The sequence below is a fragment of the Salvelinus namaycush genome, chromosome 42 (assembly GCF_016432855.1).
Source record: "Salvelinus namaycush isolate Seneca chromosome 42, SaNama_1.0, whole genome shotgun sequence".
In the NCBI taxonomy this organism is placed as follows: domain Eukaryota; kingdom Metazoa; phylum Chordata; class Actinopteri; order Salmoniformes; family Salmonidae; genus Salvelinus; species Salvelinus namaycush.
In genome coordinates, this window is record NC_052348.1 from 10,497,364 (window position 1) to 10,785,721 (window position 288,358).

At 43.6% G+C, this 288,358-nt stretch overlaps 4 protein-coding genes across 6 annotated transcripts in view; 3 read left to right on the top strand and 1 right to left on the bottom strand.

Annotated features, from left to right (window-relative positions):
• Positions 1 to 62,478: 62,478 nt before the first annotated feature.
• LOC120034738 (glycine receptor subunit alpha-3-like) lies at positions 62,479 to 124,976 on the top strand. Its single transcript, XM_038981341.1, has 9 exons — positions 62,479 to 62,507; positions 63,297 to 63,427; positions 65,819 to 65,886; positions 74,678 to 74,901; positions 81,657 to 81,739; positions 85,994 to 86,131; positions 117,043 to 117,257; positions 120,011 to 120,157; positions 124,556 to 124,976. Exons 1-9 carry the CDS (start codon positions 62,479 to 62,481, stop codon positions 124,874 to 124,876), a joined length of 1,356 nt encoding a protein of 451 aa, XP_038837269.1. The 3' UTR covers positions 124,877 to 124,976.
• Positions 124,977 to 130,421: 5,445 nt separating this feature from the next.
• On the top strand, positions 130,422 to 156,370 carry LOC120035153 (15-hydroxyprostaglandin dehydrogenase [NAD(+)]-like). The gene is made up of 7 exons (XM_038981962.1): positions 130,422 to 130,663; positions 130,861 to 130,984; positions 132,421 to 132,527; positions 133,416 to 133,512; positions 152,633 to 152,709; positions 154,401 to 154,564; positions 155,694 to 156,370. The coding sequence occupies exons 1-7, from the start codon at positions 130,571 to 130,573 to the stop codon at positions 155,815 to 155,817; spliced, it is 786 nt and encodes a 261-aa protein (XP_038837890.1). The 5' UTR covers positions 130,422 to 130,570; the 3' UTR covers positions 155,818 to 156,370.
• A 34,795-nt stretch (positions 156,371 to 191,165) lies between these two features.
• Positions 191,166 to 288,358, bottom strand: part of LOC120034783 (centrosomal protein of 44 kDa-like) — a 128,719-nt gene continuing 31,526 nt past the window's right edge. Inside the window, exons 1-11 of one of the 2 annotated variants that reach the window (XM_038981390.1) lie at positions 202,323 to 202,431; positions 201,626 to 201,724; positions 197,619 to 197,766; positions 193,404 to 193,550; positions 193,108 to 193,203; positions 192,755 to 192,907; positions 192,464 to 192,679; positions 192,033 to 192,096; positions 191,773 to 191,891; positions 191,435 to 191,472; positions 191,166 to 191,305 (exon numbers count right to left, since the gene is read on the bottom strand). In XM_038981390.1, coding sequence (XP_038837318.1) covers positions 191,257 to 191,305; positions 191,435 to 191,472; positions 191,773 to 191,891; positions 192,033 to 192,096; positions 192,464 to 192,679; positions 192,755 to 192,907; positions 193,108 to 193,203; positions 193,404 to 193,550; positions 197,619 to 197,766; positions 201,626 to 201,717 — 1,122 coding nt within the window. In that variant the 5' untranslated portion in view covers positions 201,718 to 201,724; positions 202,323 to 202,431 and the 3' untranslated portion in view covers positions 191,166 to 191,256. Of the gene's footprint in view, positions 191,306 to 191,434; positions 191,473 to 191,772; positions 191,892 to 192,032; positions 192,097 to 192,463; positions 192,680 to 192,754; positions 192,908 to 193,107; positions 193,204 to 193,403; positions 193,551 to 197,618; positions 197,767 to 201,625; positions 201,725 to 202,322; positions 202,432 to 288,358 lie in introns of those variants that run through there. The other variant, XM_038981391.1, reaches the window with a different exon arrangement.
• On the top strand, positions 202,874 to 217,650 carry LOC120034784 (F-box only protein 8-like). Of its 2 annotated transcripts, XM_038981393.1 has the most exons (7): positions 202,874 to 203,150; positions 203,322 to 203,489; positions 206,871 to 207,283; positions 209,065 to 209,191; positions 209,483 to 209,601; positions 209,670 to 209,866; positions 214,905 to 217,650. In XM_038981393.1, exons 3-7 carry the CDS (start codon positions 206,880 to 206,882, stop codon positions 215,090 to 215,092), a joined length of 1,035 nt encoding a protein of 344 aa, XP_038837321.1. In that variant the 5' UTR covers positions 202,874 to 203,150; positions 203,322 to 203,489; positions 206,871 to 206,879; the 3' UTR covers positions 215,093 to 217,650. The 2 variants fall into 2 exon arrangements, with proteins under 2 accessions (XP_038837321.1, XP_038837320.1); XM_038981392.1 differs by lacking the exon at positions 203,322 to 203,489.

Sequence of the window (288,358 nt, forward strand, 5' to 3'; positions counted from 1 at the left end):
TCAAATCTTTCCTTAAGTTTGGGTCAGTCACAGTGGTCAGGTATTCATCCACTGTGTACTCTGTTTAGGGCCAAATAGCATTTTAGTTTGCTCAGTTTTTTTTCTCTGTCTCTCTCTCTCGCTATATATTTTCTCTCTCTGTCTCTCGCTATATCTCCCTTTCTCTCTCTCTCTCTCTCTCTCTCTCTCTCAATCTCTCGCTCTTTATAGGTCTCGCTCCCACACACAATCTCTCTCTCTTTCTCTTCCACCATGTCTCTCGCTCTCTCTCTTCCCCAATTTCTCTCTCTCTTCCCCCATCTCTCTCTCTCTCTGTCTAACAACCATTTGATAACGTGATGGTCTTGGTCTGTTCGCTTTAGAGTCGAAGCCTTATCATGACTCCACCCAATTCCTTCTCTTTAAGAAAACTGCGTAGGAGGGAGAACTAACCCAGAAAATAGCATCCATGATCCTCAAGAGCAGCTATTGAATCGTCCTCTAGCAACAGATTATTCAACTCAATTCTGAAGGAAGATATTTATTTTTAGGACATTTGAGACTACTTCTATTCATATACATTATGTACATATGGTCTCTCCATCACATACAGCTACTTTCTAAACCCCCATGCCCATTAACATCCCTGGTACCTGATACGTTAGCATGTCCTCTACAATGAACCACATTAAATACTAGGTTGATTGTTTGTGTCGTAATCCCACATCGCACGCTAAATGGTGAATGAAGCATGTTATGTTTGCATATCAAGTCCTCGCCACGGGCATTTCTGACAACTCTTTCTGGTCTCGTTGTCATTCCAGTCGGTCTGACAGATCCAGATCCCGATCTTATCAGATATGGAGAGCTTTGAGGGGGATTAGAGAGGCCGCACATATGCATGATTCAATTGGAAAGTCCTCACTATACAGGCTCTTTGGCTCTGTCTCCCATCTCATTGAATTGGGGCATTCCCAACTCAGAGGACTCAAAGTAGTTGTGTGCATGACATTATGGGAGAGAGGGATACTATGGTGTGTGTGTGTGTTTGGGGGTCGCAGTTGTGTGGCTGGGTGAGTGATATTATGAAGTTTTTTTGATGAAAGTATTTTTCTTGGTCCTTTTTTGATTGTATCATTTATATCAGGGATGGGCACCTTTGATGGGGGTGGGGTAGTATTGCTGCAGATTTCTCCGTGGGGCGTAGAGAAAATGGTGCCGTTTTAAAGCAAGTTTGCTGCAATACTACACATTTTTCCATGGGGCGGAGAAAAGATTTTGAAATGTTATAACTCATTTCATGAAATTCTACAAATTTTGCTATGGGGCAGAGAAACATTTGCAGTTTTACAGCTCATTTCCTGCAATTCTACACATTTTCTCAGAGTGGAGGCAAATGTTTGCAGTTTTTAATATGATAACTGATGATCAATGGGCCCAACCCGGTCGGTAATTCGACCATGCTTACTACAAGTTTAGAAAGCTGGCCTCTAGACTAATTTACCAATCTATAAATGTTTAGCTGACATGGGTTAATGAGTTACTGTTGATGCACAACCAAATTACAAAATTGCGAAATTACACATTGTGTATTCTGTTATTTTAACTCTCAACAGTAAGTTGAGACCCCGACTGAATTCATATATTTTTTTATGTGGAATTGGTCCGTGGGCCAGTTGCCCATCCCTGATCTGTGGGGACTGACTGACTACAGTAATCTGATTACAAAAAAATTAACTGTAATCGGTTACGTTACAGGCAAAAATATTGTAATTAGATGATAGATACTTTTATTTAAAGAAACCTATCCAATCCTGTCTGGAAGTAGTATATCTAAAGGAGTGGGCAGTGGCTGTGCAGATAGTATAATACTGGGATATGAGTGTTGTCTTTTTGGATATTATGTGTGTTTTATCCTCATTATCTGTCTATATTTTGATTGTATCATTAGTATTTCCTCTGGGGTACTATACAGATGTAGGATCTTAATTTAATCACACTTCTGTTGCAGAGAATATTCCTGCACAGCAGGAAATACAAACTTGTAGTGCATTTGAGGTTTAAAAAAAATTCAACCCCTACAAAAAAGTTTGATTATAATTCACCTGATAATTCACAATTCACATACTGGCTCAAATTAAGATCCTACATCTGTCGCTAAAAGAGTGGGCAGTGGCAGTGTAGTTAGTGGAACACTGGGATATGACTGTTGGCTGGGTTGGCGTGGTGATGATACTGCATCGCTCCCGGGGTAATTTCTTCCCTGTAGGCAGACACCATTCTGATAAATTATATATAGCAACAATTGATGATTGGTTGGAATGATCGAACCCATGGGAGGGTTACATTAGTAACGGTTCAATGTCATGTTTCTGTAGAATGGTGTGATCACAGTTTGGGGCCAAATGGTGACCCTGTTTTCTTGATAACGACAAACACAATATAGCCTTGGATCAAGGTTTTGAGTTGATATGTTTTCATTGGCTTCTCTTCTTCCATCATTCATTCTTCCCTTCTTTTCTGTCATAGTGTTTGTGTTACATCATTTTTTATGTTTGACTGAAAACTCAGTTCTTGCAGACAAAGCATGTGGCTTTAGGTACATCTGCATATTTCAGAAGGGTTAGTCTTTGTGCAGCTACAGATGTAGGATATTAATTTGATCACCCTGTTGTAGAAAATGTCAAATGTGTAATGTATTTGTGGTTTAAAAAGGCTTCTGAAGTTTGTATATTTCACTTTGAAATTTCAGACTTGATTTTCCCTTTCATAAAAATGTATCAACCCCTAGAAAAATGTCCATTAATTATAATTCACATAATAATTCACATTTCCTGTTGCTGCAGGATGTCACGATCGTCAAAGGGACTGAGAGAGGACCAAGGCGCAGCGCGTGGAAAGTACATCTTCTTTTTATTTAAAGAAGGAAAAAACAAAACAAAACAACAAACAGACGACCGTGAAGCTATACAAACATAAGTGCTGACACAAAACACTTCGACATAGACAATTCCCCACAAACAGCTAAAGCCTATGGTTGCCTTAAATATGGCTCCCAATCAGAGACAACAATAACCAGCTGTCTCTAATTGAGACCCAATTCAGGCAACCATAGACTTTCCTAGATACCTACACTCAACCATAGACACAGCTAGACTTCTATACTAAACATAAACCCAACTACTCTAATAAACCCCCTAAACCTTACAACCACCCTAGACACTACAAAAAACACATACATTCCCCATGTCACACCCTGACCTAACTAAAATAATTAAGAAAACAAAGAATACTAAGGCCAGGGCGTGACATAACCCCCCCCTTAAGGTGCGAACTCCGGGCGCACCAGCACATAGTCTAGGGGAGGGTCTGGGTGGGCGTCCGTCCACGGCGGCGGCTCCGGCACTGGTCGTGGTCCCCACCCCACCATAGTCACTACCCGCTTACGTAGCCTCCTCCAAATGGTCACCCTCCACATTAACCCCACTGGATTAAGGGGCAGCACCGGACTAAGGGGCAGCACCGGACTAAGGGGCAGCACCGGACTAAGGGGCAGCACCGGACTAAGGGGCAGCACCGGACTAAGGGGCAGCACCGGACTAAGGGGCAGCACCAGACTAAGGGGCAGCACCGGACTAAGGGGCAGCACCGGATTAAGGGGCAGCACCAGGATAAGGGGCAGCACCAGGATAAGGGGCAGCACCAGGATAAGGGGCAGCACCAGGATAAGGGGCAGCACCAGGATAAGGGGCAGCTCCGGACTGAGGGACGGCAGCTCCGGACTGAGGGACGGATCCTGGCTGGATGACTGCTCTGGCGGATCTTGGCTGGACGGCTCTGGCGGATCCTGGCTGGACGGCTCATGGCTGGCTGACGGATCTGGCTGCTCATGGCTGGCTGACGGATCTGGCTGCTCATGGCTGGCTGACGGATCTGGCTGCTCATGGCTGGCTGACGGATCTGGCTGCTCATGGCTGGCTGACGGATCTGGCTGCTCATGGCTGGCTGACGGATCTGGCTGCTCATGGCTGGCTGACGGCTCTGGACGCTCATGGCTGGCTGACGGCTCTGGACGCTCATGGCTGGTTGGCGACTCTGGCAGATCCTGTCTGGTTGGCGGCTCTGGCAGATCCTGTCTGGTTGGCGGCTCTGGCAGATCCTGTCTGGTTGGCGGCTCTGGCAGATCCTGTCTGGTTGGCGGCTCTGGCAGATCCTGTCTGGTTGGCGGCTCTGGCAGATCCTGTCTGGTTGGCGGCTCTGGCAGATCCTGACTGGTTGGCGGCTCTGGCAGATCCTGACTGACGAATGGCTCTAGCGGCTCCTGACTGACTAACGGCTCTGACGGCTCGGGACAGACGGGCGGCTCTAATGGCTCGGGACAGACGGATGGCTCAGACGGCACTGGGCAGACGGATGGCTCAGATGGCGCTGGGGAGACGGATGGCTCAGATGGCGCTGGGGAGACGGATGGCTCAGATGGCGCTGGGGAGACGGATGGCTCAGATGGAGCTGGGGAGACGGATGGCTCAGATGGCGCTGGGGAGACGGATGGCTCAGATGGCACTGGGCAGACGGATGGCTCTGGCCGGAATAGGCGCACTGTAGGCCTGGTGCGTGGTGCCGGAACTGGAGGCACCGGGCTAAGGACACGCACCTTCAGGCTAGTGCGGGGAGAAGGAACAGGGCATACTGGACCCTGGGGACGCACATTAGGCCTAGTGCGTGGTGCCGGAACTGGTGGTACCGGGCTGGGGACACGCATCTTAGGGCTAATGCGGGGAGCAGCAACAGGATGCACAGGACTCTGGAGACGCACAGGAGGCTTGGTGCGTGGTGCCGGAATTGGTGGTACCGGGCTGGAGACACGCACCATAGGACGAGTGCGTGGAGGAGGAACAGGGCTCTGGAGACACACTGGAAGCCTGGTGCGTGGTGTAGGCACTGGTGGAACTGGACTGGGGCGGGGAGGTGGCGCCGGAAATACCGGACCGTGCAGGCGTACTGGTTCCCTTGAGCACCGAGCCTGCCCAACCTTACCTGGTTGAATGCTCCCCGTCGCCCTACCCGTGCGGGGAGGTGGAATAACCCGCACCGGGCTATGTAGGCGAACCGGGGACACCATGCGTAAGGCTGGTGCCATGTATGCCGGCCCGAGGAGACGCACTGGAGACCAGACGCGTTGAGCCGGCTTCATGACACCTGGCTCAATGCCCAATCTAGCCCTACCAGTGCGGGGAGGTAGAATAACCCGCACCGGGCTATGAACACGTACAGGAGACACCGTGCGCTCTACTGCGTAACACGGTGTTCGCCCGTACTCCCGCTCTCCACGGTTAGCCTGTGAAGTGGGCGCAGGTCTCCTACCTGCCCTCGGCCCACTACCTCTAAGCCCCCCCCCAAGAATTTTTTTGGGCTGACTCACAGGCTTCCTACCGCGTCGTCGTGCTGCCTCCATTCGCCGGTATCCCTCCTCACACTGCGCCAGAGAATCCCAGGCTGGCTCCGGCACTCGCCCTGGGTCGATCGCCCACCTGTCGATCTCCTCCCACGTAGTGTAGTCCATATTACGCTCCCATTTCCATTCCTCCTTGCGCTGCTCCTGTTGCCGCTTTTCACGCTGCTTGATCCCGCATTGGTGGGGAATTCTGTCACGATCGTCAAAGGGACTGAGAGAGGACCAAGGCGCAGCGCGTGGAAAGTACATCTTCTTTTTATTTAAAGAAGGAAAAAACAAAACAAAACAAAACAACAAACAGACGACCGTGAAGCTATACAAACATAAGTGCTGACACAAAACACTTCGACATAGACAATTCCCCACAAACAGCTAAAGCCTATGGTTGCCTTAAATATGGCTCCCAATCAGAGACAACAATAACCAGCTGTCTCTAATTGAGACCCAATTCAGGCAACCATAGACTTTCCTAGATACCTACACTCAACCATAGACACAGCTAGACTTCTATACTAAACATAAACCCAACTACTCTAATAAACCCCCTAAACCTTACAACCACCCTAGACACTACAAAAAACACATACATTCCCCATGTCACACCCTGACCTAACTAAAATAATTAAGAAAACAAAGAATACTAAGGCCAGGGCGTGACACAGGATTATTTCTCTGCTTTAGCAAACTGGATCAAATTAACATCCTACATCTGTTTGACAACAGTAAGACTGTGGCAATTCTGAATACAGGCAGCTACTTGAAAATAAGATGTTTTTCTTCACTTACTCGCCTGGTTAAAAAAAGGTTAGATAAAAAATAAAGTAAATATTTTATAGACCTTTCAAGATGGTTATAGTAGGCTAGCACACTGCCTTGCCTAGTTAAATAAAGGTTACATTTTAAAATGTAAAATGTAAAATAGAAAATAGAGGGCTTAGGTCCTGAGAGTACTGTATGTGGGCAAATTAAGAAGAATACAATTAACATCAAAGATGAGATTGCTACAGATGGCTGAATAAAATATGTTGTGGAATGTGACTTCTCACAACGCATTCTATTTGAATCCCTCCCTCTCCACACACACACACACACACACACACACACACACACACACACACACACACACACACACACACACACACACACACACACACACACACACACACACACACACACACACACACACACTCACACTCACACTTAACATGTTCTCTGAAGAGGTACTTGGCTAACTTCTACTTGCACACAATCCCGGATCCGGGAGCACCCCCATCAGTAAAAAAGCTGACTAGCATAGCCTAGCATAGCGTCACAAGTAAATACTAGCATCTAAATATCATTAAATCACAAGTCCAAGACACCAGATGAAAGATACACATCTTGTGAATCCAGCCATCATTTCTGATTTTTAAAATGTTTTACAGGGAAGACACAATATGTAAATCTATTAGCTAACCACGATAGCAAAAGACACAACTTTTTTTTCCACCATTTTTTTCCTGCATAGGTAGCTATCACAATTTCGACCAAATAAAGATATAAATAGTCACTAACCAAGAAACAACTTCATCAGATGACAGTCTGATAACATATTTATTGTATAGCATATGTTTTGTTAGAAAAATGTGCATATTTCAGGTATAAATCATAGTTTACCATTGCAGCCACCATCACAACTCTCACCAAAGCAACTAGAATAACTACAGAGACCAACGTGAATTACCTAAATACTCATCATAAAACATTTATGAAAAATACACAGCGTACAGCAAATGAAAGACAAAGATCTTGTGAATCCAGCCAATATTTCAGAATTTTTAAGTGTTTTACAGCGAAAACACAATATAGCATTATATTAGCTTACTACAATAGCCAACCACACAACAGCATTGATTCAAGCCAACAATAGCGATAACGAATAAACCAGCAAAAGATATTAATTTTTTCACTAACCTTCTCAAACTTCTTCAGATGACAGTCCTATAACATCATATTACACAATACATATAGAGTTTGTTCGAAAATGTGCATATTTAGCGGCACAAATCATGGTTATACAATGAGAATAGTAGCCAAGCTGCCAACAATATGTCGGGAGAAATCTTGGGAGAGGCACCTAATCTAATCAGTAACTAAATTTAAACTTGACTAAAAAATACAGGTTGGACAGCAAATGAAAGATACATTAGTTCTTAATGCAATCGCTGTGTTAGATTTTTAAAATTAACGTTACTACGACATACAGCGTGCGTTAAAGCGAGACCGCACCGAAATTAATGGCGGAATATGAGTTTTACATTTTTCAACAGAACAACGAATTAACATCATAAATAGTTCTTACTTTTTGATGAGCTCCCATCAGAATCTTGGGCAAGTTGTCCTTTTTCCAAAAGAATCGTTGCTCGGTTGTAGATTGTCGCCTTCAACTTTGGAATTAGCAGTAAACATTAGCCATGTGGGCCAGACGTGCCCAACTCCCTAGAACGCAGCACAAATAAATACCCGAAAATTGCAATATACTGATATAAACTGATATAACTCGGTTTAAAATAACAACATTATGATGTCTTTAACACCTATATCGAATAAAATCAGAGCCGGATATATCTAAGGGCTATAACGGGAGCTTTCTAGAACGCCATCCTGAGGTCTGTCTTGCGTCATGGCGAAGGGAAGAAAGAGAGGACCCCACGTTGCCAGCCCATTTATAAGGCCTCAGATCTGCCTAGCAACTCCATTCCAATTCTCACTATTTGCTGACATCCAGGGGAAGGCGTATGCAGTGCATCTCAACCAATAGAAGACATGCAAATTAATAAACCGACCTCAGAACAGCCTGCAGATTTCAGATTTCTCACTTCCTCATAGGAAAATTGCTCCAACTCGAGTTCTGTTTTACTCACAGATATAATTCAAACGGTTTTAGAAACTAGAGAGTGTTTTCTATCCAATAGTAATAATAATATGCATATTGTACGAGCAAGAATTGAGTACGAGGCAGTTTAATTTGGGAACGAAATTATTACAAAGTGCAAACAGCACCCCCTATTGAGAAAAGGCTAAAGATGAGTCATGTCCTTCTTGATGTATGTTTTTTCTGTAATAATGCTGGACCTTCCATGGTATGTTCTTTGGTATTTTCTTGTGCGTGAAGCGTGAGGGAAACAGTTTGTCAACTGTAAACCAAAGTGTTTATTGTTCCAGTCTGGGTTAAGTCAAGTCATCATAACCAATACACTGCACAGAACAGCACAGAACAAAATGTCAAAGGTTGCCTGTATCAGTAGATGTCATTTTGAAAAATGTTATTTCCTGGCACGCGTAGATACATATATATTTTTGAATCATTATCATGACTGGCCACCACAGCCAAAAAGCATGGTGGAATCAAAACTCCTACCACTTCGTATAAGTCAGTTGTTTACCTTTAATGTACTTACTCTGACTCGCAATACACTCCATTCTTCCAACCAGACTCTCTCTCCAATATCTCTCTCCAGCCAGCCAGCCCGTGGCTCTTAATAGCAGACAATCAAACCACCTTCCAGACAGACAACAACTCGGCACAGGGCTGAATATTGGGGTTTTAGTGTGGAGGAAAATATTTTCCTGGTCTTTCCTCTTCTGCACGCGCGCGCGCACGCAAACACACACACACACCATGCTCCCCTCCCTAACATCCAGCCAGACCAATCCAGCTGTCTGCAGACAGCTAGCCCCATGGATGGATCCAAACAGAACAGGCAATTTGGGGGAGAAAGAGGGAGAGCTATCCCTCCATCGAGTCATCAACATTGGGCCTACAGTCCTCTTAAGGGAGGTCCGTATAGGCACTAGCTAGAGGGTTATTTAGCGCTGGTGTGACCCATTTGGTTTGTGCTACTACATTACAAGCCTCCCTTTGGCAGCTTGTGAGTAAATCATTAACGACTGCAAAGCTCCTGGAATTAGCATACCTCCAGAGTGCTAAAGATGGCATAAAACTGCATGAAAGGGAAGACTTTTATCCTTGTTCCAGGGTACGCTATATGATAAAGTGAGTTCTGTTTGAGCGTGAATCAGGGGCCATGTTGTGATCACGGCTGTGCAGGACAGAGAGATCGGTGTTGATTTCAACAGAAAGATCTGTTATGTTATGGCTATTCTTCTATTGTCTTACGTCAAATACAATACAATGGACACTAGCACACAAAAGTATATGGACACCCCTTCAAATTAGTGGATTCGGCTACTTCAGCCACACCCGTTGCTGACAGGTGTATACAATCAAGCACACAGCCATGCAATCTCCATATACAAACATTGTCAGTAGATTGGCCCGAACTGAAGAGCTCAGTGACTTTTAACGTGGCATCTTCATAGGATGCCACCTTTCCAACAAGTCAGTTCGTCGCCAAGTTGATGGGGGTGATGGTGTTGAAGTGTAGTGTGGTCTAGTGCTGGTTCCTCAACAGCTGTGATGACTACACCACAGGTCAGGACAGGTCTGTAATGCCCTTGGGCTGCTGGTGATAGCTTGCTGAAGGTGTGAGGAGCACAGCCCTCTCCAGTGTCACTGTGGATGATGGTGTGAGAGGGAGGTGTGTGTATTTAAGAGAGAAAGAGAAAGGAGGACTGTCCTGTTAAATTATACGCTGTCAAAATATTCTCAAAACACTATGATTGTGTAATGAAACCATGAAAGGTAGTGCACCTAGCCTGAGATGTGGTGTTTGAATATAAACCTAATGCAAGTGTTATGATACACAGAAAGTGGTTTAAAACAGTTAACGTACTCTGAAACACCCAAAGTGGTTCTTAAATCTGAATATTGGTGTTTTTAACAGAATGTTGTGAATTTGACAAAAAGTGAATGCAAGTCGTTTCAATGATTTGTTCATTTCATTTTACCCCAACATTTTAAAATAAACGTAATATGTTGCTCAAAAGATGGAGAAAATTCAGTGATTGAACTCATTGGAAGTCTGGTTTAAATCTCTTTGCACTTCTTATCTTGACATGTGGCTCTGTTTTCAGAGGATTGTGGGTAATTCAAACATTTTAGACTTATTCATTATTTTACACAATGTGGTATGCAACTGTAAGTGTTGTTATTGTGAAGTGGAAATGTCTAGGAGCAACAACGGCTCAGATGCAACGTGGTAGGCCACACAAGCTCACAAAACAGGACTGCCAAGGGCATGAAGAGTGTAGCGAGTATACATTGTCTGTCCTCGGTTGCAAAACTCACTACCAAGTTCCAAACTGCCTCTGGAAGCAACGTCCGCACACAATCCTAAGATCACCATGCGCAATGCCAAGCGTCAGCTGGAGTGGTGTAAAGCTCACCTCCATTGGACTCTGGAGCAGTAGAAACGCGTTCTCTGGAGTAATGAATCATGCTTCACCATCTGGCAGTCAAATAGAATCTGGGTTTGGCGGATGCCAGGAGAACGCTACCTGCCCAAATTCATAGTGCCAACTGTAAAGTTTGGTGGAGGAGGTATAATGGTCTGGAGCTGGTTTTCATGGTTCGGGCTAGGCCCTTCAGTTCCGGTGAAGGAAAATCTTAATGCTACAGCATACAATGACATTGTAGATGATTCTGCTCTTCCAACTTTGTGGCAACAGTTTGGGAAGGCCCTTAACGGTTTCAGCATGACAATGCCCCCATGCACGAAGCGAGGTCCATGCAGAAATGGTTTGTCGAGGTCGCTGTGGAAGAACTTGACTGGCCTGCACAGAACCCTGACCTCAACCCCATCAAACACCTTTGGGATAAATTGGAACACCGACTGCGAGCCAACGTCAGTGCCCAGCCTCACTAATGCTCTTGTGGCTGAATGGAAGCAAGTCTCCACAGCAGTGTTCTAAAATCTAGTGGAAAGCCCCAGAAGAGTGGTGGTTGTTTATAGCAGCAAAGGGGGAACCAACTCCATATTAATGCCCATTATTTTGGAATGAGATGTTCGACAAGCAGGTGTCCACATACTTTTGTATGTGTACTTTTGTATATGTATATCTGTGCTATAGACAACATACACAAATGTAGGATCTTAATTTGAGTCAGTTTACTGCAGCAGGAAAATAATCATGGCGCAACAGGAAATGTGAATTATTATGTGGATTATAATTAATGGACATTTGTGTAGGGTTGATACATTTTTCGATAGGGCAAATCAAGTCTGACATTTTATAGTGCAAATTACAAACTTTAGACAAATTTTGAAACCTTGAATGCACTACAAGTTTGTGTATCATGAGGTGCAGGAAATTTCTCAGCAACAAAGGAGTGATCAAATTAAGATCCTACATCTGTATATACAATGATATCATCTTGTTATTCCTATTCCATTGTCTATCATGTCAATAAACACAGAAGACATTGTAGCGTTGTCTTGAATGGCCCTATAGGAATAACAACAAGGCAAATAATAATAATTCCATCATTTATTAATCACTCCATATGCTTTAGATTCCAGACCCGCTGAACTACAGCCATGCCTCACCGACACCTCCAATATAAACCTCTCCATAATACTCTGCCACAGCACACTGGGGGGAGATTTATAACGGCTGGTCACAAAGCCACAATTGAGCAATTTATCTTTTCCGCAGCTACGATACAGTAGCCATACTCTCTGTCATATGGAGCCACTCCACTATGTCATGCTTGGCTTTCATCCCCTAGATGAAGAAATATGTGTAATAATACGATCAGCAGCTTGCCTGTTTACTATGAGGCTGAGATATACAGTGTATTCTGTTTAATGATGGATATGAATGGGGGAAGTCGTTTGGCTGCCCGTGTGTAGACTATCGTTCATCACCTGCCTAACAACCTCTAGGCATGTTGATGGGAGTGTCTGTTAATCCATGCACATGCATATCGCCTTAGCGACGAGGCCGGACTCAACATAATGAGGTATAATCCATCAGATTAATCCTATAGGTTAAGCAAACAGAAACACCATCATCCCAGGGAGGGATGCCTGAGGGACAGTTGGTTAACATGCACGATCAAAGATATGGACGCTGCTCCGTAGAAAGGGTTTCTGTAGATACATTTGTCGAGTTATGATACGGGTGCCTCGTTCAAAGGTAATTGAAATAGATGTCTGGATAGCTTCACAGTGTCATTCTATTCAAAGTGATGTGTTCATTTGCACTTAAAATGGTAGATTTACTTCTATAAGACTTCGAAGCTACTTGGTATTACTCCTGCAATTTCCCTATTTTGAGTTTTGTGGGTTTTGTGGGTACTCCACTCTGACCACACTCTTCAATCATCATCCAGGGCTTACAGACTATCACTCTCGAGCTCCTCTCTCCTCTCTAGTCCCTCTAGTCTCCCTGATGTACTGGCCACTTAGGTCTGATATGTCCTCCTTATCCTGGCTCTCCTAAATTACATTTTACCAGCAAGGCCATAAGAGTTGTCCAAACTCATACTACACTTTGTATAAAGATGTATGAGTCCCGAGCTCTATTCCTAAATCCACACTAGCAAACCAAATTAAATGAAGCACTGTTTATGTCATGCATTCTAGTGTGAATATTGGAACGTAGTCCCTGATATGAATCTATTACAGGGACAGGGACAGGGACAGGGACAGGGACAGGGACAGGGACAGGGACAGGGACAGGGACAGGGACAGGGACAGGGACAGGGACAGGGACAGGGACAGGGACAGTGACAGGGACTGATCAGTCATGGATCACTGGCCTTGCTGAACATCTCTCTCTCTCACCGAGGAAGGATAGGGAAATGATCAGAGGGCAAATTGACAAGCGGCTGTAGATGAGTATGGATAATAAAAGCCCTTAGATACCAGACCACCCCCTCCTTGTCTCTCATCCTCTCCACCTATCCACAGCATCCATAACATCCCAACCACCCTCTCTCTCACCTTCTTCATCTGTCAAAATTCTGTCAATATCATACGAATTGTAAAATTCGGAACTTAAAACACAAAATGGATGACTTAGTACACAAATAACGGCGAACCGTTTTGGCTTGTGAGCACCACTTTCAAATATGTCTTTGTTCTTTTACTGTTCATACACTGTTAAAATGAAGTGCTTTGTAACACCAAAACTACTGGCAACTGAGCTGCCACCAACGTGAAGGAGACGAAACCTTAACTTTGCTGGAGTATTGAAACATCGAGATGTTCTGAAACATTACATGGTGTGTTGTAACACCACTTAATCACGTGTTGTGCATCACCTTGCCAAGGACTGGGAGCACTAACAGAAAAGGCTGAAAACACAATTTTGGTGTTTCGAGATCTGTTTAGTGCAGAACCTTAGTACCTACCTTCTCTTTAGGTGTTGTTTCCGCTCTATAGCTTCTAAACACTATGATGGACTTTCGAATCCTGTCTAGTGCATAATTAGATACCTTCTGGAGTATTTTAATGTTTAGCATTGGTTTATGTATGTGATCATATGCCAGTTTAACCCATTTTGGCATGCAGTGTTCAGCACAGTGCTCAAACCACCAGCAGTGGGTAGAGGTTTAACGGTAAACATGGCAGGATACTGTATTTGCCTCTGCTATTAAAATTGGGAAATGTGGGAATGGCTCATCTCATCATTAAATGTAATTTTTCCAGATGGTTTTGATGTCCGTTCATCATAACACATTAGGCTACACCTCGTGTCAGAACAAGCTGCCGAGTAGTAATATAGATTATACTTTTCTTTCTTCAAGCATGCAGACCACATTGTGTAAAATATGGAATAAGTCTAAAATGTTTGAATTACCCACAATCCTCTGAAAACAGAGCCACATGTCAAGATAAGAAGTGCAAAGAGATTTAAACCAGACTTCCAATGAGTTCAATCACTGAATTTTCTCCATCTTTTTGAGCAACATATTACGTTTATTTTAAAATATTGGGGTAAAATGAAATGAACAAATAATTGAAACGACTTGCATTCATTTTTTGTCAAATTCATATATTTTTTTTTTACATTGTGGCTGTGTGGTTGAGTGTATAAAATGCCAATTAAATTCCAATGAAATGTATCATCTTACTACTCCAGAAGTCGGGGGTTCAATTCCCGCTTCCGCCTGTCCCACTGTCACTCCTTCTCTGTCTCCTGTTTCTAATCTGTCTAAAGAAAGCATTAAAAAAATTAAGGTGGAATTCCACAACAACAACAAAATCCATATGCCCTTATCATCAATCAATATTTAGGCTATAAAGCATTTGCATTTCTTTACCATTTGATTGTATGAAAGGCACAGTCTGCAAAAAAATATTGTTTTGTGTTTTGATGCTACCTTTTACATGCACTGAAACCCCAAAAAGTGTTTTCACAACATTCTGTTAAAAACACCAATATTCAGATTTAAGAACCACTTTGGGTGTTTCAGAGTACGTCAACTGTTTTTAACCACTTTCTGTGTATCATAACACTTGCATTAGGTTTACATTCAAACACCCTCCAAACACCACATCTCAGGCTAGGTGCACTACCTTTCATGGTTTCATTACACAATCATAGTGTTTTGAGAATATTTTGACAGCGTATAATTTAACAGGACAATCCTCCTTTCTCTTTCTCTCTTAAATACACACACCTCCCTCTCACACCATCATCCACAGTAACACTGGAGAGGGCTGTGATCCTCACACCTTCAGCAAGCTATCACCAGCAGCCCAAGGGCATTACAGACCTGTCCTGGCCTGTGGTGTAGTCATCACAGCTGTTGAGGAACCAGCACTAGACCACACTACACTTCAACACCATCACCCCCATCACCTTGGCAACATCAATAAATCATTACAGACCATTCTATGGACAGTTCAACAGCAAATTTCACATGTGTAGAGACTGGATTTTTGATAGCATCAGTAACGCATGTCAAACTGACAGGGACAGGCCAAATAGTCTGACTGCATGAGTGCTCTGTTTGGCAGGCTAAACTTGGAGTGCATGCCTGCTGCCTCATGCCTGCTTATCACCTGATTCCAGATCGGTTTGACAAAAACATGGCACACTACATTTGATTGTGAATGTGTGTGTGTCTACAGTACAGCACACACAGATGCAACCACCTCCAGCCAGCTGTGCTGAACACCCTGCCCATGGCACCACACGGCCAGTCTCCATCAGCCTGGCATCATACACCCCTTTTTCACTCACAATGTTACTCGTCATCCCGTGTGTGTGTGTGCAGATCCGACCCGTCCTTATACATAATATCATATGCATGCTGATGTTCTCAATATGGTATACATGAACGGACATATTACTGATATGAAGGTAGGCTTTGGTTGAAACGTCACATTCCCTAGCAGTAATCCTAAACGAAATGTCCATGTTCTAAAATCCATGAATGTACTATTTATTTATTTATTAAGCTTTCCTGACCGCTTTGCTCATGGTCATAGCGGTGGAAAACTATCAAGACTCATATTGTTTGATTACCATACCCGTAGAGATGCTGTGCATAATGTAGTAATCCATAATGATACTTGAAAGCAATCATGAATAACATTCGATGTTGTTGTTTTGTAATATTCTGTGTAAAATAGTAAATAGTCATGTGTAAACTATGGCTGCTGTAGCTTACACATGAGGCTGATCTGGACAGCAACTCGACGAGTAACATCTAATAAATGACAACAAATTGGATACATATTACAGGATCGTGCTGTAATATGTCAATGAAACAGAGAGCGAGAGCGAGAGAGAGAGATTGGGGGATGCTCATGCAGTAATGATGTTCCACATCAGTGCTTGTCTAATTTAGCGTGGCTCTGCTGGAACATTTATAGGAGCGAGTGGAATAATGCGCTGTCAGTCACCGGTGCCGCGCGCGTCTGGGGCGGGCTCTCTCTATGCCCGGGTCTCCAAGTCCGCTGAGATGTCTGTGAATGTGTCAAGAATCTGTACAGCTGCCGAGCGCTACACCACATTACTGGTATTCCTACTTTAGAGTCGTATTTTAAGAATTTACTATGCTCTCTTGTTGGTGTCGTTGCTAGGTCGGTAAAACCTGTCCAGTTATGAGTAGTGAAGTCGATTAGTATTATGTGGGATTCCGAAACTGTTATGCGTTTGCGTTTACCGTGCGCCACGAGCCTGCCGCGTGTTGGATTGTGTCGACATCAGTTGGAGCACTGTCCACGGTGCTGAAAGTCAAGAGTCTTACCCTAAGTGGCGAACAGAGGCAGTTCCCGGGTATATGTATATGCAACTCAAATCTTGAGATGACGCGGAAAAGGCTGCACTCTGTAGCTGTATGGGGATTCTTCGCGTGGGAAATAGCTGTGTTGCTAAGGTAAGGGAGTTCGGCAGCAGCCAACATTACGCGGCTTGATTTACTCACACTGATTGTTGAAGTTCCCGAACTATTTGATTAATGTTAGGTGCTTTGAGTGCGCCAATGATTTGAGTGGTTCGCAAATAGGCTATATGACCCTAAAACACTGGAAGCGTTCAATACGGAGTGGATTTTCCTCTCAAATTTTGGGATTTGGCTACAGGCACATAGATAGAAGAATCATATCAAGTACAAAAGCCTATAAGAGAGTCATCTATGCATGATGTTTTATCTCGACAAACATACATGTGGTGATCCTTCCGCGAGGGATTTTGGCCATTGCCCAACGAATCAGTCAGAAACGGTACGATCATGATGCACGCGCCGTTTAGTATTCCTGATAAGTGAATTCAATTTCTGTCTGTATTAAATGTAGACGCTGTAAACTGTCTGCGTATTTCTCAAATCCCCGTTTCCCAGGAATTCGATCGGCATGCGCAGTGTGCTGATCTGATCCTGACGAGGATTTCTCTTCTCTCTCAGTAACAGGTGCCGTTATCGAGAAATCTCATGGAATAGATTTCTGGGCCGAGATCCTAAGAAAAAGCCGCTTGAATTATCCAAATTAATTGTATATTTGCATGCAATCCGAATGAGCAGAATTATATATATATATATGTAACACCTTATATGATTGACAGTTATTAACGATTAAACACTATGGGCTATTGGATGTGAAAGTGAAGGTATTTGTAGATCAAGTTGTGACATAAGCTTTCTCACATAGATGCAATCTTTATAGTGCAATTATGGTCCCAGCCAGCCATTGTAATTTGTTATGTAATACAACATGCTGGAGAGGCTGGTGTGTTCGATTTGGTCAAATATTAAGGGTGTAATATTAAAGCTTCTCTCTCTCTCGCTCGCTCTCTCTCTCTCTCTCAGATACACACACGTGTCCAAGAAACATGATATGAAACATTGATAGATACAACAAAAGCCTTTTTCATGTTGATACAACTCAAGCACATGCCCAAGTCTACTTACTATCTAGAGAGCAGGTTACACATGATCACCTACACATGTCTGATCCACATATGTTTGCTCAAGCCAAGTGCAGTGTTCAGAAGTCAGTTTAGTTCATGTGTAACAAGTTTGACAGTCTACCCACGTCATAGGGCCATGTTAATTGACATTATGTCAGGCTTGACAAACAGCTATGCTACAGAGCAAACCGTCGGGACCACTCATCTCTACAAAACACACGGCATGTTGCAATATCTTATTCTTTGTAAGCGGGCTGGACTCCCCTTTCAATAGCTACTCTCTCTCTCTCTAAGGATACCTCTAGCCCGCCCAATTCAATACTCTCTTCCCACTTCAATACTCTCTCCGGCTCTCATTCCTTCCCTGAGTCCTTCTCAACTAAGCACAGTACAACTCCACAGAGGTAATGCAATTGCTGAAAAGTCTAATCCCACTCGAGCCGTGCATCACCGCCACCAACACAAGTCTTCTCATTCAAAGGCCCCGTACATGCACCGTCGATCATCCTCCATTATTTAACGACGCAACGCATTATTCTTGTGTGATGTGTCTGTGATAGTAATGGTCCTCCGCTGGCATCCCCCTGTATTGAATTATTGATATCATGGCTGTGTCCCGAATGGCACCGTGGGCGGTCAAAAGTGGTACACTATTTAGGCCATCGGGTACCATTTGGGATGCAGACCATGCCTGTTGCCATGTCCCTGACTGGCACACATTGCAATGTGTATTGGTTTAGTGTCAGCTCAGAGTCCAAGGAGACTGGAGAGTTTTCTATAGGGTTTATCTATGGGCTGAGTCCCTATTCCTTACATTGTGCACTACTTTTGGGCCCTGGTCAAAAGTAGTGCACTATGTAGGGAATAGGGTGCCATTTGGGACTCAATTATATGTGTAATTAGAATCCCGAGGATATATAGATCAGATGCTTATTCTTGGTTGCGGGGTCTAGGCTTTAAACGCTGTTCTCCCTCATCTTCATTACTCTGGGCCTGCATAGCAGCCAGTCCATGTTGGAGCACTTTACTTTCCCCTGTGGGTTTGTCACTTCACTTGAATGGCGAAAGGGACTCTTTGCACACTGTGTAGGGCAAGCTATGTACTTGCAAATGAAACATTTATGGGAAAGTCTGTCTATGTTTTGCTGGCCAGATAGATCTACGTCAAGGGAGACATTTCACTTGGGTACCTAGCCCACTGTTTGCAAAGCTTGCACTGTGCCGGGCATTGTGGTCCGCGAGGGGTGCTAGCTTTCCTCTAGAGCCCTTGTCCTGTACTGTGGCATTGTGGTCCGCGAGGGGTGCTAGCTTTCCTCTAGAGCCCTTGTCCTGTACTGTGGCATTGTGGTCCGCGAGGGGTGCTAGCTTTCCTCTAGAGCCCTTGTCCTGTACTGTGGCATTGTGGTCCGCGAGGGGTGCTAGCTTTCCTCTAGAGCCCTTGTCCTGTACTGTGGCATTGTGGTCCGCGAGGGGTGCTAGCTTTCCTCTAGAGCCCTTGTCCTGTACTATGGCAATGTGGAGCAACATGAGCAAACAGTCAGAAACCATTGAAGCGGCATCAGACAGGGTTGTAGAGTTGGTGGCAAGTGGAAAGGTGAAGAGGGTAGGGGTAAGCCCTGGTAGGCACCATTTTAGAGGTAGTATTCCACTATAAAGCTGTCTGTCATACCAGGGCTGGGAGAAGAGAGAGAGGTGACCTGGCGGGCAGCACTGGCAGGAGAAGTAGTGGATTCCGTTTTTAGCACTCAAATAAAATAAAATTGTATTTGTCACATGCACCAAATACAACAGGTGTGGACCTTACTGTGAAATGCTTATTTACAAGCCCTTAACCAACAATGCAGTTTTGAGAAAATAGAGTTAAAGAAAATATATACTAAATAAACTAAAGTAAAACATTTAAGTAACACAATAAAATAACAACGAGGCTATATACACTCTTGTACTTCTGCGGGTTTCCTGACAACTCGACAAGACTCGACAAGAAAGGGATGTTTGAATAGCATCTCACATATCATTCTGCTCTGCTGGAAGTTCGCCTTGTAAGACTTTTGTCCTGCTTCTCAAAGTTTAATGACCTCCATTTGGGCTCTTATAGGATCTGTTTTTTGAATCCATGTCATTGCTGGACTGCTTATAAAATGGCAGTCTGAGGGAGAGGATGTTACAGGCAGACTGGAGTTTTGGGAGGGGGATTTTTAGAAAGCAGAGCTTTTAATATTTCACTGTAGATTTCATGCTTGGACTCATTCGTGTCCCCCTGCGGACGTTTAGGCAGGCAGTCACTATATTTTGGGGAGTAACTCATGTACACCAGGGTTTCCCAAACCTCTCCTGGAGTCAGCCTACTCCCAGCCAGTTCCACTTATTTCATTTATTCCACTACTGGAACCCGATTCAACTAATCAAGGGCTACCAGTGCTGAAACACTTCAAATAAGTATAGCTACATGGCTGTGTGTTCCCGAGGTTTGGGGAACACTGATAAACACTAACTGATAAGCTTTTTCAGCACAGCCTAGTGAGTCATTAACTTAGAACAAAGAGTCTAAATCACTGATAAACGCAAACAGCTAGGCTTCTTCAGCCCAGCCTCGTGAGTCATTAACATAGAACAAAGAGTCTAAATCTCCAAATCGTCTGTCGGACAATCTTTCTGTCACCAGAACCCATGTGGTGTTTGCATCTACTGTGTGTCTATCCGCCCTCACTGTGACACACACACACACACACACACACACACACACACACACACACACACACACACACACACACACACACACACACACACACACACACACACACACACTTGTTTGTATCCTCCAATCCATCCCCCTGGGTTTAGTTTAACATGCGCTGTTTTACGTGCACTGCTGTTCTGTACGTGCCTGCCCTGTGGGGATTACTAAATGATCTTTGGGGTAAACAGCGAGTGTTCCCATGCCCCACCGGGCGTTACCGTGCCAACCAGCGGGCGGCACAAGCATGCGGGCTACACCACGCAGAGAGAGCACACTGGAGGAAACCTATTTAAACTGTCATATATGGTAATGATGATATGCTCGTTCATCCTAAACGATTTACAGTTCAACACCTAGTCATATTTATACATGTGTCCAATGCAGGAATCAAACATCGTAGGGAGAGCACACTGGAGGGAGCCTGTTCAATCTGTAATCTGATAATATCATATAATATGGTCGTTTAGCAGACGTTTTTACGCAAAAGTGATTAGCAGTTGAACATGTAATTATGTTTAGTGTCCCATGCAGGAAATCAAACCAAATCCCAGCTTTGGTATTGCAAACAAACACCATGCTCAGCCAAATATACTGAGGTCACTAAGAAGCACCTTCTTGACTGCTGTCACTCGACTTCATCTCTCTCCTTTTACTATTCAGCACAGACCGTTAAGGTCCTGTGTCGAGAGGGAGACGTGCTGCTGTTAGTGGTGGGGGTGTTCTCTCTCTGTCTCCGTCTCTCGCTCTTCCGTAACTCTCAGCATTCAGGGCGTTATAGTGATCTTCCTTTCAGTGACTTTAAAGTTTATTTTATTTATCAGATCTGCTAGGTTGATGATATTGAACATGTGGATGGATGGATGGATGGATGGATGGATAGATGGATGATGGACGGATGAACTGGCTGACTGTGGTATTATCTGCTTTATTGGATGTGGAGGTGGTTATTGTTTATCTAACGTCTTCATAGATTGAGGACTCACGACAAACAAGGACTGATGATTTTAGCAACAAAAACAGTATAATATATCAATCCCTCCCACTCCTCTGTGTCTCATTGTTTGTTTGAGAGGACATGTCCCATCCTCCAGCTGATAAGAACATAATCTATTGGAGGAGCTCTTCTAACAGAGCTTTGACCAATGGTAATACTGTACATGTGTTGTTGGCTGGAAGATACCTTTAACCATTTAACTCCTATTTGGTGTAAAATTCTAAGTGTAAATGCCAGAGCAACCCTTGGGGACTCTGGAATTGGTGTCAATTATCTGGAATCTCTTAAGCTACGTTTACACAGGCAGCACAATTCTGGCCTTTTCTTCACTCATTGCTGACCAGCTAGCAAGTGTGTTCACTGATATTTTCAACCTCTTCCTGACCCAGTCTGTAATACCTGCATGTTTCAAGCAGACCACCATAGACCCTGTGCCCAAGAACGCCAAGGTAACCTGTCTAAATGAATATCGCCCCGTAGGACTCACATCTGTAGCCATGAAATGCTTTAAACGGCTGGTCATGGCTCACATTAACGCCACTATCCTAGAAACCCTAGACCCACTCCAATTTGCATACCGCCCCAACAGATCCACAGACAATCTCTATTGCACTCCACACTGCCCTCTCCCACCTAGACAAAATTAACCTACGTGAGAAGGCTGTTCATTGACTACAGCTCACCGTTCAATCACTAAGCTAAGGACCCTGGGACCGAACACCTCCCCCTGCAACTGGATCCTGGACTTCCTGACAGGCCACCCCCAGGTGCTGAGAGTAGGCAAACACCTCCGCCATGCTGACCCTCAACACGAGGGCCCGCCGAGCTCCCTGCCGTCCTTCACCTCTATACCAGGTGGTGTCAGAAGGAGGCCCTAAAAATTGTCAAAGACTCCAGCCACCCAAGTCATAGACTTTTCTCTTTGCAACCGCACTGCAAGTGGTACCGATGCACCAAGTCTGGAACCAACAGAACCCTGAACAGCTTCTACCCCTAAGCCATAAGACTGCTAAATAGTTAAATAGTTAACCGAATAGCTACCTGGACTAACTTTTTTGACTCATCATATACACTGCTGATACTGCTTATTATCTATCCTGTTGCCTAGTCACTTTACCCCTACCTAAATGTACATATCTATCTCAATTATCTCGTACCCCTACACATCAACTTGGTACTGGTACCCCGTGTATATAGCCAAGTTAGCGTTACTCATTGTGGATTTATTCCTTGTGTTATTATTTGTTCTATTATGTTCTAAATCTTTCTCTCTGCATTGTTAGGACGGGCCCGTAAGTAAGCATTTCACTGTTAGTCTACACCTGTTGTTTATGAAGCATGTGGTAAATAAAATGTGATTTTATTAAATTTGGTCTTTTTGACCAATCCGATCAGCTCTGAAAAAGATCTGATGTGGAAAGATCGGAAGTGATTGGTCAAAATACCAATAAGTGGAAAAAATGTCAGAATTGGGCCGTCTCTGTAAAAACAGCCTTAGTTTATTAGCCTACATCCCAAATGGCAACCTTTTCACTATAGTGAACTACTTTTGATCAGAGCCCTATGTCAAAACTAGTTCACTATATAGCAAATAGGGTGTAATTTGGGACGTAGACTTTTTCCTCTAGTGTATTTACAGGCGTGTATCAATCCAATGTGGAGGAATACAAGATGTGACAATAAAAGCTGGATGTTGTGATAGGCAATCTATGTTTTGGGGAAAAGTGGTGAGCACTAAGGATTGAAATTGGTTTTGAATGGTGTGCGCTCGTGTGTGTCTGAGTTGGTCATGTGGGTGCCTGCGGTCTCTCTGGCCCCTGCACTTTATTGGTTGTCATGAATGTGGCCACACTGGCTTGCTGACTCATATAACCCTGGTTGTGTCTTCCACACACCAACACACACACACACACACACACACACACACACACACACACACACACACACACACACACACACACACACACACACACACACACACACACACACACACACACACACACACACACACACTCACACAGTGACTCAACCCTCTGTATCAGGGCGATGGAGTGAGTGGCCTGTGACGAGGTGCTGTACAGGCCTGACAGGGTCTTCAGTAAGCAATAAGGCATGAGAACCTGGGGATTATCATATGATAACTCCCGAGGCGAAGCCTTTAGATGGGAGTTACAGTCCTTAGAAGGGAGTTACAGCCCTTAGAAGGGAGTTACAGCCCTTAGAAGGGAGTTACAGCCCTTAGAAGGGAGTTACAGCCCTTAGAAGGGAGTTATCACACGATCATTTCTGGGTTCGAGGGCCTTATTGCTTTTATAAAATGGTTGTCAACATATAAAAAAAGATGAACAACATGTTTTCATAAATGTTGTTATATTGAGTAAATTTGTAAATTAATCTTTCCACCATACAAAATAGTCCGGGCAAAAGTCAGTCGTTAGTTCTGAAATTGTGAAGTTGTTAGCCAAATGGGCTGGTTGTTCATTCTATCCATTCTATTTGCAGTGGGTAGCTATGCTAAACAAATCACTGGCATGCAGCTATAGAAGGGTTAGCTGACAACGTCACAAAAATGATGCGTGTGCTTCAATGGGGCAGAAGGCCGTGTGTTGTTGTGATTCTGGATGGCCAGATAACGAGCGACAATGACAAGAAGCTGCAATGTGAGGAGTCGTAGGTGGTTCGTTTCAGCTAGTTTTATATTTTTCTTGTTACCATGACTTGTTTTGACAGATGTCACATCTATGCTAATATGCCAAAATTCGCTAGCTAGCTAACCAACAACTGTAACGATGTATTTTGAGAGACAACAAGTGCTCATTGTGCAAATGTATTTATGTTTTCAATAAACATCGGAGACTAAATATAGTTTACAATTTTTCAATTTTTAATGTCACGTGCACAAGTACAGTGAAATACCTTTCTTGCTCCAAACCCACAACAATGTAGTAATCAATATTAATGTAGCACTACAAATAACAAGGTAGAACAAAAACAAAAAATATATAAATAAGGACACGAGAAAGTAAGAAGCTATATACAGGGTCAGTTCCAATACCATATTTACAATGTGCAGGGATACTAGAGCGATAGAGGTAGATACTGACTAGGCATCAGGATATATGTGTGTGTGAGTGTGTGTGTGTGTGTGTGTGTGTGTGTGTGTGTGTGTGTGTGTGTGTGTGTGTGTGTGTGTGTGTGTGTGTGTGTGTGTGTGTGTGTGTGTGTGTGTGTGTGTGTGTGTGTGTGTGTGTGTGTGTGTGTGTGTGTGTGTAAAGTCAGTATAAATGTGTGAGCATGTTACGTGTGTGTTGGAGTGTCAGTGAGTGTGTAGAGTCCTGTGTGTGTGCATATAGACAATGCAAAAATGTATAAATCAAATAAAACAATCTAAGCCGAACCGTTTTTCCCCATAGTTGCGCACGCGTCGGTTTTGTTGCTAAACAACCACGCTATCTATGCATGCTAGCTACTTCTCCTTTGCTAGCTAGCGCTAGCCCACTAACTCACACCAAGCAGCTGAAATAACAGCCAACTATGTGCACTTTCATTTGTTTTACCTTCGTTTATATTGCCAATTCTTTGGATATATCCATTAATGATCCTGATAAATGAATTGGCGTGTATCAGAGAAGCTGTCAGTCTCGTCACGTTCATATGCATGGCACAGTGGAGATCACAAAAAACTGCAACATTGTTCCTGAGGTCAGAGGCAGACAGTAAGGTTTAGACAAATCCCAACTGCTGCAAAGCAAATGCTAGCCTGGTAGCATGGTGAAATATTGTCTAGACGCTTTTTTCCACGGGAGATTAAGCTTATAAATTGACTGCCGGGGCTGTGGGAAAGTGGATGCGCATTGATCAATCAAATGGAACCGTTAACAGGCATTAACCTGATAATTTGGTGATTGTAGTGCTATAACTCCCTGCTATCAACCAATCGGCTTCCAGGATCCAAACAACCCGTTTTAAGATATGTCATAGCAGCTCACATGGTCACTGTGCTCTGACATGGAGGTCCAGGAGATACGCTCTGGAAGATAGATATCTGCCTGCTAGAACTACCAACCATGTCCCATGAGATACGCTCTGGAAGATAGATATCTGCCTGCTAGAACTACCAACCACGTCCCAGGAGGTATGCTCTGGAAGATAGATATCTGCCTGCTAGAACTACCAACCACGTCCCAGGAGGTATGCTCTGGAAGATAGATATCTGCCTGCTAGAACTACCAACCACGTCCCAGGAGGTATGCTCTGGAAGATAGATATCTGCCTGCTAGAACTACCAATCATGTCCCAGGAGGTAAGCTCTGGAAGATAGATATTTGCCTGCTAGAACTATCAACACTCACAACGCCTGATAGTGGCTCTTCTAAAGCATTGTTATAAAGCTTTAAGGAGGTTTGAAGATGTGGTTATGATCGAAGCTCTGGTAGATATCCGCCTGCTGCCATAGAACTAACAACACTTTCAACACAGTCTGGCTGGTGTCCCAGTGGACGTTCTAATCTAAAGCACTGGTATGCAGTGCTTTGAGATACATGTGACTGTGATGTAAGGTTCTGGATAGAAGAGGAAAAAGAGCAACTGTCTGCTTGATGGCTCGTTTCACTGACTTGGCCTGTGTTAACATGAGCTGGTTTACAACAGGCACTATGGATTTTTGCCTTGCATATCTACACCAGCTAGCTACTGTACATTCCCTTGAGCCTGCCTGTCTGAGTCAATTGGACATTTCCCTCTTCTTACTTGAGCTTTAACTCTGAGATATACAGATAGCTAAGTAACTATACATCTGCATGGTACTTGATGTATGAGTGGAATGACAGTATAAACGTCTTCTCATCCCCCCTACAGGATGCTAGGGCAGATGTGAGACCACATCTGTGCCCTCTCTCTCCAGATAGGGCGACTCACTGGCTGCTCGCTGGAGCGGAATGTGCAGGGCAAGGGGCATGAGGCGGGCGTCTACCCTACCCGCCGGGGCACAGATAACTACTCATTTATAGTCTTGGTCTATTCCCTATATTGTGCACTTCTTTTGACCAGGGCCCAGTCATAGTTCCTCTGCTCCATTATACTGTAACTATACTTCCAGGTGTGCTTTGGGACAATTCTATAACGTATTTTTATGTCTCCCCGCTAACTAATAGTTTCTATGCTCCAGCAGCGGCTCTGCCATTCTACCTCTACTTGAATGTGTGCTTTGGGACAATTCCATTATGTTTTTCAGTGTCTGATTTGCCCTGCTTAGGGACATATCCATTATGTTTTACCATTGACTACATTAGCACATAGAAGCCGGAGGCTTGACGCCGCTGGCTCTCTGACTCTCAGTAATAACTCTCTCTGCGAAGAGAGAGAGGAGAATCTGGGGGTCTTTAACTCGATCCGCTCTCTTCTTCCCCCCTCCGTCGGCCTTGTGTCACTGGCTTGCATTTTAACAGATAGATTAAGGAGGGGAAGTGTTGAGTTATAGATGACGTTTGCTGGACGCGTCGCTCGTTGCCCCAACACTCTTTTCTTTATTTAAGTTATTTTCTCTCTCTTCCTCCCCCCTCTCTCTGTATGGGCACTCTGCCCCCCCCCCCTCCCCCTCTCTCTGTCTCTCTCTTCCCTCTCTCTCCCTGTCTCTCCCTTTCTCTGTCTTTTCGCTTGGTGAAAATCTTCAGAGCTGCCTCTGGAAATCAGAGGCAAAGCAGAAGCAGCTAGCTGGCCTAGTAAGCTGCTTAAAACTATGTTTATTTAAGTTATCTCAGAGCTATGGAGGATCTGGAGCAGAAACATTTAGGCCTGATTTCACTGCATGGCAACACTAGCTTAATGCTAATGCTATGCATGCACACACGCACACACACACACAATACATATATATATATATATATATATATATATATATATATATATATATATATAAATATACACACAGTGCATTCGGAAAGTTTTCAGATCTCTTGCCTTTTTCCACTTTTTGTTACTTTACAGCCTTATTCTAAAATGAAATGAAATCTACACACAATACCCCATAATGACAAAGCAAAAACAGGTTTTTAGATTTTTTAGATTTTATTTTGTAAATAAGAAAAGAAATACCATATTTACATAATTATTCAAACCCTTTTCTATGAGACTCAAAATTGAGCTCAGGTGCATCCTGTTTCCATTTATCATCCTTGAGATGTTTCTACGACTTGATTGGAGTCCACCTGTGGTACATTCAATTGATTGGACATGATTTGGAAAGGCACACACCTGTCTATATAAAGTCCCACAGTTGACAGTGCATGTCACAGCAAAAACCAAGCCATGAGGTCGAAATAATTGTCGTAGAGCCCAGAGACAGGATTGTTTTGAGACTCAGACCTGGGGAAGGGTACCAAAAAATGTCTGCAGCATTGAAGGTCCCCAAGAACACAGTGGCCTCCATCATTCTTAAATGGAAGAAGTTTGGAACCACCAAGACTCTTCCTAGAGCTGGCCACCTGGCCAAACTGAGCAATCGGGGGAGAAGGGCCTTGGTCAGGGTCACGTCTGTAAGAAACCTGGCACCATCTCTACGGTGAAGCATGGTGGTGGCAGCATCCTGCTGTGGGTATGTTTTTCAACTGCAGGGAATGGGAGACCAGTTAGGATCGAGGAAAAGATGAACGGAGCAAAGTACAGACAGATCCATGATGAAAACCTGCTTCAGAGCGCTCAGGACATCAGACTGGGGCAAAGGTTCACCTTCCAACAGGACAGTGACCCTAAGCACACAGCCAAGAAAATGCAGGATTGGCTTTGGGACAAGTCTCTGAATGTTCTTGAGAGCCCCAGCCAGAGCCCGGACTTGAACCCAATCGAACTTCTCTGGAGAGACCTGAAAATAGCTGTGGAATGAAGCTCCCCATCCAACCTGACAGAGCTGGAGAGGATCTGCAGAGAAGAATGGGAGAAACTCCCCAAATACAGGTGTGCCAAGCTTGTAGCGTCATACCCAAGAAGACTCGAAGGCTGTAATCGCTGCCAAAGGTGGTTCAACAAAGTACTGAGTAAAGGGTCTGAATACTTATGTAAATCTGATATTTCAGTTTCTAAAAACCTGTTTTTGGTTTGTCATTATTCCATTTTAGAATAAGGCTGTAAAACGTAACAAAATATTGAAAAAGTCCAGGGGTCTGAATACTTTTCTGAATGCGCTGTGTGTGTATATATATATATTGTAATTGTAATCAGACGAGGGAGAGGCCTGGCTGGAGCTAAGGGAAAGAGAAGGCAGTATTTTACGACCACAATACGACGTCAAATACTATTTGTCTCTCAGACTGAATATCTCTTTGGCTTGCTGAATGATATGAACAGCAAGCTTTTTTTCTGCATATAAGAAGTCTTAGATATATAGAAACAATTATCACATAATCCCAAATCTTTTTCCCACCATAATATGTATTATACCCCGCTGGAGCAGATCTGAATGGCTTCTTCTTCTGTGGTTGAGGCGGCAGTCAAACTGGCGTTATATTGTAATGGTGAATCGCGCTGTGCATTTGACAGGCACTGAAAACAAGGCGGGTAAAGCCCGAGAGGAGTTTAGTGTGAGCCTGCTTCATATGCAGGGGGATGAGAAGGAAGCAAGGATCTGGAGGGAGGCTTTAAATATACCTGGTAACAATTAGACTTCACAAGGAATCAGTTTTTGACTGTGTATCACTAGGCTAGAGAGACTAGAGCATCGCTATGGCAATAAGACTAGGGGGTGGTTTGTATTTTTGTGGCTTTATGTTTATTAAAGAAATGAATCAATAGCTGTGAGTCATTTCTGAGACAAACTGCTCATCTTGTGGGTTGACTCTGAAAATAAATAAACTCACAGAGAGAGATATTGACGCGAAAGCTTTCCATGCACACATGAAGTTGACTCAAGTCATTATTGTGAGTTTTTGTCAACATAAATGCATTATACTGCAGTTTTTGCTCTTTGGGGTCCTCGAGCTACGCAGTGATGTTTTTTATGTTTCAATGTGAACTTAATGTTACTGTAGAGACTAGTAGGAATGAAAAATAACTTCTTCACAACTTAGTTGGTTTGTGATAGATATATTTTCGTAACGACCCCTTGAAAATACACCATTTGCAAATCATTTGGCATAAGCTACACAAAAAGTCATGCTAGCCCTAATAGATGTATTGTAACTACACTATTATAAGTCATCATAGTCTAGCACTTGTTGTAATGAGCTCAAATCCCCTCAAAAGCACACAGCTGAAGTCAATTCCCCCCTCTAGGGTGGGAACAAAGACAGAGATGAAAGACCTTAAATCGCTACCAGCCCACATGGAAAAAATACTATAGTATACTGTGGTATAAATACTATAGTATTCACTGTAGTGGTTTTGCCGACTTTACTGTAGTATTCACTGTATTCTTTTTGTATACTTTACTGTAGTATACTGTATTAAGTTTACTGCAGTTGAAATATTGTAGGAGAAACACTGTAGTATATACTATAGTAATTACTGTAGTGTTTTATTATCTTTGACACAGAAGTGGGGGCTTTCTCTACTGGACAAATACACATTTTCCATAGCTTGTTGTTAGGTAGGTCTGGGGTCTGAACCATAGACATTAAAACCAGATGGCGCCGATGGAGATGGCCGCCGTTTTACGATGCCGTAACCAATTATGCTATTGTGTATGTTTTTTCGCATTATTTGTAACTTATTTTGTACATAATGTTTTCGCCACTGTGTCATCTGACTGAATAGAGCTTCTTGATATCAGGGCAGCGATTACTCACCCCGTACTGGAGGAATTCTTCTTCAACGAGTCGGATGGGAAGGATTTACTCCAGACACCCGACAAGGCCTGCATCCCCATCATTCGCAGGAGGAAAAGACGGAGGTATCGTGGACGACGGTCCGGGTGCCTTGTAAGGATCCGTAACCTAGAGGGTAATCTGCCTATACCATCGCTCCTATTAGCCAACTTACAATCAATCGATAATAACGGGACATTAAAAACTGTAATATATTGTGTTTCACCGAGTCGTGGCTGAACGACGACATGATTAACATACAGCTGGCTAGAAGGATAGGATAGAAGAGCTGCCTCTGGTAATACAAGGGGTGGCGGCCTATGCATATTTGTAAACAACAGCTGGTGCACAAAATCTAAGGAAGTCTCGAGGTTTTGCTCGCCTGAGGTAGAGTATCTCATGATAAGCTGTAGACCACACTATTTACAAAGAGAGTTTACATCAAAATCTTTCGTAGCTGTCTATATACCACCACAGACCGATGCTGGCACTAAGACCGCACTCAATGAGCTGTATACGGCCATAAGTAAACAGGCAGCGCTCCTAGTGGCCGGGGACTTGAATGCAGGGAAACTAAAATCAGTTTTACCTAATTTCTTTCAGCATGTCACATGTGCCACGAGAGGGGAAAAAACTCCAGATCACCTTTACTCCACACACAAAGACACGCCCTCCATAATTATATCCTCCTGATTCCTGCTTACAAGCAAAAACTAAAGCAGGAAGCACCAGTGACTCGGTCAATAAGAAAGTGGTCAGATGAAGCAGATGCTAAGCTACAGGACTGTTTTGCGAGCACAGTCTGGAACATGTTCCGGGATTCTTCTGATGGCATTGAGGAGTACACTACATCAGTCACTGGCTTCATCAATAAGTGCATCGATGATGTCGTCCCCACAGTAACCGTATATACTGTACTTACCCCAACCAGAAACCATGGATTACAGGCAACATTCGCACTGAGCTAAAGGGTAGAGATGCCGCTTTCAAGGAGCGGGACTCTAACCTGGAAGCCTATAAGAGATCTCGCTATGCCCTCCGACTAACCATCAAACAGGCAAAGCGTCAATACAGGACTAAGATTGAATCGTACTACACCGGCTCTGACGCTCGCCGGATGCGGCAGGGATTGTAAACTATTACAGACTACAAAGGGAAGCACAGCCACGAGCTGCCCAGTGACACGAACCTACCAGACAACCTAAATTACTTCTATGCTCGTTTCGAGGCAAGTAACACTGAAACATGCATGAGAGCACCAGCCGTTCCGGATGACTGTGTGATCACGCTCTCCGTAGCCGATGTGAAAAAGACCTTTAAACAGGTCAACATTCACAAGGCAGCAGGGCCAGACGGATTACCAAGACATGTACTCCAAGCATGCGCTGATCAACTGGCAAGTGTCTTCACTGACATTTTCAACCTGTCCCTGAAATACCAACATGTTTCAAGCAGATCACCATAGTCCTTGTGCCGAAGAACACTAAGGTAACCTGCCTAATGACTACCGACCCGTAGCACTCACGTCTGTAGCCATGAAGTGCTTTGAAAGGCTGGTCATTGCTCACATCAACACCATTATCCCAGAAACCCTAGACCCACTCCAATTTGCATACCGCCCCAAAAGATCCACAGATGATGCAATCTCTATTGCACTCCACACTAATGTTTCCCACCTGGACAAAAGGAACACCTACGTGAGAATGCTATTCATTGACTACAGCTCAGCGTTCAACACCATAGTGCCCTCAAAGCTCATCACTAAGCTAAGGACCCTGGGACTAAACACCTCCATCTGCAACTGGATCCTGGACCGTCCCCAGGTGGTAAGGGTAGGTAACAACACATCCGCCACGCTGATCCTCAACATGGGGGCCCCTCAGGGGTTTGTGCTCAGTCGCCTCCTGTACTCCCTGTTCACTCATGACTGCATGGCCAGGCACGACTCCAACACCATCATCAAGTTTTCCGATGACACAACAGCGGTAGGCCTGATCACCGACAATGATGAGCCAGCCTATAGGGAGGAGGTCAGAGACCTGGTCGTGTGGTGAACAACCTCTCCCTCAACATGATCAAGACAAAGGAGATGATTGTGGACTACAGGAAAAGGAGGACTGAGAACACCCCCATTCTCATCGACAGGGTTGTATTGAAACAGGTTGAGAGCTTCAAGTTCCTTGGTGTCCACATCACCAACAAACTATCATGGTCCAAATACACTAAGACAGTCGTGAAGAGGGTACAACAAAACCTATTCCCCCTCAGGAGACTGAAAAGATTTGGCATGGGTCCTCAGATCCTCAAAAGGTTCTACAGCTGCACAAACGAGAGCATCCTAACTGGTTGCATCACTGCCTGGTATGGCAACTGCTCGGCTTCCAACCGCAAGGCACTACAGAGGGTAGTGCATACGGCCAAGTACATCACTGAGGCCAAGCTTCCTGCCATCCAGGACCTCTACACCAGACGGTGTCAGCGGAAGGCCCTAAAAATAGACTCCAGCCACCCAAGTCATAGACTGTTCTCTCTGCTACCGTACGGCAAGCGATACTGGAGCGCCAAGTCAAGGTCCAAAAGGCTTCTTAACAGCTTCCCAAGCCATAAGACTCCTGAACAGCTACCTACATGTACATATTACCTCAATTACCTCAACTAACCACATTGACTCTGTACCGGTACCCTCTGTATATAGCCTCCACATTGACTCTGTACCGGTACCCCCTGTATATAGCCTCCACATTGACTCTGTACCGGTACCCCCTGTATATAGCCTCCACATTGACTCTGTACCGGTACCCCCTGTATATAGCCTCCACATTGACTCTGTACCGGTACCCCCTGTATATAGCCTCCACATTGACTCCGTACCGGTACCCCCTGTATATAGCCTCCACATTGACTCTGTACCGGTACCCCCTGTATATAGCCTCCACATTGACTCTGTACCGGTACCCCCTGTATATAGCCTCCACATTGACTCTGTACCGGTACCCCCTGTATATAGCCTCCACATTGACTCTGTACCGGTACCCCCTGTATATAGCCTCCACATTGACTCTGTACCGTAACACCCTGTATATAGCCTCCACATTGACTCTGTACCGGTACCCCCTGTATATAGCCTCCACATTGACTCTGTACCGGTACCCCTGTATATAGCCTCCACATTGACTCTGTACCGGTACCCCCTGTATATAGCCTCCACATTGACTCTGTACCGGTACCCCCTGTATATAGCCTCGCTTGTTATTTTACTGCTGCTGTTTAATTATTATTATTATATATTTTTTCTTCTTAAAGCATGGTTGGTTAAGGGCTTGTAAGTAAGCATTTCACTGTAAGGTCTACACATGTTGTATTCGGCGCATGTGACATATAAAAACATTTGATTTGATTTAGTGATAGCGCTGAAGTCATCCATGTATTCATATGGAAAACTCCTGATTGCACATTAAGTATTTAAATTTGAAGCGTTCCATATTGTTGAATGGGGCTGAATGGCACCAAAGTGGCTATAACTAGCAAAGGATCATGGTCGATGTAGTCGTTTTCATCCAGCCTGAGATACACGTGCAAAGAGCGTGCATGAGGGCCCGTGTGACGACAAATGTAGTAGTCAGAATGGATCACTATTTAATTAAATATCTTGACTTGTAGCAAACTTCAAAATAAATCAAACTTTAAAATAATCGAACTTGATCAAAATAAACAATATTGTTTGGCCGTTCTGGCGATGGTAATTTACACATGCTTTCTAGGGCAGACCCGGGCTTTTGGCCCTGCTAGGTTGCTACACAGTAGCCGACCAGCAGAGCTCGTGACTTCACACTCCAGACTGTACACTGGGGGCCTGGTCTGAATGGATAGTTCAGAGCTTCTGCTATTTTCTATAACCTGTAGGGAACACAATATATGTAGGTTTCTCACTCATGTGTGGCACACATTGAGATATAGGGGAGGGGATGGGTAGGGTATATGCTAGTTAAATACTGTAGTATTTACTATAGTTAAAAAACATTAATGTTTTTGGTGACATAACTGTAGTATTTACTACAGTGTTTTTTTGGTGGGTAATACTGTAGTATTTACCATAGTATTCTACAGTATACTAGAATATGCTATAGTAAGTACTACACATGATCGAGGGATATTACATTGTGCAGTGTAGTATTCTACAGTATACTAGTAGTACTGTAGTATTCTATAGTAAACTGTAGTATTTTTTCATGTAGGAGGTTAGACATACACTGCCTTTTATTACCTGCCGTCTTTTATTACCTGCTGTGTTCTGAAGAGGCCAGATCAGAGAGAAAACATCCACTAAGAGAGGTACTACAGCAGAGACAGCATGTAACACATGTCCCCCTCACTCTCTTTCTCACTATGAAAGATCTTTCTGACATTAGACATCATGGACATTTCACTCGAATTTACTCGATACAGTACATCTGAAGAGCTTCTCTCTCTCTCTTTCTCTACCTCTCTGCCTCTCTATCGCTCTCTCACCACCAAACAGCCTAACGGAATACTTGTGACAGTACCAAGGCAATGGACTCTAGTCTATATTTGTCTTCAGCCCTGGTACGATTAGATCTGTGTTTTCTGCCTCAGATAGTTGATGTGAGGCTAACATGCTGTAGAAGAGGATATTAAATTGTCAGAGATATGATGGCAGTGAGTCGTGCTCTATATCGATGTCCCAGGGAGCCCATCAGTCCTGGCTGGTGGATTGATCGCTAGACTGGCTGAAGTTGGTATTGATGTTGTGGAGCCCCAGTCATACACACACACACACACACACACACACACACACACACACACACACACACACACACACACACACACACACACACACACACACACACACACACACACACACACACACACACACACACACAATCAGTCTATTGTGCAGACAGATATATTTCAGACAGATATGGAAGCATTAAGTAAATGGATTAAATGAAGTGTGTGTGAGAGGTTGGGAGGGCTTGCGTGACTATGTTTGAGTGTGTGCCCGACTGGTTTTGAAACCGGGTTGTCTGTGAGCCACACTTTGTGAGCCTGTTGAGCTAAAGCCAGGGAATTCAATGGGGAAGCTAACACAAGTCTTCAGGTGTCAGCCAAGTCTGCATGACTCGAAGGAATCACTTATGTTACATGTGCATTTGTGAAGATGTATTGTAGAGTTGGAGGCTCACAGGGTGTGTGAAGATGTATTGCAGAGTTGGAGGCTCTCAGGGTGTGTGAAGATGTATTGCAGAGTTGGAGGCTCTCAGGGTGTGTGAAGATGTATTGCAGAGTTGGAGGCTCTCAGGGTGTGTGAAGATGTATTGTAGAGTTGGAGGCTCACAGGGTGTGTGAAGCCCTTTGTTTTGGAATCAATGCTAAATTCAAGATGTTGAGCTGAGAGATTTAAAAAGCAAGAGCAGTCTTGTGAGTGGAAGAAAGCAACCAAGCGGAGTAGAGGGATGCATCTGGATTTGCGCTATAGGCAATGCCAATATCAGGGTTGGGGTCAATTCAAATTTAATTGTAAATTTAAATTCAATTAAGGAATTCACTCATGAAGTCGAGAATTTACTTTGAATTAAATATGAATTTCAACTATCTTTAAATCATGAAATTGGAAATGATTTGTAACTAGACAGTTTGGACTGTTTGAATTGAAATTGAAAAAACGTTACATCTTTGGAATTGAATTGAATTGGGAATTCAATATTTGTACATTTCCCAGTTAATGTAATTAATGCATTGGAATCGGAATTTATGAAATTGTTGGGGAAAATCTAATAAATTGGGAATTTAATTATTGGAATTTCGCTAACATTGAAATTGAGAGGAATTTAATTATCTGAATTCAATGACTGGCCTGGAATATGAATTAATGAAATGTAATTTACAGAGAAAGGGAATTTATTTAGATTTGAATTTGTGTAATTAACCCTTGCCAATATACCCTTGGTATGAGAAATAAAACCTAAGTAGTGCCTTCCAGACGATATAAGATATTGGGCATTGTTAGTGCTACTCTCATGTGTGAACGTAATATACAGCTATTGACATTCCATTAGACACAGACAAAGACCCAGACAGTAAACAGGACATGGGAGAATGTATTGCTGTATGAAGCCCATATCGCATATTACGTTTGCATGCAATACAACCTCAGTTATAACCTATCTGTGTGGAGTGAATGGCTTTTCTATTTGGCGTTGACTGTGTGTGTGTGTGTGTGTGTGTGTGTGTGTGTGTGTGTGTGTGTGTGTGTGTGTGTGTGTGTGTGTGTGTGTGTGTGTGTGTGTGTGTGTGTGTGTGTGTGTGTGTGTGTTTGTGCCTAACGCTGACAGCCCACTTACCGTCAACAGTGACAGGTGATTTTAAAACGTCTTGAGTTAGCTAGCCTAGCAGGCTACCGCTACATGTATTTTGTGGTTGTGAGCAATTTATGGTCCCCCATTACCAAACTGTCAGCTTAGTGAATTCTGCTCCGTTATCTAGGTGAAATGAGATCTGTTACTGAAGAGATGATGTCAGTGGTCGAAGTAGACGCTGAGGAGAGAACAGAGGGTTGTTGCTGAGGGTTGATGCTATTCCAGGTCCATATTTCCTAATCCCTCTAGCATTGTTTTTTGGTTACTCGATGGTTTCACTCATAAGCCTGGCACCCTGTACCTTTCTTGTAGTATGTGTACTTGAGAGTGATATCTCTTTCTAAACGACATCCTGCAGAGTGTGGATACTGTATATTTAGTCACTATTGGTATGTACACAGCCAAACCCCAACAATGTCATTAGACGGACAGATCAGCTGTTGACTGACAGGGACTGTCTCTCACCTTTGATCTGGCTGCTTTCTGGGTGCTGGACAGTAGACGTGGGTGGTGTATTTGGGTATACTCAATGTACTTGGCATGACACACCACCTACAGTGCCTTCAGAATTTATTCAACACCCCTTGACTTTTTCCACATTTTGTTGTGTTACATTCTGAATTTAAAATGGTTTAAATTAAGACTTTTTGTCACTGGCCTACACACGATACTCCATAATGTCAAAGTGAAATGATGCTTTACATTTTAATTAGGAATGAAAAGCTGAAATGTCTTGAGTCAATAAGTAATCAACCCCTTTGTTATGGCAAGGCTAAATAAGTTCAGGAGTAAAAATGTGCTTAACAATTCACATAATAAGTTGCATGGACTCACTCTGTGTGCAATAATTGTGTTTAACATCATTTTTTGATTGACTACCTCATCTCTGTACCCCACACATACAATTATCTGTATGATCCCTATGATCCATCAGTCGAGTAGAGAATTTCAAACACAGATTCAACCACAAAGACCATGCCAGTTTTCCAATGGCTCGTAAAGAAGGGCACATATTGGTAGATGGGTAAAAAAAAGCAGACATTCAATATGTCACGGCTGTTGAATGAACTGGACCAAGGCGCAGCGTTGTGAGCGTACATTTTCTTTATTTAATATGACGCCGACAAAAACAATAAACACTACAAAACAAACCGTGAAGCTAAAGGTTATGTGCCATAAACAAAGTCAACTTCCCACAACTACAGGTGGGAAAAAGGGCAGCCTAAGTATGGTTCTCAATCAGAGACAAAGATAGACAGCTGTCCCTGATTGAGAATCCTACCCGGCCAAAACATAGAACTACAAAACATAGAACATAGAATACTCACCCCAACTCACGCCCTGACCAAACCAAAATAGAGACATAAAAAGGATCTCTAAGGTCAGGGCGTGACACAATATCCCTTTGAACATGGTGAAGTTATTAATAACTTTTAAGATGGTGTATCAATACACCCAGTCACGACAAAGATACAGTCCTTCCTAACTCAGTTGCCGGAGAGGAAGGAAACCGCTCAGGAATTTCACCATAAGGCCAATTGTGACTTACAGAGTTGAATGGTTGTGATAGGAGAAAACTGAAGATGGATCAACATTGTATTTACTCCACAGTACTAACCTAATTGACAGAGTGAAACGATATTCCAAAACATGCATCTTGTTTGCAACAAGGCACTAAAGTAATACTGCAAAATATGTGGCAAAGAAATTCACTTTTTGTCCTGACTACAAAGTGTTATATTGGTGCTTCTACACCTGCAATGCTTGCTGTTTGGGGTTCTAGGCTGGGTTTCTGTACAGCACTTTGTGACATCAGCTGATGTAAGAAGGGCTTTATAAATAAATTTGATTTCATTTGTTATGTTTAGGGCAAATCCAATACAACACATTACTGAGTACCATTCTCCATATTTTCAAGCATAGTGCTGCATCATGTTATGGGTATGCTTGTAAACATTAAGGACTGGGGAGTTTTTCAGGATAAAAAATAAATGGAATGGAGCTAAGCACAGGCAAATCCTAGAGAAAAACCTGGTTCGTTCTGCTTTCAACCAGACACTGAGAGATCAATTCACCTTTCAGCAGGACAATAACCTAAAACACAAGGCCAAATCTACACTCAGGTGCTTACCAAGACAGTGAATGTTCTTGAGTGGGCTAGTTACAGTTTGGTCTTAAATCTGCTTGAAAATCTGCTTGAAAGTCTACAGCAAGACCTGAAATGGTTGTCTATGTAACGGTTGTCCTCCTCCTCTTCGGAAGAAGAAGAGGAGGAGTAGGGATTGGACCAAAGCACAGCGTGATAGTTTGACATAACGAATTTATTAAATCCAGACGAAACACGATAAACACTTGAAATGATTACCAAAATAACAAAACGACGTAGACAGACCTGAACATGGAACTTACATAAATACACGAACAACTCACGAACAGGAACAGACTACATACACGAACGACAACGAAACAGTCCCGTGTGGTGCAACATACACAGACACGGAAGACAACCACCCACAAACAAACAGTGTGAACAGCCTACCTTTATATGGTTCTCAATCAGAGGAAACGTTAAACACCTGTCCCTGATTGAGAACCATATAAGGCTAATTACCACTGACCTAAACATAGAAACACAAAACATAGAATGCCCACCCCAACTCACGCCCTGACCAACTAAACACATACAAAAACAAGAGAAAACAGGTCAGGAACGTGACAGTCTAGCAATGTTCAACATCCAATTTGAGAGAGCTTGAAGAATTTTGAAAATAATAATGGGCAAGTATTGCACAATCCAGGTGTGAAAATCTCTTAGAGACTTACCCAGAAAGACTCACAGCTGTAATCACTGCTAAAAGTGCTTCTACAAAGTATGTAATCGCTGCCAAAAGTGCTTCTACAAAGTATTGACTCAGGGTTGTGAATACTTATGTAAACAAGACATTTCTGTTTTTCATTTTCAATAAATTAGGAAAAATATCTAAAAACATGGTTTCACTTTGTCATTACAGGGTATTGTGTGTAGATCGGTGAGAGAAAAAAAAACTATTTGATTCATTTTGAATTCAGGTGGTAGCATAACAAAATGTGGATTAACTCAAGGGGTGTGAATACTCCCTGAAGGCGCTGTAAATCTAGACCAGGCATCTACATTTGGCGGATTTATGATTTTGATGCGTTCTCCTGTGACAAACTGACCCGGACCCCCTGCGCGGTGCTCAAACAGAGAGAGCGATTTGGATTGAGCTTCATTTGACAGTTCACATCAACGACACAGCATGGGTTTCGGAAGTCCTACTTTCAACCAAAACAGAGCTCATCCAATGGGAGGTGATGATTTATTCATTGTTATGTATTTTTCATGTCCGTCCTCTATTGTTTTGCCTTCAAAAGTTCCATATAGTGCTGAGCTGTGCTGCTCTGTCCTATTTACTAGTGTCATAGGGAATCATGCTGCATACTATATGAGAGAAGAGTAGAGAACATTGTGATCAAATCAAATCAAATTGTATTTGTCACATGTGCCGAATACAACAGGTGGAGAATTTACTTACTGCTTACTTACAAACCCTAACCAATAATGCAGTTTTGAGAAAAAAACAGTTCAGAAAATAATTACTAAATTAACATAAGTTTAAAAAAGTAACACAATAAAATAACAATAACAAGGGTATATATAGTACCTGTCAAAAGTTTGGACACACCTACTCATTCAAGGGTATTTCTTAATTTTTACTATTTTCTACATTGAAATATGAAATAGAAAACATATGGAATCAGGTTATAACAAATGAAAATATATTGTTGTCACGTCCTGACCATAGTTCTTATGTGTTTTGCTTGTTTAGTGTTGGTCAGGACGTGAGCTGGGTGGGCATTCTATGTTGTGTGTCTAGTTTGTCTGTTTCTGTGTTCGGCCTAATATGGTTCTCAATCAGAGGCAGCTGTCAATCGTTGTCCCTGATTGAGAATCATATATAGGTGGCTTGTTTTGTGTTGGGGATTTGTGGGTGGTTGTTTCCTGTCTTCTGTCTTTGTGTTCTGCACCAGATAGGACTGTTTTCGGTTTTCACATTTATTGTTTTGTTGTTTGTAGTGTTCACATTTTCTTTATTAAATTATGCTGAACACTAGCTGCGCTGCGTTTTGGTCCTCTCCTTCATCCCAGGAAGAAAACCATTACAGAACCACCCACCTAACTCGGACCAAGCAGCGTGGCTACGGGCAGCAGCAGCGGCCCACTACACAGGACTCCTGGACATGGGAGGAAATTATGAACGGTAAAGGACCCTGGGCTAAGGATGGAAAGGATCGCCTCCCATGGGAACAGCTGGAGGCAGCTAGGAGAGCAGAGGCAACAGGAGAGAGGAACCGGCGTTATGAAGGTACGCGGCTAGCACGGAAACCCGAGAAGAAATCCCAAAAATGTCTTGGGGGGGGGGGGCTAAAGGGTAGTGTGGCGAAGGCAGGTAGGAAACCTGCGCCCACTTCCCATGCTTACCGTGGAGAGCGGGAGTACGGGCAGACACCGTGTTATGCGGAAGAGCGCACGGTGTCTCTTGTATGTGTACATAGCCCGGTGCGGGTTATTCCACCTCCCCGCACTGGCCGGGCTAGATTGAGCATTGAGCCAAGTGCCATGAAGCCGGCTCAACATATCTGTCCTCCAGTACGTCTCCTCGGCCGGTGTACATGGCACCAGCCTTACGAATGGTGTCCCCGGTTCGCCAACACAGCCCAGTGCGGGTTATTCCACCTCCCCGCACTGGACGGGCTACGGGGAGCATTCAACCAGGTAAGGTTGGGCAGGCTCGGTGCTCAAGGGAGCCAGTACGCCTGCACGGTCCGGTATATCCGGCGCCACCTTCCCGCCCCAGCCCAGTACCACCAGTTCCGGCACCACGCACCAAGCCTCCTGTGCGTCTCCAGAGCCCTGTTCCTCCTCCACGCACTCTCCCTGTGGTGCGTGTCTCCAGCCCAGTACCTCCAGTTCCGGCCCAACGCACCAGGCTTTCTGTGCGTCTCCAGAGCCCTGTACGCACTGTTCCTTCTCCGCGCACTCGCCCTGAGGTGCGTGCCCTCAGCCCGGTACCACCAGTGCCGGTACCACGCACCAGGCTTATAGTACGCTTCGAGAGTCCACCCTCAGCCCGGTACCACCAGTTCCGGCCCAACGCACCAGGCTTTCTGTGCGTCTCCAGAGCCCTGTACGCACTGTTCCTTCTCCGCGCACTCGCCCTGAGGTGCGTGCCCTCAGCCCGGTACCACCAGTTCCGGCACCACGCACCAGGCCTACTGTGCGCCTCAGCAGGTCAGAGTCGGCCGTCTGCCCAACACCGCCTGCACTGCTCGCCTGTCCAGCGCCGTCTGAGCTGCCTGCCTGCCCAGCGCCGTCTGAGCTGCCTGCCTGCCCAGCGCCGTCTGAGCTGCCTGCCTGCCCAGCGCCGTCTGAGCTGCCTGCCTGCCCAGCGCCATCTGAGCCATCCGTCTGCCCAGCGCCATCTGAGCTGCCTGCCTGCCCAGCGCCATCTGAGCTGCCTGCCTGCCCAGCGCCATCTGAGCTGCCTGCCTGCCCAGCGCCGTCTGAGCTGCCTGCCTGCCCAGCGCCGCCTGAGCCATCCGTCTGCCCAGCGCCGCCTGAGCCGCCCGTCTGTCCCGAGCCGTCAGAGCCGCCCGTCTGTCCCGAGCCGTCAGAGCCGCCCGTCTGTCCCGAGCCGTCAGAGCCGCCCGTCTGTCCCGAGCCGTCAGAGCCGCCCGTCTGTCCCGAGCCGCTAGAGCCGCCCGTCTGTCCCGAGCCGCTAGAGCCGTCCGTCAGTCAGGAGCCGCTAGAGCCGTCCGTCAGTCATGAGCTGCCCTCCAGTCATGAGCTGCCCTCCAGTCATGAGCTGCCCTCCAGTCATGAGCTGCCCTCCAGTCATGAGCTGCCCTTCGGTCATGAGCTGCCCCTCAGCCCGGAGCTGTCCCTCAGTCCGGAGCTGTCATTAGCCCGGAGCTGCCCTTCAGTCCGGAGCTGCCCCTCTGTCTTGAGCTACCTCTCTGTCTTGAGCTACCTCTCTGTCTTGAGCTACCTCAGAGGGACAACCATCTCTGCAGCACTCCACCAATCAGGCCTTTATGGTAGAGTGGCCAGACGGAAGCCACTCCTCAGTAAAAGGCACATGACAGCCCGCTTGGAGTTTGCTGAAAGGCAAATATTCTCTGGTCTGAGGAAACCGAGACAGAACTCTTTGGCCTGAATGCCAAGGTTCACGTCTGGAGGAAACCTGGTACCATTGGTACGGTGAAGCATGGTGGTGGCAGCATCATGCTGTGGGGATTTTTTTCAGCGACAGGGACTGGGAGATTAGTCAGGATCGAGGGAAAAATTAACGGAGTAAAGTACAGAGAGGTCCTTGATGAAAACCTGCTCCAGAGCACTCAGGACCTCAGACTGGGGAGAAGGTTCACCTTCCAACAGGACAAGGACCCGAAGCACACAGCCAAGAAAATGCAGGAGTGGCTTCGGGACAAGTCTCTGAATGTTCTTGAGTGGCCCAGCCAGAGTCCGGACTTGAACCTGATTGAACATCACTGGAAAGACCTTAAAATAGCTGTGCAGCAACACTCCCCATCCAACCTGACAGAGCTTGAGAGGATCTGCAGAGAAGAATGGGAGAATCTCCACAAATACAGGTGTGCCAAGCTTGTAGCATCATAGCCAAGAAGACTCAATTCTGTAATCGCTGCCAAAGGTGCTTCAACAAAGTACTGAGTAAAGGGTCTGAATACTTATGTAAATGTGATGTTTCAGTTTTTTATTTTTAATAAATTATAAAAACCTGTTTTTTCTTCGTCATTATGGGGTATTGTGCTTAGATTGATGAGGGGGAAAAACTATTCCATTTTAAAATAAAGCTGTAACGTAACAAAATGTGGAAAAAGTCAAATATTCCGAACGCACCGTATGTGTGTTTACGTGTATATGCGCTTTGCATGATACTACTGGGTGTCCACGGTGCTAGCTAAGACAACAAATCAAGTGTGATGCGACGTCTGTTGTTCCCACATCTTCCCCCTTGTATTAAAGGAAATTACGGGAAATAATATGAACTGTAGATCCATGAAAACATAGCAACAAAAGGGAGCTATTGTTCATGTTAATTGCAAAGGAGGCACGCTGCGCTGTTGGATATTCAGTTGGACTTTTGCATCTGCTCTAATTACTCCAGGGAACCCTGAGGGCACACACTGTACACACACTGTACACACACCCATGGCTGGATGTCGGATTCCTTGTGTTTCCATCTCCCAGCTTGGCTCTGTCTTTATTTATCTGTTCACTATACTGTAGCCAAGACTGCTGCTATGCTACTGCTGCTCCAGCTCTTTCTTCCTTATATAGTCAAGACTGCTGCTACTGCTGCTCCAGCTCTTTCTTCATTGTGTTGTCAAGACTGCTGCTCCAGCTCTTTCTTCATTGTGTTGTCAAGACTGCAGCTATGCTACTGCTGCTCCAGCTCTTTCTTCATTGTGTAGCCAAGACTGCTGCTATGCTACTGCTGCTCCAGCTCTTTCTTCCTTATATAGTCAAGACTGCTGCTACTGCTGCTCCAGCTCTTTCTTCATTGTGTTGTCAAGACTGCTGCTCCAGCTCTTTCTTCATTGTGTTGTCAAGACTGCTGCTCCAGCTCTTTCTTCATTGTGTAGCCAAGACTGCTGCTATGCTACTGCTGCTCCAGCTCTTTCTTCCTTATATAGTCAAGACTGCTGCTACTGCTGCTCCAGCTCTTTCTTCATTGTGTTGTCAAGACTGCTGCTCCAGCTCTTTCTTCATTGTGTTGTCAAGACTGCTGCTCCAGCTCTTTCTTCATTGTGTTGTCAAGACTGCAGCTATGCTGCTGCTGCTCCAGCTCTATCTACATTATGAGGTCAAGACTGCTGCTCTATCTACATTATGTAGTCAAGACTGCTGCTACTGCTGCTCTATCTACATTATGTAGTCAAGACTGCTGCTACTGCTGCTCTATCTACATTATGTAGTCAAGACTGCTGCTACTGCTGCTCTATCTACATTATGTAGTCAAGACTGCTGCTACTGCTGCTCTATCTACATTATGTAGTCAAGACTGCTGCTACTGCTGCTCTATCTACATTATGTAGTCAAGACTGCTGCTACTGCTCCAGGTCTATCTTCATTATGTAGTCAAGACTGCTGCTACTGCTCCAGGTCTATCTTCATTATGTAGTCAAGACTGCTGCTACTGCTCCAGGTCTATCTTCATTATGTAGTCAAGACTGCTGCTACTGCTCCAGGTCTATCTTCATTACTAAGCTTAGCACTCAAGTGTACAGTGTAATACTCTATGAGAATCTGCGTGTTTCCTCTGGGCATAGTTTCCCCAAACCGTATCTACATTTAAAACTGATTCTTTAACAAACATACATATGAATAAGGTTGTCCATAATGTGAATTTGATGTCATATAAACTGCTCTGGATTTGTTCCCTCAATCCAAAATGGTCGCCGCTGTTACTTCCAGCATTGTCACATCCTGCACAGAGAAGCTTGGGGAATGATAGCGCTTGTTATTGTTACGTCTTCCACCTACAGTACACTTGCATATGGCACCTGTCTTATCTAACCAACCTGCCTGGTGAACGCCTTGCTCCTGATTCAAGGTGATTGTTTTTCTACCCTCCTTATCCCCCTCCCTTCATCCCTCCTTTCTCCCCTATGCATGCCCAGTGAGCCCTTTTAATGACTTGGGTTCTCTCTCCCCTATGCATGCCCAGTGAGCCCTTTTAATGACTTGGGTTCTCTCTCTCCTATGCATGCCCAGTGAGCCCTTTTAAGGACTTGGCTAATGAGAACTGACTGGACATGTGTTTGACTGCAACCAAGTGACCTGTAATGTAAAGAGAGGGTGTACTCTCTCTCTCTCCTCCCTCCTCTCTCCTCTCTCCTCTCTCCTCTCTCTCTCTCTCTCTCGGAGTGAAGCCGGTGAAATGAATGTGACTGTTTGGGTCTGGGTTCCCAGCCTGGGACACTGACAAAGTGGAGTGCTCCTGGCTTCCCATTATGGGTCACCAGGCGGTCACACAGTTGCATGGTATTTCGGCAGAGAGGTGTCATTAAGGGACAATGTCCCCGTTGGGACAGAGAGACCCCATCCTGAAGCCTTATTCTTTCAGTTTTTTCCCCAAATTCTGTTTGACCCATCTGACATTCTGGTGTTATAGTGCCTTGGTGATGGAATGTAATTTCAGCTGTTCTCTGCAAGGCATTTCTGACATGCTCACATTTACAACTAGCGCCGTGCAGAGAGATGAAACGCTGTGTGTGTGCTCGAAATTATACCTAGGCTAAATATAAGCCTTCTACAACTATAACACCTTGCTAACGAGGCAGAACAGTTGAATTGTTATGAACACACCCTTCTGTCCGTCTCCAACTGTTTGAACAGCGTGCTAGCCTGCCCACTTTGTTCAGATGTTCAAATCAAGTGGCCTACCTTGTTTCTCACAATGAAAAAGAGTTGCCAATTCCTTATAGAATAGTGTTTTATGCTTATTGCACATGTATAAAACACAGACTAGACAGCTAGTATAGCAGTCTTTGGCTAAAATGCTGTTAGCCGTATGCATGCGACAAACTGAGCATACATAGTAAAAAGGGTATCGTTGGAAAGGTTCCCTTCTTCTATATTACAGTAAAATAATGTCTCAATGTGTTTTGTTGTCCATGTGATCAATTCTGTTGGACCAAACCTCAATTGCAAATAACGAGTTGAAACCACTTCTGTCCAAACTGCGTTTCTATGTGCTTAGTTTGGAACCTAAGCTTGTCGCTTGCCTTCTCGCCTTTGGGACAATGACTCCCATTGTTGGGGCCGAGACATGAGCATCTCGTCATTATATACAGATCTCTGGTGTAAATGGGAAGGTGCACACAGCACAGAAGGAGCCAAAGGCATGAGAACAAGCAGACAGAAACGCTCATAAAAACAAAAAAGAAATAAATAATATTTGGATTAATCAAATGAATCATATATATCGCCAAGCCCTAGCGTGCACGTTTTTTAAACACTGCTTAGGAATACTGTCACATACATGTACAGAGTAGGGACCCTGAAGGTGACGCAACCTTTTCAGTCAAGCAGACAATATGACAGTTCCATAAAGTGACTGCAAAACACATATGGATGGATTGATTACACTGTATAAAGTATATGGTAAGTATGTGCAGGGTTCCGTGATTGCAATCTATTTTATGGTACTTTAGACACGTCGTAAAAGAAACGTATGGCTTATCGTAAAATAAACATATGGCTTATAGGCCAAGATGTACTTGTGAAATATGAATGTTATTTTTTTCCCCAACACATAACCCATCATCATCATCATCATCATCATCACCATCTCCGTTATGGGTACAGTACGTATAACGGCACTGACACTGACAGCATGTTTCGGGAGTGACATTCTCGCCACGCACATAAAGGGACGGGAATGCCAGTCCAGTTGAGAGCATGGGCATATAAAGGCAAAAAAAGAGAAAAGAAGGTTGCAAAGAAATGCAACATTGTATGCATTCTGGCTGCATCGTCTCTCTCTTTGGGCTAAGACAAAAAAAGAATGAGTCAAAATGAAGAGGGAGGGAGCCAGAGCACGGCTTTGACAATGTTATTTTACCTTTATTTTCAAAAATCTTTCTTTTCTGCCTCGCTTTCAATAGCTTGGCTTCCCATCTAGCTGTGTCCTTTACCTTCATGCTCCATGCTTCATGTATTGGATTGGGTGATATACAGTACGTTGTTCTATATATTATATCTATATATTATTTCCTACAGCAATCCTTTGTTCACATCGTGAACATTTACAGACTAAAATAAGAAACATTGGTGGCTCAGGATCTAAAAACAAACACTTCCTCTTCTCCACTGTCCTCCAGTCATTTCTCCACTGTCCTCCAGTCATTTCTCCACTGTCCTCCAGTCATTTCTCCACTGTCCTCCAGTCATTTTTCCGCTGTTGTTTAATCGATGACGTATCATGTTTATGGAGCCGATTCATTGAAAACATCCCTATCGTTTCATCCAGAAGGCTTGGCAAACATCAGCGAATGGATGGTGGTTACCGTGGCATCACTCTACAGGTGAAGGGGACAGGGTTTGGTTACTAAGCAACTGTCACTGATTGCAAAGATGCTGCTGGCGTTTGTGAAGCCTCACGAGTCACGACACAGACAGACAGGACGGATATGTATCGGTTTGTGCAGACGCCGCGGAAGTGTACAAACAATCTGGTTCGTTCTCTTTCTCTCTCTCTCTCTCTCTCTAGGTCAGAGAGAACTGTGACTCTGTAACACCCCCCTCTCACAGGTGGGAATTTATACATCACAGCTGTGCTTGAAAGACACACACCCATACACACACACTCTGTTACCAACTGTCACCCTGTGTTGGCATTTACACCTTCAAACCCGTTTCCCTCTCACAGATCCCAACGGAACCATAGAGCAACTTTGAAGCCGTAGTTCCATAAATGCTAGTGACATGTTAGGCCTAAAGTCTCTAATGGTAAAGCACAGCCCATGTAATTCATTATATGGTACAGCCTGTTTTCAGCATGTGAGCTATAGCTTGTTCTCATCCCCTTTAATGGAACAGGACATGTCAGCCTATGGGTGATGTGGAACCAGCTTATAGTGCCCCTGTAGTCCCCTGGGGAGGCTGTCCGAGAGGGTGAAAGGAGGCACACACCAGAGTATATATAGTATGACAGGCTATACAATATTTCCATCTCGTACTCACACATACAGGTCCCAATGAACAGGACAGAGAATGAAACACGGATTGTATGCTAGCAATACGCTCCACGGGGGAGACAGAAATGAGGTTGTACACAGCGATTGACTGTGGGTGTCGGTGGTCGTAGGCTACTTCCCTTGGCAAGGACAACACAATGAGACTGAGGCCTGGAAGGGTTCCCGACTCTCTAGTCTATTGTCATGCCACTGGGTTATGGGGACATTCCACTGTTACAGAACAGATAGTGCTATAGCGTTCTAGGCTTTTGTTTCGTGGTTTGATGGTTCTCAAGTATGACACTGGCACCTCCTGCTGAGAAGTACTTCTGTTGTCCTAGAATATAGTATTGTCCATAGGGTCACATAAAGTTGAAGCGCTGCTTATTCTCTACAGGCCTCAAATGAATGCAGAACGAGACGGAACACATGAGCCGTGTATAATCATAAACTGTGAGAATTTGATGCTGTGCGTTTGCGTTTTTTGAATGATAGAAACAACAGACAATGGGTGTATTGTCTGGGTAGATAGAACTGAAATGAATACAAAGGTTTGTGGTTTTCATGTTTTAGAGGGGATGCTTTGATGTCTCGAACAACAAGAGGCGCCCATCGGTACACACACACACACACACACGCGCGTGCACACACACAAACCACATACAGTACACGCACATGTATTATGTTAAATTGATCAAGAGTGGAGAAAATTGACAACAACGTTTGTCAGACGTTCCATCTCTGTTTACACCCTTCAGAACAACAGCAGCAATCAATGTAATTTGTTTACCGACGACGTGGCAAAGCTGGAGGGGAGAGGTATGATGAATAATTGAACAGCAATTACACATCAAATGTGGCATTTGTATTTCAAGCGGTAGACATCAGCCTTGTTGTAGATTTACAAGGTGTGTGTGTGTGTATGTTTGTTTGTACGTGCAAGAGTTTGTGGTGCAAGATGCTACATTATTCAATATTGTAAGTGCACATCTGTCTGGCCTATTGGTCACTGTGGGGGATGCAGAGTGTATAGCTATCTGTCAGTTAAACCCTCATCCTCCTCCCTCTCTTCCCTCTCCCATCCTCTCCCTCTCTCTCTCATAGCTGGGCTGCACGCTGTTGCTATCGGTTAATCTCACTTAGCTGTCCGCTCGACCATTCCTCCACGTCCCTCCCTCCCCCATCTCCTCACTCCTGAACGCTTCAGCTCGTCTGACTCACATCCCCATCAGCCAGCCTCTCTGCCACGCCTCCAAGGAGCTGGGGAGGAGAGAGGGGTGGAGGGAGGAACTGGAAGGTGGGAGAACGAAGAGATGAAAAGGGAGAGAAAGAGGGAGGGAGGAAGGAGGGAGGGGGGCAGGGAAGGAAAGAGGGATGTGGAAGTAGGGATGGAGGGAGAGAGGTAGAGAGAGAGAAAGAGAGAGCGGGAGGGAGGAAGGAGGTGAAAGATGGTGGGAAGAGGGGAGGAAAGGCAGGGAAGCGCTCTCAATCTCCCATCCTGTGCCTCCTCTATTTCCCTCCCTCTCTCTCTGTCAGTGTGACACACTCTTTTATCCCCGTTAGGGAGCCATAGCGTCTGGATGTAACCTTGACACCCCGAGGGAGGGAGGGAGGGAGGGAGGGAGGGAGGGAGGGAGGGAGGGAGGGATATGTGTCCATGAGAATTTTGGCCTGTGTATTTTTTTGCTTGTTTACTATGCTTCCGCCGATGTATAGTAGACCACAAGCTTCAGACAAACAAGGACTTTGAACTGAATATTATTTCCAATTATGGAGCGCCTTTGACCCAGAAGGGTTCATTTAAGTCCATTCTGCTACTGTTCTATATCCAATCTGCTACTGTTCTCTATCCAATCTGTGACTGTTCTATATCCAATCTGTGACTGTTCTATATCCAATCTGTGACTGTTCTCTATCCAATCTGTGACTGTTCTATATCCAATCTGTGACTGTTCTATATCCAATCTGTGACTGTTCTATATCCAATCTGTGACTGTTCTATATCCAATCTGTGACTGTTCTCTATCCAATCTGTGACTGTTCTATATCCAATCTGCTACTGTTCTCTATCCAATCTGTGACTGTTCTCTATCCAATCTGTGACTGTTCTACAGTATATCCAATCTGCTACTGTTCTCTATCCAATCTGTGACTGTTCTATATCCAATCTGTGACTGTTCTCTATCCAATCTGTGACTGTTCTATATCCAATCTGTGACTGTTCTCTATCCAATCTGTGACTGTTCAATAACCAAACTGGGGCTGTTCAATAACCAAACTGGGGCTGTTCTTTATCCAATCTGTGACTGTTCTATATTATGAGACATTGTCTCTACCAAACTGAGGGGAATCCCATGAGGATTGCTGTGTTTTAAACAGTTCTCTTACTCGGTCTGTTCAACCGGTTGGTTTGGTTCACAAAAGCATAGCCGAGACCGGCGACCTACCACTCCGCTCCGTCGACCACAGCGGGTGCAGCTGGACGCTCCAGCGGCCAGGACAGGGTTGCCATGACGACTGTCCCTCCTATCTCTATGGCTCGCCTCGTCTGCCTGCTGCTGGAAGTTTTTTTTTCCAGGGTGCTCCTTGTTTGTTTGGGAGATGGCGGATGGACTGAAACGTTGGCTTTAGACTACACTGTGGAGAGATGGAAGGATGGATGGAAGGATAGAGGGACGCTGGCCTGACAACGATCTCCCTGGAGGATTATGAATCACAGCAGAGCTTTTCTTTGGGTGAGACGAGGGCACTATGGGACCCTGAGGAGAGGCTTGAGCCTGTCATGGAGCCCCGTGAGGGACCCCGGGTCCCTGACACAGAGCTCCTCAAAATACCCTGTCTGTCACTGTCATGGAGCTCCACGAGTGAGACCCCAGTCAAGGAGGTTACTTGCTGCCTCAGGAGGCCTTGTCAGTAGTCTCTCTATCGCCATCATCAGGGGGGTCAGATGTGTCCAGCCCAAATCCCATATCAGACATATTGTAGCTCTCTCAGCATTACTCAGTATATATTTTCCCTCAGTATCTTCTGCCACAAGGGATAAATATGCAAATTCCCCATATCCTCATAGGTAACTGGTGCTGAGTAATGTGAAATTATTTAGGAATTTCTCCTGTATTCAGCGTAAAGACAGTCTCCTATCACTAGGTTATTCAGAGAGCAGAGATCTTATCTGTCAAACCAGGAGATTCACCATGTAGTGCTGAAGCGGGGTTGTACAGTAGGCAGTGACATCAATGTTTATATGTTCAATTTAATTGATGTTAGTTTGTACCCTCCAGGACAATTTTTCTTGTTAAGTCTTTCTGTGTATAAGGATAGGTTCTGGCAGATATCATGTCGCTGTCTTCCTTCAAGAGTCTTTCAGTCTTTCAGCTTTCCCCCTGCAGCCACCAACTCAAGCACTAAATCAAGTTGTGACAAGTTGGACTTACAATGGCTCGTTGTGGGGCTGGTTTGAGATGGGGCTGGAATAAAGATATTGGATTGGGATCAAACGTAGGGAAATCTCATAGCTGGAGGTTAAAGGGATAATTCAGGCAACATCTATATTTGGGGGCAATTACCCTTACCTTAAGATGTGTCTGAAGGCCCATAGTGAGAGAATCCACAATAATCCATTGTTGACGTCTGCCACTGGCGAAGGACCTGTTCATGTTTTCTTCACCGCGAGAATTACAGAATATTCCAATGCTCCATCAAGCATGGTGAATCTCCTCCAACTTTATTGATGGACAATAAAGTTGTATTATACTGTATTGTATTCCATTGGACATCTGAGTGTCCAATGGAATACAATACAGTATAATACAACTTTATTGTCCATGTTACAGCAAACAGAAAGAGATGCGGCTGTGAGACAACATAAGGGAATCGTTCGAGTGACAAAATTCCAGCAATTTATTTCAGCAGTTTGAACGATAAAAATCCCTGCAAATTCCACCAACTACCAAACTTAGTTTAACGTGTTTTTTAGGAAGTTTCAGCTTGCAATGCAGCTTTTCTAACATCGGTGCCGCTGTTTACATTCATGAATTTTCACAATGCTAATTATGCTAGCTCCTAGCTGTGGCAGATGTTCACAATGGATTATTGTGGATTCTATCATTATAGGGCCGTAGACACATCTTAAGGTAAGGGTTATTCCACCCAAATATAGATTTTGCCTGAACTATCCATTCAACGGTTGTTTCCTTGATAAACATGATGTAATCTAGCCTGGGTGCCAGAATGTTTCTGCTCTCTTGACCATTAGAAACAAGGAGCCAGGCTATATGTAATCAGTACAACTGGAACTGACAGAAAGAGGGAAGTAAGAGAATGTGGACGAGGTACTATAAATCCATACGTCACTCAGCCGATCCTTGCTGAGGTAAGTGGGTTGGGGGCTCTCGGGCCTCGGCGAGGGCACAGCTCTGGACACTCGGAATGGAGTAATGCTATAATACTGGAACATTTCTTTCTGCTTTCTCCCCCTCCCCACACACACAACCAGGTCTCACACACACACGTGTGTGTAATGGCAGTCTTCCTCCTCTTCGTCTGAAGAGGAGGTGTAGCAGGGATCGGACCAAGACGCAGCGTAGCTCGTGTTCAACATGATTTTAATAAACAAGACAAAACTGTGAACACTTACAAAATAACAAAATAACAAACGTGGCTTACCGATACAGCCCTATCTGGTGCAGAGAAAACACAGAGACAGGAAACAACCACCCACAATCCCCAACACACAACAAGCCACCTATATATGATTCCCAATCAGAGACAACACAAAACACCTGCCTCTGATTGAGAACCATATTAGGCCAAACATAGAAACGGACAAACTAGACACACAACATAGAATGCCCTCCCAGCTCACGTCCTGACCAACACTAAAACAAGCAAAACACACAAGAACTATGGTCAGAACGTGACAGTACCCCCCTCCTGAGGTGCGGACTCCGAATGCACCTCCTAAAACTCAAGGGGAGGGTCTGGTTGGGCATCTGTCCGCGGTGGCGGCTCCGGCGCAGGACGAGGCCACCACTCCACCATTGTCTTTGTCCCCCTCCTTAGCGTCCTTTGAGTGGCGACCCTCGCCCCCGACCTTGGCCTAGGAATCTTCACCAAGGTCCCCACTAGATTGAGGAGACAGCTCAGGACAGAGAGGTAGCTCAGGACAGAGAGGTAGCTCAGGACAGAGAGGTAGCTCAGGACAGAGAGGTAGCTCAGGACAGAGAGGTAGCTCAGGACAGAGAGGTAGCTCAGGACAGATGGGCAGCTCCGGACTGAAGGGCAGCTCCGGACAGAGAGGCAGCTCTGGACTGAAGAGCAGCTCCGGACTAATGGCAGCTCCGGACTGAGGGACAGCTCCGGACTGAGGGGCAGCTCCGGACTGAGGGGCAGCTCCGGGCTGAAGGGCAGCTCATGACTGAAGGGCAGCTCATGACTGGAGGGCAGCTCATGACTGGAGGGCAGCTCATGACTGGAGGGCAGCTCATGACTGGAGGGCAGCTCATGACTGGAAGGCAGCTCATGACTGGAAGGCAGCTCATGACTGGGGGGCAGCTCATGACTGGAGGGCGGCTCATGACTGGCGGGCGGCTCTGGCAGCTCCTGACTGGCGGGCGGCTCTGGCAGCTCCTGACTGGCGGGCGGCTCTGGCAGCTCCTGACTGGCGGGCGGCTCTGGCAGCTCCTGACTGGCGGGCGGCTCTGGCAGCTCCTGACTGGCGGGCGGCTCTGGCAGCTCCTGACTGACGGACGGCTCTAGCGGCTCCTGACTGACGGGCGGCTCTGATGGCTCGGGACAGACTGGCGGCTCTGATGGCTCGGGACAGACGGGCAGCTCAGATGGCGCTGGGAAGGCAGGCAGCTCAGATAGCGCTGGGCAGGCAAGCAGCTCAGATGGCGCTGGACAGGCAGGCAGCTCAGGCGGCGTTGGACAGACGGCCGACTCTGACCTGCTGAGGCGCACAGTAGGCCTGGTGCGTGGTGCCGGAACTGGTGGTACCGGACTGGAGACACGCACCTCAAGGCTAGTGCGGGGAGCAGGAACAGGGCACACTGGACTCTCGAGGCGCACTATAGGCCTGGTGCGTGGTACCGGCACTGGTGGTACCGGGCTGAGGGCACGCACCTCAGGGCGAGTGCGGGGAGAAGGAACAGTGCGTACAGGGCTCTGGATACGCACAGTAGGCTTGGTGCGTGGTACCGGAACTGGAGGTACTGGGCTGGAAACACGCACCACAGGGAGAGTGCGTGGAGGAGGAACAGGGCTCTGGAGACGCACTGGAAGCCTGGTGCGTGGTGTAGGCACTGGTGGTACTGGGCTGGGGCGGGGAGGTGGTGCCGGATAGACCGGACCGTGAAGGCGTACAGGAGCTCTTAAGCACCGAGCCTGCCCAACCTTACCTGGTTTAATGCTCCCCGTAGCCCGACCAGTGCGGCGAGGTGGAATAACCCGCACTGGGCTGTGTTGGCGAACCGGGGACACCATACGTAAGGCTGGTGCCATGTACACCGGCCCGAGGAGACGCACTGGAGACCAGATGTGTTGAGCCGGCTTCATGGCACCTGGCTCGATGCCCACTCTAGCCCGGCCGATACGTGGAGCTGGAATGTACCGCACCGGGCTAAGCACACGTACAGGAGACACCGTGCGCTTTTCCGCATAACACGGTGTCTGCCCGTACTCCCGCTCTCCACGGTAAGCACAGGAAGTGGGCGCAGGTTTCCTACCTGACTTCGCCACACTCCTCTTTAGTCCCCCCCAAGACATTTTTGGGGTTTCTTCTCGGGCTTCCAGCCACGCTTCCGTGCTGCCTCCTCATACCGTCGCTCCTGGGCTTTAGCTGCCTCCATCTCTTCACGAGAGCGGCGATATTCTCCAATGTGAGCCCAGTGTCCTTTTCCCTCCAGAATTTCCTCCCATGTCCAGGAGTCCTGTGTAGTGGGCCGCTGCTGCTGCTGCTGCCCGTAGCCACGCTGCTTGGTCTGAGATTGGTGGGTGGTTCTGTAACGGCAGCCTTCCTCCTCTTCGTCTGAAGAGGAGGTGTAGCAGGGATCGGACCAAGACGCAGCGTAGCTCGTGTTCAACATGATTTTAATAAACAAGACAAAACTGTGAACACTTACAAAATAACAAGTGGCTTACCGATACAGCCCTATCTGGTGCAGAGAAAACACAGAGACAGGAAACAACCACCCACAATCCCCAACACAAAACAAGCCACCTATATATGATTCCCAATCAGAGACAACACAAAACATCTGCCTCTGATTGAGAACCATATTAGGCCAAACATAGAAACAGACAAACAAGACACACAACATAGAATGCCCTCCCAGCTCACGTCCTGAACAACACTAAAACAAGCAAAACACACAAGAACTATGGTCAGAATGTGACAGTGTGCAAAAAGACACATGAAGGTATCTACACACGCATACACCAGGGCTCTTCTAATTTTTTTATTTGTAATTATATTTAACCTTTATTTAACTAGGCAAATCAGGGTTAATCCTAAATCAAGGCTTAATCCTAATCGCTTACAGTGACCTTTGACCTATCGTTGTTAGCAGAGGCTGAGCAGTGATGTCACAGCTGGTCGATGGGAGTCTTGTTATAACTATAAGCTACTGTATACACTATGTATAGGAACTATATCTCTTTATGCATATATATATCTTCTTCTTACTTGTTCTTTTCTTAACTTGACTTTTGATTATTAACGTTATTGACATTTGTACTGCACTGTTGAGGGAGCTTGCAACTTAGCTTTTCACTGCACCGTTTATACCTGCTCTAAACTGTGTACGTGATGAAACAAGCAAAGCGTCAATACAGGATTAAGATTGAATCCTACTACACCGGTTCTGACGCTCGTCGGATGTGGCAGGGCTTGAAAACTATTATGGACTACAAAGGGAAACCCAGCCGCGAGCCTACCAGACGAGCTAAATGCCTTTTTATGCTCGCTTCGAGGCAAGCAACACTGAAGCATGCATGAGAGCACCAGCTGTTCTGGACTACTGTGTGATGACTCTCTCGGTTGCCAATATGAGCAAGACCTTTAAACAGGTCAATATTCACAAAGGCACAAGGCCAGATGGATTACCAGTACTTGTACTCAAAGCAAGCGCAGACCAACTGGCAAGTGTCTTCACTGACATTTTCAACTTATCCCTGACCGAGTCTGTAATACCAACATGTTTCAAGCAGACCACCATTGTCTCTGTGCCCAAGAAAGCTAAGGTAACCTGCCTAAATGATAGCACTCACATCAGTAGCTATGAAGTGCTTTAAAAGGCTGGTCATGGCTCACATCAACAGGATCCTCCCGGATACCCTAGACCCACTCCAAATCGCATACCGCCCCAACAGATCCACAGATGACGCAATCTCAATCGCACTCCACACTAGTGTTTCCCACCTGGACAAAAGGAACACTTATGTGAGAATGCTGTTCATTGACTACAGCTCAGCGTTCAACACCATAGCGCCCACAAAGCTCATCACTAAGCTAAGGATCCTGGGACTAAACACCTCCCTCTGCAACTGGATCCTGGACTTCCTGACGGGCCGCCCCAGGTGGTAAGGGTAGGCAACAACACGTCTGCTACGCTGATCCTCAACACTGGAGCCCCTCAGGGGTGCTTAGTCCCCCCTGTACCCCCTGTTCACCCACGACTGCATGGCCAAACCCGACTCCAACACCATCATTAAGTTTGCTGACAACACAACAGTGGTAGGCCTGATCACCGACAACGATGAGACAGGAAGAGGTCAGAGACCTGGCAGTGTGGTGCCAGGACAACAACCTCTCACTCAATGTGAGCAAGATAAAGGAGCTGATTGTGGACTACATAACTATAGGAAAAGGCGGGCCGAACAGGCCCCCATTAACATCATTGGGGCTGTAGTGGAGCGGGTTGAGAGTTTCAAGTTCCTTGGTGTCCACATCACCAACAAACTATCATGGTCCTAACACACCAAGACAGTCGTGAAGAGGGCACGACAACACCTTCTCCCCCTCTGGAGACTGAAAAGATTTGACATGGGTCCCCAGATCCTCAAAAAGTTATACAGCTGCACCATCGAGAGCATCCTGACCGATTGCATCGCCGCCTGGTATGGTAACTGCTCTGCATATGACTGTAAGGCGCTAAAAAGGGTGGTGCGTATGGCCCAGTACATCACTGGGGCCAAGCTTCCTGACATCTAGGACCTACATACTAAAAGGTGTTAGAGGAAATCCCCCAAAATTGTCAGACTCCAGTCACCCAAGTCATAGACTGTTTTCTCTGCTACGGTAAACGGTACTGGAGTGCCAAGTCTAGGACCAAAAGGCTCTTTAACAGCTTCTAACCCCAAGCCATAATACTGCTGAACAATTAACCAAATGGCCACCTGATTATTTATATTGACACCCCCCACATTTGTTTTTTACACTGCTGCTACTCGCTGTTTATTATCTATGCATAGTCACTTCACCTCTACCGACATGTACAAATTACCTAGACTAACCTGTACCCCCGCACATTGATTCGGTACCGGTACCCCCTGTATGTAGCCTTGTTATTGTTATTTTATTGTGTTACTTTTTATAATTTTTTATTGTAGTTTATTTAGTAATTATTTTCTTAACTCTTTCTTGAACTGCACTGTTGGTTAAGGTCTTGTAAGTAAGCATTTCACGGTAAGGTCTACACATGTTGTATTCGGCGCAGGTGACAAATCAAGTTTGATTTGATAAACTTTGATTTAAATAATATCAGTATTGGAATATGTGGAATATGAAAACAATAGCATTTTGGGAATGTTTTCAGTGGCTTTGTAACGGCAGCCTTCCCTCTCTTCACGAGAAGAGAGGGTGTAACAGGGATCGGACCAAGACGCAGCGTAGTTGGTGCTCAACATATTTAATAATGATAAACAGTGAACACTTAACAATTACAAAATAACAAAATGTGGCAAACCGATACAGTCCTAGCTGGTGCAGAGACAACACAGAGACAGGAAACAACCACCCACAAAACCCCAACACACAACAAGCCACCTATATATGATTCCCAATCAGAGACAACACAAAACACCTGCCTCTGATTGAGAACCATATTAGGCCAAACATAGAAACAGACAAACTAGACACACAACATAGAATGCCCACCCAGCTCACGTACTGACCAACACTAAAACAAGCAAAACACACAAGAACTATGGTCAGAACGTGACAGTACCCCCCTCCTGAGGTGCGGACTCCGAACGCACCCCCTAAAACTCTAGGGGAGGGTCTGGGTGGGCATCTGTCCGCGGTGGCGGCTCCGGCGCTGGACGAGGACACCACTCCACCATTGTCTTTGTCCCCCTCCTTAGCGTCCTTTGAGTGGCGACCCTCGCTGCCGACCTTGGCCTAGGAACCTTCACAAAGGGCCCCATCAGATTGAGGAGACAGCTCCGAACCGAGAGGTAGCTTAGGACAGAGAGGTAGCTCAGGACAGAGAGGTAGCTCAGGACAGAGAGGTAGCTCCGGACTGAGTGGCAGCTCCGGACTGAGTGGCAGCTCCGGACTGGAGGGCAGCTCATGACTGGAGGGCAGCTCATGACTGGAGGGCAGCTCATGACTGGAGGGCAGCTCATGACTGGAGGGCAGCTCATGACTGGAAGGCAGCTCATGACTGGAAGGCAGCTCCTGACTGACTGGCGGCTCTGGCGGCTCCTGACTGGCTGGCGGCTCTGGCGGCTCCTGACTGGCTGGCGGCTCTGGCGGCTCCTGACTGGCTGGCGGCTCTGGCGGCTCCTGACTGGCTGGCGGCTCTGGCGGCTCCTGACTGGCTGGCGGCTCCTGACTGGCTGGCGGCTCTGGCGGCTCCTGACTGACTGGCGGCTCTGGCGGCTCCTGACTGGCTGGCGGCTCTGGCGGCTCCTGACTGGCTGGCGGCTCTGGCGGCTCCTGACTGACGGACGGCTCTGGCGGCTCCTGACTGACGGACGGATCTAATGGGTCGGGACAGACGGGCGGCTCTGACGGCTCGGGACAGACGGGCGGCTCAGATGGCGCTGGGCAAACGGATGGCTCAGATGGCGCTGGGCAGGCAGGCAGCTCAGACGGCGCTGGGCAGGCAGGCAGCTCAGACGGCGCTGGGCAGGCAGGTAGCTCAGACGGCGCTGGGCAGGCAGGCAGCTCAGACGGCGCTGGGCAGGCAGGCAGCTCAGACCTGCTGAGGCGCACAGTAGGCCTGGTGCGTGGTGCCGGAACTGGTGGTACCGGTTTGTAGACACGCACCTCAAGGCTTGTGCGGGGAGCAGGAACAGGGCACACTGGACTCTCGAGGCGCACTATACACCTGGTGCGTGGTACCGGCACTGGTGGTACCGGGCTGAGGGCACGCACCTCAGGGCGAGTGCGGGGAGAAGGAACAGTGCGTACAGGGCTCTGGATACGCACAGTAAGCTTGGTGCGTGGTGCCGGAACCGGTAGTACCGGGCTGGAGACACACACCACAGGGAGAGTGCGTGGAGGAGGAACAGAGTTCTGGAGACGCACAGGAAGCCTGGTGCGTGGTGTAGGCGCTGGTGTTACTGGGCTGGGGCGAGGAGGTGGCACCGGATATACCGGACCGTGAAGGCGTACAGGAGCTCTTAAGCACCGAGCCTGCCCAACCTTACCTGGTTTAATGCTCCCCGTAGCCAGGCCAGTGCGGCGAGGTGGAATAGCCCGCACTGGGCTGGCGAACCGGGGACACCATGCGTAAGGCTGGTGCCATGTACACTGGCCCGAGGAGACGTACTGGAGACCAGATATGTTGAGCCGGCTTCATGGCACCTGGCTCGATGCCCACTCTAGCCCGGCCGATACGTGGAGCTGAGATGTACCGCACCGGGCTATACATACGTACAGGAGACACCGTGCGCCTTTCCGCACAACACGGTGTCTGCCCGTACTCTCGCTCTCCACGGCAAGCCCGGGAAGTTGGCGCAGGTCTCCTACCTGACTTCGCCACACTCCCCTTTAGCCCCAAATTTTGGGGGTTTCTTCTCGGGCTTCCTGGCCAGCCGTGTTCCCTCATAACACCGTTTCCCCTTCGCGGCTGCTTCCGCTCTCCTAGCTGCCTCCACCTGTTCCCATGGAAGGCGATCCTTACCAGCCAGGATCTCCTCCCATGTGTAGCAACCCTTTCCGTCCAACACCTCTTCCCAAGTCCATTCCTCCTGGTACCGCTGCTGCTGCTGCTGCCGCTGCTGCCCGTTGCTACGCTGCTTTGTCCGAGATTGGTGGGTGGTTCTGTAACGGCAGCCTTCCCTCTCTTCACGAGAAGAGAGGGTGTAACAGGGATCGGACCAAGACGCAGCGTAGTTGGTGCTCAACATATTTAATAATGATAAACAGTGAACACTTAACAATTACAAAATAACAAAATGTGGCAAACCGATACAGTCCTAGCTGGTGCAGAGAAAACACAGACAGGAAACAACCACCCACAAAATCCCAACAAGCCACCTATATATGATTCCCAATCAGAGACAACACAAAACACCTGCCTCTGATTGAGAACCATATTAGGCCAAACATAGAAACAGACAAACTAGACACACAACATAGAATGCCCACCCAGCTCACGTCCTGACCAACACTAAAACAAGCAAAACACACAAGAACTATGGTCAGAACGTGACAGGCTTATTATTAGAGCTGTAAATGTCTATCCCTACTTTGTGCCCTTATTTTTGCCTGACCACGTGACCGGACCAGGAAAAAACAATTTTTCGTTTCATGGCATATAAGTGCTCATGTACACTATAACTGGTAACTGAGCACATATTATATTTCAGAATTGAGGCCTTGTGAAATTGACCAATCACGTTCAGTTGCGTACTGTTCCGTATGTGTGGTTCTTTTGAGTTAATTAAGGCTGGCAACGTTTTGTTTGTTCCAAATGTTCCCCCTTTTCATATTGTATATTCAGCCGGGGGCAAATGTTGTTCTTCTTAACCTAAATCCCCTTTGGTAATTATTGTTTTCATTTTCAACCAGCTTGTTTTTGTTTTGTCCACGGCATGCAGACAGCATGGCAGTATGCCTACTGCTGGTTTCTAACACTGAAATGAGTCAATCTAGATGTCTCTGTGAAGTCGGACAGTGTAAGACTTCACACCACTTACACCCTACTTAGTAGTAAGGAAGCTATGTTATGTGGTCATGCAATTAGAAAATGAATGTTTGATATTTTTAAACTAATTACTGTAACCTTCATTGTCTGTATTCGTATCAGATGAGAAGGTCTGTTTACACAGGAAGCCCAATTCTGATCTTTTTCCGCTAATCGGTCTTCTGATCAATCACATCAGATCTTTTTCAGAGCTGATTTGATTGGTCAAAAGACCAATTAGTGGGGGAAAAAGGATCAGAATCAGGTTGCCTGTGTAGACGCAGCCTTAGAGCAAGGAAGGAACTTAACCTGTACACCATGGGGGGTCTCCAAGAACCAGGTTTAAAGCACAACTGATTTCTACCGCTCTCCAGGAAAAAACTGCTTGCCTTGTCCTAGGTGTCAGGGCTTAAAGAGAGCACCGGTAGCACCGTCTAACATGTGATCCACTGGGGGAGCGAGATACAGTGGCCCAGCTCATTTATGAGAAGACTTTATATTCTTCTACTACCTGTAATTTTCCTTAGAAGAGAGAAAGAGAGAGAAGATGCCAGGCTTTGATGTTTTAATTAGTCATTGGGCTAACGGGGCTATACCATAATGACTCGCAGTCTCGCACTCCCTCGCTCTCTCCCTCGAGCAGGATTTTACTTTTACTGCCAACGTGGGTTGACAGCTGTGAATAAATACTTGATGGAGGATTTTTGTGCTGGCATTGTGATGTGCTATAGGGAGGAAGAGAATCTTGGAGTAGAATCACTGTTTATGGTTTGGCGATTGTCCTCTCGCTGTCAACAGTTGTTTTTTTTTGTTGCAAAGCGATCTTGTCTTTTTTTTTTTTTTTTTTTTTTTTGTATGTTTTCAAATCCCCATGCCAAAACTCTGTCTAAAAAGACAAGATGAGGGTTGTGTATGCCGTTTGTTCTGGGCTACGGCACAAAGTACTTGAGCATATTTGATGAGTTACCCAGGCATTCTCTCAGGGATTGGGTGTTTAGCAATAGAGGGAACAACATCAGAAAGCGGGTCCCAATCCAATGCATGGCAAATAAGCGTGTCATCCCCTGAGCTTCCCTCTGGATAACGAATAAGGACTTTTAGTGGATGGGGTGTCTAGGATGCCGTATCAAATGTATTTTTAACCTTTTCGTTTTTTGCCTTTAGGAAATTCATATCGACAGCTGTTAATATTTATGTTCGAATATTTCGTGTGGAGCGTTATTGGTGCCACGAAAGACCCCTGTTATATTCAGCTGTTGGATCTAAGTTAACAGATTGAGGTTTGCTGTAATGATACCGTAACATATGGAGCCTTTTATTGTATTGATACAGTGAAAGTCCTGCGAGAGGAACTATAATTAACAAACACATTCAATATTAGATGGTTCCTATATCTGTCTGGTCAGCCACTCTGTCTTTCTCTCTCTCTCCATCTGTCCCTCACTATCTCTTTCTCTTTCTTTCTGTTGTCTCTCTCTCATCTCTCTCTCTCTCCCTCCCTCCATCTCTCTACCCCTCTCCTTCTCTCTCTGTGAATCTAAATACATTTCTTCGGGCTCAGCTACTTTGGCCACAAAAGAGAAGTCCCGAATATGCATTATGATGTCAGAGGACATTAGAGTTAGTGTGTACATTAATGGCCTGGGTTACCGCTGCTGCACATTTCACTAAAGTCTGTATTTTCTCTGTGTGTCTCTTCTCTCTCTCTCTCTCTCTTCCCATCCTTTTAGTCTGGTGGCGTCTAAAGAGCCAGAGAGTCCTCGGGGGAGAGCAGTGCATCCTCCGTCACCCTCCGACTTCTTGGACAAACTCATGGGGAGAACCTCAGGCTACGACGCCAGAATTAGGCCCAACTTTAAAGGTACAGTATAGGCCTACAGTTTGTTTCTGACCAAAAGTAGAACTGGCAGTTACAAGTTAAATTCAGGCCAAACATTAAATGTAACTTTCCTCTTTACCCAATGAGCAAGTCAGTTCATCCTCGGTTCATTGACTGATGTGATGTATTTACATAAATATCCACAATAATACTTTCCAGAATAAAGTTCCCATATCACCCCCAAAATCCTTTCATTATGTACCGTATCACAAGTAACATCCAACATCACAACGTCAGGTGGCTGTTAGCTGCTGACTGATGCCGAAGTGAACAGTTCCTAAAATGGAGTCAGAACAGACTGTGTTTACTCTCCCGTTTAGCCAAGAGGTCCCATCGGTTCTAGTGTTTACCATACTGCTGGCCAGGCCCAGGGACCGATTGCCTACAGCCCTGGCCCTCATGGCAGAGGCCTGGCATCAGAATGGGAGTTAACAGAATGGTCTGTCTGGAAGTAAAAGACACGTTCTGTTTCTATTTGTCACTTTTTATCTTGGCAAACACAGGAATACGAGTCAGATTGGAGTTGCCGTGACTACCCAAATAGAAGTAGGAGTAGAAGGCCGTCCACGAATGCTTTCCATCACACTAAAGCTGTCCTGATTGACATCATGTAGGCCATGTTCAATACAATGAGTAAAGAAAGTGTTCATGACAGGATGTTTGTGATAAGGCCATGGTCTAGAGAAGGGTTTGTTAGCTAATCAAAGTGGGATTCAGCTGAAAAATAGGACCATCCACAGGGTATGTGATCTATCAGCTGTGGTTGTCACGTGGCCACATCCATCCACACATTTGAGCAGGAAGGGGAAATGGGATGGAGTGGAGCGTTCAGTTGGACCGGCAGAAAGAAACACACACACACACACACACACACACACACACACACACACACACACACACACACAAACACACACACACACACACACACACACAGCAAAGTGAAAAACCCACACTCCCTTATCTCTTCTTTTATCATCATTGTCGATGACAGAGTCACAGAACGCAGAGAGCCACGGGAATACGGATCGCCCGGCTCTGCTTGACAACTAGACTCCTAGGAAAAAACATACCTGTCATGTATTATTTTACATGCACTAACCACTTACTGACATCACTGTACATGCTGCTCCCAGTGTATTGCTGTTTCTATTGTAGTGTAAAAAGCATGGTCACAGTTTCTATTGCTAGTCACGTACAGTAAAACAACAGTGAAAGGACTTGAGAATTTGTCCTTAAGACATGCCAGTCAACTTGAATGGAAAAATGTGACTGCTAATGTCGTAAAAGCACATTATGTTGTCAGATGTCAATGATACAGACGTAGGATCTTAATTTGAGCCAGTTTGCTACAGCAGGGAAATAATCCTGCAGCAACAGGAAATGTGAATTATTATGTGGATTATAATTCATGGACATTTTTGTAATGGTTGATATATTTTTCTTAAGGGAAAATCAAGTCTGACATTTTGGTAACACTTTACTTGACACCCAGTGTCATAACATGTTGTCACATGGTCATAACCATATCATAATATGTCATAACAGCTGACATAACTTGTCATGACACATGCTGTATATTTAGACCTGTTGTGACATGTATTGCATTTTATGTCTGGTTAGGACACCTACATAAGAGTGTCAAAACCTACAACACAAGGCAAAACATTCCATTACACCATAGTTTGTTATATAACATTTTCTGAAATGTTATATTGAATTATCATTGTAATTGCGCACAAATTGATGTCGGACATGCACCTACCACAATGCTCTGTTGCTGATGAGTGGGATAAATGCAGGAGCAGGACACCCTCTTTTTGACTGATGACTTTTCTTAGTGTAAGTAAAGTGACACATGAGAAAGTTATTTAAAATATGATGGAAAAAAAACATGACTGTAAAGAATTAATTACAACAACAACAAAGGACTTAAGATACAAACTTTCAAACGAAAGGAAACTTCTTGGCAGGGACAAAACACAGTTGAAGAACTACACGTTTTACATTTCCTGCATTGTGGGAAAATGTTCCTGCAACAGCTGATCAAATTAAGATCCCACATCTGTAGGTTGGCATGTATTTTGTTTTGAGGGAATAAACTGATCATTTATCAAGAATGGGAAGTAGATTAAGATATATGAATGCCTCCAGGGCTACAAGGCTATGCAGGATATATTTTATTACATCATGTATAAGGCCATCATGGCATGGATTGATGGAACCACAGTTTTAAATATTCATGGATGGGTTTAAGTGAAGATCTATGTTTCTCAAAGACATTGAGTAATCCCTGTATATGTATTTCTATGCCTACCTGTCTTAACCTACTTTGAAGCTATATCATATTTCCTAATGCTATTTTCCTCTGTCTAGGTCCTCCTGTGAACGTATCATGCAACATATTCATCAACAGCTTTGGCTCCATAGCTGAGACTACAATGGTACGTATATATTCATATAAACACATTTACTGCCTTCATTCCAGTCAATGTCAAACACATATATTTGAAAGTCAATGAAATCCAATGGGTAGCATTGCCAAACAATGACAAACAACGTGACAGGGTGGGGGTAGTGTGTGTGTAACATGGGGTAGTGTGTGTTTAGCGCACCCGCGTGTTACCAGCCCAGGCCCAGGATTAGGGCCTGCATGTGTCTCCCAGGGTAGTGTCAGTGAGCAGGCTACAAGACGGAGTACACACACTCTCACTTTGTCTCACACACACACAAACACACACACTCACTCTCTCACACACACACGCATCCGGGCACACACACTGATAATGTGGACAAGGAAACATCATAACACAGCGTGTTTCCCGGGCCAAGCATCTCTCAGACCTCTTCTCCACTCTCTCCTGGGGGAGAATCTCTTAAGTAAGAATCCATTTCCCTTCCCTTCCTCTCCCACACTCACTCACTCACTCACGCACGCACGCACGCACGCACGCACGCACGCACGCACGCACGCACGCACGCACGCACGCACGCACGCACGCACGCACGCACGCACACACACACACACACACACACACACACACACAGTGACGCGTCCACTTGTCACTCTTTCACTCACTCACTCAACTCACTCACTCAACTCACACACACACACACACACACACACACACACACACACACACACACACACACACACACACACACACACACACACACAAAGCCCTGTCGCCTGCCTCCCCGTCCCGATCTGAATAAGTCATAGGCTCAGGGAGCTGGCACACAGACTTTCAAGTCATTACCAGTGATAAGACGAGCAGGACACACACACACCACTGCGAGGCTTTCTGCTTTATAGATACCCAACCAGCAGGCAACTCACAAATCATTCAGCAATTACAGAGCTGCCTTAGGAACCACAGACCCAGTGGTGTTTGTAGAGGTAGAGATCTCTCTATCTTTCCCTCTAGATGAAATAATCAATACACGCAAATGGAAATGCGTCAGTGAAGCTAGACGTAAAGATGAGGGGATGATTTAAAAGACAAATTGGCTTGAAGTGGTTCTTGGGCTTTGGGTAGTTTCTTATGAGTCTATGTCGATGGAAATGTTTTTACTACGACCCATAAAGGATTAGATTTGGCTCACTGGCTTTGACTCTGTTTTGCAAGTCTATAATGAAAGTGACATGCGTATGAGTGATTTAGTTTTTATAATGTGGTGTTTGTATGAGTACCCCTTCATGGATGTACAAAGGTGCCAAATGATGATGAAGTCATCTGAAGCTAAGTGAGAAAACAGAAGTGAACACAAATCCTTCCATTTCTTAGCATTAGGCATAATTTGGGATTGATGGAGTGATGTGATAAGTCTGATGGTGAAAGAGGACGATGTTGAGGCCTCCAATATATTTAAAGAGGGATAGCATGGAACTGCAAGAGATGGAAAGAGTGAGAAAATGGAGGGATTTCACAGTCCAGTGTGGCTGGGGGGGGAAGAGGGGATGTGCAGTGAAGGACAGAGGAGCCATGCTGGAGAGAAAGGGAAAAAAAGTGGAGAGAGTAAAAGACAGGAGAGGGGGATCATTCTCCTCCGTATGTCACCGCTGGATTAGAGACCCTCAGGGGAAGCAGCAGTCCTACTCCCACCATCACCATCTGTCCTCCTCCACACACACAGGGAGATGATGTAACATTTTCCAGGCGGGGAGGGAGAGAGAGAAATATACAGAGGCACATTACTGAAGAGCACTAAGGCCTGACCCGCAAGGCGTTGCTCATGGCCCATCACAAAAGGTTTCATTCAGAGACAGACCGAGAGTGGGTGGGTTAAGTCTGTTTGAGCTACAGGGACAGAGTGGATTGGATAATTCTGTTAGAGACTTACAAGGGAGACATACAAAGATGTGATGTATTCCTTTCTGGGTCTGATATGATTAGATTAGAAAAGGACTCTGACCCTGTGTGGCTCTGATTCCTTCCCAGCAAGCAGCAGACCAGATGACAAGCCTTTCTGACTGTGACATGACTTCTGATAGCACAGTGCTGCTTTGACATGGGGATTGAACTGCTGTCAGTGATGGATGGAAACATTGTGTCATAGAGTACAACGGGGGAGGCTACACACTGCCACTTCTTATTTACTATGGCGTGTGTGTGTGTGTGTGTGTGTGTGTGTGTGTGTGTGTGTGTGTGTGTGTGTGTGTGTGTGTGTGTGTGTGTGTGTGTGTGTGTGTGTGTGTGTCCATCCTCCCCCTCTCATCTCAACCAACGAGGGTTGGTTTGACAGATCAGATCTGAGAATAAACCTCAGTGGTCAATCCTATAGTACCAAGCTATAGTGACCACATTAAAGATGGTGGCTGTGTTAATGTTGGACCACTGCATCAATCTAGGTAACATAATTCAGAAAATTCCCATCAAAAGCCGTCAGTTCAAGCTAGAGAAATCAGTTTGTAGCATGGACTGCGTCTCAATCCTCCGCATCCACTTATGTCGGCCTTCTGCATCTGCGGTGGAAGGTGACCGAGTTACAGCGGTGTTTGTCAGACCATGAGACATCATGGGAATCTCATCATGAGAATCTCGGTCTTCTCACGAAAAATTAATGGAAGTATGGAAGGAGTTTTGTGACAACAAAAACAGGGGTTAAATATGTGTCCATGTGGCATTGGAGGTTGACAAGCCCTCTTGCCGCGCCTTTCCTGTTGGGAGGCTAATGGAGCCCAGCTGAGGGTAATAAGTCAATCAAGTGTGTGATTGGCTGGACAATCAGCCCCAACAGTTGATTAGGCTGCTGCTGCTGCTCCCATTTGGGGGGGGGCAGGACTGGAGACAGCAGCAGAGAGGTTGGGGCTGAAAGACTCAGTTTAAGCTAGCCTTTGTTATTTGTAAGCATTTCTGTTTGTCAATTATGGAATAAAACCTACGTTTACTCTGCCTCACTGAGCCTCTCCCCAGACTCTGTCACAGTCCAAAAAAACATCAATATTTCCTGAGCTGTCTTATCTTCTAGATATACTGGAGGACAGACACTTTGAAACCTTATTCCTTATTATGTATTTTTTGACTTTCTGTTTTGCCGTTTCTGAATGTGTTACTCAATGTATTTCTATGGACTATAGTAGTCAAGGACAAAGTAGAGCCCCTTCCAACCTTTTAGAGGTTATTAAGAACATTTACCATGCAGCTACCACGTGGACACAACACACATTGAGTGTACAAACATTAAGGACACCTACTGTTTCCATGACGTAGACTGACCAGGTGAACCCAGGTAAAAGCTATGATCCCTTATTGATGTCACTTGTTAAATCCACCAATCAGTATAGATGAAGGGGAGGAGACAGTTTAAAGAATGATTTTCTTTTGCCTTGAGACATGGATTGTGTATGTGTGCCATTCAGAGGGTGAATGGGCAAGACAAAAGATTTAAGTGCCTTTGAACGGGGTATGGTAGTAGGTGCCAGGCGTACCGGTTTGAGTGTGTCAAGAACTGCAATGCTGCTGGGTTTTTCACTCTTAACAGTTTACATGTGTGTGAAGAATGGGCCACCACCCAAAAGACATACAGCCAACTTGACACAACTGTGGGAAGCATTGGATTCAACATGGGCTAGCATCCCTGTGGAACGCTTTCTACACCTTGTAGAGTCAATGCCCCGATGTATTGAGGCTGTTCTGAGGGCAAAAGGGAGTGAAACTCAATTATAGGAAGCCATTCCGAATGTTTTGTACACTCAGTATATATGATGTCATGCAACATAAGTCGAGGTTTGCATTATCAATTGAGTTCTGGAATCGACCATTTCTAGCAACATGTGCCCTAGCTTACAACCATGAAAGTATGGTTGCCTTGTTTGTTATGATAGGGCACACGTTTTCCCTGACCGTATGACCTGACATGGAAAAACTCCTGGCCCTAGTTTGAATTGATTTGCTCTTTGACTTCTTTCCTTAACTTCTCTAGGGTAGGGGGCAGCATTCGGAATTTTGGATGAAATGCATGCCCAAATTAAACTGCCTGCTTCTCGGGCCCAGAAGATATGATATGCATATAACTGGTAAATTTGGATAGAAAACACTCTAAAGTTTCCAAAACTGTTAACATAGTGTCTGTGAGTATAACAGAACTGATTTGGCAGGCGAAAACCTGAGAAAAATCCATTCAGGAAGTTTTTTTTGTAGTTTTCTATTCAATGCCATTACAGTATCCATTGACTTAGGACTCAAATTGCAGTTTCTATGCCTTCCACTAGATGTCAACAGTCTTTAGAAATTGTTTCAGGCTTTTATTCTGAAAAATTAGGAAATAAGAGCAGTCTGAATGAGTGGACCCTAAAGTGTCACAGAGCTTTTTCATGCGCACAACCGAGAGAGTGCCTTTCTTGTTTACCTTTTAAATTGACGACGTTATTGTCCGGTTGAAATATTATCGATTATTTAGGCTAAAAACAACCTGAGGATTGAATATAAACATCGTTTGACATGTTTCTATGAACGTTACGGATACAATTTGGATTTTTTTGTCTTCTTTTTTTGTCTGTTTTGACTGCGTTTGAGCCTGTGGATTACTGAAGAAAACACGCAAACAAAATGGAGGTTTTTGGATATAAAGAGACTTTATCGAACAAAAGGAACATTTATTGAGTAAATTAATGTCTGCTGAGTGCAACCATATGAAGATCATCAAAGGTAAGGGATTAATTTTATCTCTATTTTTGACTTGTGTAACTGTTCTACTTGGCTGTTTGTAATGATTTGTCTAGTGGGCTATGTTCTCAAATAATCGTAAGGTATGCTTTCGCCGTAAAGCATTTTTTAAATCTGACACCGTGGTTGGATTCACAAGAAGTTAATCTTTCAACCTATGTAAAATATGTTTTGTTTTCTGAATTTTTATCATGAGTATTTCTGTATTTGAATTTGGCGCCCAGCAGTTTCACTGGCTGTTGAAGAGGTGGGACGCTACCGTCTCACGTACCCAAGAGAGGTTAAGTTAAGTGTTGTTAGTTCAGGTCAGCAGTTCAATCTGTGAGTGCTGTGCCTTCCAGTCAGTCATCAAAGTCAGTGATGCAGTGACATAGGAGGCTTCCCAGGAGAGAGTTCCACTGTGTCTGGTGGTTCTACTGTGTCCGGTGGTTCTTCCTGCTTATACCACAGATTACCCGTGCTCAACTAAACACGTATGTGCTGCTGTGCCCACAGCCATGAGTCGTGTTCCTCACTGTGACACATACATGGAAAGGCACTCACAACGATAGCAGAGGTATGTAGGGAGTTGTGGTTGAGGGGGTATTGGGTACCATGTTGAGATCTAAGTCTGTGTGTCCTCAGAGATCCGCCTGACCTGTGAGTAACATTTAGGGCTGTGGATTATGGAAGCAACATTCTTGACAGGAGGATGACTAATTATCTAGAGTGGTTGGCTGTTTTTTCCTTCTAGTTTTGCCCTTGTTTATTAAAGTAGCGACAGTGGTATGGGACATGGTCACATGGTAGACTAGAGTGACATGGTCACATGGTAAACTAGAGTCAAGTGGTAGACTAGAGTCACAAAGTCACGTGGTAGACTAGAGTCACAGAGTCACGTGGTAAACTAGAGTCACAGAGTCACATGGTAGACTAGAGTCACAGAGTCACGTGGTAAACTAGAGTCACAGAGTCACATGGTAGACTAGAGTCACATGGTAGACTAGAGTCACATGGTAGACTAGAGTCACGTGGTAGACTAGAGTCACGTGGTAGACTAGAGTCACAGAGTCACGTGGTAGACTAGAGTCACAAAGTCACGTGGTAGACTAGAGTCACAGAGTCATGTGGTAGACTAGAGTCACAGAGTCACATGGTAGACTAGAGTCCCAGAGCCACGTGGTAGACTAGAGTCACGTGGTAGACTAGAGACACGTGGTAGACTAGAGTCACAGAGCCACGTGGTAGACTAGAGTCATGTGGTAGACTAGAGTCATGTGGTAGACTAGAGTCACGTGGTAGACTAGAGTCACGTGGTAGACTAGAGTCACGTGGTAGACTAGAGGCACGTGGTAGACTAGAGTCACAGAGTCACATGGTAGAGTAGAGTCACGTGGTAGACTAGAGTCACGTGGTAGACTAGAGTCACGTGGTAGACTAGAGTCACAGAGTCACGTGGTAGACTAGAGGCACGTGGTAGACTAGAGTCACAGAGTCACATGGTAGAGTCACGTGGTAGACTAGAGTCACGTGGTAGACTAGAGTCACGTGGTAGACTAGAGTCACGTGGTAGACTAGAGTCACAGAGCCACGTGGTAGACTAGAGTCACGTGGTAGACTAGAGTCACGTGGTAGACTAGAGTCACGTGGTAGACTAGAGTCACGTGGTAGACTAGAGTCACAGAGTCACGTGGTAGACTAGAGTCACGTGGTAGACTAGAGTCACGTGGTAGACTAGAGTCACGTGGTAGACTAGAGTCACATGGTAGACTAGAGTCACAGAGTCACGTGGTAGACTAGTCACGTGGTAGACTAGAGTCACATGGTAGACTAGAGTAACATGGTAGAATAGAGTCACGTGGTAGAATAGAGTTACATGGTAGATTAGAGTTACATGGTAGACTAGAGTCACGTGGTAGACTAGAGTCACGTGGTAGAATAGAGTTACATGGTAGAATAGAGTTACATGGTAGAATAGAGTTACATGGTAGAATAGAATTACATGGGATTTCTGGAAGAACATTTTAAACAAAAGTGGAGACTGTCAGTGTCATGTCAGACAAGTATACAATAGGACCTCAAGGGGCCCATATAGACTACAGTATGTTTACTATAGGACCTCAAGGTGCCTGTATAGACTACAGTATGTTTACAATAGGACCTCAAGGGGCCCATATAGACTACAGTATGTTTACAATAGGACCTCAAGGTGCCTGTATAGACTACAGTATGTTTACCATAGGACCTCAAGGAGCCCGTATAGACTACAGTATGTTTACCATAGGACCTCAAGGGGCCTGTATAGACTACAGTATGTTTACCATAGGACCTCAAGGGGCCTGTATAGACTACAGTATGTTTACCATAGGACCTCAAGGGGCCTGTATAGACTACAGTATGTTTACCATAGGACCTCAAGGTGCCCGTATAGACTACAGTATGTTTACCATAGGACCTCAAGGGGCAACAGTATGTTAGTGTGTTTCTATAAGAAGGACTAGAGATGGACTGAGTATTGCAGAAGAATGTGGGATGATCACCGCTGCTAGATATTTCCCAGATGGGTTGGAGGCCCTGTCCGCCATCACATAGTAGAGAAAAAAGGATGTTTGAATAAGCCACGAAATCGCACAGCTTTTCGCGAGCACCAGTGTCAGTTCAATGAAAAGTGAACTCCCAAATGTGAGGTGTGTTACCCTGTTCAGTCTGTGTCAGAGAGCGGGAGAGAGCAGGCTATGTCATTGTTCATGATCAGCTGCTGAACGAATACACATTGTGGAACTACCATTAGCAACTGATTTGGGATCGGCTCTCCCTAGCCGAGGCCTAACGTTAACCATTATGAAAACGAACAACTACACAGGCCCTGGACCATGAACAAAACAAACACAGTCATGCCTAATCAAACCTATCCCAATTTTCCCAGCTGTTCTTCTCAGTGGTCTGTCTGTCTTTTCGTCTCTGAACGAGCTCAAGTGGATAGATATTGTCATTCCCTTTTAAGTGATGAGTGCTAATGGTAATACCACACCATATGTTTGATAGCAGGAGAGCTGCTGTACTGACGTTGTCTTTAAACAGCAGATGCCTTCAGATGGGATATGCCAGTCCTTTTCTCTCCACTGCACTTTATGTAACATCTACTCTAAATGTTAATGAAAAATCTAATAAAAGCAAATAAAAAATGTCTTGCGTTTTCACCCGGCTGAGGTAGACGAGATATGTAATTACAGCTTGGTATTTGCTCAGCAACACTGGTAAGGAAAAAGACAATTTAGACTGATGTATCCCCTAAAATGAAGTATGATTTTTTTTAAATATATATATCACCTAGTTGAAAGTAAACAAAGGCTGAAACAGATGTTTATTGTTGGAGCATTCATTAAAATGATACCTGAAGTGCCTTTAGGGCAGGGCTTTTTCCCCTATGGAACATAAAACCTGTGCAGTACTATACATGAATTCAACTGGACAGGGCATGGGCCGTACACTGCGACATGGACTATGGGGATCGGACGTAGAGATGTAAGGGACATTATTAATAAGCAAATCCCTATAAAGCATCAGCTTTATTAGAAAGCCACGGTGGCGTCTGGGTAAGTGACAGTGACGGCAGCACAGAGAACAGGGAAAGGAACTGAAAGAATAGGGGAGTTGATCCCGGGAGCACCAGAGGCATCCGACGCATCCGCGCCCCCGGGTCCCCACCATATGGGGACGTCATGGTCCTCTCTGCCTTGGTTCATTGATGTCAGCTCTCTGAACATCAGCAGGGACCACCGGGACCTTAGAGGGGGGGATACAGTACTGACTTCGGGTCCCCAAAGTGTCACCACCATATGCGGCCTTCGCGCCACTGTAGGTGCCCCTCTGCCTGGTTCATTGGTGTCTGCTCCATGAGCATCAGCATCAGAGGACCCTAAACTCAGACCTCTGGGGGAATGTGATGAATGCAGAGGGGCAGGACACAGTACTGTAGCTCAGTGTACCATGTTAAAACCCTGCAGTCAACTGCAAATGACAACCTGTAACTAATTCCCTACTCCTCTCGCTCCCTCTCCCCTCTCCCCTCCCCTCCATCCACTAGGACTACAGAGTGAACATCTTCCTCCGTCAAAAGTGGAACGACCCCAGGTTAGCGTACACAGAGTACCCTGACGGTTCTCTGGACCTGGACCCCTCTATGTTGGACTCTATCTGGAAACCTGACTTGTTCTTCGCCAACGAGAAAGGAGCCCATTTCCACGAAGTCACCACAGACAACAAGCTGTTAAGAATATTCAAGAACGGCAACGTCCTCTATTCTATACGGTGAGTGTGTACAGTATGGATCCCACTAACACCCTTTTCACATTATAATACCTAACTTAACCAAACTGGGCTTGGATAATTCCATCAACCCTGGTGGATTCATTACCAGGCTAGCTCAGTACAGCTTGGTTTGGCTCAGCTCAGTTCGGCTCAGTAGTGTGAAAAACCCTCAAGAGGTGTGGGCCTAAGTGTCACGCCCTGACCGTAGAGATCCTTTTTATGTCTCTATTTTGGTTGGTCAGGGCGTGAGTTTGGGTGGGCATTCTATGTCTGGTGTTCTATGTTGTCCTTGTTTTGTATTTCTGTGTGTTTGGCCTCGTATAGTTCTCAATCAGAGGCAGCTGTCTTTCGTTGTCTCTGATTGAGAATCATACTTAGGTAGCCTGTTCCCACCTGTGTTTGTGGGTGGTTGTTTCCTGTTTAGTGTTTGTTTCACCTTTCAGGACTGTTCGTTTGTCGTGTTTGTTGTTTTGTCAAGTGTTGCGTATTTTATTAAATAATATGAACACTTACCACGCTGCACCTTGGTCCTCTTCTCCTTCTCCCGACGACGTGCGTTACACTAAGCATCATCAAATGACCATCTTACGTTGATACATCAATCACATAATCAGACTATAGGCCCGTCGAATGGCCCATAACTCACACCGAGTCTTATCCAAACTCGTAACATTCAATCCACTACAGGTGCTATCTAGAATCTAAAAGGGTTCTAAAAGTTGCAATCTAGAATCTAAACGGGTTCGTCGGCTGTCCCATAGGAGAACCCTTTGGACAATTTATCCAAACTCGTAACATTCAATCCACTACAGGTGCTATCTAGAATCTAAAAGGGTTCGTCGGCTGTCCCATAGGAGAACCCTTTGAACAATTTTTGGGGGTTCCAGGTAAAACCCTGTTGGTTCCAGGTTCTACGTAGAACCCTTTCCCATGGGGGTTCTACCTGGAACCCAAAAGAGCGCTACCTGGAACCTGGAATTAAAAAGGGTTCTCCTATGAGGACAGCTGAAGAACTCTTTTGGAACCCTTTTTTCAAAGAGTGTACTGACAAAAATGCTCTGCCACACCGTCAGTCTGTAACGGCATTCCTCCTCCTCTTCATACAAAGAGGAGGAGTAGTGATTCGACCAAAGTGCAGCGGGTTGTGAATACATAATGATTTAATAAAGCAAACGACGAAACACGAAAACAAACACTTGGAAGTATTACAAAATAACAAAAACGAATGTAGACTGACCTAAACCATGAAAACTTACATATAACACGAAGCACGTAGGAACAGGTACAGACTATAACAAACGAACGAACAAACGCTACAGTCCCGTGTGGTGCGCAGACACAGACACGGTCGACAATCACCCACAAACAAACAGTGAGAACAACCTACCTTAATATGACTCTCAATCAGAGGAAACGTCAAACACCTGCCTCTAATTGAGAGCCATACCAGGCAACCCCAAAACCAACATAGAAACAGAAAACATAGACTGCCCACCCAAAACTCACGCCCTGACCAATAAACACATACCAAACAACAGAAAACAGGTCAGGAACGTGACAGAACCCCCCCCTCAAGGTGCGAACTCCGGGCGCACCCCTACAACTCAAGGGGAGGGTCTGGGTGGGCATCTGTCCGCGGTGGCGGCTCCGGCGGTGGACGAGGACACCACTCCACCACTGTCTTTGTCCCCCTCCTTAGCGTCCTTTGAGTGGCGACCCTCGCCCCCGACCATGGTCCAGGAACCTTCACTAAGGCCCCTCCTACATAGAGGAGACAGCTCAGGACAGAGAGGTAGCTCAGGACAGAGAGGTAGCTCAGGACAGAGAGGTAGCTCAGGACAGAGAGGTAGCTCAGGACAGAGAGGTAGCTCCGGACAGAGAGGTAGCTCCGGACAGAGAGGTAGCTCCGGACAGAGGGACAACTCTACTAATGGCAGCTCCGGACTGAGTGGCAGCTCCGGACTGGGTGGCAGCTCCGGACTGAGTGGCAGCTCCGGACTGAGTGGCAGCTCCGGACTGAGTGGCAGCTCATGACTGGAGGGCAGCTCCGGACTGAGTGGCAGCTCATGACTGGAGGGCAGCTCATGACTGTAGGGCAGCTCATGACTGTAGGGCAGCTCATGACTGGAGGGCAGCTCATGACTGGAGGGCAGCTCATGACTGGAGGGCAGCTCATGACTGGAGGGCAGCTCATGACTGAAGGGCAGCTCATGACTGAAGGGCAGCTCATGACTGTAGGGCAGCTCATGACTGTAGGGCAGCTCATGACTGTAGGGCAGCTCTGGCAGCTCCTGACTGGCTGGCGGCTCTGGCAGCTCCTGACTGGCTGGCGGCTCTGGCAGCTCCTGACTGGCTGGCGGCTCTGGCAGCTCCTGACTGGCTGGCGGCTCTGGCAGCTCCTGACTGGCTGGCGGCTCTGGCAGCTCCTGACTGGCTGGCGGCTCTGGCAGCTCCTGACTGGCTGGCGGCTCTGGCAGCTCCTGACTGACGGACGGCTCTGGCGGCTCCTGACTGACGGACGGCTCTAATGGCTCGGGACAGACGGGCGGCTCTAATGGCTCGTGGCAGACGGATGGCTCAGAAGGCGCTGGGCAGACGGATGGCTCAGAAGGCGCTGGGCAGACGGATGGCTCAGAAGGCGCTGGGCAGACGGATGGCTCAGAAGGCGCTGGGCAGACGGATGGCTCAGAAGGCGCTGGGCAGACAGATGGCTCAGACGGCGCTGGGCAGACAGATGGCTCAGACGGCGCTGGGCAGACGGATGGCTCAGATGGCGCTGGGCAGACGGATGGCTCAGACGGCGCTGGGCAGACAGATGGCTCAGACGGCGCTGGGCAGACGGATGGCTCAGACGGAGCTGGGCAGACAGGCAGTGCAGAAGGCGTTGGGCAGACGGCCGACTCTGACCCGCTGAGGCGCACAGTAGGCCTGGTGCGTGGTGCCGGAACTGGTGGTACCGGACTGGAGACACGCACCTCAAGGCTAGTGCGGGGAGCAGGAACAGGGCACACTGGACTCTCGATGCGCACTATAGGCCTGGTGCGTGGTACCGGAACTGGAGGTACCGGGCTGAGGGCACGCACCTCAGGGCGAGTGCGGGGAGAAGGAACAGTGCGTACAGGGCTCTGGAGACGCACAGGAGGCTTGCTGCGTGGTGCCGAAACTGGAGGCACTGGGCTGGAGACACGCACCACAGGGAGAGTGCGTGGAGGAGGAACAGGGCTCTGGAGACGCACTGGAAGCCTGGTGCGTGATGTAGGCACTGGTGGTACTGAACTGGGGCGGGAAGGTGGCGCCGGATATACCGGACCGTGTAGGCGTACTGGCTCCCTTGAGCACTGAACCTGCCCAACCTTACCTGGTTGTATGCTCCCCGTCGCCTGACCAGTGCGGGGAGGTGGAATAGCCCGCACCGGGCTATGTAGGCGAACCGGGGACACCATGCGTAAGGCTGGTGCCATGTAAGCCGGCCCAAGGAGACGTACTGGTGGCCAGATATGTAGAGCCGGCTTCATGGCACTTGGCTCAATGCTCAATCTAGCCCTACCAGTGCGGGGAGGTGGAATAACCCGCACCGGGCTATGAACACGTACAGGAGACACCATGCGCTCTACTGCGTAACACGGTGTCTGCCCGTACTCTCGCTCTCCACGGTAAGCCCGGGAAGTTGGCGCAGGTCTCCTACCTGACTTCGCCACACTACCCTTTAGCCCCCCCCCCAAGAAATTTTTGGGTTGTACTTGCGGGCTTCCAGCCTTGCTTCCGTGCTGCCTCCTCATATCGTCGCCTCTCCGCTTTAGATGCCTCCAGCTCCGCCTTGGGACGGCGACACTCCTCTGGCTCTGCCCAGGGTCATTCTCCGTCCAGAATCTCTTCCCATGTCCAATCCTCCTTGATCCACTGCTGCTGTCGTTGCTGTCCGTTAACCCGCTGCTTGATCTGGGTTTGGTGGGTGATTCTGTAACGGCATTCCTCCTCCTCTTCATACAAAGAGGAGGAGTAGTGATTCGACCAAAGTGCAGCGGGTTGTGAATACATAATGATTTAATAAAGCAAACGACGAAACACGAAAACAAACACTTGGAAGTATTACAAAATAACAAAAACGAATGTAGACTGACCTAAACCATGAAAACTTACATATAACACGAAGCACGTAGGAACAGGTACAGACTATAACAAACGAACGAACAAACGCTACAGTCCCGTGTGGTGCGCAGACACAGACACGGTCGACAATCACCCACAAACAAACAGTGAGAACAACCTACCTTAATATGACTCTCAATCAGAGGAAACGTCAAACACCTGCCTCTAATTGAGAGCCATACCAGGCAACCCAAAACCAACATAGAAACAGAAAACATAGACTGCCCACCCAAAACTCACGCCCTGACCAATAAACACATACCAAACAACAGAAAACAGGTCAGGAACGTGACACAGTCAAGCTGGGACACTTCTCATCTTCTGGCATTAAACATAAAGCCAAAATGGGGGGTGTCACAATGTTGTGTAAATCTCAAGGCGGAGCGGTGAATTGTTGAAAGCCTTGAGTCGACGGCATCAGTCGGGTTGAGTTATGGAGTTGTGTAGTGGCGGGGCCGTAGAAAGCTGTGATGGAAGGCTGAGAGGATATGACACGACGGAGCGGAGGAATCCCATCGGCCATGGAGTCCGTCCGCAGCCTGGCGCCTCCGGGGTGGAGGACGTAATTAAAACCGTCAGCCTTCTTTGTTTTGTCTCTATCCTTTTTCTCATTCTTTCATTCCCTCTCCTCCAACTGGATGTCTCTCTCTCCATCCTTCTCATCTCTCTGCTTCTCTTTCTCTCCTCTTTGACACTTTCTTTTTCCTCTCTCTCTCTCCTCTCTTTTCTCTTTCTAACTCTCCTCACCAGCGATTTACAGCACTACTAGTTCAACACTTGACAGGATTTGTCCAAGCATGATACATGTGAATGTACACTCTTAGGGCTCCAAAGCGGTTCTTCTGCTGTCCCCATAGGAAAGCCTTTTTGGTTCCAGGTAGAACTATTATGGGTTCCATGTTGAACCCTCTGTGTAAAGGGTTCTACATGTAACTCGAAAGGGTTCTACTTGGAACCAAAATGGTTCTACCTGGAACCAAAAAGGGTTTAATGTTTAATGGATGCCCCGCCTCACTTTTCTCCACACCCCAATTGAAAAAAAATACTACTAATCAGATGTGTTATTTTCTGGCCAATATATGCGGCTCTCTGTTTATAATGCACTAACTGTCCGCTCTCCCTTGAGGCTTTCCCAAGAGACCAAACCACCTCAGATCACGCGCTCAGATCACGTTCGAGCCTCGGATTGGACAGTGAAACACACACGCTGGCACCTGCAGGCGACGTGCAGATGTTTCATTTCTCTCTCATGCTGTCATGGCTGAAGCCAGCGCAAATTCCTACTATTTATGTGTCCAGGTTAAACGTGGGACGTCCCTCATTATAAACAAACAGTCGGTTAAATTCATGGTTATTGCATCAGAGATCAGGGCATTCATCAGCAAAGACGCAGTGCAAGCCGATAGTATTTTGGACAATCAAATTGAAGTCAAAATGATTGATGAAATCGAAGTGTGTCAGCTGTATGGTGATTTGCGATTCATAACTTACATTTTACCGGTACTACCAGTAGTAGTAGGCCAACCGATAACGCCACGACGGAATGAGTTTGAAGTGATGATGCGTCGTCGAGAACAGCTAGCACGTCGAGCAAAGCGCATCGCCAGTGACACGCAGACACTTCGTGCAGATCAGCAGGTGGGGGCTATTCGTGGCAGCCAGACGAGACAGTCGAAGGAGGATGCGGTGAGAAGTTACTGGGCTCGAATTCAGTCACGTTTGATCTGTATAGCTTGATGCTTCTAATTGAGCATGTTATAAACAACATATATTTTTTGATGATGATGATGAAAGGTTATACTGTATGGCTGGATTTATGTATTTGATCCACTGCTACATTCATTTGGCAGACCTAACTTGATTGACCCTCTTTCTACAAGGCCTAGTCTGAGAGGCCTAATCATATTTGTATGAATATTTTGTTAACGCCTCAGCTATAGAGATGCACTCAGGTAATGAACTCATTATTATGCATCAACATTTTAATGTGATTACAATTGTTTACAGTTAATCATTCTTGAATTTGTTAGTTTATACAATTAAGCAGATTAATGCACAGATAATACATTCATACATAACTTTTTTTTTCAATAATTTTTGAATATGATAGAATATTGCATTCTATTATACATCCTATGTGAATAATGTTCATTAATGGTAATATGTGTATTAATAATAATAATCTGATAATCAGTCTGAAATTGAATATTTTGCGTATTCTTCATGTCCATATAGCCTAGGACAATGTGGTAAAGTACTGTTATTCCTTATCCTCCTAATGATTTTTTTTTTTTTTTTTTTGCTCGCTCACCTCACTTTTCTGGGGGGAAAATCCGTTAAACAGTGAATCAATTTTGTCTGGCTTTAGCAGAAAATCTGCTACCACCTAATGTGATGGGTACCTACATAAAGGAATTCAAAACACATTCATAACCCATACTTAACACATTCATAACCCATACTTAACACATTCATAAGGCACGTGATAATGGTGATGAATATGCAAAGTAGTTATGAATGCCTAATGTATAGCCCCTTTCAAGTCAAACGATACCTAGTTGTGATGTATACTCAAATGTTTTTATTTTCTATTGTCTGTTTTCCAGATTGACATTAACCCTTTCCTGTCCGATGGACCTGAAGAACTTCCCCATGGACGTACAGACGTGTATCATGCAGCTAGAGAGCTGTGAGTACAGCACTATAGTATTACTGTAGTAGTACTGCAGTATTTAGTATATTATCCACCCATTATAGCCCTGTGACTGCAGTATCCGTCGTGGATATTTGGAATAAAATTACAAAAGCCTGTTACGTAAGATGTTCAGATTTAATTTTTCATCTGACGGGCAGTTGGGAGCTTTTTATAGTTCCAAAAATAATGAGGTCACTGGTAAAATAATCTGATAAGATTTGTGGTGAAGAGAGCGTGGGCATGGGTTTACCTCGGTAGGATAATAATGCCTTGTCATGCCAGTGTGGGTGGTATGTCCTCTTGTGACCACACAGATGCACGAATGTAGACTCTCGCTTACACACACACACACACACCGCTGACCTAATACTCTAGGCCACAGGTGTCAAACTCATTCCACGGGGGGCCGAGTGTCTGCGGGTTTTCGCTCCTCCCTTGTACTTGATTGATGAATTAACATCACTAATTAGTTAGGAACTCCCCACACCTGGTTGTCTAGGGCTTTATTGAAAGGAAAAACCAAAAACCTGCAGACACTAGGCCCTCCGTGGAATGAGTTTGACACCCCTGCTCTAGGCTCTCTTCCTGCCTGGACTGTCTCTATGGCCATGTGGAATGGACTCATTCAGGCCAGTAGACCAGTAGTTATTGACTATGAAGGCTATGAAGGCTACGAAGGCTGTTAGTGGAGGGTTATTAACATATATTTAGATATGCAAAAGTCTGCACTTCTAATAAGGGAAGACATGTATAAGCATATCAAGTGCCAGCTGAATATGTGCATATAAGGAGCATAATTATTGTAACATTTTACGGGGTAATCTTCAGATTGTCCTTGAAGAAAACATCAATATCTAGCTGCGTATATCGATATTAAAATTCATATACACTTCCTTCGCGTAGTATTACGACATAATCTCAACCATATTTTGACCTGTAGCACTTGTCCAATTCCTGAGTCCATTTAAGTGAATTTCAAGTCCCAATCACTCCAACCATCAAGATGAGCCGCTTCAATTTGTGAGTGGGGTTCCTACACAGCAGAAATCAATCCCTGTGGGCCATCAATCGCTATGCGTTCCCCATCTCTCGACAGCACACTCCCCTATTAGCTTTTACCACATGGACTAAAGGAAGTGTTCCGTGTCCTTGTTAAAGATGTGTGGACTTGAGGAGACACAGCACTGGATGTGTCCGCTGTCCACTAAAAGATGTAGCAAATTGACGAATACTTACATTTGCACAGGGAGTGTGTCGCAAAATAATTCATGCCGATTGCTGCTGTGTCGCAGCTGCAGAGGCTTTTAGCCGGGACATCTCTGTCTCTGTGTCAGAGAGTTTGTAGTACTCCCCTCCCCTCGCTCTCTCGCTCTCTCTAGTCAAAACATGACTGTGATAACGCCAGTCACAGGATAACACTTTACTCCCACAGAGCTAGCAGCAGTGGGCACGCTGGACCCACTAAACTAAAGCCTGCTCTGCTCAGCCAGCCGCTGAACGGCTTGGATCAGATAGGCCAAGCACGTTAACCCACGGACGATCATGTAGAAACACTCCAATCAGCATGAATTGGAGTCAATGACTTGAGGAATATATTGAAGGAATACAGAGGGAGCACATATGATGTAATATGAATAATGTATTGTAACATTCTGTATGATGTGCTATAACTTGGTCTGAACTTGAATTGACTCTGGATTTGACTCTATTTTTAATAGGCAAGGTACTGTGTTGAGGAAAGCGTATAATTTGACTTGGGTATAGGCATAGGTTAGCATACATGGCCGGATGTGGGAGACATAGTGGAAGACACTGCAGTTAGTGGGAAGTGAATCAATGTCCGATAGCGAGTAGGAAGCCCTCCTTTATGTCTCCCTTCATTACCTACAAATTAAATATGTTCAGAGGGGCGGCAGAGGGTGGATTAATTTATATTAATAGTAATGACCATGCTAAATGACCCCCCCCCCCTCCCTCGGTCTCCTCTAACTCTCCCGTCTCCTCCCCGTCCTCCCTCTCCTCCTCCCCTCACCCGTTCCTCCCCCCTCTACACCTCTCTAACATGTGGAAAGAAGACGCTATAATTACATGGAGCACCATCATTAATTGTTTTATACATTTTTACACACCCTGTCCGTTCCAGTGTAGTTGCGGCCCGGGGGGATAGTTACCATGGCGCTGTACTGTTTAATGCTTGGGGAGATCATTTGTCTTCATTTGTACGGCCTCGCGTTATTTCATTATTTTATGTACCACAGTTGGTGAGGCCCTTCTGGCTGGCTTTAGCCATTGAAATGTGAGTTCAAAGTGGAAAGGGAATGACGTTGATGGGTCAATGCCCAGTGTCTGGAATGGAGGGAAATAGATAGGCATGGGTTATTTTATGTCATTTATGAAATCTTATCAATTATAATGAATGGCTATGATGGTCGGTCTGTAAGGATACTGTAGCGTCATTTAGAATGTATGCATGGCGGGTATTTATCCTAATAATGTCATCATTTATTGGATTTGCATGGTGCTTTTCCAGATGCTCCAAGTGCTTAACATAGGGGAAACACACATAGGGGGAAACTCACCTCATCCACCACCGTCAGACGTAAACTGGCATTAGAAAAGCAGCCATTAGTGCGAACCAATAGGAACGTAGGAGCAGAGGAAGTTCTGAGTCATGTTGTGACTACAGTACATTGACTCATACTGCGGAGGCTGCTTTGACTCATTTCATCTCCCAATATTAACCCAAATGTCTGCACTGCCTAGTCCCCTGGGCTGGTGAACTGCATCATGGGATACTTCGGGTTAAAGATAAATAGCCTACATGCAAGGTTGAGATATATTCAAGATGCTTCTATATCCAGCTGCAGATATTTCATATAATTTCTCTTGATTATTTAACTCTTGTCGGTGTCTTCAGTGTCCTTACGTTCAAAGATATATATTTTCCTACTGGAGACTGGATAGCTCTTTCGTCTTGCACAACAGTGCATACCTGTTAGAATGCCCGTTCCCTGTAGCTGGCTGATGGACACCATAGGAGATGTTAATGTTTCAAATGGAAAGAGGTCATTAGGATGACGAGAACTCAGTCAACTGGGACCTTATTCCGAGGAATAAACTAATGGATTCCCTTTTTCCCCCATTTCAAGGTCCCAGTTTTACATGCATTTCCTGAGATATCATCGTAAAGTCAACATGGCTTTGGAATCAGGCCCGTTTTGTTCATCTGATTACATTAGAATACTTTCCATCCCTCCTCCTTTCACGTCAATCACTCCGTTATCTGTAAGACATCAGTCATACATTCCATCCCTCCTCCTTTCACGTCAATCACTCCGTTATCTGTAAGGCATCAGTCATCCTGGTAAATCATTGCCTGAATTACCCATTTTTGAATGGATAAACCATTATAATCCACGGTTGTTGTGGATTGGCATACTAAATAGTGGATTGGCCCATGAAGTCTGTCAGTGCTTATTCCTTTAGCACAGAAGACAGTGCGACATTAGCAACATTGATTCCTGGTTGATCTATTGACATGACCTTATTCCGAGGAATAAACTAATGGATTCCCTTTTTCCCCCATTTCAAGGTCCCAGTTTTACATGCATTTCCTGAGATATCATCGTAAAGTCAACATGGCTTTGGAATCAGGCCCGTTTTGTTCATCTGATTACATTAGAATACTTTCCATCCCTCCTCCTTTCACGTCAATCACTCCGTTATCTGTAAGACATCAGTCATACATTCCATCCCTCCTCCTTTCACGTCAATCACTCCGTTATCTGTAAGGCATCAGTCATCCTGGTAAATCATTGCCTGAATTACCCATTTTTGAATGGATAAACCATTATAATCCACGGTTGTTGTGGATTGGCATACTAAATAGTGGATTGGCCCATGAAGTCTGTCAGTGCTTATTCCTTTAGCACAGAAGACAGTGCGACATTAGCAACATTGATTCCTGGTTGATCTATTGACATGAACAACTTATCCTTGATGCAGTGTAATCTATAGCGTTGACATTTCATGTATGATACAGCATATAACACAAAGGGTATCCATGATGTTTTGATCTTCCCATAAATCTGGTCTAGGTGGAGATATGAGATGTATAAATCATTAAGTGAATATGTATTTATAAAGACTTTTTTACGTCAGCTGTTGACACACAGTGCTTTTACTGTACAGTAACCCGGGCCTAGGCTATATTATCTGATTGCATGTCCCGCCTCTCTTCTTTTCCAGTTGGCTACACAATGAATGACCTGATCTTTGAGTGGCAGGAGAATGGACCAGTCCAAGTAGCTGATGGGTTGACCCTCCCACAGTTCATAATGAAGGACGAGACGGATCTGAGATACTGCACCAAGCACTATAACACAGGTAAGATACAATGGGAGTGTTTGAGGTCGAGTCCATTGCAGTCGGACTGTGCAGAAACACTCAAAATAATCTTCCATCCCAAATTAGGCTACAATTATGTGATGAGGTTTAGTGAATATGCACAGAGCCTTCCTCAGGCTGTTCCACACAGTTAGAGTTGAAAGATGGGACCTCTTATTGTGAAATCTAAATATGTTTTCGTATGGCATCATCAACACCAACGCTAAGAATAATGGTGGGACAAGCGTCTTCACGCTTCTGCTTTGGAAACCTGTGACTCATTCAAAGAAAACAGAATTGTTGATGGTGACGTGTTCATCTTAGTGGCGATTAGCTTGACTACATCGTTGAAAGAATGAACAATTCATGAATTGACATTTATGAATGTACATTTACATCTACATTTGAAAAGTAGAAAATTCATATTGCTCATCTAAATGGCTTTGAGCCGAAACAGTAAGGCCTTTTTAACTCAATTCAAGATGGTTTCAATATTCACAGACTGAACATGGTGTATGGCTCACAACATTCTCGACATCAGCAGAGCTCTATTGCCGTTTCTTACAACCAGCAATGTCAGAGAACACGGTTCCAATTCGGGAATTCAACCTTGGTCTTCTTTCACATAACAGAAAAATAACTGCAGGTCTCTAACTCCACGTCTCCAGCTAACTGCACCACGATCCAATATTATACGTTTGGCCTTATTATCATTTTTTACTATTACCATTTGGAGAGCAATGTCACGAAACACGATTCTCACTCAAAAAGCCAACTTTTTCTTCCTTCTCATAACAACACAATCGCTGCACTGCTTTCACAGCTAACTGTAGTGCTAGATTCATCCTAGGCCTAAGTGAGGCCTTGTTCAGCTTCTTTGGCTGTGTTTAGACAGGCAGCCCAATTCGGATATTTTTTCCACTAATTGGTCTTTTAACCAATCAAATCAGATGTTCTCACGTCAGATCTTTTTTAGAACTGATCTGATTGGTCAAAATACCAATTAGTGGGAAAAAGATCAGAACTGGGCTGCCTGTCTAATGTAACTATAGACTTGTTTACAGTCAGCCAGCCAGCCAGCCAGGGAAGTGCCCAATGAAGTGTGAGGCTCCAGTCTACCACAGCCCTAGCTAGAGTGAGGGTGTGTCCGAAATGGCGCGCATATTCCCTATATAGTGCACTACTTTTGACCAGGCCCTATTTCAGATGCATCCTAAGTGTGGCCTTATTCAGTCAGTGAAGTAAAGTACACAGTGAGGAAGGAGGCATTGCAGGCTGAATAATGTAGTTTCTTCTACCTGCATCTTTCATGGGCCTGTCATGTCCTTATTGCCAACGCTTCCTCACGCCTTAGCACGTCTGCTTCCTCATTCCTGGCTAATTAGGATTATGTTGTGCTTCAATTAACGAGAGGGAGAAAAGGAAACGAAGATGTATTTTTAGATGACTGAGAGAGCAGCAGAGAGAATTGAAGAGGCTTGGATGGATGGGTGGGTGGATGGATGGAGGCAGGGAGAGAGGAGGGGTGAGAGAGAAGGGGGGGTGAGAGAGAAGGGGGGGACAGAGAAAAGGGGGGGAGCAAAGAGGGGGGGGGACAGAGAGAGGGGGGAGACAGAGAGAAGGGGGAGTACAGAGAGAGAGGGGGGGACAGAGAGAAGGGGGAGTACAGAGAGAGAGGGGGGGGCAGAGAGAAAGGGGAGTACAGAGAGAGAGGGGGGGACAGAGAGAAAGGGGAGTACAGAGAGAGAGGGGTGCACAGAGAGAAAGGGGAGTACAGAGAGAGAGGGGGGGACAGAGAGAAAGGGGAGTACAGAGAGAGGGGGGGGGACAGAGAGAAGGGGGAGTACAGAGAGAGAGGTGGGGACAGAGAGAAGGGGGAGTACAAAGAGAGAGGGGGGGACAGAGAGAAAGGGGAGTACAGAGAGAGGGGTGCACAGAGAGAAAGGGGAGTACAGAGAGAGAGGGGGGGGCAGAGAGAAGGGGGAACAGATGTAGGAGAAGGAATATCATCTGATAATTGAAAAAGCTTGTTTTTTCCTCCTTTCGCTATGTTAATTATATATAACAAGCTCCTTAGTGCATGTCTAGGCTTCCGTGGATGACACGTCAACAGTGTTTAGAGTGAGGCTGAAACAGTCCCCTATCAATAAGAGGTTTGGCTGCTGACTGCTTGAAAAGAGATTCAGTTTTAATACCAGTATCGCTTTTTCTTTGGCTATTATGGTCAATTCAACTTATAAAAAGAGTAAAAGCATAAATGAATGCATTTCGGTTATACAGTAGCTATGGAATTGTTATTACACTTGCTTTTCACTCCATGGTAATGGTTTAATGTGCAGCCTTGGTGAACTGGTATACCACCAAACAGTCGCCAAACTAAAGCCCTCCTGAGAACTGTCAGGACCTCATTTTAAGTTCTTAGAAATGCTTAATCATTTAGTTTTGTTATATGCACGAAAAAGCCAAAGTGTAGGCTTATTCTATGAATGGAGAAGGCCAGAACATGCCTCTACCCAGAATGCTATTTTTAGAAGCTGTCAGCTCTCTGTCCTGTATCACATAAGGAGAAGGAGACGAGAGAGAGATGGGGGGAGAGAGGGGGGGGGGGGTTGGAAGTCAGGCAGGAAAGAAGGAGACGAGAGCGAGGGGGGGGGGCGGTCAGGCAGGAAAGAAGAAGATGAGAGAGAGGGATATATAGAGAGAGAGATATATATATAGAGAGAGAGATATATATATAGAGAGAGATATATATAGAGAGAGAGAGATATATATAGAGAGAGATATATATATAGAGAGAGAGAGAGATATATATATAGAGAGAGATATATATATAGAGAGAGATATATATAGAGAGAGAGATATATATATATAGAGAGAGATATATATATAGAGAGAGAGATATATATATAGAGAGAGATATATATATATAGAGAGAGGGGGGGGGTCAGGCAGGAAAGAAGGAGACGAGAGAGAGAGAGAGAAAGAGAGAGAGGGGGGGGAGAAGTCAGGCAGGAAAGAAGGAGAGCACTCTGTGCTGGAGGAGACGGTAGCACTCCAGAATTTCTGTTTGTTTTCAAGACATGATCTGGAGGAATAAACAGTGGGAGAGTTGTGTGTACCTATAGGTCAAGGGCAAGTCAAGGATCACCAACATTCACTCACTTGCCAGGCGCGCACAGTGAGTTACTGAGAAAGAGAGAGAGAGTGGGGTAGAGAGGTAGAGAGAGAGACGGGTAGAGAGAGGTAGAGAGAGAGAGGGGTAGAGTAAGGTAGAGAGAGAGAGAGAGAGAGAGAGAGGGGGGGTAGAGAGGTAGAGAGAGAGACGGGTAGAGAGAGGTAGAGAAAGAGAGGGGTAGAGTAAGGTAGAGAGAGAGAGAGAGAGAGAGAGAGAGAGAGAGAGAGAGAGAGAGAGGGGTAGAGAGGTAGAGAGAAAGACGGGTAGAGAGAGAGAGGGGTAGAGTAAGGTAGAGAGAGAGAGAGAGAGAGAGAGAGAGAGAGAGAGAGAGAGAGAGAGAGAGAGGGGGGGGTAGAGAGGTAGAGAGAGGGGTATAGAGGTAGAGAGAGAGGGGTAGAGAGGTAGAGAGAGAGGTAGAGAGAGGTAGAGAGGGGGGGTAGAGGTAGAGAGGGGTAGAGGTAGAGAGAGAGGTAGAGGTAGAGGTAGAGAGAGAGGTAGAGATAGAGGTAGAGATGGAGGTAGAGATAGAGGTATAGATAGAGGTAGAGAGTTAGAGGTAGAGAGAGGTAGAGAGGGGGGGTAGAGGTAGAGAGGGGTAGAGGTAGAGAGAGAGGTAGAGGTAGAGGTAGAGAGAGAGGTATAGGTAGAGGTAGAGATAGAGGTATAGATAGAGGTAGAGAGAGAGGTAGAGAGAGGTAGAGAGGGGGGGTAGAGGTAGAGAGGGGTAGAGGTAGAGAGAGAGGTATAGGTAGAGGTAGAGATAGAGGTATAGATAGAGGTAGAGAGAGAGGTAGAGAGAGGTAGAGAGGGGGGGTAGAGGTAGAGAGGGGTAGAGGTAGAGAGAGAGGTAGAGGTAGAGGTAGAGAGAGAGGTATAGGTAGAGGTAGAGATAGAGGTATAGATAGAGGTAGAGAGAGAGGTAGAGAGAGGTAGAGAGGGGGGGTAGAGGTAGAGATAGAGGTATAGATAGAGGTAGAGAGAGAGGTAGAGAGAGGTAGAGAGGGGGGGTAGAGGTAGAGAGGGGTAGAGGTAGAGAGAGAGGTAGAGGTTGTCGTAGACAATCGGTTCAAATATAACGCTGACAAGAACTTGTGAAATCAATTAGGCTTTTAATACAAAGTATATCAAAGCCGGAATGATCCGCGGAAAACACACCGCTTCCCAGCCCCGGCTCCAGCATTTATACCCATATAGCATATGGGTCCAACCCATATGCAAATAAACATTATTCCCCTAATTTCTCTGCCACTATTATCTTTTTAGTTCAGGCTTCCTGCTTGTTCACGCCTACTCACGCCCATATCTGCTTTCAGTTAGATTATAATGGTGGTCAGACCCTTGCTTGTCCTAAAAATAATATATGTCTATCTATCCTACAGGCCTACGTCTTTTTAGAAGCAGCTGACTATGGGTCCCTCTATCATTAGTGTGTCAGCAGACCATGTGTCTCTTCCTTTCATTAATGTGTCAATGTACTCTTTGTTTGGTTTGCCTTTATTGGAATCAGCAGACTCTGTGTTTCCCCTATCCTTAGTGTGTCCAATTGTCTTAGGCGCCTATGTGTCTCCCTGTCTTCCTGTGGTCTGTTTTTAATGATCAGCTGAGACATCAAAACATCGCACAACTGATCATATTTACACCCTGCACACCCTGATAGATAAACATGTCCACCAAAATAATACCAAAATATACGCTTGCTTTATCGACTTCCAAAAAGCATTTGATTCTATCTGGCATACAGGACTGTTCTATAAAGTTATTGAAAGTGGTGTAGGGGGTAAAACATATGACATAATTAAATCAATGTATACTGGCAATACGTGCAGCATTAAAATTGGCAAGAAAAGAACAGAATTCTTTAACCAGGGGCGGGGCCTTCTTCAGGGTTGTAGTCTGAGCCCTGCACTCTTCAATATTTACATCAACGAATTGGCCACTATTCTAGAAAAATCCTCAGCCGCTGGTGTTAGTCTCCACAATTCAGAGGTTAAATGCCTACTCTTCGCAGATGACCTATGCCTGCTCTCACCCACAGCACATGGCCTACAGCAGAGCCTGGACCTGCTAGAGCAGTACTGCCAGACCTGGGCCCTGGCAGTAAACCCCAAAAAGACTAAAATAATGATTTCCAGAGAAGATCCAGATCTCAGGGAATTAGACCAAAGTTCTCAATTGGTACAAAATATATAGAGTTCTGCACACACTACAATTACTTAGGCTTAAAAATAAGCTCAACTGGACACCTTAATGAGGCAGTGAATGAACTGAGAGAGAAAGCACGCAGGGCATTCTACGCCATTAAAAAGCAAATTCAAATTGAAATACCTGTTAAAATTTGGCTAAAACTAATTGAATATGTCATTGAACCAATTGCACTTTATGGCAGCGAGGTGTGGGGTCCACTTGCAAAACAAGATTTCATCAAATGGGACAAACACCCCATTGAAACCCTGCATGCAGAGTTCTGTAAGATTATCCTACATGTCCAGAGGAAAACTACAAACAATGCATGCAGGGCAGAATTAGGCAAATATCCACTAATAATAAAACTCAAAAAAGAGCAATTCAGTTTTGGAAACATCAGTTTTGGAAACACCCTCTCATATCATTACCAAGCCCTGCAATGCCAAGAGCTGAGCAAAGAAAAGAGTCCCCTCATCCAGCTGGTCCTGGGGCTGAGTTCACAAACCTGTTCTACTAACACACTGAAGCCTCAGGACCAGAACATCCAATCAATCAGGATAAACCAAATTACAACACAGTCAAAACAAAACTACATTGCTTATTGGGAAACACAAACACAAAGCAAAATGCAGTGCTATCTGGCCCTAAATCGACAGTACACTGTGGCTAAATATTTGACCATGGTTACTGATCAAAACCTTAGAAAAACATTGACAAAGTACAGGCTCAGTGAGCACAGCCTTGCCATTGAGAAGGGTAGACACAGGAAAACCTGGCTCCCTGTAGAGGAAAGGCTGTGCAACCACTGCACAACAACAGAACCTGAGACAGAGCTGCATTTCCTGACAAAATGTCAAAAATATAAAACAATTAGAGAGTGTCATTTCCCCAAATTTGAAACCCTTATTCAAGGTTTCGAAGACCTCTGATGAGGATAGGCTACCCGTCCTGTTGGGGGAGGACGCAGAGAGCTGTGGGTTGGCAGCGCACTACATTGCTGCCTGCCATAAGATGAGGGACAGTGTCTGACAGACCAATCAACCTGCACATGTACTCTACTGTATGTTTATTGTTATTGTTGAATGTATGATTATTTTGACACTTGGTTACTGTTGTCCCGTTGACAATTTTGATTCTCATTTTTATATTGTAAATATCCATAATAAGCTTTGGCAATATGTACATTGTTACGTCATGCCAATAAAGCAAATTGAAAGAGAGAGAGAGAGAGAGAGAGAGAGTTACTTCCTTCACTGGACTAAACTGGAAACTGGAAACCATATATCCTGAGGCTGAATTTATTGTAGCTGGGAATTTTATAAAAAGCTAATTTGAGTACAAGGCTACCTAAATTCTACCAACACATTGACTGCAGCAAAGAAAACCAGCCACATCACGGACACCGACGTCTTGCTTCCAGACAAGCTAAACACCTTCTTTGCCTGCTTTGAGGATGATACAGCGCCACCGACCCGCTACCAAGGACTGCAGGCCCCCCCTTCTCCTTCCCCGTGGCCGACGTGAGTAAGACATTTAAACGTGTTAACCCTCGCAAGGCTGCTGGCCCAGACGGCATGCGCAGACCAGCTGGCTGGTGTATTTACAGACATATTCAATCGCTCCCTATCCCAGTCTGCTGTCCTCACATGCTTCAAGATGGCCACTATTGTTCCTGTACCAAAGAAGGCAAAGATAACTGAACTAAATGACTATCGCCCCTTCTGTCATCATGAAGTGCTTTGAGAGACTAGTCAAGGATCATATCACCTCTACCTTACCTGCCACCCTAGACCCACTTCAGTTTGCATACCGCCCCAACAGGTCCACAGACGATGCAATCGCCCTCACACTGCACACTGCCCTATCCCATCTGGACAAGAGGAATACCTTTGTAAGAATGCTGTTCATTGACTACAGCTCAGCATTCAACACCATAGTACCCTCCAAGCTCATCATTAAGCTTGAGGCCCTGGGTCTCAACCCCGCCCTGTGCAATTGGGTCCTGGACTTGCTGACTGGCCGCCCCCAGGTGGTGAAGGTAGGAATTATCTCCTCTACGCTGATCCTCAATACTGGGGCCCCACAAGGGTGCGTGCTCAGCCCTGTCCTGTACTCTCTGTTCACCCATGACTGCGTGGCCATACACGCCTCCAACTCAATCATCAAGTTTGTAGACAACACAACAGTAGTGGGCTTGTTACCAACAACTACGAGACAGCCTACAGGGAGGAGGTGAGGGCACTCAGAGTGTGGTGTCAGGAAACAACCTCTCACTCAACGTCAACAAAACAAAGGAGATGATCGTGGACTTCAGGAGACAACAGAGGGAGCACCCCCCTATCCACATCGACGGGTCCGCAGTGGAGAAGGTGGAAAGCTTTCATGTTCCTTGACGTACACATCACGGACAAACTTAAATGGTCCACCCACACAGACAGTGTGGTGAAGAAGGCGCAACATTGCCTCTTCAACCTCAGAAGGCTGAAGAAATTTGACTTGTCACCTAAAACCTTCACAAACTTTTACAGATGCACTATTGAGAGCATACTGTCAGGCTGTATCACCTCCTAGTACGGCAACTGCACCGCCATCAACCGCAAGGCTCTCCAGAGGGCGGTGCGGTCTGCATAACACATCACCGGGGGCAAACTACCTGCCCTCCAGGACACCTACAGCACCCGATGTCACAGGAAGGCCAAAATGATAATCAAGGGCAACAACCATCCGAGCCACTGCCTGTTCACCCCGTTACCATCCAGAAGGCGAGGTCAGTACAGGTGCATCAAAGCTGGGACCGAGAGACTAAAAAACAGCTTCTATCTCAAGGCCATCAGACTGTTAAACAGCCATCACTAACACAGAGAGGCTGCTGGCTGCATACAGACTTGAAATCCTTTGCCACTTTAATAAATGGATCACTAGTCACTTTAAATAATACCACTTTAATAATGTTTACATATCTTACATTACTCATCTCATATGCTGTATTTTATACCATCTATTGCATCTCACCTATGCCGCTCTATCGTCGCTCATCCATATATTTACATGTACATATTCTTATTCCATCCCTTTACATTTGTGTGTAGTTGTTGTGAAATTGTTAGATTTACTTGTTCGATATTACTGCACTGTCGGAACTAGAAGCACAAGCCTTTCACTACACTCGCATTAACATCTGCTAACCATGTGTATGTGACCAATAAAATTTGGTTTGATTTGAGTCTTCTGGGTATGATGCTACAAGCTTGGCACCCCTGTATTTGGGGAGTTTCTCCCATTCTTCTCTGCAGATCCTCTAAAGCTATTTTCAGGTCTCTCCAGAGATGGTAGATCGGATTCTGTCCGGCATCTGGCTGGGTCACTCAAGGACATTCAGAGACTTGTCCCGAGGCCACACCTGCGTTGTCTTGGCTGTGTGCTTAGGGTCGTTGTCCTGTTGGAAGGTTGAACCTTCGCCCCAGTCTGAGGTCCTGAGTGCTCTGGAGCAGGTTTTCAGCAAGAATCTTTCTGTACTTTTCTCCGTTCATCTTTGCCTCAATCCTGACTAGTCTTCCAGTACCTTCTGCTGAAAAACATCCTCACAGCATGATGCTGCCATCACCGTGCTTCACTTTAGTGATGGTGCCAGGTTTTCTCCAGACGCAATGCTTAGCATTCAGGCCATAGAGTTCAATCTTGGATTCATCAGACCAGAGAATCTTGTTTCTCATGGTCTGAAAGTCTTTAGGTGCCTTTTCGCAAACTCCAAGCGGGCTGTCATGTGCCTTTTACTGAGGAGTGGCTACCGTCTAGCCACTCTACCATAAAGGCCTGATTTGTGGAGTGCTGCAGAGATGGTTGTCCTTCTGGAAGGTTCTCCCAGCTTCACAGAGGAACTCTAGAGCTCTGTCAGAGTGACCGTTGGGTTCTTGGTCACCTCCCTGACCAAGGCCCTTCTCCCCCGATTGCTCAGTTTGGCCGGGCGGCCAGCTCGAGGAAGAGTCTTGGTGGTTCCAAACTTCTTCCATTTAAGAATGATGGAGGTCACTGTTGTCGTGTCTTTGGCTATGCCGGATTAAGTGATATGACATGCTATTCTATAAAATAATTTATCTGTAATTAATATTACCTGATTAAGCTAATCAGGTGAATGTAATTAACTAGAAAGTCGGAGCACCACGAAAGAATGTTTATAGAGCTGTTATCTTCCGAATAAACTCTTAAAGACCTAGTAATCTTTTACATCAATAGCAGTCAATATTTAATCGTCACCTTGTTTAGTCTCATCTGAAAGTTGTAAATTCTTGGTTATCTTCACGAACCCTGGCTAGCAAGTTGAATCAGCAATACAAAATTTGGTTTAATTATTTATTTACTAAATACCTAAATAATCACACATAATGGATCATACATTGATTACAAATTATGTCAAAAAGAAAACGTCCCTGGTGGACGGAACAGATACGAAGGCTGGTTACACAAAGAGAGGGTGTTGGGAGAAGCTATGCTATCGTAAATACAGAATCTTATGCATTCTAAATAACCGCCCATTTGAAAATGGAGAATGCAATAAATATTTACTCTGAGCTGCGCTTCGGTAGATGGGAGGCCGGGTTGTGCAGCATGGATCTCTGGTCCTCTGAAGACTGTCTAGTGGTGAACTGGAGCGTGGTAGAATGGATACTCTGTCCGTCCTCTCCTAGCCCACGTTTAGCGACTGCTGCTAACTCAACGGCTCGGAGGTATCACTTCTGGAGTGAATAAGAGTTCAAAGTTCATACCAAGTTGCCATACTTTTAAGCTCATGCTATATTCTGACTGGTACAGTCAAAATCCATCCTTCCGGGGTGTAGGTCGTCACCTTCAAATTGAAATTCAATGCTAATTTCGTTAGGTTCTTGCTGAGGTTGGCTTAGTTCTGTAGGTGGTCTTTGTCCTTTCAACGTGGGGACCTCAAGTCCATACGTCCTTGGAACAGCTTATTATCTGAACCCTTTTAACATAGGACTGTCGCCCTCATGTCCTCGGAACAGAAAGTTACATTTTCGTCAAGGGCTTTATATAGGAGGGGAGAGAAGGGCGTGTTTCATAGTTTATAACCAATGTCTGTTCACATGGGCAGGGCCACTGAGTTGAGCATAGTTCACTCATGAAAACCCAATTCTCTCATTTGGAAGCTAAAATTACATTTCATCTTTTCACAAATAGTTTCATATTTAAACATTTAAATTGCACAACAATTCCATGTGAAACTATAATGTGTAGACTTTCCAAGATACAGTTTATGTCATCCTATCATTAGTAATAATGTCTCAGATGACAACTGATCTGTCATCATTCTTTCAGTACCAACGCATATTTTTAGCTGGTTGGATTATCGAAATGTTGTTTCTTTCACCCACACCTTTGATGTTCCCAGACTCTCTATGTTTAACAAAGGCTTTTCAAGAGTCCTTCTGTAGAGTCAAGAGAGAGGAAAGGGAGAAAGGTATTTATTGTGGAGTCATAAACCTCACCCACAGGCCAACGTCATGACACTGTGTTCTTGGGGACCTTCAATGCTGCAGACATTTTTTGGTACCCTTCCCCAGATCTGTGCCTCGACACAATCTTGTCTTGGAGCTCTAGGGACAATTCATTCGACCTCATGGCTTGCTTTTCGCGCTGACATGTACTGTCAACTGTGGGACCTTTATATAGACAGGTGTGTGCCTTTCCAAATCATGTCCAATCAATTGAATTTACCACAGGTGGACTCCAATCAAGTTGTAGAAACATCTCAAGGATGATAATGGAAACAGGATGGACCTGAGATCAATTTCAAGTCTCATAGCACAGGGACTGAATACTTATGTAAGTGAGGTATTTCAGTTTTTTTATTTGTAATAAATTTGGAAAAAATGGAATAAACTATTTTGCTTTGTCATTATGGGGTATTGTATGTAGATTGCTGCAGAAATTGTTTTATTTAATACATTTTAGAATGAGGCTGTAACGTACCAAAATGTGAAAAATGTCAAGGGGTCTGAATACTTTCCGAAGACACTGTTGTTACTAAGAGAGAGAGAGGGAGAGCGATACCAGCCTTATTGACTGAATTTCATTGACAGGAGGTCCCAGGTAGGTCGTGCTGAGGTCCCATGATGCAACCAACCGTCTGTCAAACGCATTCCTGTGGGTGCCAATCCACAACCCTCTTCGCTACAGTTGAATCAGGGCTTGAAAAACACCTATTGATTGGACCAGTTGATGGCGATGCACAGAGCACTGCATAACTGATTTAAGGAAAATACCACATACCAGACAACTGATGTTCAGGTTGGGTTTAGAATGGAGGAAATGTGTTGTTTAGGAGAAGGACTATGTTAAATACCATTATCTGAGTGTTAGATCAAACTAAATGCACTTAGATCTGTCTGGTACAGTGACCGTAGCGACCTTGGCAAAAACATACACCACCTACCTCAACTTTTGCAAGGTTTCCTTTGCAAACCATTGAAAAATATTTTGCTATGGCTTGCCCTAGTGAACACAACCCAGACGTCATTCTCCAGAGGCTTTCTTTCCCCCTCACCCATTGATGTCTAAAGTGCCCCCGGTGAGATCAAACCCAGGCAGGATTTGACCAATCTCCCTCAGCGAGAGATCTAATGCTTCAATATTAAATTCTGTGGGGCCAGGCTTCACAAAAGGGTTGGACACACTCCCATAGGGTGCCATGGCCCATAGCCAGTCTGCATTGCTGTGGAACACTATTTATACGATTTGACCGTTTCAGTCCATCGAGCTCCAGCTGAGCTGAGTGCCATTCCAACTGATAGACCGTACCTCCGTCTTCTTTGAGCGCCTGGTCTACACGGTGGTGATTGAGCTACCAGGTGTTGGATCCTATGGTTAGTCTCCTTCCCTTGTCAAGTTCCTAGCAAAAGAGGATTTCATCCACCAGGGATTAACCATCTTCCTGGTTAAATAATGGTTAGATAGGTGGAGTTAAATCTCTCGCTCTCGCGCTCTCTCTCTCTCTGTCTTTCTTACACATCGACATATAATGCTTATACAGTAAGCTAATCCGACTTCTCGCGGTACAATGCTTGTGTCACATCATACAGCCTGTTCTCCGCTGAAACAGTCAGCCCGCTATCCTGTTGCTGCAGGATTATTTTGCTGTGACAATCCTGGTCAAATGAAGATCCAACATCTGTATCTGGAGTAGCATGGGCCCTGAGCTCGCTATGAACCCTGGGTAAAACTCACTGTAGTGGCTAATAAGAAAGTGAAGAGACCGATGTAAAGCAGGTATTTTGAAGAACCTGTAGTGATTGATAGCCTGTGGTTGTTCATCTAGTTGAGTGTACTGATTTATAAGTGGCTCTGAATAAATGTATAGGTTAGATGTGAGGGTGTTTTATATTATTTTCCTCTATGGTTGCAAACGCAGCATACAAAAAGGATTAAACGTACTGCAATTCAATCTAAGGGAATGTTCTCTTCTTTAATGGTATAATGGAGGTTGTGTGTCATCCTGTGATGACGAATCATAACAACCAATGTCACAAATCCCTCAACGTTTGTTTTGGTTTCGGATTTATTCATATTAGGTTTGTTTTGCTTCTGTTTTTGTCCTTCTCTGCTATGAGAGTGGAGCCCTTGGACCCTGCCGTCCCTCCCCCGGCGTCTGTTAATGTTGTAAATTATATCCAGGGTCGAATCATCTCCCTCTCTCTGTCTCATAATCTTTTTAAAAGGATATCTGGCAAGTAAATAGACATAACGGATGGCAGTGGGGTGATATCCTAGATGTCTGCTGAGGCCCTGGAATGCAGTCAGTGATGATTTCCTACTGTTCTAAGAGGTTTTAATTCTAGATCCATGATTACTAGAACTGATATTCCCATTCATGTCGATGTTCTGTGATGAGTGATAATTCTGTTCCTATGGAGTTCAACTCACGTTTGTCGGTTTAACACTATCTGCTGCAGATGGTTGATAATCGGCAGTAGAAACGTGTCGGTCGAGTCAACAGAGACAAAACATTTTATTTTTACCAAGCGAGAGGAGGGGGTGGCGATGTAGTGCTGCAGAAGCCGTATGTGGTGGTTGTGTTTTGATGCCAAGCATTGGAGCCCTGCCATGTTTGTTTGGTTACACTGTGAATGGCTGTAAACAGTTATGGGCAGTATACACTGAGTGTACAAAGTATTAGGAACACCTGCTCTTTCCTTGACAGACTGACCAGGTGAATCCAGGTGAAAGCTATGATCCCTTATTGATGTCACTTGTTAAATCCACTTCAATCAGTGTAGATGAAGGGGAGGAGACAGGTTAAATAATGATATTTTAAGTCTTGAGACAATTGAGACATGGATTGTGTATGCTTATTTTTTATTTAACCTTTATTTGGACAGGGAAGACATTGACACCTAGGTCTCTTTTCCAAATGTGCCCTGTATGAGATATACAGTGGGGCAAAAAAGTATTTAGTCAGCCACCAATTGTGCAAGTTCTCCCACTTAAAAAGATGAGAGAGGCCTGTAATTTTCATCATAGGTACACTTCAACTATGACAGACAAAATGATTTTTAAAAATCCAGAAAATCACATTGTAGGATTTTTTATGATGGTGGAAAATAAGTATTTGGTCACCTACAAACAAGCAAGATTTCTGGCTCTGTAACTTCTTCTTTAAGAGGCTCCTCTGTCCTCCACTCGTTACCTGTATTAATGGCACCTGTTTGAACTTGTTATCAGTATAAAAGACACCTGTCCACAACCTCAAACAGTCACACTCCAAACTCCACTATGGCCAAGACCAAAGAGCTGTCAAAGGACACCAGAAACAAAATTGTAGACCTGCACCAGGCTGGGAAGACTGAATCTGCAATAGGTAAGCAGCTTGGTTTGAAGAAATCAACTGTGGGAAGACATACAAGACCACTGATAATCTCCCTCAATCTGGGGCTCCACGCAAGATCTCACCCCGTGGGGTCAAAATGATCACAAGAACGGTGAGCAAAAATCCCAGAACCACACGGGGGGACCTAGTGAATGACCTGCAGAGAGCTGGGACCAAAGTAACAAAGCATACCATCAGTAACACACTACGCCGCCAGGGACTCAAATCCTGCAGTGCCAGACGTGTCCCCCTGCTTAAGCCAGTACATGTCCAGGCCCGTCTGAATTTTGCTAGAGAGCATTTGGATGATCCAGAAGAAGATTGGGAGAATGTCATATGGTCAGATGAAACCAAAATAGAACTTTTTGGTAAAAACTCAACTCGTCGTGTTTGGAGGACAAAGAATGCTGAGTTGCATCCAAAGAACACCATACCTACTGTGAAGCATGGGGTGGAAACATCATGCTTTGGGGCTGTTTTTCTGCAAAGGGACCAGGACGACTGATCCGTGTAAAGGAAAGAATGAATGGGGCCATGTATCGTGAGATTTTGAGTGAAAACCTCCTTCCATCAGCAAGGGCATTGAAGATGAAACGTGGCTGGGTCTTTCAGCATGACAATGATCCCAAACACACCGCCCGGGCAACGAAGGAGTGGCTTTGTAAGAAGTATTTCAAGGTCCTGGAGTGGCCTAGCCAGTCTCCAGATCTCAACCCCATATAAAATCTTTGGAGGGAGTTGAAAGTCCGTGTTGCCCAGCAACAGCCCCAAAACGTCACTGCTCTAGAGGAGATCTGCATGGAGGAATGGGCCAAAATACCAGCAACAGTGTGTGAAAACCTTGTGAAGACTTACAGAAAACGTTTGACCTCTGTCATTGCCAACAAAGGGTATATAACAAAGTATTGAGATACACTTTTGTTATTGACCAAATACTTATTTTCCACCATAATTTGCAAATAAATTCATTAAAAATCCTTCAATGTGATTTTCTGGAATTTTTTTTCTCATTTTGTCTGTCATAGTTGAAGTGTACCTATGATGAAAATTACAGGCCTCTCTCATCTTTTTAAGTGGGAGAACTTGCACAATTGGTGGCTGACTAAATACTTTTTTGCCCCACTGTATATACAGTAGCAGTCAAAAGTGTAGACACACCTACTCATACTATTTTCTACATTGTAGGGGGGGGGGGGGGGGGGGGGATCCAATTGGTCGCCTCCTGTGGATTTTTTGTTATCTATTGCCAGCAAAATATCCAGGTATTATTTTTCTGTAAATGGCCTAAAAGAAAAGCTTTGACTATAATTTCTATGATTATTCAGCAAGTTTCCCTTATCAGCATCCAAACCAATATAATTGTGAATAGGCTTAGAAGTTATTTCAAAGAGATAGCCCACTTAAATAAAATGGTGATTAAATGCATCAATTATGGCTTTTTTTTCATAATGAGGCCAGTGAATTAATTTGTTGTGGCAGAGAGGAGGAAGTAGAACTCTTCAGGGATTTTACAGTTTTCCAGAATTTTGCCAGGTTATCATTACAATCTGAAAGAGTGGTTACACAATAATCAGAATTTCTGATCATTATGTGTGCCATTCAGAGGATGAATGGGCAAGACAATAGATTTAAGTGCCTTTGAACGGGGTATGGTAGTAGGTGCCAGGCGCACAGGTTTGAGTGTCAAGAACTGCAACGCTGCTGGGTTTTTCACGCACAACAATTTCCCGTGCGTATCAAGCATGGTCCACCACCCAAAGGACATCCAGGCAACTTGACACAACTGTGGGGCGCATTGGAGTCACCACGGGCCTGCATCCCTGTGGAATGCTTTCGACACCTTGTAGAGTCCATGCCCCGACAAATTGAGGCTAAAGGGAGTACAGGGTGGGTGCACACCTCAATATTCGGAAGGTGTTCCTAATGTTTTATACACTCAGTGTATTTGTTTATTTACGCAGAATATGTACAGTTAAGTTTACTGTACATAATTCAACTCCACAGCTGTTTCTGAAGCCGTGGTGCTCAACTTACATCCACAGACATGAAAGTCATTAAATATCAAAGTCCAATCATCCAATAGGGTCTCTCCAAACATACCCTAGTCTCAGTCTGTCATTCTGTGACCCTCAATGAAGTCGAGGCTTTCCTTTCTGCTTGATTGAGATCCATACAGTGTCTCTGTGTGTGTGTGTGTGTGTGTGTGTGTGTGTGTGTGTGTGTGTGTGTGTGTGTGTGTGTGTGTGTGTGTGTGTGTGGTGTGTGTGTGTGTGTGTGTGTGTGTGTGTGTGTGTGTGTGTGTGTGTGTGTGTGTGTGTGTGTGTGTGTGTGTGTGTGTGTGTGTGTGCTCTTTCTGATTTATTGCCATCGATTTAGTGTCCAGGCGGTGTGCAGCATTTTATCCCACAGGAGATCAATATTTCACAATTCACTGGGTCACTCTGGAGAGATGGACACTCTGTCAATCAACTCAGAGGAGATGGCACGGCTGGGGTCACACACACAGACGCGCATGGACGGAGGCACGCACACTCACACAGGCACATACACACACGATAGGGTCGAGCGCACTGCAGTCAGCGTTCGAGCGCTCACACATGCACACACACACACACACACACTGATTTGATTTGGCCCATTGATCTGTGATGGCCTTGTCTGCCATTCTCATGGCCTCATTTACTGTAATAGTACAGTTACTGAAAGAGCTTCTGAAGTGCTGTGGATCTGATTGATGGAAAGATTAGACACAGTCATGCATTATCCTTAATGAGAGACGATGGAGATGAATAACATTGGCTATAGGTCATTTCACTCTCTGTGAAGTTAACTTCCATATTAGCTTCACTCGCCTAGTTAAACTGACTTGCCTAGTTAAATAAAGGTTAAATAAATAATAATTCACTCCGTTAACCTATTGCAAACATGCGTTCTCAGAGCACCAGAATGCAGACTTGCTGTACAGTATACAGCTCATCTTTATATTCTTCTTCAACACCTCTGCGTCAATGTTCTTCTGTTTGCCTGAACCACTCTCCCAGGCCAACCAGAGAGACGTTGTTTCCCGACAGCTTCCATTTAAACTCCAAGGCCAACTTCCTCCATTCTTTCCAGTCATAAAGGATGCTGACTGAGGCAACAGCGGTGCTCTGTCTGGCTCTGGTGAATGCCAGTGTGACATGTGTTTATGAAAAGGGAGACAGAGCGGAGAAAATGTACTCTACTGATGGGTTCAATGTTCCGTGCTTATAGACCACTCTCCATGGGCTAGCATAGCACACCAGTCAGCCTTGTCAATCAAACTGACTGGCCACAGGGTCTCCACGCTGGTGTCATAGGGGCATTGACCCACGCAATTCGAGGGTAGGCATCAAAACCGGCCAAGCCAAGCCCATCAGGATGCAGAATCAGAAGCACTTCCTGTTTATTATTTGGTTTCTTCCTGTGTGTCCTGTTTATGTGTGTGTGACCAGGCAGTGGGGCTACTTATGCTTGGTGACTACAGTACAGCATGTAAGTGTAATTCTCTATGGCAGGGGTTCTTAAACTTTTTCAGCCTGGGACTCGAGCTTAAGAAAATATGCAACTATATGTAAATATTGGTACATTTCATTGTCATTATGCCTTAAAAAAATGCAATATAGACAAAAACAAAAAGCTATGAAATACCCATAAATCTTTTCATGTTTATTTTTTCCCATTAAAAACACCTCTTACATACCTGTCTAGGTTGGAACTGTTGCTGTTAAATACAATAAATAATTGAATTCTGAACTGGAATAAACAGATTGATCACATCACACAGATGTATAACAGAACACACACACAGGCTTTTTGAACGTGCAACCCTAAGTAACAGTACAGATGAATTCAGGCCTACTGTACATCTTACTGTATAAATTATTGTTGATAGAAAGTCTAGGTTGGAACTGCTGCTGTTAAAATACATATATTTTATTCTGAACTGGAATAAACTGATTGATCACATCACACAGATGTAGACCAGAAAACACCTACATACACACAGTCCTAATGAGAGGTGTGCGGCTGGTTGAAGTTTTCAACAAGCATGTCTATTCTGGGCTCAGTTTTTGACAGTGCATCACTGAGATCATGCTCAGCACTGGCACTATTTCTGTACTTGAGAACCCCGACTTACATAGGTATGTGGTGCCAAACTGGATCAGAACATCTACTGCTTTCTCAGTCAGGCAGGAGACCACTTCCTGCTGCAGTTGAGCAACCCAGAACTGTGTGAGCTTTTGCCCCAAAAAGCATCTTGCTTCAATCAGTTCATTCCAGTTCAGAATAAAAAGTATTACTTGTAACAGCAACAGTTCCAACCTAGACTTGTTTTCAACAATAATTTCTACAGTAAAATGTACAGTAAGCCTGAATTATTCATCTTCATCTGTACTGTTTCCTAGGGTTGCACTATCAGTAGCTAGTTAGCTTGCTTTGGCTAACGTTAGCTATTAGCTGTGTAACGTTACAAGGCCAGGGGATTGTTTGAAAGATAAACTCACTACTACTATCTACTACTATGAGAGATAGTACTCCCTTTTTTCTGCTTATCATCACCGGTTATAAAATGACAACAATGCCTTGTTAGTTGACTTACTTTTCCACTTTCGAAGCACTGTTTCCTGAAGCATTCTGCCCTGTTCTGAAATAACTCCCTGGGTTTACCATCATGCTATGGATGTTTGGTCAGGACCTGTCGTTTTATTAATTTGTTCGTTTTGGGAGACTCATTAACTAAGCACTTCCACACACACAAAACACATTGTGGGCGCTCCTCGTTATTCCTCAAAGTTTGTATGAAAGAGACAAAAAGTCATCACTGTATATGTGTTTCATGACGATTGAGCTCAGTCAGAACTTGTGGCTAGCATGAGTCCATTTCATGACAGCGGTGGGTGATGGCGTGTGGGAATAACAAGTCAGTGGCTTGAACCACAGCGCTGCAGCGTGTGGGTCGCGAAATGATTTTCAATAAAACTTCAGAAAAAAGATCCGGTAAACCGCGAACCACAAGGGCATCTCCCTCTACCTCTCCCTAACGCACAGCTGCCAAACTAGAGCAGAGAGCGCACTGAACCGAGAGCGCAGTTGCACTTGGCCAAATCAATTCCAGTAATTAATGAAATAATTATACATTTACGTCGCGACACACCATTAACAGGTACGCAACCAACTTTGGGTCACAACCCATACTTTAAGAAACGCTGCTCTATGGGGCTTACATGCTTGCCTCCCAGCTGCCTGACTGCCTGCACCCCTTGGCTTGTTGTGATTGCACACTTACATATACAGACACACACTTACTATACACAGGGATGCTGGCCCATGTTGTGTCAAGTTGGCTGGATGTCCTTTGGTTGGTGGACCATTCTTTATACACACGGGAAACTGTTGAGCGTGGAAAACCCAGCAGCGTTGCAGTTCTTGACACAAACCGGTGTGCCTGGTACCTACTACCATACTCTGTTCAAAGACACTTAAATCTTTTGGCTTAAAAATGTCTCAATTGTCTCAAGGCTTAAAAATCCTTCTTTAACATGTCTCCTCCCCTTCATCTACAATGATTGAATTGGATTTAACAAGTGACATCAATAAGGGATCATAGCTTTCCCCTGGATTCACCTGGTCAGTCTGTCATGGAAAGAGCAGCTGTTCTTACTGTTTGGTATAGTCAGTGGGGAATAACAATTGATTCCCATTCAAACGTCTATTTTCCCAAACCCTAAGCCTAACCCTAAACCTCACCCCTAACCCTAATTCTAAACCTAACCCTAAAATAGCATTTTTACAAGTGAGGATATGCAAAATGTCCTCACTTCTCTGAATTTTTGTTGGTTTACTATTCTTTTGAGTGCTTTTGGAAACTCACAGTAATAGTAAAATGTGTACATGCGCACGCACACACACACACACACATTAGTACACTGAGGTTGTGTCTACACTCATAGAAGATCAGAGAACAACAAAGAAGGTGGGGGAAAGATAAGCAACCCAACACTTACATGCGACTTCTGCTATCAGAATGTAAAGATCGCATTGAATAGATGGGTCTAGATGGACAAAAGTGGCTTTGTGGTGTGATTGTGTTCAGATCTGACTGACCACTTCAGAAGGTGGTCAGGGATGCATTGTGTACAGATTTCTCCTCAGTCTGGATGCAATCAGGCTACCGAAAGTGCATACAGTGGGCGACATCATCAGCACTCCTCCCATAAGTCTCCAGAAAACGTGTGTTTTGGGACCGAGAGACACCTTTTCATTATAACGTTGGAGGAAATGCTATAGGCTAGAGTTATGCTAACCCGTTTGCAATCCCTTTAGTGTTGCTTGCTAGCTAGACACAGAGGTTAGCTGGCTAGTTTGCTACAGTAGTTAGCTACTGCCATCAGTTGTTGTTGTTGTGTTAAGATCATATTTAGCCTATTCCACTATTTGTAGAATACATACGGGCATTTGAATATAGAGCAGGAAAAGGGAATCCGGACACACCGTGGATACGGTAGACACATTTCAAAGTAGGTGAAGATGCACGACGTGTTTGGAATTCCATGATCAGAATACTAAAGCTGCATGAACTGTCAAGTCTAGACACGGCCTGACACACACACACACACACACACACACACACACACACACACACACACATCTCTACTGCATGCCTCCTCTCCCTCAGAGACCTAGACCAGAAAGAGAAGGAACGGTGGAGCAGAAAGACTCAGAGAAGAGGATGAAAGGAGAGGAAGACATTTGATATTATCAGAACCCAGCAGAGAGTGAGTGAGAGCAGAAGAAGTCGTTTGTGGGTGTTTTGTTGTAGGGCGGCGTCATGAGGTGTAGAGGTTATAGCAGTGGCTCATGGGACTAGAGAAGTGCATTAAGGGCCACGTGGCGTTTGGCCCTGAAAACCCAGCTGGCCATGGAATTTATTCAGAATTATTGCAGTATATTCCTCAAGAGACTACAGAGTCCTAGTGTGAGAAATTAATAACGGTATCTATACGGTACAGATATCAGTGAGGCAGGCCGTGTCCCAAAAGACCCTATTCCCTATGTGTTGCACAACTTCTGACCAGAGCTTGGTAGTGCACTATGTAATGGATAGGGTGCCATTTAGGACACAGTCATAGTTAACCTAGCTAATGGACAATTACATTTTATGTAATAAAATAACATGGGAAATTTTCTCGCTCGTCCGATTCAAAGGGTCAACCATCCCTGAAATGAGCCGAAATCCAGAGACAAAAAATGTACGTTTTCTTTCTGTCCATGTACAATGAAGTCTGTTTTACAAAACTGGTTTAAATAAACAATTCCTCCATTGTCCACCCAAAGGCTTGCACTGACAGCTTGTCACAATTAATGCCTGTGAGTGGCAAGGTGCTGTCAAGATCCAGAACAGACACACACAGATGGACATACACACAGACGGGCACACACCAACCTGGTCTCAGAGCGTTTGTATTATTTTGTAAGAAAATCCGAGACACTCCAATTAGTATGATATGTTACATTTTGTATGGTATGTATTATTTTGTGGATGTACATCACCCATTTCAAATCAAATCAAATTGTATTGGTCACGTACACATGGTTATTGCGAGTGTAGCGAAATGTTTGTGCTTGTAGTTCCGACAGTGCAGCAATATCAACAAGTAATCTAACAATTCCACAACAACTACCTAATACACACAAATCTAAGTAAAGGGATGGAATAAGAATATGTACATATAAATATATGGATGAGCAATGACCGAGCGGTATAGGCAAGATGCAGTAGATGGTATAATATACAGTATATACATATGGGATGAGTAATGCAAGATGTGTAAAAATCATTATTACTATATGTTAGAGTGGGCAATGATTTCAAGTCTGTATGTAGCCAGCAGCCTCTCTGTGTTAGTGCTGGCTGTTTATCAGTCTGATGGCCTTGAGATGGAAGCTATTTTTCAGTCTCTCGGTTGGTAGCGGGGTGAACAGACAGTGGCTCGGGTGGTTGTTGCCCTTGATTATCTTTTTGGCCTTCCTGTGACATCGGGTGCTGTATGTGTCCTGGAGGGCAGGTAGTTTGCCCCCGGTGATGCATTGTGCAGACCGCACCACCCTCTGGAGAGCCCTGCGGTTGTGGGTGGTGCAGTTGCCCTACCAGGTGGTGATACAGCCCAACAGGATGCTCTCAATAGTGCATCTGTAAAGGTTTGTGAGGGTTTTAGGTGACACGCCAAATTTCTTCAGCCTCCTGAGGTTCAAGAGGCGCTGTTGTGCCTTCTTCACCACACTGTCTGTGTGGGTGGACCATTTTAGTTTGTACGTGATGTGTACGCCGAGGAACCTTCTCCACTGCTGTCCCGTCGATGTGGATAGGGGGGTGCTCCCTCTGCTGTTTCCTGAAGTCCACGATCATCTTCTTTGTTTTTTTGATGTTGAGTGAGAGGTTGTTTTCCTGACACCACACTCCGAGTGTCCTCACCTCCTCCATATACAGTAGGCTGTCCCGTCATTGTTGGTGATCAAGCCTACTACTGTTGTGTCGTCTGCAAACTTGATGATCGAGTTAGAGGCGTGTATGGCCATGCAGTCATGGGTGAACAGGGAGTACAGGAGGGAGCTGAGCACGCACCCTTGTGGGGCCCCAGTTTTAAGGATCAGCAAAGCAGAGATGTTGTTTCCTACCTTCACCACCTGGGGGCGGCCTGTCAGGAACTCCAGGACCCAATCGCACGGGGCGGGGTTGAGACCCAGGGCCTCAAGCTTAATGATGAGCTTGGAGGATAATATGGTGTTAAATGCTGAGCTGTAATCAATGAACAGCATTCTTACATAAGTATTCCTCTTGTCCAGATGGGATAGGGCAGTGTGCAGTGTGATGGCGATTGCATCGTCTGTGGACCTATTGCAAATTGCAGTGGGTCTAGGGCAAGGGGGGGCACTTCAATCCGGCCCACGAGACATTTAAAAAAAATGCAGCCCTCCGTTGAATTTCAAAATCCCTATTTTTTTTAGACCAGGGGTGGTCAAAATCCCGAGTTTGACCACCCCTGGTCTAGGGTGACAGGTAAGGTGGAGGTGATATGATCCTTGACTAGTCTCTCAAAGCACTTCATGATGACAGAAGTGAGTGCTACGGGACGATAGTCATTCAGTTCAGTTACCTTTGCCTTCTTGGGTACAGGAACAGCAATTTCGTATTATATGTTCCAAATTTGCAAAACGTACTATATGTTACGATCTGCAAAACCTGCGATATGTTGTGAATTCTGGCTAGCTGGCTAACGTTAGCTAGCTGGCTAATGTTAGTCAGGCTAGGAGTTAGGGGTTAGAGTTAAGGTTAGGGTTAAGTTATGGAGTTGGGTTAGGGGAAGGGGAAGGGTTAAGGTTAGGGGAAGGGTTAGCTAACTTGCTAAGTAGTTGCAAAGTAACTCAAATGCTAAAGTCATCTGTGATGAGATTCGAACTTGTTTCTTTGGGTTGCTAGACATTCGCGTTATACACCCACTCATCCACCCCGATCAACCACCTGACTTTCATTTTTTCCTTAAATAACCATCTGTTTTATGTAACCATACCAAACGTAACATATCATACTAATTTGAGTGTCCCAGGTTTACATTTGCTCTGTTACGTCTAGTCTATGAGACCAGGCTGCACACACAGACAAACACACACACCTCCCCGTCCTCCTCTTCAGTTAGTCTCTAGAAGTGCTGGAGCCTCTGGTCAGGTCACTGCCTCCATACTGACAGCTCTGTCAGCCTGCAGGGCTCAGGAAAGAGTGTGTGTGTGTGTTAGAGGAGGCTGGTGGGAGGAGCTATAGGAGGACAGGCTCATTGTAATAGCTGGAATGGAATATATGGGACGGTATTAAACCTATGGAAACCACATATTTGACTCTGTTCCATTTATCCAATTCCAGCAATTACAATGAGTCCATCCTCCTATAGCTCCTCCCACCAGCCTCCTCTGGTGTGTATGTGTAGTCATACAGAATATGTGCAGTGTCTTTACACCTGTGACGTGTGACGTGTGTGTGTGTGTGTGTGTGTGTGTGTGTGTGTGTGTGTGTGTGTGTGTGTGTGTGTGTGTGTGTGTGTGTGTGTGTGTGTGTGTGTGTGTGTGTGTGTGTGTGTGTGTGTGTGTGTGTGTGTGTGTGTGCGCCTGCCTCTGTGTGTTTGCTGATTGTGGATTCTAACTGCGCTGCTCTCCCGGGGACGGTGCACAAACAGACAGAGACTCCGAGAGCGCTCCCTCTCTGTCTTTCAGGAGGAGAGACAGCCACTGTTCAAATATGTTTTGAAGCCTCCGCGGGGCAAAGAAACAGACAGCTGCAGCAGAGGCCTCACACACCTCCTCTCCTCCTCTCTTCCTCTCCTCCTCTCTCTTTCAAATCTCTATGCTTTGAGACTCACTCTTTTCAAAGAGAGCAGAGTGACTTTGTTCAATGAGCTTCAAGTACATTGCTGTGTGACTGTTAGCAGGGGTGTCATGCCCATAGGGGGCACATGCCCCTCAGATTTGTCCTTTTTAAATAAATACAAAATATACACATAATGTTTTGTAGAATTTTGTTGTTGTTTCTCTGTAATACTACTAGCCACCTAGCAATTTTTAAAAGTTGGTTTCAGCTAAAACAGATGGGTTCCCAATCTCCCAACCTCATGACTAGCTATCAAGAAGCCATTTCAGGCTATCAATCAAATTAGAGTAGCTAGCTTGTCTAACTATCTTAGCTGGCATGCCTGCTGGCACGGTTGTTAGACTTTAGAAAAGCAAGCAGTTACTAAATGTACTGAAGACTTACATTCTTTTCAATATTTTACCCAGATTTTAGCAGAGATGTAGAGAAGCATATTTAGTTAATACATTTTTTAAAAGTAGTCAGGAGGATACAGACAGCTCAAGAGGTATGCTTAGATATCTTTATCTACTTCTCCAGAGTCAGATTAACTCGTAGATATCATGTTTATGTCTTTGAATGCAGTGTTAACGCAATGACGAAGTCTATGGTAACTGCTAGCATGCTAGTAGATACCATAGACGTCCAGGCATTGCGCCAATGCTAGTTAGCATTGGCTCTTAAAACTACCTCTAACTTCCTTCCTACTGGATGCCGAGACATAAAAATGGCATCTATGAGTTCATCTAACTCTGACAAAGCAGATAAAGATATCTAAGCATACCTCTTGAGCTGACTCATTGCCAAAATCCCAAAGTATCCCTTTAAGTATAATGAGTGTGGCTGTAAATTGCAGGAAAATGCTGTTTTCAGGATGTTTTTTTTTGTGCTACATTCACCAACACAGACTGGGAGGCCTTGTCCCCCTCCAGATCACTCACCAGCCATCCAATGTACTTTGTGCCCCCTCAGATGTTTGGGGTGCATGACGCCCTTGTCTGTTAGGCTACAGTAAACTAACACTACAGTAGGGAAGGCATTTCTTCCAAGTTGTGTGGGTCGTTGCATTGTATTGCTCACTAACCCCACTGACTTCATCCTTTCAAAGCAACTATTATAGAGGGATTTATTCTGAAGGGAAATATTGAGGCTGGCGGAATCCTTTGCAATACATTATCTCAAATGTCAGAGGTTTACTTTACGGAAATAATGGCTTCATTTCAGTGCATTGAGTCTATACGTGCATTGGGTTCATATGTTTATTTGACTCCATTGGATATACATACATTTTAGTGAATTGAGAGTATTTGTGTGTTGGGTACATATGTTTACTAGAGTGCATTGGGTGCATGTGCTGTGCTGCTGTCACAGCCTCCTGTGGGGACTAGGGCTGGAATTAAAAATACGAAATAAAATATAGGACAAAACACATCGACAAGAGAAACACCACATAAAGAGAGACGTAAGACAACAGCATACCATGGTAGCAACACAATATGGTAGCACCACAACGTGACAGCAGCCCGGCATGGTAGAAGCACAAGACATGGTACACACATTATTGGGCACAGACAACAGCACAAAGGGCAAGAAGGTAGAGACAACAATACATCACGCCAAGCAGCCACATGTAACGATATTCATCTTCGGATGAAGAGTAGTCATCGGACCAAAGCACAGCGTTGTAATTGTTCATGTTATTTTTATTAAAACAGAACACTAAACAAAATAACAAAGAGAATGAAACGAAACAGTCCTGTCTGGTACAGACACAAAGACAGAAAACAACTACCCACAAAACACAGGTGGGAAAAGGCTACCTAAGTATGTTTCTCAATCAGAGACAACGATAGACAGCTGCCTCTGATTGAGAACCACACCCGGCCAAACACATAGAAACAGACAACATAGAACAAAAACATAGAATGCCCACCCCAACTCACGCCCTGACCAACCAAAATAGAGACATAAAAATGATCTCTAAGGTCAGGGCGTGACACCACAACTATCAGTAAGAGTGTCCATGTATCCTGTCAAATGATTTGTCACATGTGCCGAATACATAAATTATAATGCAAAAGGAATAAAATACACAAGAATGAAGCTATATACAGGGAGGACCAGTACCAAATCAATCTGCAGAGGTATGAGGTATTGGATGCAAGGTAAATGACTAGGCATCAGGATAGATAATAATAATAAGGTATTATAGGTAGATATGTACATGGAGGCAGGATAAAGTGACTAGGCATCAGGATAGATAATAATAAGGTATTAGAGGTAGATATGTACATGGAGGCAGAGTAAAGTGCCTAGGCATCAGGATAGATAATAATAAGGTATTTGAGGTAGATATGTACATGAAGGCAGGGTAAAGTGACTAGGTATCAGGATAGATAATAATAAGGTATTAGAGGTAGATATGTACATGGAGGCAGAGTAAAGTGACTAGGCATCAGGATAGATAATAATAAGGTATTTGAGGTAGATATGTACATGAAGGCAGGGTAAAGTGACTAGGTATCAGGATAGATAATAATAAGGTATTAGAGGTAGATATGTACATGAAGGCAGAGTAAAGTGCCTAGGCATCAGGATAGATAATAATAAGGTATTAGAGGTAGATATGTACATGGAGGCAGGGTAAAGTGCCTAGGCATCAGGATAGATAATAATAAGGTATTAGAGGTAGATATGTACATGGAGGCAGGGTAAAGTGCCTAGGCATCAGGATAGATAATAATAAGGTATTAGAGGTAGATATGTACATGGAGGCAGGGTAAAGTGCCTAGGCATCAGGATAGATAATAATAAGGTATTAGAGGTAGATATGTACATGGAGGCAGGGTAAAGTGCCTAGGCATCAGGATAGATAATAATAAGGTATTAGAGGTAGATATGTACATGGAGGCAGGGTAAAGTGCCTAGGCATCAGGATAGATAATAATAAGGTATTAGAGGTAGATATGTACATGGAGGCAGGGTAAAGTGCCTAGGCATCAGGATAGATAATAATAAGGTATTAGAGGTAGATATGTACATGGAGGCAGGGTAAAGTGCCTAGGCATCAGGATAGATAATAATAAGGTATTAGAGGTAGATATGTACATGGAGGCAGGGTAAAGTGCCTAGGCATCAGGATAGATAATAATACGAGTTTTAAAAAAACAGAGTAGCAGCAGCATATGATGTGTGTGTGTGTGTGTCAGTGTAGTGTGTGTGTGTGTGTGTGTCAGTGAATGTTTATTTACAGTAGTGTGTATGTATATAACTATTTCGCATTCCTATTGCTATTTAGCAGTCTTATGGTTTGAGGGTAGAAGCTGTCTCGGAGCCTGTTGGTCCGAGAGCCGATGCTCCGGTATCGTTTGTCAGAGGTAGCAGAGTGAACAGTCTATGGCTTGGATGGCTAGAGTCTTTGGCAATGTTTCAGTCCTTCCTCTGACGCTGCTTGATACAAAGGTCTTGGATGGCAGGGAGCTCGACCCCAGTGATGTATTGGGCTGTCCGCAACACCCTCGTTAGCGCCATGCGATCGAGGGCGGGGCTATTGCCATACCGAGCGGTGATGCAGCCAGTCAAGAGGCTCTTGATGGAGCAGCTGTATTACTTATAGCCTCCTGAGGTGGAAGAGGTGCTGTCGTGCTTTCTTCACGACTGTGCGTGTGTGTGTGGACCATGTTAAGTCCTAAGGGACGTGGACGCCAAGGAACTTGAAGCTCTTGACCCGCTCCACAAAAACCCTGTTGATGTTGATGGGGGTGTGCTCTCCCCTCTTTCTCCTGTAGTCCACAATTATCTCCTTGGTCTTACTGATGTTGAGGGAGAAGTTGTTGTCCCGGCACCACACTTCTAAGTCTCTGACCTCCTCCCTGTAGGCTGTCTCATTGCCGTCAGTGATCAGGCCTACCACCTCAACAAACTTGATAATGGTATTGGGGGTCAGCGTGGAGTGGTGTTGTTGCCTACCCTCACCACCTGGGGACGGACTGTCAGGAAGTGGAGTGGGTAAGGTATCTGGGATGATGGTGTTGATGTGTGTTATGACCAGCCTTTCAAGCATAATTACAGACTGGGACAAGGAGAGATTGAGACTGTCAATGAAGACACTTGCCAGCTGGTCTTCGCATGCTTTGAGAACACACCCTGGTATTCCATCTGGCCCGGCGGCCTTGCGAGTGTTTACCTGTTTAAAACTTTTATTCACAACGGCCACCAAGAGCGAGATCACACAGTCATCTGGAACAACAGGGGCTTTCACGCAAAACTCAGTGTTGTATTCTTCGAAGCAAGCATAAAAGGGATTTAGCACGTTTGTGAGTTCTGCATCACTGGGCAACTCATAGTTGGGTTTCCCTTTCTAACCTGTTATGATCTGCAAGCCCTGCCACATACGGCTAGCGTCAGAGGCGGTGTAATAGGATTCCACCTTCCTCCTATATTGTCCTTTCTCATGACTCGTCAGAGCTCGTAGCGGGCTTTCTTGTCTGGGCCATGTCCGTGTCCCGTTCTTTGTAAGCCGTAGCTCTAGCCTTTAGCCCAGCATTGATATTACCTGTAATCCCTGTTATTTTGGTTAGGACACCTTCTTATAGTCACTGGTCACCATAGCAGCACCCACCCGTAGCAGGCGCTCCAGCAGGTATATTTCCCTGGTCACCCCCAAAGCCAATTCCTCCTTTGGCCGCCTTTCCTTCCAGTTCTCTGCTGCCAATGACTGGAACGAATTGCAAAAATTACTGAAGCTGGAGACTCATATCTCCCTCACTAACTTTAAGCACCAGCTGTCAGATCAGCTCACAGATCCCTGCACCTCTACAGAGCCCATCTGTAAATAGCCCATCCAACTACCTCATCCCCATACTGTTATTTATTTATTTATTTTTTGCTCCTTTGCACCCCAGTATCTCTACTTGTACACTCATCTTCTGCACATCTATCACTCCAGTGTTTAATTGCTAAATTGTAATTATTTCGCCACTATGGCCTATTTATTGCCTTACCTCCCTTATCTTATCTCATTTGCACACACTGTATACCCTTATCTTATCTAATTTGCACACACTGTATATAGACTTTTTCTATTGTGTTATTGGCTGTATGATTGTTTATTCCATGTGTAACTCTGTGTTGTTGTTTGTGTCGCACTGCTTTGCTTTATCTTGGCCAGGTCGCAGTTGTTAATGAGAACATGTTCTCAACTAGCCTACCTGGTTAAATAAAGGTTAAATAAAATAAAAAAATAAAAAAACTGTAGGGACGTCGTCTATGCACTTATTGATTAAAACCGTGACTGATGTGGTAACCTCCTCAATGCTATTGGATACCGGAACATATCCCAGTCTGTATGCTAGAAAAACAGTCTTGTAGCCTGGCATCTGCCTCATCAGACCACTTCCGTATTGAGTGTGGCACTGGTAACCTATGAACTGAGGGTTGGGTGTGTGTGTGTGTGTTTGTGTGTGTGATGGTGGGGAGATCTGACAAACGTTGACGCACCAAAGGCAGAGAGCATGACTGGCATTTTCATCTGAGGCACATGCACTGAGCTTTGATGATCAAGATAACCACAGCTGCATAGACCGACTACACAGAGATCGACTTAAACTCCTCCACAGCACGGGCGCTTGGGTTGCTAGAATTGAGATTTTCTGAGAAGCCACGTGTACAGTTTGTGTGTAGGTTTGTTTACATGTACAGTATACGGTGTGTATGAGAGGAGGAATGCTGATGTTTGTAAGATATGGTCGACAGAGAAACCTAATAGTCTCCAAAGGAGTACGCCTCATCTTTCCTATACATTTTCATTGTACATTTCCGAGTATGTTATTAAGGCAGACTTTAATACGAAACAAAGAAAACATAGGCGCTTGTCTCAGTCGCTCTCCTCTCTCCTCTCTCTCTCCCCCTCCTCCCTCCTCTCTCTCCCTCTTCTCTCTCCTCTCTCCTCTCTCCTCCCTCCTCTCTCTCCCTCCTCTCTCTCCCTCCTCTCTCTCATCTCTCCTCTCTCTCTTTCCTCTCTCCTCCCTCCTCTCTCCCTCCTCTCTCCTTTCTCCTCTCTCCTCTCTCCTCTCTCCTCTCTCCTCCCTCCTCCCTCCTCTCTCTCCCTCTTCTCTCTCCTCCCTCCTCTCCTCCCTCCTCTCTCTCCCTCATCTCTCTCATCTCTCCTCTCTCTCTCCTCTCTCCTCTCTCCTCCCTCCTCTCTCCTCTCTCTCCCTCCTCTCCTCTCTCCTCTCTCCTCTCTCTCCCTCTTCCCACAGGGAAGTTCACGTGCATCGAGGTGCGTTTCCACCTGGAGAGACAGATGGGTTACTACCTGATCCAGATGTACATCCCCTCTCTCCTCATCGTCATCCTCTCCTGGGTCTCCTTCTGGATCAACATGGACGCCGCGCCCGCTAGGGTGGCACTGGGCATCACCACTGTGCTCACCATGACCACCCAGAGCTCCGGTTCTAGAACGTCTCTGCCTAAGGTGGGTCGGGTGCAGAGTATGCGAGAGTGTTAGTGGGGGTGCGGTTGTGTGGGTTGGCAGGAGAGTGTGTTGTGTGCATCACCACTGTGCTCGCCCAAAAAAGTGTCCCTTCTTCAGGACTGACTGTCCGTTGTTGATTTGTGGTCTGGGTACAGGGTGACTTTTTCTGTTTGCTTAACGGAGCCTTGCAGTGGGCAGTATTGCAGAGATCTTACAAGATTGAATGTGTTGCATCGTTTATACACTCTTGTGACACCTAAATGATCTCAAATAGACTGTATAAAGAGTTACCTAAAGAGAGATATCCATTAAGACATGATATAAAAGCGATGTTCTGAGATATGTAAATGCCCCTGCTCGTTTTCAGAGAATTTCTGTCTGTATGGAGCATCTCAGTACGGTTTAATACATCCCAAAGGGCCTGTGTATATATGTTTGGGATTCACCCATGTAGAAGAACAAAATACTGGCACTTACTTGTTAAATGACAAGTTCAGTATTTTTAGACTTACTGTAAAACCGAGGATACAATTTTCTCCTGGGCCATAGACTACTGTCAAGGTCAAATTTAAAATAAATCTAAGTAAAAAAATATCTAACTTGTCCTTTTACCCTTGAGGAGTATTTAGTGTTCTGTATGCATTAAAGGATAATGCAGTATAGTATATGGAATGTTCTGTTACGTACCTTAATTAAGCATTCAGCAAGAAGACGTTTTTACACCGTCATGATATAAGTGATTGCATATCGATTTTCTTGAAAAATTAAACGGTAACATCATGACAGACTAAATATTAAAGGTCCAATGCAGCTGTTACCTCCAATATCAAATCATTTCTGGGTAACAATTAAAATAATTGCTTCTTAGCTAAGAGCTATTTCTCAAGCAAGAATTTTGCTAGGACTGTCTGGGGGTGGTCTGAGTGGGGAGGGGAAAACTGAAAACTAGCTGTTATTGGCAGAGAGGCTTTGAACTCTCTTTCTTATTGGTCTATTAACTAATTTACCGCCTGGTGATATCACCAGGGATGCCAAAACTCCATCCCACCAAAACAGGCTGAAATTCCAGATGGTCTTTTCAAACAGCTCTTACACTAAAAGGGCATTATCATAATTTTCACAATTTCACAGCATTATTCCAACCTAATAGTGTGTAAATATATATAAAACACAGACAAATATAGTTTTGTGCCTTTAAAACCTTACATATACGGGCCTCCCGGGTGGCGCAGTGGTCTATATATAGCTGTGCCACTAGAGACTCTGGGTTCGCACCCAAGCTCTGTCGCACGGTGTTTCCTTCGACACATTGGTGCGGCTGGCTTCCGGGTTGGAGGCGCGCTGTGTTAAGAAGCAGTGCGGCTTGGTTGGGTTGTGTTTCGGAGGACGCATGGCTTTCGACCTTCGTCTCTCCCGAGCCCGTACGGGAGTTGTAGCGATGAGACAAGATAGTAACTACTGACAATTGGATACCACGAAATTGGGGAGAAAAGGGGGTAAAATTCAACAAAAAAATAAAAAAATAAAATAACCTTACATATAGTATAGGTGGTATCAAGATAAAAACAACTAAATACTCCATGAGACATATTTGATATTTACACGTATTATGTATTCTCATACACTCCTAACATACTCCAGATTATGTAACAGCATCAATCCAATCTCTGTGAAATGAAAACATAAAACAAGCTGCAAACTTGGCCAGACAGTTGAAATCCTATGAAATTCTGCCAGACTATGTCAGACTATTCATTCTCTCAACTCCTTTGTCTCCGTCTGTCAGTCTGTCTCTGCTCTCTGACTGTGTGACTGTGACTTTGTCTCCGTCTGTCAGTCTGTCTCTGCTCTGTGACTGTGTCTCCGTCTGTCGGTCTGTCTCTGCTCTCTGACTGTGTGACTGTGACTTTGTCTCCGTCTGTCAGTCTGTCTCTGCTCTCTGACTGTGTGACTGTGTCTCCGTCTGTCTCTGCTCTCTGACTGTGTGACTGTGACTTTGTCTCCGTCTGTCAGTCTGTCTCTGCTCTCTGACTCTGTGACTGTGACTGTGTCTCCGTCTGTCAGTCTGTCTCTGGTCTGTGACTGTAACTTTGTCTCCGTCTGTCTGTCTGTCTCTGCTCTCTGACTGTGTGACTGTGACTTTGTCTCCGTCTGTCTGTCTGTCTGCTCTGTGACTGTGTCTCCGTCTGTCAGTCTGGCTCTGCTCTCTGACTGTGTGACTGTGACTTTGTCTCTGTCTTTCAGTCTGTCTCTGCTCTCTGACTGTGTGACTGTGACGTGGTCTCCGTCTGTCGGTCTGTCAGTCTGTCAGTCTGTCTCTGCTCTCTGACTCTGTGACTTTGTCTCCGTCTGTCTGTCGGTCTCTGCTCTGTGACTGTGTGACTGTGACTTTGTCTCCGTCTGTCTGTCGGTCTCTGCTCTCTGACTGTGTGACTGTGACTTTGTCTCTCTGGTGTTGTAGGTGTCCTATGTGAAGGCCATCGACATCTGGGTGGCGGTGTGTCGGTCTCTGCTCTGTGACTGTGTGACTGTGACTTTGTCTCCGTCTGTCTGTCGGTCTCTGCTCTCTGACTGTGTGACTGTGACTTTGTCTCTCTGGTGTTGTAGGTGTCCTATGTGAAGGCCATCGACATCTGGATGGCGGTGTGTCGGTCTCTGCTCTGTGACTGTGTGACTGTGACTTTGTCTCCGTCTGTCTGTCGGTCTCTGCTGTCTGACTGTGTGACTGTGACTTTGTCTCTCTGGTGTTGTAGGTGTCCTATGTGAAGGCCATCGACATCTGGATGGCGGTGTGTCTGCTCTTCGTATTCTCCGCTCTGCTCGAGTACGCCGCCGTCAACTTTGTCTCCAGGCAACACAAGGAACTCTTAAGACTCCGCCCGCGGAGAACGAAGAAGAAGGTAACGTTTACAGACCAATCTAGAACACGTTCGTCCAATCAGAGCGTGAACAAACAACAATGACTGCATATTGCCGTTATGGTGTGGTTCCTTAAGGAGCTCTGAGGCTGAAGTACGTGGTCACAAAGCACCCTCTGAATAACTCCTATCTCAATGCTTTAGCACCTAACAAATAATGAAACAAGCAATTCTATCCTTCACAGATATATCCTTCTCAGACATACAGTACTGAGTATACCAAACATTAGGGACACCTTCCCCTTTTGCCCTCAGAACAGCCTCAATTCGTCGTGACTCTACAAGGTGCCAAAAGCGTTCCACAGGGATGCTGGCCCATGTTGACTCCAATGCTTCCCACAGTTGTGTCAATTTGGCTTGATGTCCTTTGGGTGGTGGATCATTCTTGATACGCACGGGAAACTGTTGAGCGTTGAAAACCCAGCAGGGTTGCAGTTCTTGACACAAACCATTGCACCTGGCACCTACTACCATACCCTGTTCAAAGTTACTTAAATCTTTCCCCTTGCCCATCTTTTGCCTTGGCACACATACACAATCCATGTCTCAGTTGTCTCAAGGCTTAAAAATCCTTCTTTAACCTGTCTCCTCCCCTTCATCTACGCTGATTGAAGTGGAATTAACAAGAGACATCAATAAGGGATCATAGCTTTCACCTGGGTACACCTGGTCAGTCTGTCATGGAAAGAGCAGGTGTTGTTAATTTTCTGTCCACTTAGTGTGTACGTTGAGGGTTAAAACCACAGATTGTATTATATTGGATTGCTAATGTAAAGAGCTTGTAGCACTGTAGTCCCTGAAACATGCAGTGTAACATGAAATGTTGTCTGAAGACTGTCTGAGGATGTTGAGAAATGTCAAAAGATGAGGTTGACAGAGGAGCTTTGGGAATTAGTCGACCAAAAATGTGACTTGACGGATGTAGGGGCGGCTTAGTGGCCTTGACTCTGTGGTTAATTGGGTTTCTGGCCTTTTGGATATTTTAAAAGATTAAGACGGAAAAGTCCAATTATACGCTGTCTGTCACTAAATTGGGCCCTAGCCTGGACTCTGGGCCCGGGTCAGATAAATCATGTCTCTATGGTCAAAAGGCTTGCTTATTTAGGTTATTGAAGCTATTTATCCAGGCAATTCAGTTGCGAACAAATTCTTACTCATGAAAGTAGACTACAGAAAGTTAGCATACTCTTTGTATTCAGACTCGGCAAAACAACATGGCCTTGTTTGACACAATGAAAAAGTTGAGGCACAACAGCAAAGCAACTTCCCCAACAGGTGCAATGTTCTACCATCCACCTTTGAGTCAACACTGCTCCCCTGTGGCCATATACCGTTACTACACCAACCTGTCGTGCACCAAGGCTAAAACTTCCAATGTTTACTTCGACATGTTTACGACAAAGCTTCCTGAAGGACAGAACGGGTCAGTGTCTGAACATTTGGCTGATGTCTGTGTTTCTTCCTATCCCTCATCCATTAATATAAAATGGAGACACAAAAAAAGACTGCCTCTCTCTGTACCAGGGGAAGAGTCCATTTGCTTTATACTCTGTGGATTTTACCAAGGGGAATCGAGATAGAACACAATGAGATAAAGATGAATGAACACTGCTTGTAACCAAGGGGAGGAAAAGGTCACTGAAGTTGATTAAGTGGATAGGGGTCATTGTCAATTCAAACATGCAGAGCTCAGCCTTTCTCTAACTAACTTGAGGTAACCAACTTGTCTAGAAGTCAAATACCAACACACACACACAAAACAATTATGTTATGTTCAATTTCACCTCGCCCAGTTTCTTAAAGCATGGCACAGCTTTCGTTTTGATTCACCTTCTTGTTTGATGTTCTTATCTATTTGCATGTGTTTCTGGCATGTCCACAGGGTTTCAGGCATATCCACAGGGTTTCAGGCATGTACACAGCGTTTCAGACATGTCCACAGCGTTTCAAGCATATCCACAGCATTTCAGGCATGTCCACAGTGTTTCAGGCATATCCACAGCATTTCAGGCATGTCCACAGCGTTTCAGGCATATCCACAGCATTTCAGGCATGTCCACAGTGTTTCAGGCATGTCCACAGTGTTTCAGGCATGTCCACAGCGTTTCAAGCATATCCACAGCGTTTCAGGCATGTCCACAGCGTTTCAAGCATATCCACAGCGTTTCAGGCATGTCCACAGCATTTCAGGCATGTCCACAGCGTTTCAAGCATATCCACAGCATTTCAGGCATGTCCACAGCGTTTCAAGCATATCCACAGCGTTTCAGGCATATCCACAGCGTTTCAGGCATGTCCACAGCGTTTCAAGCATGTCCACAGCATTTCAGGCATATACATAGCACGTTTCAGGCATGTCCATAGCGTTTCAAACATATCCACAGCGTTTCAGGCATGTCCACAGCGTTTCAAGCATATTCACAGTGTTTCAGGCATATCCACGGCGTTTCAGGCATATCCACGGCGTTTCAGGCATGTCCACGGCATTTCAGGCATGTCCACAGTGTTTCAGGCATATCCACAGTGTTTCAGGCATATCCACAGTGAATTCCTCTATATTGCATGATTCTCATCATCCTTTTGGTACTTTGTTTGTTTATGTTTCCCATTTGCATGCTTCTCCTGTGATGAAAGAATGGTGATGAGGATCACTCCATTGATCCCAGTGAGCTGGCTGAGTCATTGAGACGTATTAATGGTTTGAGAAACAACGATACGCCCATATATGGATCTATGGGCCACATCTACAATTCCTCTGACAGGGTAAAGAACATTAGAACCCAGCTATTAGAACCCCACACTCCATCTGGTCACAAGTTTGTGTGTTTGTGTTCCTTGTAGTTGTGTGCTGTTCCTCTGCTGTTTGTCGTTGTCGGTGTTCTCTCCATATTCATATGGATTTTCACACCTAAGTATGAGAACTATACAAAGACAGCATGGAAACATGCATTTTTTACAGTATTTCATTCACGAGGATGTGTTGTAAAAATGTGTGGCAATTAAATCTTCCCTGGAGTCAGATGACCTTGTGGATCCCATTGTTATATCTCTGCATCCAGTATGAAGGAAGTTGGAGGTGGTTTTGCGAGCCAATGCTCACTACTGACTGGACGTCTATGGTAAAAGCTAGCATGCTAAATGTTGCCATAGAAGTCTAGTCATTGTGCTAACGCCAGTTACAGTAGCAACTTCCTTCAAACTGCACGCAGAGGCATTAAAATAGTATCGAGTTCATCTGACTCTTGGGAAGTAGATGAAGGGCTTCATTGCCGATTTCCCAAAGTATCCCTTTAAGCGTAACGTGACTCACAATGCTGGTGTAGTGACTCATTGACTCTGTGACTTTCTTCATTACACTAATGGCATTCCATTATTCTTCATAATTAGTTTAATGTCATAATGGCCAGTTGTCAACTTGTCACACACACACACTCCCTGTTTTCACTCCCAGTTCCTTGTTCCTTTCAGTTGGTGTTGCGGTTTCTTTTTATTTCCCTATCCAAATGCATTTCTGCAGAAATTGCATCTCAGCCTGGAAACAAGGAAAATATCAAAATGTTTCCTGCTTTCCTACTCTTCCCTCATGTCAACATATCATTTGTTGTTCATTGTGAATTCGCTCATGGAAAAATGATTGCTCAACTTATATTGATTCTGTTTTCATTCCATTTAAATAATTTCCATATTGGGCATGTCAAACAAAACGATCACACGCGGGGCTTTGTTTGTGCGTCGGCCAAAGGTAATACCCCTTCATTCATATGATGTCAATTGCTTTTTAAAGAGAACTTCCAGTTCTGAGCCCTTTTTTCGACCCTAGTTTTGACATTTGAGGGAAAAGGCCAGGGGGACGCTTGAGTGGTGACAACTTTAAAGGGTACAGGAATGAGTAGATTTGAAAGAGAGAGAGAGAGAGGAGGATAACACCAGAGGCATTATGGGTTATAAAAACAATAATAGACTGGAGGTTTTAAGCAAGGTCTCATGACGCACAAATCACTCCATGTTCATGTTGCACTTTGATAGATTTATTGAGTTAGGGAGAATAGGCATTGACTCAACATGAAGTCAAAGGCGGAAGTTTAGTTGTCAAGTTTATTTGGAGTGTTAGCAGGAGGGAGACTGAAGTGTACTTGGCTGGGAGACCTAGTCAGCCTGTCATATTGCTGCTACTGCTGTTGCTATGGCAAGCGAACCCCCATGGTTAAGAGAGAAGGAGGGAGAGCAAGCTCAATGGAGGGAGAGGGATGACATTTCAGTGTCCCTCTCTGGAGCACCTCATGGCCGTCCATCGGGGGAGTGTCCGTTCCCGTCCGGGGAGTTCATTCATCCTTGACCTCTGACCCCTATCTAACTAACTCCTGCCTTTCCTGTTCGTAGGACGACGACGTGAGGGAGAGCCGCCTCAGCTTCACCGCCACGACCGGCGGTGGCGGCACGGCGGTCAAGGACGGCACCATCCCCAAGGCCACCAACAACGCCGCCACCACCCCGGGCGCCGCGGGGCCACAGCCCACCCATCAGCCCAAGAAGGACCCGGCCGCCAAGAGCCACGAAGAGATGAGAAAGCTGTTCATCGACCGCGCCAAGAAGATCGACACAGTATCGCGGGCGGGTTTCCCCCTGGCCTTCCTGTTTTTTAACATTTTCTACTGGGTCCTGTACAAGATTCTCCGGGCTGAGGATGTGCACAAGGACTAGTACAGAACACTACAGTACAGTAGGGTACATTACACTACAGTACAGTACAGTAGGGTACATTACAGTACAGTACAGTACAATGAAACAAGGGGAAAGAAGACCCCGGTCCCTCCTTACAATGTGGGAACTGTTTGACATTAACATTTGAAAGTTCACCAACTACCTGGGGTTCCAAAACAAAGCCCTGCCAAGTAAAAAAAAAAGCAGAGCAGAGTTATGTCTGTATCGCCCACCGACAACAAGAGAGGACAGACGCCGTGCTCACTATGCAACTGGAGACCAGTTTGGAGTATCGGACGAGACCCACTTCACCACCCCACACAATGTGCAGTCAAAACAGAAGCAATGCTTTTATTCACCTCTGCAACCCCTCTGTCACAAACACACACACACACACAGGACCTCCCAAACACTGTACCCACACTTGTGTCTTACAGCTTTACTGCCAATGTTCTATGTACAGTACAGTTTCCATACAACACTGGTAAACAAGGAACAACTTCCAGTACACTCAAGTCCTTTGTAGATTTTCCACCAGATTATAGTGTATCTTTATTATAACCATCAGATGTTTGTTATACTTCTCAGATATAAAAAGCTACCACTTTGACACATTTCCACACTCACTAGTGTGGGTTAAATGTCCCGCCCCTAGTGCTACTCATCACGTACAGAAACGTAATGAACCTCTTTGTGACTTTGTTGAGTGATTCAACTCCCCAGGTCCACACTCGGCACAAACTCAACTACGGTGTTGCCATGGTTTCTTTCTCACCTTCATTTCCTTCGTTGACTTATTTCCACAAAATGATGATTCACTATTCACTGTTCCGTTCACTCGGTCAAACAAACCACTGCCGAAACACTCAAGTCAAACAGGGGGCCAAATATGTGAAAGCATCAACCTTAAATTACCTAGAATCTCAACACAAGCTAACAAAGGATCGACCAAAGAGGTAACCTACTGAGGAAAAACTGAATGAGCAACATGAAAATAGAATATAAAAAGAGAGATTTGATACCGATGTAGTCGCCATGAGCCCCCACTGTGAATTTGGAAGGCTGAGGATATCATTAAAGTAACTGCCGAGTGTTTTCAGGTTTCTGTTAAATATGACCTATAATTTCTTACAATAGGAGTGAAATTGTTTTCTTTGCTAAATGTTTTAATTATGTATGTTAAAAAAGCAGGTTTTCTGTGTTTGAAGGGTGTGGACGTACCCCAACAACAGAATGGTGTGGGCGTATACAAATAATAACTTAAATAGACCGCTGATTGGCCAGCTCATCCTCCTCAGGGAGATGACATGTTCTATGAGGAAATGGCAAACATTTTTTAAACGGTCTGTTTGAGATACAAGTTTGAGGTGGGGTTTTTGACGTGTTTTTTTCTCCAATTTCAATTCCAATTTCTCCAATGGTCACAAATACGAGTATAGGACGAGTCAGCAACATTATTTGGAAATTAGTTAACAGAATATTAACTTTTAAAAGGGAGATTTTCACTGGGCAGTTACTTTAACAGTATATAGCCAAAATACTATACACAGCCTGAATCAGGCCTTTCACTTCTTGGTTTACAACTTGCCTTTCAATATAATCTTTATTTTATCATTTTTTCTATCAAATGCTCACAAATTACCATTGCTCTGGTGTCACTGAGCATATCACTCAGAAACTGTGTTGGTAGCAGTACACAACCCTGGGGAGCACCATCACAATTAAGTTATAACTGATCTAGGTTCAGTATCCAGAGTACCTATATTTGAATAGTTACATGTATGGGATATAAGACGTTTAAATGAAAGGAATTCACACTCTCCATAAGTTGGGGGGTGAAAGTGCATGTATAGCGATGAAGAAAGAATTTAGAATAGATTGTAATTGTTATGATGAAGTAAAATTTTATTTAACTATATTTAAAAAATAATTGTAGAAATGAGGGGTTGTTTACTTTGTACGGTATGTTGATATACTGAAATTATTATCAACAACAGACAATGAACAGACAAACTATCGGAATATCGGACAAATGGGCAATGATTCAGTCGTATCATATTCTTGTGTTTGATCAAACCTGATGACACACAGAGACAGTATAAAACTGCACTGTAAAGACCTGACCCAATTTTAAGCTGACTCATAATGGAGAAGACAATAAAATGAATATATTTATGGATACATCTATGAAACGTGCAATATATCAATCTCCTCTCCTTTTTCTAGATGGTTGACAGGTTCTTGTACTCCAAGACTGTTGTGATGTTTTTTGAAAGATATAAACAAATATTTGGTAAGGCATTTCCAGAATTTTACACTATTTAAAAACAACTACTGATTAAATCTATGAAGAGATATTGTGCCATATAGTTTTGGTAAAAACATATCTATATTCCCACATTCCTTAATAAAGTGACAAAGCTTTCATATAGTTCTACAGATTTTAATACCACTTCTACATATTAATATTTGACACAGTTATACACAATGTGAAGGATGAATTAATATACGTTTCATGTACATTTCTATTGCAAGTGTATTTAAATACTTTATTTTGTACAAAAAATGACAGTATTATTAAATGTTAGATGCATGAACTGAATTCAATGTCAATATATTTATTTTTGAACTTGTGTTTGACCTGTGTTTTTGTTGCTGCTGTGATGATGAGAACACATGTGCTTTTTTTCCATTATAATGTACATCTGTAAATACTTTTCATACATCTAATAAAGGTCCTTTGGAGAGAAAAAAAAAAGATTGAGGAAAAAAACTGTTACATTTCTAAATGAAGATTTTGTCATTGTGTCTTTGTTACTGTATAAATTCAGAGGATCATACAGATCTATACCCACACGGGGTATAGAACCTGTGACCCTGCTGTGCCCTAAAGTTCAAATCACATTTTATTGGTCACACACACATATTTAGCAGATGTTATTGTGGGTGTAGCGAAATGCTTGTGTTTCTAGCTCCAACAGTGCAGTGGTATCTAACAATTCACAACAATACAAACAAATCTAAAAGGTAAAATAATTAAATTAATAAATATATACATCTTAGGACAAGCAATTGGGGGGGGGGGGGGGGGGGGGCATTGACCAAATACAGTATAATGTATACATATAAAATTAGTAAAAGAGTATGTCTAGAATAATGACACTAGTAATAATGACACTAGTCATTATTAAAGTGACTAGTGTTCCATTATTAAAGTGACAAGTGATTCCATGACTATGTACATAGGGCAGCAGTTCGTAGGTGCAGGGTTGGGTAACCTGGGTGGTACTGTAGCCAGCTAGTGATGGCTATCTTGTCAATACGGGGGCACTGTTTTCACTTTGGAAAAAATCGTGCCCAAATGAAACGGCCTCGTACTCTGTTCTAGATCATACAATATGCATATTATTATTACTAATGGATAGAAAACACTCTCAAGTTTCTAAAACTGTTTGAATTATATCTGTGAGTAAAACAGAACTCATTTTGCAGCAAACTTCCATACAGGAAGTGAAAAATCTGAAAACGAGGCTCTGTTTCAGGGCCTGCCTATTCAACTGGCTTTTATTTATCGATATGCATGCACTTCATACGCCTTCCACTAGATGTCAACAGGCAGTGGAAGGTGGAATGGGGTGTCTAGCTTGATCTGAGGCCGAACAAGAGCTTTTGGAGTGACATGTCCGGTATTTTCTTTGTCTTCGACGGCGCGCGAGGAACCTCGACATTGTCTTCTGAAAAGCGTTCGGTATACACGGCGAATATCTCCGGCTCTGATTTTATTTGATACATATGATAATAACATCATAAAGTAGGTTTTTTCAACCGAGTTTTATCAGTTTATTCAACGTTTATTGGGACTTTGAGTTTTCCGTTCTTTGCGCCAAGAGAGGATGGGAATGTTAGCAGCCTTGGCTAGCATTGTGGCGCGAATTCGACAGAAGAAATGGACATTCTAAAACCAAACAACGATTTATTCTGGACCAAGGACTCCTTGTACAACATTCTGATGGAAGCTCAGCAAAGTAAGAAAACATTTATGATGTTATTCCGTATTTCTGTGTAAAATGTTGACTCCTATTCTCCGCCGTGTTGGTGAGTGCTGTCTCACAATAACGCAAGCTGTATGTTATGGTAAAGTTTTTTTTTTAAATCTAACACAGCGGTTGCATTAAGAACCAGTGTATCTTTCATTTGTCATACAACAAGTATTTTTATGTAAAGTTTATGATGAGTTCTTTGGTCAGATTAGGTGAGTGTCCAAAATATCTCCGGAGATTCTGGTGAATCGTTGCTACGTATTCACAATGTATAACCAGGATTTGTAGCTATAAATATGCACATTTTCGAACAAAACATAAATGTATTGTATAACATGATGTTATAAGACTGTCATCTGATGAAGTTGTCCAAAGGTTAGTGATTAATTTTATATATTTTGCTGGTTTTTGCGAAAGCTACCTTTGCGGTGAATAAATGCCGTTGTGTGTTTGGCTATTGTGGTAAGCTAATATAATTCTACATTGTGTTTTCGCTGTAAAACACTTTTAAAAAATCGGAAATATTGGCTGGATTCACAAGATGTTTATCTTTCATTTGCTGTACACCATGTATTTTTCATAAATGTTTTATGATGAGTATTTATGTATTTCACGTTGCTCTCTGTAATTATTCTGGCTGCTTTGGCGCTATTTTTGATGGTGGCTGCAATGTAAAACTATGATTTATACCTCAAATATGCACATTTTCGAACAAAACATAAATGTATTGTATAACATGTTATAAGACTGTCATCTGATGAAGTTGTTTCTTGGTTAGTGACTAATTTTATCTCTATTTTGTCGGTTTTGTGAAAGCTACGTATGCGGTGGAAACATGGTGAAAATATGTGGTTGTGTGTTTGGCTATTGTGGTTAGCTAATATAAATACATATTGTGTTTTCGCTGTAAAACATTTTAAAAATCGGAAATGATGGCTGGATTCACAAGATGTTTATCTTTCATTTGCTGTATTGGACTTGTGATTTCATGAAAATTATATTATATGATACCCTGTCCCGTTAGGCTAGGCTATGCTAGTCAGCTTTTTTGATGAGGAGGATCCCGGATCCGGGAGGGTGATGAAGTAGAGGTTTTAACAGTCTGATGGCTTTGATGCACCTGTACTGACATCGCCTTCTGGATGGTAACGGGGTGAACAGGCAGTGGCTCGGGTGGTTGTTTCAGGCCTCTTGACAGAGGAAAATGGTCAAATAAAGGGATATCATATACTGTAGGTCTATATCTCAACGTCATAAAATGCATTCCCAATCTAACGTTAAGCTATTGCCGTTCAAAACAGACTGTAGGCCTACCAATAGCGAGCTTTATGACTTCACTGCATGGTTGCCCAATATGAAGAGCATAGCAGTAGATATTTCCTCATGCTGTTTGTTGCCAGTCACAGAGAACATATTAAATTGAGCAATATGTAGTTATATGATGCCAGTAGTGAGCTTCTACTGCAGGCCTATCTCATTAGGAGGTCGGTTTGGAATATGAAAAAGGTGAAAGACGAGACGGCGTAATTATCCGCCGTGTGTTTATTTAGAGCTACATACACCACACGCCCCTTTTCTGACAACTAATGTACCAGATGATATAGGAGCCTACATAAAGCAGCGCGGCGTGTCGCAGCCAGATGAAGCGTAAAAGATGACTCTGCGAGGTAAAGTGGCTCTAGTTACGGGCGGAGCCCAAGGTATCGGTAGAGCCGTCGCAGAAAGCCTTCTGAAGAATGAAGCAAAGGTTGGTGTTTATATATAAAGTTATTAGCCTATTGTCGCCCGTAAATGGACGGTGGTTTTGGTTACTTTACGCATTTTACGCGCGGCGCTTGTACCAACCTATCGTGGTTGTACGGAGCCAAAACCAACTGTGTTGCACAAGAACCTCTTTAAATATTTGGACATAGTTTCGTAGATGTTCTGATTTTATACCCGCAGGTTGCACTTGTTGACTTGAATCAAATTGTCGGAGAGGAATGCAAGAAGATTTTAGATGGAGAGTTTGGAGATGGGAACTGCATTTTCATTCAGTGTGACGTGACGGACAGATTGAAACTTAAAGGTAATGGTTGCCTGACAATAAAACGGTGATACTTCTGGTTCATAGTCTGAGATGAATGCACTTCATTTGTTTGGAACATTTACTCTCACAAGCTCTACAAGTCAGAATGTTTAATGCAATTGTATTTCAGTTTAGGCTACTCTGCCAGTTGTCTGTGCGTTTTGTCGTTTTGTGGGTAGGAATTGACAAAAAAATATCCACAGGGAAGTATTATTACACATATCTTTTCAAGCGCTGGTACTGCTTTCTATCTCCTGGCACATGCACAAAACAATATAAACACGTGTACGAGCTCGGAAAGTATGCATACATCGCTTGCATGTATTTACATCGTGTGAGCATGTTTCAGGTGATAAACATCTGAACCCACTACCAGCGGTTTGAAAAGTTGGTTTGATTATACATTCCTATGGACATTTTATCGCCACTTCCTTACCGTAAAAAGGACCAACAGTATGGACAACCGGTAAAGTAAATGTACATATAATTTAATTCAAAATTCTGGCTTGTAAAGAAGATACTGTTGTGTCCATGGGGTAACCATGGTAACAGTCTGACTAGGCAAAGGTAATTGCAACTTTACTAGGGTACTGCTATTTTTTCTTTAGAGGTTATTCTAGTTATTAGCCTAACCTACTATTTTTTTTAAGTATAGCTATATGCCTAGTCTAACTTTTGAATTTTGCCTAAATGCATAATAGTCTATTTTTTGTCATGCTACGCAGTGGTTTAGAACTCTGAATATTCTCATTTTCGATCACCTTTAGGCCCTAGGCCTACCTATTTTAAGACATCATTCACCTCTGAAACAGACTTTCATTGTGTGGAAATGAATTAGTTACTTTTGACATGATTTCCAAAACGCCCCAGGCAAAAGACATTGGAATGTTCTTGGATGTAGCCTTACCTAAATATCTGTGCTTATACGAGTCCATTCAACCAACACTGAACACTGTCAATGCACGACTGAAACTTTAACGTCGACACAGTCTATTTAGTCATGTAAGACTGGACATTTGTTAGACATTTGTTGTTTAAATAAAGCAACGTACTTGACTTGTTGCTCATACCTTGGTTAAGGTGATTATTATTATATACTTTCTTAATTGAAGGTTTTCTTGTGGAATGTTTTCAGCTGAAAGGCAGGTGCTGGTGAATACCTGTTATACTGCAGTTTTTGTGGCCTAGATAATTGTTTGGATGTACTTGTTTACTTAGACAAAGATGCAGTGTTCTTGTAGTAAATATAGCCTGTATAATCAATCTAAGAGCTAGATGTTCTTCTTTGATATAGAATCGAAATGATAGTTTATATGTAAATAAAGATGCAATGTTCTTGACAAATGTCCGTCTCGTATGGACTGGTAGTGTTCTTCTTGTAGTGGTAAATCTATAGTTAATCAACCTAAGTGTTGGACTCTTCTTTCATATTGCAGATGCTTTTCAAAGTACAGTCGACCGGTTTGGAAGATTGGACATTGTTGTCAACAATGCTGGCATCAACAATGAGAAGGACTGGGAGAAGACCATTGAAGTAAATCTGGTAAGAGGGGTGGGTGTCGGTGTGTGTGTGTGTGTGGGACTAACACCAGTCAATGTTAGATTGAATGTATTTTTGTCATTGAATGTCTTGTCATTGAGATAGTTTGTGAAAAATCTATTTTTCCAAAACAATCTGTTACTTGACTAACTGCAAAATCAATCTTACATTCTGCTGTAGTTTAGCCTAGATTATATTACATGATGCTGTAGTTTAACCTAGTTGACATTATATTACATGATGCTGTAGTTTAGCCTAGTGTACATTATATTACATGACTCTGTAGTTTAGCCTAGTTACATTATATTACATGATGCTGTAGTTTAGCCTAGTTTACATTATATTACATGATGCTGTAGTTTAGCCTAGTTTACATTATATTACATGATGCTGTAGTGTAGCCTAGTTTACATTATATTACATAATGCTGTAGTTTAGCCTAGTTTACATTATATTACATGATGCTGTAGTTTAGCCTAGTGTACATTATACTACATGATGCTGTAGTTTAGCCTAGTTTACATTATATTACATGATGCTGTAGTTTAGCCTAGTTTACATTATATTACATGATGCTGTAGTTTAGCCTAGTGTACATTATACTACATGATGCTGTAGTTTAGCCTAGTTTACATTATATTACACGATGCTGTAGTTTAGCCTAGTTGACATTATATTACATGATGCTGTAGTTTAACCTTGTATACATTATATTACACGATGCTGTAGTTTAGCCTAGTTTACATTATATTACACGATGCTGTAGTTTAGCCTAGTTCACATTACATGACATCAGCGAAGTGTTCCACCACAGGCTGATTAAGAGCAAAACAGTGTGACTGTTGTATGTGTTGGATATTGAAACTCAAGCCCTCTTGTTTCTCTCCACAGACATCAGTCATCAAGGGAACTTACCTGGCCCTGGATCATATGAGCAAAGAGTATGGAAAAGAAGGAGGAGTCATCATCAATGTCTCATCCATGGCAGGTAAGGCTGCTCCATACATGCATCAGTACTTTATGTACTGTACACTGCACGTCAATACATTGAAGCCTTCACAGACATAAGAAAAAGGGGAACAGTGGTGGATGTGGATGTGGGAATGACTAGCTATGTCTTTGGCAATGCAGTTGCTTTCAGCTGATGTGAGCAACCCCTATATAATGCAATGTGTCACAGGTCATCAGCTATAAAGAACCACATTGACTTCCTTCACTGTTATTGTTGAAATTGCCAGGCCTTTGTTTTGGCACGATATGGTTACACAGTGTACCATAACACAACACAGGTGTACGGCAAACATTACAACATTACCGCTTGATAGATTAGAGTTTGATGTTGTTTTCACAGTGGACAACAAGCATTGCTGTGTGCGTCTACTGTTTGCTTAGTGGGGTAGGTTCAGGCTGTTCTATCGCCTCAGTCGGCAAACTAACAACTACAGTACTTCTCATTTTTCAGTGTTTCTCCACAGCAGCATGTGGAGATTGAGAAAGCATGTTATTAGTGCAATCCAAGTCAACCACTTTGTGCAAGACTTGTCTGAATGTCTGTCTGTGGTTCAATGGCTTACATCTTGATCCGGCAGCAAAATCATTAAACTGACAAGGAAGTGGTGGTGGGGTCGGGGTTCAACTTGGTGTGTGGTGGGCTGTGTTGGATTGGGAGAGATTTGTTGCAGTGGAGACAGTAATGCCATGACAGACAGCCCACTGACTGTGAGATTCAGTCAAGTGTCACTAAATCTGTTTTCATAGAAGCGGCACACCTGGGTTCACATACTATTCAAAATCTTTCAAATGCTTTCTGCGTTTTCTCAAGTCTGCCTTGAGTACCAGTTGGGTGGGGTTTGGACTAACAAACGGAATTTAGAAGGGTGGTACTCATAGAAAAATTGTGATTTATCAAACAATTCTACAAGCGTCATACCCACACTGGTAGGATATAACCATTGGTAAATGCCAATTGTTCTCAGCCTCAGTACTGTAGCATAACCTTGGCTGTTTGCATTTTGAAACGCCCCTAATTCACCATATATGGTCAAAATCCTCCCTTTAAAGCCCGAGGGGGATATACAACTCCGGACCATGAAATACAACGGCGCAACCCAAAAAAAACAAAGGAGAAAAAAACATTTCCATGACTGAAATAGAGGTGCTAGGTCAGATTGAGTACAACCAGAAGGTTTTATTTGGCTCACTCAGTTGTGACTTGACCAGTAAAAATAAAAACAACTACAAAAAGAGGACCATTGGGACAATTCAAGTTGCCTTAGCAATGGCAAATATACTTCAAATGAGCAGGCAACACTTGCCAATAAGCCATTCATCCATTCATCCATTTCTGTTCACATAGTTGAAATTGTTTTTGCTGATGATGTTATGCTGATGTGGGTGCCGTCTATTGCTCCGTTCGTGTTTGGGAACCCACCTGTTGTGAGTTGGTGCATGGAAATTGTTTGTGTTAATGTTTGTTTTGCTGATGATTGCATCGACTGATGACGCCCCCACTGAAAAGTGTTCGTTGCCGAAAACCAAAGGGTGGATAGCACTTGGATGTGCACCGGGATGGTATGCATTTGCCTTTTTAAAGTACGTCTTGAATCTTCTCAAAAATCCTATACGATTGTTTTTTGGAAACGATATCTGATGAGCCAATCTGTACTTAATGCAGAAAATGTGCCGCCTGTCTCTAAAAACTCGCTCTCTGCAAAATGCAGCGTGTGCCAAATCTTTCAACAGAGCAAGGTTAGCCGTCTCTCATGCAATTTCCCATTATCTCAGTCTTATAGAATGTCAACAATGGTTTCACTTTGACACGTACCTCTCATTTTAACAAATTACTGTACTTTATATGGATTATTATTGTAACAAATGCACTGATGTGGTCAAATTATATAGCGTGCCAAGCGATGTTTCATGAATTCCCAATGGAAATGCAATCAAAATGGAAAAATGATTTAATTATTACTCTCACAATTTCAACATATTTTCCCCATTCTACGCTTGACAAGCAGTTTAATCCACCACTTGGTCCTGCGCGTACGCATGGTCATGGCTGTGTGTACATTTACACACACTCTCAAGCAAACGTTCATATTGATCAATTTCACACTGCGTCAACGTTTTTCAACGCATGGTTTACACACAGATTTGTGCCTATGCATGGTTGATAAATGAGACCCCTGGTCTGGTAAGCAGCAGAGATTTCCCTTCCCGTGACCCCTTTGGGTTCTTGAACACGCGGTCACAGGGAGCTAATATGTATGCCGACAGAGTGCAGTCCGGACAGGTGGACACGCCTCACACTGGGCTGTGGTGGTCATGTGGTGTTGTGACTTCTGTGACAAGATCCACAGTTTGTGCAATAGTACTCGTGGACTTGAGTCAAGTGCTCTTGTCTAATTTTAACATAGTTGTATCTATTATCATTGGTCTGCACAGGGCCAGTTCCAGGCATAAGTGACATAAGCTTATGCTCCCCCAAAAAAGAATGATCTATCTGTGTTTATTTATTATTTTTTTACTCAGCCGGTGTCTCAACTTACTGTTAAGAGTTAGAATGGTAGAATATATAAGGTGCAAGTTCGAAATTTGTTTATGCATCAGCAATTTGTCTCTTGTTATGTCCGTCACTCAATTAGCCATGTCAGCAAAATAAAAATGGATTGGTAAGTCAGTCTAGCCAGCTATCTAAACTTGTAGTAATCATGGCCGAATACCAACCGGGAATGCTGGGGTCGTGCCCAGGGCCCCTGACCTCCAGGTGGCCCCCATTGATTTTGTTGGTCACTCTCACGTATATATTATTTACATGGCATAAGTCATGGAAAAATGGTAGAATTGTAGGAAATTTACTTTCAAACGTAAATTTTTCTCTCCAATGTCGAGGGGGGGGGGGGGGGGTCGTGGAATATTCTAATCAAGTGAGAGAAACTTTGTCATTTCTTCAAACTATCATCTTTATTCAATATCGATTTAATTATTGCAGTAATGAGACTGGTCAACCCGAGAGCCTAACCTTTACAGAAATGCAGAGTTCTTTATATAGCTGACACTAAGAATGCTTAGTCATGGCTGGTTCAGAATGCTTAGTCATGGCCCATGCAGACCAAGGGGTGTCATAAGGGTTCATCCGGTTGCTATCTGCACAGGGTTGTTGTCTTAACCCCACCCTGGCTTAGTTTCCCAGATGCCAGGATGATTTTGAGACAATGAGAGATTGTTATACTCTTAAGCTATCTCTAGTAAAACACATTCTTGTCTATGTAATGCAGTGTTTAACTCATTTGTCAGCTCAAGCCATCTCTAGCGACTATATACCCAGATTAGCTACAGGGAACTAGAGTAGAGACCATAAAAACACAGCATTAGTAGGACAGAAATATCTTACTATTAGTTAAATATTAATATTAATATTAATTGTTTGTTGTTAACCATTGTTAACCATTAATATCAAATAAATCTGGTAAATACGTAATGTTTCTATCATAGGGGCCACTAAAATGGTTTTCCCGGGCGGCAAGGTAACCACATAACCTGGTTAGAGCATTGGGCCACTAACCGAAAGGTTGCTGGATCAAATCCCCAAGCTGACAAGGTAAAAACCTGTCGTTCTACCCCTGAACAAGGCAGTAAATAAGAATTTGTTCTTAAACTAGTTAAATAAAGGTTAAAAAAAATAACAAAATAACTAAATCTCACTTATGCCCCCAAAAAGCTAGAGCCGGCCCCTGGCTTGTTGAAATACTACTTGACAATAACATAGGTAATACATTAAGTTTCAGTAATAAAACAGTTGTAAATACAACTGGAGAATGTTGTGCTTGAAATCTCCCGTGCGAACTCTAAGAAATTATAATCATTTGATCAGAAAACAGACTGTATCGTTGGGAGGCTGTTCTCAGGCCTTTGGAATGTAAACATCAGTGCTGAAAACATAGTTGCTTGTGTTTGATTAAGGTAGAACAGTATATAAACTGGAGGATGGTGACTTTTCTCTTTCTCTCTTTCTCTTTCTTTCTCTCGCTGTCTAAATTCAAAGGGGTTTATTGGTATGGGAAACATGTTTACAATGCCAAAGCAAGTGAAATGGATAATATAAAATGAAAAAATTACACTCACAAAAGCTCCAAAGGAATAGAGACATTCTAAATGTCACATTGTCTATATACAGTGTTGTAACAATGTGCAAATAGTTAAAGTACAAAAGGGAAAGTAAATATGGGTTGTATTTACAATGGTGTTTGTTCTTCACTGGTTGCCCTTTTCTTGTGGCAACAGGTCACAAATCTTGATGGCACACTGGTATTTCACCCAATAGATATGGGAGTTTATCAAAATTGGATTTGTTTTGAAATTTGTGGGTCTGTGTACTCTGAGGGAAATATGTGTCTCTAATATGGTCATACATTTGGCAGGAGGTTAGGAAGTGCAGCTCAGTTTCCACCGCATTTTGTGGGCAGTGTGCACATAACCTGTCTTTTGAGAGCAAAGTCTGCCTACGGCGGCCTTTCTCAATAGCAAGGATATGCTCACTGAATCTGTACATAGTCAAAGCTTTTCTCAATTTTGTGTCAGTTACATTGGTCATGTATTCTGCCCAAGTGTACTACCTGTTTAGGGCCAAATAGCATTCTAGTTGGCTCTGTTTGTTTGTTAATTCAAATCAAATCACATTTTATTGGTCACATACACATGGTTAGCAGATGTTAGTGTAGCGTAATGCTTGTAAATTCTTTCCAATGGGTCAAGTAATTATCTTTTTATTTCCTCATGATTTGGTTGGGTCTAATTGTGTTGCTGTCCTGGGGCTTTCTGGGGTCAATTTGTGAACAGAGCCCCAGGACCAACTTTCTTGGTGATGGCTTTGTTATGGAAGGTTTGGGAATCGCTTCCTTTTTATTTCGTGTTTTATGTTGTCTCTCTCTCTTTCCTCTTTCTCTTCTCTCTCTTTCTCTCTCCCTCCCTCTTTATCACTAACTGTCTCTCTCTCGCTGTCTCTGTCTGTCTCTCTCTCTCGTGGGCCAAGAATCTCCCAATGTCATGAATCTAAATGTAATCAAGACTATATGTTTATCACAAGCGACGTGTATGACTCTGACATATGACGCCATTGGGCTCATTCAAACGCATTGTCTGTGTGTTGACATCAATCATGGGGTTCTGGTGAATTATTGTTCTGTGGCTGTGTTGGATGATAGATGGTGTTGGATGACAGGATTTTGTGGTTGTTCGGACCTAATCCCCAAACTCATACACTGAGCAACTAAAGAGAGAGTTGTGAAATAGTTCCATGTAGGTTGTTTAGATCCTGGGCTGGAATTCAAACTCCAACTGAACTTTGGACTGATGACTGAGTTGACTGTCCTAACTGGAGACTGAAGGTTAATCATTCTCCTGCTGAGGTAGATTTTTTTATTTAATTTTGTATTTAACCTTTATTTAACTAGGCAAGTCAGTTAAGAACAAATTCTTATTTTCAATGATGGCCTAGGAACAGTGGGTTAACTGCCTTGTTCAGGGGCAGAACGCCAGATTTTTACCTTGTCAGCTCGGGGATTCAATCTTGCAACCTTTCAGTTACTAGTCCAACGCTCTAACCACTAGGCTACCTGCCGGCCCATTTCTCCCTGTGATGTTTTTTTGATTTTTTCCCCCTGTCTCAGCAGCTTCTTTCTCTTTTTCGTTTCTTTCTCTCTCGTTCCTCGTTCATTACTCATTGCATAATAGTTTCGAGAGGGAGAGAGAGAAGCTTCCGATTCAAGTTGTCCCAGCACAACAGGCAAAGCTGGTTGAAATGACGTCATTTCAATCAGTTTACAACCATGTGGTTGTACTGAAGTACAACTCTGTGCATGTCCAAGATCATCCAAATATTTTATAGATGCGTAAACACATCCCTGCGCACCTGGTAACATCATATTCTATCATTACGCTACTTGTAGATGCTATTCCTCCATCGCTAGCAGATAAATGAAAGTTATGCTACTAACCAAAACAAGACATTCCCCAACCATGCCTGTGGGTGATTCCGAGACAGTGCCTTCAGAAAGTGTTCACACCCCTTGACTTTTTCCACATTTTGTTGTTACAAAGTGGGATTAAAATGTATTTAATTATAATTTTTGGTCAACGATCTACACAAAATACTTTAATGTCAAAGTGGTAAATACTCTAATGTCAAAGTGGTGATTCTGACAATACATGTTAGAATCACCTTTGGCAGCGATTACAGCTGTGAGCCTTTCTGGGTAAATTTCCAAGAGCTTTGCACACCTGAATTGTGCAACATTTGCCCATTATTCTTTTTAACATTCTTCAAGCGCTCTCAAGTTGGTTGTTGATCTTTGCTAGACAGCCATTTCAAGTCTTGGCATAGACTTTCAAGCAGATTTAAGTCAAAACTGAAACTAGGCCACTCAGGAACATTCAGTGTCGTCTTGGTAAGCAACTCCAGTCTAGATTTGGGGGAGGGAATACAGTCAGTCACAAAAGTGAACCAACAACCTAAAACGTGACAACAGGATCCGTAATAGACCAGACACGGAAGTGAACCATATAGTTCACCTACGGTGAACGGGCCCGCACACTGACACCACCACTAACTGAGGTACCAACCGTACTAAACAAACAAACGAACACTCCACACAGGCTCTACCCACGAGAGGTTATGCCCTACTTGTCCAAAATAACAACCCTGCTACACACTATGCAAACAGAAGCACTGTATCCTTTGCTAACAGTATCTAAAAGAGTCCAGATGTTGCTAATCCCTGGTCCCAGAGGACTCTCCCAATTGTGTGGTATTTGAAACCGATTGGTTACTTTTCCCACCAGGACGACACTGCCGAGGCAGATGCCACTTGAGGTTTTAAACGGGTTGTTATCGATATTCACAGAGCACTCACGTACTCGGAACCCCACCCGGGTCGAACCAGGCACACCCTTCCCAAATTCATTGTTTTGCAGCACACAAACCACACAGCTGACTGGAGGAGCGACTTTTTACCCACGGACTTTTAACCAACTCGATTACAACAAAACCAAGATCATTAATTGATAACGAGGCTCATTCATCAAATTTCAGAAATACCTCTTGGTGAGAGAAGCCAGAAAAGTCTCCACCACAGAGGGGTAAACACAATTGACTCACCTCCAGAGAGCTGATTCTGAAGCTTCGCTAAACGAACATGGCTGAAAACCTTAGAGTCTCATCCTCTTCGGAATTTCCAGATGGACTGAAGAAGAGAGAATTGAGAAATAAAAGCTGGTTTATTACAAGTTGCAACAGGGAGACGCCTCCAGCACAGAAGCAGATATACTTTCTAACTGGCCTCTTGGAGACAGGCCCTTTATATTCTAAATCAGACAACACCAAATGTTCTGTAAACACCAGACCGAGAGGCTCGCAGTTCAAAACCAAGGCAGCGGCTTTGTCAGCTGCTACAGAATCGGTGTCCCCAGAAGGTCATCAATACAACCGTGAATAATCAGTGTGTCCTTCTACCTCCAGTCTGGCGTCAATCACTATCAACCGATATGAGCATAATCCATAACTGTCACGTTCTGACCTTAGTTCTTTTGTTATTTCTTTGTTTTAGTATGGTCAGGACGTGAGTTGGGTGGGTTGTCTATGTTCGTTTTTCTATGTTGTGTTTTGCGTTTGGCCTAGTTTGGTTCTCAATCAGAGGCAGGTGTCGTTAGTTGTCTCTGATTGAGAATCATACTTAGGTAGCCTTTTTCCACCTGTGTTTCGTGGGTGATTATTTTCTGTCTTTGTGTATGTCACCAGACAGGACTGTTTCGTTTCGTGTCATTCTCGTTTATCGTTAGTTTTGTTGTTTTGTTCGAGTATTCGTTTTCATTAAAAGGCATAATGAATACTTACCACGCTGCACCTTGGTCCTCCGATCCTTCCTACTACTCCTCCTCAGAGGAGGAAGACGAGCGTTACAATAACATTCAGTATAAAGCCTAGTGGCCCGTCAACGTGCACCTTGAGTGTCATAAATAGAACACGGGAAATGTATTACAGAAAGGGAAAATATATAAATATGCTAAATATTGTTTTAATCACTCTAAACGTGATTATGTAAGAGTGATAGAACTGTTAGATAGGCTAGCTACAATGGACAACAGCATCACACATTATCTCTACCCCAAAGCCAAAACACCGCTGACATGACATCAGTTTGTTTTCTTTACCATTGAGAAGAAACGGTTGGCAAGATGCTGCTTGATGTACAACCGCAGCAAGAGCTGCAGGCGCTCACAGGCCCCGCTTTAAATGGCAGCTGCCTCTAATGGGACAAGGAGCTTTGGAATGTAGGTGGACCCACTGCCGTGTTCGGTACAGGCTTCTTCCTTCACTGGCAAGTCATGCAATGACTGACTGATTGACGAACTGACTGACTGACAGCTCCTATATTGGATCGCGGTATGTTTGATGCAAGTCATTGTTTTGGTTCACCCTGTTCTTCATGATGTGTGGTAAGAGGAGCCTAACCTGAAATGTACAAAGGGTATCAGTTGACAATAATCTTGGAGCATTTTGGGGGGAAGGAAAACACACACGTACACATTTTAAATACTTTATTTGAATCCACAAATGACATTACATTAAGATGGATAAAAACTATTTTAAAGGTCTTGGATACAAGAGCCCTTTAAGGATACAAAAAGCACCTTCTGCACAAAGCTAGGCTGCCAGTAACAGCTGGAACAGAGCAGTACTTCGGCCAGTTGCTTTTCTCTAGTCTTTGGCATGCCTGCAATCTGAAGGCCACTCACCATATGTACGTGGCCGAGACTGTCAAATACTACTGTCACCAACTTGCACTTATATCCAAGGCTGTCCAAGTGTGATACGAGGGCTGGTATTTGAGAAACTTGTCAGCAAAGGCCCGGCTCCATGTATCCATCGAAGGAACAGCCCACTTCAAATCAGCACCTCCCTTTGGGCTCGCCCCACAGCAGCAGTAACTGGCTGTTTCTGCATACAGAGTAACGTGTTATCATCTATATCAAACCGGGCTATTCTGACGAGAACGTTTGTATGTGTGCTGTTGGTGAGACCAGCTGTCTTACCTCAGTAGCTACCAAGTCGACAAGGCAGACATGTCTAGCAATGTACAAGTATTTTTATGAACGGCAACCATTAACAACATGTGCACCAGGCTTCTGTATTTTAACTCGGGGTGTAAAATACAGAAGGGATCGTGGTTTGCAGGATACCAGAGTGCTAGGTTGTATTTTGTGGGTAGAATAGAACAGGTGTTGACCTTACCGTGAAAGGCTTTCTTACAACCCCTTCACCAATAATGCAGTTTTTAGAAAATTAAGAGTTAAGAAAGTATTAACTAAATAAACTAAAGTTTTTAAAAAAGTAATACAAGAAAATAACTAACGAGGCTATATACTGGGGGTTCCGGTACTGAGTCATGTGCGGGGGTACAGGTTAGTCGTGGTAATTGAGGTAATATGTACATAGATAATAAACAGCTAGTAGCAGCAGCGTAAAAAAAAAGTGGGTTCAATGCAAATAGTCCGGATAGCCATTTGAAATTAGCTGTTCAGCAGCCTTATGGCTTGGGGGTAGAAGCTGTTAAGGAGACTTTTGGACCTAGACTTGACGCTCCGGTACCGCTTGCCGTGCAGTAGCAGAGAGAACAGTCTATGACTAGGGTGGCTGGAGTCTTCAGCAATTTTTAGTGCCTTCCTCTGACACCGCCTGGTATAGAGGTCCTGGATGGCAGGAAACTTGGCTCCAGTGATGTACTGGGCCACACGCACCACCCTCTGTAGCGCCTTGCGGTCGGATGCCGAGCAGTTTCCATACCAGGCGGCAATGCAACCAGTCAGGATGCTCTCGATGGTGCAGCTGTAGAACCCCTCGAGGATCTATGCCAAATCCCCTGAGTCTCCTGAGGGAGAATTGTCGTGCCCCCCTCATGACTGTTGTCACAATTACCACAATTATCTCCCCTGTCTTGATAACATTGAGAGAGAGGCACCACACCGCCATGTCTCTGACCTCCTCCCTATAGGCTGTTCCATCATCATCGGTGATCAGGCCCATCACCATTGTGTCACCGGCAATTTCTTTAAAAATATATATATTTTACCTTTATTTAACTAGGCAAGTCAGTTACAAACAAATTCTTATTTTCAATGACGGTCTAGGAACAGTGGGTTAACTGCCTTGTTCAGGGGCAGAACAACAGATTTTTACCTTATCAGCTCGGGGATTCGATCTTGCAACCTATCAGTTACAAATCCAACGCTCTAACCACTAGGCTACCTGCCTCCCCAATTTAATGATGGTATTGGAGTCGTGCTTGGCCATGCAGTCGTGGCTGAACAGGGAGTACAGGAGGGGACCAAGCAGGTACCCCCTAAGGGGCCCCCTTATTGAGGATCATAGTGGCAGACCCGCTGCCGCCCACCAGTCAGGGTCCTGGCCCGTCAGGAAGTCCAGGACCCAGCCGCAGAGGGAGGTGTTTAGTCCCAGGGTCCCTAGCTTAGCATTTTGTATGTGGTGTGGGATTTTATCATGTTATGTGACTCTAGAACTCCCAAGAAACCGTACAGTGTAATTATAGACTGTCATTAATCATACTAGATGTGTTTTGTTATGCATCATTCAAGACTCTGGAGGTGAACATACCCAACAATATATATGACGTCATTGCTGAGAATAAAACGCCCCAGGCGAGAAGATGTATACATTTAAAAAGGACAACGAAAGCAACACAGTACCAAGTCAAAGATACAATAGACAGAACTGCAGATTATACAGCAAGCAGAGTGAGTTGGGAAAGTCAGGAAAAATATGTTCAAAAGTTTGTCAAATATATTTTAAATCATGTAGCCCTTTACACTCGTACCTGTATACGAGTTGAGAATGGTAGATTTGGGCAATAATAAGCTCCTAAATTGTAACGTAGTGGCTGTTTCAGTAAGGGTTCTGGCTATGCGCTTCACAGCGCTGTATGGGTTTTTATTGACAGCCGTTCTGAACTTGAGCACCGCTCGCAACAAGAAGTTGTCGCCATCCCTTCCAGTAATTGGGCAACTTTTGCACATTTTTATGTTGTCCAGGTGAGGGGAACTGCTGTAAATTAGGAGGACTGGATGTATTTTGAAAGATGAGATGTTGAGGATTATATTAAATACCGCTTTGATGTCATACAAGCAAGCCAAACACCTGTGAGTCCAAATGTGCACTTCACATTTCCAAATCAACGTTTATGATCACTATGTTTGATGTACAGTTGCAAGATGACATGTCGTCATATCCTGGGGTCTTCCGTTTGTTTATTGTGGGGAAAAAATGCCGCGTCACACGCACCTGAATGCACCTATATTCCAATGTGTTTTTCTGAATTTCCTTGTGAAAGCCTAACATTGTAAGATCGTATTTTATAACAGCTAGTTATGTTGGCAATGGAACACGCTTTCAGATCATACCCACCTGACCCTGATTGCGATTTATAATGGACCGTTTTTGGATTGCGTAAACAACAACAATAATTGGGTGATTCTGCAACTACAGGAACTTCTATGTCCTCAGGGTCAATTTTTGTGATTTTATTTTTTTAAATATGTTTTTTTCTTTATATGTTAACACACTACCATCACCCCAGATTCTTTTTTACAGCTCTCTATCTAGTACTTTAGCTACTTTTCAGATGCATTTTATACCTCAATTTCACTGTTTTGTCCTTGTCCCTGACCCAGACTTTTGAGCTTCCACTATGTTTTTCTATGAGAAAACATTAATAATTACACATTATGTAATGTCATCTTCTAGAGAAAGAGTCAATTAAATAAAATCTATATCAATATGTATTGTGAGTATGCCCTTTATATTGTTATTTACACAAAATATACCTGTCCTATGGCAGTGGTGTCATTTCCACCACTGAGGGCAAATTCCTCATTTAATAAAGTTTTGTCAAGAGAATGTTCACTTAGTTACCATGGAAACGTATTGTGACACTGAAGCACATGGCTGCAGCAGACAGTTGTTCCAGAAGTTGAAGAAAAATATAGGTAAATATTACTTGTGTAGAGAATATTTTTATTGTCAGTCATTTCCAAACAGGCTATAATTTCTTTAATTTGTGGTAGAATTTAGATTTTTTTTTAAATACATTTTATGTATTTAGTGAAAACTATATGCTAGCTGTAATACTAGCCAACGCATGCTAAGCAGTCTGTCATTTTCCTCCAAAAACAGTAGAAGCATCATTTCCATCACAGTCATTTCCATGACCAACTTAACTGTGGTGGAAATGACAAAAATCCATGATGTTATTATTTTTTACTTTATTTTACTTTTGGCCTATTTAATCATGTTTTAAATTCCTTTAATCTAGAAAATGCTCCAAGTTGTGCACAATTGGAAAACTTAAGTAGTATTTTTCTTTGTTTTTAGAAGATGCCACATAGAACAGCACAGAGGTCATAGACAGCAACAACAAAACAAAAAAAGATCATATACGATACCAGGAACATCTGCAAAAAGACAGGGAGAGATACTGGAAGAAAAAAGAGAGGTGAGAAGTGAAATCTATCTCTGAGCTTGCAAAGCTAGAACAAAGGAGCAAGAGATGGCAATGGAAATGCAACCAACGGAATAGAAGACAGACTTTAAAGAGAATAGTTGCAATTGCGACCTACCTATCAACACCTTAGTCACCAGATGACTTGCAGCCAGACATGAGGCCATCATACCTGCCCCTAACTTAGCTGCCCCTGATGCACGCCCTGATACCCCTTCCTCATCATCTGCAACAGGAAAGAGAAGTCGAATACTTGCTGGAAGGAAAAAAGGTTGGAAGAGGTTGCTCAAAAACATAGAGAGCTTTGCATGACAAATGTCAAACTTGATGAAGCTTAACAGAAATCTGAGAAATACAAAAAAAAGGTATGATCAACTGATGAAGAAAATGGAGAGACAATATTCCCCAAAGACAAAACAGAAAATGAAGGGAACTCCGAAGAACTTGAGAAGGATTTAATTGTTTCAAAATGCCATCATTGCAGAGTTAAAGCAAAAGTTTTTTTTTAAATGTGCAGTGCCAAGAACAAACAAGTGGCTTCAAAAATGCTCAGAGGCAACATCCTGAGAAAGTATGGCCTGGTCAAAGCCACAAACAGAGAATTTGGATTTTCAGCAAAAGCAATGAGGGCAAATGAAAACAGGCCAACAAGTCTTCAATACTCCAGGAAAAAGCAGTGTAACATAATTATCACAGCAACAGAAGAGAAAATCACTAGATTCTATGAACGTGATGACAACAGCAGAGCAACAACAGGGGGAAAAGGACACGCAAGAAAAAAAAGCAGAAGCGCTTCTTGAATGGCATAATTTAGAACCTTTATCAGCATTTTAAGAGGGATATTCAGAGATTAAAATGTCCTACTATGAATTCTGCAAAATATGTCCTTTTTGGGTTGTCAAGTCAACAGTCCAGAATAGGGACACATGCCTTTGCAAAACCCACGCCAACCTCCAGTTCATGGCAGACAAACTACAGTATCACAAAGTGATCAGCTGCAGCAACAATGAGAACCTAATTGAATCTTTGTGCTGTGAGAACCTGAAGAAAGAGTGCATGTACACAGAGTGCTCTCTTTTCCAAGCAAAAGAGCTTCAAACATCGGACTTTGATGCTGGTGAACAGACATGGTGGTTTGAGAGGAAAAACAAAGCTGAAGAGAGAGAAAATGAAAAACAAAGAGGGAAACATAGATAAGTTCACTGTACAGTTAAAGAAAAGGTGTGTGGCACACCGCATATTCTACTAGAGGACTTCTCCAAAAGATTGAAAGAGAAGTTGGGGAAACACGTGTACAACATTCCACACCGATACTCCAAACTGAGAGAATTTAAAAGAGAATCATTGTGCATATTGACTTTGCAGAGAACTCAGGGGCGCAACTTTCACTGGGCACGGGGGGGACATGTCCCCCCACATTCTGAAATTGCATTTTTGCCCCCCCCCCAGATTTATCATTGGAATGTGATACAAAATGAGGCAACAGTGTGCTTTAGGACAATGCAGACTCCTCCGAGCGGTCGGGTAGGCTGTTTGGAGTGTTTATCCGATTGGATAAAACAAATTATAATAATTTCCCCCCCACTTCTAAAACCAAAGTTGCGCCCCTGAGAGAACTACCTGTGTAAATACACCAGTGAAATCCAGGCAATTCACTTTGGTGATTCTCACAAGCAGGTGACCCTCCACACCTGTGTTGGGTATACCACAAATGATACAGTTTCACTTTGCTCAATGAGCTCTACTATGCGGATGACCCCTCTGAAATCTGGGCTCATCTTTCAAAAACACTGGCCTACTTCCTTGAGCTCTGCCCATTGGCTAATTTTGGAATCTTACTTTGTCTTAAATTAATTAAATGTTTAACAGTGGTTGTTGTTCAAAATGGTTGCAATAAAATATTGTTTTCATACGTTTTTTGCACATAGATGTCATTTCCACCACACCCATATTTTTAGGTAAAGTAGTATATTATGTATAATTTATATTGATTGATTTGTTTTAGATAGGGAAATCATATGGATGTTATCATAATCTCACAAAAAGTTTGGGTGGAAATATCTTATTTTTTTATGATAAGTAAATGTTTTCAGCTGTCACAAAGGCAAGTTCACACATTCAGGCATTATGTTGAATTATTCATTTTAGGAAAACCTTAAAAGGCACTTCAAGTAATGTTCAATGCAAGACAAATGTATAAGAAATGTGTTATAAATTAATTGTATGATATTTCATTTTCAACTAAAATGTATGTTTAATAACATTTGTCAATGGCTGTCTGAGAAAAAGGACAACAATATATAAATTCCTGAATAGTACGATCACAGCGATTATCAGATATTATTTCTAGACAAATCAAAGACAATTATAATACTGGTAAAATGGTTTTTCAATATATTTTAATTTCTGAAATCTTGCATGGCCAAAGTGCCCGAAATTGCAGAATCACCCAATTGTGTTATGGTGGGGATGCAGGGCTGTGTTCCAAACGAAACAACTACAAGTGAGCTTGTTCCTCAATGGCACAGCTAGGAGAGCTCACAAAAGTCCCTTTATAGTTGAAGACTTTTCTTTTGAGTCATAAAAGTGCACTGAAATTGCTTAGGAACTGTGCACACTTTGGATAGGTGTGTGGCCACTTGGAGAGACCAGTTAATCTCCTCACTCAAACCTTTGTAATGTTTGTCTTATGTTGCAAAAACCCCACATTTTCCAGGAATAGTCTTATCATGCTAATGAATGTATCCAGAGTATTTTCAGATTTCGTTTTCAACAAAAGTGGCAAAGTACACTAAATGTAAAATGCACATAACATCAACAGTGTAATGTTTGGATTCTGTCTTGTGTCAAGTGAACTGTTGTGTACTCACATTTGGTCTCATCATTTTCCGATTACCTCCAAACTGTTCCCTATCAATTTCTAAAATGGTTATGCATTTTCATATTTCTTCTTATAAGAAACATTTCAATTTAGCCAATTCCCACAAGGGTAAAGGGTGAAAGCCTTTGGTTCAGTATTATACTGTAATAACCAATTAATTCAGTCAGTATATCATTCACTGTAGTTCAAAATAAGGGAAGAGCAGTCTGACGTTTTATGTTATCAGCACGCCGTTCGAGCTGCTTAGGCATAAGGGGAAGTACAAGTATGCCTGAAACTGCAAGATAATGGTTGGTTGTGTTGTATGATAAATTACCCATATTGTCATGTTATTGCACATACTTTGCTTCCTGTGTGTCCCAGCAGGAAACCTGTGGCTCCTATAGATCCCTTTCCTCCTTGTCACTTGTGTGACTGTTTTTAGCTGAAGTGGCAATAAGATTTGAAGTCAAGACTTCATACAATGTTTCCTATACAATTCCAGCTACCATATTTATGCCCTCTCCTACAGAACTGAAATTCAGAGGGAACACATGGGTGGTTTGGGAGTTCTCATAGTTAAACTCATTTTAACACACTCTTCGGAAAAAAAATAAAAAATTGTGGACTGATCTGGTGCTACCAAGAACTGTTTTGATCGGAAGAACCCTTTTTGGAATAACGTTTTTTTTTTATGATTCTTTGGAAGGCAAGAAGGGTTCAATGTACAACCATATATCATATTTCCCAGCATGCTCTAATGCAGGGTGATTTTCAGAATTGTTTGTTTTAATGTGTTTTTGCATGAGGTCGGGGTCGGAAGTTTACATACACCTTAGCCAAATACATTTAAACTCAGTTTTTCACAATTCCTGACATTTAATCCTAGTAAAAATTCCCAGTTTTAGGTCAGTTAGGATCCCCACTTAATTTTAAGAATGTGAAATTTCAGAATAATAGTAGAGAGAATGATTCATTTCAGCTTTTATTTATTTCATCACATTCCCAGTGGGTCAGAAGTTTACATACACTCAATTAGTATTTGGTAGCATTGCCTTTAAATTGTTTAACTTGGGTCAAACGTTTCTGGTAGCCTTCCACAAGCTTCCCACAATAAGTTGGGTGAATTTTGGCCCATTCCTCCTGACAGAGCTAGTGTAACTGAGTCAGGTTTATAGGCCTCCTTGCTCACACATGCTTTTTCAGTTTTGCCCACAAATGTTCTATAGGATTGAGGTCAGGGCTTTGTGATGACCAATCCAATACCTTGACTTTGTTGTCCTTACGCCATTTTGCCACAACTTTGGAAGTATGCTTGGGGTCATTGTCCATTTGGAAGACCCATTTGCGACCAAGCTTCAACTTCCTGACTAATGTCTTGAGATGTTGCTTCAATAAATCCACATAATTTTCCCTTCTCATGATGCCATCTATTTTGTGAAGGGCACCAGTCCCTCCTGCAGCAAAGCACCCCAACAACATGATGCTGCCACCCCATACTTCACGGTTGGCATGGTGTTCTTTGGCTTGCAAGCCTCCCCATTTACCCCCCAAACATAACGATGGTCATTATGGCCAAACAGTTCTATTTTGGTTTCATCAGACCAGAGGACATTTCTCCAAAAAGTACGATCTTTGTCCCCATGTGCAGTTGCAAACTGTAGTCTGGCTTTTTTAAGGCTGTTTTGGAGCAGTGGCTTCTTCCTTGCTGAACGGCCTTTCAGGTTATGTCGATATAGGACTCGTTTTACTGTAGATATAGATACTTTTGTACCTGTTTCCTCCAGCATCTTCACAAGGTCCTTTGCTGTTGTTCTGGGATTGACTTGCACTTTTCGCACCAAAGTACATTAATCTCTAGGAGATAGAACGCGTCTCCTTCCTGAGCGCTATGACGGCTGCGTGGTCCCATGGTGTTTAAACTTGCGTACTATTGTTTGTACAGATGAACGTGGTACCTTCAGGCGTTTTGAAATTGCTCCCAAGGAAGAACCAGACTTGTGGAGGTCTAAAAAGAATGTCTGCGGTCTTGGCTGATTTCTTTTGATTTTCCCATGATGTCAAGGAAATAGACACTGAGTTTGAAGGTAGGCCTTGAAATACATCCACAGGTACACCTCCTATTGACTCAAATGTTGTCAAAAGCCTATCAGAAGCTTCTAAAGCCATGACATCATTTTCTGGAATTTTCCAAGCTGTTTAAAGTCACAGTCAACTTAGTGTATGTAAACTTCTGACCCATTGGAATTGTTTGAAATAATCTGTCTGTAAACAATTGTTGGGAAAATTACTTGTGTCATGCACAAAGTAGATGTCCTAACCAAACTATAGTTTGTTAACAAGACATGTGTGGAGTGGTTGAAAAACGAGTTTTAATGACTCCAACCTAAGTGTATGTAAACTTCCGACTTCAACTGTACAGTACATTGATTGGTTGATACATTTTATGCTACACAAAGATAAATAACATTTGTTTTTTTAACTAAACCAATCTGTTAGTAGTTGGACTTATTGCCCCTCGTTACTGAGATGGTTGTTCCAGTTTGAATACTGAGACTACATCAAGGATCTAATCTTCCCTACTCTGGCAATCTTTTTGAATGCAGGTTGCGGTTGATTTAAACAATTCCACTTGTTGGATATCGTAACTCTGACTGAATTCCAATAGCAATTACACATCACTTTGCGAGCCAGCATAATGTGACTTGCAGGCCTGACGTGGCCTGTAAACCAAGGGTTTCCTAACACCACTGTGTTAGGGTTTAACTAAGCCTGTCAACAAGTGGCTTTACGATAGACACATCTTTCATAAATAATTTGATTTTAAAGGCTGGTGGAACCATTCATAGAGGGTTCTAAGAATAACCTTTAGATAATAAAATGGTTCTAGGTAGAACCATATACAAGGTGTTCTATGAAGAACCCTACATGGTAGACCCTCTGCAAAGGGTTCTCCCTAGCAACAAAAAGGGTTCAGAAAAACTGAAGAACACTATATGGTTCTACTTAGCACACATTGTTTTAAGAGTGCATGTAAACATTCTCTTTGAGCTCAATTCCCTTTGATTTGGCTATGTTCCCAGAGGGATTTTTTCCATCTAATTTCACCTCTGTTCTCTTATACAAAGGTGTTGAGAGGTTTCAGTAACAATGGTCCCTGCAGTACTCCATACAACAAGTTTCTCTTAAGGTTTGCCCTGGCTCTATCCTTTTTAAAGGGGAAAACTAATGATTGATCTTCACAAGGTGAAGGTTTTATGTGTCCATAAAAGGAAGTTGAGCCCATTATTTGGAGGGGAAAGCGAGTTCTCCTGAAATGTAATGTTCTGGAGATTGTTCTGGTTTAAACAGAACTCGGCAGCCGGCCAAACACACACAAACACACATCTTTTTCATGTTTGAATTAAGCGAAATAGGGAGAAATATTTTGCCTTGGAGGATCCTGTTTGTCCATGACGGGAAAGGCATAGAGAATAAGTTACAGTACTCATTTATTTCTAACAAGCGATATGAGATCTCAGTAAAAACCGGTAGATTCCACTATAGCGCGCTTACACACATTAGCGCGCAGTCAATGAAAAACGCCTGAGATTTAAATGGGTACCATGTGGAGTATGTTGGTGAGTTACCATGACTGTAAACTTTGTTTATTCTTCTTTCTTTCTTTCTTTCTTTTTCAGCTTTCCTTCATTCCCCCTACCAGCCAGTGTACACGGCCACAAAGCACGGGGTGATAGGCTTCTCCAGAGCCATAGCGGTGAGTTCTAACAAACACACACCCCCAAACCTCTCCTCGAGTACACCTAGCCATTCCACATACAGTGCCCTCCGTAATTATTGGGACAGTGAAACACTTTATTCTTCTTTTGGCTCTGCACTCCAAAAGTTTGAATTTTAAATCAAGGATTATGAGGTTAAAGTACAGACTGTCAAATTCACTTATGTGTATTAAAGCAGTAAAAAGTAAAGCCTACCAATTGGCTTGTCGCAGTGCTTGAGGCGTCACTACAGACCTGGGTTTGATCCCAGGCTGAGTCACAGCCGGCCATGACCGGGATACCAATGAGGCGGCGCACAATTGGCCCAGCGTCGTCCGCGTTAGGGGAGGGTTTGGCCGGCCAGGAATGTCCTTGTCCCATCGTGCTCTAGCGACTCCTTGTGGTGGGTCGGGCGCATGCACGGTCGCCATTTGTACGGTGTTTCCTCTGACACATTGGTGCGGCTGGTTTCTGGGTTAAGCGAGCCGTGTGTCAAGAAGCAGTGCGGCTTGGCAGGGTCGTGTTTCGGAGGAGGCATGGCTCTCGACATTCGCCTCTCCCGAGTCCAAGCGGGAGTTGTAGCGATGGGACAAGACTGTAACTACCAATTAGATATCATGAAATTGGTTAGAAAAAGGGATAAAAGTACAAAAAATATATACGTTTAGTATTTGGTGCCATATTCCTAGCACACAATGACTACATCAAGCTTGTGACTCAAAAAATTTGTTGGATGCATTTGCTGTTTTGTTTTGGTTGGTTTGTGTTTGTCACATTCTGACCTTAGTTCCTTTTTTATGTCTCTATTTTGGTTTGGTCAGGTCGTGAGTTAGGGTGGGCATTCTATGTTTTGTTCTATGTTTTGTATTTCTGTGTTTGGCCTGGTATGGTTCCCAATCAGAGGCAGCTGTCAATCGTTGTCTCTGATTGAGAACCATACTTAGGTAGCCTGTTCCCACCTGTGTTTGTGGGTAGTTGTTTCCTGTTTTGTGTTGTGTCACCTGATAGGACTGTTTCGTTTTTTCGTTGTTTCTCCATTGTTATTTTGTATTCAGTGTTCAGTTTAATAAATTTAACATGGACACGTACCACGCTGCATTTTGGTCCGATCCTTCATATTCCTCATCAGAAGAAGAAGAAAATCATTACAGTGTTCCAGATTATTTTTGTACCCAATAATTTTGGAGTCACTTTTTAATGTAAATAAGAATAGAATATGTTTCTAAACACTTCTACAATAACGTGGCTGCTACCATGATTACCATGATTACGGATAATCGTTGATGTAGTCATTGTGAGCGATTAATATGGGAACAAGTACTAAACTTTGGACTACCTTAATAGACATACAGTATGTCATCCAAAACCAGTACAGCTGATTTAACTAATGAAGGGCTTGATGATTAGTTGACCAGTTGAATCAGATGTTGTAATAGAATACGTGATATGTGGAATAGCTAGGGGTACTCCAGGAAAGGCATGGAAAACACTGGCCTAGACACATTCCTTTGCCCTGGGTGATTACGCTTGACCGTGTTCGGACATGTTTGTGCTCCTCTTTCTCACACACACAGACACACACACACACACATACGCACACATAACACACACATACACACTGGCACGTTGCTCCTTTCACAACCACACACACACCCTGACACGTCTGTGTTCCTTTCCTCTCCCCACGCAGGATGCAGCCGAGGTGGAGCACTATGGTGTGAGGATCAACACGCTGTGCCCTGCCTTCGTGGACACCCCTCTCCTGCGCTCCGTGGAACACGAGGACAACATGGGCAAGTTTGACAAGTTCAAGGACGACTTAAAGAGGAGCGTGCACAAGTTTGGGGTGCTTCAGTGAGTTCCTATACATGTTGTGTAGAAGTTGCCTCGTTTCCCTCCTTTTACACTCATTACCTATCACGTTCTTTATAACTCAGATTTACAGTAAACCTATGTGGTGTATATAGGATACTGCTTCAGAGTAATGTATACAAGTGTTGTTTATACCTAAACAAGTCAGCACAGACCTAGAATCAGCTTACTCTCCCCACATGGCCCCGCGAAACCACCCAAATACTAACTCCATTCTACGACATCAAGTAATACAGTATCTAGATTAGCAAAGCCTCCCTAATCACTGTCCATTTCCTCCTTAAATCCTCCCTCCACATAGTATGTGTGGGAGGCCATGGAGGTCGTTATCCCTCCTCAGTTTCCCTGTCTTATCTGTACAGAGGAGAGAGGGGGCCTTGGAAGCTTCCTGGTGTGTTTGTGTCTTGTCCCCTCTCTATGTCACTGTTTTGAGTGCTTTGGACGACGGTTTTCTACTTCAGAAGCAAACGGCGGTAGAGATATACAGATACAAACGTTGAGGGGTATTCTGAGGAAAGACTTTGTCAACATTATTTGAAATGATTAAGTTTGCTACGATATGCATCTGAAACATGCAAAGACAAATATTGAGAAATACAGTGTGTTTGAGATAAGATGCACTTAAAATCACATGCAAGGCAAGTTTTGTTATTTATATCAGAATGCACTTCAGTCTTGAATGCTTACATTTAGCAGCTCAGCTGCTTTTAAAGTACAGTATTTCGCAATACCTTGTCCAAGCTGTTTGGCCTGGGGCAAGGCGATTTGATAAATCTGTTGGCTACAGTGTCAAAAAGAGGCCTTTTTAAATGTTGATCTTGCATCTCTTTCAGCCAGGAAATTGTTGAATTTAGTCACATCATATTTCAGGAATTCTCTAATATAATCATGAGGGCATTTTGCAACCTAAATTGTTAGCTAGTCCAATTCAATCCAAAAAACCTTCAGGACTTGAAAGAGAATGTATGGTCATGCCTCTCTCTTTCCTGTGTTGTGTTCATTAAACACCAGGCGGAAGACAACCGAATGAACCAGCTGAGGAACTATCTGGACACTGTGTTCCCTACCTAACACGACCCTGTTATCTCTATCTCTTGATCTCTATCCCTAGACCGTCGCTGATCGCAGAGGGAGTGTTGCGCCTGATAACTGATACCGGTCTAAATGGCGCCGTGATGAAGATCACTTGCTCTAAAGGGATCCACTTCCACACCTACGAGCCCCTGTCCGCTTGAGAGGAACAACACGGGATACCGTCGGGACTTCTGTCACCCACCCAGACAAAGGAATTTAAAGTGGTTGGAGTATGGAGTCATTCAGAAAGTAGACCCATGTGTCTATGGAATTGGTAGAAATGTAGGCCCATTGAATTAGGAATTAGAATAGTCATTTAATGGGACCTCTATTTGTATGCCTACGTTGGATGTAACCAAGATTCCAGTAGTCTTACTTAATAGGTGTGAACAAAGGTAGACAAAGAGGGTTTAGTTTTCGGGTTTCCCTCATCATAAAATCCTCCAGTTGATTTGACTAGTATGAGAGACTTGGTACACATTGACTGCTGTATTTATTTTATTTATTTAACTAGGCAAGTCAGTTAAGAAAAAATTCTTATTACCCAATTATGAAATGGACATTTTATCACAAAGCACAGTATGTGTTTACAATTTTACCAAATAACTGTAGTTTATTTATGATACAATAGCATACTTTATTATCATAGAATATGTGAGAATTGTATTTTTGTTGTCTGTCAGACAATAAACGTTGACTCCTTTCCTCTTCTCATTCCCTTGTTACATGACTATGTACGTAACGCAGTATCTGTAACACAGTAATGCAGGTTTAGCTGGCAGAAAGAGGACTCCTGCGGGCTGGGGAGTTGTCAGCACGCTACCTAGCTGAGTATGTTGCCGTTGGGCTAAGTATGTTGCCGTTGGGAGTGTCCACCTCACCTCCACTACCATGCAGTAAAACAGGCTTTGACGAGAGGAGAAACTGTGACAAGGAACTATGTAAGTCATGCATGTAGACAGACAGACAGTTTTTTTAATTTTTCAATCCTTTGCTGCTTTTAGTTTATTCCAGGATGTATGCGTGACAGGAATTCACATCTGGATATCCCCCCCTCCTCCCGCCATCCCTCTCCCCCCGCCCGCCCTCCCGCTATCAGCTGCGGTCTGTGTTAACTTGTTTACCAAACAGGCTTTCCGAGAGATTCTACGACCAGGAAAAGAGAGGGGTGGAGAGAGCGAGCGGCACACATTTGATAGGGGTCACAGGAGGTGAAGGATGATGCCTGATACAAACCTCATCAAAGGAGGAGCGTTAGAGAAAATAACAATTGCTCAGAACAGGTTACCTGATTCAAACCTGAGACATTGATTGTGCATGTGTGCCATTCAGCGGGTGAATGGGCATGACCAAAGTTTCAAGTGCCTTTGAACAGGGTATGGTAGTAGGTGCCAGGCGCACCGGTTTGAGTTTGTCGAGAAATGCAACGCTGCTGGGTTTTTCACACTCAACAGTTTCTCATGTGTATCAAGAATGGGCCACCACCCAAAGGACATCCAGCCAACTTGACACAACTGTGGGAAGCATTGGAGTCAACATGGGCCAGCATCCCTGTGGAATGCTTTCGACACCTTGTAGAGTCCATGCCCCGAGGAATTGAGTCCATACCCCGATGTTGTTCTGAGGGCAACTCAATATTAGGAAGGTGTTCTTAATGATTTGTTCACTCATTGTATACATAATGTATCACACCCTTTGTGAAATGATATACTCAGCAAGATGGAAGGATTGGTACCACCATAAATTCCACAAAGTAACGTTTAACAAGGCACACCTGTTCATTTAAATGCATTCCAGGTGACTACCTCATGAAGCTGGTTGAGAGAATGCCAAGAGTGTGCAAAGCTGTCATCAAGGCAAAATAAAATATATTTTGATTTGTTTAACACTTTTTTGGTTAATAAATGATTCCATATGTGTTATTTGATAGTTTTGATGTCTTCACTATTATTTTACAATTTAAAAAATTAAGAAAACCCTTGAATGAGTAGGTGAGTCCAAATTTTGACTGGTTATGTATATATATACACTGTCGTTCAAAAGTTTGGGGTCACTTAGAAATGCCCTTGTTTTGAAAGAAAAGCAAAAAAAATGATCCATTAAAATAACATCATATTGATCAGAAATATAGTGTAGACATTGTTGATGTTGTAAATGACTACTGTAGCTGGAAACAGCTGATTTTTAATGGAATATCTACATAGGCGTACAGAGGCCCTTTATCAGCAACCATCACTCCTGTGTTCCAATGGCACGTTTTGTTAGCTAATCCAAGTTTATCATTTTAAAAGGCTAATTGATCATTAGAAAACCCTTTTGCAATTATGTTAGCACAGCTGAAAACGGTTGTTCTGATTAAAAAAGCCGTAAAACTGGCCTTTAGACTAGTTGAGTATCTGGAGCATCAGCATTTATGGGTTCGATTACAGGCTCAAAATCTCCAGAAACAAAGAACTTACTTCTGAAACTCGTCAGTCTATTCTTGTTCTCAGAAATTAAGGCTATTCCATGCGAGAAATTGCCAATAAACTGAAGATCTCGTACAACGCTGTGTATTACTCCCTTCACAGAACAGCGCAAACTGGCTCTAACCAGAATAGAAGGAGAAGTGGAAGGCCCCGGTGCACAACTGAACCAGAGGACAAGTACATTAGAGTGTCTAGTTTGAGAAACAGATGCCTCACAAGTCCTCAACTGGCAGCTTCATTAAATAGTACCCGCAAAACACCAGTCTCAACATCAACAGTGAAGAGGCGACTCCAGGATGCTGGCCTTATAATTGGCCTCTGTACGCCTATGTAGCTATTCCATAAAAAATCTGCCGTTTCCAGCTACAATAGACATTTACAACATTAACAATGTCTACAATGTATTTCTGATCAATTTGATGTTATTTTAATGGACAAAAAATGTGTTTTTCTTTCAAAAACAAGGCCATTTCTAAGTGACCCCAAACTTTTGAACGTTACTATATGTATGTATGTATGTATGTATGTATGTATGTATGTATATGGAGTCAATGGAATGGAGTGGAGTGTAGTCATTGGAGTCATTGGAATGTTATCAAATACATCTAACACGTGGTTTCCATGTGGTTGATACCATTCCATTGTCTCCATTCCAGCCATTATTATAAGCCGTCCTCCCCTCAGCAGCCTCCACTGGCATACATGGATTATGTATAGTATCTTCAAGACGTGAATCTCAGACCTGACATGTCAAACCCGGGTATGTGAAATGCTCCTTCCTCCTGCTGAATTGTATTTCAACCGTGTTCAACAATGTCCCTTCATATAACCCCCCCCCCAGATTTGTCTAGCTATATCATGGTTCTGAAACATAACTCCCAAAAGCAAATGTAGCTGATCATGCAAATTCAGACATGCATTATAAGGTTGAGTCCCAAATGGCACCCTATTCCTTATACAGTGCATTAACCTATGGGCCTTGGTCAAAAGTGCTGCACTATATAGGGAATAGGGTGTGCCATTTTGGGATAGAGCCCACGTATAACCAAGGAAGGAATATCGACCGCTAACTTTACCTACTAATATGCATAATTCAGACAGACTTTACCTACTGTATTTATGCAAAATTCAGACACTCCACTGCCATTACAACCTTACCAGAGGGAAGACCTCTCCAACTACAAAGGTTAGAAGTTTAGATTAAGCTGGACATTTTCTAATATCATTGAGTGGTCTGTAATTGTGTTGTGTGGTATGTCATTGTGTTGCCTACAGTATAGTTGACTGTTCTTTATTGTAGTCTGCTATTAACGTAGACTTTACATATTTCAGCATATACTCTTCTATTTCTTTAGGATTCAAGTTGCCGTATAACAGCACTAGTCAGGGTTTATTTGTAATATCTGACTGTTTATCTAATAAGCTGTAACCTGTTGATGTTTACAATAGTTACAATATCACTCTGAGGCCATTTTTGTCCCGTATATTCACAGACCCCAACAACTGTGAAAAGATGAACAATTCCGTAGACGGCAATTCTACTCTCCTCTCCACCAAACCCCTACTTTATGTCCAGTATCTACTATACACTGCTGGCGACTCAATTAACCTCATCCTGAGTCTTTCCACCAATGCCTACGTCCTGTGGCTGATACGGAGCGGTGGGGGGGTGATGGCCTCAGACGTTTTCTCTCGCAACCTGGCCGTGTCTGATTTACTCACCTGCTTGTCCAGTCTGATGTTTATACTCCATAATCACATCCTGAATTACTTTCAAGAGGATGGTGTCTTATGGAGCGTTGCGATTTTCTTTAAGGGTTTCATCCTTACTGGTCGTCCTCTGTTCCAGTGTTGTATCTGTGTGGAGCGCTACCTGGCGGTGGTCTACCCAGTAACCTTCCTGAAGTACAATCCCCTGGGATACAGGGTGGGGTGTTGTGCTGTCGTCTGGCTGATGTTGCTTGGGTCCTGCTTTGCTTATATGCTTGGTGAATCAAAATGTATAATGAATGACTTTACTTTGGGTTTCACCCTGGTTATGTGTTCTGTGATGTTGTTCTGCTGCCTGGCTGTTCTCAGGGCCCTGAAATGTCCTGGGACGGGGGAAGAGGGATGAACAACATGAAACTGAGGGCCTTCAGAATCATTTCAATGATCATGGTGTCTATGGTTGTCACGTACCTCCCACTGGTTCTTCAGTTGATCATTTATCGTTTTATAAAACAAGTGGAGTATACATTTGGTATGTCCATTTGTTTCTCTATCATAGTGGTCTTTGGGTTTGTGCAGCCCCTCCACAGAGCTGAGAAACTGCCCTGTACCAGGAGTCCCTGAGGAGATCGTCCTTAAAGAAGCTACATGTAGCATTTGAACCTATTATCTCTGAATGGCAATGATATATCTCTAGCAGTAATGGAATGAAATGATATAATTATTTAAACATTGTCCCTGACACCAGGGTTGCCACATTTTTGAACTTTTCCAAAATTCCCAGGTTTTACAGAAATCAGAAGGAAATGGGCCAGAAATCTGGAATCCTTCAACCAACATTTCTGGAAAACCTGGTCATTTTTGGAAAGTAACCAGAATATTGCAACCCTACATGTGATAGAGACCAACTCAGGAAACTTGTGGGAGATTGATCCTTGGCCGAGTCATACCAAAGAATGTATGGGACCAGATGTTTCTCTGCTCAATCCACCATCTCCTGGCTGCTAAATATGTAATAGTTTGCCTAATTTGTACCATCTAAACCACTGTGAAATATCTTTTCAATAACCAAAACTATTGTATTTTCAGCTGGTTTGAAGTAAAAGACGCAAAAACAAAACTTAAGAGAAGCATAGAAATAACGCACGTAGAACAGATCTAACGCTTCTTAGACTTTCTATGTGAATTTGGTCGGGTTCTCAAAAAGTTACATATTGCAGCTTTAAAGAGATAGATTGGTGGTAAGGCCCTGCGATAGACTAGAGTCCTGTCCAGGGGGTGTACTTGTACATCAACCTGCCTCACGGTGCAGCACAGATAGACTCCTGCTCCTATGGGCCATTCTGGCAAGCACAAGACAAGGCTCGTGCAAGACTACTTATACAATGTGATACAATACAACACACCCATGCTAAGTACGATAATGTGTCTGCCTAATTATGTCATAGGTCCTTATTAAATGGAGAGATGGGTGGAATGGTATAGTGATGCAATGTGTGTGTGAGTGTATGTGTGTGTGAATGTTCTCTCTGCTGTTGTTGGGCTTCTAGGCCATATGTAATGATAGGGTGGCTACATTGACTAGGAGCTGGGTACGAACTTTATAGTTTAAATCATATAATTAAGTTAATTAACAACACCGGTCATAACCCTATATTTACATCTACCTCCCAACTGCTGTGAATTAGACTGGATGTTCTCTCTCCTGTTCAAAACTCACATTGTGCTCAAATGACGCACGTAGCTGTTCAGTCAGAATGGCGTGTACGCATGATGTATTCATCACACTGTTAAATGCAAATTACACAATGACTAAAGTGCATGTGATAATATGGTATTGTTGTGTATCAGGGTGTTGAATGAATTTGTACTAGAAGAAGGTTACATATCCTATTATTGTCCCTGATGTTTCCTTTTGTGATGGGGTGCAATGTCACGCACAGCAACCACGCCTTAAAGGGGCAGTTCAGTAAAAACATATTTTCATGTTTTTGTATGATATTTCCACACTATGAGGTAAAAATAACACTCTGAAATTGTGATAATTATGATTAATGTAATTTTTGTGTAAGAGCTGTTTGGAAACAATGTCTGGAATTTCAACCTGTTCAGGTGAGACCTAACTTTTGGCCCATATTATGATTATAATAGACCAATGACTGTTCATCTGGTTAAAGGGGTGGGTTCTAGACCATCCTATCAGCCAATCAGGGCTATGTATGTAAATATATTTGTATTTGTTTCCTGATGCCCACACGATCCGACTGAGCATTTCAAGTGTCAAAGGTGATTCAGGGAAATAAATAGTTATTTTCACTAAATAAGCACACACAGTGATTTATTATATATACAGTGATTATTTAAAAACAAAATTACAAAGACTGCATGGGGGCTTTAAACACATGTCATTACATGTTGGCTCAGAGTCAAAGGTGTAAAAACTGAATTACCCAACCTGCTTTGAGAAATGCATACATATCCAGGTGTTTAAAGAATGCTCCTGGTGAAAGGGTTTGTTCAAATACCATTGCCTCGCTCTGTCCCAGGTACAAACATGCATCCTTTGTCCTGATCTTATCCACATTGTGATAAAAGACAAATGTCTTTTATGCGTCTATTGTGTTCGCATTGTGACTAGAATTCCTGGTCACAATGCGTCAGGGTCCCTGACTATCTCTGGAGGTGGTCGGAAGATCTGATCACAAGCTTTTAATCGTCTACAACTGTGGGCACTGTCAGAATGTGGACAGGATCAGGACAAAGGTTAGAACCAGGTATAAACAGGGCTTTTGAGAAGTATGGCTCAATGATTGATTAGATATTAAGAGAGAGGTTTCTTTCCACAGAGCAGCCCTTGAATGCTGTTCATTGACTACAGCTCAGCATTCAACACCATAGTGTCCACAAAGCTCATCACTAAGCTAAGGAACCTGGGACTAAACACCTTCCTCCACAACTGGATCCTGTACTCCCTGTTGGGCCGCCCCCAGGTGGTAAGGGTAGGCAACAACACATCTGCCACGCTGATCCTCAACACTGGGGCCCCTCAGGGGTGTGTACTCAGTCCCCTCCTGTACTCCCTGTTCACCCATGACTGCGTAGCCAAACACGACTCCAACACCATCATTAAGTTTGCTGACGAAACAACAGTGGTAGGACTGATCACTTGACAACGATGAGAGCCTATAGGGAGGAGACTAAATTACTTGGTTTTACATTAGATTATAAACTGTCATGGTCAAAATATATAGATTCAATGGTTGTTAAAATGGGGAGAGGTCTGTTCATAATTAAGAGATGCTCCGATTTTTTGACACCACATTTCAAAAAGCAAGTCCTGCGGGCTCTAGTTTTGTCTGATCTTGATTATTGTTCAGCCATGTGGTCAAGTGCTGCAAGGAAAGACCTAGTTCAGCTGCAGCTGGCCCAGAACAGAGCGGCACGTCTTGCTCTTCATTGTAATCAGAGGGATAATATAAATACTATGCATGACAGTCTCCCTTGGCTAAGAGTTGAGTAGAGACTGACTGCATCACTTTTCTTCTTTTTATAAGAAACATTTATGTGTTGAAAATCCCAAATAGTTTGCATAGTCAACTTACACACAGCACTGACACACACACACTTACTTCACCAGACATGCCACCAGGGGTCTTTTCACAGTCCCCAGGTCCAGAACAAATTAAAGGAAACATATAGTATTTTACACAGCCATGAGTGCATGGAACGCCCTTCCATCTTATATAGCACAAGTATACAACAAACCTGGTTTAAAAAACACAAATAAAGCAACACCTCACGGCACAACACCTCTCCCCCATGTGACCTACTTTATGTGTGTATGAACTGACATGTATGTGTAACTGATATGCACACGATATGTTAATGTTTTTAAATATATGTAAAATGTAAAGTATTTTGTCTGTAATGTCTTTTTCGTTATATGTCGGACACCAGTAAGACTAGCTGTCGCCATTGTCGTCGACTAATGGGGATCCTAATGAATTAAAATCTGCTTGTATGTTTTCTGTGGCCCTAGGAAGAGTAGCTGCTGCTTTCGCAACAGCTAATGGGGATCCTAATAAAATAACCCAAAATACCAAAGGAGAGGCCTCTCGAGTGGCGCAGCGGTCTAAGGCACTGCATCACAGTGCTTGAGGCGTCACTACAGTCCCGGGTTTAATCCCAGACCCATGAGGCAGCGCACAATTGGCCCAGCGTTGTCCAGGTTAGGGGAGGGTTTGGCCGGCCAGGATTTCCTTGCCACATTGTGCTCTAGGGACTCCTTGTGGCGGGCCGGGCACCTGGAATCTGATTTCCATCATCAGTTGGATGGTGTTTCCTCTGACACATTGGTCTGGCTGGCTTCTGGGTTAAGCGAGCAGTGTGTCAAGAAGCAGTGCGGCTTGGCAGGGTCGTGTTTCGGAGGAGGCATGAATCTTGACCTTTGCCTCTCCCGAGTTGCAGCGATGGGACAAGACTGTAACTACCAATTGGGGAGAAAAAATGGGTAAAAGTAAAATGGTTGTCCCACCTCCCCATGCTATTTGCTCTCTCTCTCTTGAACCGCTGGTACAAAACATACATCAAAATGTGTCTTACTCACATATCAAAATCAAACAAACTGAACAAACAATTTCTCTAGAATCTCAATTATTAAAATCAATGTCCTCCCTCGTATTAATTTCATGAGTTCCATGTTACCACTGCCTCCTCCTATAGACTATTGGTCTAAACTTGACTCTGTCATAAAGAACTTAATTTGGGGGAGAAAGAGACCACAGATTAAATATGCAACATAGATGAGTCAATAGTTTCAACAATTAGATTACAATATTTATTATTTTCTGGATTGACTACTAAAAACTGTGCATTATTGTTTGGACCCATTATAGCATACTCAGTACATGTGTGGAAAACTACAGAGAAGTATATGAGATCTAATCTTAAATGGCATTTATACTCTCCAATATGTCGTAATAAAGAATTCTTAGTGTGTAAGAAATCATTTATATCATATTCTTGGTCTAAGAAAGGTATTTAAACTTTCAAAGACATATTCAATAAGAATGGACTCCTCAGTTTCCAGGAAGTCCGCTAGTGTTTTAATGTTCCAGGTTCATCATTTTGTCTTTACCTTCAACTCTGCCTATCCATGCAGCCTGTGGGGTCCCCTGGGGAGCAGAACTAGCAGTACACCCATTGGTCAAACTTCTAACGGACAGACACCCCTCAAAAGGAGTTGTTTCTAATATCTATAGTCAATCCATTTGAGCGGCACAAAAACCATTAACTCTATCCACTGTATGGGAAAAGGATTTTACACTTGCTGACAGACAAATCAATTGGGAGACTGTATGGAAAAATATATTTGGATCATCTAGAAACCCTAATCACCAATTAATTCATAAATGTTTTTGCCATGAACCTATCTATCACCTAAAAAGGACATCACACGGGTATTAGTCCATTGCCATTATGTGTGTTCTGCACCACATGGGACCTTCGTACTTTTCAGCATGTGCTGTGGAAATGCCAGGGGGTGGTTGAATTCTGGGGGAAATTCAATGATGTCATCTCTGTACTTATAGATAAAATACTGCCATTAGATGTTGCTTTGTGAACCACAGCTGCTAAGAAAATGATTGTACAAAGGTTGGATTCCACCTCATCAGTTACAATTGCAACAATGGCTGCTAACGTTTAAAGAAATTGTACTTATGGAGATCTCTACGGCCAGGATCCACATAGCCAAAGTGTCCACACTGGACACATGGGAAAAAGCAGTAGCTGTCACGACTTCTACCGAAGATAACCCCTCTCCCTGTTCGGGCGGCGCTCGGCTCTCGGCGCTCGGCGCTCGGCGTCGCCGGTTTACTAGCCGCCACCGATCCCTTTTTCCTTTTCTGGTTGTTTTGTCTATGTTCATTTTCACACCTGGTTTCAATTGCGTTTATTTCTGTGTGTATATAGGGCACCTGTTACCTGCCTTATTTCGTGCGGGATTAAGCTTGTGTGTATTTGCGCTCGTTTATCTTTGATGCTTCTTGTTTTCATTATTACGCACGTGGAGTTTAGGAACTGATCAGGTGATGGCGACGATGGAGAGATGGGAGAGAGGTGGCCTTCCCACACCTTTATCAGCCACACCCCAACCAGTACCACTACCCTCTCCTTCATTGCCTGAGCACAGTGGGATTCGACTCGCCCTCCCGAGGGAGTACGATGGGACGGCGGCCGGGTGCCAGGGGTTCTTACTCCAGATGGACCTATACCTGGAGACCGTTCGTCCGGCTCCTTCGGGAGGTGAGAGCGTGAACGCCCTCGTCTCCTGCCTCTCCGGTAAAGCCCTGGAGTGGGCCAACGCGGTATGGAATGATCCTGACTCGGCGAGGGACCACTACCCAGAGTTCACCCGCCGCTTTCGGGCCGTGTTCGATCATCCACCTGAGGGTCGAGCGGCGGGTGAACGGCTGTTCCATCTGAGGCAGGAGAAGAGGAGTGCTCAGGACTTTGCTCTAGAGTTCCGGACCTTGGCCGCTGGCGCGGGATGGAACGACAGGGCCTTGATCGATCACTATAGGTGTAGTTTGCGTGAGGACGTCCGTAGGGAGCTGGCCTGTAGAGACACCACCCTCTCCTTGGACCAGTTGATCGACATGTCCATTCGGTTGGACAACTTGCTGGCGACCCGCGGACGTCCAGATCGGGCTCTGTCAGTTCCATTCCCCAGCTCCACCACTCCAACACCCATGGAGCTAGGTGGTGCTGCAGCGAGGGCGACCGGAGGAGGGGGCCTTTCCTGTGCCAGCTGTGGTCGCAGAGGGCACACTGCTGACCGGTGCTGGGGGGGTCCTCCAGGGAGTCGAGACGCCAGGCCGAGCACTGCTCGGACACCTCAGGTGAGTCGGCACCAGGCTCACCCAGAGCCCCCTGTTGGTCACATGTATGTATGGATTGTTTTTCCTGAATTTTCCCCTCTTTCCCGGCATAAGGTGCTAGTAGATTCAGGCGCGGCGGGGAATTTTATTGACCGCGGTTTAGCGCACAGGTTAGGGATCCCCCTTGTTCAGCTTGACAAACCCTTCCCAGTGCACGCCTTAGATAGCCGACCATTAGGGTCAGGGCTAGTCAGGGAGGCCACGGCTCCACTGGGCATGGTCACGCAGGAGGGTCATGAGGAGAGAATTAGTCTCTTCCTCATTGATTCTCCTGCGTTTCCGGTGGTGCTGGGGATCCCCTGGTTGGCCCGTCACAACCCCAGGATTTCGTGGCAACAGAGGGCTCTACAGGGGTGGAGGAGTTTCCATCGGTGCTACAACGGTGGAGAGTCCAGACCAAGTCTCCACCGTGCGCATTCCCTCAGAATATGCTGATTTGGCTATCGCCTTCTGTAAAAAGAAGGCGACCCAATTACCACCTCATCGACGAGGGGATTGTGCGATAAATCTCCTGGTAGGCGCTGCACTTCCCAGGAGTCACGTGTATCCCCTGTCCCAGGAGGAAACGGTGGCTATGGAGACATACATATCTGAATCTCTGGGGCAGGGGTACATTCGGCCCTCCATCTCACCTGCCTCCTCGAGTTTCTTTTTTGTGAAGAAGAAGGAGGGAGGTCTGCGTCCGTGCATTGACTATAGAGGTCTAAATTCCATCACGGTGGGGTATAGTTACCCGCTACCTCTCATTGCCACGGCGATTGAGTCATTTCACGGAGCACGGTTTTTCACAAAACTGGATCTCAGGAGTGCATATAACTTGGTGCGTATCCGGAAGGGAGATGAGTGGAAGACAGCGTTTAGTACCACATCCGGCCATTATGAGTACCTCGTCATGCCGTACGGGTTGAAGAATGCTCCAGCAGTCTTACAATCTTTTGTAGACGAGATTCTCAGGGACCTGCACGGTCAGGGTGTGGTGGTTTACATCGATGACATTCTGGTCTATTCCGCTACACGCGCCGCGCATGTGTCTCTGGTGCGCAAGGTACTTGGGCGACTGTTGGAGCATGACCTGTACGTCAAGGCTGAGAAATGCTTGTTCTTCCAACAGGCCGTCTCCTTCCTTGGGTATCGCATTTCCACATCAGGGTTGGTGATGGAGTGTGACCGCATTGCAGCCGTGCGTAATTGGCCGACTCCAACCACGGTAAAGGAGGTGCAGCGGTTCTTAGGGTTTGCCAACTACTACCGGAGGTTTATCCGGGGTTTTGGGCAGGTGGCTGCTCCCATTACGTCACTGCTGAAGGGGGGGCCGGCGCGTCTGGGGTGGTCGGCTGAGGCGGACAGGGCTTTTGGTCGCCTGAAGGCTCTTTTTACCTCGGCTCCCGTGCTGGCGCATCCGGACCCCTCTTTGGCATTCATAGTGGAGGTGGACGCATCCGAGGCTGGGGTTGGAGCCGTGCTCTCCCAGCGCTCGGGTACGCCACCGAAGCTCCGCCCCTGTGCTTTCTTTTCTCGGAAGCTCAGCCCGGCGGAGCGAAACTATGACGTGGGGGATCGGGAGTTGCTGGCTGTTGTCAGAGCCCTGAAGGTGTGGAGACATTGGCTTGAGGGGGCCCAACACCCTTTTCTCATCTGGACTGACCACCGTAATCTAGAGTACATTCGGGCAGCGAGGAGACTGAACCCTCGTCAGGCAAGGTGGGCCATGTTTTTCACCCGATTTAGGTTTACCATCTCCTATAGACCAGGCTCCCAGAACACTAAGGCAGACGCACTGTCCCGACTATATGATACGGAGGAGCGGGCCATCGATCCTGCGCCCATCCTCCCGGCTTCTTGTCTAGTGGCACCTGTGAGGTGGGAGGTGGACGCAGACATTGAGCGAGCATCGCGTGTTGAGCCTACTCCACCACAGTGTCCAGCGGGACGGGTGTACGTTCCGCTGGAGGTTAGAGACAGGCTAATTTGGTGGGCTCACACGTCCCCCTCCTCTGGTCACCCGGGGATTGGTAGGACGGTGCGATGTCTTAGTGGGAAGTACTGGTGGTCCACTTTAGCCAAGGACGTGAGGGTTTATGTGTCCTCCTGCTCAGTGTGCGCTCAGTGCAAGGCTCCTAGGCACCTGCCCAGAGGGAAGTTACAACCCCTTCCCGTTCCACAGCGGCCTTGGTCACACCTGTCGGTTGACTTCTTGACCGATCTGCCACCATCACAGGGCAACACCACGATCCTGGTCGTTGTGGATCGGTTTTCTAAGTCCTGTCGTCTCCTCCCTTTGCCCGGTCTCCCTACAGCCCTACAGACGGCGGAGGCCCTGTTTACTCACGTCTTCCGGCACTACGGGGTGCCTGAGGATATTGTTTCTGATCGGGGTCCCCAGTTCACGTCCAGGGTGTGGAAAGCGTTCATGGAACGTTTGGGGGTCTCAGTCAGCCTTACCTCTGGGTTTCACCCCGAGAGTAATGGGCAGGTGGAAAGAGTGAACCAGGATGTGGGTAGGTTTCTGCGGTCGTATTGCCAGGACCGGCCAGGGGAGTGGGCGAAGTACATCCCGTGGGCAGAGATGGCCCAGAATTCCCTCCGCCACTCCTCTACGAACCTGTCGCCCTTCCAATGTGTGTTGGGTTATCAGCCGGTCCTGGTACCATGGCATCAGAGCCAGACCGAGGCTCCTGTGGTGGACGATTGGGTGAGACGCTCAAGGGAAACTGAGTTTGTTCCTCCGTGCGTTTGGCACGAGTTTCTGTTTTGTTTTCACATTTTTTTTGGCACTTGTATGTAGTGTCGGAACTGTGGTTGTTCCTCCGTGTGTTGGCACGAGTTTCTGGGTCCGTGGGAGAGCGTAGTTTTGGATTTTTCGCCTGTGGCAATTTTTGTATTGATGGACTTTATATATATAATATTATATATTAAACACGCTTCTCATAAATCCCTGCTCTCCTGCGCCTGACTCCTACACCTCTCACCGAGACGCACCTTATCACAGTAGCGGACATTTCTGAACTCTTAACCAACTGGCCTTTACATCCATGAATGTGTATCAATAATTTGTCACTATTTCTGAGGCTCTATGATGTATGGTTCAGTAGATGTACTATGTAATATTTGTTTTTATATCATGATTTATTTTACATGCTATCAGATTGCAGGTGGGGGGTGGGGGGGGGGTTTAAAAAATATATCTATAAATGTACCGTCGTGGCCAAAAGTTTTGAGAATGACACAAATATTCGTTTTCACAAAGTCTGCTGCCTCAGTGTCTTCAGATATTTTTGTCAGATGTTGCTATGGAATACTGAAGTATAATTACAAGCATTTCATAAGTGTCAAATGCTTTTATTGACAATTACATGAAGTTGATGCAAAGAGTCAATATTTGCAGTGTTCACCCTTCTTTTTCAAGACCTCTGCAATCTGCCCTGTCATGCTGTCAATTAACTTCTGGGCCACATCCTGACTGATGGCAGACCATTCTTACATAATCAATGCTTGGAGTTTGTCAGAATTTGTGGGTTTTGGTTTGTCCACACGCCTCTTGAAGATTGACCACAAGTTCTCAATGGGATTAAGGTCTGGGGAGTTTCCTGGCCATGGACCCAAAATATTGATGTTTTGTTCCACGACCCATTTAGTTATCACTTTTGCCTTATGGCAAGGTGCTCCATCATGCTAGAAAAGGCATTGTTCGTCACCAAACTGTTTCTGGATGGTTGGGAGAAGTTGCTCTCGGAGGATGTGTTGGTACCATTCTTTATTCATGGCTGTGTTCTTAGGCAAAATTGTGAGTGAGCCCACTCCCTTGGCTGAGAAGCAACCCCACACATGAATGGTCTCAGGATGCTTTACTGTTGGCATGACACAGGACTGATGGTAGCGCTCACATTGTCTTCTCCGGACAAGCTTTTTTCCGGATGCCCCAAACAATCGGAAAGGGGATTCATCAGAGAAAATGACTTTACCCCAGTCCTCAGCAGTCCAATCCCTGTACCTTTTGCAGAATATCAGTCTGTCCCTGATGTTTTTCCTGGAGAGAAGTGGCTTCTTTGCTGCCCTTCTTGACCAGGTCATCCTCCAAAAGTCTTCGCCTCACTGTGCGTGCAGATGCACTCACACCTGCCTGCTGCAATTCCTGATCAAGCTCTGTACTGGTGGTGCCCCGATTCCGCAGCTGAATCAACTTTAGGAGACAGTCCTGGCACTTGCTGGACTTTCTTGGGCGCCCTGAAGCCTTCTTCACAACAATTAAACCGCTCTCCTTGAAGTTCTTGATGATCCGATAAATGGTTGATTTAGGTGCAATCTTACTGGCAGCAATATCCTTGCCTGTGAAGCCCTTTTTGTGCAAAGCAATGATGACGGCACGTGTTTCCTTGCAGGTAACCATGGTTGACAGAGGAAGAACAATGATTCCAAGCACCCCCCTCCTTTTGAAGCTTCCAGTCTGTTATTCAACCTCAATCAGCATGACAGAGTGATCTCCAGCCTTGTCCTCGTCAACACTCACACCTGTGTTAATGAGAGAATCACTGACATGATGTCAGCTGATCCTTTTGTGGCAGGGCTGAAATGCAGTGGAAATGTTTTTTGGGGATTCAGTTCATTTGTATGGCAAAGAGGTACTTTGCAATTAATTGCAATTCATCTGATCACTCTTCACAACATTCTGGAGTATATGCAAATTGCCATCATACAAACTGAGGCAGCAGACTTTGTGAAAATGTATATTTGTGTAATTCTCAAAACTTTTGGCCACGACTGTATTGTAGGAATCCTATGAATTGAAATAATAAAAACTTGATGTAAAAAACATAAGGCCCCGGTGCACAACTGAGCAAGAGGACAAGTATATTAGAGTGTCTAGTTTGAGAAACAGACGCCTCACAAGTCCTCAACTGGCAGCTTCATTAAATAGTACCCGCAAAACACCTGTCTCAATTTCAACAGTGAAGAGACGACTCCGGGATGCTGGCCTTCTAGGCAGAGTTCCTCTGTCCAGTGTCTGTGTTCTTTTGCCCATCTTTTCTTTTATTGGCCAGTCTGAGATATGGCTTTTTCTTTGCAACTTTGCCTAGACGGCCAGCATCCCGGAGTCACCTCTTCACTGTTGACGTTGAGACTGGTGTTTGGCGGGTACTATTTAATGAAGCTGCCAGTTGAGGACTTGTGAGGCGTCTACTTCTCAAACTAGATGGACTTGTCCGCTTAGTTGTGCACCGGGGCCTCCCACTCCTCTTTCTATTCTGCTTAGAGCCAGTTTGCGGTTCTGTGAAGGGAGTAGTACACAGCGTTGTACGAGATATTCAGTTTCTTGGTAATTTCTCGCATGGAATAGCCTTCATTTCTCAGAACAAGAATAGACTGACGAGTTTTAGAAGAAAGTTATTTGTTTCTGGCCATTTTGAGCCTGTAATCGAACTCACAAATGCTGAAGCTCCAGATACTCAACTAGTCTAAAGAAGGCTAGTTTTACTGCTTCTTTAATCAGCACAACAGTTTTTAGCTGTGCTAACATAATTGAAAAGGGTTTTCTAATGATCAATTAGCCTTTTAAAATGATAAACTTGGATTAGCTAACACAACGTGCCATTGGAACACAGGAGCGATGGTCGTTGATAATGGGCCTATGTAGATATTCCATAAAAAAATCTGTCGTTTCCAGCTACAATAGCCATTTACAACATTAACAATGTCTTCACTGTATTTCTGATCAATTTGATGTTATTTTAATGGACAAAAAATTTGCTTTTCTTTCAAAAACAAGGGCATTTCTAAGTGACCCCAAACTTTTGAACGGTAGTGTATACACCAATGGAGCTTCATGAACATTTCAATCTATTAGCTATAAATGGCAATGATCTAGCTCTAGAAGTAATGGAATAAAATTCCATGAGATAAAAAATATAGAATTACTTTAACGTTGCCCCTGACACCAGGGTTGCAAAAATGTCTAACTATTTCTAAATTCCAGGTTTTCCATCAATTTCGGGTTGGAAGATTCCCGCAATCAGAAGGAAATGAGCCAGAAATCTGGAATCCTCCAACCAAGATTTCTGGAAAACTTGGTAATTTTGGGAAAGTTATCAGAATTTTGCTTCCCTACATGTGATACAGACCAACTTATCTGCCTTATGTTTAGAGTGTCTCTGCCTGGCACTCAGCATTAAAGTTGCAATAAGCAGAAATCGCTCAGCCAATTCCTGGTTGCTAAACTTGTAATAGCTCTAATTTGTAATAGCTCTAGCTCTAATTAACCTAATTTCAGTTTATGTGACAAAACAAGCAATAGTGGGGAGAATCATTGTAACATCTAAACCACTGTAAAATACATTTTCAATAACCCAAAATGTTGTATTTTCAGCTGTTTGAAGCTGGTGTACAAAACTGAAAGTAAAAGATGCAAGAATGAAACTTTGGAATGGAAGCATAGAAATAACGCACATAGAACATATCTACCACTTCTTAGACTTCCTTTCAGTGAGAATGACAGATCTATAACTCACATTTCTATGTGAATGTGGTCAGGTTGCCCAAAAAGTTACATATTGCAGCTTTACAGCGATAGATTGGTGATAAGGCCCTGCGATAGACTAGAGTCCTGTCCAGGGGGTGTACTTGTACATCAACCTGCCTCACGGAGCAGAAGAGATAGACTCCTGCTCCAATGAGCCATTCTGGCAAGCCCAAGCCAAGGCTCGTGCAAGACTACTTATACAATGTGATACAATACAACACACCCATGCTAAGTACGATAATGTGTCTGCCTAATTATGTCATAGGTCCTTATTAAATGGAGAGATGGGTGGAATGGTATACTGATGGAATGTGTGAGTGTGTGTATGTGTGTGTGAATGTTCTCTCTGCTGTTGTTGGGCTTCTAGGCCATATGTAATGATAGGGCGGCTACATTGACTAGGAGCTGGGTGTGAACTTTATAGTTGAAATCATATCATTAAGTTAACACCACCGGTCATAAACCTATATTTACAGCTACCTCCCAACTGCTGTGAATTAGACTGGATGTACTATCTCCTGTTCAAAACTCACATTGTGCTCAAATGACGCACGTAGCTGTTTACTCAGAATGGCGTGTACCCATGATGTATTCATCACACTGTTAAAGGTGTTAAGGTGGGATGGAAAATTTGGCCCACATCATGATTATAAAAAATCAATGACAGCTCGTCTGGTTAAGGGGGTGGGTTCTAGACCATCCTATCAGCCAATTAGGGATGTGTGTGTAAATATATTGTTGTGTTGTTTCCTAATGCCCACAAGATCAGACTGAGCATTTCAAGTGTCAACGGAGGCTCAGGGAAGTAAATTATTCAAAATATATTTTGGAGTTATTTTCATTAAATAAGCACAGGGATTTATTAGAAATGTCATTAAATGTTGGCTCAAAGTCAGAGGTGTAAAAACTGAATTACCCGACCTGCTTTGAGAAATGCATACACATCCAGGTGTTTAAAGAATGCTCCTGGTGAAAGGGTTTGTTCAAATACCATTGCATCGCTCTGTTCCAGGTACAAACATGCGTCCTTTGTCCTGAACTTATCCACATTCTGATAAAAGACAAAAGTGTCTTTTGTCCGTCTACTGTGTCCGTATTGTGACCAGATTTCCTGGTCTCTGCCTGTATGCACATTATTTGACAGATATTCTTTCAAAATAATATTTAATTATCTATTTTAACAAACACATTGACGCCATAAGTCAATGGTGCCACCTGTCAATGATTTTAGAGGCCGATATAATGATGATTTCACTGTGCAGATCCGTCTACACTTGTAAGATATCCAGATACAATGGGTCCCTGACTATCTCTGGAGGTGGTCGGAAGATCTGATCACAATCTGTTCATCGTCTACAACTGTGGGCACAGTCAGAATGTGGACAAGATCAGGACAAAGGTTAGAACCAGGTATAAACAGGGCTTTTGAGAAGTATGGCTCAATGATTAATTAGATATTAAGAGAGAGGTTTCTTTCCACAGTGCAGCCCTTGATGGGAATATGGCCCTTTCAACATGCACCAGTGGGAATTGAACTCACAACGATGTTGTTGGTGGGAGCTCCACACTCTTACCCACTGAACCAGACGGGACCTTTTTTAAGGTTGGCAAGACAATTGGACAGACGAAAGCAAAAGCTCCACCTCAGTTTACTCAGATACACTGATTGGAAAAGCCTTGACGGGTGTAAACAAGATGGTGGAAGCCCATCGTTAGGCTAGCTTTCACCAGAGGGATATGCTATAAAACAGCATCAATGAGTTAGCCAGCTAGCTAATTTTCCTAAATCTTCTTTAAAAATATTTAAATGTTTAAATAAAACTTGAAATTGGCATGGTCTAATTGACTCGACAACCAATAACACATATCCAAGTTAAATGAACCAGAAAATAAATAGTTATTTCTGGTTGTTTATCAAGGTTAGCTGGCTAACTCATTGATCCAGCTTTGTAGTGTACCCCTCTGGTCGGTTCTTACAGATCAGTGAAATGAATGAGGAGAGAGGACAGGCCTTTTAGTCCATGCAGAAAGAGCTAAAGCCTCACAGTGATACTGGTCACGTTCCCCTGCTCAGACGTTGCATGCATCCTCCGATGGCCGAGTGCCATGTAACCAACTGTGCAGTCGGGCACCAGTTTGCTATAACACATGATGTGTTTAGCTGATACATAAAATACCTATCCAGGCGTTGTAAGATCTGGCATGCGTCGACGACGCCTGGGCAGAGGAACACGCCCATTGTAGGAAGTAGGAGACAGAGCCCTCTAGTGATCTTCTAGGCTGTACACCTGCACCTGCATGGATCCACAGCGAAGACTTATCATCACATGAAGAACCAAGCCTCTTTACCTGAGTCAAAGGTGAGTTTTAAGTTCTTGTTTACCCATAGACTCTTTGTTATTCTTACAGTGACTCGTGTTGACTTTTTATACTCTGGAAATGCTTTTTTTTAGATCTGGTTCATTGACAAATATTGAGCAACAAGATGACTACTGTCTATGAAGAAACTCATGGGAAGGGTAAACCCATAGAGCTAGATAGAGGACTCATCTTTATGTCTGTGCCATTATAGAATCTGTTACAGCATGGGCAGCGCCATTGAGGCTACAACCCAGAAGAATCGCCACCCAGTTGACTACACTGACTACTTAAAATGGCAACAGAAAAAGCATGGTGGAAGCCCCCATGCTAAACTGGCCTTTTGGCATCTAGAGGCCTCTATCATTCTCTATGGGTAAACCCCTTGAGGATCAGACATCTAGTTTCATCTAGGGAATCCTGGTGAAAACCAGTGACACAATGACTGCTATCTTGTAGGGTAACCCCCACAACATGCCAGAGAATACAATAATTGATACATTTGATAACAGGCAGTAAGAAAGACCAGAAACATTTCAACCATCCTTCATACATTTAGCCATAGTGTTTCTTTCAATATTGTGTCACGCAACACAATGTCCGCATAAACAAAATGCATAATGTTTATGTCAACTTTAGCATTATGTTAGTCTTGTGTAAGCACTATGATGATTACTTTACAGTAGTGTCACTGGCAGTTCAACACGTGATTTATTAAAACATTTTGTCTGCACATTATTTTGAGATTTCCGTAATTTAGTGATATGATCTTTTAATGGCTGGGCTTTGTAATGCAGTGTGTGTTTGCGTGTCTTTGTTGTATTACTGTGAAATAGGTGCATCAGCTTGACCTTGTGTAAAGTACTGTGACTAGCCAGGACTGAGACAGATGGGTAGAACACACTAGGAAAATCAGTGGTGTAAAGTACTTAAGTAAAAATACTTTAAGTACTACTTAAGTCGTTTTGGGGGGTCTGTACTTTACTTTGAATATTTTTGACAACTTTTACATTTACTTCAGTACATTCCTCAAAAAGAAAAGGTACTTTTTACTCCATTCATTTTCCCTGACACCCAAAAGTACTTGTTACATTTTGAATGCTTAGCATGACATGAAATTTGTCCAATTCACGCATTTATCAAGAGAACATCCCTGGTCATCCCTACTGCCTCTGATCTGGCGAAGTCACTAAACACACATGCTTCGTTTGTAAATGATGTCTGGGTGTTGGAGTGCGCCCCTGGCTAAAATGGTGCTGTCTGGTTTGCTTAATACAAGAAATGTGGAATAATTTATATGTTTACTTTTGTACTTAAGTATGAGAAATTACATTTATGTTTGATACTTAAGTATATTTAAAACCAAATACTTTTAGACTTTTACTCAAGTAGGATTTTACTGGGTGACTTTCACTTTTACTTGAGTAATTTTCTATGAAGGTATATTTACTTTCATTCAAGTATGAAAATTGGGTACTTTTTCCACCACAGAGGAAAAGTGGTATCCCACTGGGCACAGATGTCAATTAAACGTCTATTCCCATTGGTTCAACGTAATTTAATTGAAATGACGTGAAAACAACGTTGGTTCAACCAGTGTGTGCCCAGTTGGATCCCACTTTTCTGGACACATAGAACTAGCACACAACAACATGGGGACTTTCTCTCCTGTAAGGTTCTCGTGAACTCCTGTGACTCATTGCTTATGTTGTCTGAGGAGAAAATGTCACAGTAGAAATGACTTATGGTTGAGTCACCGCTGCCAAAATTGATTTCCCTATTCTATTTTTGACTATGATGATTCTCTTCATTTCAACCAACTACTGTTACTGTTAGGTCAAAGCAGCATGTTCTGGCAGCATGTGTTCAAAAATAAAAAGTGATTTACACATAAGTTATCGATATCAGCAGGACCACACCAAACTCATGAAGCAAACTGTTGCCTTGTGCTGTGTAAGATTGGCCAGTAATTGGTGGTGGACGGATGGTGCCTGTGTGAGAAGGTTAGGCTGCAAACACAGACAATACCTACCCGACTAGAAGGTCACTGACGCTGTCATTTAATCTGATTGGCAAACGTCAACAGAACCAGTCAATCAACAAACTCCCTTCACGGTCTGAATAGAACGCCCCTTTAACCCATACAAGCCAACACAATATTTTGTCAGTATTCCTATGGAGCGTGTAAAGCAGAAAATTATCAAATTCCTGTTGCATAGTAATTAAGCTGACTCCGAGGATGGTGTGGTATTAGTGCCTCTGCTTTAGAGAACTGAAAAGCAACCAAAAGGTCAAAGGTTGTAGAGAAACAATATGAGTATATATGTCTGTAAGTCGAGCCGTCAACTTTCCCAGCAGTGTTGCTTTCGCAAGAATGATATGACAACATGGAGCACATGTAGCAATGATGATTGACAGCCAGGGATAAAATTAGTCACTCAAAAATAACGGCCCAATTTAAAAGAACACGCATCCATTGAAAATACCCTTAGGCTCTAATTACTGGCTACCCCTTAGAAAAAGTGTGAGAGACATTCTCATTAGTTCATGGAAGTTTACTCCTTTACCCTCTGTTTATCATTTAAACTGCATTACATGACGCCTTGCTTCAGAATTGTCTAGATGTTTACGGAAACGTGTGTGACCTTGTCCTATCCTCTGCCGTGGTTGATTGGTTATCGACCACAGGATGTAGTTATTGTTTTGGAGGGGTTCGGAACCGATTTAAGATAAGAACTACAAAAGGTTAGTTAATATGTTCTTGACAAACTATGGTGGGAACGAAAGAGAGAGTACAACTCCCTGCCAACTCCCAGTGTTGCTCGGGGTTGAGATATCGTTAATGTAAACAGAGGCAGAACGGCTTACATTGGTTCAGCATTCTATAAAAACTCTGCAAACCCTTTGCTCGGCGAGATAGTCTTGTGTTATTTATTCTCTAAACAGCCTTTATCCCAGCCATGTTTTTAAACCATGATGACTGGCCTGTTGCCACAAGGTCTGACAATCCGGCTGGCCTTTGCAGCAGATGCTGTTTCTGTTTCACACGGTCATGATAGAACAGATATATTTGATTCGTTTTTCCTGGACAAATACAGTTGAAGTCAGAAGTTTACATACACTTAGGTTGGAGTCATTAAAACAAATTTTTCAACCACTCCAAAAATGACTTGTTAACAAACTATAGGTTTAGCAAGTCGGTTAGGACATCTACTTTGTGCATGCCACAAGTAATTTTTCCAAGAATTGTTTACAGACAGATTATTTCACTTATAATTCACTGTATCACAATTCCAGTGGGTCAGAAGTTTACAAACACTAAGTTGACTGTGCCTTTAACCTGTCTAGCCCCGGGATTCCGCTAGCGGAACTCCGCCCACATTCCACTGAAAAGGCAGCGCGCGAAATTCAAAAAATATTTTGTAGAAATATTAAACTTTCACACATTAACAAGTCCAATACAGCAAATGAAAGATAAACATCTTGTGAATCCAGCCAACATGTCCGATTTTTAAAATGTTTTACAGCGAAAACACCACGTATATTTATGTTAGCTCACCACCAAATACAAAAAAGCACAGACATTTCTTTCACAGCACAGGTAGCTTGCACAAAACCAACCAAACTAACCAAGAACCAACCAAACTAACCAAGAAACAACTTCATCAGATGACAGTCTTATAACATGTTATACAATAAATCTATGTTTTGTTCGAAAAATGTGCATATTTGAGGTATAAATCATAGTTTTACATTGCAGCTACCATCACAAATCGCACCGAAGCAGCCAGAGTAATTACAGAGACCAACGTGAAATACCTAAATACTCATCATAAAACATTTATGAAAAATACATGGTGTACAGCAAATGAAAGACAAACATCTTGTGAATCCAGCCAATAGTTCAGATTTTTTAAGTGTTTTACAGTGAAAACACAATATAGCATTATATTAGCTTACCACAATAGCCAAAAACACAACCCATTTATCAGCAGCAAAAGTTAGCGATCGTAAAAAAACAGCAAAAGATATATAATTTTTCACTAACCCTGATAAACTTCATCAGATGACAGTCCTATAACATCAGGTTATACAATACACTTATGTTTTGTTCGAAAATGTGCATATTTAGAGCTGAAATCCGTGGTTATACATTGTGAAAATGTAGCAACTTTTTTCCAGAATCTCCGGATATATTTTCTGACACTCACCTATTCTGACCAAATAACTCATAATAAACTTTACTAAAAAATACATGTTGTACAGCAAATGATAGATACACTAGTTCTTAATGCAATCGCCGTGTTAGAATTCTAAAAATAACTTTAGTACGACATACAGCTTACGTTATAGCGAGACAGCGCCCAAAATCTGGGCGGAAAATAATAGTAAACATTTTCGACAGAAATACGAAATAACATCATAAATGGGTCCTACTTTTGGTGAGCTTCCATCAGAATCTTGTACAAGGGGTCCTTTGTCCAGAATAATCGTTGTTTGGATTTAGAATGTCCTCTTCGTCTGTTGAATTAGCAACCAAAATTAGCCAAGAGGCGCGAAGCTGTCCATCGTCACCAAACGCAGAGAACGGAACACGCCAAAACTCCCGAAAAAATGTCAATAATCTGATAAAACTATATTGAAAAAACATACTTTACGATGATATTATCACATTTATCAAATAAAATCAAAGCCGGAGATATTAGCCGTCTATAACGAAAGCTTTTCAGAAGCAAATGCTGATGTCCTTTCCGCGTCTTCCTGAACAAAGGAAATTGGGGTCATGTCATTCCAAGACCTCTCTTTTGACCATAGATATAGCTAGACTCCCCATTTCACCTCTCACTGCCTATTGACATCTAGTGGAAGGCGTATGAAGTGCATGTATAGTCATGTATTTCAAGCAAATTAATAGGGAGGCCCTGGAACAGAGCCTCGATTTCAGATTTTTCACTTTCTGACAGGAAGTTTGCTGCAAAATGAGTTCTGTTTTACTCACAGATATAATTCAAACGGTTTTAGAAACTTGAGAGTGTTTTCTATCCAATAGTAATAATAATATGCATATTGTACGAGCAAGAATAGAGTACGAGGCCGTTTAAATTGGGCACGATTTTTCCCCAAAGTGAAAATAGCGCCCTCTATCCTCAACAGGTTTTAAACAGCTTGGAAAATTCCAGAAAATAATGTCATGGCTTTAGAAGCTTCTGATAGGCTAATTTACATCATTTGAGTCAATTGGAGGTGTACCTGTGGATGTATTTCAAGGCCTACCTTCAAACTCAGTGTCTCTTTGCTTGACATCATGGGAAAATCAAAAGAAATCAGCCAAGACCTCAGAAAAAAAGTCTGGTTCATCCTTGGGAGCAATTTCCAAACACCTGAAGGTACCACGTTCATCTGTACAAACAATAGTATGCAAGTATAAACACCATGGGTCCACGCAACCGTCCTACCGCTCAGGAAGGAGACACGTTCTGTCTCCTAGAGATGAACGCACTTTGGTGCGAAAAGTGCAAATCAATCCCAGAACAACAGCAAAGGACCTTGTGAAGATGCTGGAGGAAACAGGTACAAAGTATCTATATCCACAGTAAAACGAGCCTTATATCGACAGCAAGGAAGAAGCCACTGCTCTAAAACCGCCATAAAAAAGCCAGACCACGGTTTGCAACTGCACATGGGGACAAAGATCATACTTTTTGGAGAAATGTCCTCTGGTCTGATGAAACAAAAATAGAACTGTTTGGCCATAATGACCATCGTTATGTTTGGAGGAAAAAGGGGGAGGCTTGCAAGCCGAAGAACACCATCCCAACTGTGAAGCACATGTTGTGGGGGTGCTTTGCTGCAGGAGGGACTGGTGCACTTCACAAAATAGATGGCATCATGAGATGCTAGATGCTCACATTGTATATAGACTTATTTTTCACTGTATTATTGACTGTATGTTTGTTTTACTCCATGTGTAACTATGTGTTGTTGTATGTGTCGAACTGCTTTGCTTTATCTTGGCCAGGTCGCAATTGTAAATGAGAACGTGTTCTCAACTTGCCTACCTGGTTAAATAAAGGTGGGGGGAAAAAAAGAAGGAAAAAAAAGAAAAAAAAATGAGGATGGAAAATGATGTGGATATATTGAAGCAACATCTCAAGACGTTGAAGTTTGGTCGCAAATGGGTCTTCCAAATGGACAATGACCCCAAGCATACTTCCAAAGTTGTGGCAAAATGGCTTAAGGACAACAAAGTCAAGGAGTGGCCATCACAAAGCCCTGACCTCAATCCCATAGAAAATGTGTGGGCAGAACTGAAAAAACGTGTGAGAGGCCTACAAACCTGACTCAGTTACACCAGCTCTGTCAGGAGGAATGGGTCAAAATTCACCCAACTTATTGTGGGAAGCTTGTGGAAGGCTACCCAAAACGTTTGACCCAAGTTAAACAATTTAAAGGCAATGCTACCAAATACTAATTGAGTGTATGTAAACTTCTGACCCACTGGGAATGTGATGAAAGAAATAAAAGCTGAAATGAATCATTCTCTCTACTATTATTCTGACATTTCACATTCTTAAAATAAAGTGGTGATCCTAACTGACCTAAGACAGGGAATTTTTACTATGATTAAATGTCAGGAATTGTGAAAAACTGAGTTTAAATGTATTTGGCTAAGGTGTATGTAAACTTCCGACTTCAACTGTATGTTTTCATCACTGATTTGTGGTGTGTAGTGGGCCAATGTGCCTCTTTTCTTTCTATAGCCTTCTTTACCCAGACTCTGATGCAGGTCCTGCCAACAGTCCACTGTCGTCTGCTCGGGCAGTGACCTCAGCAGCACATTCACAGTGTGAATAGAGTCGCAGTGTTTATTTTTCAACTCCATGTCCGAGTGACCTCCACAGCTCGCCTAGTGTGCTCGCTCACAATGATAAGATGTTATTGTAGGACTTCCCATAGCCCTGTGGAAACTGTTTTGATTGGCAATCCAAAGGGCTTTTGGCCCGGGTCCAACTATAACAACTTGGCTTCTATTGGCCGAGAGAGTGAGAAATAAGAGTACATTTGCAATCAATCATTAGATCGAGCGGAGGAAATAATTTTCGGAACCAAACAATGAGGAGAAATAGTGGAGTTAAATTGGAGTGTTAGAAAAACAATCCTCGGTGTGAAGTAGGTAAATTGTCCGCAGGATGACCGGCTTGGAACCGAGACAAATGTTAGGTAAGATAATAACGGAATCTTAATGTGAATCAAATCAACAATGACTGGATGTTTTTACACAGGGGCCCTAAGCGGGATATGGTTCAGCCATGAAGGTTCAGATAGCTGGCTAGAATAACTTACCTAGCAATCTAATCGACTTCCTGACATAACACAAGAAAAACTGCTAATGCAGTAGCTACCAAATTTTGAAATTGCACGTGGTGTATTCTTCTATGCTATTTTTCAACAGTAAGTTGAGAACTGAGCCTTCACTCAGCCTTCACTGCCCGGTTTGGGCCCATACATTTCAGTCATCTATACCTGACTGATTACTCCAATTAGCCTAGCATGGTCCAAGCACCGGCGGTGCCTGCCATGTCTGTCTGCTATGGGGCTAACCAATCAGAAAGGTAAAGAGTTCATGGGCACGCTTGAGATCCATCTAATTAGGGGGGGAAATGAACTTGAATATGGACTGGTGTGAGAGGAGGGAGGAGTGGCGGGACGCACACAGAGGCATATAGCACCCTCACACACTCAGGACCCTGAAGGAATGTGCCGAGTGCCAGCTCCCTCTTAGATTATCCCTCTTTCTTCCCTCTCTCTTTCTTTCGCTCTGTTTTCTCAGTACTGTTGAGACTGATGAAGGCTGGAGTGGAGGTGCAGATTAAGTTAGATGTGGGGAGCGACAGACAGAGCCATGTGTTCCAGGCAAGGCTAATCAACAAAAGATAATGACACATTCACTATGAACCTATTTTCCTCTCTCTCGCTCTGTCTTAATATCAGCCTCTGGGGCTCTTAGTCTTGAGACACATTGTGATTACATCATGAATCATAGCGGTGGCTAGCGTATTTGTTTTAGAGCAGAGTGAATTGGAACTCTGATGGTTTCTGACTTTCAGTTAAAGCTGTAGCTCAATTGCTAGAGCATGGTGCTAACAAAGCCAAGATAGTGGGTTTGATTCCTGGGACCATCCATATATAAAATGTATGACTGTAAGTTGGTTTGGATATGCTGAATGGCATAGATACTGAACAAAAATATAAACGCATCATGTAAAGTGTTTTATGAGCTGAAATAAAAGATCCAAGAAATGTTTAATACGTACACAAAGCTAATTTCCCTCAAATTTGTTTACATTCCTGTTAGTGAGCATTTCTCCTTTGCCAAGATAATCCATCTACCTGACAGGTGTGGCATATCAAGAAACTGATTAAACAACATGATCATTACACAGGTGCACCTTGTGCTGGGGACAATAAAAGCCATTCTAAAATGTGCAGTTTTGTCACACAACACAATGCCACAGATGTCTCAAGCTTTGAGGGCAATAGGCATTACTGCAGGAAAGTCCACCAGAGCTGTTGCCAGAGCTGATGAAACTGTGGGTTTGCACAACTGAAGAAGCTGTGGACAACGAACACATTCAAATTTTATCGATGGCAATTTGAATGCACAGAGATACTGTGACGAGATCCTGAGGCCCATTTTCGTGCCATTCATCCACCGCCATCACCTCATGTTTCAGCCTGATAATGCACCGCCCCACATCTCAAGGATCTGTACACAATTCCTGGAAGCTGAAAATGTCCCAGTTCTTCCATGGCCTGCCGACTCACCAGACATGTCACCCATTGAGCATGTTTGGGATGCTCTGGATCGACGTGTACGACAGCGTGTTCCAGTTCCCGCCAATAACCAGCAATTTCGTAAAGCCATTGTAGCGCGACACAACATTCCACAGGCCACAATCAACAGCCTGATCAACTCTATGCGAAGGACATGTGTCGCGCTGCATGAGGCAAATGGTGGTCACACCAGATACTGACTGGTTTTCTGATCCACGCCCTACTTTTTTTTTTAAGGTACAGTGTCTGTGACCCAACAGATGCATATCTGTATTCCCAGTCATGTGAAACCCATAGATTAGGGCCTAATTTATTTATTTCAATTGACTGATTTCCTTGTGTGACCTGCAACTCAGTAAAATCATTGAAATTGTTGCATGTTGTGTTTATATTTTTGTATATATGGAGGGAAGGGATTTGCTATTGAAACAGCCACTGGTGCTTGACTTACTTACAGATGGTGCTTGACTTACGGTATAGTAGGTACAGAGACGTAATATTAGGGCTTTTTATCAGAAATACACTTTGGAGTGAACAGATGGCATAGTTTGTTTATTCCTTGTTGGACAGTAGTAGGTCTTTCTGCTGTAAAAGACACATTCCTTTAGGGTTGAAGAAGCATATCGGTTCACAGTCTAGTCCATAAAACAAGAAAACGTTCAAATTATGACAGCAAATTTTTCTTCTTCTAAAAATTCAATCTAATGCCTTGGAGGGTTGACCGTTTTACTGCAATTCATATTGAACTAAACTGATGACTGAGAAGACAATTGCAAAGAAAAAGACTGATGGAATCAATGGGCTTCGTTCAAAATGAATTAGCCTTGGAGCGCTTCCCTTTATTCAATAAATATCAACATTAGGGAGGGATGGTGTATGTTTGTAGTGAATACACTTCCTCCCCTTCCAAAAGCCCTACAGCTCCGGGTAATTACTTTAAGCTGAAATGGAGCGGCTCTCTTCAACTCTACACAATGCAAGAGATGTGTTTGTTCAGGCAGGAGATCACAACAGTGCTTCATTGTACTCTTTAGTCATGTGTTGTATTCAATTCATAGAACATTCTTTTTCTTGGGAGAGGAATTTCTCTTGATAGACTACATACAGCAAGACACAACCACGTAATCCCAACAACAGTCAACACACACAGAAAACACAGGATGCACAGTACAGAACATAAAATTAAAAACCTCACACGCAGCCAGTAAAAACAAGCAGGGTTCAGGGAACAATCTTGAGGAAACATAGCAGTGGAGAAGAAGTGATTAAGGACTTCTCCCCCGGCTTAGCCACATCTGGGTAGGACAGGTCTCACAGTCAGGCCGCAGCAGTCCTGTAGTAACCCAGACCGGGTGTTTCAGTATGGGGGAGGGTTGGGGGTGGTCCAGGGTCTCCTGTTGGGTTTGGGGGAGGAAAGGAGGGGCATGGGGGTGTTTTTAAAGGAGTTACATGCTGTTTGTTGAGTCTAAAAGGAGGAATGTGTGGATCTGCCACTTTTGGTTCTCACTCTGTAGGTCTATGACCAGACTTTACTACAGAGACTGTGTGGTCTCGCTCTGCCAGCTGGCACCCCCTGCTGAGCTCCCAGCATCACGGTAAGCTGCTCTACACACACACAAACAAGCAGAGGGAAACATGCACACATTCACAAACAACTAGAGACAGACACACACACCACCTCCACTGTCAGGGCCTCTGATCTACCCATGTTTTTGCTGAGCTGCGTCACACACTTACTCCTGACTCACACTGAAAGTCAATAACAATGTTCAGGAACAGTGCCTTGGATTTGCAATAGCAGGCTCTGTTCCAGAATACTAGTGTGTACATCCTTCCAGACAGGTCCCCACATGACCTGGATGTTTCCCCTCTCCAACAGCTTCAGCCAGCTAGAGGCCTGGGAGCTGAGCTAAACAACAGGTAAGAGGGAAGGAGAGGCGGAGGGAGAAAGGTCTGAGAGGTTAGGCTAGCTCTGTTCTAACTTGCTGTCTCTAGAACAAGGGGTCAATGAATGGACCCTCTAGGAATGACCATTCAGATTTAGAGTGGCAATTTGCTCTGGAAACATTCCATCTCACAGAGCACTTTGCAAATATTCAAAGTAGCAGTGAAGGATAAGACAGATGTATTGTTTTCTTATACATAGAATGACCACTAGAGGGCAACAATGAAGCATGGATTAATAATGTCAGCTGGAATATACTGTATAGCTGTCTGTTAGTGAACTCTAGTGGTCAAATCTATACATCACACTGTGGTCAGGGAAATAAGGGAAATAAAGGATCAGCAAAATAAAGGACCAGCAAAAGCACTGCATTTTTCTATTGGTGAAATATAAAGATTTGTATGTGAAATATAAAAGCATGAAAATCAAGAGGCATTTGAACACATCGATCACATTTGCTTTTTGACTCCGTTAATAAATTCGGTAATGCAACATTTATTGGATGTCTTCATCGAAGAAGATGCATTGGGGGCAGCGGTGGAATAAGTACCCAACTGTAAAGATACCTTAATAGAACATGACTTGAGTTAAAGTAAAGATACCTTAATAGAACATGACTTGAGTTAAAGTAAAGATACCTTAATAGAACATGACTTGAGTAAAAGTAAAGATACCTTAATAGAACATGACTTGAGTAAAAGTAAAGATACCTTAATAGAACATGACTTGAGTAAAAGTAAAGATACCTTAATAGAACATGACTTGAGTAAAAGTAAAGATACCTTAATAGAACATGACTTGAGTAAAAGTAAAGATACCTTAATAGAACATGACTTGAGTTAAAGTAAAGATACCTTAATAGAACATGACTTGAGTTAAAGTAAAGATACCTTAATAGAACATGACTTGAGTTAAAGTAAAGATACCTTAATAGAACATGACTTGAGTTAAAGTAAAGATACCTTAATAGAACATGACTTGAGTTAAAGTAAAGATACCTTAATAGAACATGACTTGAGTTAAAGTAAAGATACCTTAATAGAACATGACTTGAGTTAAAGTAAAGATACCTTAATAGAACATGACTTGAGTAAAAGTAAAGATACCTTAATAGAACATGACTTGAGTTAAAGTAAAGATACCTTAATAGAACATGACTTGAGTTAAAGTAAAGATACCTTAATAGAACATGACTTGAGTTAAAGTAAAGATACCTTAATAGAACATGACTTGAGTTAAAGTAAAGATACCTTAATAGAACATGACTTGAGTTAAAGTAAAGATACCTTAATAGAACATGACTTGAGTAAAAGTAAAGATACCTTAATAGAACATGACTTGAGTTAAAGTAAAGATACCTTAATAGAACATGACTTGAGTTAAAGTAAAGATACCTTAATAGAACATGACTTGAGTTAAAGTCCTCCAGTAAAATACTACTTGAGTAAAAGTCTAAAAGTGTTTGGTTTTAAATATACTTAAGTATCAAAAGTAAAAGGTATAAATAATTTCAAATGACTTATATTAAGCAAACCAGAAGGCACCATTACATGTATTTAATGTTTTTACTTATAGCCAGGGGCACACTCCAACACTCAGACATAACTTACAAACGAAGCATTTGTGTTTATGTAGTCTGTCAGATGTTCTCTCGATAAGTGCGCGAATTGGACCATCTTCCTGTCCTGCTAAGCATTAAAAATGTAACTAGCACTTTTGGGTGTCAGAGAAAATGTATAGAGTAAAAAGTACATTATTTTCTTTAGAGATGTAGTGAACTAAAAGTAAAAGTTGTCAAAAATATAAATAGTAATGTAATGTACAGATACCCCAAAAAACTATTTTTACTTAAGTACTTTACACCACTGATTGGGGGTTTCCACTTAGAGCAGCAGGAGCTGCTGAAGACTGTCCAAGCTCCATGGACCTTTGTTTGAATGAAGGTTTTTGGTTCAGTTTGATTGAGTAAGTTATGCTCTGACAGAGCTAGGCCTTTTGAATTAGAGTTTGATCATGTTGTGGGCCCCTCGGAACCATGGTTCTAAGCCTCAGGTGACCATCCCTTCGGCGACCGATTTGGTGGTTGTTCAGCCCCAGGGAGGTCCTGGCTTTTGATCCCAGTCCCCAGCTAAGTCTGTCATTAAAAGTCTATATTTTTTGCCTTTAACCTGTCTCTTGAGTGTTTGTACTGTGGCCAATCCTCGATTACACCACAGCTTATGTGGCGCTTATAGGAATCAAAGCCAAATCTCTGGTGTTGCAAGCACCATGCTCCAGCACACTGGGTTGTGCATTTCTTTGGATCCACAACTCTTCTTGGTCATTGTTTTGTTTTTTTATTATGCATTTCTATTATATTTTAGGCCAGGATTCAATTAAAGAGCACTTTGTCAGCAAAGACCACATTCACGGTACAACGCTGCATATGGAAATAAGCATATCAAGAAGCTGATTAAATAGCATGATCATTACACAGGTGCACCTTGTGCCGGGGACAAGAAAAGGCCACTCTAAAATGTGCAGTTCTCAAGTTGAGGGATCGTGCAATTGACATGCTGACTGCAGGAATGCCCAAAAGAGCTGTTGCCAGATAATTTAATGTTCATTTCTCTACCAAAAGCCGCCTCCAACATAGTTTTTGAGAATTTGGTAGTATGCCCAACCAGCCTCACAACCACAGACCACGTGTAACCACGCCAGCCCAGGACCTCCACATCCGGGTTCTTCACCTGCGGGATCGTCTGAGACCAGCCACCCTGACAGCTGATGAAACTGAGGGGTATTTCTGTCTGTAATAAAGCCCTTTTGTGAGGAAAAACTCATTCTGATTGGCTGGGCCTGGCTCCCCAGTGGGTGGACCTATTCCCTCCCAGGCCGCGCCCCTGCCCACTCATTTGAAATCCATAGATTAGGGCCTAATGAATTTATTTCAATTGACTGATTTCCTTGTATGAACTGTAAAACTCTGTAAAAATCACTGAAATTGTTGCATGTTGCATTTATATTTTTGTTCAGTATAGTTGACAAATTGAAGGTGTGCTAGCTCTGGAAAATATCAAGTACATGAAAGGTCTGGGGATCTCAATGAGGTTTGAGAAATCACTTCTTTATAACATGCCTTGAATTGAATCTCAGTCTGAATGAGGAAAACTTTGAGCAGAATTAGACTTTCTCAAATTATTAATTCCTTGTGTCCTTTCTCCTAGCCTTCTTTTCAAAACGCAATTGATCTTCATACATTGCAGTTCGTACAGGGCCTAGGAGAGCTCTACTATGAGGAGGAAGGATGATTGAACGGGAGCTGGAGTATAGTCCAGTATAGCCAGAGAAGATGGCTCAGACAGGTCTGTTAGTGACCTCTACTGGTCAGGTCCATAGTTCACAGTGGCCAGGGAAATACAAGCAAGTGGATGTCAGTTTAGGCACAACTGCAGAGTAGACGTCAACACACCGTGAGGCTTTATTCAATTTGCGTCGCTGAAGAACTACAGATTGCATGACAGAAATGTAAAAGGTGATTTCCAATTAAGCTGACATCCAGCGTTTACCGTGACTGTAGTGTCCGCTTACACGGGAACATTGCTTATAATTTCACATGCTGAACTTCCGCTATACGGATTGAATAGAGCCCTCAGTTGACGGGTATTCCGACACGCCACCCTGATTGAAAGTAAGGTTACACAAGACCGGGCATTTTACGTCAAATTGTTTGTGCAAATAAAATACAGAATTACAGTAACAGTCTAACCACTAGGCTACCTGCCACACCATCACACCTCCTCCATGCTTCACGGTGGGAACCACACATTCGGAGATCATCCGTTCACCAACTCTGCATCTCACAAAGACATGGCGGTTGGAACCAAAAATCTCACATTTTGACTCATCAGACCAAAGGACAGATTTCTACCGGTTTAATGTCCATTGGTCATGTTTCTTGGCCCAAGCAAGTCTCGTCTTCTTACTGGTGTGCTTTAGTAGTGGTTTCTTTGCAGCAATTCGACCACGAAGGCCTGATTCACGCAGTCTCCTCTGAACAGTTGATGTTGAGATGTGTATGCTACTTGAACTCTGAAGCATTTATTTGGGCTGCAATTTCTGAGGCTGGTAACTCTAATGAACTTCTCCTCTGCAGCAGAGGTAACTCTGGGTCTTCCATTCCTGTGGTGGTCCTCATGAGAGCCAGTTTCATCATAGCGCTTGTTGGTTTTTGCGACTGCACTTTTCCGGATTGACTGACCTTCATCTCTTAAAGTAATGATGGACTGTCATTTCTCTTCGCTTATTTGAGCTGTTATTGCCATAATATGGACTTGGTCTTTTACCAAATAGGGCAATCTTCTGTATACCACCCCTACCTTGTCACAACACAACTGATTGGCTCAAACGCAGTAATAAGGAAAGAAATTCCACAAGAACTTTTAACAAGGCACACCTGTTAATTTAAATGCATTCCAGGTGACTACCTCATGAAGCTGGTTGAGAGAATGCCAAGAGTGTGCAAAGCTGTCATCAAGGCAAAGGGTGGCTACTTTGAAGAATCTAAAATATTTTGATTTGTTGAACACTTTTTTGGTTACTACATGTTTCCATGTACTACATGTATTATTTCATAGTTTTGATGTCTTCACTATTATTCTGTAATGTAGAAAATAGTAAAAACTAAGAAAAACCCTTGAATGAGTAGGTGTGTCCAAACTTTTGACTGGTACTGTATATAATGGATTGTGAACACAAGTCGATATTTATCCATGATACCTTTATTCATCACTCACATACTAATCCAGAGATCAATTACAAAAATATATTATTTTTTTTAAACACCGAATTTACATTGAGGGATCTATACTTCTTAAAAGGTTGGAAGTGTCTTTCATCCTAAAACAAAGGAGAAGAACAAAACGTAATGAAGGTAAACATAAATGCAGTATTATTTTATATACAATAGATGGTGTGTTAGCCTTGGTTAACATTAGAGGGAATACAACATAGATCTACAGTACTTACATGTTGGTTATCCTTTCCAATCTCTCTTTCATATTCTCCTATAGAAAATGAGTCAAGAATGAATGAAAAACAAAGGGATTGATTTAATCCGTATTGTGGAAGATCCGCGTAAAAATTCTAAGGTAATTTCCAATTGAGTCGGCACATGCAGAGTTTACCGTGAACAAAGTCTCCTCGAACATTGCATTTAAAATTTCAATCGACCTATAACGTGGATCTTTCACGATACTACAGATTGAATCCAGCCCAAATGATCTAATGTTTCCATTATTTATATATATATGTGTATATATACACACACATATACATATACACACACTTGTAATATCTGCCATTACCTCTGGGGGTGCCGTTGTCACACAGGGGGTGATGGGATAGCTAGTGGAAGGGGTGGAGGACTGAGGACGCTCACAGCCAGAGTTGTGTAGGAGGCTCTCTGGAGGACTGGGTCTTGACTCTGTAAGGGTATGTGAGCATCAGTTTAACTTTTATATCACACTGGGAATTTGATCTTTCTATTACTTTATTTCAGTTGTTGTATACGATGACCTCATCAATACTCTACTAAGATACTTTTATTGTCAAAACCCATTCCAACCCGTGACTTCTGTTGCATTATCCGCCATGTGATGACTCCAACCTCCATTGATAAGTGACGACTCCTAGAGGGGAAAAAAACAACCTTGAAAGCTGTACATTTTTCCATCTTTAAATCAGCAAGCAGAGATACAGTAGACATTCTGGAATGGACTGACATCATAGTTCAACATCTGCATCTGCTTCTACTTGTCATTAGATAGAGGTACGGAGAGTTCTTTAGAAGCGTCTCCAGATTGGACAGATGTGGTGTAGAGATCCCTTCCTACCTGGGCCATGGCTGACACACATGCAGACACACAGTATCCAATAATCCCTTTGCAGTGGATAGGGACACACACACACACACACACACACACACACACACACACACACACACACACACACACACACACACACACACACACACACACACACACACAAAGAGCCTACCTGGGCCGTGGCTGTGGAGAGGGTCAGTCTGGTCTCCAGCAGTAGCACTCTGCTCTCCAGGTTCTCCCACTGGTGCTTGTCTATAGTGATCCTCCCGGCCGAGGCCTTCTCTAGAAGCTCCAGCCTCTGCTCCAGGGCCGAGAGCCTCCCCAGCCTGGTCTGGACCTGCAACAGCTGGGCCTCCAGCACTGCCAGCCTCCCCTCCACCACCAGGTCCTGGAAGGGTGGTCACAATCCAGTCTGTGTGTGTGTGTGTGTGTTTATATTGTGGAGAAGTATGCTGGTACTCACTGTTTGAGGGACTGTAGGTGCTTGGTTCTGGACCTCCTCCAGTCCCAGCCCCTCCTCCTCTTCCTCAGACTCTTCATTACCTGAGGTTCTACTAGAGGAGACCCAGGAGTCACCACCAATGTGTCTCTCCACTAGTGGCCTGCTTAGGGACAACTGTGGGAAAGAACCATCTCACCTAGTCATGTTAAGGCCGGGCCATGTACTCATGCAGCATTACAATGGACTATTTTATCATTTTAAAATGTTTTATTTAACCTTTATTTAACTAGGATAGCTCAGGCCTCTTTGATAAAGTGGTAGAGAGCTGAACAGGTCTGTTGGTCTACACATCCATGTCCTTGGCAAAGACTTACTGTGGTGGCCATGGGGCTCATTGTTTCAGCCTGAAATGGGAGAGCCTCACTTTTGGAGTCTGAACTCGAGGCCTGAAAACGAGCTCTCGGCTTTGGCTGCAACACACAGATGCAATACATGGACCTTTTCTTTTACCAGGTAGGCTATTGAGAACACATTCTCTATTACAATACAGACATGGTCTGATCAAGAGGGTGCAATAGTTAATTGAACCGTGAATACCGTGTCATCATTATCATGTCGTCGATGATACACTTTGCTCTAGGCTCGTCAAAGCTGAGGGAGACAGACTGACCTTGTTGCCTTTGCTGAGCTCTTTGTGTTTCTGCAGGGCCAAGGCGATGACATCACAGACGATGCAGGTCTTTCTTTCTGCATAGCCAAACTGGAGGAACTGCTGCTTGGTCAGGACGGGTTTGTAGTGGAAGAGATCTCGCAGTACCTAGATGCGGGTGAACAATAGACAGTATGACACACACACACACACACACACACACACACACACACACACACACACACACACACACACACACGGTTGAATTCTCCCTGCTGAAAAATTGTTTCAAATCAAAAATACACCATGTTGTTTTTTCATTCAAACAGTAGAAAATGCAAAGATCAAAACAATATTCATTGAATTGTCATTGAAGATCACTGAAAATGACATTGCAAAGTATCTGGTACAGGGGTTTAACTCATTTTGCGCCGGGGGCCACATTCGGTCTTCAAGAAGGTCCAGAGGGTCGCACTGAAAATGTGTTCATTTCTTCGCCATCAAAACGTGCAAAGAAATTGTCCTGTATCCAATGCTTTTGAAACTTTCGATGCTACCTGACTGTCTAGGTTTCATTTAAATGATTATTAGTGAGCTGGACACAGTCAAGAAACGGTATAAATGTAGGTCCATTATATTCTCTACACAGTTTCCATTTGGTTTTAATCATTTTAAAAGTATATAGTTTGTTTTCCCTTCCAAAAAAGTAAAAAGTACGTGTATCCCTTGCCTCGATACACTTAATTCACGTGAAATGGGAATAATAGGAGCTGGAACACATATGACAAACCCAAACATTCTATTGATAATTGTAAAACTCACTATAGTTGACATGAGTTCAGGGAAAGATGGCAGTATGTATGACAGGAGGGCTAAATGAGTGCTTTCCTTTTACACCGACTATAACGCAGAGCAAATGGCTTGTCTCCTCTCTGCACTGTCTTCTGTATGAAATGCTGCTGGTGTGTCGGCCCAATCTGTCTCCCATATTTTTGTGTGTGTGTGTGTGTTCCAGCCAGGCGAAGCAGTGACTGGGCGCCAGCCATCGCTCAGAGGGTCTCGCTCTTCCTTCTCGGTTTCCCTCTCCTCTCTCGCCAAAATGAACCGATGCTGTGAGAGACAGATAGCTCGCCTGCGGGCCTCAGCGCTAAGAGAACAGAAGAGGGGATTCTGATCCAAGATGAGAACTTGGACCAACATGGAGTTCCTGTGTTCACCACAGGAATCAGGATTTCATGTGAGCCTTTATAAAACATAATTGCTCAAGGACGCTGTGCTGCCGACCACCGGTTGCCAGCTGGAAGGAAACACCACCAGAGAGTGTGTTAAATACAGATGCTGCAGATCAGGGCCCGTTCAGTGAAAACCCTTCTGGTTCTGATAGCAGGGTTAACAGAGGCTACAGTACAGCCTCAACAAAAAGACTGAAAAACCCCTGATGCATTTACACAAGTCATTCCTTCCAAGTCCTCGGTTGGTTGTGATGAGAGAGGAGCTATAATATTAGAACGTGCGATGAAGGAAATGGCTTGGCCTTGACCTGACCAAGCACAATATCATGGAAAAAGGAATTCCGACAGTGGAGGCCTATACCATTTCCCATAGATAAGAATGAATGGAATTCCTAGACTACTTTAAGACTCCATTCATGTCATTTGAGCACCACAGGAATGAAAAGGAATCCCACATGTAGCCTACTTTTTACTTCTACAGAGGAAATCCTGCACTATTTCAAAAGGACTTTATTGGTAGTGAGTGATGCAATACCAATGTCTTCCATGTGTGTGTATTAGGGGAAAATATTGCGGTTCAGCTCAAGCTTGGAGGGGTTAAACCACAGCAGAGCGTCTGGGTAGACAGCCGTTGGCCTCAGGAGACCCCAAGGAATAAACTGAAGTCACAGTGTGCGAGTGCCTGTGAGGAAACAACTGGAAACCCTTTGCCATTTTGAACCATTACGACGATAACTGTGATGTATGAGAGAGGGGATCTAGAGGAGTCCCTGCTATTGGGAGAAACTGTTTTGTGTTAAGGAGACGACACTGCATGGGGCCACATGGGGAGAGCGGTGGTGGGGAGCCTGCTGGGAAAGTAGGACCCAGGAAAGATCCCAGCATGCAGTGAATGAACAGAGCATTAAATCATAGGGAGGGCATGAAGGAACGAGCCAGGGAGATAATACAGTCAACTGGGGAGTGATGCCAATGTGTTTCTCAAACGGGTAGGTCTAGGTCTGGATGTGGGATTGCTGCAGGGGGGGATACATTCGAAAACATGATTTCATCACGAAAGATGTTAAACATTAGAACACAGTGTTCTAGTATTATGCTCTGCGTCTTCTTCCTACCATACTAATGGAGACCTACGGAGTAAAATCCCTCCACTGTGCATTATGATACTTAAATACTAAGGCAGTCACAGAAACATGTTAACCTACAGTACCAGTCAAAAGTTGACACCTACTCATTCAAGGGTTTTTCTTAGTTTTTACTATTTTCTACATTGTAGAATAAGTCAAGACATCAAATGGAATCATGTAGAAACCAATATAGATTTTATATTTGACATTTTTCAAAGTAGCTACCCTTTGCCTTGATGACAGCTTTGCACACTCTTGGTATGCGTTTGAGCCAATCAGTAGTGTTGTGACAAGGTAGGGTTGGTATACAGAAGATAACCCTATTTGATAAAAGGCCAAGTCCATATTACGGCAATAACAGCTCAAATAGGCAAAGAGAAATGACAATCCATCATTACTTTAAGACATGAAGGTCAGTCAAACTGGAAAAATTGAAGAACTTTGAACATTTCTTCAAGTGCAGTCGCAAAAACCATCAAGCACTATGATGAAACTGGCTCTCATGAGGACCGCCACAGGAAAGGAAGACCCAGAGTTACCTCTGCTGCAGAGGATAAGTACATTAGAGTTTACCATCCATGGGCGTCCCGAGTGGCGCAGTGGTCTAAGGCAGTGCATCGCAGTGCTAGCTGTGCCACTAGAGATTCTGGGTTCAAGTCCAGGCTCTGTCGCAGCCGGCTGCGACCGGGAGACCCATAGGGTGGCGGGTTAGGGGAGGGTTTGGCCAGCAGGGACGTCCTTGTCCCATCACGCACTAGCGACTCCTGTGGCGGGCCAGGCGCAGTGCACGCTGACACCAGGTGTACGGTGTTTCCTCCGACATATTAGAGCGGCTGGCTTCCGGGTTAAGTGGGCATTGTGTCAAAGAAGCAGTGCGGCTTGGTTGGGTTGTGTTTTGGAGCACGCACGGCTCTCGACCATCGCCTCTCCTGTACGGGAGTTGCAGTGATGTGACAATTGGATACCATGAAATTGGGGAGAAGAAAAGGGTGTAAAAACACACTACTAAAGGATACCAATAAGAAGAAGAGACTTGCTTGGGCCAAGAAACACAAGCAATGGACATTAGACTGGTGGAAATCTGTCCTTTGGTCAGATGAGTCCAAATTTGAGATTTTTGGTTCCAACCGCCGTGTGTTTGTGAGACGTAGAGTAGGTGAACAGATAATCTCCGGATGTGTGGTTCCCACCATGAAGCATGGAGGAGGAGGTGCGATGGTGCTTTGCTGGTGACACTATGTGATTTATTTAGAATTCAAGGCACACTTAACCAGCATGGCTACCACAGCATTCTGCAGCGATACGCCATCCCATCTGGTTTGGGGTTAGTGGGAATATAACTAGTTTTTCAACAGAACAATGACCCAAAACATACCTCCAGGTTGTGTAAGCACTATTTGACCAAGAAGGAGAGTGATGGAGTGCTGCATCAGATGACCTGGCCTCCACAATCACCTGACCTCAACCCAATTGAGATGGTTTGGGAAGAGTTGGACCGCAGAGTGAAGGAAAAGCAGCCAACAAGTGCTCATCATATGTGGGAACTCCTTCAAGACTGATGGAAAAGCATTCCTCATGAAGCTGGTTGAGAGAACGTCAAGAGTGCGCAAAGCTGTCATCAAGGCTAAGGATGGCTACTTAGAAGAATCTAAAATATATTTTGGTTTGTTTAACACTTTTTTGGTTACTACATGATTCCATGTGTGTTATTTCATAGTTTTGATGTCTTCACTATTATTCGACAATGTGGAAAATAGTCAAAATAAAGAAGCACCCTTGAATGAGTAGGTGTCCAAGCTTTTGACAGGTACTGTACACTATTACCCTTAATAGATTTTTTTTTTAAAGAACACAATAGAATCAATGTGTGGATTTACCTTGTAGATGCATTCGATAAAACGTAGGTCGTTCTTCCCAGTGAGTTCCACTCCGAAGCCCACCAGGTGTTCAGCAAGGTGTGGTGAATAGGAGATGAATGCATAACTCACTATGGGGAGAAAGGCAGAAGGATCCCCTTTGGCCAAGCTGTAGAGATAAAGCATAGATTGTGTTTTACAATGTGTACTACTGTTTTCATATGTATTTGTATCATTTTGGCCTAAAAATATGACAATAATGCTCTGTTCAGACAGGTAGACCAATTTTTCAACAAAAAATGTTTTTTGACCAATCAGATCAGCTCTGATAAAGATCTGATTGGTCAAATGAACAATAAGTGGAAGAAAATATGAGCATTGAGCTGCCTGTCTAAACACAGCCCAACACACATTTTGACATCAATGGAACCCAAACGAGTTCGATAAAAAATAGATCCACAGAAAATTGTATTTGAGCCACATCATTTTTAAAATTCCCCACAAGCATATTGTTTGTGATGCTCTTCACTTCAAAAGGAATCCCTGCTTCCCGGCTCATCAGATGTGCAGACTGGGGTCCTCGTCAGAGGGAGACCCACGGCTGGTTAATGTAAAGCATGTTTACAAACCGAGTTATAGTCGGGCAGGGCTCCGTACAACCCCCTCTGCCGCCTGCCGGAAACTTCAAAACAAACCCAGACCATGAACTGTACCCGTGGCTACAGCCCCAATCTGGATGTTTATAGGACTACAGATGTTTAGTCTGTCTTCCAGCCAAATCATTTAGTCTTTGTCGCAAATAGCACCCTATATAGTGCAAAAAAAAATTTAAACAGAGCCTATAGCACACAAGAGTAGTGCACTATCTGGGGAATAGGGTCCCATATGGGACACATACAGTCTCGTGACTTTATCCTACACTACAGAGCAGATTTGCCTATAGCACGAAAGAACATCATACAGACTGTTGATAATATTCATACTTGCAATGTGTTGGCACTTTCAAGCCAAATACTGAGTGTAATGGACAAAGGCCATAGAAAATCAGTGACCCCACAACTTGGATAACGAGCTGGTCAGATATGCTCATCATAACAATGGGATGATTGGAAATTAGGCTCATGGTGGAACAAAATGTTAAATCATGAGAAATGCTACCATATGCACACCTGCCTCTCCTTCAAGGTCTCGTCTGCCCAAAATATTCTTAGATACTGCATGAATGGTTCATATTTAGAATATTTGTAGAATAATAGTGAAGACATCAAAACTATGACATAACACATGTGGAATCATGTAGTAACCGAAAAAGTGTTAAACAAATCAAAATATATCTTATATTTGAGATTCTTCAAAGTAGCCACCTTTTGCCTTGAGTACAGCTTTGCACACTCTTGGCATTCTCTCAACCAGCTTCACCTGGAATGCTTTTCCAACAGTCTTGAGGGAGTTCCCACATATGCTGAACACTTGTTGGCTGCTTTTCCTTCACTCTGCGGTCCAACTCTTCCCAAACCATCTCAATTGGGTTGAGGTCAGGTGATTGTGGAGGCCAGGTCATCTGATGCAGCACTCCATCACTCTCGGTCAAATAGCCCTTAAAACAGCCTGGAGGTGTTTTGGGTTATTGTCCTGTTGAAAAACAAATGATAGTCCCACTAAGCCCAAACCAGATGGGATGTTGCATCATACTGATGGCAGAGTCTATGGACCCTGCCTGGTGTCAACAGTACAGGCTGGTTGCAGTGGTGTACCACCGTCCAATCTGCAGCAACAGCATGACACCATCGCGTCAGCATGTACGAACATCAATGTGTAACGTTTCCGACTTGTAGAATCCATGTCCCGAAGAATTCAGGGTATTCTGGAGGCAAAGGGGGGTCCGACCCAGTACTAGACGGGTGTAGCTAATAAACTGCCCGGTGAGTGAGTATGTACAGTGCCTTCGGAAAGTATTCAGACCCCTTGACTTTTTCCACGTTGTTACGTTTCAGCCTTATTCTAAAATGGATTCAATAAAACATTTTCCCCAGCAATCTACACACAATACCCCATTATGACAAAGCAAAATGTAGAAATGTTTGCAAATTTATTCAAAATAAATATCAGAAATACCTTATTTACATACTATAAGTATTCAGACCCTTTGCTATGAGACTTGAAATTGAGCTCAGGTGCATCCTGTTTCCATCGATCATCCTTGATGTTTCTACAACTTGATTGGAGTCCACCTGTGGTAAATTCAATTGATTGGACATGATTTGGAAAGGCACATATATACGGTCCCAAAGTTGACAGTCCATGTCAGAGCAAAAACGAAGTTATGAGGTCGAAGAGATTTTCCTTAAAACTCCGGGACAGTATTGTGTCGGCACAGATCTGGGGAAGGGTACCAAAAAAATGTCTGCAGCATTTAAGGTCCACAAGAACACAATGGCCTCCATCATTCTTAAATGGAAAAAGTTTGGAATCACCAAGACTCTTCCTAGAGCTGGCCGCCAAGCCAAACTGAGCAATCTGTGGAGAAGGGCCTTGGTCAGAGAGGTGACCAAGAACCCGATGGTCACTCTGACAGAGCTCCAGAGTTCCTCTGGAGATGGGAGAACCTTCCAGAAGGACAACCATCTCTGCAGCACTCCACCAATCAAACATATTTCAGTTCCTTTTAACGGGGTATGTTAGTAGGTGCCAGGCGCACCAGTTTTTGTTAAGGACTGCAACACTGCTGGGTTTTTCACACTCAACAGTTTCCTGTGTGTATCAAGACAGGTCCTCCACCCAAAGGACATACAGCCAACTTGAAAAAAACTGTGGGAAGCATTGGAGTCAACATGGGCCAGCATCCCTGTGAAACGCTTGACACCTTGTAGAGTCCATGCCCCGATGAATTGATGCTCTGAGGGCAACTCATTATTAGGAAGGTGTTCTTAATGTTTGGTATACTGCATGTATACTGTATACAGTGAGCTCCAAAAGTATTGGGACAGTGACACATTTGTTTTTGTTTTGGCTCTGTACTCCAATACTTAGGATTTGACTATGAAGTGAAAAAGCAGACTGTCAGCTTTAATTTGAGGGTAATTTCATATAGACCCCCATTTTAGGGGACAAAAAGTATTTTAGACAAATTAACTTGTGTGTATTAAAGTAGTCAAAAGTTTAGTATTTGATCCCATATTCCTAGCGCGTAATGATTACGTCAAGCTGGTGACTCCACAAAACTTGTTGGATGCATTTGCGGTTTGTTTTGGTTGTGCTTCAGATTATTTTGTGCCCAATAGAAATGAATGGTAAATAATGTATTGTGTCATGTTGGAGTCAATTTTACTGTAAGTAAGAATATAATATGCTTCTAAAAGCTACAATGATTACAGATAGTTCTGAATGAATCGTAAATAATGATGAGTGAGAAAGTTAGACTCACAAATATCATACCCCAAGACATACTAACCTCTCCCATTAGAATAACAGGGGAGATTAGCATTTGGGGGTGTATGATATTTGTGCATCTAACTTTCTCACTCATCATTATTCACATCTATCTAATAATGATAGCAAAAATGGAGGGACTATGTACAAAAAGTGTTGTCATTTCTAAACGGTTCATACCCTCAAATTAAAGCAGACAGTCTGCACTTTAAACTCAATCGTTGTATCATTTCAAATCCAAAGTGTCAACCCACTGTCCACCAGTCTTGGAACACCTGATGGTCAAATCAGGTGCTGGAGTACAGAGCTAAACAACAACAAAAATGGTCACTGCCCCAATACGTTTGGAGTTCACTATATATCAGAATGGGCGAAAATATGTGGGATGTATTTCTCCAATGTAAGCAAGTAAAAGTGACACAAATGTTCATACATCTCCCGCACTGCAACTAAGAGACTGAATAGTGGAGCCATCATGTGGCCATCAACTGAACAACCACAACACAGGGGCCGACAGATTGTATAAACTGGCACCTTCCCTCAAAACATTTGGGAACGTGGCCACAATTGTTTAGTTATCCATGACCTAGCTAACATACCCATTATAGTCGACCTCTCTTGGGTACTTCAGTGCCCGTAGTTGAGAATCCAGCTTCCGAAGACATCCTTTCAAATCACCGGCTGACATCATTGTGGACCTTGAAGATGCAAATGACAGACAGGTAACGTTACCACAACAATTCTTCCATGAACTCTTTTACAACGAATGGGTAAAACACCACTAGCTAACTAACATAAACAATATAGCTATGTAAGTGTTGGCTAGCTACTAACACAGCTTGCCAGCAAGTTAAGTTTCTTGCTATGGGGTGGGTATAATTTGTGGAACATTCCAACAGGAATCTGTCATATAAACTTTGTAAAGTACAAGGTTGCCAACAAACAACGCATACAAAGTAGCATGGTCAATTCAACTAGCTGACGAATAGGCATCAACTCACCACGTAGCTTGTTCTTGATATTTGTCCCTAGGCTACCAGAGTGAGGACAGACATTTTCCGGAATAAACGTGGTGAGTGAAAAACTGAATTAAATAGCCCACTCCCTACCTGGTATCTCATTCTGCCGCTATACAACTTTGTATGCGTTGTTTGTTGACAACCTTGTCATTGACGAAGTTTTTGGAACATATTCCTGTTGGAACGTTCCACAAATTATACCCACCCCTTGCTATGCTATAGGCTAACGTTGTTGCAGCTACTGAAACATACCATAACACAAAGTATAATAAATTACCTTATATTTGAGTAGAAGTACTAGCCAAATTAGCTAGCTAGCTGGACATGTATTTAGTTTGTTTTGCCCGGGTAAATAACATAATTGCCGCGATTGGTTGCCATGATAAGTGACTCAGAAAAACTAGAAGGAAGATTCATAAAAGCACATTCGTAGCTAGATGGTGCTAAAAGTTTTGTTTGTAGACTTCTGGTTTTAATGTCGATGGTAAACTGACTACGACTTATAAAACAAGCTGAACTAACTAAAGCCATGTATAACGTCGTCTTTACTGTCTGTAGTTGAAAGGAAAACATAATTATTCTGGTTAGCTACCTTTGATGTGTTAGAAGAAACAAAGCAATGCACTGCAGATTTTTTGTAAAAAGTTCAATGGATTTCATTAGATTCGTTAGACGACTCTGTGTAGGCCGACCTTTTTACTAGAATAATATTTTTTTTAAACAAAAAAAAAAAGAAATATTGTATATATCATAGTTAAGTACCATTCACAATCGTTAGATGGATTTACTCAGCTACAGCTACGTCATTTCCACCAATAACACGGGAAACGTCAAATAAGACAACAGTGCGTGTGAAAAGAGGAGGGCGAAATCAGGAGTTGAAGAAGCCCTATATTGAGTGATAGGGGCAGATTAGGCCTGTTGTCACTTTGTGAGCAGTTTTTTCTTTACAACAGCGACGAGATTGTGTCTTTTTGGACAGCATTTAACGGAGATGGGAGCATCTGGTTACCGGTAGAAGACCCAAAACTATTCACACCAAAGTTGTTTACGTTCTGGACCGTGTATACGTCGCGGCGGCGGTAAAATCTTCCATACAATTCAGGTAGGTGGCGCTGGTTACGATGGTCTGTCATCGACAAGACGAGCCTCCCAAATGGCTGGTTGGCTTGTATAATTATATTGAAGAAAGGCGAGGGCTTTAGGTCAATCTAGCTTGATAGTGAAAATATCTATCAGTTGCTGAACATGACTTCATGTTTGATGTTGTTTACAGCAAGACACTGAACGTGTTTCCAGCCCACTGCTGTCTGACTTTGTATGACAGTTTATCCAATTACTGAATTAGGCAAACGTCAACAGACGATGGGGCACATAACTCTAGTGCTTGACAGAGTATGGTCCCTCTGTTTACCAAGAGACAGTTCTTATTACATGACTACAGGTATGTATTAATGTTCTTCTCAATAGCATAACGTTTGCATTAGTTTGTTAAAGATTGTACATTCAGTAGGCGGCTGATCGGAATGATTTCTCAGAATCTGTATGCAGCGTCACTTTATTGACTGTACACAGACCATTGGATACAACATTCTCCGTACACACATGTACAGGTAGGCTACCACCTGTTTTTCCATCACGAATAAGTCAAAACCCACTGTAGATAGTTGCTCATTTTAAACTCAAATTATATGTTTGCAACCACCAGATTCAGTTAAAACACCCCCAAACCCAACTAATTTGAATGCCCCACCCCACGAACCAACTATCAATTTAGACCAACCATATGCCTGTCCTGTGTATTCGCAATACATCAATTCAGCCAATATGATCACACCATGCACTGTGCTTTCTCTCCTTTTTAAATGAGTGCAAGTTTGTTTTTTCTACTGAATTATTTGTTCAGAAAATGCTTAAAATAATTGACTAGCAAGCTAGGCTGTCATAAGTATGACAGTAAGATATCAATCCACATTTGAACAAATACACCCTTAGGTCAGTTGACCTAATCCAAACAGTTTAGGCTATGTATCTAGACCTAGTCTAGGCCTACATGTCTAGAAACATCTATACCCTACAGTAACCCTCTCACCATATAACCAGTAGACTCGTGTCAACTTTAAAGATGCAATATGCAGAAATAGCTCTGCTTTTTCCTGGTTGCAAAAATTCTAATAGTTTGCCTAATTTCAGTTTGTGACAAAATAATCAGTCAGTGTAGAGAATCATTGTACCATCTAAACCGCTGTGAAATATGTTTTCCATATCCAAAAATAGTGTATTTTCAGCTGTTTGAAGCTTGTGTACCAAAGTAAAAGATGCAAAAAATAAACATAACAGGAATCATGGACATAGCTTACAAAGAACATAACTACCACTTTTTAGACTTGCTTTCAATGAGACTGATATATCTAGAACACACATTTCTTTGAATTTGATCAACTTGCCCAAAAAGTTACATATTGTAGCGTTAAGACATTCCCCAGTGTGTTTTTTGAGCAGCCTACAGTCTTAATGCTCCAGCAGCAAGCAGGGAATGCTGAATAACAAGTGCAATGGCATTGCAGCAATGTAGCGACAAGCAGCCTAGGAGCATGCCCACATCACATGGGAAAAAGAGAATTGAGAACATGTGAGGAATTCCGAGGAGTGGGTAGGCTAAATAGGCAGGAATTGAGATTCAGCTGTAGTGACAGGGATGGAAGATTGTAGCCTGATCCCAGATGTGTTAAGACAGCCCAAACAATCACCACAGGAGTTGGCAAGATTGCACAAACAAATCTGGGACCAGGCTATGATTCAGCTCTGAACCATTCTAAGATGCTATTACAAGAGAGAAGAGTGCCTGTAGTGTAAACTGTCTGACATTTTATTTGTCACGTGCCGACTACAACAGGTGTAGACCTTACAGTTTAATGCTTACTCACAAGCTCTTTCCCGAACAATGCAAGTTAAATGAGAAAAAAGGGGAAACAAACATGTAACAAAAGGACAATAATTAGAAATTAAGCTACAAACCCACTCACTGACTGACAGGAGAGTCGGAGAGAGTTGAATGCATATCACCTAGCGGGTTAACTGAGGCTACTTCTGGTTTATAATACCACGTCAATCTGTGTTGTGGATGGGTTTTTTTTAATGGAGAAATAACAGGGCCATAGCTGGCATGATAGAGGGTAAATGATAGCAGGCTAAATGGTTTAGGCCTTGCCTCAGTTGCACTGTCTCCTGTCTGATGGAGTAAAGGTTTAGATGGCTATAAATGGAAGGGGTAAGATAGTCGTTCCTGGCCAAAGGATTATAAGGGTAAAGATGGCGATGGCAGGCTTGATGCATATAGTAACTATACTGAACCAAAATATAAATGCAACATGTAAATTGTTGGTCCCATGTTTCATGAGCTGAAATAAAAGATCCCAGACATTTTCCATACATATTCCTTTTTTTTTTGTGCACAAATTTGTTTACATCCCTGTTAGTGAGCATTTCTCCTTTGCCAAGATAACTCATCCACCTGACAGATGTGGCATGTCAAGAAGATGATTAAACAGCATGATCATTACACAGGTGCACCTAGTGCTTGGGACAATAAAAGGCATTTCTAAAATGTGCAGTTTTGTCACATCACAATGACACAGATGTCTCAGGTTTTGAGGGAGCGTGCAATTGGCATGCTGACTGCAGGAATATCCACCAGAGTTGTTGTCAGAGAATTTCATGTTATTTTCTGTACCTCCAACATCGTTTTAGAGAATTTGGCAGTACGTCCATCCGGCCTCACAACCGCAGACCACGTGTAACCACGCCAGCCCAGGACCTCCACATCCAGGCTTCTTCACCTGCAGGATCGAAACTTAGGAGTATTTCTGTCTGTAATAAAGCTGGCTCCCCAGTGGGTGGGCTTGTGCCCACCCATGGCTGCACTGCTGCCCAATCATGTGAAATCCATAGATTAGGGCCTAATTTATTTATTTAAATTTGACTCATTTCATTATGAACTGTAACTCAGTAAAATCGTTAATTGTTGCATTTATATTTTTGTTCGGTATATTTCGAAATGGCTTGTTGTGCAAAGTCACATTAGAATCTGCCTCGAACCTTTACAGAGACTGTTCCAGAGTGCACTTTCAGGAAGCAATTGCTTTAATTTGCTAGGCTAATGTATGCGAGATGACACATGAAAGCAGAGGCAATCATTGAAATGTTTCTGTGGACAAACAGCTAGGGTCTGAATCCAGATTAAATTGACCCGTCACGGATGTATCTCTATTTTGTGACAACCGCTGAGCATAGCAGGGTAACTCCAAGATATATTTGCCTACCATCAGCTGTTGCCATGCCAGTGACAAAAGTAACCAGGAAGTAATCCAGTTTCCCAAACATTTAAACAAAGATAGCACGATGGCCTCCGTTTTTATATTGGATTGTTAAAATAGGACTTTGGATCAATCAAATGTAATTATAAAGCCCTTTTTACATCAGCAGATGTCACAAAGTGCTTATACAGAAACCCAGCCTAAAACACCAAACAGCAAGCAATACAGATGTGCACAGGAAAAACTCCCTAGAGAGGCAGGAACCTAGGAAGAAACCTAGAGAGGAATCAGGCTCTGAGGGGTGGTCAGTCCTCTTCTGGCTGTGCTGGGTGGAGATTATAAGAGTACATGGCTATTTAAGGCCAGATTGGATGGCCAGGAAATTCCCAATTTAATGCCTAGTAACTAGACCACTGAGCTACTTCTGTTTGATATTCCTCCTGAGGGAACCTATTCCCTATGTGACGCATGCAGACTGTGCTGCCTGTGTTGTCTTGTCTATACACCAGATCCTGCAGATGGGTCAGGGGCTGTGGAGGGTGGCCAGGAACCAGCAGCTGCAGCAGGAGTACGGAGAGCACTGGGACGCTGGACCTGGCCTTGACGGAGATCCCCAGGATTTGGGGATGGAGATGGGGGCTAACCCAGGCCAGGCTCCCCCCTCCCCCAGACTGGGCGACCTGGGTGGAGGTCCCCTGCCACCTCACCCCCACCCGCGGCGCCACCCCCAGCACTGCCAAGGGGCAGACATCTACCAGCTGCTGCGTGCCCACTGGGGGAAGGAGCAGCAGGGTTTCATAGACCTGGAGATGCTTCCTCCAGAGCTCAGCATCACCATCCTGTCCTACCTGAACGCTACAGACCTCTGTCTGGCATCCTGCGTTTGGCAGGACCTTGGCCATGACGAGTACCTCTGGCAGGGGTGAGTAGTAGACTGGCAGGGTCTGTGGAAGGGAGGCAGGGGTGAGTAGTAGACTGACAGGGTCTGTGGAAGGGAGCCAGGGGTGAGTAGTAGACTGACAGGGTCTGTGGAAGGGAGCCAGGGGTGAGTAGTAGACTGACAGGGTCTGTGGAAGGGAGGCAGGGGTGAGTAGTAGACTAGCAGGGTCTGTGGAAGGGAGGCAGGGGTGAGTAGTAGACTGACAGGGTCTGTGGAAGGGAGGCAGGGGTGAGTAATAGACTGACAGGGTCTGTGGAAGGGAGGCAGGGGTGAGTAATAGACTAGCAGGGTCTGTGGAAGGGAGCCAGGGGTGAGTAGTAGACTGACAGGGTCTGTGGAAGGGAGGCAGGGGTGAGTAGTAGACTGACAGGGTCTGTGGAAGGGAGCCAGGGGTGAGTAGTAGACTGACAGGGTCTGTGGAAGGGAGGCAGGGGTGAGTAATAGACTAGCAGGGTCTGTGGAAGGGAGGCAGGGGTGAGTAGTAGACTGACAGGGTCTGTGGAAGGGAGCCAGGGGTGAGTAGTAGACTGACAGGGTCTGTGGAAGGGAGGCAGGGGTGAGTAATAGACTAGCAGGGTCTGTGGAAGGGAGGCAGGGGTGAGTAGTAGACTGACAGGGTCTGTGGAAGGGAGGCAGGGGTGAGTAGTAGACTGACAGGGTCTGTGGAAGGGAGGCAGGGGTGAGTAGTAGACTGACAGGGTCTGTGGAAGGGAGGCAGGGGTGAGTAATAGACTAGCAGGGTCTGTGGAAGGGAGGCAGGGGTGAGTAGTAGACTGACAGGGTCTGTGGAAGGGAGGCAGGGGTGAGTAATAGACTAGCAGGGTCTGTGGAAGGGAGGCAGGGGTGAGTAGTAGACTGACAGGGTCTGTGGAAGGGAGGCAGGGGTGAGTAATAGACTAGCAGGGTCTGTGGAAGGGAGGCAGGGGTGAGTAGTAGACTGACAGGGTCTGTGGAAGGGAGGCAGGGGTGAGTAGTAGACTGACAGGGTCTGTGGAAGGGAGGCAGGGGTGAGTAATAGACTAGCAGGGTCTGTGGAAGGGAGGCAGGGGTGAGTAGTAGACTGACAGGGTCTGTGGAAGGGAGGCAGGGGTGAGTAATAGACTAGCAGGGTCTGTGGAAGGGAGGCAGGGGTGAGTAGTAGACTGACAGGGTCTGTGGAAGGGAGGCAGGGGTGAGTAATAGACTAGCAGGGTCTGTGGAAGGGAGGCAGGGGTGAGTAGTAGACTGACAGGGTCTGTGGAAGGGAGGCAGGGGTGAGTAGTAGACTGACAGGGTCTGTGGAAGGGAGGCAGGGGTGAGTAGTAGACTGGCAGGGTCTGTGGGAGGGAGGCAGGGGTGAGTACAGTTAGAGGGCGTTCAGAATGAATTATTCAAAACTAATGTCACATTGTTATTTTGACCAAATAAGATCAGCTTTAAAAAATGTGAAAAGTTCTGATTGGTCAAAAGACAAATTATTGGACAAAATATCAGAATTGGGCTCCCTGTGTGAATGCGGCCAATGAGAAGTGTGCTGCAGGACAGGACCTGATATTCCATTACATATTCATCTATGTTTTTAATTGTCCACAAATCATTCAAATGGTGCTTGCCACAAGTAGGTATAACATTTACCAGGTTCTGTGGGACAATGTGCTTTTTTAATGGTTCAGAGTTGATTGGGTGATCATGTTTCTAATTGCAGTCTTCCCTTTTTCTCTGTCGCTTGCTTGTTCCCTGACTTGCTCGCTCTGTGTCTCTCTCTCTCTCTGGCTGTGTCCTAGTTTGTGTAAGTCCACATGGGGTCACTGTTCCATCTACAATAGAAGGCTTCCCTATGGCTTCTCATATAGAAGACTCTACATGATGCTAGATGAAGGCAGTCTGACATTCAACGCTAACCATCAGGAGGTAAGTCATCTCTTTTTCACCTTTATCCCCAATGCCTCGTTCTCCTTTTTAAAGCATCACTTTCCCACTGAAACACTCCGGTTTCCCGGACATAGATAAAGCCGGCTTAATCTGTTTCCGGGAAATAGTTCCTTATATATAAGATTTGGCTAGATGTATACGGGCCAATTAGCTTTTTTTCACTGTATGTTATTGATTCTGCATAGATCAGCCTTCCTCACTATGTGAAAACCACACAAAAAATTATGATTTAGAAATAGTCTCTCTCTTCCCCCCCCCCCCCCCCAATAGGGTATCAGTTACTTCATGTCCAAAGGCATACTGGTGGACCACCCCAAGGAGCTGGCCAAGTTCATCTTCTGCACTCGCACGCTCAACTGGAAGATGCTGAGGGTATACCTAGATGAGAGGTGGGTTTTCTTCATTGAATTCTCACTGGGCTTTTTTCAAATACTTATTGGATTGTCTCTAATTGCAGGAGAGATGTGTTGGACGAGCTGGTCACGCTGCACAACTTCAGTAACCAGTTCCTGCCCAACGCACTGAGGGACTTCTTCAGACACATCCACGCCCCAGAGGAGAGGGGAGAATATCTGGAGACGCTTATCACCAAGTTCTCCCACCGCTTCTGCGCCTGCAACCCCGCCCTGGTTCGGGACGTGGGTCTCAGCCCAGGTCAGTGCACTGCAGGGAGTTGTAGTTCTAATCTGCAGGGTGTTGAGGGAAGTCGGATGAGTGGAGGGGATTGTAGTTCTGGTGCACGTTATGTTAATTCAGCCTGTGTGAGCGGAGGGAGTTGTAGTTCTACAGGATGTTTAGTTTAGTGGAGGGAATTGTAGTAATAAATTAATTCATGGGAATTGTAGTCCTGACAGGTGTTGAGTTAGAGGCAAGATGTGTGTGGGTGCTGCAATGTTTGTTTTTCTTTTTTTTTTGCCGGTGATCTAGCCGTCTGCCCACGCTACAGAGTGCTCTATCAGTCTTCTAATACAGGACTAGTAAAGGCCCAGCACACTACTTTTGTAAGAGAAATGTATATTTTTATATAAACATATATGGGCCTCCTGAGTGGCACAGCGGTCTAAGGCACTGCAGCGCTAGAGATGTCACTATAGACCCGGGTTCGATCCCGGGCTGTATCACAACCGGCCGTGATCGGGAGTCCCATAGGGCGGCACACAATTGTCCCAGTGTCGTCCCGGTTAGGCGAGGGTTTGGCCAGGGGTGGGGGGGCTTTAATTGGCTCATCGCACTCTAGCGACTCCTTGTGGTGGGCCAGGCACCTGCAGGGTGACCTCGGTCGTCAGTTGAACAGTGTTTCCTCCGACACATTGGTGCGGCTGGCTTCCAGGTTAAAGGGGCATGTGTTAAGAAGTGCGGTTAGTTGGGTCATTTTTCGGAGGACGCATGACACGACCTTCGCCTCCCCGAGCCCGTTGGGGAGTTGCAGCGACGAGACAAGATTGTAATTGGGGAGAAAAAGGGTGTAAAATACAAAAATATATACAGTCAGGTCGATAAATATTTGGACATTGACTATGTTATTATTATTTTAGCTGTCTACCACAGCATATTGGTGTTGAAATTAAAGAATGAATATGAGCTTTAATTTGAGGGTATTTACATCCAAATCGGGTGAACGGTGTAGGAATTACAGCACTTTTTATATGTGGTCCCTCCATTTTTGTCCAAGTAATTGGACAATTGGCTGTTCAGCTGTTCCATGGCCAGGTGTGTGTTATTCCCTCATTAGTTAATTTACAGGTAAGCAGATAAAAGGTCTAGAGTTGATTTCAAGTGTGGCATTTGGAATCGGTTGCTGTTAACCCTCAATATGAAGTCCAAAGAGCTGTCACTGCCAGGGAAGGAAGACATCATTAGGCTGACAAATCAAAACAAACCCAGCAGAGAGAAACATTAGGTGTGGCCAAATCAACTATTTGGTACATTATTTTTTTTAAAGAACGCACTGGTGAGCTCAGGAACACCAAAAGCCCCAGAAGACCACCGAAAACAACTGTGGTGGATGACAGAAGAGTTGTTTCCCTGGTGAAGAAAAACCCCTTCACAACAGTTGGCCAGATCAAGAACACCCTCCAGGAGGTAAGCGTATCTGTGTCAAAGTCAACAATCAAGGGAAGACTTCATCAGAGTAAATACAGACGGTTTACCACAAGATGTAAACCATTGGTAAGCCTCAAACAGGAAGACCATATTAGAGTTTGCCAAAAAAAAACATCTTAAAAAGCCTGTACATTTCTGGAACAACATCCTATGGACAGATGAGACAAAGATCAACTTGTACCAGAATGATTAGAAGCGTATGGAGAAGGGAAGGAACTGCTCATGATCCGAAGTATACTACCTCATCTGTGAAGTATGGTGGAGGTCGTGTTATGGCGTGGGCATGTATGGCTGCTTCCCTTGTATTTATTGATGTGACTGCTGACAAAAGCAGCAGGATGAATTCTGAAGTGTTTAGGGCTATATTATCTGCTCAGATTCAGCCAAATGTTTCAAAACTCATTGGACGGTGCTTCACAGTGGAGAGTGACATTGACCCAAAGAATATTGCGAAAGCAACCCAATACTTTTTTTTAAGGCAAAGAAGTGGAATATTCTGCAATGACCAAGTCAATCAGCTGACCTGAATCCAATTTGAGCATGCATTTCACTTGCTGAAGGCAAAGCGCCCCAAGAACAAGCAGGAACTGAAGACAGCTGCATTAAAGGCCTGGCAGAGCATCACCAGGGAAGAAAACCAGCATCTGGTGATGTCTATGGGTTCCAGACTTCAGGCAGTCATTGACTGCAAAGGATTTGCAACAAAGTATTAACTAATTTAATTTGATTGTTAGTTTGTCCAATTATGTATAAAAATGGTTGTAATTCCTAAATGGTTCATACAATAATTTTGACAAAAGCGTTAAATGAAAGAAAAATCTCCACTTAAAGCACATCTTGATTGTTTGTCTTTATTTTTATTATTTTCTACATTAGAATAATAGTGAAGACATCAACTGAAATAACATGTGGAATCATGTAGTAACCAAAAAAGTGTTAAACAAATCAAAATATTATTTCAGATTCTTCAAAGTAGCCACCCTTTGCCTTGACAGCTTTGCACACGCTTGGCATTCTCTCAACCAGCTTCATGAGGTAGTCACCTGGAATGCATTTCAATGAACAGGTGTGCCTTGTTAATTTGTGGAATTTCTTTCCTTAATGCGTTTGAGCCAATCACTTGTTGTGACGACAAGGTAGGGGTGGTATACAGAAGATGGCCCTATTTGGTAAAAGACCAAGTCCATATTATGGCAAGAATTTTAAGACTTGAAGGTCAGTCAATTCTGGAAAATGTCAAGAACTTTTAAAGTTTCTTCAAGTGCAGTTGCAAAAACCATCAAGCGCAACGATGAAACTGGCTTTCATGAGGACCCAGAATTACCTCTGCTGCAGAGAATAAGTTCATTAGAGTTACCAGCCTCAGAAATTGTAGCCCAAATAAAAGTTCAAGTAACAGACACATCTCAACATCAACTGTTCAGAGGAGACTGCGTCAATCAAGCCTTCATGGTCGAATCGCTGCAAAGAAACCACTACTAAAGGACACCAATAAGAAGATGAGACTTGCTTGGGCCAAGAAACACGACCAATGGACATTTGAGTCCAAATTTTTGATTTTTGGTTACAACCGTTGTGTCTTTGTGAGACGCAGAGTAGGTGAACGGATGATCTCTGCATGTGTGGTTCCCACCGTGAAGCATGGAGGAGGAGGTGTGATGGTGTGGGCGTGCTTTGCTGGTGACACTGTTGCTGGCACACTTAACCAGCATGGCTACCACAGCATTCTGCAGCGATACGCCATCCCATCTGTTTTGGGCTTAGTGGGACTATCATTTGTTTTTCAACAGGACAAAGACCCAAAACACACCTCCAAGCTTTGTAAGGGCTATTTGACCAAGCAGGAGAGTGATGGAGTGCTGCATCAGATGACCTGGCCTCCACAATCACCCGACCTCAACCCAAGTGAAATGGTTTGGGATGAGTTGGACCGCAGAGTGAAGGAAAAGCAGCCAACAAGTGCTCAGCATACGTGGAAACTCAAGACTCTTGGAAAAGCATTCTAGGTGACTACCTCATGAAGCTGGTTGAGAATGCACAGCTGTCATCAAGGCAAAGGCTGGCTACTTTGAAGGATTTAAAATATATTTGGATTTTTTTGGTTACTACATGATTCCATGTGTGTTATTTCATAGTTTTGATGTCTTCACTATCATTCTACAATGTAGAAAATAGTAAAAATAAAGAAAAACCCTTGAATGAGAAGGTGTGTCCAAACTTTTTACTGGTACTATATATTAATTCAGATTTATCAGGTGCTGAAGCACCCCCTGAACATTCACGCGGCTATGGTAAGTGGATGTTGTAGTACTGGCAACAGATGGATTCAACCAGTCTAGACGTAGGTCTGCTTTAGAGGACCAAGCCCTAGAAGACCCAAGTACTGTAAAAGACCCTTTACTCCACTAGGAGCTAAAGGGAATAGGTGATGTCACTGTAAACACCTGACATCGTGCGTCTGTGTCTGTCTGTCTGGCCTGTTCTGTTGACAGCGCCTGCAACCACCTGCCAGTTTCTGCCACAGTCGAACAACTCCTAACTCTGGGTCCATGCTCAACAAATCCCACAGGCTTTAGGTCTTCTCTCATCTGTTGATCTCCTCACAATGCCTTTGTAATTTACTAAGGGCTCTGGTGTTGCACTTGACCCAAGTTGTCCTGTCCTTGTTGCATGAATCAAATGTGTGAGAAATCTTTGTACTAACACTGTCATTGGTCCCTAAAGCCACAATAATCCCACGGGCTTAAAGTGTTAGGAGAGTGGCTGGAGCGCTCCAGCCAATCACAGGACGGCGTTGTAATAACACCTGGCTCGGTTCTCGGCCGTTCTGCGTCGTCCTGGAGGAGAAGTCGGCTGATTTATTATAAACTTACTGCCGATAGAATTGGCAGAGCAGTAAAGGAGGAGCGGCGATTGTACGCTCTCACACTTTCTCTCGCTCTCTCCCACTCTAAAGAGACCCCCTGTTCAACCCCGCTTAGTCTGCCCAGAACCAAGGCTGATACCCACACTGTAAGGTCTGAGAATATGAGTAGACACGTCTCTTTGCTTCCCTGTTATGTGTCCTGTCTTAAAGGAATATTATTCACACTTCAGAATATGCATTTTTTTTTAATTTTTGTAGACGCGTCATTATGAAACTATTTTTCTATCTGCCCTTCTTCTTCTGATGCTCTTTTCTGCTCTTCCCTTCACTCTGTCTCCCTGTCGTTTATTCTTAAACTCCCACCCACCCTCTCAGCCAAGTGATGACCACACAATGAACAGAGAAAGTATTGCTGGACTGAGAAAGAGATCAACTAAAACATTGGGGCTGGCTAATATATTGAATACATGTATATTACTAAGCAAGATAAAATACGTATTTTGTTGGCGTGTGTGCCACATCTCCATTATTGATCTTAAGTCTAAAATAGTTTTTTAGGTAAACACCATCACTTTAATATATATATTATTTATTTATACTGGCCCAATGCTCTTAACCGCTAGGCTAGCTGCCACCTCACAGCTCCATATACAACTTTATCTTCATTGGATGCTTGGTGCTGGGACTTGTTTGACCTCTCTCCCATTCTGTCCATCTCTCCAGATGCGGTGTATGTGCTCTGCTACTCGCTCATCCTGCTGTCGATTGACTTGACCAGCCCGCACGTCAAGAACAAGATGTCCAAACGCGAGTTCATCCGCAACACGCGCCACGCTGCCCAGAACATCAGCGAGGACTTTGTCGGCCATCTTTACGACAACATCTATCTCATCGGCCACGTGGCGGCCTAACCGGGAAGTGACAGGAGTTGAAGTCGTTGAATACACGAACCAGTGATTGCACTGATGCAGGATACTACTTTGGACAATAGTTGTTGCTGGTCATTCTAAATATAGAGTTCTGTACTGCTAGCAATGATGCTTGTTTCCATACTGGGTGGGAGGCTATCTGTTCTCCGGCTGTAGAGCCAATGGAGACCAAGTAGCGTAGATTTGGCCCGCCCACATGAAGTGAAGAGGCCTAAGACAGGCTAGACGTATACCCAGCACACAAGTAGCATATGAACATATAACCAACTACTTCCATCTTAACCACGCAGAAGTGTAGCTCCAGTATGTTAACGAAGTCAAGAAGAAGTTAAACATATGCTTTGAACAAGGACTGAATATTATTACAGCAACAATTAGCAGTTGTGGTTCACATTATACTCTTGTTTTGTGAATTACTCTAACTATGAGTTTTGAGTTTAATATTCTGGTTTTCTTTTTTTAAATTAATGTTGTTTTTGTTGGAATGTTTTTTTACGATTAGAGGAACTTAAAATAATGACTAATGGGCTGGTAGAAACTCCACTGCATTTTGTCCTTAACTTTGTGAGCGGGATTAAATTGGATGGAATTAATATGAATTTCCAAGAGGCACAACAATAATTAATCCAACCACATTTACAACATGAAATCCTTTTATTTTTAGCAGAGAACTTCAAAGGACTATTTGCGTCCATTCCAAAGTATTTTATGAGTTGTAAAGCAATCGCCATGGGTCATATTCTGAATTGATGTGTGTGTGGATGACTCGAATGTCCATGGGAATCTCAGAGCGTCCAATTTTGAGTTTGTAATGTGAACTCTCATTTGCATTCATCTCAGCTGGGTCCTATTAATTAGTGTGCAAAATTGAACGTTTTTCGCCTACGGAAGACAAATGTTTCTTATTGGACAAGTCCAATTAGTCTCTCAATGTTGCAATCCATTTTCTTCTATTTGGCGCCTAATGAACACAACACTGGTAATACAGCTCTTGATTGTTAATGGAAAAATAGGTGTCAAAGTTGAGGACAATTGTTCAGTGAGTTTTTACCTCGGCCCAAACTGGGATAGGTAATGTTAGTAAATGAAGTTGTTAGTGTATCTATGTTACTTTATCCTTTTGTTTTGACAAGCATTCTACCCCTTCAGAACAGGCTGGATCCCAAATGACATCCTATTCCCCCATGTGTTGCACTACAGTTGAACAGGGCCCATAAGGCTCGGGTCATAAGCAGTGCACTATGTAGGGAATAGGGTGGCATTTGGGACACATTCTGGCACTGACTCTAGCACCAATGCCTGCGTTTACACAGGCAGCCCAATTCTGATTATATTTTTTCCACTCATTGGTCTTTGGACCAATCAAATCCGATCTTTTCACATCCAGATCTGATTGGTCAAAAGACCAATTAGTGAAGGAAAAAAAGATTAGAATTGGCTGCCTGTGTAAACAGCCTAAGTGAAACCACAGATATGAACGTTAATCTTTCCCACCATCCTTTGCAGACTACATTTATATTTTGATTTGTTTTATGTGTGTGACTCTGGACTGATGCCTCTATCATGTTTAAATCTTCCTGTCAATCTCTAATCTATTCTATGACTGCAACCTCTCACTCTTTCTCTCCCCAGTGACTCTAAGGGCTTGATTCTATTTGCTACAAATGTCCAGAAATATGTCATCTAGATCAGACATACCTCTCTGACATGTAGAATAAGGAATCATGTCCTCTCTATTCGTGACATTTCTATATGCAGTGTTCAGTAGATTGCACGTGACCCAGGACTACAAGATTATTTCTTTTAATGATTACTAACTAGTGAGCACTTTAACCAGGGGGTGTTTTCTGTCCACACTGCTGTCTTCTGAATCCCATATATATATATTTATATATATAAGTCACACTTTAGTTCTCATATCTGAAGGACTGTTTGTTTTCTATCTGTTGTCTTAGCCATGCAGTCTTTATTATTAGTTATAGTGCCAATAAACAAAATGTTGAAAATGACAACCACACTGACATGTGAACCTGAGCAGAATAACTACTGTGGTAAATTTTTGCATACAATTGATTAAAACCCATATATAATTTTATTTGCACATGTATAGAGATTTATATAAAAAAAGATTTCATTTTTATGTATTTTAACAAAGATTTTTTTTTTCTTCGCATAAGTAGACCTGTTTTTGCACTGACGTTTTGTATGAGCACTGGACTGCATGCAGAGAACTGAGTCTTTGCACAGTTAATGTTCTCCACTACCATGATCAATTTAAGTGAGTTGAGATGATTATTCTAATATTTATGAAATGTTAATTACACTTAGTTTAACAGCAGCAAATGACAGTACAGACTTTATTCTCTTCAATTCCATGTACATTTTAGTTTCTGGTGTGGATTTATGGATTGAGATTTTTATAGACAATTCCTGTTTCAACAGCCTAACAAAACCATTTACATCTGAGATGGGTTGCTGAATGACAACACTGGAAATAAAACATGTCTAGATTGTATACAAATAAAACTGAGAAAATATTCCCCTTGTGTTGAGCTGTGACTATTTCTACAGTGATCATAATGTTTTGATATTCAAGATCGTGACCATTACTGATTCCCCCTTCGACTATGTACGCTATATTTAGGAATTAAGTCCCTTATATACACCTCTCAAACACTGCTCTCAAAACTACCAAACCCCATTTCAAAGCCCCGATCCATAGTGTATATATTAACCAAAGAGTTCCTCTGAGCCTGTCAGTGTATAGATAGACAGGAGTAAATCGACTCCAGACACAACATGACCCTCGACCTCTAGCAGAGTGTGCTTTATGTGCTGTAAATGAAAAGCGAGAGCATCACAGGGGCCGTCAGCAGAGAGATACAGGGCCCTTGGAGCTGCATGGGAGAGGGGTCAATCTGAGAAGGTTTAGAGAGTGGTGATGCAATGCGTACCCTGATCCTGTTTAGCTCTCCATAGCGCAGGGAGACACTATGTCAAGGAGGGAGAATATATAACTCAACTTTATCTGTCTTCCTCAAACACTCATTTCAGGGCCTATAAAAAACATAGCAATGCCAAATACTAAGCTAAATTGGATGGAGAACTGAAATGGTTCATGATTGAATGGTTGGTAACCTACTTTGGATGATACAATCCATTGGCTTAATGATTCATTTACTACCAGCTTTTTCAGTCAAACACATGTTCGTACTAATTAAGATAGGATTAATAGCCTACCTATCATTGTTGCAACAACCATAGGGTTATTCTACATTGAGGACCTATATCTACAACTGTGCCAAAAGGAGCTCCAAGCGCCTTCCATTACTCTTATTATATAAAAGCAATACTATTTAAGAAAATCCTATATGCAAGTTACATTATTTCATAGGAATCGTCGTGTTTAATTGACTGACATAAATGACTTTCTGATAAGGCAGATTATTAACTTGAGTAAAGCGATTACGCACGAGTTGACCCTGTAAATCAGTCGATGAAGAGTTGTGCCAAACAATCGATTTATGCGCATAGGGAGGAAGGATGGGACATAAGATATAAAAATAAGGATTACAGTTAGTTCACCACACTGACCATAAAATTGTACATGCAACATTAATATGTAGGTGTCTTATTATTATTCTTTATGCACTTTGTAGTAATTTGCAACATTAAATGGAAATTGTGATTGTTTATTATTCTGCACAATTTTTTTTTTATTACACATAACTTATTAGCCTAGCTCATACATGTTCATTTATTGGGCCATACCGTTCATTTAATTTAGTCTGGGTGTATCTGAAACTGAAATGTATGATGAAACTAGATTTTTTTTTCTACCTTCTAATGAATAGGCTATATTTGATTCTGCTCTGTTCCCATAGACTAATCAGGGTTTCCGACAGTTGATGCTGTTTATACAGGTAACATTTTTTTTTCGAAGTGGCTGACACCGAGGTTGCCTTTCATTTGGAATGATTGATGAAGTCCTTACGGTTCTCCATATTCTGCAGTTTGTCAACACAACTACCTGCTGAGGGAGCGGGACGCCACGCTGTCGCTGCTGAGGGAGCGGGACGCCACGCTGTCGCTGCTGAGGCGCGCGGTCTCTGGATGAAAGCAGGGGAAATGTGGGTAGGCTTCGAACCCATAGCCTAGCCTATATTATAAAACTATACGCTGTAATCTTACTAATAATAATAATAACAACAATAATAATTGTAATATAACATTTACCAAATTCATATTGTATATTATTGGGGAACAGTAAGCCTATGCTAAAATTGACCTTCAAAATAGGCCATATACAAAATGCAATTTGAGAGTTGAAGATAAACTCTACCTACGTTTACGATTTTTTTAGCAAACGTATAATATCTTTCTGGATAGGTTACGGCGAATTTTGAGTTCCATTTACCAGACTTTTGGTCATGTAAATCAAAAACGGATGCTAATCTGAAAGAAGCCAGGCCTATACTGCACAGGTATAATAAAAGTAACACAAATATAATTGTCATTATTATAGTCTAATAGCCCCCCAAAAAAATATATGAAAAGAAGAAGAATATGGATGGATACGAATATTTAGATTATGGAAATAGGCCTATCTACTATTTCGTCTAGTTGACGCCGGCATGATAGGACTACTTTCACTGGTCTCGTACACTTTGGCGAACTGACCATCAAACTCTAACCGTGATCATGCTGGACTTATTATGTTCATCCGAAACACAGCAACCGGCATTTTTGCAATACTGTCCATGACATCACAGTTTGAAAAGAGGCAAGAGGGGGGAGAAATGGCACCGCATGCATCTCCTTTCATTATTTTGGTATGGAACCACCAATAATGTTTTCTGCCCAAGGTTTTAAATGTGCTTTGGCATCTTTATTGGTGTTACTCTCACGCAAGGCTTCCTCGGATCCAAATGTCAAGCAGATGCCAAAGTTGGGGATGTTCTTAACAATCTGAAACCGCACCTCCCAATTCAAAGCCCAAACCCAACGCTCTTGGAAATTGGAAATTCGGTTCCCATAGCCTTTATTCTTTTTTTGGTGTAATTTTACAATTTATGGTTTAGGATTATTGGGTTTTTAATGATTTTCTGCTCTTTTTTATGTCCTAAAATAGATCTCAATCAATGTGACATTGAAATATTGTGATGTCAACAGACAGCAGTTATAGAAAGGCAGGAGTTTTGAGTGTTGGTTTTGTTTACCGATTTGATCCATGAGTATAGGCCTATATTGTCTGCAGTTTGTTTCAAAAGCATGCCAATAACTCAATCTGATTGCAAACGTGCACTGATTACGTTTCGGGAAGTTCTGGTTGGATCCACTAGGCCCCATAACATCCCTGCGCACACGGGGATGTGTCAATAAGGTTTTAAAAGCGTATTAATAAAACTGAAAATGATGGTGAAGATCATTTCAAGAAAACACGTTAACTGGGGTAGTCCTTTGAAAGAAATTAATTACCCATCGGCAATCCCGAAATGATGGTGCTTGTAGCTGCCTTCTGTCTCCGGGTCTTCTTTAGTGCTCTTGAGACTCTATTTCCTATCGAAAAAGCATCGAATTGCGATTATTTTAGGGAGTTACATGGCCTAATAATAATATAATTATTTGCAATAGCACCGTTATAAGATCTATCTAATAAGTTCTCAATACTTAAACAAAGTATTTTGGTTGTAGGGAATAAAACATTTTTTACGTGATATATAACGAGATGTCCTTATGATCATTCTTTCAACATGATTTTCTATGATGAAAATATTTCAGAAATACATTCTATTATCCTTATGAAATACGTCAGTTCGCGTAAATAAATTAAAAGCAGAAACATTATCACAGACAATATTTCCCCTAACACTTATCAAGTGGCCTTATTGGCCATATCATAAATAATCATGATACGATATTATACTGATATGATTACCTGATATAATTGCTTGTTAGTCCGCTTAAATGTCACATTTGATTTGATCAAGAAACAGTACAAGAGATAACGGACTTTAGTTTTGTCAGAGGTTAAAAGAACTGTAATCTCCAGATGGCCTTCTAATTGAAAATGGGCTGCCTTATTTTGTACTTAAGGTAGCAAATGAAAGACGCAAGAGGACTTGATTTGTATGGCCGTTATGTCATTCATGGGGAAGTCCTTTCAAGGAAGATGGAGGAGTATTGTAGCCCACTGAATGTTTATTTATATAAATGAACGAATCCTACATTTGCTATAGGGTTACATGGATACATATTGTTGTTGGGGGGGAAGATTAAAGCAATATCCTACCCTTTTTCTGACCTGACAGAGCAGCAGCAAGTTGGTTGCAATTGATACTAATGTCACAGTCCATCCCAAAAACAAAATGGTATAAAAAATTAGCAAAAATCTGAAATCTTCTAATGATAATGTAAATGTATGTTCTCATAATGAATTACAATATGTCCAGGTATAGCCTCTGTATACTATACTGGCTATGAAGCCAAGCCAGTGAAGCAACTAATTGTATAGTATAAGTCCAGTATATACCATAAGTATATACACCCTAAACATAGCCCCATCTGCAAACAGGGTCATTCTCTCCATATCCCCATACACACACACACACACACACACACCCTGTCTCTTGTCCTGCAGCCTAAAGTGTCCCTTATTTTCTGGAGTGGACAGAGAGTCTTCTGGACATCCAACAGCTCTGGACAGCTGTTGTCCAGCTGTGGGGAGTGTTCAGTGACCAAGTCTCTATACCTATCATAGACATCCCATCACAGACACGGCCCATAGGCTGATTCTCTATACCTGTCCTGTCATGGCTGTGCTCTGATGAAGGGGAGTTAGGGAACAGTTGTCTTCTGTTTCGTACAGGGAAGAAGGAAGGAGACTTCATATCCTATTGGAAAGGGTACTTTTCAAAACCTCGGTCTGGCGCTCGACGGCACGCTATAATATTTCGTATTTGATTTATTTCGAATTGAGATTGGGAAGGAATATGGCTGCGAATATGACATGACAGTCATTTTCAGCACCAGGACAGTGCTGTCATAGCCATGTACATAACCTAGTTGACAGTTGCAGTCCGTTCTCTCGCCTTATGGTTCTCGTTTCTGAGTCGAATACTCAAAGGTGAGTTCCTAATTCTAAGGCGAGTCCTGAATAAGCCGTTAGGTGACGTAAGTGGCGGGGATATGTTTTATGGGATGTTTCTTTCATGAGACCATATCTCTCTGACAACTTACATTACATTACTGCCTCCCCTCCCCCAAACGACATAAAGATATACTAGGGAGAGCGCCCTGCCTGGACGTGACAGGCTGGGGTGTCTGACACTTGTCAGATTACAAGGAGGGGAGATCAGTGATCACTCTATAGGCTGTTGAGCTGTTGGATGGAACTACTGCTTTAACCTATCTGCTTATACATCCCCATCACATCGCAATCGCTGCGCTGCTACTGTTACTAGATTGGCACTGAGAGATGGAGAATAGAATAGAATGGGCTGGAATGGAATTGAATTGGATAGAATGGGATAGAAAATAATACACCAAAAATATTCAATCATTTGTCCAACATAGCCCACACATTATAACACGCTGGAGTACATTTCCAACATTTGGAAATTAACTCAGCTGTATATTTGGCAATAAGCTTTAATGGAAGGAGGCAGGTCCTTGCCGGATGACGAGGGTCAATTTATTGAAAGGCTCTCTTCTGACATACTGCTGTACGACACCAGGCCATTCAGCAGCACTGTGACAGTGTTATAAGATCCTGAGTGCATCTCAGGAAGTGTGGCCCGGGCTTTACTGGCTACGCTATTGAACATTAAAAGCCCACAAGGCATAGGAGCGTAATCTATATAATAACCCATAAAGGTTTTAATTTACAGAAAGCCCGCTTGTTTCTCACCTCAGTGTTTATGTCTTCAAATGTAACCTATTCCCTACATAGTGCACTACTTTTGACCAGGACCCATAGGGCTCTGGATAAAAGTAGCAAACTATGTAGGGAATACGTTGACATTTGGGACGCAAACCAGTGAATTCCATAAGAGTTACATTGTATCAAGCGTCAAATCTAAACAGGATCTGCTGGGCTGGTTTCCAGCTAGGGGTTCCTAAAAGATCCGACAGGAAATGTGATGGAAACCACTGAAACACAATCTTCGGGTTAAAGCTGTTTTCTGGCCTTGCGAGGGTCTAGTTTCTGTACTGAATGAAGAGGCAATAGGTTGGGGGGAAAAGGGGGGATATGACTTTCACTGAATTGTCCAAAGTATGCAGCATAAAGACAGAGTACCCTGGCATATTAAAGAAAGGGTGGGAAAGCTACCATAAGGTGTGTACATCACATACACAGATGGGGTGGCACAGACAAACACAGACCAACAGAGTGGTCAACCACATGTTGTGAGAGTTGTTATGAACGCTGTTAGTTATAGTAGGGTGAGTGCCAATGTCCCCACTCTCCACAACAGCTCATCAACTCCAATGCCCCCTGCTTCAAAGCACCAGGAGGGAGACCCAGAGGTCCAACGAGACCTCGGTTGGGAGCAGCCCTCTGTGGGTATGGAGGGCACCAGAGCCAGGGTACCGGGCCCTCCTGGGGCCTCGGAGGTCCAGCCCTCAGCCTCTCTAAGGGCCCAGTTCTTCCAGGTTCCTTTGGCCCTCTGGCTAAAATAATATCCAGTGGCTCCAGTCACTGAGCCTGGTTAATGCATCTGTCCAAGGCCTGCAATTACCTGGTCATAACATTACCCCAGCCGTTGCCAGCCAACCAATCAGGGCAGGGCTTCTTTAGGCTTCTAAACAGCGCACATTTCGCTAATGTCAAGCTGTTTGATCTCTGAGGGTAATATTGCTGAGAGAAACGTATCAGGAGAGAGGAGAGGGGAGAGGCCGAAGAGATGTATTTTTGTCTTCTACCTAGCGCCTATTGTTTGGAGGTATCCACCTTCATCACAGACTGGGACATGCGAGGCATACTACACACACAACGGTGCACGTTTACACGTATACACACACACACACAGATAATCATGCATTATGTTTATACACTTTTAGTAAGAAATAAATACTATGGGCATGTGTTCAAAATGTGTTGCTTATAAATCAATCTGACATTTTTCTTTTTTATATGTCAAGTAATTATTCAGCTCTAGTTTTTAGATGTAAGCTCTCCGTTATATACGTGGGGTTTAAAGATCATTCAAATGATCTCATTTCTGTAGGCCTATAGCTGCTCTGTGTTGCGCCTGCATGCTGCCTCTTCATTCTAGCTTAATGAAGCATGGACGTTTTGCTTGTTTGTTATTTGTACAAGTCCAGCGTCGTCTATGTACCATGTTTTGCTGCTTTGCCTAGGAGCACTGGTGGTATAGTGCCTCGGTGTCTGCCTACTGAAAAACATAAAAAGGCGCGTGATTAATCGTGCAATTACCAGGGTAATTTTCCCTCTTATCGGCGCTGGACTGCAGAGGGATTTGCTTTATTGACTGGGCTGTCCTTGTTTTCACACATTACTACATTGTAAAAAGTCAAGGTGCGTTAATAAAAGGCAGAGGTGAGCGCTGTGTAATTATAAAACACACACATTTGTAATCCCGAGCCATCAAAGCGGTGAGACATAATTATAATTACTATGACAACCGATTATGTTTGTTTTTCAGAATGATTTGTAACGGGTTTTTGATTTGTAATCGATTCGTTTAATCATAATTATCTTAATCAGAGGTAAATAATCACATTGAGGGGATGAATTGGTGCTTTAAGAAAGCCTAGAGGAACATTTTACTGCCTGGTTTATCATTATGTCCCTTACATAGAAATGAAAATATCCTTGATTTTGACCCACTCAACATGCAAGAAAAATATAGCAAACTCTACTTAAGTAGATCTAGCCTCGGTAAATGAATGTTTGCTTTGAAATGCAATGCAATAAGGCTATATTGATATTGTAGACTACATTGGAACTAAATCTAGGTCAGAATTTTTTTTAAACAAGGTGACATTTATCCAGTTATTCTTTGTAATGATTAATGCGATACGTGTGTGTGTATATATATATTAATATAGCCTTATTGCGTTTCACTTCAAAGCAAACATATTCATTTACCTGGGCTAGGCTTACTTAAGTAGATTTTGCTAAATTTTTCTTACATGTTGAGTGGGTCAAAATCATGGACGTTATATATTTGGGTCGACTGTTAGAAAAACATATATAGTGGGTGATTTTCGTTAAAAAATATATGGGTAACAAACGTTGAAATGAAGACATTTACGTTTTTTTTAGATACAGCTTATTGGAGATTGAATGAATGTATCAGTTTCCGTGTGTGTGTGTAATGTATATGCTGTACTTTTCCTATAATAGAAAATCTATAGGCCTATCGTCTATTGAAGATTGATGTATCATCCGTGCAATGCAGACTCTTCCCCCCGTTGTAGCCGGAGTAATCCGCTATACAGGCCAGTCAAGCATCCTCTTTACATAGCCAGAAAAAGCAAATTATTTGATTCAAAGTGACCATGAGTCCTATGGCATTCTTTTCGAACAAGGATTACATCGCCACGAAATCAACGAATAAACTTTTTAAATGAATATTAATCATTAATCCATTAAGAATTGAAAGTCAAAATCATGCTTTCAAAATAACGACAATGAGGAATAAATTCACATAGACAACAATGATGGGTTCAACAATTAGATAAACATTTTTTACAGTTGCATTAAGGGTTAGTGAGCGAATTGTATGCAGTTTAGGCTATTTCTATTCCATTATTTAACTTGGCAATACGGCCAGACAAAGCAGAGGCACTACATAGGTTTAGAATACATCATACACAATAACATTCCAAGAACTGTATACATTGCTTCGAGTTGTGCTCTTATAAGATGACGTATGCATGCCACATCGCTGTTTAAATTATGTTATAGGCCGAATAATGAATCGCGTTATTATTTTTAATAAATGAACGACCCATTTTTCACTAGGGTAAAATAAAAACGGTCGGCTGATTCATTTAGAAAATAATGGATTGTAGTATATTTTACTCTACATATCTCATATTTGCATGCGAAGGGAAATCCTACACACCACGAGCAAGGAATTTTGACACAAAACAGGCAGGAAGAATAACTTAATTAATTCCTGATCACATATGGTATTGCATAAAAGGCCTTTCTTCAATGAGAGCATGAATTTCACTCCAAGAGTTTTTGTTTCGTTTTCAGATATTTTCATTATACACTTGCCTGACATATGAATTCAATTCATGACGAGCAAATCTGCACACAATATTAATGCTCTATGTTATTTGCTGTTCTATCCTTCGATGCGTCAAGGACACATTGCAAGAGCTGGTCACAACGATTTTAGACCAAATAATAAGTAAAATAAGAAATCCATTCGCGTAAAATTGGCCTACACTCTTAGAAAAAAGTCCCAGTAGTGATTGCATCATTTTCGCATAAACGAACCATATACACTCTTAGAAAAAAAAAGTTTCGGAGAGATCCAAAAAGGCTTCTACGGTTGCTTCATATATGGCACCCCTTAAGGGTTCTATATGGTGCCATGTATGAAGCAAGCAATATAACCCTTTTTGGTTCTATCCGCATTTTTTTTTAAGAGTGTATATGTTTCGTTTATGCGAAAATTATACAATCACTACTGGGACTTTTTTCTTCTGAAGGCGACCATCTTCTCATCGAATGTGGGAAAAGCATCATTGCTACCCGTAAGGTAGACCACACTCTCTCTCTCTCTCTGCACCAAGGCATTGTCCAGGATCACTAGGTGGCGATAGAAACCCCCACTAAAACACAACCTTGTTTCAGAGAAACCTGCCAACCTTTCGCCTCAGTCGAAACAACCAAAACAAAAACATGTCCAAGTGTAAGCAGCATTCAGCAAGAACACAACCTGGTAGAGCATGGCGCTTGCAACGCCAGGGTTGTGGGTTCGATTCCCACGGGGGGCCAGTACAAAAAAAAGTATGAATGTATGTACTTGTAAGTCGCTCTGGATAAGAGCGTCTGCTAAATGACTTAAATGTAAAATGTAAAATGTAATAAACAATATCAATTACTGCTTTTCTCTAGAACATGAGTTCTAGAGCTGCTCCTCCAATCAGATCCCACTGGGCACACACTGGTTGAATCAACGTTGTTTCCACGTCATTTCAATGACAATACGTTGAACAAACGTTGAATAGATGTCTGTGCCCAGTGGGATATCAACCATCCATCAATCCCATCAAGACCTGGGGCGAGTGACTAGAAAGCTTACAGTTTATGTCAAAGTTTACTTTTCATAGCAGGTTAGAAGAATTTACGTAGCAGGTTAGGATCATTAGGTTAGGGTTAGCTAAAATACAAAACAAATCTACTTTTGAAAAACATAAACTGTATCCCAGCTAGACATGGCTGCATCTAGCTGAACAGTGAGGGAGAGAGTTCTAATCCCCACTGTTGTGTTCTTGAGTCTCTCTCTCTCTATGCCTCTCTTGGCTGCTCTACCAGTCTCTCATCTGTCTTTCACTCTCCCCATCTCTCTACACCTCTTTTCTCTAGAATGGTGAGCGCAGCCAGTCACATCAAACAACAATCTCTCTCTCTCTCTCTCTCTCTCTCTCTCTCTCTCTCTCTCTCTCTCTCTCTCTCTCTCTCTCTCTCTCTCTCTCTCTCTCTCTCTCTCTCTCTCTCTCTCTCTCTCTCTCTCTCTCTCTCTCTCTCTCTCTCTCTCTCTCTCCTCCCCCCCCCCCCATGGGGCCCGAGGTGACCCAGGGTGCCCCTCTCACCCGCTCTGACCGCCTGCGTGGCCCGGTGGGTGGCCGCGGGTCGTAAGGCTGGCCTGGACTGCCACAGGAATGCCCCCGGCTCCAAGCCTTACTCACAGCTGTTGGCATACACTCAGTCCTCTGGCTCAGACCGTCCAGACACACTGTGCACTTTCCCCACATTCCTCCACACGTTGTTCCTCCTCAACCCCAAACTGACTGACGTCTAGTCAACCCCAACGCCAGCCTGGACAACCTAGTCCGTGCCAGACAGAGACATGTGTGGATATTTGTTGCCTGACTGACAAGGGAGACGCACGGTAAGAGGGTTGCACTCCGCACACAGCATGGAAAACACTGCCCATTGAACACTACAGATGGTGTAGTCAAAGTAACATTAGATACACAAAACAATGAGGGGGAAGAAGGTAATCTTGCAAAAGATTCATTCAATTATAAGCCGACGGAAGGATACTACAACATGACGCGCATTTTGATTACACTCCACCGAGTAATCTAGTAGTTAGACATTTCCCTCATTAAAGATCTTGATTTTTTATCATTAAATTATATTGATACAGTCAGCTAGAGGACTAGAACCCCCATTCTAATCAAGCTCTGTATAAAATCAATCATCCTCCGGTTTCAGTGGCCACAGTTTTACGGCTGCTACAGACGTGCGGGGCCGGAGAAGCTAAAAGTGGAGGGCCTGTACCTGGATTATGTAGCCGTTTGAAGTTCCTCCCTCTCAGATGGGCCCTTCAGTGAAAAGACACAATCAAATTGGGCCCCCTTCCCAGTTTAAAGGGACTAGAGTGGGACCACCAACAGCCAGGGAGAGCCAGGGCTGGGGCCTGCTTTTATGGCCTAGGTTGGGGCTGGGCTGAGGGGGTTGAGGGGCCGGGGTAGGCTAGTAGCTAGCTGGGAATCCATTTCAGCAATGGAAGTGAAGAGTTGGATAATGGCCTTCTTCCCTCAGGGGTGGCTCGATGCGTTGTAAATCCTAGGAGTCCCGAGTCCCATACTCCATTTTTACTAGGTGCTTGCCTTGCCTGCTGATGTGAATGGATGAGTGAGTATCCAGTTTCAATTTAAGTTAGAAATAGTAGAAATGAGACTGAAAAAGGGCACTTATAAGGCAGAAGTCTTGTTTTTCGTGCTCCGCAAAGACAAAGGCTTCAAAGAGACATAGAAGGGGAGATCTTAATCCACTTTTCCGCTGTTAATTCGTTTTTTTCTGAGACAATCGGCTTGGGTTGCCCTGCCTGTACCAGAGAGAGAGAGAGAGAGAGAGAGAGAGAGAGAGAGAGAGAGAGAGAGAGAGAGAGAGAGAGAGAGAGAGAGAGAGAGAGAGAGAGAGAGAGAGAGAGAGAGAGAGAGAGAGAGAGAGAGAGAGAGAGAGAGAGAGAGAGAGAGAGAGAGAGAGAGAGAGAGAGAGAGAGAGAGAGAGAGAGAGAGAGAGAGAGAGACAGAGATGTTGAAGTAAAACAGAGAGCCTAAAGAAAGCTTTATCTCCACCCGTCCTGATCAGTTACTCTCTCCAAAATGGCCGCCCATGTACCACTACCACACACCCCTTCCTCCTTCGAGCTGGCTACCATAGAAACGGGTCATTACCATAGATACAGGGGTCAGACCCGGTATGACCTCAGAGCAACAGGATGCCAGCGGCCAATCACAGGCCTCCCTCACGTCCCTCTGGGTTAGCGGTGGCATAGCGTGAGACGTAACAGATGCTTGCCCTCCTTCACCACTCAGCCACAGCAAGGCAGAGCCTAGCATTTCATCATCCTTCTTCACAGCTCCAATCGCAAAATCCAATAGAAGCATAAGCCACAATCGTCTTGAGTGTTTGGGAGTCTTGTATTTAAAAACAAACAAATGTTGGCCACAAAACATATATAATATTTGCGGAATCAAATCAAATAAGGAAAATGAAGTTTTTTTTTTTTACTTGTCAGACTACAAATCAACCCTGATTGAGTTTCCAATTACAAAACGTGATGAAACTACACCTCCCATGATCCTCTGTAGTGGCTTCATCATAAACCGTGGTGGTCAGAGTAGCCTAACAACATTGTTGAAAGCTGTGGAGGAGCGGCCAATACTAAACAGAGCTGGTCCCATGGTGTTAGCACCTGGGTGGGCAGGCAACTTTCCCATGTCACGGCGGCCCTCGCCATTCCTGTCACAGCGATTACACGCCCTGTAAAATACTTGAAACAGTGTCGCATTAGTGAGAATATGTGAATGAGATTGACTGTTCTGCGATAGCCGGGGTTTGCGTTCATGTCAGTGTGTCATGGCGTGACGCCTACGTGACAGGGACAAGTAGGTGGTGCCACTTCATAACAACAACACTACTTTACTCAGCGGCCTGCGGAAATGATGTTTTCCCAGGCGTTTAAACATTATCCTGGTGCCCTGTTTGGACATTTTGAAATCATGGAAATCAGTCACACACATCAGAATTCAACCCTCTAACCCACTTGCTAAACCCTTCTGAATGGGCCTGAAGTAAACTACATGACCAAAAGTACTGCTTGTTGAACTTTTCATTCCAAAATAATGGCCATTAACATGGAGTTGGTCCCCACTTTGTTGCTATAACAGCCTCCACTCTTCTTGGAAGGCTTTCCACTAGAACATTGCTGAGGGGACTTGCTTCCATTTAGCCACAAGAGCATGAGTGAGGTTGGGCACTGATGTTGGGCGATTAGGCCTGGCTCACAGTCAGAGTTCCAATTCATCCCAAAGGCATTCAATGGGGTTGAGGTCAGGGCTCTGTGCAGGCCAGTCAAGTTCTTCCACACCGATCTAGACAAACCATTTCTGTATGAACCTCACTTTGTGCACAGGGGCATTGTCATGTTGAAACAGGAAAGTGCCTTCCACAAAACTGTTGCCACAAAGTTGGAAGCACAGAATCATCTAGAATGTATGGTGTAGTGTTAAGATTTCCCTTCACTGGAACTAAGGGGCCTAGCCCGAATCATGAAAAACAGCCCCAGATTATTATTCCTCCTCCACCAAACTTTACGGTTGGCACTATGCATTAGGGCAGGTAGCGTTCTCCTGGCATCCGCCAAACCTAGATTCGTCCCTCGGACTGCCAAATAGCGAAGCATGATTCATCACTCCAGAGAACGTGTTTCCACTGTTCCAGAGTCCAATGGCGGCGAGCTTTACACCACTCCAGCCAACGCTTGGCATTGGAAACCCATTTCATGAAGCTCTCGACGAACAGCTCCTGTGCTGACATTGCTTCCAGAGGCAGTTTGGAACTCTGTAGTGAGTGTTGCAGTCGAGGATAGACAATTTTTACATTTTTATGTGCTTCTGCATTTGGCAATCCCGTTCTGTGAGCTTGTGGCCTACCACTTCGTGGCTCAGCCGTTGTTGCTCCGACACGTTTCCACTTCACAATAACAGCACTTACAGTTGACCGGGGCAGCTCTAGCAGGGCAGACATTTGACGAACTGACTTGTTGGAAATGTGGCATCCTATGACGGTGCCACGTTGAAGTCACTGAGCTCTTCAATAAGGCCATTCTACTGCCAATGTTTTCCTATGGACATTGCATGGCTGTGTGTTCATCAGCAACGGGTGTGGCTGAAATAGCCGAATCCACTCATTTGAAGGGGTGTCCACATACTTTTGTATATATAGTGTCTATACTTGTTGTTAAGAATCAGTGTCATTACTGAAGACAGACAGAGACACCCATTCATAAGATGTTGTGTTGTGATTTGTGAGAAATGCTGGGGTAGACTTTATGGTGTAAACCCCCTGTGGTAATGACTTACAACTAATGACCACAGACCACCACACACTGCTACAAGGGCCCCATGTCTGAGACACAACCAGGGCAAACAAGTCAGAACAACAAATCACCTATTGCTGAAAGTAGGGACAGTGGCAGTGCCTCTTAGACTAGAGGATAGCACCTGCTAAGTGTTGTGAGGCATAAGGATCTCTTACTGGCCCAGAGACTGTTGTGGCTGGCTATTCCAAAATGGCTGCTCAACCGAAGGAGGAATTGTCATACATCACCTAAAGTAACCTCAGAGCAAAAGAAGAAAAAAATACAAAACACTCAAATGAAGAAAAAAAATCTCTGTTGAGTGAAGAATTGCTTTGCTTTATGTTCTGGTTACATAATGACCATTAGTCATTTGGAAAATGAATAATTATGATGAGGGCAGGACGAAAGGGTAGGACGAAAACAAACAAAAATGAAGAAATTGAAAATAAGGTGAAACTAGTCCTGTTGCAGCCTGGTAGAGATAGTTGTTATTGCAGAGACCAACGAATGTGCTTTATCTGCGACAGAGATAAACACACACACACACACACACACACACACACACACACACACACACACACACACACACACACACACACACACACACACACACACACACACACACACACACACACACACACACACACACACACACACACACACACACACACACACACACACACACACACACACACACACACACACACACACACACTATCTCTCTCTCAGGGCTCATAGTTCACACTTCATTCATTAGCTAAACTAAAATCCATCCAATGGTTTAATTGTTTGTGGCCTGTATATCTTTAAGGCACCTTGTTTTGGAGGTCGGAGGCCAAGAGGAAACAATGGAACACTGTTTTCCTTTTTCTGTTAATTTGTTCTCTCAGCAACCCTGCCATTATGGCTCTTCATCCCTCATACATCAGAAATCATCCAGAGGTTTATATGTCTGTAAACCTATGTTTATATTGTTTCTATATATATACAGTATATATTGTTTATATATATATGGAGAGGGACTTGTGGTACAGTATCCGTTCACTGAAACATTCATTAAGATGAGGGTTAACGGACACTACTGTATGTTGGTATACGATGTAATTCAGACTCTACTGTGGTTCTTTGCTCAGTGGCTATGTGACAGAGCTGTCTTATAAAGAGAACTTCATGACAGAGTGAGTGTACTTTGCGCGTTAACCTACCTTGTTAGTCGAAAGACAACTTTTACAGGCCTGTTAAAATGGCAAAATAGACCTTTTTTTTTTTTACCTCACCTCTGCATGCGTGTAAACTAAGAGTTTGTAATTTCCTGTGACCGTATCTGCTTCCCATCCTCCTGTGTTTAACTTTTACTATATTTTTTTACCATTTAATGTCGAATTTTCTTTCTCTATTCAGCATTTCTTTCCCGCTGTGGGGCTGATTCCAACCTCTCCAATTTGTGTGTCTAAGGTCTGGTGCCTCTAGTATTACATTTATATCAGCAGGCTATAGACCTTTTCTAGCATGAGAGCTACTTTTTTTTAAATGACATTTTCTAGCTTTCAAATAAGCATATTCTTCTCTTCTCCTCTCCCTTGCAACTCTTCCCCAGGGTCCTTATTGCACTACCTTCTCTTGTACACTATGTTTTCTGTCAATATACCTGGTAAAATAATGGTTAATAAACAACTCTAAGGCGGGCCCTAAAAAATCGGATTAAAAAAAATATGTTTTATATTTTCACAAATTATGTTTTCTTAGTTCGATTTTTCCTGGTTTTAGATATCTTTTAGTTTTTCCACTCTCAAAAGTACATTTTTTTATAGAGAAACAACGAAATTGTATGTTCTGAGTCCACGTCAATGGTTAAATCACATAAGAAGACCATCTTCTTTAGGTCTGGAAGAAAACTAACACATTCATTTTTGTTTGTGTAATTCCCAATTCATTGCGCATCTGGCCCTTTAATTGCGCATCTAGTGAGTGAGGAATGTGCAGTCTAATGTGCAGGTCTAGCGATGGTTCTGTACTGCTGCTCCTCATTTCTTGGCAAAGTTTGCTAATAACAAGTAGTAGATACAAATTATATACTCACTCAAGATATACTTCTGCCAGGTAATCCTACTTTGCAGTTAACATTTCATTGAGAAGTATTTCTGTCAACCTACAAGATGGCTATCACATCAACTGGCTACACATGGAGTAATAGACAAATGCCTGCACCACACAGACAGACACGGACAATATTGCTGGAAATTAATTGGCAGATATCGTGTTAGGTTTGGCTTTTTAAGCCAATGGTGGCTAACCAGGGGTGGGATAATGTCAATGTTGCGTTGATTAGATAGTAGCTGGGAGCTTGTGTCTGATACTTGTGAAATTTGTTTATGACAGTTTGCGATGGAACACGTGAAAAATTGCACATACTTTCGAGAAATTGTTTGGCGAGCTACTCATAGGTGGGTTACGTGCTACTGGTATCTAGCGATAGACCTGTTGGAGACTCCTGCTATAGGCAGACAAGCGGACATGCAGACAGAAAGGCCGACAGACCAACCGACAGGCAGACAGACAGGCAGGCAGACTAGGCAGGCAGAGGAGTCGACTACCACTATAGAAATAGAACTACTAGAACGGGAGAAAAGGCCCTCATCACAGGAATATTGACTTGCATTTCACGGTAATGTCTACACTTGTGGAATTCGGGGCATGTGGCAAATACAGTTTGATTTGATTTGAAATAGAATATCCGTTCTAGTCATTTTATTTGTATGTAGGACATCCTCTCTACCAAAGGAGAGGAAGCAGCCATGTCTGTCTGACAGGCTTTTAATTCAACCTAGAACAGAGCAGCTTACAGGGAAACAGACATCTCACCTGAGATTCTTTTCATATATTTAAATATCAAAGTGTTGTCCAATCCCCCATTACTCCCATATTATCCTAACGTTGATGTTTAAAGGGATCTACGACGGAATTCAATGATTATTATTACTATTATAATATCAAAGGTCAGTGTGTGTGTGCACGTGCATGCCCGTTGGTGCGCGTGTTCCATTGCATGCGCAGGAACATGTGCGCATGTGTACCGGGTGAATGCGTGTGTGAGTGTGTGTGTGTGTGTGTGTGTGTGTGTGTGTGTGTGTGTGTGTGTGTGTGTGTGTGTGTGTGTGTGTGTGTGTGTGTGTGTGTGTGTGTGTGACGCTAGAATCTGCAGTGGTGGATTTCCCCATGGAGAGATGGGAGGGAAGGCCTTTTACCCTCTCTGACCCTGTCTCTCTCAGAGTGAGGTGTGTTAAGAGTTTTTGTAATTGATTTATTTATTATACTCTCAGAGGTTTATAATATGGCTGCGTTGCCATGTTTCAGGTGTACACAGATCCATTCTGTTGATTGTGTTATAATTTTATGTCATGGGATAACTCCTTAATAACCCAATACATTTACTGTCAGTGGTTTTATACATACAGGATGTGAAGGCTATAGTTTGTTGTGTCTTAAATAACATTTTGAAATGTTCAGCATAAATTGCTGTATTATATTCGGGCGTTATTATTGGGACATAAGTCTGTTATACATGTGTAAATGTAATAATTATGTAGCATATCTCCCAAGGTTACATTTCATTATAATTATGCACATCGTTTACCAGGATGGTTATACAAGGCTACAAACTGTATTTACAGGATTAGCCTACAAAGGGTAGATTATTTACAGGTGTTTTAGAATACAATAAAAGTCCTCTGAATTTGTATCTCAAGATATACTAGGGGTTTCGCTTTCACTCAGTCATTTTACAGCATTAGTGAAGTGTCCAATCGTTTCACCATTATGCACAGGGGAGATTTCTAGATAATATCAAGATAGCAGAAAACTAAGAGCCACCACTTGTGGCTGATTGATTGAACCCAGGCCCTATTTAGTGACTGTTGGGCTGGCTGGGCTCTGTGAGGTTGTGGCTCGTTGAGCCTGCGGCTATCAGAAGCTTTGCTCCCTTATCTGATCACTGTGATCACACCAGCCGGTCGGTCGGTCATCCCTGAGTCGACAGTACGTGGACCAGGCCAACCATGTGCAGACCGCGGTCCCAGTCACCCCTTTGGCCTTTGATTAGTCATCAGAGAGAAAGGAGGATGGAGGAGCGTCTGGTCGTTGAGGGGGGCTAACATGATTAGGAGCCTGAATGGCCACTGCAGCAGCCTTGATGTCACAAACGGCCTTAAATCAGCTGCTTTAGTGGACTAGTCCGGGTAGGGGCCGGTGGCTGTATAGACCAGCTGCTAGACGCCTGACCAGCCTGATGGGGGGACATTAACAAGACTGTCAGGATGACCTGGCCCCCAGGGGGTCACAGCTGGACCACCACCGGCCGGCACTTGTTCCTGTTCCTGATAGGGAGGTCTGAAATGACTGTTCCCTAACAGGCCGATGTCGTTTCATAATTGGATTCATGTAGTGAACATACTGTAAATGTTGCTGCAAATGCATGAAGAGCTTTTTCAAACGTAACTTGAGAGGGCTAGACTCAGATTTCACTAAAGCACAAGATAATCAGCTAGATAATATCCAGTTAAATGCATATGAAAGTATCACACTGTTTATTGCGTATGCGTTACTTAAGATTAAATCATTTCTACTGCATTCCATTTCTTTTTCTGGAAAGGTTATGGAAATGAAACACGTTTCTGCTAAATCATCTGTATATATCCAAAGGAGAGAATGAAAAATAATATATATATTATGTTGCAAATTATATAGTTGCCACAGTGATATTACATTCTGAATATTCCCTTGTACAGTTAATGAAAGCACAACAAAGTAATTTACCATCAGCTGTTTTAAAGAGCTCATGTGAAGCGATTACGGTAAAGTGAGGTTTGCCAGAACACTGCAAGAGGATGCTTGCTGGATATCCAGGTCGTGGATAGTTTGGTGGACTCACTCCAACGAGTGCACACTACCACAAAAACAACACACACACTCCAACGAGCGCAGACTCCCACATAAACACACTGATAACTACAATTTAGTTTGCCATCTCGTTATCTTTGTGTCTCCTTTCTAGGTTTCATTTGACTGGTGAACCATTACAGTGTGTGTGTGTGTGTGTGTGTGTGTGTGTGTGTGTGTGTGTGTGTGTGTGTGTGTGTGTGTGTGTGTGTGTGTGTGTGTGTGTGTGTGTGTGTGTGTGATAATGTCCCTACAGTAGAGAAATTGAAACGACACCATGTATAGCCGTACTTATTTCTGAATCCCCTTTGTGTTTTTCTGTATGGGTCATACACCAGTCATTAGCCATTAGAGGAAGCATCTCTCTGCAACCCAGAGGTTACCCGCGTGCCAGCGTTCATGTCGGCGGCCACGGCAACCCTCTGTGACTGCGGGTGGTACTGCCGCCGCTCAAAGGCCCCCATTATGCTGCCCCGTCTCCCGCCTGCTCGGTTATAAATGATTTTCTTGTCCGCCCAGCGTGTGCGGTATCATATACCCTCATCATCCTCAAATGCAAAATATCCCCTTTTCTTTATCCTGCAAAGAGTTCCAAAGCCTTAGTCCTCTTCAACGAGCCATTGAGGATTTCCCTAATTGCCCTGAAGGAAGCGTTTCTCATGTTTAAATAAATACAGTTAGTAATGACCCGCCGGTTAGCAGCCTAGATGCCCTGGGCTGCTGACTGATAAGGAGGGTTAGGACTGTTTTGGTCAGTTGGACTCTGAAACCTCTTTACACAGTATCAGAGAGGGCAGCGGGCAGAGCAGAGAAAGAGAGAGAGACAGAAAGGGCACAGAAAGAGAGAGAGGGCACAGAGAGAGAGTGAAGGACAGAAAGAGACGGCACAGAGAGAGAGAGAGAGAGAGAGAGAGAGAGAGAGACAGAGAGAAAGAGAGAGAAGGGGGAAACAGGAAACTATAAATCAGAAAAGAGCCAACGACTGATTGCTGTGTCCTGCTAATTGAATCAGAGTGCTGCTCGGTACAGTCGGCTCTCAAACCCCATTTCCATTTCCACCCCGGCCAAAAACACACAAACACACAGACCCTCATCTGACCATTGTCCGTCTGTCGTCTATGTCCAGCAGGGTTGGGGTCAGTTCCTTTTAAATTCAAATAGAAATTCCACATTTTTCTAATAGAGACACATTGAGGAAAATTGAAATTAGAATCGGAAGTTCAGTATACTCCCTGAATTGACTGAATTGATATGGAACTGACCCCAACCAGCCAACGGCGGGGGAACACAGGAACGGGATAGGATATCAGTGAAGGTGGACTATCACCATCACTATCAACAACACTAGAGGGGGGCCAAATCACTGTGTAGTGAAATCAGCGCTGCCGGACCAGACGGCCCTCTGACACTCACCAGATACCTTGCTGGCCCTGCTTTAATTCACTTAACCCTGTCCCCTATGTGGTTCTGGGACCTGACTAGCCCCTGGGCAAGGGTTTGGGTTTATTACCATAGGGTTAACTGGATTTGGGCGATGTGTAATTGATGCTTAATGCACGTGTGTGTGTGTGTGTGTGTGTGTGTGTGTGTGTGTGTGTGTGTGTGTGTGTGTGTGTGTGTGTGTGTGTGTGTGTGTGTGTGTGTGTGTGTGTGTGTGTGTGTGTGTGTGTGTGTGTGTGTGTGTGTGTGTGTGTGTGCGTGCGTGCGTGTGCGTGTGCGCGTGTGTTCGTGTGCATGGTTGTTCTTGGAAGTGGACATGGAGATGGAGAGAAGGGTCTGATAACGTGGTTATATCCAGATTATAACGTCGGGTATATTGTTGATTTATATTCTAACACGAAACAGATCCACTGTCGTAGTTACCGCGGTGATTTATTTCGCTGACGTTAGACGACTTTGACTGGGAATGAGTCACTGGGACATGATGAATATATTCGATCACCCGGTATATTGCACGTCTTTTTACAGAACCACTACTCAAAATAAAAACAGTTGTATCAAGACATTGCAATGTCTAAATATATGGCGCACACTCTGACACATTTGGCCTGTCATATCTTACTTTCATATCGGCTGTCAAACTATTTTGATTAGCTAATATATTACTAAGAAAATATTTTTCTTGCATGTATTATTTTACTGATAGAAAGAGAAGCCTCCATTAAAGTCGGTGGTGTGGGGTATCCGAGTGTAGACCTCTGCTCTGTGTAGGGAAGGGAGCAGAAAGGGCATAGGTCATTTCGTGGTTTTAAGGTGATGATTGCCTTAGGAACAGGGTCACCACTGACAACAGCCACCAACAGACTTCTCTGCAATGAGTTATAATAGCTTCAGAATCGTTGTGCACATAGCCCATTATGCAACTAACGGGTTAAAGAATATGGTTTATAGTGATGAGCTCTATGACGCTATCACGCAATCGCTATTATTTCATTGATTTAATAAATAGCTATATTGCAATCAATCTTTTAAATGACTTTTAATCAAGGCGAACAGGCCGTAAATCAGAAGGAGAGTTAACCGCGGCAGATGAATGAGTCTCCCACTCATATGGCTGTACACGGGTTATACTTCCTCTGTTTTGTACAGCACAGTGATTCTGCTCGGACGGTTAATTCATCTAATTCTGTTTTTTTTTCTTTTTTTCTTTTTTTTCTTTTCTTCCTCTCGTCTTTTTACGACGGAGTTGTTTGATGAGGTTTCTCCCAGAGTGTCAGAGAGCTCCGTATTATTAATAGTGGCTGCATAGGGCTGGCCTGGACTGTGTACGTCCCTGTCACACACACACACGGACACACACACAAAACAGGAAATGCACAGCGCCAGGGCACACGTCTTCGATTAAAATGATTCAGTCACTCCTGCACACTGTGGAAAGATTAATATGGTCACTGTTTATTTTGAGATTCACAGAATGTCGATAAATCATGTCGATATTTAATGGATGATGGAATGGTGCAACACTTTATTCCACATCGCGTTGCTTTCCATTCACAATTTGCACCTGACCCGATAATAAATGTTTTGAATACAATATAAATATGGAAAGATCGGAAAGATCAACAGGCTGTGTAACCAGGGGAAATATTTACACATGGACCAGGCTAATATGGAGAGGGGCATCGTGCCAATCTAGTGTGCCAAGGTCATATGGCGCTCATCTGTGTGTATTTGTGTGTGTGTGTGGGGGGGGGGAGGGGGTGCCTCATCTCTGCCAGGTGCCCCTGCCCATTTTCCCTGCATTAGCCACGGGGAGCGAGAAAAATGTGTCACTAGCTAATCATGATAGATTAGATTAGATTAGTTCCTACCACTGCAATGACAAGTGCTCTGTTGCTGCATTCAACACTACAGCTGGTGGTAAGCAAGCTCCATATTTGAACTTTTAGCTCAAAGCTACAGTTGAAGTCGGAAGTTTACATACACCTTAGCCAAATACATTTAAACTCAGTTTTTCACAATTCCTGACATTTAATTATAGTAAAAATTCCCTGTCTTAGGTCAGTTAGGATCACCACTTTATTTTAAGAATGTGAAATGTCAGAATAATAGTAGAGAGAATTATTTATTTCACCTTTTATTTCTTTCATCACATTCCCAGTGGGTCAGAAGTTTACATACACTCAATTAGTATTTGGTAGCATTGCCTTTAAATTGTTTAACTTGGGTCAAACGTTTCGGGTAGCCTTCCACAAGCTTCCCACATTAAGTTTGGGGAATTTTGGCCCATTCCTCCTGACAGAGCTGGTGTAACAGAATCAGGTTTGTAGGCCTCCTTGCTCGCACACGCTTTTTCAGTTCTGCCCACACATTTTCTATAGGATTGAGGTCAGGGCTTTGTGATGGCCACTCCAATACCTTGACTTTGTTGTCCTTAAGCCATTTTGCCACAACTTTGGAAGTACGCTTGGGGTCATTGTCCATTTGGAAGACCCAAGACCAAGCTTTAACTTCCTGACTGATGTCTTGAGATGTTGCTTCAATATATCCACATAATTTTCCATCCTCATGATGCCATCTATTTTGTGAAGTGCACCAGACCCTCCTGCAGCAAAGCACCCCCACAACATGATGCTGCCACCCCCTTGCTTCACGGTTGGGATGGTGTTCTTCAGCTTGCAAGCGTTCCCCTTTTTCCTCCAAACATAACGATGGTCATTATGGCCAAACAGTTATATTTTTGTTTCATCAGACCACAAGACATTTCTCCAAAAAGTACGATCTTTGCCCCCATGTGCAGTTGCAAACCGTGGTCTGGCTTTTTTTATGGTGGTTTTGGAGCAGTGGCTTCTTCCTTGCTGAGCGGCCTTTCAGGTTATGTCGATATAGGACTCGTTTTACTGTGCATATAGATACTTTTGTACCTGTTTCCTCCAGCATCTTCACAAGTTCCTTTGCTGTTGTTCTGGATTGATTTGCACTTTCCGCACCATAGTACGTTCATCTCTAGGAGACAGAACGAGTCTCCTTCCTGAGCGGTATGATGGCTGCGTGGTCCCATGGTGTTTATACTTGCGTACTATTGTTTGTACAGATGAACGTGGTACCTTCAGGCATTTGGAAATCTCTCCCAAGGATGAACCAGACTTGTGGAGGTCTACATTCTTTTCTGAGGTCTTGGCTGATTTCTTTTGATTTTCCCATGATGTCAAGGAAAGAGGCACTGAGTTTGAAGGTAGGCCTTGAAATACATCCACAGGTACACCTCCAATTGACTCAAATGACGTCAATTAGCTCATCAGAAGCTTCTAAAGCCATGACATAATTTTCTGGAATTTTCCAAGCTGTTTAAAGGCACAGTCAACTTAATGTATGTAAACTTCTGACCCACTGGAATTGTGATACAGTGAATTATAAGTGAAATAATCTGTCTGTAAATTTTTTTGGGAAAAATGACTTGTGTCATGCACAAAGTAGATGTCCTAACCGACTTGCCAAAACTATAGTTTGTTAACAAGAAATTTGTAGAGTGGTTGAGAAATGAGTTTTAATGACTCCAACCTACGTGTATGTAAACCTCCGACTTCAACTGTATATAACCAATTCAAAGTTTTCCTTCGATTTTACTTATCCGTTTCAGACCGTGCTGTTCTGTATCTCTATATCAAAAAGCAGACACTAAAATGTCAGATGACACAAAATGTGAAGATAAAAGAAAGACTCCTAATCAGCATTGTAAGCCTCTCTGCTCTCATGCGCGACATCAATGGAAAGGCTTGTGTCCCATCATCAGTCCTTTTGGGTTTGTTTGTCTTGTTTCCACGCAGTACTGATAAATACTTCCTGTCTTCTCAGAGATAGATAGGCAGTCATGCTGGAGCAGACCACGGCCTCCACATTCAACTCACTAGTCACCACAAACACACTGAGAACCATAGAAATATCATCACTAGAACAGTTGAAAAAAACGTAGACCACTGTGATTAAACCCATTCATATTCATGGCAGATTACTTTTATCTTTCCTCCTTCTCAGTCAGTAAGTCCTCGCTCACACAGAAGTCAGCCAGCCAGGCCCCCAGACTCCCGGCAGTTAGAGGGGCTCTAGTCTGCACTCTGCCTTAGGGTTCAAAAGGTGGAGGAGAGGAGAGGCGATTGAGTAGTCAGAGACAGCCAGACTCTCTGGTCATCTCCATCTCTTTCCCCCTGGCTTTGATTTCCACTCTGGGGCCCTGGGAGAAGGAAGACCCTGAGATGCGGAGGGGGCGCAGAGCGATCGGACGTGTCATGGCGCCCGGCACAACCCGTGATTTATCCTCGCCGGTCGGGACCCACGTGAACACACCTCATTTGATTATGATGATGCAGAATGTCGGAATTCTACGATCCGTGTTCAGTTACGGTTAAGGTTGGAATCCTTATGTGGACTGAGAAAAGGGACTGAGGGAAGGGAAGTAACAATATGGTTCCCATTTTGAGTTTTTTCTTTTCGCTTCTTTTTTTTTTAGAAGGGTGTGGGTTGGCGAGGAAGGGTGGATGAAATGGGGTTTGGGGGTGGTGGGTGAGAGAGGATTTCGCATGCCAAAAGTTCAGGTGTGCCAGCTTTCAACGCATAAAACAAAACGAGAGAGAGAGAGAAGGAACAAACAAGAAAGAGAGAGAGCAAACGAACGAGAGAGAGAGAATGAACAAACGAGAAAGAGAGAGAGCGAACGAACGAGAGAGAGAGAGAATGAACAAACGAGAAAGAGAGAGAGCGAACGAACGAGAGAGAGAGAATGAACAAACGAGAAAGAGAGAGAGCGAACGAACGAGAGAGAGAGAGAATGAACAAACGAGAAAGAGAGAGAGCGAACGAACGCGAGAGAGAGAATGAACAAACGAGAAAGAGAGAGAGCGAACGAACGAGAGAGAGAGAATGAACAAACGAGAAAGAGAGAGAGCGAACGAATGAGAGAGAGAGAGAATGAACAAACGAGAAAGAGAGAGAACGAACAAACGAGAAAGAGAGAGAGGAGATTTTGTTGGATGAAAGCCTGGCACACCCTGTATCCCCGGATATTTTTACGGCCGCCTTTCAAGATTACTATTCAGAAATACCGTCTGGGAGGGTGGTGGAGGAGTGGAGGGAGGGGAGGGGGGTATAATTGTGAAATCAATTAGCTGGCGGTGCGGGGTGATGAGGTGTAGTAGGCCTCTCTCTCTCTGGTTGACACCCGCTGTCCCCTGTATTATTGTCCCGGTCCCAAATGGTACCCTAATCCCTATATAATTCACTCGGGCTCATAGGGCTCTGATCAGAAGTAGTGCACTATGTAGGGAATAGGGACGCAAACATTGTCAGCTAGCGCTAGACCGCCTCACGCCCACCTCCGCTACACTGGGCATCTGGACTACACATGTTAGGCTCTCCTACAGCCCCCCCCCCCCCCCCACCAAACTACCACCCCCCTGTGTTCCCCACTACCTTTACACCCTACACCCCTTCCCCCTTCCACCCTCTCTCCCCATACGGCAGTAAGGCCCTTGAACCCAGAGTAGGGTGGAGGAATATTCCTGGGATTGTGACAGGAATTAAGTCTTTTCAGCTTTGACTTTATTACTTTTAGTATTTACAAAATCAGGTACAGAAAATGTAGATTCATTTCTTTAAACAGACATACATTCATATGCCATAAGTAGCCAATGCACAAATAAAGTCAATCAAACTCTATTTTAAATACAATAAAGGAAATTCAACTTCAGAATTACATCAGAATGTATCGTTTTTTCTATAACAAGTTGTTTTTGCGATAAGATACCCCAAAAAAGAATGAGGTCAAACACTGTCCCCATTATGAAACACACTACAACCATCAATCATAGGGCTCCAGCAGAGATACAAGAGTCAAATCAACTAGCTTGGAACAGTGACCGATGTTGTTCTTCCACCAAAGAGCCACGCTAAGGATCTCACAAGATAAGCAATAAATAATCTCCCTATCCCAGCAGCCAGACACTTTCCATCCTTAGTGAGGTCACCAGAACCGTGGGTCCGTCAGGCTTCCAGCTTCCCCCCCCCTCCCCTTCCCAGGCCACCCTCTGCCACCCCCTGCTACCCCAACCACAGTGGCCCACTGCTGGGCTGGTGGAATAAGTTAACCCCCTCTTGCCTCTGGAGTTATGGAGCTCCCAGTCCCAGCTCCCAACCCACTGGCAGTGGTAGGAGATTAGAGGGCCAGCTAGGTGCCAGTGTTATCTGTGTGAGTGGAGAAAAGGTTACACTACACTAACAAGAATGTCCCTGGCCATGCTTGACAAACTCCAGCTGCCTATGCCTGCCCGTGGTGCTGCCCACTTTCCAGGGCGGTGTGTGTGTGTGTGTGCGCGCGCGTGTGTGTGTGTGTGTGTGTGTGTGTACACGCTTTCCAGGGCTATGTAAGCTCTGAGGGTTGACTGAAGGGCAGAAGGTTCTACTTAAAAGCAGGGGAGGGGAGTGTTGAGGCGTCTCTGGAGATTAAGCACTCTAACTAGCCGTTTCCACCTCTCTGAGGGAGAAAATGGACCGACCGGACTCATCACGACGCCATTGGTTGGTCTACACGTCTGCTGCCATACTCTGGTCTCTGGTCACAGCAGATGAAATCATTTACCTTCATAACCTCTTGAACCTTCATGGTAGTTTTTGCTTCAGATGTCATGGCCCCAAAAGTGAAACGTTTTTGTACAGAGGCTGAACATTTATCTCTTGACAATATCAAAACAATTTGCCTACAACTTTAGATAATGCAACAATTTTATTTTACTAGGCAAGTCAGTTAAGAACAAATTTGTATTTTCAATGACGGCCTAGGAACAGTGGGTTAACTGCCTCGTTCAGGGGGAGAACGGCAGATTTTTACCATGTCAGCTCGGGGATTCGATCTTGCAACCTTTCGGTTACTAGTTCAACGCTCTAACCACTAGGCTACGCTGCTGCCCCAACAGTAAGTCAACATGTAACATTCATGTGGTATGTAGTATATATTTATTCCTAAGAATCGATATTTAGTTTCGCTATGTATTTTATCAAGGTATCATACCCCAGAAACCATGTGATAAAATCAATGGATATCAAATTGGACCCATACTACATGTATTGGTATCTCCATGGTAACGTATTTAAGAGGTGGCGCCAGGGCGGCGAACACACCACGCACCGCAAACCTCCTACCCGCCCTCAATGATAGCCGTCGGTCTTTTGTCACCGTGGCGAGGGCGTCAGGCTTCCTGGTCATGTGACTGGTTAGTTGTCCTGGCCCTATTAGGCTGTCAGACTGTTGATAATGGAGAAGATTGCTTGTTTAGACTGTGTAGTGGCTCCCCTTAATTCACTGTGTGTGTGTGTGTGTGTGTGTGTGTGTGTGTGTGTGTGTGTGTGTGTGTGTGTGTGTGTGTGTGTGTGTGTGTGTGTGTGTGTGTGTGTGTGTGTGTGTGTGTGTGTGTGTGTGTGTGTGTGTGTGTGTGTGTGTGTGTGTGTGTGTGTGTGTAGTGGCCTCCCCTCTCTAATTCAACCCCGGCTCTGCACTGACACCTTTAAATGGCTATCATCAGAAAATCCACATCTTCCAGAAGGACTAAAAACAACAGGAGTCTTGGTTTGGAGGTTAATTTAGCTCCTCTCTTTAGGGCCTAATTACCCCCTCATGTTTAATCTGCAATCTGGACCGAATCCTTTCCATCTCTCTCTGGCTGGGGTTAGAGCTGGGCTCTACCAACCAGGCAGGCCTACTGGCCCCTATTATTTAATGACGGACCACTCACTCACTGCAGTCCTGGCTAGGGGGAATGTATGAAGAGTAAACAATGATATGAGTATTGTCTGGAAATGAACCATGATATTGTATCAAATGTTGTATTATATCAGAGATTGGAGCAAAACGGCCTCTTATGGATCACTTGGTATAGCCTGAAATCTAGTATGATTATGTAATGAATAAACTGAAGAAAGAGAGTTGCCATTTTCCTTTTGATATGGGAATCTAGGCTTTTCCAAGAATATGAAAATGTGTTATTTCATGAGTTGTTAATCCAGTTGGCTACTAAAGTAACCAAAGATCTAATCCATGGAATTCCCAGTACATCTGCTACAGAGGAAAACCTCTAGTGATAATACATGGAGTAAAAGCAATCAGTGCCAATAAGCTGGATTTGAATACACTGGTCCATTGTTTGAAACAGAAGCAACAGCTTGTTCCCAAATGCCCTTCGGAGTCCAGTCTATCATTCCCAGCTCATAAGATCATCTTTGTGGGGGGAAATTGCAAAAACGGACAGTTTTCCTACTTGGCAGATAAATCAAAGAATCCATTTTGAAATGGTTAAAAACATGCGTTGCTTTGATCTTGCTCTTAGATCTGGATAGACGGCAGAAGGAGGGAGGACATCTTTATGCAGCCATTGTAGTTTACTAACTGCAGTCCTACAAGTATAATTGATACAAAAGTGCTTCTTTTCAATTAAACATATGGGGCGGAAACAAGAGCTTGACCTACGCTAGTTCACTCAGCACTGGTAGCCTAAATCATGTCCTATGGCATTAGTTATATCCTAAGTGTGCTATCTGAACATTGCAGTTAAACACAGTACAATAACCAACCTGGCATGTTCAATAGGCTAATGGTGTAGAATGGTTCAGTACAAATACGGTAGACAGAACAAACGTGCCTCTGTGACATAGCTGTTCATGACATATCCGTCTCAAACATTCAACAGCGTTTACTAAACGCGCCCCTGGTTTCAATAGCAGTCACGGTGACTCCCCTGGATGCTTGCCCCGAAAGTGGCCCTGCTAAGTCCAACCAAATCTCTATGAGACACCAGATTGCCTTCACACTTAAAAGCTAGAGAGAGAGAGAGAGAGAGAGAGAGAGAGAGAGAGAGAGAGAGAGAGAGAGAGAGAGAGAGAGAGAGAGAGAGAGAGAGAGAGAGAGAGAGAGAGAGAGAGAGAGAGAGAGAGAGAGAGAGAGAGAGAGAGAGAGAGAGAGAGAGAGAGAGAGAGAGAGAATAAGAAATAATGAAAGAGAGTAATGTTTGATGAGTTTGATGCACACTTGTTGCTTCACCATTGCCTTTAGAAAAAACCTTTTGCTCCATAAAAATGTGCAAGAGAGTAGGAATGTGAAAAAACACTCTTGTTGGACTGTCATATTGCATTCACATACACTCACACCGGCATCCTGAACTCCATAACGCTGTCCGACTACTAGAGTTACCAAAACACTGCTAATAGACAGTAGTAGTGACAGCGCTGTCAGCATTAGCATCATAAGCCCTCCTCAACGTCTCTCTCTGCCCATAGAAAGAAAACAACAGGAAGGGCACCATCTTGTTTCCACGTCAAATTCCATCTGCCTGCAAATGTTTCCACACACACTTGAGCACGCAAGCACACACACAGGCATGCACACACGATACACGAACACACACACACACACACACACCAGTGGAGGCTGCTGAGGGGAGGACGGCTCACAACAATGGCTGGAACGGCGCAAATGGAATGGCAGAAAGCACATAGAAACCATGTTTATTCTATTTGATGCCATTCCACCCATTCCGCTCCAGCCATTACCACGAGCCCATCCTCCCCAATTAAGGTGCCACCAACCTCCTGTGACACACACTCACACACGCACACCCCCTTTTTCTCTGTGATCATCCGGTCATGGCCAGTTTATGTTTTCCCACAATTATAACCAATTTTATGAAATAGCCACCCGTTTCAATTTGTCCGTGACAAACCACCACTGCCGCTGGTGTTGTCATTACAGGGGGAACGTATTCCGAGTTCAAGGGGAATTAGGAGGACTTTGCATCACAAACTGAGTTTATAATTCAATTATTTTATGAAGATATAATTGCATAACGGTAATGCCGTGTTGTGAAGGCTTGAAAGCTTAATGGGCGGAGTCACAACACGATGGGAGGGCCTCCTTGACCTGTAGAGTGAGTTAAATTGTTTTTAATGTTCAAGAGCGCCTAGTCTAGACAAGTGGTTTTGACAGCTGGAGGCTCTCTGTATTCAACAAATAACATAAACAAACACTTTTCTGAGATTATTTGAGAGATGTTTCATCTGGAAAACAAATGTACTACTGATAATATCAATTGAGTGCTTTTAAGTGAACTGTGCCAAATTCGGAAGTGGTAAATTCTAATGGCTGTAATTTTCAACATGTCAAAAAATATTCTTATAGTAGATTACAGTTTCCTTCTGTTGCACTGATCTGACGGAAACTGATGAGTCATTCAGGAGCAATAATTCTCCTACTAGAGAATTTATAAGCAAAGCTGCAATGTGTCAGACCGGGGGATAAACAGGTCCGTATTATTCTTCCTCGTGTAGAAGAATAACTTTACACATCTGAACAAATATAGTGGGGCTGGCAGTGTGTGCAAGCGTGCGTGCGTGCGTGCCCACACTCAGTGTGTGTGTGTAGTTTTGTGCTTTAGATTTCCCCAACCAGCTCTTTCTGGACCAGACCTTCTCCACAACCTCCAGTGATTATCATACTTTTCTGTGATCAAACAGATTGCTAGTGTGAGCCATCCAGACTGTATCCACATAACGAGCAACCAGACATCAGCGGCCGGAGGTCGATAAGTCGGGGAGTCGTCCACACACACACACACACACACACTCGTCCTCATGCGCCGGTCGGGGTATTCCTGAGGTTATGAAAACATCTAAGTGCACCACTATATTATCCCCCCATTAAAGCTGACTCACTATGGCATGGCATCCTTGTTTGGGTGAATGGGGGCTGGTGGGTGGGTATCCGGCTAAAGTTTGCAACATTCCCATACGGGACATGAAAGAAGGCTATTCTTTTTTTCTCACCCACTATTTCACTCCTGGAGGCTCAGGGGCTTGGGGCAGAGGGCCAGAGGAGCAGCCAGGTTACAGCCAGGCCAGATGTCTGGGTCAGGGGGATCCACCGTTTGTTTCGTTGGCTGGGCTTGGGTCATAGAGCTGGGGCTGGGGAATGGGGCTGGGGTTATGGGGTGGTGAAGATAAAAAACAGGGTAATTTGCCTGCCTATGTACAACAAAGTGTGGTCTGGCCTGAGATATCTATAACGCTATAAGTCTGTGGATACGCTCAGAGATCAATGAAGTTATGTTGCAGGACCCAGGACCCCCTCACAAAACCTTAAATCACGACGACATCAAAGGAGGGCAGGGGGCTACGACAGTGGGCAAGCTGGTGCCCTCCCTACCCCTCCCTGGGTGAACAACCTCTGGATCCAGATGCCTTATCTATAATGGTCAGTCTGACCTCCAGATGGAACTAATTTACTCCCAATCCTCGGGTATAATACATTTAGCTCAGCATCACATGCCTCAATAAACCGGCTGGAGGAACGCTAGCTATGTTGCTAATCTGGGGAGTGATGACGGGATGTTTCTTGAAGTGTGAAGAAGAAGATGAAGAAGAATGGTCCAATCTATGGGGTTCTAATAAGAGGCTTGTGCCAGCCATATTGGCCTTGTTTGACTATAACATCCATTTATATATTTGACTTCTTGCTTAGGAATCCAGCTGAATATCCCTGAAGATATCCTGAAGCAGGGCAGGGAGTTAGTTAAAAGACAACATCCTGGTAGCTGAGTGCTAATGTTGCTGTTAAATCCACTTGGCCTAGTTTTAACTGGACTCATATCTACACATTGTGAACAGAACACACATTTATGTCAACTGACTCGATGAAGGGAAACGGATGAAACAATGCCAATGATTTGTAACTGAACTGAATTAAACTAGTGTATAGTCTCTTCTCTCAATCCACAGAGGAAAGGATGCAAATCCTTCAACTACAGAATCAATCAATCAATCAAATGTATTTATCCTTCTTACATCAGGTGATGTCACAAAGCGTTGTACAGAAACCCAGACTAAAACCACAAACAGCAAGCAATGCAGGTGTAGAAGCACGGTGGCTAGGAAAAACTCCCTAGAAAGGCCAGAACCTAGGCTGAAACCTAGAGAGGAACCAGGCTATGAGGGATGGCCAGTTCTCTTCTGGCTGTGCTGGTTGGAGATTATAACAGAACATGGCCAAGATGTTCAAATGTTCATAGATGACCAGCAGGGTCAAATAAGACTACAATCCCCCTCATTCTATACTATGGATTGTTGTTGGGCACTAAATCCTCATAATTACCGTAGTAAAATAAAAAGTAGAATACCTACCTTTCCTGCACAGCCAGATGGAATCTATGACATGGGAAACATGGGAAACCACAACATGGTTGTCAGTCTGATCCCTGTTAACTCTGGTCTCCTCTCCTCTCTCTCCCACTCAGAACCACTGAACCTGGATGCATTCCTGGCCCTCTGTGTGTGTGTGTGTGTGTGTGTGTGTGTGTGTGTGTATGTATGTATGTATGTATGTATGTATGTATGTATGTATGTATGTATGTATGTATGTATGTATGTATGTATGTATGTATGTATGTATGTATGTGTGTGTGTGTGTGTGTGTGTGTGTGTGTGTGTGTGCGTGCGTGCGTGCGTGCGTGCATGCGTGCTTGAGGAATGGACTGTGATGTGATGACAGGTTAGACCCCTTTCACCTGTTTCCCCCCCACCCTCCACCTCCCAGCAGTTCCAGCTCCCGTGACCTCCGCTATCTTCTTCAAGGCCTCCAGGGGTCAGAGGTCAGCCCCGACATGGGGCATGCTGGGTAACATATGTTCGCGGACCGTTCAATTATATTACAACTGGAAGTTGTGACAGTGATAGACGTCTGGCTCTTTACCTCAGAAAGGGAATACATGGTTTGTTTGGGCGTTTGTTTAAATTGTGTTTTTATCTGCTTTTTCACGACTATCTTTCTTCCATCTTACTATTTTCTGAATTCTCCCTGCAGGTTCAAATACCCACTGGGCACAAACTGGTTGAATCAACGTGGTTTCAAGGTAATTTGTTAACATATTGTGACGTGGAATCAATGTGGAAAATAGTTTGGATTAAAAAAAAATCATCAACGTAAACTGTTGTTTAGAGGGTGAAATTTCAACCCCAGGATTATGTCATCGTGGTCACCCAATGTCAACATAGACAAACATTGTAGAAAATATGTTGAATTAGAACCTTTAAAACAACGTAAGCTCTTCAAAGTTATATATCAGGGAAAAAACTCTAGGCTGAGTAGCACCTCCTACTGGACAATGTATCTATCTACAGCTACCATTTGGTCTCCCTTCCAGGGTTCTAACCAGTCCTGCTTAGCTATGTTGTTCATCCCTGACTATTACATAGTGCTATTGTGAGAATGGTTGTTGAGAGATCTCCACTTCTCCAATGAAATAGATTCACTGTTGCTATCGAAGTCATTCCAAATGGTAGGCTTGACAGAGCAAATGAAATGTGGTTGATGAAAGCAAATTAAAGCTCTGGTTGATTTCAAATGTATTTATATTTTGTGATATTGAATTGTGTCAACATTTGAAGGAGATGTATCTCCTGCTTGGGTAGTTCCTTCTGCCACTCATTTAGTCTGGCTTTCACTTCAGTTTGTCAACAAAGTAAGAATTAATATGTTGCATTCACGTCTCCATCTCAACCAAAAGTTAAAGGTCCAATGTAGCCATTTTTACCTCAATATCAAATCCTTTCGGGGTCACAATTCAGTACCTTACTGTGCTAGTTTTTTGAAATGGTCAAAAATGAATCAAAATAGCTTCTTAGCAAAGAACAATTTCTCAAGCAATAATTGTGCTAGGACTGTCTGGGAGTTGGGAGGGGGAAACTGAAAACTAGCTGTTATTGGCAGAGGGGTTTGGAACTGTCTTATTGGTCTATTAACTAAGTTTCAAGTTTCAAGATTAAATGCCAAGTACAGTGAAATGCTTTTCTTGCTCCAAACCCAACAAAGCAGTAATCAACATCAATGTAGCACTAAAATAACATGAGGACAAAAACACGAGAAATCAAAATACGAAATAAGAACAAGAGAAAGTAAGAAGCTATATACCAGGTCAGTTCCAATACCATATTTACAATGTGCAGGGATACTGGAGTGACAGAGGTAGATACTGTCGGTAAAGGGGTAAGGTGACTAGGCATCAGGATATATGATTAATAGAGTAGCAGCATCATAAATGATGATTGTGTGTGTGTGTGTGTGTGTGTGTGTGTGTGTGTGTGTGTGTGTGTGTGTGTGTGTGTGTGTGTGTGTGTGTGTGTGTGTGTGTGTGTGTGTGTGTGTGTGTGTGTGTGTGTGTGCGTGCGTGTGTGTGTAGAGTCAGTATAAATGTGTGTGCATGTTATGTGTACAGTAAATAGCCTAATGTAACATTCAACCTTAAAATTAGTAACACATCCATGGCAACATTTTGAGGTCACTGTAACTATAAATGTCTTCTTATGTAGTCATAGAAAGCGTGGATGTTCAAGATACTATAGCATGCGTAGGTCGATGCATGTAATCATCTGTGCAGAATCTTGAACAGCATTGATCACTTGCACCATGTACTTATAATGTATTCTCAACTGCAATCCAGGTCATTTGGTTCTGCTATTAGATGAAGTTGTAGAAATAAACTAAATGTCTGAATATTTATTCCATTGGAGTTTGGTTGTGCTTTTAGATGGTAGAAAGCATAGTGATAACACATAGAAAATTCAACTAACTTTTGGCAGTTTTTTTTTTTAATCATTCAAATACTTTACCTGTTCTTGATTGAACTTGCTTGGCAATGGAACTAATAAAATAGTCCAAAAGACTAAAGATTTTGCATACCATTTGATCTCCCAGGTCAGATACCCCCGTGGGGATCCAACCCCCGTGGGGATCCAACCCTCGTGGGGATCCAACCCCTGTGGGGATCCAACCCCTGTGGGGATCCAACCCCCGTGGGGATCCAACCCCCGTGGGGATCCAACCCCCGTGGGGATCCAACCCTCGTGGGGATCCAACCCTCGTGTTTACTCCCTACTCACTAATGTAAAAGTCACGGTTAACACTTAAAACGCTTTCGGCTTCCCTGACACTGTTATGTCTTTACGGTCTGGGCCAGCTAGAAACAAACACTAACTGCTCACTCACACTCTCACTCACACACACATACACAGAAACACACACACACCCATCCATCAGTTTTAAAAATACACACATTGCGTAAAGATGGGCCCTCAGAGAGACAAATGATCAATTACATGGAAGGAGTGGGACTCTGGTCTCCTGTGGCTTAATTTGCTTGAGGCTCTTTATCACAATGACCAATCAGTCACCTCCAAGGAAGGGAGGACCGACATGAGACTTGTACAAGAGTAAAACATCAGTCGTCATACTATTCGAAATCAAAGTGATGGAAACATATTGTTAGTTGCTTGTTTTGACTGTCACTGTGGTTGTTGACATGTTGCTGTTGTGTCTTTAACCCTAGTGGGTTAAAAGGGAGTGTGTAAGGGGTTCAGAGGGGTCAGTGACCTTGTGGCGAGGTCTGAAAACAGGGAGGCAGACAGGGCGCGACCTCTAACCCCTGCCTTGTGCCTTGTCAAACGATACCTCCTGTGGGCTGTAATTACAACACTGACAGGCATCTATTTTAAGATGCAGCACATCAACCGGTCTACTCAGATGGATATAAATAGCAGACCAAAAAATGCAAATTCTGACAAAGATTAAAATACCTTAAAGTAGCTATAAAGAAAATAGCCACACATATTGAGATAGAACAGGGTAGCAAAAGAACCTCCAACCAAAATTGCATCCACACACACACACACACACACACACACACACACACACACACACACACACACACACACACACACACACACACACACACACACACACACACACACACACACACACACACACACACACACACACACACAGCCCCTCACCCCGACTCCAATTCGCCATTTTTGGCCGACCTCAACCATGGGCCCTGTTATTGATGGCTGTGTGTATCCGCTTTCTAAGCTAGACCATTAGAAAACAAGGCCATTAAGACAATGCTGTTGTTCCTGGAACATCTAATAAAAGTGGCCATTTAGTTGCTCTGATGAAGTCCGCTGGGCTGAACCAGGACAAGGTAATACATTTGAGTCTCTGTTCTGTTCTGGAGAGACTTCTCTGATATTCTGCCTGCTGCTCCCAAACACTGTTAACTTTCTTAAAAGCCCTCGTCTAAGTCTGTCTGACATGCTGCTGCTTAAAGCTCTCTCAATTCCTTCTCTCATACTGTGATCTCGTTCTTATTCTCTTTCCCTCTCTCCCACTCTCCCTCTCTGTCTGTCTCTCTCCCTCCCTCTATCTCCCCCTTTCTTTCTCTCTCCCTCTCTTTCTCTCTCCTCTCTCTCTCTCTCTCTCTGTCTCTCCCTCCCCCTCCCTCTCCTTCTCAATTAAATTTCAATCTAAGGGCTTTATTGGCATGGGAAACGTGTTAACATTGCCAAAGTAAGTGAACTAGATAATAAACTACAGTGAAATAAACAATACAAATTAACAGTAAACATTACACTCACAAAAGTTCAAAAAGAATAAAGACATCATATGTGCAAATAGTTAAAGTACAAAAGGGAAAATAAATAAGCATAAATATGGGTTGAATTTACAATGGTGTTTGTTCTTCACTGGTTTCCCTTTTCTTGTGGCAACAGGTCACAAATCTTGCTGCTGTGATGACACACTGTGGTATTTCACCCAATAGATATGGGAGCTTATCAAAATTGGGTTTGTTTTCGAATTCTTTGTGTATCTGTGTAATCTGAGGGAAATCTCTCTCTCCGTCTCTCTCTCTCTCGTTCTCTCTCTCTTTCCCCTAGCATACTTCCCCTCTTTTCTGCACTTGAACCAAGAATGTTAAACGACTAGACCGACCACAGTGTTTGTGGTCGATATGAATAGCTAAGTGATGTTTAATGTGTTGGAGGGGATCAGTTGAAGTAGTGTATGGTAAGTCTATGAACACATCAGATGGACACTAAGTCCAGCCAAGATTTTCTTAGCAGTTTCTTTGGAAAGCCAAAGAGCATGAATCCCCATAGCAATGTTTTACAAAGCTGTTCAGCAGTTTAACTAACTACAGCTTTTGACCAGAGCACTGGTCACACGTAGTGCACTGTATAGGGAATAGGGTGCCATTTCAGATGCAGCCTAGGTTACTGAGGTCACAGTTGAGTTGTAGGCTACATAGGAACCGACCGTGTAAACTTGCTAATAGGGTCGCTGCTTGGCCATTCATGCTACATAGGTACCATATCAACTTGCCAACAGGGTCGAGCAACTCTGCCATTCACTCAAGTACACTCAATTAGCTGTGGTTATGGCCAATGTGTCACAGGGTTAATGCCCCATGAACAAAGACCTCTAACAGACCATTGGGCTGCTTCCCCCCGGCCATAAAGACTCTCTCTCTCTCTCTCTCTCTCTCTCTCTCTCTCTCTCTCTCTCTCTCTCTCTCTCTCTCTCTCTCTCTCTCTCTCTCTCTCTCTCTCTCTCTCTCTCTCTCTCTCTCTCTCTCTCTCTCTCTCTCTCTCTCTCTCTCTCTCTCTCTCTCTCTCTCTCTCTCTCTCTCTCTCTCTCTCTCTCTCTCTCTCTCTCTCTCTCTCTCTCTCTCTCTGTGTGGTAATCTGGTTTAAGAGTAACTAATGATAAGTTAATTGGTTCAGCAAACTCAGTCAGAACCCTCCCCCGAGGCAGTGAGAACACAAAATGGACTGCACCGGGACAAGTACTGTAGTCACTGCACATGTCGTCCAGCGAGCTGAGGACCCAGAAACTGCATTACATAAAATCACATGCAAACATGATGGGAGATAAGGTTAAGAGCTACAGCGGAGGGAGGGAGGGAGAAGGACCTTTTAGGAGACACAGAGGAGAGGAGAGCAGAGAGATGGAGAGATAGTGAAGAGAATGTCTCAAGAGTCAAAGGTCAGAAAGTGATAGGACAGATAGCATCAGAGAAATCTCATTATTGTTCAGCATGATTGTTGTTCAGGCACCTGTTGTGTTCCGTCACCTGGTGAACACACACACACACAAGCACACACACACACACACACACATGTGTTGCCATGGCAACTGGGGATGCACAAGCCAAGCAGCTGATGATGTGGATGATGGCCCTGTGTGTGTGTGCGTGTGCGTGTGCGTGTGCGCGTGTGTGTGTGTGTGTGTCTCTGCACATGCACGTGATGGGGAAGCTGCTGCTGCTATGAGGCTTAAATGGCTCCATGGCCTGTAGCACTTCCACTGGTTTAACAGAGAGACGCCTAACACTGTAGTCCAGCTGACTATAAAGCTCAGCACTCACACACCTTAGGTTCGAGTGAATAACAATAACAGCTGATCTTAAAATGCATTCTACAACAACCTTTGGCATTATTCTGATTTTACTATAATGCATATTAAATACAACACTATTTTCAGAGAGCAAATTCATACTATCTTGTTTAAATAATCAATAATAAAAAATAAATGCTTCAATGCAGAGTTATACAGTACCTTGCAAAAGTATTCATCCCCCTTGGCGTTTTTCCTACTTTGTTGCATTACAACCTGTAATTTAAATAGATTTTTATTTGGATTTCATGAAAATGAACATTGTCACGAATACCACCGAAGGTGGTACCCCTTCCTGTTCGGGTGGCGCTCGGCAGTCGTTGTCGCCGGTCTACTAGCTGCCACAGATCCCTTTTTCCTTTTCGTTTGTTTTTGTCTAATTGTTTTCAACTGTTCCTTGCGGGCTTCTGTAACGTCGGGAGAGTGATGGGTGTGGAGTCAGACGCAGAGAGCAGAAGGTAGACGGGAAAAAACGCTTTAATGTCCTCAAGCACAGTAACAGGTACAAACATGGGTGAAGCCTAAAACACAGGCGCAAACAAACCCAAAACCACTGTTACCAAAATACCGGACAGCGAAAAACCCAAAAGTCAACAAACACCACTAACGTCAAAATAACAACAAGCCCGCACAAACACCAGCGGGCTAAACAAATTAAATAACACCCATCCCAAAACCCCAACAAGGAACAGGTGAAAACAATTAGACAAAAACAAACGAAAAGGAAAAAGGGATCGGTGGCAGCTAGTAGACCGGCGACGACGACCGCCGAGCACCTCCCGAACAGGAAGGGGAGCCACCTTCGGTGGTATTCGTGACAAACATACACAAAATAGTCCAAATTGGTGAAGTGAAATTTAAAAAATTCTAAAAAATAAAAATGGAAAAGTGATGCGTGCATATGTATTCACCCCCTTTGCTATGAAGCCCCTAAATAAGATATGGTGCAACCAATTACCTTCAGAAGTCACATAATTAGTTAAATAAAGTCCACCTGTGTGCAATCTAAGTGTCACATGATCTGTCACATGATCTCAGTATATATACACTTGTTCTGAAAGGCCTCAGAGTCTGCAACACCACTAAGCAAGGGGCACCACCAAGCAAATGGCACCATGAAGAGCAAGGAGCTCTCCAAACAGGTCTGGGACAAAGTTGTGGAGAAGTACAGATCAGGGTTGAGTTATAAAAAAATATGTGAAACTTTGAACATCCCACGGAGCACAATTAAATCTATTATAAAAAAATAATAATAATATGGCACCACAACAAACCTGCCAAGAGAGGGCCGCCCACCAAAACCCACGGACCAGGCAAGGAGGGTATTAATCAGAGAGGCAACAAAGAGACCAAAGAAGGAGCTGCAAAGCAGCGGAGATTGGAGTATCTGCCCATAGGACCACTTTAAGCCGTGCACTCCACAGAGCTGGGCTTTATGGAAGAGTGGCCAGAAGAAACCATTGCTTAAAGAAAAAAATAAGCAACCACGTTTGGTGTTCGCCAAAAGGCATGTGGGAGACTCCCCAAACATATGGAAGAAGGTACTCTGGTCAGATGAGACTAAAATGTAGCTTTTAGTTCATCAAGAAAAATGCTATGTCTGGCGCAAACCCAACACCTCTCATCACCCCGAGAAGACCATCCCCACAGTGAAGCATGGTGGTGATTTTGGGGGGATTTTTTTCATTGGCAGGGACTGGGAAAATTGTCAAAATTGAAGGAATGATGGATGGCGCTAAATACAGGGAAATTCTTGAGGGAAACCTGTTTCAGTCTTCTAGAGATTTGAGACTGTGACGGAGTTTCACCTTCCAGCAGGATAATGACCCTAAGCATACTGCTAAAGCAACACTCGAGTGGTTTAAGTGGAAACATTTAAATGTCTTGGAATGGCCTAGTCAAAGCCCAGACCTCAATCCAATTGAGAATCTGTGGTATGACTTAAAGATTGCTCTACACCAGCAGAACCCATCCAACTTGAAGGAGCTGGAGCAGTTTTGCCTTGAAGAATGGGAAAAAATCCCTGTGTCTAGATATGCCAAGCTTATAGAGACATACCCCAAGAGACTTGCAGCTGTAATTGCTGCAAAATGTGGCTCTACAAAGTATTGACTTTGGGGTGGTGAATAGTTATGCACGCTCAAGTTTTCTGTTTTTTTGTTTTATTTCTTGTTTGTTTCACAATAAAAAATATTTTCCATCTTCAAAGTTGTAGGCATGTTGTGTAAATCAAATGATACAAACCCACAAAAAATCTATTTAAATTCCAGGTTGTAAGGCAAAAAAATATATATTAATGCCAAGGGGATGAATAATTTTGCAAGCCACTATACAAGTTGCTTAGTCATATATACCCAGAATTCCAAACAATGTTGCCGTTTTAGTCCGAGGCTCAGAGCAGAGATTTCCTGGATCTGAGGCTATAATGACCACTCAAATCTACTTTGGAGGTCGGATCAGAACATTTGACCTATTAGTTCATGAGCCCATAATAGAAAATAGATATCAAATAAAATACAATTTTATTGGTCACATACACAGATGTTATTGCGGGTGTAGCGAAATGCTTGTCTTCCTAGCTCAGATACAGATACAGACGCTGTGTAACACCAGACAGTGACCGGAAAAGTACTGCACATTTACAGTAACAACGTGGCAAAGAGAAAACCTTTTTCCATTAGTAGTAGTGTCTTTTCATCGCACTGACGTAGTGATGTTTACAAGTGGAAAAAGTGAGCTCTCCTGTTCTATCAATGCTTGTCTACTCAGTTGTTGCAGACCTATTTTTTCCAACAATAACACCCAAACAGTTGAATCTAAAAGTAGCACTTTGACTTTTAGGGAGAATGGAAGCAGAGAGTAAGTTCTCTCCCTTCGCTCATTGTCTTTATCTCTCCTTATCAGTTTGTTTTCTTCTTGTGTGTAATCATTCGCGTTCATGCGTGGATGTGCGATGACGTGATCGTACCGCCACCAAACAGTGTTGTCATCATGAGCCTCCCTAGCAGAACTTGGCTAGGCGAAGGGAACGTCCACGCTAGCATGCTCCCTTAAAATACCTTTGCTTCAAAAACAAGACAAAAGCGGCAATATTACTGTTTGTCCCTCTTAAGACACTGTAGCAACAAGTACACTTCCTCAAAATAGATCTAAGATAACTCCAGAAATCTGTAATGATTTTTAACATTTTTGCCGAGTAGGACTTAGTTGCGCAATTTGACATGTTTTGTACAATATTTCTCAAGTGAAAACATGTGCGTGAAAACTAGCAGTCTGTCGTTGAATGACAACAAACACTTCATTGAAAAATCCCTACTGTTGACCAATCACCGACAAAGGGGTCTACGCCTTGAAAATCCTCCAGAAAAAAAAACTGTGTGCCAAAACAAAACAAACAAAAACGTCACGAAATGTAGTCATAATATATGCGCAAACTGTTTCAACTGGGAAGCATACGGTAAGCGTAAGAGTGCTTAAAAATAACTCTTTTGTGGCAGGCGAAAAGCATGAGAAAAATCCGTAAAAAGGGGTTGACTAACTGTTAAAATGCCATCTTCCGAGTCCTGCGATGGAGTCTTACCCACAAATCCCACCTGAGCAACTAACATCCAAATTCAACATAACTTACAATCGCAACACAATTCACAACCACACACACACACACACACAGACACACAGACAATCACACACACACACACACACACACACACACACACACACACACACAGACAATCACACTCACACACACTGACCCTCCAAAAATAACTATAGGGGTGAGTGATGGTACTGGTATCCACTATGTGGTGGGAAACAGCTGGCTCTCTGAGGTTTCATCAACCAATAAACCTGGTTTCCTCAAGACAAAATATGTCTTTCTCAACCAGCTCAGCACAGTACTGCCCTGACTGACTGCCTGACTGGAGAACCGACCCAGGCTATTCCTATGATAAATCACCAGCGTTAACCTAGTCAACATTCCCAACAACTCTAACTCCTCCATGTCATGACAAACTCCCTGTAAACTTTGTAAAGGTGAACGCAACTCCATAATGGAGACGTGGTACATCTATCTGGAGTGTTACGTTAGGAAAATGGGAAACACCACCACCCACACCCACACAACCCATAAGTCATAAAGAAACAGGTCGTTTTAAGTTCCTTTTTTCCTTCCCCCCAGAGCACCCCACTGTGTAAGTGTGCTATCCAGGTTCAGAAAGAGTGTGTGTCTGCCTGTGTGTGTGTGTGTGTGTGTGTGTGTGTGTGTGTGTGTGTGTGTGTGTGTGTGTGTGTGTGTGTGTGTGTGTGTGTGTGTGTGTGTGTGTGTGTGTGTGTGTGTGTGCGTGTGTGCCTGCCTGCATACGCGCTTGTGTGCAGGTGTGTGAACGTGTGTGTGTTCACCAGCCACACTCAGAGAGGATGGATTAGTGCTGTGAGGCGGCGGGCTGCAGCTGATGTCAAGGCCGCTTACCACCTCCCCCTGAAAGTGCTCTCCTGATGAAATGTCTGACATATATATGAGGTGGAATGCACCCATATAATTTGCTCTAAAAATCACCCTTTTCCCAAGGACTGGAAACAATGAAAAACAGCAACATGTGAGACACTTCCAGAGAGGGAAGGAGAGAAGGAGAGAAGGAAGGAAGGAGAGGAGGAGGGAGGGAAGATAGAAAGAAAGGAAAACATGAGCGCAAGGAAGGGTAAAAGATGTTTTTAGTGCTATTATATATATCCATAAAAGAGTAGGGAGAGGTATAACATGAAAGATCAACTTGAATATTTAGCACATATCTAATAAATGTAGGATCTTTCTACACTCTTCGAAGAAAAAGGTGCTATCTAGAACCTAAATTGGTTCTTTGGCTGTCCCCATTGGAGAAACCTTTGAAGAACCCTTTTGTGTTCCATGTAGAACCCTTTCCACGGATGGTTCTACATGGAACCCAAAAGGTTCTACCTGGAACCCAAAAAGGTTCTCCTATGGGGACAGCCGAAGAACCCTTTTGGAACTGTACACATATAAGGCAGAATGTCAGATCTACTTCATCAGCCTAAAAATAGTCCTATTAGTCACATGGAAACATTTTCTAACTAATAGATACATAAATAACTCCGATAACTTCTCTCATGCCGATTGCTTCATCAAGGTTCTATGCAAAAACAAACCCAGTCTGAAAGTGTCCATCAGTCCAACGAGAGTGACATCATACTCTAAGCATGACACATAGTAATGTTATAACTGTAGAACTGATAACAATAATTAGCCTCCAGTTGATCTGCTCAATCACAAATTATTTATTTATTTATTTAACCTTTATTTAACCAGGAAGGGCTCATTGAGATTTAAAATCTCTTTTTCAAGAGCGTCCTGGCCAAGATAGGCAGCACCAAGTCATTACAAAAATTACAGACAAACAACATGAAAAACTACAAGTAATCTAGTAAAAACCATAGAATTCACAAGAGTATAACAAAAATCAAAAACAGCAAATTAAAAACATTGACAGGTCAGGGAATCCGTCTCAAGATCATTCATCAGTGATTTAAAAATACCAATCGGGACAAGTTCTTCCAGTTTAAATGTAACGGCTGTCTAATTCCTCCTCCTCGGATGAGGAGAAGGAGTAAGGGTCGGACCAAAACGCAGCGTTGAATGAAGACATAATGATTTAATTAAATTGACAAGACGAACACTGACATGAAATACACTTGAATAAGCTACAAAACAAGAAACGATGTGAACAAACCTGAACGAGATAACATAACGCACGAACAGGAACGAACACATACACGAACACAAACGAAACAGTCCCGTGTGGTGCGACATACACAGACACAGGAACAACCACCCACAATCCCCAACACAAAACAAGCCACCTATATATGATTCTCAATCAGGGACAACGATTGACAGCTGTCTCTGATTGAGAACCATATTAGGCTGAACAGAGAAACAGACGAACTAGACACACAACATAGAATTCCCACCCAGCTCACGTCCTGACCAACACTAAACAAGCAAAACACATAAGAACTCTGGTCAGGACGTTACATTAAAAGTATTTTGTAAGGCGTTCCAAGACGATGGCGCAGAGTACATAAAAGCCCTTTTACCAAATTCAGTTCGGACATTTGGAACAGTTAGCAGGATAAAGTCCAGCGAACGAAGAGAGTACCCACCACATTTCTGAACAATAAAAATGCCAAAATAAAAAGGTAGTAAACCCAAAATGGCTTTATAAATAAAAGTATACCATTGACTGAGCCTACGAGTGACTAGAGAAGGCCAGCCAACCCTGGTATACAAAGTGCAGTGGTGCGTAAGGGTTTTGCAGTTTAAAATAAATCTCAAAGTGCCATGGTAAAGGGTGTCAATTGATCTCAAACACTGAGTGGAAGCATTCATATATAAAATATCCCCATAGTCTAGTAAAGGCATAAATGTAGCTGATACTAGCCTCCTTCAGGCTTCAAAAGAAAAACAGGTCTTATTCCTAAAATAAAATCCCAATTTCAGCTTCAATTTTTTTGTAAGTTGTTGAATATGCAATTTAAAAGAGAGGCTGTCATCAATTAAAATTCCAAGATATTTATATGAGGTTACAACCTCAATCTCCTTGCCCTGACAGGTAGTAATAGGTGAAAGGTTCAGACGTCTATTTCTTGCTTTAGAAAACACCATTAGTTTAGTTTTGTCAGTATTGAGGATAAGCTTCAATTGACACAAGGTATGTTGAACAGTATAAAAAGCAGTTTGCAAGTTCTGGAAAGCATTTGTAAGAGACGAGGCACAACAGTAAATAACAGTATCATCAGCATAAAAACGAAGTTGCGCATTTTGGACATTTTTGTCTAAATCATTTATATAAATAGTGAATAAGAGAGGACCAAGTACAGAGCCTTGGGGCACACCATTAAAGACAGACAATTTAACAGACATAAGCACATCAAATTGAGGTCACTGAGTTCTATCAGACAGATAGTTAGCAAACCATGCAACTGCATGCTCTGAAAGACCTACACTCGACAATCTCTGCCTTAGTATAGCATGATCAACTGTATCAAAAGCCTTAGAGAGATCAATAAAAAGTGAGACACAGTGCTGTTTTTTGTCAAGGGCTTCAGTGATATCATTTAAAACCTTCATGGCTGCTGTAATTGTGCTATGCTTCTTCCTGAAGCCCGATTGGTACATTGATAAAATAGAGTTAGTAAATAAAAACTCTTTCAGCTGTTCACTCACAAGGGTTTCAAGTATTTTCACCAGGGGTGACAGCTTTGAGATTGGCCTATAATTATTTAAAAGAGTTGGATCTCCCCCTTTTAAAAGTGGTAGGACAAATGCTGATTTCCATATTTTTGGGAATTTCATTACATTCCAGTGTTAGATTGAACAGATATGTAAGTGGTTCAGCTATGAAATCAGCTGCCAGATGATAAAGCTGCCAGATGCCAAAGGAGTGAACTACGTTATAAACTGGCTAATAATGAAATCATTTAAAATCCCAGACACACACACACACACAGGTAAATACCCAGACCAGTCAATAGTCCCCCAAATAACTCTATGGCCATTGGTAAAACTATCTGACAACCCAGGTAGGGTAGATAGATGAATCCTGGTGCTGGCACACAAACAGTGAGGGCGTATGGGGGTTAGGTATTAAAACATTGTAGCCGTTATTTTACGGCGGCATGGTCGGTTATGGCTGCTGGGTCGATTACCCAGCCAGTCAGACTGAGATATAAAATTAATGTTGCCTTGAATTGGTATACTGTCTCCTCCAATAGAGAGATGAAGGAGCTGGGTCAGCTACCTCTCCATAAAAACAGCCCTTTATTAGATCCTTAAAGGACCATACGGAGGGAGGGAGGCCCTTCAAGATGGCCGGGCCCTTGACTGGCCTCCCCACAATTACATTTCCGGAGGAAAAGGTCTGAGGGAAACAGGATAATGTAGTACTAAATCACAGGTCCCCAACCAGTCAGCCAGTCAAGCGGCCATCTTTGTTTGTATGTTGGGATGACTAAACACAATTCTTACACAATGGTTAGATAGAATAGATTCCATGCACCGCGAGTAACATTGATAGTATACGTTTTTAAGTGACTCGCAGCAACATCATTTTAATGGGATTTTTAATTAGCTAAAGGGTGTGAAAGAGGAAATGATGTCAGAGATAAGGCTATCAAATCCTATAACGTCAATTAAGGCCTGCTATGGCAACCCAAGAAGCACCATGTACATACCCAAACTTAGTATTTTAGTTAGTATTTCAAGAGCTTTTTTGTATTGTTCATAGTTATCTATTCTCTAGAGTTGAGTCCAATCGAAAGGTGCCATTTTTTAATTTTATTGCAAAACTGTGGTTGTCCAAATGAAGAAATAGAAATTCAAATTGATTGATGTCATAATGTCTTAATGTCTTAAGCAAGGAGGGAGTAAAACACATTCTTTGAGATCCAACTCATCGACTCCCCCGTGATTTCACTACAAAATGTCATCATTCCTCTATGTCTGGGGGAGAAAGTCTGTCATTGGTGGGTTCGGTATGCGTAGTGCAGCTTGCAGTCTGGGCTTGGGCTGAGTGAGGGTTGGGTGAGAAAGCAGTAAAACAGCCTGCTTGCTAAAGGACTCTTCTGAAAGGGGGAGGGCCCCCTGTCTGGTTTCTACGGTGATACACACACATTAGTGCTGCTTCATAAAATACATAAAGTACTCAGGGAGGATCGGTTATTAACAATTAAACTGTGTCTGTGAGTTATGATACAACTGTGACAAGGTGATTCATGCTTTGTCCTGATTTAAACTGAATATCAAGATAAAAGAGAGGTGGGAGTAGGGAATGCACTTTCCTTTGGAAATGTTTGTTCGCAAAAGTTGTTGCCAACAAGTTGACATGTTGATTTGGGATTTTATCACATATCATTAAATCCTGACTTTATCTAAATCTCCACGATCATCACATTTATAGTGCATATCTATTACGTCCAAAAAAGAAAACAAACTGGCAGAATCACAAAACTTTGCCACCGCGGGTGTTCCTTTTTGTCCAATGTCCTTATACCACAACCTAATATCAACAGACACTAACCAAGTTATTTCAGTGCTTGTTAATTGGCTGGCCAAATACGCTCTTGTCCTGTCAGATATCAGGGGCGGCCCCCCGGTGACACACAGGGAAGTTGGCAGCGCCAGCGATCGTGATGTGCGTAATTTCACTAATAGTCATAAGGCTCCTACCGGCCAGCTCCTTCTCTGAAGAATGTAGTGTCCCCCACCGCTCTGAAGTCAAAGTATCAACAGCTTTAAGCTATTAGGAAGCTTTTCAGACTTTTCCTTTTTTCTCCCTCCCTCGTTCCCCTCTCTCTCTCTCTCTCTCTCTCTCTCTTTCTCTCTCTTTCTCTCTCTCTTTCTCTCTCTTTCTCTCTCTCTCTCTCTCGCTCTCGTTCTCACTCTCGCTCTCTCTCGTTCTCTCTCTCTCTCTCTCTTTTTCTACAGGGAAGCTAGTAGTTTGGCGTCTGTGAGGTGGGCCAAGCCGACAAGCCCTTCATCATCCAATCAGGCCTCGTATCAGACGAGAGCGGCTCATGACCCATTTTACAGATTGTTTGATTTGTTATCTAATTACTACATAAATACGTTATCACTGAAATGACTGAAATTACCGCATGAATAGATTATCACTGAAATTAAAATAGATCTGTTTTATGGCCGGAGGAAAATGGGAAAATTTGCCTTTATACTGCGCCAAATGGTTTTATTTTGGACATGAATGAATGTCAACTAGACAGTATATTGCAGTGAGTTTGGGGGGATAGTTTGTCCCAATAGGCATTGCACGTGCAAGGCTGCATTTACAAGCCGAGTACACTAACTCCTGTTGATTGTTAAATGACATTTTAAAGGCTCCTCTCTTCAGACTAGCAGTCTATTGAAGTGTCCTCCGTGTGTATCCCACCAACAAAACAGATCTAAGTAAAGAAAGACAGAAAAGAAAACTTGATAACATCTGGATACATGCTTTAGGTTCAAACAGTAAACAAACAGTCATTTGAAAACATGGCAGATGTTCAGTAGTCTGATGACTGAAAGGGTTTGTCTTGACCTTCTCTCTCAACTAGATCCAGCACGGCTAAGTCCATAATGATGTTCCTAATCTCACTGCTCTTTAACAAGTCATTTCTCCCTTTGCTATCTGATGCCTGGCTATAATACGAGGCAACCAAAGGGTTAGACAGCGGGGGAGAATTGGGAGAGAAAGAGAGAGAAGCCACAAAGGCAGTGTGGCCTGCTCGTGTGTGTGTGTGTGTGTGTGTGTGTGTGTGTGTGTGTGTGTGTGTGTGTGTGTGTGTGTGTGTGTGTGTGTGTGTGTGTGTGTGTGTGTGTGTGTGTGTGTGTGTGTGTGTGTGTGTGTGTCATGCCATATCACCCTGCCGCTCCCTGAGTTGATTGACACATGTGAAAAGCTTTATCAGTCTGGCACCACTGAGGTCTTTGTCTCGGCCTTGTTTTGCTCTGAGGCGTCTGGGACAGAGAGAGAGAGATGCCTGAAGTCACTGTCCGACAGTGTGGGAAATTTGGCCCCAGCCTTACCTCATACACTATTGAACTCACACAAACACACCCACAGAGCAACAGGTATTTCAAACCCCCCCCCCCCCCCCCCCCCCCCCCCAAACCAAAAAAAAAAAGAGTTGGTGACTTTATTCTGTGCTTGTTCTTTGAGGATACATTTGTGAGAGAAACATATTGGGGTTATGCTTGAACTCTTGATATCCACCCATGGAGTGAGCTTTCTTCGAAAAGTCAAATCTTTGGACATTTAAACCATAAAGAGGCCTTGTTTCTATGGACAGTGACCTGACTAGTTTTGAACGGACAGCTTTGATGGTATCAATACAGGTCAAATGTCACTTGACTCCCCGTAACAACTCTCACAAAGACCCCTGTCACGTGTAGTGCCTGCAGAGGTTACAGAGAGAAGTAGGCTCACGCCTCTGAAGTGCAGACAGGCACATGTCCACCTAGCTCTCACAGTCTCATGTCACAATTAGACGTTCATCCATGTTTCTCAAACATCACATTTCAAAGTTGTTCCTAACGTCAAATTTCAAAGCGGTTAAGTTAAGGTATTAACTCCACATTTTTAAGGTTAGGGTTAAGTTTAGGAATTAACTCCGAAATCTTAAGGTTAGGTATTAACTCTGAATGGTTTTTTAATTTTTAATTTTTATTTCACCTTTATTTAACCAGGTAGGCTAGTTGAGAACAAGTTCTCATTTGCAACTGCGACCTGGCCAAGATAAAGCATAGCGATTCAACGCATACAACAACACAGAGTTACACATGGAATAAACAAAACATACAGTCAATAATACAGTAGAAAAAAAGAAAAGAAAAAGTCTAAGGTAAGGGTTAAGGTTTGGGATAGGCTTAAAACACAAATCGAAAAAACAACTTTCTATCGCTGGATTCAAACATGCAACCTTTGGCACCAGAGATAGATGCTTATGCTCATCCGCCAGCCCCGCCCACAACACCCTCGCAAAACCCGAAACCTACTGGAAGGTAACAGCGCTCACTGTTTTCACATCATCTCCTGACGTCCTCAGACTTGGATGGACATCGAATAGTGACTTGACATGTCAGGGCTGAAAAACTAGGGCTTTAACTATCATAGCCAAAGGTTACAGAGTACCAAAAGCTACAGAGTACCAAAAGCTACAGAGTACCAAAGGCTACAGAGTACCAAAGGCTACAGAGTACCAAAGGCTACAGAGTACCAAAAGCTACAGAGTACCAAAAGCTACAGAGTACCAAAGGCTACAGAGTACCAAAAGCTACAGAGTACCAAAGGCTACAGAGTACCAAAGGCTACAGAGTACCAAAAGCTACAGAGTACCAAAAGCTACAGAGTACCAAAGGCTACAGAGTACCAAAAGCTACAGAGTACCAAAAGCTACAGAGTACCAAAGGCTACAGAGTACCAAAGGCTACAGAGTACCAAAGGCTACAGAGTACCGGTTTGAAACACCAATAAAAATGAGTAATGGGGCACCACTTGGCTTTCGCAAAGGACTTCTGAATGAATGAACGACTGAATGATCTCATCATGTCTCATCTTTAATCGAAAATAAACATTACTTCCCCCAGTCATCCTCTGTATCGCAACATAAAGATTGACAATGTTCAATACAACTATTTTCCTTAGATCATTAAAACTATCCATAATACATATCAAGACTAGTATAAGTGATTAGGCAAACGTGTCAAAATACACATTCTAAACATTTTCATGCACAGAACACACATAAGAGTTGAGTTTTCAATTACAGTATATTTCCATCAAGTTGAACTCCCATGTCCAATGTAAAGGGTAATGGTCCTGTCGGTGGATAATTAGGTCTACACAACTACCAGTGAGGGACAATGGGCTTCGTTATGAGGCTGATGACTTGGAACTGACAAACTAATGTGGGGTCTGGTAACTGGTGGTCTTTCATGGGGCTAATGGGAGTAGGAACAACAGCCCTGGGGACATGGAGGGATGGGACTGGGGACGCCACACAGCTAGGGACCGGGGGTTTCAGAAATAATCTCCAATACTAAGGCCTGTATGGGCTAAAGATAGCAGTGGTAATGGAGACGTCCGACAGTGGCTGGGTCCGGGTGACTCACAGCACAGGGTCATAGTATGGGTGAGTTAGCAAGTGAGTTAACTTGTGTGAGAGTGTCCAGTAAGCCTAGTGGAGTTGCATGCACGAATGGCTTGCATAGGTTAGCATGGGATGCATAAATTCCATAATTTCAATCATTTGTTTACTTGTCAGCTACAGTTTACTTATCTGTTGCACCGGTACCAGAGCAATCCTTCAACCTAATTAGCCTAGAATCTAACAGCCCGTCAGTATTTAGTCTGTGTGGGGTAGGCCAGGCCAGTGTGGGGTAGGCCAGGCCAGTGTGGTTAGGTTAGAGGGCCAACCATAGGGCAGTGGATAAGTGACTCAGGTCACCTCTGTGGGCCAGCCAGCCACTGTCTCCTCTGCTGCACCCTGGAGCCACTGGGGGGAGGGGAGAGACTAACCTACAGTGCTGACTGGGGTAACTCTATCTCCATCTCTTCTCAGAGAGAGGCTATCTATACATGGGATTCCACCACCACCACCAGACAGCCTTCATGATTCTGGAGCCATCAGACTGCCCCCCCCCCCCCCCCCCCCCCATGTCTCCCCCCGGCCCTCCTCACAACCCACGCATCCTCCTATCCTTCAAACTGTCCACGGCTTAAACAAATCACTTATTCTCCTCTCAGCCTCTGCTCTGCCACAGAGTCTTCCTCTTCAAGCCCACTGTGAGACGGCCATTGTGTGGTGGTACTTGTGGGACAGTGTAATTGGGAAGGGTGGCAGTGAATCACACAGAGGGGTCAGACTGATAATTGGATTGGTTTGAGGACTGTACATTTGTACATAATGGCGGATAATGGTGAGGACCACCAAGGAAACACAGTGGGGTATCACTGACTACAGTACTATGTTCTCTCAGGTCATGTTGTTGTCCTACCAGGCTATGGCTCAAACAGTATGTACTGCGTCTCTCCTATTGTTGACCATAAAGCATCTTGGTAACACCACCAGGCGACAGGTATAACGCATTATGATGCTGCTATAATGTATTGTCATGTCTTATGGTCTCATAATGATCCTGACTAAAGATCTCAAATGCATCAGCATCAACTGTCACATGTCATGGGTGGGAGACCCTTATCTCTGGCTGCGCTGTGTTTTTCCTGAATGACGAGGCAGGCTGTCAGGTTGTCTATCAGCCTGCTTGGGGGCTGGAGCTGCAGAGCAGTCATAAGTTACCCTGGCTCAGACCAGACACAGACAGTGCTGAGACAGGCAGACAGACAGACTCTATCCCTATTCGTCTCTCTTTCTCTTTCTCACTCTCTATCCCTCTCCGTCTATCCCTCTCTCTTCCTCTCTCTTCTATCTCTCTTTCCCCCTCTCCCCTCTCTCCCTCTTTCTCTATTATCTCTCTCTTCTATCTCGCTCTTCCTCTCTCCCCTCTATCAAGATTGTTTCAAGGACAGCTTTTTTCCATCTGCGTAACATTGCAAGGATCAGAAATGTTCTGTCCAAAATTGATGCAGAAAAATTCATCCATGCTTTTGTTGCTTCTAGGTTAGACTACTGCAATGCTCTACTTTCCGGCTACCCAGATAAAGCACTAAATAAACTTCAGTTAGTGCTAAATACGGCTGCTAGAATCCTGACTAGAACCAAAAAATTTGATCATATTACTCTGGCTTCCTGTTAAGGCAAGGGCTGATTTCACCCTGGATTTGACGAAGGGATAATGGCAAGTGCCGGTGGCTCTGGAGGATCGCCCAAAGACTGCCTTCGCCACACCGGAGGGGCTTTTCCAGTATGTGAGGATGCATTTCGGACTGCATGGTGCCGCTGCAACTTTCCAATGCCTCATGGATGCCATTCTACGGCCCCATCAAGAGTACGCAGCGGCGTACATAGACGATGTGGTCATCGACAGCGAGGACTGGGATAGTCACCTCCTGCGACTACGGGCGGTGCTCGTGAGTCTGGAAGCCACAGGGTTGACGGCCAAACCAAAAAAATGCTGCCTGGGCCTGTCCCAAAGCAGAATACCTGGGGTACACCGTGGGGAATGGGAAAATACGCCCACAGGCAGAGAAGACCAGGGCAATTCGAGACTGGCCTCCACCCCGGACCAAGCGGGACGTTCGGGCCTTCTTAGGGATAACGGGATATTATCGCCGTTTTATCCCGGGATATGCAACCATTGCCAACCCCCTCACAAACCTCATCAAGAAAAACTTGCCAAACCAGGTAGAGTGGAAAGACGAGACGGAAGATGCCTTTCAATTGCTAAAAGATGGCCTGTGTTCTGATCCCGTCCTACAGGCTCCGGACTTCTCACAAGAGTTCATTGTGCAGGTAGACGCCTCGGATACAGGGCTCGGGGCCGTACTAGCTCAGGGTGAAGGCGAAGCAGAGAGGCCGATTCTCTTCATAAGTAGGAAGCTCAGCGATCGGGAACAGAGATATTCTACCGTAGAGAAAGAGGCCTTAGCCATTAAGTGGGCCCTCGATTATCTCCGGTACTACCTACTGGGTCGGAGGTTTGCATTAGTTACTGACCATGCGCCCATCACGTGGATGGCTGGTAAGAGAAACAATAACAACAGAATAGCCAGATGGTTTCTGGCTTTACAACCGTTCTCTTTCCATGTCATCCACAGGGCCGGATCGAGGAACGGGAATGCAGACGCGCTGTCCCGACGCGACCAAGACGGTGCGTCTGGCGCCCAACCCTCCGGTTCGGTCCTGAGGGGGGAGGTATGTGGAAGGACCACCAGAGGGCAGGCTGGGCTCACGGATAGTAGCCCAACAAGGCATGTGAGACAAGGTAACCAGAGGCAATTAAGCACAGCTGACGGTACTAATGACATATTCTCTTTCCCCTATAAGAGAGAGTATGGAACCAGCAAATAAGGGGGAAACTATCTCTGGAAGAGAGGGGAGCTATCCACGAAGAACCATTAAGACGGTGACAAACCCGTGACTTTTGTTGTAGTTTAAAGATAATTGTATTGTGTTTCTGTTTCATCTGGAGAAGAAGATGTATGTTTTTCCTTGGGAGATTTTCATTGATTATGTTGGAGTGTTTGTTTGGACCAAAATCCCTCAATAGAGAACTGTGTTCAATCAAGAAAACCTACTCCTGACTCGTTTATTCCACCTTTCCGCTTTAGAGTGACGCCAAATTACTTGGTCAGCTCACAATAAATAAATGGGATTTGATTTGATATCCCTCTCTCTCTTCTCTCTATCTTCTCTCTTCTCTCCCTTCTCTCCCTCCCTCTCTCTCTCTTCTTTCCTCTCCCTTTCTTCTCTCTCTCTCTTCCCTCTCCCTCTCAATTTTTAATTTCAATTATGGGCTTATTTTGCATGGGAAACATATGTTAACATTGCCAAAGCAAGTGAAGTAGATAATAAACAAAAGTGAAATTAACAATTACAATTAACAGTAAACATTACACTCACAAAAGTTCCACAAGAATGAAGACATTTCAAATTTGATATTATGTGCAAATAATTAAAGTACAAAAGGGAAAATAAATAAACATACATATGGGTTGTATTTAGTGGTTGCCCTTTTCTTGTGGCAAAAGGTCACAAATCTTGCTGCTGTGATGGCACACTGTGGTATTTCACCCAGTAGATATGGGAGTTAATCAAAATTGGGTTTGTTTTTGAATTCGTACTGGATCTGTGTAATCTGAGGGAACTATGTGTCTCTAACATGGCCATACATTTGGCAGGAGGTTAGGAAGTGCAGCTCAGTTTCTACCTCATTTTGTGGGCAGTGTGCACATAGCCTGTCTTCTCTTGAGAGCCAGGTCTGCCTACGGTTGCCTTTCTCAATAGCAAGGCTATGTTCACTGAGTCTGTACATAGTCAAACCTTTCTTAAAGTTTGTGTCAGTCACAGTGGTCAGGTATTCTGCCACTGTGTACTCTCTGTTTAGGGCCAAATAGCATTCTAATTGCTCTGTTTTTTTGTTAATTTTTTTCAATGTGTAAAGTAATTATCTTTTTGTTTTCTCATGATTTGGTTTGGTCTAATTGTGTTGCTGTCCTGGGACCAGCTTGCTTAGGGGACTCTTCTCCAGGTTCATCTCTCTGTAGGTCATGGCTTTGTTATGGAAGGTTTGGGAATCGCTTCCCTTTAGGTGGCTGTAGATTTTAACAGCTCTTTTCTGGATTTTGATCATTAGCGGGTATTGGCCTAATTCTGCTCTGCATGCATTATTTGGTGTTTTAGGTTGTACAGTACGCTGAGGATATTTTAGCAGAATTCTGCATGCAGAGTCTCAATTTGGTGTTTGTCCCATTTTGAATTCTTGGTTGGTGAGCGGACCCCAGACCTCACAACCATAAAGGGCAATGGGTTCAATAACCGATTCAAGTATTTTTAGCCAGACCTTAACTGGAATGTCGAATTTTATGTTCCTTTTGATGGCATAGAAGCCCATTCTTGCCATGTCTCTAAGATCGTTCACAGCTTTGTGGAAGTTACCTGTGGCGCTGATGTTTAGATCGAGGTATGTATCATTTTTTGTGGGCTCTAAGGGCAACGGTGTCTAGACGGAATTTGTATTTGTGGTCCTGGCACCTGGACCTTTTTTGGAACACCATTATTTTGGTCTTACTGAGATTTACTGTCAGGGCCCAGGTCTGGCAGAATCTGTGCAGAAGATCTAGGTGCTGCTGTAGGCCTCCCTTGGTTGGGGACAGAAGCACCAGATCATCAGCAAACAGTAGACATTTGACTTCAGATTCTAGTAGGGTGAGGCCGGGTGCTGCAGACTGTTCTAGTGCCCTCGCCAATTTGTTGATTTATATGTTGAAGAGGGTGGGATTTAAGCTGCATCCCTGTCTCACCCCACAGACCTGTGGAAAGAAGTGTATGTTTTTTGCCAATTTTAACCGCACACTTGTTGTTTCTGTACATGGATTTTATAATGTCGTATGTTTTACCCCCAACGCCACTTTCCATCAATTTGTATAGCATAACCTCATGCCAAAAGGAGTCAAAAGCTTTTTTTCAAATCAACAAAGCATGAGAAGACTTTGCCTTTGGTTTGGTTTGTTTGTTTGTCAATTAGGGTGTGCAATACGTGGTCTGTCGTATGGTAATTTGGTAAAAAGCCAAATTGACATTTGCTCAGTACATTGCTTTCACTGAGGAAATGTACAAGTCTGCTGTTAATGATAATGCAGAGGATTTTCCCAAGGTTGCTGTTGACGCAAATCCCACAGTAGTTATTGGGGTCAAATTTATCTCCACTTTTGTGGATTGGGGTGATCAGTCCTTGGTTCCAAATATTGGGGAAGATGCCTCTCTCTCTCTCTTCTATATCTCCTTCCCTTTCTGCCCTCTCTCCCTCTCTCCTCTATCTTCTCTCTCCCTCTCTCTCTCTTCTCTCTCCCTCCTCTCCTCTCTCTCTTCTCTTCTCTCTCCTCTCTCTCTCTTCTCTCTCTCTCTTCTCTCCCCCTCTCTCTTCTCTCTCCCTCTCTCTCTCTCTCTCTCTTCTCTCCTCTTTCTCTTCTCTCTCTCCTCTCTCCTTCTCTCTCCTTCTCTCTCCTTCTCTCTTCTCTCTTCTCTCTTCTCTCTTCTCTCTTCTCTCTTCTCTCTTCTCTCTTCTCTCTTCCCTCTTCCCTCTTCCCTCTTCCCTCTTCCCTCTTCCCTCTTCCCTCTTCTCTCTCTCTCTCTCTCTCTCTCTCTCTCTCTCTCTCTCTCTCTCTCTCTCTCTCTCTCTCTCTCTCTCTCTCTCTCTCTCTCTCTCTCTCTCTCTCTCCCTCTCTCTCCCTCTCTCTCCCTCTCTCTCTCTCCCTCTCCCTCTCTCCCTCTCTCCCTCTCTCCCTCTCTCCCTCTCGCTTATCTCCTCTCTCTTTTCTCAATTCTCTCTGTCTTCTCTCCCTCTCTCTTCTCTTTTCCCTCGCTCTCTTCTCTCTCTCTTCACTCTTTCTTCTCTCTCTATTCTCTCTCCCTCTATCTTCTCTCCCTCTTCTCTCTCTCTCTCTTTTCTTCTCTCTTCCTCTCTCTCTGTCTCTCTCTCTCTATTCTCTCTCCCTCTATCTTCTCTCCCTCTATCTTCTCTCCCTCTATCTTCTCTCCCTCTTCTCTCTCTCTCTCTCTCTCTTTTCTTCTCTCTTCCTCTCGCTCGCTCTCTCTCTCTCTGTCTCTCTGTCCCCTGGGGTTCTTCGGTCCTCTTCCCCCAGCTGCGCTTCTGAACTGTCAGGGCGTCCTGATAAGGGCTGATCGATGGGCGGCTCTCTGGCTCCGCTCTGCTCTGACCTCACTATGCCCCACTAAGGGTTCACCGCTTAGGGCTGAGCAGCTAGGGGCTCCCTTCGACTGAGGCCCCCGGACCAGAGTCTGGGAACTGAACAAGGCTTCCCCTGAATCTTAAACAACAGCTGGGCCCCTATTCACAAAGAGCCTCAGAGTAAGATTGCTGATCTAAGATCAGGTCTCCCCTAGTCTCCATACAACGCTATTCATTATGATCTAAAAGGCCAAACTGATCCTATATCAGAACTCCCACTCTACTGTGACCCCCAGGTCCCCAGTACAGTAGCATGATGTGACTGTTTCTGTTATGGCTGTTTTACACTTAGAGAAAGAAAGGTTAAATAGACGGGAGAGAGAAAGCTATGTATGTTACGTAGGGAGGTAATGACAGAGAGAGAGAGACTGTGAGGGAGAGGGAGAGAGAGAGAGAGAGATTCTGGGCTGTGAAGGAATGCAGTGAGTGAGTGAAGAGCAGACCAGGTTGCTGAGAGAAGTGGGCAGTAATGGTGCAACACTGTGACAGATAGGCCAGGGAGAATAATGGCCGCTCACCGCAACACCATCGTTCATCCAGCCCCAGAACAGAGGCCTGCTTCACTTAATGTTTAACGTTGAAGCAGGACTAGGGCAGGGAGTGTTTCCTTACAATGTGGAAAAACTCCACACTCTAGTTATTAATGGTCAGGTCATGTGGTCACGAAAAACGTGTGGCATTAGCATCACCCAGCTGTCTCCAGTCCACAGCCCAAGAGCAGTGTCTTTTCCTGGGCCTCCTAAAGGGTAAAACATGGGTCTGCCTGCCTGCTGACTTGGCCTAAATGGTAAAAAACCATCCACATTCTGTCTACGTCTCAAATGGCACACTATACCCTACATCGCGCACTACTTTTGACCAGAGTTCTATGGGCCCTGGTCTAAAGTAATGCACTATATAGAGAATAGAGTGCCATTTGTGACGCAGCCTCTGAAATACTGCATTGACTTCCATATAAACAGTACACCAACAACTGTCATGTTCGCACCATCATTTCTCCTGCAGTGTTTACATTGTTTATACCCCACAATTCTTACATTTATTCAAACATTTTGCTATTCAATAAACATACAGGAACATGTTGCCTCAGACCTTAGGGGGTTTGTTTATAATTCGTCACCTGGTATTTATGAGATCGCTCGCGCTTTTTTTTCTGGTTGTCTGGCATGGATTCGCACATGTGCCAAACAGTGCCAGTTTCGCCATCCGTTTGTGTGGCTCTGTGGTCAAATAGTGAGAACATTATGCTGGCTACGTTTCTAACTTTGGACTGCCTCAACGGCTCAAAGAGTTTCTCCTTTTCAAAGCATGTTCGGTAAGAAGTGCTACTACTTATCTGTGTTTAACATGTCTTTAGTATAATCTCAGCAGACACGTAAACATCCCATTGATAAAAAGTCCTCGGTGGACAGATCACAAAATAATTAAAGGGGAAAAGTTTGGGAAGGAATGTAAACTTTGCGAGGGCTTCAACTTCTGTTTATTTTGAAACAGCTGTAAAGTGCCTGCGTCTCCTGCCAAGTGTAAGCAGCTGTTTGTCACTTCCATTTAACAAAAGGACCGCTAGAAATGGAAAAACCTACTTCATACATGCTAATTTGTAAGGCATTATTATTCCCCAAAAAAATCTACGATTGCTCGTGTGTTTGTGTGTGTGTGTGTGTGTGTGTGCGTGCGCTCGTGTGTGTTTGTGTAGGAGGAGGAGTTGAACTTACATGGTACCAGTCAGTGCCTTTCCAGCTCATACCGTATGACGGCTAAATGACTCTGTTCTGAGTCACGTCAACTAGGAGAGGCCTCTACCTCTATGTTACACACACACACACACACACACACACACACACACACACACACACACACACACACACACACACACACACACACACACACACACACACACACACACACACACACACACACACACACACACACACACACTTAGCAACTCCCTCACTTCTCTTCACTGTTAAAAAAAAACTCTTGACATTGCTAAAAGAGAGTCCTGTCACAGCCAAAAAAGCTCACTGTGGATTTGTAAGCTTTGAGTTTGGCTTGGGCTGCAGGCCGTTTCTATGATATATACTTCTTTCATTTACACTGAACCTTTAACGCAAGAGATCCTCGTATAAATAATTCCAAGAAATCAATCCGGTTTAATCCGCCAAACCGTACATAGGAAAGTTTCCAGCTATTACTCGGAATAACATGTGACAGTGCTGTCAGAGAGAGTCTCCCTGCGCAGGCCCGGGGATCAATTAGAACTGTAAAAGATGACTTAAACAAACACACGTAAGCACAGACGCAGATGCAAACACACACACACACACGTCTATATGTAAACACACGTATACACAAGTGCACACACACACACACACACACACACACACACACACACACACACACACACACACACACACACACACACACACACACACACACACACACACACACACACACACACACAGCCTTTAGTTGTTCAGAATCTGGCAATGTACATCCTTATAGTAAACTAGATAAATCTCAGAGTTGATAGAATCTAACCTTGTTCTCTCTCAGTGTTTTAATAGCTCCCATAAATCAACCTGATCCAGAGAGAAGAAGAAGAGGTTGGGTCTGTCTGAAATCGGCAGGCTGCCACCAGCGGAAAAAGAGCGAGTGGGAAATGTTTAGAAACCCCACAGGTTGATTTATCCGTGTATATGAGGAAACATCAAGTGAGGACCATCTAGTCGGTTTATTAAAGGACTGTGGAATGTGCCTTCTAAAATAGACCGACCGGCAGTTACCAAAGTCATTCTTATAAGATATACTGTACTGGTCCATTTGTCTTCTGCTTTTATGCTTATGGCAGTAACAATCTCCCGACCTCCATTTAGCCTCATCTTGAAACGTTTTTTTACCTTTATTTAACTGGGCAAGTCAGTTAAGAACAAATTCTTATTAACAATGACGGTCTACACCGGCCAAACCCGGACGACGCTGGGCCAATTGTGCGCCGCCCTATGGGACTCCCAATCACGGCCGGTTGTGATACAGCCTGGATTTCCGATCAAAGGTTACTGGCACCTTTGATATGATTGTAGCTGTATAATATAATAATATATGCCATTTAGCAGACGCTATCATCCAAAACAACTTACAGTCATGCCTGCCTCCATTTTATTTATGGGTGGCTACCAGAACCGAACCCACAACCGCAGCGGTGCAAGCATGATGCTCTACCAACTGAGTCATGGACATCAGGCAGAGGAGCACAAGTTGTATTACCATGGTAACATCTAGAATAAACACACCATCTCCCCTCGAGGTGCATTGCACAACTGCAGTAGCGGACACCACAAGTAAGGATCAAGCCATTTTACTGGAGAGGGCCTCGTATCAACACCCTGGTTGTGGTCTGGTTGCGGTCAGGGTTTCACAGCCATAGAAATACATTTACAAGAACGGACATTCCCAATCAACTGAACGGTCCCTCGTGGATAGAGCGGCAGCCATATTGACTGCACTGTGGAATTCCAGTGGTCGGAGGGGCCTTGCACATTCTATTTCGATACACTGATTGTGACATCACCAAGTAATGTCATGTCATTGCCACAACAAAGAGACATATTTAAGTGATAATGCCAGAGAAGCCGGTGTTTGGAGGATATATTGGCACGGGTGTTGTTGAAAACCGTACCAATATATCCTCCAAACACCGGCTTTGAGGGCATTATCACTTTTATACAACGGGTTACCAGCATATTCCAATAATGATTGAATTTATTCATACTATTTCATCCCTTCCACAAGATATAGTCCCGACACAAATCTAGGGTTGCTACCCAAGCCGGCTGGTCGTTCGTTCTATCGGTACGGTTGCTAAAGATGCGCCCCAGTCGTTCAGTCTTTTTGTTCTGTATCTATGGACGCGACCCAGTCGTTCGTTCTAAATGTTCCATTGCCGTACTGGCCGGCAACGTTCTTATCCCTTGCTTGCTAGTTAGCCAACTACGGCAGCCAGAATAACAGCTAGGTAGCTGCATTTGCATTTGTTTAAGATGTTTTCTAGTGACATTTATTTGGATACATCCATAACAATGAGCTAATGAGGCGTCATTTCGTCAGGACACTGTTGTTCAGAGGAGCTAGCCAACAACACAGCTCACACAATCACTTCAAACTGAAGCTGGAAAGACTGCAGAGTAGCTGCACTTTGTTTTCTTTGTATATTTCCATAAAAATGATGCAGCTGATTCATGATTTTGACTGGCTTAGAAACGCTGCCTGTCTGTCTCGTCCCGACTCCCGACACGTTCATTACTATGGGACAACAGGAGATTGAATATTGAAACAATGTTGCAAATGTCGGAGAGACAGTAAGGTTTATAAAAATCTCTGCTGTTTAAAACTAAATGTTAGTCTAAAAGAAATGTGAGATAATGTATAGATGCTTTTTGTAGTAGAGATCAAGTTCATAAGTTCATCATAAGTTCATCAAGTTCTGCCTGGGCTGATGAGACAGTGGATTGCTCAGTCAGATAGAACAGAGTAAATAGGCATTTTAACGTCATAGATTTAGCCGGTGGTAACATGTGGAATAGACACCGGCTGGAATGCGGTTTTAACCAATCAGCATTCAGGATAAGACCCACCCGTTGTATAAAATACAACAATTTCTGCCCTTCCGGTTTTGTTGTTCCAGAACGACCAGTTCAAAAGGTATTAGCATCTGGAACCACTTGACACGTTAAGGGCCAATCAGGGGTGAGAAACACAGTCTCAAGTAGAGAGGCAACGCCGAAATGAATGTGATGGTGTTATATTTCAGTTCTCTACTGAATGAATCTAAACCTATATCATACAGTAACACATTCCACCAGGGAGATCTAGCTTACTCACCCGGCGCCTTCATAACACCAAAGAGCTGCAATTTGATTTGTTTATATGGCTGTAAGAGGGGAGATCACGGGTCAAATACTAACATATTGATAAACATTTTCGACAGGGAATAATGCAACTTGTTTTCCTGTTTACAAACACAATCGTTTACTTCCTCTAAACTATTGCACATACTATGTTAATTTGTATGAAGGAACTAAATGTTTGATTAGTAAACCTCCTTGTTTGTTAATAACCATATTGTGAAATCTTAATAGATAATGTATTCAAGTATTGTCCACCATGTCTGTCTATCTGTCTGTCTGCCTGACTGCCCTCATACCTCTTCTTCCTTCATTAACCTGGATAGGTTATAATTATAGAGACTGCATGGCTGGTCTGCCTGGTCAAAGAGGCCACCGATGAAGAAGCAGCTATTTAAAGCCCTAATGGTCAGACCTGACAGGGATGTTAGTTAATAATCACCCCCATGATTAAACCTATTTGACCCCAGACGCACGCTCTGCCGCCATGCCTGCACACACACACACACACACACACACACACACACACACACACACACACACACACACACACACACACACACACACACACACACACACACACACACACACACACACACACACACACTTACCTTCTACTCAGGAGTGTGTGTGTGCGTCTCAATGATTTGTATTTCCAATTAATAATGGTAACATCCTGTTTCAGGCTTCTCTAGACTTGGAGACTCCAGCCTTGTTTCACTACAGGCTGACTGAGTCCCTAGGTTGTTACTTAGGCTGCGTCCCAAATGGCACCCTATTCCCTACATAGTGCACTACTTTTGACCAGAGCCCTAGGGAATAGGGTGCCATTTGGGATGCAGCCCATTGGCCAGGGCAGATGATAAGGTACTGTTCCTACCTCCACACATCGTTAATGGATCGTCTAATGGATCCTACATAACTGCCTCTCCTTACTCCATTGGTCAATGCATTTGTTTTATTTATGATAGGTGGTGGTAACAATAGCTGGTTGTTGTTCCATTAAAATTGGACACAATTATACTAATGTATTTGTGGACCAGGTATAAATTGTTTGTGTGTACTGCCTATTTCTAGACTACATTTGCTGTTCCACTTTGCTTCTGCTTCTCCTATAGCCATGCGTTCCTTAACAGCCCTGAGCAGCCAAGCCAGCCGAGCCAGTCGCTAGGTGTTAATGTTAACACTGAGCTTAATTTAACAGCGAGGGTGCTAACAATTACACTGTGTGTTTGTCCTGTAGTTAGCAGGAGTAAGTGGCGTATTTACTACTGCGTGATGTCAGAAGGTGCCAAAGCAGATACCTTGTTAGAGCACACTGTAGCTCCCCTCTTCACTCTCTCCACTTATCCTGCCTGTCATCTCAGCTCCTCTCTCTCTCTGTCTCTTTCTCTCTCTCTTCTCTCTCTTTCTCTGTCTGTCCCGCTCTCTCTCTCTCTCTCTCTCCCTGTTCTGACTCTGTGTCCCCCCATGCTACCTCCTTCTCTCTCTCCCCCATCCCTCTCGCTCTCCTTCTATCTCTCCCTACCCTTCTCTCCCATCTTCTCACTCCCTCCCTGTCCTGTCCCCCTGTCTCCCCCAGCCCAGGTGGTCTTTGAAGGGGCTGTGGTGTGTTTACGGGTTGACCAAGGCATGGCCCGTAAGCAGCAAGGGGACTCCAAACAGGCAAACCAGGGAGGATGGAACCGTGGTGAGGCCCTGATGCACAACCCTGGAGGAGATAGTGTTGTTTGGTGTTGTGGGTGGAGATCTAGAATTATTTTGTGTGGAGACTATAATAGAGATGAGAGATCTGGTTCAACGTTGCTATAAACTTGAAGTAGACCTACTGGAGGTGACATTAAAGGGAAGTACACAGTGTTCTAACTCAGGATTAGAACAGGTTTACCGAATCTGGATGTGCAGGTGGGGAATCCATGATTTCCTAAAACCACCCAGGAAAACAATTATTAACAGCCTTCCAATTTCCATACGATACAGCATCCAATTCATTGAATCTACATGATTGGGGAAAATCTCACTGAGGAAGCACAGTTTAGTTTACCTCACTAAAAGATTTCACTGTGTTGGTCTGTGTGAACGCAGTGGAGAGGAGAAGGATAGTTAAGTCTCCACAAGCTAAACCATCAAGACCAAAGCAGGATATGAAACATGAGACCAAAAGTAAGAAAACGTGTCTTAAACCAGCAGACAGAGGAATATAAAACACAAGTATCGTAGTTCTCTGCTGCGACCTTGCCATCTGTAACTTGATGTGAATCCCTTTCATGTTTTAGAATCCCGTCCCTCCCCGCCGTCCCCCACATGGGGCATAGGGTCTCCTCTCCAAGGCCAGAGAGGGGTGGTGGGATGGGGGGTCTCTGAAGAGGGGCTCTGTCGTTAGGATAGGTCACCCCCGCAAAACCCATTCTCTAACCACTCTCTCTCTCCCTCTATTTCCCTCTCCCCCCTTCTCTCTCCTTGGATGGGCTGTGTCGTTAGAATAAGTCAACCCGCTCCCCCCCACCACCACTACCCAGGCCCCCGAGGCCTCCAGGCTGCCTCTCTCTACCCCCAGATAGATAACCAGCCACAGACAGCCACAGACAGATCAAGGCTAATTATCAGTTTGTCTTCCTGGGCAGCGGGGCATGAAGGAGCCAGCTTCATCCACACTGTCACCCAGGAGAGATGGCTGGCTGCCAGCAGAGAGAAGACACGGACTGTGCCCCCCTCAAACACTGTACAACACACTAGGGAAGACAACAGATATACTGTGGGCCATAATGGCACTGTAGAGTGCACACAGTGTGTGTGCCATGATACTGTATTCCATCATATAGTGTGCCAACCATAGAAATAGAATGAATAGAAAGGGCGTCTCCATTTAAGGCAATGACGGCATAATGGATACTGGCAGACATTTTGAGTGTACCCATGAGTTTACCAGTCAAATTGACAGGGTTAGAGCTTCCAAGCCTGTTCTGTTCATTCTATTTCTATGGTGCCAACTGCCAAGCTAAAGTAGGCAAGATGAACACAGTACTGTAGTGTAGACCAAATGGGATGGTTTTCCGGGAGACATTAAGCCAAGTCCTGGACTAAAAAGCATGCTCGATGGAGATTCTCAGTTTTATAATCGAGGAATAGGCTTAATCTGTGTTTGGGAAACCTCCCCGAAGTGTCCTATATACTACAGTGCTTTCTAAATGTATTTATGTAGTAAAATAAACAGCATGGGAAAATCTTCTCTACCATTTCTCCCCAGCAGGGACGCGGCCAGAGAAAAATTCATATTTAACCTTATGTACAGTTGAAGTCGGAAGTTTACATACACGTAGGTTGGAGTCATTAAAACTCATTTTTCAACCACTCTACAAATTTCTTGTTAACAAACTATAGTTTTGGCAAGTCGGTTAGGACATCTACTTTGTGCGTGACACCAGTAATTTTTCCAAAAATTGTTTATAGACAGATTATTTCACTTATAATTCACTTTATCATAATTCCAGTGGTTCAGAAGTTTACATATACTAAATTGACTGTGCCTTTAAACATCTTGGAAAACTCCAGAAAATTATGTCATGTCTTTAGAAGCTTCTGATGGGCTAAGTGACATAATTTGAGTCAATTGGAGGTGTACCTGTGGATGTATTTCAAGGCCTACCTTCAAACTCAGTGCCTCTTTGCTTGACATCATGGGAAAATCAAAAGAAATCAGCCAAGACCTCAGAAAAAAAATTGTAGACCTCCACAAGTCTGGTTCGTCCTTGGGAGCAATTTCCAAATGCCTGAAGGTACAATGTTCATCTGTACAAACAATAGTACGCAAGTATAAACACAATGGGACCACGCAGCAGTCATACCACTCAGGAAGGAGACGCGTTCTGTCTCCTAGAGATGAACGCACTTTGGTGCGAAAAGTGCAAATCAATCCCAGAACAACAGCAAAGGACCTTGTGAAGATGCTGGAGGAAACAGGTACAAAGTATCTATATGCACAGTAAAATGAGTCCTATATCGACATAACCTGAAAGGCCGCTCAGCAAGGAAGAAGCCACTACTCCAAAACCGCCTTAAAAAAGCCAGACTACGGTTTGCAACTGCACATGGGGACAAAGATCATACTTTTTGGAGAAATGTCCTCTGGTCTGATGAAACAAAAATAGAACTGTTTGGCCATAATGACCATCGTTATGTTTGGAGGAAAAAGGGGGAGGCTTGCAAGCTGAAGAACACCATCCCAACTGTGAAGCACATGTTGTGGGGGTGCTTTGCTGCAGGAGGGACTGGTGCACTTCACAAAATAGATGGCATCATGAGGAAATAAAATGACGTGGATATATTGAAGCAACATCTCAAGACATCAGTCAGGAAGTTAAAGCTTGGTCGCAAATGGGTCTTCCAAATGGACAATGACCCCAAGCATATTTCCAAAGTTGTGGCAAAATGGCTTAAGGACAACAAAGTCAAGGTATTGGATTGGCCATCACAAAGCCCTGACCGCAATCCCATAGAAAATTTGTGGGCAGAAGTGAAAAAGCGTGTGAGAGCAAGGAGGCCTACAAACCTGACTCAGTTACACTAGCTCTGTCAGGAGGAATGGGCCAAAAGTCCCCCAACTTATTGTGGGAAGCTTGAGGAAGGCTACCAGAAACGTTTGTCCCAAGTTAAACAATTTAAAGGCAATGCTACCAAATACTAATTGAGTTTATGTAAACTTCTGACCCACTGGGAATAAATCATTCTCTCTACTATTATTCTGGCATTTCACATTCTTAAAATAAAGTGGTGATCCTAACTGACCTAAGACAGGGAATTTTTACTCGGATTAAATGTCAAGGAATTGTGAAGAACTGAGTTTAAATGTATTTGGCTAAGGTGTATGTAAACTTCAGACTTCAACTGTATGTATGTTGTTTTGTAGGATCCACGATGCTATATCGCTGTAAAGTTGATGTCCTGGAGGGGATGATTTTTTACATTTGTTCTATTGAACATTACGTTGGAGGCCTCTGGGTAGAGAACATTTGTCATGCAGTCTCTCTGCCCTTAAAAGCCATGTGTGCTGGGCTAATTCATTTCCTCTCTCTCTGTCTCTGCATCTCTCTCTTTCTCTCTGCCTCTTTCTCTCTCTCTCTGCCTCTCTCTTGCTCTCTCTCTCTCTCTGCATCTCTCTGTCCTTTCTCTTTCTGTCTCTTTCTCTCTGCCTCTGTCCCTCTCTCTCTCTGTCCCTCTCTCTGCCTGTCCCTCTCTCTGCCTGTCTCTCTGTCTCTGCATCTCCCTCTCTCTCTCTCTCTCTCTCTGCCTCTCTCTCTCTGCCTCTCTCTGCCTCTCTCTCTCTCTCTCGCTCTTGAACTCTCCTCAATACCCCAGACCGAATAATACATCAGAAAAATCTTTACCGTTCCACAAGATCAACACTTATCCCGGCCTTTAATTGTCTGTCCCCTAAGTTCAGCAGTGTGTACTAAAATATCATGAGTTTGGAAAGCAAGAGGGGGTCTGTCTGAGGGGCTGTGGCACAACAACATATGTCAAAAACCTGGGCTGCATCTGAAATGGCACCCTATTCCCTTCATAGTGCACTACTTTTGACAGTTAAAACTCTTTTTAATACAGTGCCATCGTCAAAACAGGTAATGGGAAATAGGGAAATTAAGAATACAGTGCTTCCATATTGGAATTGACTCTCCAGCTTGGACATTTCCCATGCATGTGCAGTCCGTCTGCGTCTTAATCTATTTCCTCTCTTCCTATCTCTATTAAATATTTCCCTCAATTTAGGAAACTCAAGTTGACCTCTCGATGATGGTTTGCGGTTTTAATGAATCAAGTCAGGCTGTGGTTTTAGTTTGGGAATCAATTTGGAACACTGCCACATTCTGTCTTTCTTCTTTCCAGGCTACAGATAAAACATGTTCGGTATGTTCAGTGACTGGAAGTCAGTGTTGCAAAATGCTGAACGTTGCATTTTCTGGCAGCTGATTAAAAGGGGTAGTCAGGAGGGGAAACAACTCATCTGTGAATGACAGGTCTGGTCTGGTCCTTTTCCTATTGGCCATGACCGGGGAGAGAGTTGTCGAGCGTAGATACAGGAACGTGACATGGACACACACCTGCGTCGAATGGAGCAGATGACGCTACGACGTGCGGAACTCATCCTTAACAGTTGAGATATTTCAATAAGTATATGTACATGTCCATACACTTGTAATTAGCTGTTGTAATTGTCGACATGGGTTGTTATAACCCGACATGACTGTGCGTTTTTATTACCCTATACAATATCCTCCTGAAATCCAGATGTTTTATTTTTTTATGTTTCATTTTTTTGAGTGGGGGAAAAAAACATGTCACAAATATTTTTTTTCGCAAATATATTGTTATTTTGTAAGTGCCAAATTGTCCTCTTTAGTGGTCATTAGGACGTAATATGAAAAAAATGACATTACAGTCAATGGGTACAGTAGGTGAAAAACAGGGCTGCTGCATCCAGGTGTCCACTATAGGCGACATTTCTTCATAAGCTCTTATTTAGCTCTCAATAAATGTGAAAAAAAAATATTACACAGTCCTGACAGCTCACTTAACTATTCCTGAGATACTCACTTAATAGAAACGATTTGAATATCAACCTCGTAAAAATGATCATTAATAATTACACACACTTCTTTTCAAATGTTCATAAAATGAGTTATTTCTGACGGAAGACATTTTTTGAAGAACCAGAAAGATATAGGTGTTAAGGTCACTCCCCCATATAATTGAAAATCCCAGAATATCCTCTCAAAGGGACAACAGGACTTAATACAGTGGCTTGTATGGCCTCAGTGATACGGACCAAGAACTGATGTCCACTAGAGAGGACAAAAATGAATTGCTGGGTCTCAGGAGGATATGACTGAAAAGGAAAACGACTTTCAGGAGCAACAGTAACAATTATCTCTGCATTATATCTTCCTTTTTGTAATTTTCCAAAGAAATTGCTTATCTCACAAGCCGTACGCACGACCCAATCATCTATCTTTGACTAGGCAGATTAAGGAAGAGGCTAAAGTACACTATTCTCAGACCCGGCCAACGTTCTATCCCACTTCCACCGTCCCATTAAAAATGATGTCCCTCCCGGTTTCAGAGGGAAGAGGAGAAAAGTTCACGACGAGACGAAGGAGAAGACGTTCCTCCTGTTCTGAGACGGACTGGCTTGTTTATCGTAAGAGGTTGACTAAAAGGCCATGGCAGAGTTCCGCACATTTGTTTATCTGGGGCACTTCTTTTCAAAATGGCTCCCTGGTCTTGAGATATGGCTGTAAACAGAGAGTGTCGGTAATTGGAAGAAGACATTTCTCTGTGTGCCTCGCAGTGATAAGAGAGCTGGAGTTGAAAAGAGAAAGAAGGAGAGAGAGAGCAAGAGAGAGAGCAAGAGAGAAATAGCGCGAGAGAGAACGAGGGAGTACAGAGAGAGAGAAAGAGAGAGAGAGAGACAGAGAGAGAGAGAAAGAGAGAGAGAGAGAAAGAGAGAGAGCATTTTCCTAACAAGTTCCCTGATTCCCAAGACAAAAAAACTGATTAGTAAAAGAAAAATCTCTGTCAAATAAATGTCCTGCCTATATATCTCATATATATGTGACATGTGGCCTTGCTAACAATGGCAAACCCATGTTTGTTGTCTGAATTGTTTTCAAGGCCTCGCTCGATAGGTGTATGAATAATCTATTGATTAATGACTCTGATTTTGCATACATCAAAAAGAAAATACATTGTAAATAGAAATGGAAAACGACAGGTTTTATGTTCATCCCCTATAACTGCTACAATTTTGTAATATTTTATTTTACATTCTATGTTTCTCCTATTTTCTTTACAGTTGGGTTAGACTACATTTTAATGGTATTATTCTGGGTGTCTAGCTACATTAATTAAATGAAGTCAAATTAAAATATATGATTTAATTAAATGGTATATAGCTTCAGCATGTCATGAGAGGCTTAGCCTCCGTACATGTAGCAACTTGTAAAGCTGTTGATTCTTTGTCAACATATTGTGGTGCCCTAATGTCTAAGTATTTGTTGTAACACTCGATTAAAAAAGAAAGGGTTAGCATTTGTAAAAACATTGGTATGGTCAACTTGAAAGTGGAGAGGT

What these genes read in the sequence shown, in the direction of transcription:
- LOC120034738 (XM_038981341.1), top strand. Translation starts at nt 62,479, where the DNA reads ATGCCGTTTGTTCTGGGCTACGGCACAAA. An exon ending in GTTCTGGGCTACGGCACAAA is followed by an intron (nt 62,508 to 63,296) that starts GTACTTGAGCAT and finishes CCATCCTTTTAG; the next exon opens with TCTGGTGGCGTCTAAAGAGC. An exon ending in CGCGGAGAACGAAGAAGAAG is followed by an intron (nt 120,158 to 124,555) that starts GTAACGTTTACA and finishes TCCTGTTCGTAG; the next exon opens with GACGACGACGTGAGGGAGAG.
- LOC120035153 (XM_038981962.1), top strand. Translation starts at nt 130,571, where the DNA reads ATGACTCTGCGAGGTAAAGTGGCTCTAGTTACGGGCGGAGCCCAAGGT. An exon ending in TTCTGAAGAATGAAGCAAAG is followed by an intron (nt 130,664 to 130,860) that starts GTTGGTGTTTAT and finishes TTATACCCGCAG; the next exon opens with GTTGCACTTGTTGACTTGAA. An exon ending in GGACAGATTGAAACTTAAAG is followed by an intron (nt 130,985 to 132,420) that starts GTAATGGTTGCC and finishes TTCATATTGCAG; the next exon opens with ATGCTTTTCAAAGTACAGTC.
- LOC120034784 (XM_038981393.1), top strand. Translation starts at nt 206,880, where the DNA reads ATGGGTCAGGGGCTGTGGAGGGTGGCCAGGAACCAGCAGCTGCAGCAG. An exon ending in TCAACGCTAACCATCAGGAG is followed by an intron (nt 209,192 to 209,482) that starts GTAAGTCATCTC and finishes CCCCCCCAATAG; the next exon opens with GGTATCAGTTACTTCATGTC. An exon ending in GGACGTGGGTCTCAGCCCAG is followed by an intron (nt 209,867 to 214,904) that starts GTCAGTGCACTG and finishes CCATCTCTCCAG; the next exon opens with ATGCGGTGTATGTGCTCTGC.